At 44.9% G+C, this 276,985-nt stretch overlaps 3 protein-coding genes and 3 long non-coding RNA genes across 11 annotated transcripts; 4 read left to right on the plus strand and 2 right to left on the minus strand.

Moving 5' to 3' along the window:
* The first annotated feature begins 31,468 nt into the window (after positions 1 to 31,468).
* Positions 31,469 to 39,395, plus strand: SERTM2 (serine rich and transmembrane domain containing 2). The gene is made up of 2 exons (XM_056359225.1): positions 31,469 to 31,895; positions 35,213 to 39,395. The coding sequence occupies exon 2, from the start codon at positions 35,792 to 35,794 to the stop codon at positions 36,068 to 36,070; it is 279 nt and encodes a 92-aa protein (XP_056215200.1). The 5' UTR covers positions 31,469 to 31,895; positions 35,213 to 35,791; the 3' UTR covers positions 36,071 to 39,395.
* Positions 39,396 to 45,328: 5,933 nt separating this feature from the next.
* Positions 45,329 to 54,410, minus strand: LOC130158804 (uncharacterized). The gene is made up of 2 exons (XR_008825495.1): positions 54,042 to 54,410; positions 45,329 to 53,460 (listed from the first exon to the last, which is right to left on the minus strand). It is a non-coding gene; the product is annotated as an uncharacterized LOC130158804 (long non-coding RNA).
* Positions 54,411 to 55,428: 1,018 nt separating this feature from the next.
* Positions 55,429 to 86,187, plus strand: ALG13 (ALG13 UDP-N-acetylglucosaminyltransferase subunit). The gene is made up of 28 exons (XM_056359993.1): positions 55,429 to 55,697; positions 56,056 to 56,215; positions 56,450 to 56,588; positions 58,370 to 58,478; positions 59,830 to 60,246; positions 60,601 to 60,684; positions 61,561 to 61,611; positions 62,371 to 62,417; positions 63,352 to 63,424; positions 65,212 to 65,293; positions 65,647 to 65,827; positions 66,741 to 66,816; positions 67,528 to 67,636; positions 68,852 to 68,916; positions 69,820 to 69,920; positions 70,674 to 70,801; positions 71,509 to 71,746; positions 71,911 to 72,015; positions 72,228 to 72,384; positions 74,397 to 74,529; positions 75,003 to 75,038; positions 75,181 to 75,236; positions 75,862 to 75,924; positions 76,274 to 76,445; positions 77,692 to 77,814; positions 83,012 to 83,052; positions 83,907 to 84,090; positions 85,237 to 86,187. Exons 1-28 carry the CDS (start codon positions 55,617 to 55,619, stop codon positions 85,500 to 85,502), a joined length of 3,477 nt encoding a protein of 1,158 aa, XP_056215968.1. The 5' UTR covers positions 55,429 to 55,616; the 3' UTR covers positions 85,503 to 86,187.
* Positions 86,188 to 94,719: 8,532 nt separating this feature from the next.
* Positions 94,720 to 100,614, plus strand: LOC130158911 (uncharacterized). Of its 5 annotated transcripts, none has more exons than XR_008825541.1 (4): positions 94,720 to 95,996; positions 96,145 to 98,295; positions 99,221 to 99,414; positions 99,747 to 100,614. It is a non-coding gene; the product is annotated as an uncharacterized LOC130158911 (long non-coding RNA). The 5 variants fall into 5 exon arrangements; XR_008825539.1 differs by having other exon boundaries at positions 100,319 to 100,614; XR_008825540.1 differs by having other exon boundaries at positions 96,145 to 96,255; positions 96,714 to 98,295; positions 99,221 to 100,614.
* Positions 99,886 to 166,646, minus strand: TRPC5 (transient receptor potential cation channel subfamily C member 5). The gene is made up of 10 exons (XM_056360019.1): positions 166,258 to 166,646; positions 149,209 to 149,730; positions 132,763 to 133,099; positions 129,381 to 129,520; positions 125,042 to 125,364; positions 120,386 to 120,581; positions 104,153 to 104,359; positions 103,931 to 103,972; positions 102,144 to 102,233; positions 99,886 to 101,482 (listed from the first exon to the last, which is right to left on the minus strand). The coding sequence occupies exons 1-10, from the start codon at positions 166,633 to 166,635 to the stop codon at positions 100,748 to 100,750; spliced, it is 2,970 nt and encodes a 989-aa protein (XP_056215994.1). The 5' UTR covers positions 166,636 to 166,646; the 3' UTR covers positions 99,886 to 100,747.
* Positions 166,647 to 243,677: 77,031 nt separating this feature from the next.
* On the plus strand, positions 243,678 to 248,086 carry LOC130158848 (uncharacterized). 2 transcript variants are annotated; one of them, XR_008825506.1, is made up of 4 exons: positions 243,678 to 244,147; positions 245,985 to 246,054; positions 246,578 to 247,513; positions 247,770 to 248,086. It is a non-coding gene; the product is annotated as an uncharacterized LOC130158848 (long non-coding RNA). The 2 variants fall into 2 exon arrangements; XR_008825505.1 differs by having other exon boundaries at positions 243,678 to 246,054.
* Positions 248,087 to 276,985: the final 28,899 nt, after the last annotated feature.

Below are 276,985 nucleotides of genomic sequence, written 5' to 3' on the forward strand. Positions count from 1 at the left end.
GCTGGTCAGAGACAAGACCCTTCAAGAGTTTTTCACTGGCCTTAAGGAGTTAATGCTAGTCAAAACCCATTTACATCAGAACAGACTCACTCTCTAAGACACCATAATCTAAACCATTTTAGGCAGCAGGAGTGACTGAGAATTGGAAAGAAAATTCTTCCCATCAATAATTTAATCTAGCCAAAAAGGAAAGATAAATTTAGCTCTTCAGATTAAATTATCTGCTTTAAATCAGATGAATGATCTTTCCCTCAGGAAGCTAACATTCAGACTTTTGCCTGTGTAATTAAACCTGTATAAAGACACGTTTGCTGACATGGCTGAGCAACCGTAATACTTTGGAAAGGGACAGGCTGCAGGTAAAAAGGATTTTGTGACTACATTGTGCTAACTTCTTCACATACCTAGAAAATCTAGTTTCTAGCATCGTTAGGAGTTGCAGTCTTAAGCACTCCCTATGTCAATGCCCAGTTACTTTACTATACATCAACCTGACTTCTATCAAAAATTGCATCTGACAGCACAGCATGTTCTCTGATCAGCATGTAAGTTAAGGTGGTAAGTAGCCAAGGTCTGGCTGCACCACAGATGGTAATTCTGGAAAAATTTAAAACAAGTGATCACTGCTTTTGAAGGAAGTCTTGGATCACCATTTTCAAGTCATCTTGATGCACAAGACGCATTTAAATACATTTCTTATTTTAACCTCTGCTCTTCTGGACTGCCTTGAAAATGTCATCCATGATTGCTACTTTCAAAGCTTTGCTCAATGTGAACTTACACGCCAAAACCCTGTGAAATGACAAATTACTATTTCAGGGCTCTGCCAATTATGTCAAGGTGCTCAAAACCAAACACCCATAAAGCCAATGGCTCAGGCTTGACCCTATAGAGCAACAGGCTTTAAATCTGAATCTTCGAAAGAGCTGACAGTTCATCGAAGAATTATCCTATATCAGACTATAGAGTTAAGTCTCTCCTATATAATACTATGAGCTAATAAGCAACAGGGACTTGGCAGACTTTCACCATATAACATTTGTTTCCTTTGGAGATTTATTTTTACAGGGACCACACACATCTGAAAGTCTTTTAAATACCAATGCTAGTGAGCCAAAGTCAGCTCAGCCGCTGGGGAGAGAAGGGTGGAGGAACACCTCCATAGCACAGTTTCAACACTCCAAGCCTCGTAACCATCTGGCAGAGGCTGTTCAGACCTTGGAGTCAGAGGGACGGGCCCTTCTACAGCCCGACTCACTGGAAAACCCAAGGAAGCAGCAGGCACAAAGTTTTCAGAGAGAGTGGAAACAGAACCTGGGCTCCAAGGCCAACTCCAGCAGCTGGCCAACATAGGGCTCCCCACCTGTGCTCTGCAGCATGAATATCTCTTGGGTGAGACCTATCACTCCTCCCAACCCCAGACGCTGTGCTGCATCAGTGCATTAGTGCTGCAGCCCCACACTTTTGGCAGATGCCCTCAATCTCAGCAGATTACTTTGACTTGATAAATCCTGCTGAAGTTTGGGAGAAAGAGGCCTTTACATCCTCCAAGGGATTGACAGGAAGCAAGTGAAAAGGCCTTCTCCTGGTCTAAGCAGCCCTTTGTAAGAATCTGGAAACAATGCAGCTCATGAGTTGCTCAGTGAACTCACTTAAGACATTCCCAACACATCTAGATACAAGAAAGCACTAAAAAATACAGCGGATATCTAAAAGAAAAATAACTTTTGCACTAGGTTTCTTATGGCTCCATCCCCTCCCTACTACAAGCAAATCACTACAATCAGTAAGTATTTCCCAGCTGAAAACAAATTCCCTGACAGCAGAAAATGAAGCACTCCCACCCCAGTACACACCCCATGATATCTTAGGTAAATTCTGCCAGACACAGCGAGTTCCACAAGTCACATTCCGGTGGCAATTCAGTGGCAGTGTTTTCCCTTAACAGCAATTTGCAAAGCTTGCAGAAAGCCATGAAAACGTCTGCCACATGCATTGCCTGTATCCTGGGGGACATGCAGAACCTCACAGAGGTTGTCAGTACATTTTTGCTGACCAAATTATGCATGATAAATGGCCTGCAAGTCCCAGCCAAGGTCATGACAAATGGAACCACAAGAAATCCAGATGTCTCCTTTCTCTGATGTTGTCCATGAGCTGCATCACAGTAGTTAGGAGACTCATGACCAAGAATTTAATAACTTCTTGATAATTTCATTTTATACAGTAATTCTAACTGAATACATGATTGCCAGCTTCTCTCAAAATGCCTGCCAAATATAACATCAGTTTGAAGGACTTTCCTGTTGGAATATTAAGTGATGGGAAGGAAAATCCCATCAAAGCAGTCATAGGGGATCATGTCACATTCAAGTTGAAAATGCAAGATGTTTCCTTTCAAGTGTAGATCCTCTCTGTCACTCTGAAGGCAGTGACAGTGAAGTCAGATGACACTGGGGGAACATTTGTATGAGATACCCAAACAGCCCATCTTATAAACTTAGAAATCACAACAGTAGACCATTTCAGAAGTTGCTTTCCAGCAGAGACTTCCACTCAGTACACTCAGCTAATGTCAACACAGGCTGCAGGATTAGCCATGTGAGTGTCCTAGCCAAACCCTTTCATTATCAAATAGTGAACGCATGTGCACTACAAACCTAGCATTTTAAATAGAAAACAAAAAGATGCCTTCAGTGGTCTTAGGAGACATTAAGAGCTTTTGAGCTCTGATATTCAGCATGACATAGGACAAAGACTAGAGGTCACAAGAGTGACAAGAAGTCACAGCAATCTGGAGTTCACATAGCCTATCTTAGTCTCATTTTAATATTATAATCATTTGTCCGGTCCATGCACCCCAATACATTGTCCATAGGTAGTCTTGATTCAGGCCCACATCATCTTTGGAGCACACACCCCTTACTGATAGAAGACTCACACTCTGTCACAGTGTGCTTAAGCCAACACATCTGGCCACTGCAGCAGAGCACGGGTGCTGGAGAACTCCCAGGGTAGCTATAAAGCTCTGAGAAACCTATCTCTTGGCAGGAGATGAGTAATCAGTATTTAGAGTGTGGATTCTGTCTGAGCCCAGCTGTTGTATAGAAGCTTTGAGCTGTCATCTACATTGTAGGAATAATTGTCATTCAGCTTGCTCACCTCCTTCTACCAGCAGTAACAGCTGAGAGCTAGAGGCAGCTCAAAGGTTTTTACGCTCTCCGGGAAAGCAGAGAGAAGAGTGGCAAAACAGTGCTTTTGTGCTGGTGTTTTATTGTTTTCAGGGGATGGTTTCAACCTGGTTTACCCTAAAATTTTTTTTAAAAAAAACAACAGTAATAAAGCGTGATTTTTCATGGCTGCAGATACTGCTTAGCTATCTTGCTACTATTCTTCAGGCACACATATCATTTACCTATAATAAACTATCAATAATCATTGCTTTGCACCTATATTGAGATTTAATGGTAGATACAGCAAAGAAAAAAAACTCGTTTAGCTACATTAAAAGAAAAACTTCTGTCCAAAGTCTCATGCAAATTAGAATACACAAGCATACTGAAAGACCATTGTTTAAACATCAATGAACTGAGGTTTCTTGTTTGCATAGCTGCAGTCTCTCACTCTAGAAAGATGCAGGCTCATTGCAGTCGGGCAGAACAAAAAACCCCAATAAAACACACTGTAATGTTCAAGGTCAGTACTGACATCTTCAGTTCCCTTTCTCCAGCAACCAGAGCCCACACTGCAAACTATATCCTAAACAAAACCAAATCTGATTATTCTTCTCCCAGAATTACTACCAGGCTTTGAGAAGCTGGGTCTTGCATGCAGCAGCCAGCAATACCCTTTTTGTTTCTAGTACAAGGCAGCCTTGAGCACTGGGAGCATGGGAAGAAAGCAAGTTCTAAACACAAGGTGACATGCAAAGCCCTGTCCCCAGAAGCTATTGATGTACACAGGGATTTTAGATACCTCCTAAGAACCTTCATAGAGCTACGTGTATGTTTTATCTTTAAAGCAAAGGTTATGGTATGGAAACACTGTAAGACACTCTGCCTTCTAAATAGCTCTATTTCAAGTACTGAAACTCTGATCTGAACTTCTGCAACTCTTCACCTGTTCCCTCCATGCATACCAGAGTTATGCTGACAAGTGAGGCAGAAGTTCTCCTCCTTGTCTACAGTATGATCATCAAGAGACAGGCATGGGGCATCCTCCTCCTCCATTAGTGCCCCTGAACAGGCTCACTGGACAGAAGCACCTCATCCAGCAGGGAAACATGACCATCAGTGCTTTGGTACTGAGCTTTTCAGGGGGAAAAAAAAGTAGCCCTTTTTCTGTTGAACATCTGTAGCTTGCTGAAAACTAGATCATTTTTAAATACTGTAGGGGAGTACGAGATGATGATTTGGGAGCTACTGGGCTAAAAGCTGACACCAGAACCACCTCCACAACGTTGTTTCTGATGCTCTTTTATCTTCAGATTATGAAGGTTCTGTTCATTAGGAAACCATTCTAAGATAAAAAGTTATTACATACTGCTCACAGATTATTTGTTCTTCCTCATTAGATGAAATTCCCAGCCTGGAAAACTGTGAGGCACGGTATAGTTGCACGGGAGAATAAGAACCACACCAGAACATCAGGGCCAGTATCACAAAGTATGGATCAAGAATGAGACCAGAAGAAACGCCTGGTCTTGTCTGAAGGTGCTGTCCACTACACTTCTGATTCAATGAGCTCTCATAAGAGCTAAGCAATAGCAGTCATGTAACCACTCAAGGACAGTAGGAGCTCAGGCATCAGAACAAGGAGGTTTCCATTTTAGACTGAATTCTAAGCAGTTATTGGTCACCACAGGGCTAGAGCCAAAAGGAAGCTACTGGCAAGCCACAAGGAAATATGGATGTTTCCTGCAACCTGAAACTCCGGAGTAACAAGCCCTACATTTACTGTTGAGTGCGTAAATGAGACCTGCTCTCCCTTCACTGTGAATTTGAGGATGGTCTTTACATGGGATGCATAGGGGCAAGTAGCTCAAGTCAGGAAATCAACTGATGAAATGCTTTGGTAGTGCAAAAAAAATCAGGTTCAACCCTGACTAGCTGCAAGAAAAGGACATCAGTAGCAGAGTGGCTTTACAAAGGGCCCTCCAGTAGGATCAGCTAAATCACAAAGGCAAGGGCACTCCTACAGCAATAGGTTTCAGCCCCCAGCACTGCATGTACACCCTCAGCATGCTTGCAGGTAACACCAGGTTGGGCAGGAGCGTTGATCTGCTGGGGGGAGTAGGAAGGCTCTGCAGAGGGAGCTGGACAGGCTGCATAGATGGGCCAAGGCCAATTGCATGAGGTTTAACAAGGCTCAGTGCCAGGTCCTGCCCTTGGGGCACAAGAGCCCCACACAACACTACAGCCTTGGGAAAGAGTGGCTGGAAAACTGCCCAGAGGAAAAGGACCCGGGGGGAAGGGGGGCGGGGGGGCCGCTCATTGGTGGCCACCTGAACATGAGCCAGCAACATGCCCAGGTGGCCAAGGCCAACAGCATCCTGGCTTGTATCTGAAAGCTTGTGGCCATCAGGACAAGGGAAGTGATTGCCCCCCCTATACTCAGCACTAGTGAGGCCACACCTCAAATACTGTTTCAGTTTTGGGCTTCTCACTTAAAGAGGGATGTTGAGGTGCTGGAGTGTGTCCAGAGATGGGAAAAGCTGATGAAGGGTCTAGAGAACAAGTCTTACTCAGGAGCAGCTGAGAGAACTGAGGTTGTTTAGTCTGCAGAGGAAGAGACATGGGGGGGGGGGGGGGGGGGGGGGGGCGAGGGAGGAATCTTATTGCTCTCTACAACTACCTGAACAGAGGTTGTAGGCAGCTGGGGGTCAATCTCTTCTCCCCAGTAACTAGCAACAGGACAAGAAGAAATGGCCTCAGGTGACACCAGGGGAGGTTTAGATTGGATATTAGGAAAAATTTCTTCACTGACAGGGTGGCCAAGCACTGGATCAGGCTGCTCAGTGATGTGGTGGAATCACCATCCCTGGAGGTGTTTAAAAAAAATATGCAGTGGTGGTTTAGTGGTGGACTTGGCAGTCCTGGGTTAACGGTCAGACTTGATGATCTCAAAAGTCTTTTCCAACATAAATGATTCTAAGATTCTACTTTGTTATGTCCCAACAGAACATCACCAACCATTATACCATGGGATAATGGTATATTATTGTGTAATTGCTACAACCACTACTTTTGTCCATCTCCTGATTTATTCTAACCACCATAGAAAGGCAGATCAGCTGACTGCAGCCCCTCTACAGAAACAGGGTACAACCATAAATATTAATAGGCAATTGTTTTGTTCTTCGCACCCATGAAGTGCTTTGCTGCTCTACATTAAAGTTTTATTCTGTTTCCAATTAGATATCAAAACTGCTGGATTAGGTGACTTCCACTCACTAGGCAACCCAAGAAGTATTTTCAGTTTGATCCTTAGTTATTAACCCTGAAAGCACAAGGAGCACTCTGCTCAAATACCTCTTACTCAAGGTGAATTCAAGGCCCCCACCACAACACGCATAGCCTTTGCATGGCCCCTGGACATAGTCATGACTTGTTTCATTGTAGTCACCCCTGAGCTCTCAGCACTGCTGACTGGCCCAAACCTCCAGTTTGTGGGCTAAGTCTGTAGACACAGCCCCGAAGGAGAATTGTGAAAGGCAGTGCTTGTCTCACTTTTAGCCCACACAAGCCCAGTCATCTCCAGGCTGGCCACGCCAGAGGTGCTCTCACACTCTTCTTCTTTATGGCACTCTTCCCTCACTTCACTTTGGGATATTCATTTTAATATCTTCCATAGGTGTGTGAAAGGGTGATCTGAAAGGGTCAGCAGCAGCGAGCAGTCTAGCACACACCCTGCAGCACCACTCACACTCCATCACACACACCACGCACACAGCAGCGGTAACACCAGCGCACGCTGCCTCACTGAGCTCAGCAGCTGTGCCAGGGTTGTGAAGCACAGATGATGCTTAAGTTCAGCGCACAAAAAGTACCTCCACTGTGCCTCGCAGAGCAGCACGGACCTGCAGCGTGCCCCTGCCAGCTCCCACAGGCTGGCCAGCAGCCACACCGCCAGGACCTCCTGCAGCCCTCAGCCCTGCCGCTTCTGCTGCCACCGGTGCCTGTAGGACAGCAACGATGCCACCCTGCGGTAAAACTGAGCGTCGGGACTGGAAACGGGGATCCCTCTTCAGGTGCTGATCGGCTCGGAGTGACTGCTGCTCGCCACCGTGCTGTTGGGTCCCTAGAAAGGAGAGGAAGGACACATGGGGACGACAAGCTGCCACCATGCTCTAGCAGCAGCCCTGCTGTACCTATGGGCCATGAAATCCCAAAGAGGGACTTGTAGGAACAAAGGCTAGTCCATCTCTCATATGAACTTCTGTGGCAAGAAAGAAATGAGCCACCTCTCCTTCCTCCTCCTTGGCGTGGCAGCCCAAATCTAGGAAAGATTCCAGCTTTCTGGCTTGGTGATATGCAAGTACATTGCAAACTCTGAAGCATGCCCAGTGTCCCCCAACCCAGCAAGCAGTAGCAGAGGCCTCACCCTTACACAGCTACAGAACTGACAGCTGTGTGATGGCTATTCAGTATCATAATATGCAGTTGTCTGCTCAGCATCACATCACATCCTGCTACAAGTGCTCACTTGCCATCAGAAATTCAGGTAAAGCCAAACAAGACCTTTAGTATTTAATGATAACAGATTTAATTAAAAGGAACTGATAGTCTTGTGTTTCAACTTCCTCCTAGCAATCCAACTCCTATAACTCAGTTAGTCTTCCTACATGTTTCAGCATAGATGTATTGGATTTGTGTGGCAAGGTTTTAGTAGCGGGGAGCTACAGGGGTGGCTTCTGTGAGAAGCTGCCAGAAGCTTCCCCCACAGACTTCCAACAGAGCCAGTGCCAGCTGGCTCCGAGAGGGACTCCATGGAAAGGGCACGTGGAAAGGACCCACACTGGATCAGTTCATGAAGAACATGCAGCCCATGGAAAAGACCCACATTGGAGAAGTTTGTGGACCATTTCCCATGGGAGGGATGCCACACAGGAGCAGGGGAAGAGTGTGAGGAGGAAGGAGCAGCAGAGAACATGTGATGAGCTGACCACAGCCCCCATTCCCCGTCCCCCTGTGCTGCTTGTGGGGAGGAGGTAGAGAAATCAGGAGTGAAGTTGAACCCAGGAAGAGAGAAGGGGTGGCAGGAAGGCATTTTAAGATTCAGTTTTATTTCTCATTACCCTACTCTAATTTGATTGGGGATATCAATTTAATTTATTGCCAAGTTGTTTTGCCCATGACAGTAACAGGCAAGTGATCTCTCCCTGATCTTATCTGGATCCATGAGCCTTTCAACATATTTTTCTCCCCCTGTCCAGCTGAGGAGAGTGACAGCAGTTTGGCAGGCACCTGCCATCCAGCCAAGACCAACCCACCACAATACACCAAGCGTACACTTCCAAGAGCGTAACAAGGCAAATGCAATCTCAGCAAGCTCACCTGAGCCCGTGAGCTTTGAGATTCTCAAATAATTTTGAGTGGTTAGTCAAGCCTGGACCACTGCTTCTTAGCAATGACGGAGATTTATACACACCTTTCAGTTTGCACATTGGGATTTACCATCCCTAAAGTGGAAAAGGAACACAGACATACTCCGCTTTTTGCCTTACACAATCACCAAAAGCAGAATAGCCCTTGCTTAAACTATACTAGCTTGTCATTTGCACTATTTCCAGGGAAAACAAGCTCCAGAGATGGAATTTTAGCTTAGTCAATGTTGCATTGAAACATCAGCTGTATGTGACTTACTTGATTCAAGTCGGACCACATGAAGGCTTTGCAGAAGCTAATTATTGTTTTGTTTCATGTGGCCCATTGGGTGATGACAGTAAGAAGCCATTTCAAATTAGAATAGACACTAGGAACAGACTCCCTACACAACACCACAGCTTTCTTCCCTTTAATGTAAGATGTGCCAAGCCAGTGCACACAATTGGTTGAATGCTTACAAAACACTTGAAGAAAATAAGTTATGAGGCACTTTACCTTCAGACTTTCTTGACCTCCTTTTGTAGGCATCTCCTCTGTGCTATCCCCAGTAGGAAGCAGTTAAATGCAGTGCCAGCAGATGACAACCTGTGGTTCAACCCTGGCTGGCAGCTAAGTCCCACCCAGCCACTCACTCACTCTTCCCCCAGCAGGATGGATGAGAGAATCAGAAAGGTAAAAATGAGACAACTTGTGGGTTGAGATAAAAATATCTTAGTGGGACAGAAAAGGAAGAAAATAATAATAATGATAATAAAAGACAAGTGATGCACAATGCAGTTGCTCACCCCTCACTGAACAATGCCCAGCCAGTTCCGAGGCAGCAGCTCCCACAACCAGCTTTCCTTTCAGTTTATATACAGAGCATGACATCAGAGGGCATGGAATATCCCTTTGGCTAGATTGCATCAGCTGTCCTGGCTGTGTCCTCTCCCAAATTCTTGGGCCACTCCAGCCTTCTCACTGGCAGGGTGTGAGAAGCTGAAAAGTCCTTGACTTAGTATAAACATTACCTAGCAACAGCTAAAAACATCAGTGCGTTATCAACATTATTCTTACACTAAATCCAAAACAACACTATACCAGCTACTGGAAAGAAAATGAACTCTATCTCAGCTGAAACCAGGACGCAACCCAGTAAGAGCTTTGTTTATTACCGCTGTTTGAGCCACGCAGCCCAGCAGCATGGGCAGCCAAAAGCATTTGCTTTCCTGCCTCAAAGGAGCAAAAGGATCAGGGAAGTTCTGTGTCATTGCAATCAGATCTTTGAAGGAGCTCAGAGACTAAAAAGAATATCTGGGTGTTTTAGACTCTAGCCAACAACTCTGCAGTAGAGACACCTCCATGGTATTCACTGAACTACCCATTTCGCTAGCCTTTAACTCACTCCATAAAATCCTTACTGGTTTCTCAATAATAACACCACATGGGAAGTTCGCACCATGGTCACTGACTGCTGTGACTTAGCAGCATCCGTCTCGTTTTCTACTTCCACACATTTGCTGAAGGTTAGATGCAAGCAGTTTCCTTTGAGCCGCGCTGTCCAAAGCACAGCTTTGACTTCACATACATTGGCATTTCAGGCAGCATAAAACCACATGTACACAGCCCATTTTCTACAAGTCTCCATACTCAGAATTTCCTTTTGGCTAGCTCTGGAAGAACTCCTACTTTATGCTGTGAATTGCTATTCAGGCAGTTTCCTATTCCTTCAACAATTTGTGGTAATAGGTGGTTAGGGTTTACCTGCAGAAAACATTTTCAATATTGCTTTAAGCATTTGGCATCTTCCTAGATTTTCAAAGACTGTTAGGTAGCAGATCTGATGTTCCTTGCAGAGTTTACTTACTGCTGTTTTTGAAGGAGCAATGCTTGCCCCCAGCCATAGGACCAGGGTGCTCAGGGACACGTCAGAACCCCAAGGACTGAAGCTAGCGCACAAATTCAGACAAGCCACAACCCGCATGCTTTTCATCACTATTTCTGTCAATAGCTCAGCTCTGTACTGAGAAAGAGCCCATCTCAAGATGCCTGCTTGCTGACTACACCTTACCAGCCTGGCCTGCACAGAGCACACGAGGACTGTCTCTTCAAGAACAGATTTTAGTCTACTCTTGAGCCTGTGCTTCTGCATTTGCAAAGTGGAGAATTTAGATCTGGAACTGTGAAGACTACTCAGTCTTCCCAGCACCTGAACAAACCGTAAATGCAGGCACATGCTTCACCAACATGAGTTCTCTTGAGAAGGGATGAAAAAAATGAAAAATATTCCTACACAGGCTGTTAACCACCAGGATGACTTGAAGCGAAAGTGTTGGAATCATTGAAGGGGATACAAGTGAGCTGTCTACTGAGGGAGGAGATTACAGCAACATCTAGTTAATTAGTAGGGTGGGACATAGGAAGTCCCCTTCATTGAACTACTGATAGAGATGGTACTTTAAATTAGGATCAGAGTTGCTGTGTTGGAGGGCTGCTTTCCACCTCCCCATCGAGGACAGAGATTAGAAGTAGTTTTAGGTTGGCTGAAAAGCTAGCAATTTTAGGAGATACACTTAGATTTCAGAGAGGAACTGCTCGTTAATATTCATTTCTGCTCCACTGCAGGGTTTAGTAGGTTGTAGATGTCAGATATGTCACTGTGCACATTGGATTTGTTACAGAACAGGGGTTCTGTTAGGTCATGTGGGTCTCTCAAGCAGGAGCTAGTCCATGCTGTGACAGGAATGGATGCTAGCTGTGTGATGTGGAAGGTGGCTTATCTGTGGTTCTGCTACAGTGATAGAAGCTGGACAAGTCCCAGGACAAGCTCACATGATGTCTCCTAAGCAGCTGCCACAAGCAGCAGTCCTTTCCTCAGTCTCTTGGGCTCCCTTTACTAACTTCAGGTTACTGCTCCTTAGAGAAGTAGATTTCAGCTTTTTCTTATGCTTCTTCAGGGGCTCTCACAACAAAACTGCTTCCAAGTGTCTCATTTGCATAGTAACTCTTCTCTCAGTCTTGTGTTTTACAAACACCTTTGTATATTCCTTTGCCCCAAAGGGTTATAAATAGTTCTAACCTTGACTACACTTGTTAATATGAAGCAATTACCTATTACAGTTTCAGCTTTGCCACTCCCTACCAAAACTCTGCTCTCCAGTTCAGCCACAATCCAGCCAAACACAGACATCCTAGAAGCGGCAGTTTTCTAGACTCTCCCCAGGCACTGACCTTCCCACATGCTTCCACTCACTTTCCCATTGATAAGAACTGGTTCCAGGATAAGAAAGCTTTTTCCCTGTGACTGACCCAAACTTGTTTCAGCCACAGCAGAAGTATTCATTGATTTGGCTGCCCTATTGTAAAGTATTTGGTGTCCACAAAGTGTCCAGAGGGTGTATATAATGGGATCCATGAGCAAAATCATAACATACAAGACCTAAAGCCCTAGATCCAAGGAAATAAGAATTCTAGAGTGCTGAAACAAAGCATACAATATGAGTAAAGCAATACCATTCCAAACAACCACCAGTAAGTTACCTACAAGTTGGGAGAGGCTGCATTATGCAGGCTGACAAAAGAGCTTTTGGTTCCTTTATGCTCTTCACACCAGCTGGAAGAGACAGCCATGAGGTAGATAAAACTAAGGGTGGGCAGTCATCACCAGACTCCCCACACTGAGGACAAGAAGTGCTACTACACCTTTGTTAGAAAACAGTCTGCTCCATGCCTCAGTCAGCAAGTCCTGAAGTAGATTCAGAGTGACATTAAGAACGATGTCTTAACTATCAGGGAACACGTTCTTCAGAAATGAAGCAGGCAATAACTCAGTTCTAGTATAACTATTCCCTGAAGTAAATAGCATTGGATTTGTTTCTGGAATAACTAGCTCATTACCTCAGCCTGTAACAGAAGCAGCAAGTGCCAGCCATCTGGAGTGTTAGATGGCCTATTGCCAGCATAGCTCTCTGATGCTGGGGAAGAGGTTGAGAGCAGGGGGGAGTTAGAGCAATGAGCACATATACAGCTTAGACAGAACAGAGAGCAGGGGAAGGAACATGTGAAAAAAAAATTAGGAAGAGAGGACTACTCTTAAACAGCCTGTAATTGATGTCTAACTAAGAGCAAGCAGATGTTGGAAAAAAGATTACTTCCAGTCTGTTTGTTAGCATGAAGATAGGGGGAAAGGTGAGCTAATCAGAAAGCAAGACAGGAAAAAAAAAAATAGAGTGCCATTTAGGAAAGTGCCTAACTGACCCAGAAAATCTCCAAACAGCTAAAATACAATGACCTGAACACCAAAACAACAGCAGGGAAATCACAACACAGTTTTCTGCAATACTTGCAGACACAAAGCTTGTCTCCCTTGCTAATGGACCCCAGGGTCCATAATAGGTGACAGACAGGCTTCCTGTAGACTCTGCTTGGTATCTTTGGCACAAGCTACCACCCAGGACTTCTTTACCTTACCTTACCACTACAGTACAAAAAGCTGCCAGGTGAAACCAAGTCTTTTACACATCCCAAAGCATTTTTTCCTTTATCAGGTTAAAACTCAGTACTATGACCAGCTTATCAACACAAAAACAGCTGCTGTCCAACCACACACAAACAGTCTAAGGTATAAAATCAAACAGCACCCTCCCACCCTCTTAAAAAAAAAAACAAAACAACAAAAAACACAACAAAACACCATACTATTTCACAGATACAGAAAAATGCCTCAAAGCACCAAATCCTAGTGACTTCAACAGTAAGAAGGAAAGGATAAGGGAGGGGAGTGTGGAGAAAACAAACAAACAAACATCAGAACTTACTAAACAACCTACCCTCTAGTAAGGGTGTGTATACCTTAAATAGAGGCTTGAGGCTTGCTGACAAGGATTGGTTCAAAGCAAAGGCCAGGTGTGGGCTTTCAGAGTACTTGAAGGAAATGGGGTAGGATGACTTTCTTACTGTTTTCCTAGTACTTAATGCTATTAGTAAGTTAAAGCTGTGGCTGAGATGTTGTAACACTTTAACAGTGTATATATTTTGTTGCAGTCTGCTGTACAAGAAGTCTGTTTCCCTCTTCTGCCATTATGGGCTCTTAAAAGTCTGAGCTCTTTATACTGCAAGAGGTTACAGTCAAAATCTGAGTGTAGAAGTCGGGGCAGCTGTGTTTGCCTTCTGTTGATATGAAGGTATCAATCAGACTAGGGTACTCTCCTCTTAAAAAGCTAAGGTCTCTAGTGAGCACCTTCCCCCAATTTTCCTTCCTTGTTCCCTCAGGCTCCTTAAAGAAAACTGTTCCACTACTTAGGAAACTGCCTGTGAGAGTCATGCTTGCAGAGAGCTGATTTTTTATTATTTTTATATATACAAAAAACAAAAAGTTGCTGTGCTGTGAAGCTAGCATCTCTTTTCTGGAAACAGGGGAGAACAAAGATTGCCCTGTAAAGGATAGGAAAGCTGTTTTTTAGGTGTAACATAACAGTTTTGCCTTTTTCTGCCAAATTAAAATGTGATAGTTTGGGCTGATTCTAGGGAGGAAATGTTGTGTCACCAGATGAGCAGGAGGCCAGCAGCTAACACTGATTTAGCCAGCCACAAACTAGGAAACTAGATCAGATTAGAGTTTATCTGGTTTTGTTTGTCACAGACAAAGCAAGACAGCTGCTTCTGAAGCTGATGTAAAACCTGAGTAGTAACATTTGGGCAATAACCTACCCCCAAGCTGTTTGTCAGCCCCAGCTGGTTGGTGGTTGCTCCATGATGTAAAGTTCTGGTAGTTAGTGATGCTGCAGCAGGACCCATTTATGTCAGCTAGCAGCTTTCAGGGTCTTAGGTTTTAGTTGCAATTTCTGCTGAGTATTCTCAGTGAATCTGTAGTCAGCTCCAAAAAAAAATTTTTTTTTTACTCTTTCAAAAATTTCTAAATACTTTTTGTGTAGTATTTATTGTCTTAATAACTTGCTAAATGTTCTGGAGACCTGAGATCCTTGAACAGTATCTAGAAAGAATGACTTGTAGACATTATTTAGAAACCTCCAACTAGCATCCACTGTACAAAGAGGTTGTCACTGGATGCTCCTGTTTATTACTGGCTATTGATGCCTATTGCTCTTCACAAACTAATATTGACACCAAATAAAACAGCATAATGGGATATGCAGTGAAGATGTGGTTGATATTTTGGACTTCTAGCATGCCAATCCAATCTTTTTCAGTGACAGGAATCTGAAAGTTAATGAAATTACCATTGCTGTGACTTGAATATCAGCCAGATTGTGTACTTGGTGAGAGCTGCACAAACCTTTTATCACTGCAGGGATTTCACAGATGTAAATGAAAACAGAATGTTGTTCTATGCTCTGCACCCCAGAAACTTCCCTGAACAAAAAGATGGGTGGCAAGGAAAAAAGAGCTGATCACGTGGTTGAGGAAGCTGGGGAGCTTCTGGGTGCAGCAAAGGGAAACCTCAGTGAAAACTCACAGCTGCTCCTATTATGGATCCAAATGTACCGAGTTCAGAGGCAAGTAAAACCGAGGATTAGGAGTGTTTCAAAGGAACAAGGCCAGGCTGATAACTTTACTTTGTACTTATTATCCCACTGTTGCACTTCCTACTTACTTTAGCTCTTCATGCCCTGGGCAAAGCATGACTATAGGAGGTAAATTTGAGGATTGGTCCCATCTCAAAGGTAAAAAAGTAGCAAAGCCCTCAGGGGAACAATCATCCCAAAAGGAGATAGAATTTCAGGACTGCTCAAGACAAAACACATTTCTAGTTATTTCTCTCCTCCTGCTGACCTAGTAACTTCTTGGTAGTTGCTGATACTGTATCAGTCCCTTTTATGACAGCTACCAGCTTTTGGGGCCTTGCTTTTTAGTTGCAATTTCTGCTGAAGGGTCTCAGTGAATTCACACAGTCAGCTACAAGCAGTTGCTCTCCCAGCCTGGTTCCCAGCTTGGTTTTTGTTCTCCACCATTCTCACTGCCATCCTCAGCTAGTTCTGCTGTTACTTAGTTCTCATGGGGTTTAACTTGCTATCCATTGCTCATCAAACATTAATTACAGAGATGATTGCTTTTACCTGCCCCAGTCCCAGAGAGATTTGGAATTCATGGTTGGGTAATGCAGTTTGGTACCACCTGCTTCTGAGGAAGGGAGAGTGATGGCTGAGAGCTAGCTGGTTTGCAGGTAATCTTACTGAAGGACATCAGTATGATCTCCAGCCCTTACAGATGGGAAAGGAAAATCTCCTGAAAGTTGTTTCAGTCCATTTTACAGGTCATTAAGGCAACTCAGCAGATATTTCTCCAGTTGTCCCCAGGAGGGGCCTGGCAAATAAACGTCTGTGTAAGCAAAGGGTATAACAGCTTTTCTCTTTGAGCCTTTTCTATATGATCTCCTTCCTTTGCTGCTCCTGCTTTCAACTTTCCAACTGGCACAGTTTTCATGGCAGTGCTGAGCACTGGGCACTGTTGCAGTGGTTGCAGGTGATCTGCAGCTGCACCATGCCCCTACTAGGCAGCACAAAGCCTAGCCCAAGCCAAATCGCCTAGTAACACAGACCTGATACTCTGGGTACGGAGAATTTATCTTCAAATACATCAGTAGTTTGTGAAAGCCAAAAGGAACTGTGAGATCAATTCCTTAATTGGATCCTTAGTGTAACATTTCAATAAGGATGTAGGGCCAATAGCCATTACACCACTATGATTTCTAATGGAGAAGCATTCACCCTTAATCTGAAGACACCAACAACAGAAAACATCTTGTCCATGGGGTTTGTTTCAAGTGGCACCTTGCCTGCAGTTGCTGCATCCCTCTGGAGTAGTTGGACTATGCAATGGGAAAAGCAACTCTTCCAGCTACCAAGGAAAAGACTGCACTTTCCAAGCCAAACCTGGGTGCTTTTCTTGTTCAAGAAGGCATCTATTAAAACTTCATCCAGTTCTTTAGGCAAAACCCACTAAAGGAAGAGGAAGCATAACTGAGTGATGGAAAAAAAGAAACCAGGATAAGGGGTTCCCAGTATAACAGCTGAGCCCCTTTCCTTTCTCCCTGCTGCCCCTGCCTGAACAGGAGATGCTGCCTACAATAAGTGACCGGTAAGTTCTTGCACCTTTCTGTCTTCTAGAAATTAATCTATTTCTCTTCTTCGTGGCAGGGTCTCCACAACCTCTCTAATGAAAAGCACCTTCTTTGTTTCCCTAACGTTATCTGTGCTGGGAAGAAGTTCATGCTTTGCTGGTTTCAGCCATCTAATTAGGAAAGGGGTTGTGTGAGCAAGCAGGTAGCTTGGGAGCCAATCTTCTGTGAACAGAGCAAATTTCATTTGTGCAAAGAGAAATGAGGGGCTTAGGCTGAATTATCAAATGAATTGTAACAACAGATCACTTGCCTTTGCAGAGATTTAATTATCAAAGATTTTCCAAATGAAGGAAGGGGGGGAACCAGAAGAGGGACAGAGCATTTCCTGAGGGAAATGTCAGCTTGCCAGCTGCATCCCTTACCTGGATATGTCAGGCCAAGGTCATTAAGGGAAGGTGACATGGTGCAATCATTTGTAATGGTTTGTGTTGCCAAGAACCAGCTTTTCTATGACATGGCGTTTATATTGCCATGTAGAAATAAATGTGTAAATCAAAGTATTCAAGTGAATACTTCGAGCAATGAAGGCTACTTTTGTCCCCAGAACAAAGACAGTCAGCCACTGTCATGCATATTAAAGCCACATCAGACAGAAAGATGGGACAGCTAGTTTCACAAGTGGGTAACTGAGTCACAGAAAACTAAGTGCTAGGAGAGAAATCTAGGACAATGCTCAGAGCTACATCCAGAAATGGGCCTGATCCTCACCATACCACCAAGTATAGGAACCATTTCTAGAAAAAAATATTATTAGTGGCTATTTGCAAGATTAGCTAGAAGGCATCCAAACTTCCAATTTAAAGCATCATGGGAAGATGAAGGATGCTGAACATTATTGTAGGCAAGCTGGTCTGCACCAGCCCAGTAGCAATACAAAATCCCAAAACAGTGGGATCAGAAAATATATTTAAACCTTTTAACCATAGAGTGCAAACTGGCAGCGTCCCATGGATTTCTGGGAGAAACAGCAGTGTTAAGCAGATAAAAGATTAGAACGATGGATACCTCAACATAACCTATTCTATCTTTGCATGTCAGACTTATGGCCCAGCCCCCTTCACCCCATTGTAGAGAAACGGATCGTGAACGACCAACCATACCTTTGATATCCAATGACCAGCTCTGTGGTGCTTTTTGGGACAGTCACATGCTCTTTCACCCGTGCCCAGAGATTTTTCAGCCTTGTATTTTTCATGGTGCATAGAAATCTAGTAACACACATTCATAATTCCCAGGCATCAGCAGCTCAGCTCTTACTGTCTTGTTACCATTCCCAACACTTGCTCGTGGAACTAGCTCCAGGCCTGGCATCCATACCTTAAATCAGGAACTGAGCTCAGCTCAGATTTACATACCAGTAAAATAAGGCAGCACCCTTCTTCCCCATTATTAGCTTTAGGGGGCAATAATCAGCATACCACTTAAATTTAGTCCCAGTTTATCTCCAGTTTACCCCAATGAGTTGAGGGTTGTTGCATCATTCTAAACAACCCCTTCTTCTGAAAAGGCTTTGGCTTGGCCTTGCACCTCTTTGTGCTGCAAAAGCATTGTGGATGCAAGTCAGGAGCAGGGTAAACCATATCACCACTAAGTTAAACCCCGTGACTTTGGACACAAACAGAAAGTCATTTAAAAGGGCTTCTATTCTTACTGCCAAGCATTGTCAGTAGGGATACTATTTTAACTGCCTTATCCTCTCTGGCACACTGCTTCACTTCAGGGTTGCAGCAGAAGGCAAGGAAGATTCAACAGTACATCAGGAGATTAAAATGGTGCCCATCATTAGGAACGCTGGGAGGTATTTCAATGTCTTGAGACCTGAGCAAGATCAGGATGGGGCAACTGCAATGCTCTTTTGCTGCTTCAATGAGTGGCACTGGAATTCTGTACATGTGCGCTCTCTTCAGTTGTTTCTCTGTAGTTCTTTCTGGCAGGCTAGCATGTTTTCTGTGCAAGGAACTTACCCTCCTTCTCAGATGAATTCTCTGAAGTACCTCAGACACTTTGTCAAACTCCTAAAACAAGTCTTAACCTCAGCTGCCAATTAATCTGATGTGCTGTGACAGTCACAAGCAGGGCAACAAAGAGAATCATTAAATGTCAGTAGATCTCAGAAAGACCTCTATGTCCCACTACCAGAAAGAACGGTATGTGTCTCCAAAAGTGACAGGCCTGATGGCCACACACAGGAATGTGTGAATGTAGAGACTGATGTGCTAAGTTTTATTAACACAGGTTTCCTTTGAAAAGAGTTACTTATTTGTGGACCATGTCTTACCATTAGGTCTGAGAATGTGTTTTTTGTGACAAAGAGCAGGAAAGAAGTCTCTATTGTCTTTATTTCTTTTTAAAAATGTTTTCCTGCCTACATGAAATATTTCATGGGAGAAGACAGCTCTTATATCGCAGGTCATGCATTGCAGACTGTATGTGCATTTTACAAAACATGAAGGTAGCTTGTGGAATTACAGCCACTGAAAGTGAATTATCTCAAAATATGAAAGGGCAAGAGAAATTTTATGGATAGAAAAAGTAGTGGTACAAATCTTCCTGCTACTTTAAAGGAGATCAGGAGGTTCAGGAAGATTTAGAGATTCAAATTCCCTTCTTATATTTAAATTAGCAGAGTTGATTATACTGCATGGTGTTCAAATTTTCTTCTTCACTGGCTGGACTTTACTCACCCCCAGCAGAGCTGAAGCTATGTCACTGAAATGGACAGAAAGACTGACCAGAGGAACCTTAGAAGGCAAAATCACTGCCAGCATAGAATTCACCTTTGCTATTTTCTCTTAACTGGTGGCAAGTGTGTTATTTAAAAGCAGACTGGGTAAAGTACTTGTAAATGTACTGCAGGAAAGAGCCTTCACTGTGACAGGGAGAAGAGACATTTCCTTTCCTAACAACTCTGCTTTTGGTGGAAAGGGAATGTGTTCACCCAATTCACTACTGGGTGGAAACACAACTGGGTGCAGAGAGAAGGTGACAGTTTAACTGTGGGACTTGTAAGACAGCATCTTTTCCTTCTGGTTTTTTCCACCTGCTTTTCCTTACTGCTAGCTGATCTCTTGGAACAGCCTCTGCTCACCAGAACACACAGACGGTGAGAGAGCTGAGAATGAAGATTGGCATGAGGAAGCTTCAGGGAGCTGCAGCCCACCACAAATGGTGACTTCTTGGGATCTCCTTGGAATTTTGCCTGGAATACAAACATGAATGCCTGCTTGTCACCCTGGGCCAGCAAGAGTGACAAGTGTATTGCCCTCAATTCTGTACTGTGATTTAAAACCTAGCAGAAGCAAGCTAAATTTTTTCTTTTTCTTTTTTTCCTTTTTTTTTTTTCCCCACCAGAGAATAGGCACATTCATCTTCCTAAGAGTGACCAGCTCTTTTCAGTCTAGTACAGCCTGGAGCTTTCCTGCAGTCCCTATGAAACAGTGGAGAGACCATGCTGTGCCTTGGCAATAGAAGTCACCAGAATCAAACACTTGCAGACAACAATTATGTTCTGCAAAGGAGCTAAGAGCTGCTGAGGTTTTGCTGTGGCAGTGAGTGATAAAGATTAGCTAACCCTGCTAATGAGATATGCAGACACTTAGTCAATCTCAGAATTCAGGAGCAGTTGGCTGATACCCAACCAACCAAAAAAGCAGATGCTAAAACCTTGTTTAATATTCTGCTGACAGCGCTGTGGAGGTTACATGTGAATAAATGGGAAACAGCTGTCCACTGCTGCTTTTCTGCTGCAGCCCTGTCCAATATGACCCCCTCACTGAAATATGAACGTTACAATAAATTGGCTTTGCTCCTGCAAGCTTTGTGTCAGCCTGAGGTGAGCTGGGGGAAGGGGAGGATGGCTTGGGAAGGAGAAGGGTGGCCACTGTATAGAAAGAGTTCTAAGGAATAGGAAAAGAATTGAAGTGGGTGGGCAGGAGACTGTATTTGCAGAAATGAATACTGCTAAAGCAGTGAGGGGTAGCTCAGACTTGAGGAACTAACCGAATTCTAGACCTTGTAAAAGGTCCCTCCATTCTTGCAAGAGCATTTATCTTGACTATCAGCATCACAAGCATGAGTTGCTGTATTTTAAGCTATAAAGCCAGGTCCTGTGAAACATAACAGGCCAATGTCTGCTCTGTTCTGAGCCACAAGAACTTGTCAGCTTGTTACACCAGTCCACTGCTTGCTGCAGGCTCAGGGGTTTGGCACTAGTAGCATCCAACACTGATACAAAGAATTCCAGAGGGTCTGCCACCTATATGACATTAGGTAGGCTAATTCAGCCCTCAAGGGAAGATAGCACCTTTAGGTGCTGCAAACCATCTGTTAGCCTCCAGCTAAAAACTGAGCAATTCAGCTTTTGCAAACAGCCAAGGGACCAGGAGTACATCAAATCCCACCCTACTGAGCGCTTGTCAGGCCACACCTGGAACTCGGTGTTCAGTGTTGGTCCCTGCTATATAAAAAAGATGTGGATGGGCTGAGAGGGTCCACAGAAGGGCCACAAAGACGATCAGAGGACTGGGAAGCGTGCCATAGAGGAAAGGCTGACAGAACTGGGTTTGTTCAGCCTTGAGGAGAGAAGGCTTAGGGGACACCTTATCACCATGTTCCAGTACTTAAAGAGTGAGTACAAAGAAGACAGAAAGTCCTTTTTTACAAGGAGTCACATGGAAAAGACAGGGGTAAGGGGTACAAGTTACTCCTGGGGAGATTCTGACTGGACACAAGAAGACAATTCTTCACAATGACAACAATCAGCCATTGGAATAATGTCCCCAGGGAAGTGGTAGATGCCCCAACATCAGACACTTTCAAAATTTAGCTGGACAGGGTGCTGGGCTGTCTTGTCTAGACCATGGTTTTACCAAGAAAGGTTGGACCAGATGGTCCAATGAGATCTCTTCCAACCTGCTATTCTATGATTCTATGAATCATTGGTGGCTAGGTTAGCACTCAAAGAACAAGTCCCTACACTAACATCAGCCCAAATGTGCAGGGGGTGCTAAAGAAGGGTAGCTATAGCCCCTATTGGTGATGTTATTGTGCAGCAAAGTTTGCTTCAGGACTCACGGAGGACTGTACTCTCAGTATGGAGATTGGGTATGGAGCCAGCTGCAATGGCAGTGATGAAGTCGTCAACATCACACTCACAAACAGCTTCCCCCAAGGAGCCCAGCTCTGGGAAGTGAGCACAGAAATGGTGGAAAACTGCCTGGGGAAAGCGCGGCTCCGCCAGGGAGTGACTGTAGCACAACCTGGCAGAACATTGCCACCACAAGCTTTGATCATCAATAGAGGCTTTGCATCTGGGAAATATGTGAATGATCTCTTCAGTTATCTGTATGATTAACTCCAACTGTCTGCATTAAACTAGACAGAGCACTCACTGCCTTCTGGTGGGGTCCACATACAAAAATTTCTACAGAGTGGTGTAAAAATCTTATAGCTGCTGATTTTGGGTCTGCTCCAAGCTCATGGAAATTGAGAGTTCCTCATTTTAAAGCAGTGGACCTTAGAGGTCTAACTGTTATAGTCATCCCATTTAAATGCATGCATTTATTCTCAGGATAACCTTTGCAGGACTGACCCCTGCTGAGAGTCCCAGAACATCACACACACACACTGAACATGCTCCTTCGACAGCTTAAGAAAGAGACCGGCAGCTCATTGCATTATTTCTACATTTGCTATTCTTTTTCTTGAGTATTTGAGCCTGTCATCAGAAGCAGAGCAGAAGCAGGAAGAAATGTTAATAAATTGTATGCAGAAGCAGATAAAGTGCCTTCTCCTCCTTGCTGCACAGCACTAAAATCCTAGGAGATGGCAACAGGGATTTTGTTGGCATTAGCGAGTAAAATAGCAAATTACTATCTCTTCCAGAAGTGGAAATAGAGCATCTGAAAGCTTTACAGAGAGCAGCACTAGCACTGAACAGACACAGAGACAGACTTAACATTTCCTAAAGCCATTGCCAGGGAAGGGTTGAATGCCTTTGCATCTCCAGTGGGAGTCACACGGGTCTATGGAGAGTAAACCTGGCCCAAAATATTTAAATGTCCTTTAATCTGGGTACATGGAACTGCTGTTTGAATAACAACAGGGACCTGCCAGAGAAAAGGTTAGTCTTCAGCAATAGCACTGCATCTCTAAGGTGTCTCTTTTCAGTACCGTCCCCTGCAGCAGTGCACATCTCATTTGGCCGCTGCTGCCCAGCAAGGAGGGCTCCTATTGCTTCCCAGAACAAGAAGCCACTCTCTCTTCAAAAAAGTATCACCTGATTTCAGTACAAGATCTATGTGGCAAAACAGTCTGTGTTTGGAACTCATGCCTAGGTGCTAGAGAAGTCTGGGGTTTAAGAAGCTGGGAGAAGCTGGCTAAGTCGATCTTGGGCATGGATAAAATGTCCTGCTTTCAGTGAGAACTAAGTGAGGTTGTGTAGAGCAAGGCAGGGTGTGGTGTGCGTTTGAGACCTGAGAAAAAGGACCAGGTGACCAAGCAGTGGACTTCATGTGTGTCATGCAGGAGAACCATGTGGTGATTTTTTCTGGGTAGAGCCCTTTGTCCGTATTGAAAACATGTCTTCATCTATGAAAAGCGAAGCAATAAAGCAACTTCTGTTGATATCATCCTAAAAATAACAAGAGAGATCAGTCTCTGGATAAAAAGGAAGGGATCTTCAATAAGCTTTTTGTCCAGTCTCTTCACAGAACAGTGGCATCCCAGACAACTTGATCCTGGAGACAGAAGGGAAATGTATTTTGTGGCGCACAGGCTGGGAGGGGGACCAAAACTGGCTATTAATAATCAGACACATTAGTTAAGGAGAATCAAACAGTGACATTTATTCTTTGCTTCACCAAAAATGAACAATAATTAAGTGGAACTGGCCAGTAAGCTTGTTCTGTTATTAACCCAGAGGCTGAGGAAGAGGGAACTTGTGACTGCTATTAGACAAACAAAGGCATCAAATGGAAACAACCCTGGCTTCACCATAAATGTATAGGAACTGCTGTCACAGCTCAGACTGAGAGTCTGTCTAGGCTGACATCCTGTCTCCACTGTTGGTGGAAAGCAGCAGATCTTAAAAGGTGCTGTATAAAGAAGCCTCCAGTGAAACAAAGTGGGAACTCAAACACAGACACTACACAGTTGTTCTTCATCTGTCTTCATACTGTCTGCTCTCCTCCTCTTCAGTACTCTAAAAGCATCAACTGGGGATTAAAGTTTGGCACTAAGGCTCAAGACCTATGTACTTGGAATTCACTGGTAATATTGATTCCTATTATTGTTCCTGAGATGAGTGAAAATAGTGTAGCATTTTTTCATCTAATGAATCACAAAGGATTTCAGAATGGTATGTGACAGAACTCTTTTCCTGCTCCCTTGCTGCAGCAGGATAACACGGGATACCATTGCACAGGGTCAGGGCAATGCACGGGGTCTATGTCACAGCACAGAACTACAGGGCTCTTTGGCAGTAACTGGCAGATGTTAGGGCATGAATGCTTTGGGGCAGAAGCAAGAGCAGTGCTTAGGAGTCATAGCAAGAGAGGGATCCCTGCTATTGGGAAGGGTCACTCCTGGGAAGTGGATTAAAGACAAATACCCGAATAACTGTTTCATGATGCAGAGGAAGAAAGTGCAGTTATTTTTCCCACTCTGATGTCCCTGACTATTTCAGTGATAAGCTCCAATGGGTTCTTAGGCCCACTCACAGGTTAAATACAAATGAAGGCTTATTCCCAGACACATCTGCGATGTTGCTATTTGTCCTGGGAGGCATTACGTCCCTCTGCACCAGAATCCCCATGCCAGAGGCCATCAGGAACATCTTAGCCATAAGATGAATCTTCCTGTGTTGTACAGGTAAACACTGACAGCCACCCAGAGAAAATGGGGCTGAGCAGCACTGATTCAACATGCTCTTTCAGAGCTATCAAGTACCTTGCTTGAGCAAGGCCGTATTGAGGAAGGTGTCAGTAGCTTTGAAGCAGAAGGATGCAGGATGATTTGAACCCTTGGGAAATTTAGTTCAATGTCATGCTAGTCAGATAATGGCAATATGGGCTTTTGTATCACTTGAAGAATTTTTTTAACTTCAACTATGAGAAGTCTATTAGTACCATTGGCAGCAGCTCAGGATTCCTGGGTTGTGCTCTCCTGTATAGAACAGCTACATCCAAACAGAGGGTTTCTTCAAAACCGCAGTGAAAACTGGTGGCAGAGCAGAGATGGCAGTGTTTGCATCTATGACTGTTTTTCACTCTCCTCCTGTAAAGATTTCAACCATGTTTCCTCCAAATTGGTTTAGAAAGAGTTCATCCAACCCTGGATGGAAATGCTGATATCTGAAATGTCAAAGTGTGTGGGTGTGCAGAGTTCTCTCAGCTGCATATTTTGTAAATGAGAACTGAGAAAAGAGATTTTCTTCTTTAAGTCTGGAATTAAAACAAACAAACCAAAGAAACAAAAAATGATGTAATGGGGTCACCACAAAATTGTTTTCCTTTATGACAGTATAAACTGTCATAATTATTATTTAATGATAGCAATTGAAGAACTGGTCCCCCCTGAATACAGGCATGAGCCCATCTGTTAACTGTGAATCATGCAAATAACATGGCATCAGAGACTTCAGAGAAGGGTTTAACTGTTTTGCAGCTAGCATTCCCCATACTCTATCCACTGTGCATTCAGCTTTATGGTCTGGCTGGGAGGATTTGGTTAGAATTGAGGGACTATCTGTTAAAATTTTAAAGAATCTGCAAGTTATGCCAGTAGTGAGTGAATACTTGAGTCTATGAACACTGGGTTGAGACCAAAATACCATCCTGGATAACAGTGAACTCCAGCTTTAGGACAGTTTTCTGCTCAGAATTTGAACTCTGAAGAAAACTTTTACTGATCAGCCCTGTAGTTACAGTGCTGCCTGGCAAGTTCAGGTGGTACCTTTGACTGCAACAGGAGGAGAAGCACATGTTTTAACATGGGTGACTGTATCTGAGACCTTCCTCACATCATCTGTGCTGTGAAAAGCACCTTTCAGGGAATTGCATCTAAACCTTAACCCTGCAAGCTGTTCCTGCAGGCAGAAATCTGTGTGAAGCCCGCAGGAATCAAAGGGCTCTTTGCATACAGACAGGCTCAGCTCTGGGTGGGCCAAGATGGGCTTTGTGGTGACAGCGTGTCCCATGGCTCAAGAGCGGTTCATTCACTTGCCCATGGGTCAATATTAAGTAACACTAAAGGCAGTGCTGTCCACAGCTAGAGGACGGAGCCAGGCAGTGGAAAAATGAGGCGGGAATAAAAACCAAACAAGTAGATTTTCAGGCTCCATCAACAACGTCCAAAGTTTCAGAATCAAACAGATAGAGCACCAAAGCATGAAACATGCATTTTTCACGCATATACATACTCCAGGTGTTGTTTCTGATACTGAGGTCCATACCAAGTCTCCCCTGGGGCACTAGCCCTGCCATGCAGACAGGAAGAAAAAAATTCCATGAGTGACCCAATTCCCAACAAATGCTGCACTGTCTACATGGATTAGTTGTCCATGATGCAGAGAAACAACTTAGTGTCCTGAAAGCCAGTCTGCTATTTTGTTGCTAAAAAAAGGCCCAGTTGTTAGTATTTATTGGGCATTGTTATCAGTTATATTAAGATCATCTGGTAAGCAGTGCAGATGGGCTGTAAGACAAGCCTGATTTGAGAGATAAAAACAAGCACCCAATTTAAATGACTAAAACTGAGTGGCTCACTGGCATGCAAGCACCTCTCAGGTTGTATCTTAGCAACTGGCCAGCCAAAAACAGACGATCAGCACATCTGAGAGCTTCTCCAGACTTACCTGAAGCTCTTGGGTCTAGGAATTGTGCTGAACTCCCTAAAGATAGGCACTGCTGCAGGAACTGCCCTACTTCAGAAGAAAAAATAATATTCCAGACCATGGGCTGCAGAACCCAGGGTATGTTTTAAGTTCTATCCCTGATGTGGTGTTCAACTAATTTTTGCCAAGGCCCACAAGGACCTGCGTGGGACCTTGATGAAGGGTTGCTCTCATGTACTTGTAGTTTGGATCCAAATGGAAGCTGCTTTTTAGGTAACACCTTGCTCCAAGAGGTTGTCCATACGACCCTGCTCACTGCCAGCTGGCCCTACCTGAGCTAGCTCTTATCGACTTACCTAGAGCCCTGGAAGTCTCTTCTGTGAGTGGTGTTAACACCATTTTGGGGACCTGCAATGCCTTCTTCAGAAGCTTGCTCATGAAATTGAAGCTTAGGATGGTTTCAGACAGGCTTCTGTGCAGGACAATGTAGCCCTTCACTGACAACAGTAAATCAAATTAGAAATGTTCCTAAAAATTAGCAGTAACATCAGACTAGGCTAAATGTCTTCAGTTATCTGTGGGAGAGTAAGTTTCTATAAATAAACTGAAGCATTGCAATATTTTTGAAGGAAGTTCAAAACAAAGCTAAATTGTCAAAACAGCCCAAAGCCTTTTGAAGCAACAAAACTCCTTAAACTCTTTTAGTCCAAATACATGAGCATTTTCAGACACTGAACAAAACAAGACTGTGTGGGAATGCACAGAGGGAAAGGCACTTGGCTTTGCTGGAGCAGTGGGCACATGACCACATGCATTTGCGTAGCACTTAGTATTGATATTGTTGTTGTTGGGGGGGGCAGGGAGTACTAATACTTTTTCATGAAAAAGAAATGAGACAGAGAGAAGACAGTATATTTTATTGGGGCCCTTAGAGGTCTAAGCAAGAAACAAACTCCAGGCAACTTTCTTTGCTTTCAAGGATTCCATCCCACGGGCTGTGGTATTTCTCCCTTAAAGCTGGTGGCAGCTAGACCTATTTCACACAAATCTGAATGAGCAATGAATAGTTGAAAGTCCAAACATTCATTAGAGGCTCCTGACTCACAACCTACTGAAACATGATTTTTCATGTGTTCCACAAGCCCGTTTGTGGTATAGATCATCTGCTACTCAGTGCCATGGCCATAAAGAAAAAACATACTAAAACAAATTAAAACAAGAACATATGTACAACGGATTCCACTCTGCCAAAACAGGCAGTGCTAAGTTTTGTCACTTGCTTCAGCATCTCCCCACAGTACCTTACCCTCTTGTTCATAGCACTTGTACAGTTCTAGGTGGAGACTAGGAACCATCCTGATCTTTGGAAAAACAACAACTCAAGCAAACACCTCAGGCAGTTCCAGTTACCTAACTCTCCTCATGGCAGCAAGGGGCCTCCTAGCACCTCTGGTGGTGGCCAAGGCAGGGGTGAGGAAGGCAGGAAAAGCAAAGGACAGGTCTTTTGCCACGTGATGTGATATATCTAATAACATCTGAGCACCCTGGGAGTTGGACCTTGTGGCCTCTAAAGCTAGAGAGGGGCTGGGCACCTCTTCAAGGAGGTGTCCAATGGGTCACTACATTGCACAGCTACAAAGCCTGTTACAGCCACAAAAGCTGTTTAAAATTGAACACTTGGCAGTCCAACGCTGTCTGACTGTACCTCACTGAAGGACTGTGTGTGAAGTGTCTTGAAAATACAGAAGTGCTGAGTATGATTATTACCATAAGTAATGAATACAACTAGAAATTCACAATGCTGAGCCGATTTCTAAGCCATCTGGTGCAGGTTTCTAGCAGTGCTCTCAGGGGAGAAGTGGGTGAACTCCACCTAAGCTCTTTGAAAGCCAGTGAAACTCCAGGCAAGCTGAGCTGCCTCAGCTCAGTACAACAGCTCAGTCAGCCAAACTCTTATCCAGGCAGGGATTAACCATGTAAGTGAAGGAAATTGTTTTAAGAGGAGGAAAGAGAAGGACAGAAATGGAGAAACAGTGAGCTGGTATTAAGTGTAACCTCTAAACAACAGGTGGAAAATATATCCAAACACCAAATATGCTTCAGACATAATAAATCTGAGTTAAAAGTCTGCCTTTCTGCCCTTAATACTGAAAACTCAGCCCCTGCTTCTGTTTTCTCTGTCATCTTTGACATGTGCACAGACACCTACCAAGTTGTGGCTCTTTCCCGAGTTCAATATACAGCATCTACATTAGCAAAAGAGACCTCTCGCTTGGCCCTGGCCCTCCCAAACACAAACAGCCCCAAATGATGGAAGGTCTTTACTGCTAAGGATTTGAATAAACCATTCTGGGATGTGTCTGCTAGGAAAGGGACATGGGGAGAGAACTGCACAGCTCTTTCTCCACTCACTGCAGCTGCACTGAAAATATTTTTTAAAGACCTGAAGTATGCATTTACTATGTTCACAGGACTCATGAATTTGGATAACAGAAGCAGCCCTATAGGAACATACAGATTACACACGCTAGCAATCATTCAAAGATCTTATTTATGCATTGTTAAATCCAAATTTCACTCTAAGACTGGTATGGGCCCATTATGAGAAAGATATATAAAATGACCTGATACAAAGTTTGAGACACAGGTCAAATAACGCAAAGAACCTAACAAGCTCCCTGGTGTTTTGCTCCCAAATTCTCAATGGCTGCTTAAAAATTTACCTTCACTGGGCTCATATCTCTGTGTATTTCCAAGGCAATTTGTACACCTTCAATTTATGTAGCACAAATTTGTCATTGATTGGCCCAAAAATTTACATAAAGAGAAAGCCTTACATACTTCTCAACAATTCAGGAACTCAGCAATCACTCAGTCAGGCATTTATCAGACTCAGCTGTTATAAATTGTGGCATTATCTAAAATTCATCTGTCTTCATTATACCCCGCTACAAAGGAAACAAGAAATCTAAGTGTACCCATCCAGCAAACAGCAGCTTGGTCCCACAAAAGGGAGAGATAATTTACTGCAAAATCAACAAAGGGGAAAAAAGCTGAGCAGAGAAGCTGGATTGCACGGATGGGGAGAGAGAGCCTTTCATTTCAAGACTGCTCATTAACATTATATAGAAAGCAGGGTCGCAGGATTTCAACACGTCTGTCTCTTCTGGGTCTCATAACTCAACAAGCAACACAGTTCCTAGTTAAATAGAGCTCTCATTTGTTTCTTTTTTAAATAAGAGGGCATGTACCCAGGGTTTGGAGGTGCTGTCAGGTAGTTAGTTGGTAAAGTAGCAGTTGTATAGATTCCAGGGAAAAATACACATAATCTTCCTTCTGGTTTATCACTGCATTCTCATTCCTATGCGCCTAGCAGGGAATCATGGCATAGACTGCAACACTGGGCACTGCACATGATATTACAGCAAAGGAAATGTGAAATAAAATCAGCAATCAAAGCTGTCTTATAAGTCTTGGTTTTCAGAGAGTTCATCCCACTACAGAAGCATGGAAAAATTGTGTTTTTTCCAGGGACTATGTTTTATTTATCTAAATAGTGCTGCATTGCAATAATACACTGTGGTGGTGAGCCCCAGAGATTGAAGAGCCCTTAGAGAGATGGATTTATAATACAGCCCTCTGCCCCCGGAGGATGAAAGAGTTGTGCAGCTCTGGGTTTCATCACTCTTTGTCCCCTCTGCTCAGGCTGTGGCCATGGGGGACCAGAGAGGAAGAGCTATTCTGAGGAGACAGTTTTGAGATTAAACGTCTCTATTTTGTCACACAGAAAGCTGTAGAGAGCGAATGAACTTGTCTTTCCCAAATCCCTGTGTGGGACCCACTTTTCAGAGGGGAACCTTGCTCTCAGCGCCCCAAACACAGGCTACAAAAGACAACCTGTAGGCACTGGGAACTACCACAAGCCAAGTGGCCAGTGTGGGCCTGTGCATCAGGTTCACCCCATGAGGTGCCTCCAGCCAACCCACCTCCTGGGGCACAAGGGACATGGACGTGTAAAATACAGCTGCATGCTGCTGTACACAGCTCAGTGCTTAGAGCTGCAAACTGCAGCTACTCCATCTATGTACTGGTCACATCCAGCTGTGGTCCTCTGCTGGTGAAACCCTGGGGGTCGCTGCAATGCATCAAACTGAGCCACCTTACATAAAGCAAAGGAAACCTTGTTCCCCATCATCCCTCTGAAACATGCACACAACTAAAATTATAGAGATTCATTGATATGTTTTACCCTAATTTGTGTCATAAGTGGAACAGGATCACAAAACATCTTTGCTTTGTCAGCCAGAGGGGAGCTAAGAAATGCAGGTCAAAAGGTGTGGTAATCAGAGGGATCAGGATGGTTTGAATTCTCACCCTAATCTTGGCTCCTTCTATCTCATTTCTGCAGATAGATCTGTGCTTCACACATTCATAAATTGGTGAAAATAATTTTTCCCCACAACACTGCAAAGTTGGGGTTATGCTTGTTCATGCACAATTTCAAACTACTCAGGGGACAGAGGACCCGTAAACTAAACCAGCCTCACAGCCCATCCCAAACCACTAAACTGTAAGCACAGGGACAAAAACACATCAAAAGCTGCAATGCCACAGAGCAATGCCTGGGGACTATCCTGAGGGTCTCAGCTGAAAAGTGACACTTGTTCATGGCTCCAGACGGGAAGCCAGCTGGGAGCCCTCACCAGGGAACCCTGCCCAAAAATCACAAAACAAAAAACCTTTGCACCTTCCAGAAAATTAGAGATAACCTGTCCTCCTGGCACATGTCTTATTCCACAATTAGCAGGCAGCAAGCACGAAAGGGTTAAGACGAACCTTGCACAAACTTTGCTGTGAGCTGAGCTCACAGCCTCCCTCCCTTCCCTCCTTGCCTGCTGCCAAGACGCAGCAGCACCCAAGCGCTACCCATCCTCTCCGCTCTGCTGCCTGCCGCTGCTGAGGGAGGGGACTCGCTGTTTCCATCCATGCAGTGAAGCTCATGAAGAGAAGGTTCCTTTGTCCCCTTCTCCAGCTGCCTGCGAAGGAAGGGCATCAGCAGTGATGTCCAGTTAGACTGTCAGTTGACATCTCAAGACCGGGAGTAAGAGCCATTCCTGCCAGCAAACCATGTGAATTCAGGAGCAGACGAGAAGAAAGTGCACTTGGCATGTCTGTTGCTGAAAAGACAATATCCTGACTCCAGCAATAAGACAGCAAATCTTTTCGGCTCAAATCCCACTACCTGGGAGGAGATGTTCCTAGATAAATCACCAGCAAGCTCATGGTCTGAACCAGCTGCTCTAGTGCCTAGTCCCAACACCCCTGCCTGCTCTGAAAGGTAACTATGCTTTATTCTGTTCTCTTCCTATGCACTGCCACAGCTGAGACACTGACATGCTATCTTGCACTTCAGCATGAGAACAAAAAATAGCGTCCACCACTGAAAGAAGACACACACACACACACACACTCACCCCGCTTCCTCTTCCTCAGATCCTCCCTGGAGAAAATGCAAGCCATGGACAGAATTGATACTTTGATGCTTTGTTTACGTTTCTACAATAATGATTTTTTTTCTCTAAAGGTCACCTAGACAGAATACACCTGGTACTGTATGTGTTCAAAACCAAACCTTTCTGTGCTTGCCAGCCAGTTCAGTGCAGTTTAACAGCCCTGGAGAAGCTACACAAGTAATTGTGTGACTATTTTGTCCCACTTACCTCTTTGTAGTAGCTGGAGTATTGAGTGGAAAAGCAAAATAGAACTCAGAGAATTTACTTGCACTTTCAGAGATGCCTTGCTGGCAAGTGCAAGCAAGCACTTACACCAAATACGGGAGTAAAGTATGGGAAGCAAGTAGGCAAGACGAGACATTCACTGCAGCTGCAAGATCAATTTGTACTGTCTGTCTGCACTGTTTTGGGGAAAATCTTTCTCTCCGCTACTGTGTGACCTACAAAAGTGCAGAGTAGGGCCACGCAGTCTTCATAAAAACTCCCCAAACCTGAAGGTCCCCAAACCCTGATAGCTGCAGTGGGAGGATGGTAATTTTGGATCATGAATTTCCTGTCTCAGTGACACACTCTGAGAAAAAACCTTTCTGTTGTTTCGTATGAGCCTTCTATTTTCATTACTGATTTTTATTAAATGAAATATATTGGGTTTGGGTCTTTTTAATCTTTGGTTAAAAACAACCACTAACTGATGAAAAAAGAAGTGTCTGCTTGGAATCAATCTGTACCCACTGAGCATCAGCGAACACTAATGGTGCTTGGCACCTTTCAGAAACAGGAGCATGGCCCAGCCAGAAGAGAATAACTAAACCTTGATCAACAACTTAGATCACAGGAATGTGGGCTCCAGTTATGCTGCTCTGCTCTGTAACAAACTTTTACTTACTATCTCTATCCATGGACTTGAGGGCTTCTCACGGTAACCAGTGAGGTTTTGCCTTTTGTAATCTGAGTCATACAAAGTTACAGTGCTGATCTGTTCTATACACAGTTTATTCAGAATCTTTGTGTACCACTTATTTTCACATGACCTCAGTCTCTACAGTCTTCAAGCCTCTGTTCCTTAACAGGGAGTATGCAAAGCTAAATCTACAAATACCCAAAAAGCTGTGCCCAATGAGGTAATTGGTAGATTGAAAAGCAAAAATCTTCGGGATTGCCTGGAGCTACTGAATTATTTCTGGCTCATTTCTGGAAAAGATGTAGTTAATTTCACAGCTTTCTGAGTAGTAAATTGCTCCAACAATTCTATAGTTGAGGGGAAAAAAAAAAAAAAAAGGCAAGCTGTGCCAACTCCCCAGTGCTAATACTTTTTCACTATTAATCTGCTCCTTTTATCAATAAATGCCCAGCTGAGCTTTGTTAATTCAATGTCTTGGTTTGTAGTTAATTATTGAACTTCAGGCTAATGTCCTTAGCATTCTGCAGTCTAATTTTATGAAGTATGTAAAACCATTAGGCTCTCTGCTTAAGGAGAGCAGCTCTGGCTTTTGCTCTCAGTAAGACAGCAGATGAGATGGGCAAAGTTATTGCTCTGTACTTCAACTCAAACAAGTGTCAGATTCCAGACTGATTACATTTCATTGTCAACTGAGAAATCACGTTGTTAAAACAGAGGTTTAATATGGCCAGTAACCTTCACACCCTCTATTTCCCACCTGCTGTGTAACATAAGAATATTCTTCATGGGGGGAGAATGTCCATTTATATGTTTGAAGTGTGAAAATCACAGTTATTGCCCTATAATTGAGAGCAAAAGTGCCTGGCTGTAACACAACCTTCACTTTCATGTCCTATGTTTTTGCATCAGCACCAAACCTGCTGCCAGAATAACTGGCTCCAAAGGGATTGTGTCAGCCCCTGGAAAAATACTGAGCAGGCCTTTTCTACCATGCTTGCCCATACCCTCCTGCACAAAGCAGAGTACAGAATCCACTACCCGCACAGGGACTGCAGAAGTCAAATTCCCCAGGCAATTTTTTCAATCAGCAATTTGGCCCAGCTTAGCCAGACTATTACTAAGCAGGACTCGGCCCAATAATCCCTAAACTGGATCACTGTTATCTCAAATGCTTTGATACTGAAGAAGGTATTGTAGGAGCTGGGAGGTAAAGTGTAGACAGTCCCCAGCGTCTCTCCTCCAAAATCTCAGCACATCAGATGTTTCTCCATCACGCGAGCCAAAGTAGGTCTGTCTTGTCTGTAAAGCAAGCCTGAGTATCAGTGCTTTGATGACTCAGGCCTCCAGATTTCAACCACCCCTATCTGAAAAACAGCAAGGTGTTGTTCCTATTGGTACGTGGCTGAGAACATAACCAAATGCTGCCAATAAACAAGCTAGATTTTACAATCTGAAGGCACATGAAAGTAAAAAATTTTTGCAGCAGTGCCTTTTAGGTGAAATCTTATCTAAAAGCATCAGAGCTGTTACAATTTTTACTTAACATTTCATTTTACTCTGACTACCATAGTATATTACCATATTAATATTACTCTATTTACATCTTATGTAGGTGTATTTGTAATGAACATCATCACTTTGTATCAGTGCTATCATTTTTGCTTCAGCTAAACCCAAAATTTTGGTCTTATCACAGCAGAACATGATGCTTTTGGGCGTACCATTTACAGTGAAATTTCAGCATTTATGTTTTCTGTTTCCAGCTGGAAGAATTGACAATGCTAAAACATTAAGGTGCCCCCCTTTTCTAGTAAGTTCTGCTCCCAGGAGGTGGTGAAGTGCCATATCCTGCGGCAGAGTTGCCCCAGTGGGACTGGCAGGGCTCTGGATGCCTGTCAGGCACACCCTACCTCAGAAACAGAGGGTCCTGATAAACAATCGATGAGACACATGGTGGAAGACAGTGCCTGGATTCATATCTTCCCTTCCTCCATGGCATCTAATTCCATAGACCGTGGGGCTTTCTCTTACCCATAAGTAAGCAGTGAGTGTTACCAGAGGAGGTCCTAACAATTAGATTTGCATGGGCTTTCTCTAAATACTCAGTGCTTCTAATCTCAAGGTGTCTCACAGGAGCATGACAAGTGTTTTCTTCTCTGTTCTAAAGATAGCACATATAGACTAGGCTATTTTGGTACCTGATTTCATTTTTTTATCCCTCTCTCCTTTTTTTCCTTTTAGAAAGCTGACTTTTTGGCTGTTCCTAATGAGAAACTCAAAACTCCATACTCTTTAAGCAAATATCAATAGCCCTGGATTAGGAGTGAAGAGATCCCCCAGCAGCCTGGCAAAGCAGAAAAAACCCATCCCCAGCTCATACAAGGATAAACCACCTGCTGTGGGAAAAGCTGGCAGAAAGCTCTGTTTGGAAAACAACACTTGCAAAGACCAAAGCAGTGCAAACCTTTGCAGCTCAATTTGAGAGAAAGACCAAAGCTTTCCACCTGCCAAAGGAGGCGATCTACCAAAAGAAGGACCAAAGCATTTTCAGTACAAAATAAAAGGCAGTGTAAAACACAAGTTCAATGCTTGTCATTGTAATAGCAACTTGCAAAATGATTTGCAAAGGCCTGTCTCATGCAGTGTGCTTAACTGTGTGAACCAGGAGCCCTGAGACCAAGAGGATGGAGCATATTTATTGCTGAAGCCATCACGCCATCTGTCCTAAGTTTCCTCTCTTGACCTCCTTTGTGAGTCTGGTGAGGAAGACAGGAAATCTGAAGGTAAATAGGGAAAATGGACGAAAGCTGACAGAGAGCAATGACTGAGATTTATTTCAAATTCCGTGGAAACCTGACTGGCCGAGTCCACTTTCCAACCCTGGCTACAGAAGTAGACACAACAGCAGATAAATATTCCAGCCTCTATGTGTATGTGGGATTGTTCCTAACACTTCTGGCTATGCTCCTCATATTGCTTTTTTCCATGCTCTTGCGCCTCAAGCATGTTATTTCCCCAATCACCACATCTCCAGAGGGCACTGAGAACACCCAGCAGTTCACTGATGTAGAAATGCACAGTAGGATTCCTACTACCTAGAGATGCCAAAGCAAAGAGGGCTCTGTGCTTGTGAAACACGTTTTGCTCAGCAAAATGGTGGTGGAAAGAATCTCTGCCTGCCTATTGAGCCCTACAACTTACCGCATAACCATCAACAGCAGCACTGAGTATCTGGAGAGTGTTGGGCAACTTTGACAGGCTGGCTGGGACCCACTGGCTGTTGACACTACAGGCAACGTGTACAACACTCTCAATAAAATTTATATTACAGAAACTTTCTGCTGTCAGGAAAGACTCATATCCCTCTAAAAGCCCTTGCAGAAAATGGTAAAAGCCACAATAATGACAGCCAAAAACGCAAAACAGACACATACCAGAATGTGTCCTGGAGCCTGTATTTACTGACCTATCTCTCTGCCCTTAAATTCCTTGCTTGTAAAAAGAGTTGAATCAACAAAGTTAAGTGGCATAAGCGGGAAGAGCCCACAGGGCACATACAGAAATTATCAGTGGTTTGGAAATTCTCAGGCATTTCTCCCATTCAAGAGGGAAAACCTTAAACTGCCTTTTTTCCACTTGAGTGACAGATTTACACAATAGAGTTTCAGAAGTATATAAATGTTTCATCACCTGCTGGAACTATTGGTTTCTGACATTAAAAACCGTACAGTGAATAGTTGCATTCCAGACATCAGAAAGAGACAGAACTTTCAAAATAGGAAAGCAAATAAAGATAAAATTTAACAAAGGTTTTAAATAAAAGAAACCATCAGCAGGAAATGAGCAGCAGGGGAGAAAAAATGTTAAAAGACACTATAACTCTCTTCCTTTGTCCTCCATTCCATTAACTAAGCTGAATGAAAACATGTTCGTGCCTTTCAGCCTTCCCAGTATCACTCAGTCATTAAAATGCAGTGTGAAGTTTGGGAGTCAAATGGACATTGTTCTCCTAACAGACTCAGATTCATAATAACATTTCCTTTCATACCCATGTTGGGTTTTCTTTCTCAAAACACAGACTAGTTCTTCCAAAGCTTTTTCATTTGTTTTCCTCCAAAGAAAGTTGAAGAAATGCCAGGGCCTGGCACTGCAATAATGAATCGCGTGAACAGCTTTGTATACAGACCAGTAGGGAACATGTGGATGGAAAGTAAACTCAGTGAGCACTAAAGGAAAGCCTGGGTTCAAATATCCTGGTGATCATTTGGAACAGTGAGGAAAAAATTTTTACTTAAATTTATGAAACAACAATCTGACCCAATCCTTTTACCTATGAGTGATGTACAGAGATAGACTTTGCTTCTGTGGATGGGAAAGATGGAATCAAATGTGGCCTATCACTTCTGGGAGAGCCACTGCCTCTTACAGAAAAACCTTGAGTGAGACTGTTTCAGCCTACATCTCTAATCGGCATGAATTTTACCCAGCGTATCTTCTTTATTACAGTCTAATTCTAGCTTAGCGATAAACACTCCAGGTGTTTTCCACATTTGTATACACTTTGCCAATTCTCTTCTCTCCAACAACTTGGAAAGTGTAAACTCCCCACACAAAACCAGCGTGAAAGTTAGAGAAGACACTGACTCCAAGAACTTGTGATAGTAACACGAAATTGTTTCTCCAATGCTTTCTGTACAGCAGGTTGTATATTTACCCTTAAAGGCCTGCATATGGGTGAGCTGTTTGGAATAGGAATATGGCTTTTACAGCTGATTGTTGTGAGGGGGAGCAAAATGATAAGTAATGTTCCATACTGGATGCAGTTGGTCCATGGACAGGACTAGTGTTTTTCTCACCAATGTATTTAGTACGAAACTACTTTAAAATCACTTCCTTATATTGAATAGCACCTTTCATACTCCATTAACCCCCACATAAGCAGGTTTAATTTGTGAAATAGCATGGTGACTGTGTAAGGGAATACAGCAAACCATACACTCTCAGCAGTATCTTCCCATGCCACACTTGGCTGTGTTTACCTGGAAAAGAAGGCAGCAGGAGGGTTACCCTCAAGCTTTCTGCCATGGGGACAACACACAGATACCACCAGGCAGGATGGTGGCTTCGCAGCCCATCTAAAGATTGGCCTCTCAAGGAGTGCTACTCCCAGTACTGCACAAGAGCCCAAATTCTGTGTGATGATTTGGATATTAATCCAGCTAAGACAGACAGCTACTGAGTTAGTCAATGACATTTAGATTTAACAAAAATCTATGCAGATCAAGGTGGCTTGGTATGTGTCTTTCATTCAGCCTCATTCATTCATGAGGCAGACTAGCCCAGTCTCGACATCTGGCTTACCCTGTACAACCTCTCAATTTTCCTGATGTGCCATTTGAAAGCTACAACTTACTTAGACTGTAAATGTTCTAACATACTAAATCAGCAACTAACCACACTAGCCTTCCAGCACAACTATCTGTGAAAAAGCCTTATTTCCAAGATGCTGCAGGACAGATTCAAATGTTGACATAAAATACCAGACCTACTAACAGAAAATGACAGCATCAGAATCTGAGTTGAGACCCAAATTCTGATTCCTCTGATCTCAGCTGACAAGCCTCCCAGAGGTAGGTGTCAAAACTGTGCTTCTTTCTTTTGCACTAAAGATTGTTAATTCAGAAGAGTCTCACAACCCTTTAGAACTTATTCAGTAAATACTGTAAATAAGAGAGTAACCACTTTATATATTCTCACATTATATCTTTGGGAAGACTGCGTATTCTATATAATACTGCTAAGGAGGGCAGCCCCATCTTCTAACATAAAAATGCCAAGTTTTCCTTTCTAAAGCTTCATTTCACACAAAGGATCTGTCCCACTTGATACATCTACAGTCCCAGAGCACTTACAGTACCTCATTTATCTGTACAATGCCAGCAAATTTTAAAGTCTTTCCTGTTGAGAAATATAAAAATGCCTTTTCCTCCTTGTCATTCTCATTTCTGATGTCCAAGACCTGATGTCTCTGAGAAAAGAGACTGCTGGGATGCATTGACCTGTGCTTGTTGAGTGGGCTTTAGTGGACTTGGGCATTCTTTGGTTATAAGGAGAGTTATTGGAAATTTTGCATGGATTTGCTGGATCTTGGAGAACTGCAGGTGTCACATCCACACCCTTCCCCATCCAGCAGTCTGTTTCCCTCCCACTTGTCCATCTGTTATGAAAACTGGTTTTTTTTACAAAAATAAAGAAACATTCTACTATCAATGGTGAGTCAGTGACTGCTCTGTACTATTCCCATGGTGGATCTAAGATACTGGCTTATATGCAGAAACAGGCTCAAGTGCTGCCACTCATTTCAAATTAATTGCTGGCCTCAGGGGACATCTGTGTAAGAAGACCCCCTACCAGTCTGTGTAAGTATCACTTGAACCAGGACAGTTTGCCCCCATCTTTGACATTGGAAAAAAATATGACTATTTAGTAAATTCATCACCTCCTCCGCTCCCTGCCTGCAGAGGAAGACAGCCACCTGTTTGTCGTTCTGAAGGAGCAGCAAAATAACTATGCATTGCTGTTGTTCCCTGTAGGTGGGACTGTGAGGTCAGAGTAAGCCTACAGTTATCAGAACACCACCATCGCTCCCAAATCTCCCAGGGTATTTAGTCTAGGAGATGCCAGGACCTGAGTATAGTGTAACTCCCCAAACCATATATATATTCTACAGGATTTCGGCTTGAGTAATCTCATCCACGATTTCCAGCCACATCCATGAATTTTCTGCATTAACAAACCCTTAAGCATTGAGCAGAAAAGGTTGGTATGTAGAATATATTCCCTCTCTGTGTCAGAATATATAAAAATAAACTTTTATTTTCATATCCTCACAGGGCTGCAGAGGAGAACATACTTTTGCAAACAGCATAATAACTCAGCAGAGGATCAACCTTGAGCTCCCCAAAGGACCTTTTTCAATTTTACTTGGAAAAGAAACAAAAAACGTTTGAAACCCAAAATTTATGTGAAGTCACGCATCCCGTTAACTGTCAGCATTAATGAAACCTTATTTGTATGCCTTGCCTTCACTAGGAAAAGAAGTATGTCCTTACCCTGCAGTCACTAATGTGGTAACTACTTATGAGGTAACATCCTAGTGCAGATAGAGAGCTATAGCTTCAAAGCAGGTAAGCGTAACAGGAAAGATGCAGACAACTCCTCCTGCTACTTACCCTCTGCTGACAGTAAATGCTACAAGTCAATTTACTTGCTACAGATCAGGTAGCAAGTTAGGCGGGATTGTGGAATGATTGTGGGTTTTTTTTTTCAAAGAAGATATGTTTTTGTGCTGTGTCTATACTTCAGCTTAATTCTGGTATGGGCAGAAGGTTTGTTCACAGTCCTGTTTATTCATGTGCCCTGCAAAAAAAATATGCAGTCTTACAACAACATGCATAACTAAAAATTCAGATGCAGATATATCTGAAAAGGGGGGAAATCCCAAATGATATTTTCTTGGTACATGAGCTGTCAACTCAGTGGTTGCAATATTGATAGAAAAATAAACCTAGCGATGGCAAAGTCTGCCTGATATATGCAGTAGGTTTAAAAAAAGACTGCAGGAAATGTTAAGTAAAAAGCATCCAAATACGTAATTCTCTAAAGAAATGCTAAAGCTACAAGATTTAAGACTACATCCTTGCTAACTGGGAAAACCATTATTTTCAGTTACCGTTCCTGACACAGATTTCACATTTGTTCACAAAAACGAACTGCATGTTATGCATTCCATCTACCAGAAGCCTAAACCTATGAAGCCCCTCTGACATCTTCACCATCCTCAGACTTTTACAGAAGGTTGTGAAGTTCCAGCACACTTAAGAGCAGTCTTCAATTCCTGATGTTCATTCTGTGGGCACAGATATCAAAACAAAGCCTAAAATATCACAATGATAAGTCGGTTCCTTGCACACTTGCTTTCTAGAACGCGGTGTATGAAAATTTCTTCCTCAGTCCTTTTGTAAGAGTTGAAGTATCATCTAGGACAGTTGATGTTATGTGTGAAAAATAATCCTAAACTGAATTTTAATTTTGATGGATTGGATTTTTCAGAGGTGCTCTACAATTTCTTCATCTGAATGCAAAAAGAAGTTGTCCAGCTGTAAGCAATGCTAAATTGTGAAAGTCAATCTGGATACAAGGGGGAAAGGCCTGTCCAATTCATATGTAATTAATAAATAACCCACTCCCTGTACTCCCACCTGAATTTCATGTCTATGTAAACTTGTCAACTGGGAAACAAATGATGAATAATTCAGAAGAGCTTCCCCTCCCTTCCTCCTCCTCTAGATTTATTAACCCATTTTCAAAGTATAATTTGATCAAGCTAATCAAGCCACAGACTTCCTAAACCGACTCTCTCTGCATTAATTCTGTCTTCATGGTCATAGCCCTGCTCTTACAGTCCCATTTAATAGCAGTCGATTAAGATACAACAACAGGCACCTGCAAGTCAAATGAGAGCTCAGCAACATTCTTTGATACTTGAAATCTGTCCTCTGCAAGCAAGAAATTGATCTATTTGATCTGGGCTGCTGTGCTAAAACCAGTTCCTCTTTAAGTCCTGAAACACTTGCACAATAGCTACTGGCTGACGTTTAGTCATGTAAGTTTATGAAAAAATACATACCTACCAGCAATACTGAAGGATCAAGTAGCACTTACCTGGGATACTTCTGTGTATCCCACACATGCCAGCAAGCATTAGGCAGACAAGCTCTTCCTCAAAATGCGGGGGAGATTCAGAAGCAAACTGGGCTTGAGCTACCCTTTGCACTGTGTGGGCAAGCTTGTGCTGAATTGGGGCACTCTTCACAGGACAACACAGACCCATGAACTGGATCTGAGTGTATCACAGGCTTTGGCATCCTCCAGCACCTTTCCACTATTTTTCCAACATCCCTTAAACATCTTCCCACATCAGAATCCTGTCTTTGGCCCAGAACTCACAAGCGGGTGTTTCCAGTGCTGTGGTGCACAGAGCAGCTGAGGGTGGATTTTTTTAAGGCTCTGTAAGCCTGTATTATCACCTGGAAAGACACAAACCTGGATGCCATCTGATGAAGCAAAATTTGCAAGGAAGATCTCTCCTTCACTCCCTATGCCTTAGCAATCCTAACTTAAACTAATCCATGTTTATAGTAGTTAATGTGCAGCAAATGTGTAACAATGTTATAATGTTACCCCATAATCTTTAGCTTACTAGGAACCTGTCCAAATAGCTGTGGCATGACTAGCCCGTAACACCCCAGGAAGTTTACATATGGGCCAGTGTGAGGTTGTTGCAATAGACTCACTGGTAAATCTTACAGCTTGTCACAGCAGAATGAAACTGATGTGAATTTGCTGTTGTTCACAACTTTTTTATGCTTCCACAGCTTCGAAAAGCTCTGAACAGCTCTTTCAGCACTGACTCTCAGGATGTGGAGTCAGGTGATAACACCACAGCAGTTTGCATTTACTTCATGGTGGCATCTAGTGGGGAAGAAATGTGATGTGTTGACTGCATCTAACAAAACAGAGTGAGGAAAGAGCAAAGCATTCTGAATGCACCTGGTTTTGGCTAATGTGCTGAATTTGAAAGCTGTTGATTGTTATAGAGCATAACCAACACTGAAAGGGACAGTTAACCAACGAACTACAGCACAGCCACATTCTCCATATGCACATCGGCAGACCACTTGGGAAGAAAGAAAACACTGGCATCAGGATTCTGAGGCTGCTTTTCCTTTGTTTGACTTTCACTTGTAACCATCCAACAATTCACTGCCAGACACATTGCTCTGCTGTCCTTACCTCCACACTCAGACTGGTTGGCACCAGCTTAGCTGGCATGAGGCTGAGTAATAATTTGCTGCACAGCAATTTGGGAAAAATATGCTGACAGACTGAATATACAGTTAGCCCAGGTGAGATTTTGCTCTATTTTCTACTTTTCCAGTGAATTTTGTCTAGCTTAGAATTCTTAAAACACCTCCAAATGGATACTGCTTTAGTGGAAATTCTGTGTCTTCAGTGCTCATGCTGTACAACAGCAATAACAAAGAGATTAGGAAGAGTTTATTATGCTTTGAGGTAGTGGGATGGACCAGATGACATCTTGAAGGCCCTTCTCTGAAAAGCTGCCTTCCACATCCATGACCAAGTCACAATTCAGACATAATACCTGTAGTCAACACTACAGAATTTGGTATCACTCCTGCCACTTAAAGGCTCAAATAAGTCTTTACATTTTACGAATACTGATTAGTTCAGCATCATTGCCTCTTTTTTTCTTCTGCTGAGGAAACTGGAGATTATGGGAATTATACCTCAAGAGCAGTGGAGAGAGTATGACTGTCCAGTTTATGCAGGCACACAAGTATCCATGACATGGAGAATAATAATCTGTACAATAGGCATGCAAGGCAAGGGAAGGTCTGTTATGGGTAGATGTGTGACTGTAGCTGTCTCCTGCTGTTTCGTCTGTTTTCTGGAGATATTATTTTTGTGGGTGTATAAATTATTTCAATTGTTTCTTTCAGGGGAAGACAAACACGGCAAACAAACATCTCCATGGCCAGGAAGCAGTAAGGGCTGTTGTCTGTCTCTCAGGTGATTAGATCCAGCTATACCAGATTTTCACTTCCCAAACTATCATCTTCCAGCAGTAATCATCATTTGCTTTTGGGTTTTTTAGTAGACCAATCTGTAAATAAATGTAATATGCAGCCTTCCTCTTGGGAAGGCTGTTTATTCTTTCTGGTGAGTGAGCCTGAAAGATCTTTCATTCAGTGTTATAAAGTATGCCAGATCATTCCATTGAATGAAAATAAGAGTTTGGACTCAAGTTTTACTAGACAGCTGGGGAAGACGTGCTTTAGGCAATTTCAGTGTTAAACACTGCCTCGTTATTAAACACTGCAGGTTTAAAACTCGTAACAGAACATCAGGCACAACAAACTAATGCCTAGTGGTATGTGTACATGTGGTAACCTCATCTTTGAGTGACTGTAGCCTATTCTTTGTCATCCTCTTCCACAACCACCCTCTGTTGTGCTGAAGAAGCCTTGCAGCTCTTCTCTGCTGACCTTTTTGCCATTCAGCATTCCTTTGAGCAACCCTCAGTAGAGCTTTGCAGCTTAATGAACTAACTCAGGTTTGCAGAAATCTAATCAAATCTGTTGTTGGAACTTGGTCTGAAAAATAGAACTGGGAGTGAGGAAATCACAGGTTTTCCCCTTTTCAATCACAGGCAACCCATTTAATGATATAACAAGCCTGGTAACAGAAACTACAATACACAAAGCTAACTGCATGCCTGAGTAGTCTGGGTACCCACACTAGTTTGGAGTGTCTCAAAACTTAGGAGTATAGTAGAACTTCTTTTCAGACATTTTCTTCCCAAGTCTCTCTGGTCCAACATTACTCCTTCAGTACATGTCAATAAATCTATCAACTCTCAACTGACAGTAATGCTTTTAAGCATACATGAGTCATTATATTTGGTTTGAGCCTAGATGAAGGATGAGAGGAGTTTATACAAACTACTTCACATTCCCTCTTTGTCTGCCAGGATAGTCCTTCATCTTTTTCTGTCGTTTGTTGTGGTTTGTTTTTTTTTCCTGTGGTAAGTGGCTGGCACAGTCTTTCTCTGGCTCTCTTTATCTATTGCAAAATGTATTATAATTAGAGTTCTTTAAGATTTTTAGCATTTCTAGAGGGAATTAGTTCTTTACAGAAGAAGGGTTTTCGCCATTGTGGGATTTGTACCATAATTAGACAAAATGATGGGGTAACTCCCAGTGGAAAAAAGGCACTGTAATTGGTGTTCATTTTTGTAACATAAACCCATGGAGATCATGCTGATTCCTCCTATTGCAGCCACTTCTGAAGCACAGGGTTCAGTTTCAAACTGATGTATCATTATTATGTAGTACCCACAAGTATCCTCAAGACTTCATCCATCTAAGAAGTCTGATGTGAACCTTCTTCCTCTAAGAAAAATAAAATGCCCCAAAGAACATTGAAGATCAGCGACATTTGCATTGCCTAGCCTCAGAAGCAACAGATTACAGCCAGCCGTGCTTTGCTTCATGTTCCTTGTTCAGGCATCCTTGAACTCAAGTCAGAAAAGAAACACTTGGCACGGCACAAATCATACCTGTATGTCAAAGTAAGAGATATAATTTCTTCCAGCCTTCACAGTACATAGGCCAAGAATATAGCTGATTACAATCATAGAACAGAGGTACCAACCACCAAAGACAGATCTTATTCAGTACAAGCAATACATCGCCAGACTTTGTGGAAAATGAATAAAAATATTTAAATGGGTTTATTGCATGTAACATATCATTAATGAGGGTAGGTGTTATTAAGAATTAACCAAATATTTGTAATTAGTTTTTAGATGAAAAATACCAGTCTCACAAATTTTTGCTATTACCTTGCTGATTTCAGAAATGCAGGATGCTCACAGTTAAGCCAAGCAGTTAAATTTGCCTCAGCCACAAATGTATTTTTATGGACGAACAAAACAGTACTCTGTGTATATGCAGTTCTCCTAGCTAATTAGCACCTTGGGGTAGGTTGTTCATAAACAGAAAACAGTAAGGGACCTGCAATATATCCCAGCAGCACCTTCTGTAATACCAGTCTCAGAATCAATGAAGATTTCACTTGAATCCTCACCAAGTCATTGCCTCACAAAATAAAAACCAAAGGGAATGATATTGCCTACTGTAACAGAAAGTTAAGGCGCTGGAGGGAAATAGGACCGCGTCTGCTTCAGAAGATGCTTCCTTTTGATCTTAGACATGAATCACTTCAATATCAAAGCTCATTACATCCAGAAAAATTAACTTATTTTACTACTTATGCCAGAAGTGTCATTGTATCAACTGTGGGTGCTGCCAGCCAATTATATCCCTTTGATAAGAGACAGAAAAGGAACATTATTTGCTTCATGGCAAAGACATTAGGTCAAGTTCAACACTGCCTGATAGCAACCTGGTAGCTGTTCTATACAATGGCTGCCAAGCAGCCTGCAAGTGTCCTCAGCCCAATTTCTGATGGCCAGCTGCCCCTATCACCACTGAAAGCTCAGAGCTATTACACCAAGAGGATTAGAAATGGACCATGCTGTGAAGCATGAAGAATCTTCTTAGCCTTCACGGTTCCATCTCCTAAGGAAGGCAAAGGAAAGCTGACCTGTCTGTACATCTGCCAAGTACGTTTCACCTCACTTTTGGATTGATTAAAGATCTCGGTCTACCCTCAGCTGTCAGCCTAATCTGTGATACACTTAAAAATCAGACAAACCAAAACGAGACCCTTCATTTGGACTGACTTAACCATGAATCACCATTTTAGTATGGCACCGTGACAAGAACAGTGCTTTGTAGTGTGCCACTAACAGGAAACACTGGAACACAAAACCTTATTTAAATGAACAGTCACATCACAGTTAGTATCTGCACATCTCTTGGTTTCATCAGGGAAAGGGAAAGGCAGTGTTACTGTACATGGAAGTACAGGTGGCCATGCACAAGTATGCTACAGGGTGAAGCAAACAGGACAATCGTGAGTTCAGCAAAGTTTTCTCTAGGGACAAGATAATGTAAAACAGTCTTGTTTTGACATTAGTGCATGCAGCAGTAATGACTCTCCCAAATGTAACACTGAGTTCTGTTTTAGACCTAAGTTAGTTAAATTACACCTGGGATGAATCTGGTCTAGTCTTTCTGAGTGAGTTCTAGCAAGATTATTTATTTTAAACAGCTGAATGTTGTCCTGGAATTATGATGCAAGAAATCTTAAAAGAAGATTCACTATTTTATGTTGATAACCTAAATAAGAGCATGTATTTGTAAAGTGCATAGGAACACACTCTCAAAACAGTTTTCCAGTTGTAAATATGACTATATACCTCTCTTAAATGTCTCTGCATATATCATTAGGACATGAAAAAATAAAAGCCACAATTTTTTATCTTCTATCTTTGTGAAAATCACTGCATAATATTAAATTTCTGGTCTGCCTCTGCATAAAATATTTCTAGCATTTTTGGCAGTAAAAAGGCGGCCATAAACAGGAAATGCATGCAAACAAAGATATTTCTGGTATTGATCTTCACAGTATGATTCATTGCTATATAAACATGCAAACAAAAAAAAATGGTGGCCCAGACAGAGCTGTTAAAGAATCTCCAATTTGAGCTCAGTGGTTTTGGCAAGTATCTAGTGGCTACTTTGATCCCTAATGTCTAATGGAAATTAGACTGGTTATAAATAATAAGCTGACTATCCTCTTATTAGTATAAACAAAAAGGAAAGACAAATGAATCATGACTATCACTGCTATTAGCACCCCTCCTGCTGTTGCAAAGGCTTGGGAACGATGCAGAGGGTACAGTTCCTCTGAAAACCTGCTGGAAACAGGCAAGCTCAGTGTGTGAAACATTCGATCTTTCAGGTATCGTGCAGATCTGTGTTGGCTGTCTCCGCTGATCAGCTGGGAAGTTAAACTCTTATGCTTTCACTATTTCACTTTGGGTTTGAGAGCCAGCTTGGGAAGAAAAAAAGAGGCATTGCAACTGTAGAGATGCTAATACTATGCTGAAAAGACTGATCTAAAAGGAGCCTGCACGCTCGATGCCTTTTGATCTCCTCAATGCAGTGTATTTGGGCAGTCCTCTGCTGCTATGAACACCACTTATTGTGTTTGCCCAACACCCATGCTCTTCTGTTTTCTTTTCAGGTAGAATTAGAGTAGCTTTTCATTAATTGCAGGTCTACATACTTCTAAAATCCATTTACTTAATCAGTGGACTGATTTAGGTGTCCCCGAAGACTTCTGAAGAGCAATTCAAAATGCCTACCAAAAATACTGCTGCCAAGAGCCAGCTATTGGAAAATAATAGGCAAATGGACAGAGGTGAAATTTAGACTGAGTTCATAGGTCAACTCCTTACCTATTTTTATGCTGCATGGCAAAGAGAGATATTTGTGTGTACTTGCATAGTCAGTACTGGCTGAGAAAAGGCAGGAACTCTGCTTGCTCACTTGGAACTTCTTTTGAAAGATCTAAACCAGTTGGTTTTCTTGAGCATAATATTCTAATTTCCTTCAAAAATGCACATCAAAAAGAATAATTGAAACATGAAGTCTATCTCAGTGCTCGTAAAAATGCATGCAAGGTACCTCAGGATTTGATTACATGTGCACCAGCACAAGCTGCCTTCAGAGAACAAAGCTCAATTGATTTCAGGGAGTCTGATTTGCCTGGATGGAAATGAATTTTTAATAGGGTTGGCTGTCAGAGGGATTACGCAGGAATATGAAATCACAGGCCATTCACACAGTGGATTGCTGTGGAGGTGTTTGCTGGTGGCTAGTAGGCAGGAGTAGTGGCGTAGGCTTTCTACAGACAGCAAGTAGTGCCAGGCTGTCACAGGCAGAGGTTCCCTGGGGAGCTGAAGGGACAAGTTGCCAGGAGACATCACCATATCGAGCCTTCACAGCCAGAATAATGTTCCTTGTGACAGACTTCAGACTCCATCCTATGTCTGCATACCGGTCTGTTTTGCAATCATTCTTCAGATTATTTCCTTTACAATCTCCCAAATATCCCCAACACCTAATGGAAATTACCAGCTTTGAGAAATTTTATTTGATACGAAGCCCATTTTCTGGTTCTTCAATGCAAGCATTTTACCCTTGATAGAAACCTAGCAGAGGCATCAAGCATCACTAAAGATCCAGTTCAACAGCTGGTACAAATCAGTTGAGCCACACTCCTTGTAACAAGGCTTGAAACACAGGATGTGCTATATCCCAGCGCAGAGGTGACTTGCTGCTTCATGGGCACGGCAAAGACCAGCAGCACGTTACTTTCATAAACCACTAAGCTCTGAGCTTCCAGAAGTCAGGTCTCAAAAAATCATGACATTGTGTAAATACAAAGCAAAACAGGAATAATAAAAAGATACATTGTTACAGATATGTAATACATATTATTTCTGTGTTAGTCTTTAGGGCCTTAAGGTTCAGTTGTTTCCTTGGTCTCCCCTTCAGAAGAATAAGGCCTTAACAATCACAATTGTGTAATTCCAGAACCTGGGGCTTCAAGCCATGCCATCAAATATTGCAAAATTCAGAAAAAACCGTAAGTTGTTAGGTCATGGACACTCATTCCAGCTAAGCCACTGCCTCTCCTCTGACTTCAAATGTGAAATATTTAGTCAGTGGACACAGTTCCTCCGTGCTGCTTCAGCGCCTGTCTTCTGCTAGCCAGCCCTGAGGAAGAAGTGATCCCCTTGACTGTCTCCAGGCAGTTTAATCCTTTGTGTATCTGTAAGATATCTGACAATATCCCCACTGCCAAATAACAAGCCAACAAAGAGACAATTCAAAGGATGTAGAAATGTTGTGATGGAATATTTCAAAGTATACTATTTAAATTTGGCTGACAAATGTTCCTCTGTTATTTTCCCAGATGAAGCATCTCTGAATCATACTAATAAGAAGGAATCATTCCCCAAAATATTCTCCATCTAATTTTCACAGTTCCCTACGGTAACAACAATATCATCCCTCACAGGTACAGCACTACGTCTAAATGAGAGGAAAAGGAAGCGAACATTTTTCAGTTCAAATTTATATAATGCCAACTAGAAATAGGAGTAAGACTATCTGTACTCATTTTGCACATTCATAACATGTAAAAAATAATGAAACATAATGTAAATTTAGTGTGGAGAAGTCTAATTGCTCTCTTGTGCCTCATGTCATCCACTGCACCATTATATCACAAGCCAAATGAAGAATCAATCTGTGCACAAAATACAAGGTAAAAGAAAGACAGGGTTGCATTTTTAACTAGCTAGTCATCAGCTTGTTTTGCCTTTCAAAGAAAATCTTGGAGGTTTATCTGCCTTTCTGTTGGTGTCTGTTTTTAAATGATTATTTGATACGTTGTCTGCAGCCCATGCATTTCAGGAGTGGTCGAGTTTTATCGCAACAGTTGTGAGTTAGTCTTTAGACTTCAAGAGCAAACTGAGGGCAGTATGTAATTTTCAGAAACCAAGATGTGAACCGACCAGTTTATTCACATGTATTTTCTTACTCCTGAAAAACATAATTATGGAGCTTTCAGGGCAAAGTGTGGGAAACTGAGCTGAATACAAAGCAACAGTGCTTTGAAGGCACATCGAGAAACATTTCAAATAAAGGCTAAGGAGAAAGGAGGAGGCATGCATCTTTTCTCACTTAACAAAAAAATAGCTTTCACTCATGCCATCTTCAGTTTCTTGCCCAGATGTTGTCATGGGAAGAAAATATCATAATATAAATTATGCCATAAAAAGCACAGATGGGAGCAAGCTCTCACAGGAACGTATCTTCCATTTTAGCCCTTTCCTAGCCTCTCCCTGGGGTCTTGGACTACATTATGTCAGATTGAGCCCATATTTCTTGAATATCTCTATCAATATCCCACACATATCACTTGGACAGAAACATTTGGCACTGAAAAGAGAGACTCTCCAGCCCAAGCAGGTACAGGTTCACACAAGGTTTGCCCCAAAGGCAATGGGCACTCAACACCCTGAGCCACCGGGCTCAGAGCATGTGACTGCAGCTACTAATGGCAGTGAAGGGGTAGATGTAGGTGCCATTCTCCAGCATTGAAATCAATCTCAGTCCAAGATGCCACACTTAAGCATCCTTCCTTGTGCTACTAGTGCTGCTTGTGCAACTCAGGAAACTGATCTAACTGCAAACAGATCACTTTCCTGTCAGATCAGTTCTCTGAGTTGGATCACTGTGACGTTGTATGAGTACCTGTAGAAATGCAGAGCACAGGAAGGAACAAATGGCCAGAAACAAGACCTAGCACCAAGTCTGGATTACATGATCTTTAACTGCCTCAAAACTGCAAGGGATCAGCTCCAAGCATCTCATTCTGAAATGATCTGTAGTTCTCATGGACCACAGCATAAGCACTCGTGGACAAAATTCCACTTATGCTTTACACAACTTCTAATTAAAATAGCAGGTACAAATTCGAATGAGATTGAGTCCTAGAATGGATAGCTTTCCCTCTTTTTAGTTTAAAATCATCCTAACAAGCCTAATTCAATGTGCAAGTGGAATGTACCCTCCAGTGAAAACTCCAATACAAATTTAAGTCACTGCAATGTTACTGGTGAAGTACAAGCTGCAGAGGACACTGACTTTCAGTGCCACATGGAAAATAGCAAGCTGGAATCACACAGACCTGCTCCATACTCAGAAATCATTCCAGTGATTTCTGAATTCTCTTCATTCTAGAAAGCAAATGAGCAAAACAGGATCCTGTAGAAGTGAAATTCAGCACTCATAATAAAAAGCAAAAGAATAAAATGCAAAACCTGATGGGCCATGATCCTGAACATACTGTATTTTAAGAATAGCTGTTGTAACCCTTATTTCCAACAAAACTCTCTCTCCATAAACACCTTCCACAAGGACTATTAAAAGAGATTCAGTGTAAGAGCTCCCTGTTGACAGGTGCTCACTCACTCCTGGACATTTTTAATTAAGAAAACTGAAAGATTCCATTTGACACGCTAGTAAAATTAGGTCTGTTTTTGCAAACTGCTAAGTATGGTCAGCTGTCCCTGAAACTTGAAGTACCATGCTCTTGTTGCAATCAGGCCTCCTAAACTTTGGAAGAGCAGTATGCTTTTCTCCCTTTGAGCAGTCCTTTGATCACACAGAAATTAGTCCAAACCTCTTCTTAAGAGTAAGAAGGGGTCACCAAATCTTTTTTTTTTTTTCTTGAGCTGCATGGGTTTATTGTTACCTAACGTGTCATTCTCCTAAAATGCCCAATGTTTAATTTAACTTGTGAATACCCTAAAGCACTGACAAGAATCACTGAGCAGAGCTTAGAAAATACCACCAAATAGGCACCCATTGACTGGAAGAATAAGAAGTTTTACTGTACGCAAACATTAATCATAAGAGCAAACCTAGATATAGGAATTTATTTCACAATACTATGCAGACTGTACTTCAGTTTCTCTCTCACTTGAGGGTTATGAAGACTAATATTATTCAAACTCTATTCATTTTTCTAAATACACATTTTACTCTGCTGAAATTTGAGGCAGCAAGCAGTGAGATATGAACAAGTTGCTGCTCATGCATGGAATATTTTCTTGAGAGTGCCTTACATTATAGGAACTATAAGTTACAAGTGGATAGCTGAAAGCAAGGTCAAAGCTGAGGTACAACGGCAACCACTGTAAACCTTTTCTAACTGCAGAATGAATGTGTGGACTTAGTTTATTTTTCAGTTTTGGCAGAGTAAGAGCATGCATGCAGTGAGTTACACTGCTTTAGTACAAATGAACAGTAATTTCCTAAACTCCTGTAATTAACCTAATATAAAATAATGATATAAACAGGAAAACACTGCAATACATTTAAATTCTATCCTCCTCATTAGAAAAAAAATAAATCTACAATAATTTTATTATCCTGTCCTTACCTTTTCTCACAAAGATTTACACATGTGCTGACCCTCATCACTGACACCTGAATAATTTAGCATCCTTCCTTTAATCCCAAAGTCTCACTTCCTATCCATCAGTTGTCAGGGCCTTGACTGCAGGTCTTAATTGCCTGGACCAGCCTCAGCTGGGGCTTCCAACCACACTCTCTGATGAGGATTTAATTTTTAAACTTGGTCTTTAGAATCATAGTACAGAATCATAAAGTGGTTTGGGTTGGAAGGGACCTTAAAGATCATCTAATTCTATGGGTAGGAACACCTTCCACTAGACTGGGTTGTTCAAAGCCCCATCCAACCTGGCCTTGAATGCTTCCAGGGATGGGCCATGCACAAGTTCTCTGGGCAACCTGTTCCAGCATCTCACCACCCTCACAGTAAAGAGCTTCTTCCTCATATCTGATTTAAATCCACCCTCTTTCAGTTTAAAAGCATTACCCCTTGTCCTGTCACAATGCTCCCTGATAAAGAGTTCTTCCCTATCTTTTCTGTACACTCCCCCGGAAGACTGCTATGAGGTCTCCCTGAAGTCTTCTCTTCTCTAGCCTAAAAAACCCAAATTCTCTCAGTCTGTCCTTACAGCGGAGCTGCTCCAGCCCCAGATCATCTTTGTGGCCCCCGCTCTAGACCTGCTCAAGCAGGTCCATGTCCTTCTTACACTGGGAGAACAGAAGTGAGTTGTAGGTGTCCTTGCTGCTAGTTCTGCTCCTGAATTGCTGTTTGGGTTGCCTGGACTGACCTTGGAAACGGCTTGTTACCTTGCCTTTGCCTGATGAATTTGTTGCTGCCACTGTGCTGCTTGTTTTTCTCTAGTGTGGTCAGGTTGTGCCCGGTCAGTGAGGTCTTTGCCTGGCTTGCATTGTGTGTCACCCTCGGCTCCTGGCTTCTTTGTCCTGAGGGAGAGCGGTGAGAGTTGGGTGAAGGCTGGTCAGGGCCACTAAGGCCCTGTGCACCCAGGACTCTGATACTGCTTTGCTCTACAGCATGTTTCCCAAGTGCCACCCTCCCCCTTGCCATGTCTGCTGTCAGCACTACTTGCTTTAATCAAAAAATAAATACATTTCAATGTGGCTCATTATGCTAAATGAAAGCAACAGGGGGCTAATGAGCATTGTGAATGAGCCATTAACATGGCAATCAGACTTATCCTCAAGATAGCTACATCTTTTCTGCATCTTGCTTGGAACACCCAATAGCTTATACAGATATGACCTCATCTATTAAATTTAATTCAGGGAATAGATAGATTTAGGTGTCTAACTTGAATAGTTTCTTTTTGTAGAATTGTACATTGTGTTGCACTTGCAATTAAGAAAGCAAACAGTTCACTTTGTTCAACTGCTAAGGGGTTATTGTTAGCCTTCAGTGGAAAAGACTGTGTTAACAGATTTAATATTTGGATATTTTTGGAAATGGAAATGTTATCCCCACCTCTACCCCCCACCCCAGTTTTCACCACAAAGGGGAAATGTACCTGAAATAATAGATTTACTGGTGACTTCATCTTTGCAATTGATTTAACATGGCTTAGCACTGAACAGCATTTTTATTTTTCATCTCCAGCCTCAGCTCCTGCCCGATTTACTATCCCTTGGCTCTTCGGATCACATTCCACAGGGAGCTGACATGTCTTTGCTAAAGGGAGTACTTTTCCTCAGTCCCCGTAAGGAGATAGTAAGATCAGCCTGAAACAGCATCAGAAAGATGTATACTTAAGAGAAAGGGCAATAGGGAGGAAAGGAAACATAGCTGTATTCAATGATACTGAGAATGTATCTTTCAAAAGGCCCAGGGTAGACAAAAAAACCCTTTTCAATATCTTTAATATTTACTACAGTGAAGATTTTTACTCTGCACATTAATATAATCACCTCCACAGAAAGCTTTAGAGGAGCTAAAATGCTAAACACTGCCTTAGAGGTAGAGAAACTAAAAATAAACACCTCCCCAAGGTGCTAACACTGGTCAGTGGCAAAGTGACAAAAAGAAACCAGGAGGGTACAACTCCTAGCCTTGATTTCAGTCTCTTTCGGGGTTTTCCTGGAGTTGCAATCTCAGCTCCTGTGGCAGGTTCATCTATTTATGCCAAATAATTTTTATGTCTGACTTTCTGGGATCAACTAAGAGCCAACAGTTCCTGTTGTCAGATTGCAGCATTTCCAGGATTTTGGGGGGGAGTTGACAGAGCGCACATACATAGCCAGAATTAAAGTACCTAAACAAAGCACACAACAGCAGAGTTCAAACTGAATTTGCCTCTTTTCCTTCTGTCTCCGATATTCGCTAATCCCTGTGGTATCAGCGGAAGGATATCCACACGGCAAAGTGACCCAACCTCACCCACTGAGAGAAATGTATGCTTCTCCTCCTGCCTTCCTTCACCCAAAGGCTGGCAGCCCACCCATCTGCCCTGTCACCACAACCGTGCCCAGGTGACACTGCTCAGGCCCGCGGTGCGTCCTCTGGCCAGGCCCATGGCTGCCCTCACAGGACCCACCACAGCACTGCTTCAGGGAACAGTTGTCCCAGGCACCAGTCTCGCCTCCAAAGCATGCCTAACTGCTTTTCTACCATCCTTTTGTGATAGGTATTACCTACACAGTAAGTGCCATGAGAGGGCTGGGCCAGGCCGAGCAATCCCAACCCTAGCCCTAGTCAGTTACGAAGGCAGCTGTGGCAACGGCCGCCTGTGAACCCCCCCCACACCAGGCCCCACTTGGGCTGTCGGTTACAGTGATCTGTGCCCCAAGTGCTACAATAACGTGAAAGGAAAAGCTTTCTGAATAATTTGGGTTACTCCCCCCACACCCCACCCCCGAAAGTCTAAAAAAGTAAGACACCCGTGGCTACCAGTCAAAGGTCGCTGAACGCCGCTGGCGAGCACGCCCCGGGAGCCATGAGGTGAAGGGGGCGTGTCCCCCCCGCCACGCGCCGAACCGCCCCCTCAGGCCGGCAGCCATTTTGAGGAGCGCTGCAGCGCGCGGGCGGCGCGCGGCGCCCTCTGGCGGCTCCCCGCCCGCAGATCGGCCCGCGCGGGCGCCGGCCGGCCATGAAGTGCGTTTTCGTCACGGTGGGCACTACCAGCTTCGACGACCTGATCGTCACCATCTGCTCCCCGGCGGCCCTGCAGGTGAGGCGGCGGAGCGCCCGGCTGTCCCGGGCCTCCCCTTCACGGCCTGCCCGCAGCGCCTCAACCGGGCGCCTGCGCGGTGGGAGCTGCGCCGCCCTCCCGGATCCCGTTAGTGACTGCGGGGGTGCCGGGGCTGCCTGAGGCGGGGTACGGGGCTGCCTGAGGCGGGGTACGGGGCGGGGGCCGGGGCGGGGCTCGGGTGAGCGGCGCGAAGCGGCGGCGGAGCGGGAGGGACGGTCCGTGGCGCGAAGCGGCGGAGGGTGGCGGCGGCCGCCGGGCCGGGGTGCCCGGGAGCAGGGCCCGGCGCGCCGGTGCCCGGCCTGGGGACACGCCGACAGCCGCCCTCCCTCCGCCGCAGGTGCTGCAGAGCCGCGGCTACGAGAAGCTGGTGCTGCAGGTCGGGCGCGGCGCGCTGCCGCCGGCGCTGAGCGGCACGGCCCTGGCAGTGGAAGCCTTCCGCTACAAGGAGTCGCTGGCTGAGGACCTGGGGAGGGCCGACCTGGTCGTCAGCCACGCAGGTAGAGCCCGTCTGTCGGCCGAGCCCGTTCCCTGGGAGCAGGAGCGGCGGTCGGTTGCCTGAAGTCTGTTTCTCTCTAGCTCGGGGGTGGGCTGGCAGTGAATGTTCAGGTCCGCAGCTATAGGTGAGTGGTTAAGTGCTCACCTTCAGGAGCCTCCCGTGTTTCAAGAGCAAGCGCAATGATAACTTCCTCTTTCAGGACAAAAACTCAGGGTGTTTTCCGTTTTTCCTGTAGGTGCAGGTAGCTGTCTGGAGGCTCTAGGAAAAGAAAAACCACTCGTAGTAGTAATAAACGAAAAGCTGATGAACAACCATCAGCTTGAACTGGCAAAACAGCTCCACAGAGATGGGCATGTCTTCTGCTGTAATTGCAGGTATGCGGGTGCTGCGGCTGTCCTGACTGAACAAGCCGTGTTCAGGACCATCGTTCTGTTACTACAGTATTGAGACTGTAACAAGGAAATGTACATTTTTCTTTGTAACGACCATTTGTTTGCAAAGTAGATTTCCCACAGTGGCTAGATTAACATTAGGAGCTAATTTATGGATAGATAACATTAGGAGCTAATTTACCAAACTTATTAAGCCTTTTTACCATGACTCCTTTTAATGATTTTTTTTTTTATTTTTGTTTTTGAGGACACATGTATTCGGATTGAAAGAAGAGCAATTTAAACCAAATAGAAGTGGCTGAATTCTGAACAGTCAGGTGGCATCATAGAGGCACCTAACAGCTTCTCTCTTTCTCTGCTTTTCCTCACTAGTTGTTGGATTATTTTTTGAAGTCTAAAAATAATACAACCTGAACTATCAGTTTATAACCATGAGCCATAAGGAATAAATTGCTTCCTGTAGGCTTAGAGCTCTGTTTCATTATTTTGCTGTGTGAACTTTCCTTGTGGAAGGCACTGAAGCTGACTCTGTAGATGCGCTGACGTAATAAAAATTGAAAGTATCTGGAGTATTTAGAACAAAACATACAAATGGCCTTACTGATATGGATCAGGAGTCCACGTACCTCAGTATCCTATTTGCAGTGGCCATATGCAGATGCCCAGCTGAAACAGAAACAGGGGAAGAACACATGGTACTTCTCTGTATTACTTTCCCTCTGATGCTCATAAGTACTTTGATTCAGGGGGATTCCTAAATCAGATGCTGTCTGGTTCATAACTTTCAATACCTCTGTCTTATGTACTTATTTGGTACATTCATACATGAATATATAAGTGTTCAGAAATACTTATTCAGGCTGCCTTTTTAACCATACTTCTTGAATGCACCACATCCTCTGACAAGGAGTTTCACAAATCTACTGCCTGTCACTTCAGGGGGGAAAAAATGCCAAAAATGAAATCAACAAACCTGAAAAAATAACAACAAAAAAAACCCAGCTCCTTCTGTTTTTGTTCATCCTGGCTCCTGTTAGTTTCATTTGCTCTCATGTTTTGACTGTATCTTACTGTTTTTATGATTGATTGCACTCTGTAAGTAACAGATGACCTCTAAATTGAAGGCAGAGGAAATCCAACTCCCATTATTTAGTCTGCATCTTTTCCTTTGCCTTGCAAATAGGGTTTTGTATGTTTCAGAAGAGCCTTCTGAAAAGACTAGGCCTCTCATTCATTTATATTGGACAAGTTTCTCATTATCTCAGTACTTCTGACAGCTTCAGAGATGAAGGAATTTTTATTTCCTTTTGTTGAACAGTGCCTAGCATTTGAGCCTTATTTGCAGCCTGATAATAGCAAGCTAACAGATTGATTTAGCTGTTCTTTCTGGCAGAGTGTTAAGTGGAGAACTATGCCATGTGTTCAAATAGGATTAATTTCCTGATACAGTTTATGATGAAGATCCTCAGATCTTGTTCAGTCTCCCAACATGGCAACCACAGATTAAAAAGCTAAGAGCTGAGGTTGTCTGTGAAAGCTGCGGTATCGATCGAAGTGTGTTCTCAGCAATGCTGCCTGCCAGTGATGGTCTGGGCCCACTGGTTTGTGGGATCTCTTCTTCCTTTCAGTATGTGTCTTTTAATACTGTTTCTGTGCTAAAGGATTATTTATGTATGAATAGAAAGAAAACTGTGTGAAGAAAAGATTTCCCTTTGGGATGGATTTTTTTTTTTTTAATTATTGGTTTTGATCTGTTTTTACAGCACTCTTGTGGAGACACTACAGTCAATGGACTTGTCAACTTTGAAACCTTTTCCTCCTGGACAGCCAGAAAAGTTTGCTTTGTTCTTGGATAAAGTTGTTGGATTTCAATAAACAATACAGAGGAATAAAGATGTCAGAATAAAACCTTTCTCCTCTCCTAGAAAGGCCTTCCATACTTAAGAGTCCACCAACTGGGGCAAAAGAAAATGCCTGTTAATATTAACTGACATAAAATGGTTTCCTATTTAGTGCCGGTTTAAAGTCATCCAGCTTTATGCTTAAAAGAGCACGGTGCCCACAAGGCAGGGAGTATGAACTGTCTAGTTTCTGGGATAGAGAGATATTTACATCACAAAATCTGCACTGAGTTGGTAATTCCAGTGAGGAGGAGAAGCTAAATTACTTAATAAGCATGACATACATGTAGTGGTTTCTTGACCGTATTTGCCTAGTACTAGTGGAAATAAGTTGTCCTTGCTGATGTTCCTGTTATGTTCTGCAAATAAGCAAATGCCTTCAGCTCTCATTCCGTGTGCTTAACAGAAGCACCAAAAAGAGAATTTTAGAAGTGAGAGATTTAAGCCTCTTTAGAGGGAAAGGGGCACGTGGTGAATCTGGGTGGAAAAAGGCAAGAGCTGCAAACCTGCTGCCAGATGGTCCACCGACTCTCGTGGTTTTGGGTGATTTACTCCCAAAGTAAAACATGACCTATAGGAGAGGAATGGGGTTGACAATACAATCAAGCCACGTTACTTAGCTGGGACTTCTGTGAAGCACAGGGCTCCGATTTGATGCTGATTGGAGCTCCCTATTTAAAGTGTTGGAATTGTCAACTGTTGATGTCAAACAAACATCAATTTGTTTCAGTAAATATTTTTAAAAACAAAGGAAGTTTAGACTCAAAAACATTCATGCAGGCTATTTGTTCCGTTATACTTCGGACTATGTAGAGTCTGTATGTGTATAGTTGGTGCTCCTGCCCTTCCTGCAAGTACACCATTTGGGTTTTTTAATTGCTATTGCTTAAAACAATGAAAACTCCCAAATTGGTGCATCTGATGTCCACGTGCAGTTTTTACTAGCAGGTTATACGTACATGGGGACATTCTCCCCATCAAACCAGGCATAAGGGCTATACATGGAATAAGTCATGCTGCACAGTTGTGCAAAAGTGACTTTTGCTGATCCCTGAGATAGTGGATGAGTTAGGATCCACCGAGATTTTTCACTTCCGTAAGAAATGTTACAGAGCCGTTACTTCGGGAGTGCCGCTAGCAGCTCACCTCCAGTCCGAGGGCACGCAGGAACGCCACAGCCAATTCTGAGTAACCGTTGGGGTTTTCCGCAGCTACTGGCAGACACGGCACCTCCCGCAAGGGAGCTGGAAGGGGTTAATGAGCCACGGCTCCCCTGGCTGCCCGAGGCAGGCCCGGAGGGGGGCGACGCCTGCCGGGGCTGACGGCGCTCCGGCGCGGCGCGGGCAGCCCCCACAGCCGGGGCGCGGGGCGGTGCGGGGGCTCCCGGCGGGCACCCCGAGGTGGCTGCGGGCGGCCCCCCGAGCGGCGCGCACCGGCCGGCCGAGGGCAGCGGGGGCCCTGGCGCAGGTGAGCGCCCGGGGCGTGGCCCCTCATTAGCAGCCGCCGCGCGCCCAGCTGCCACGCGCCGCGCAGCCCCGCGCGGAGCCCCCGTCTCCCGCCTCCGCCGTCGCCGCTTCAGCCGCAGCCGCTCGGGGAAGATGCAGAAGGGCTGGAAGAAGTACTTCGGGCAGAAGTCCTTCAGCGAGGTGGCCATGGACGAGTACCTGGGCAGCCTGGGGCTGTACCGCAAGATGACGGCCAGGGACACCTCTTCACTTTTCCGAGCCGTTTCCGAGCAGGTTGGGCGGCGGGGCGGGCGCCGGTAGCGGTCCCGGGGGGAGCCGGGGCGCCTCAGGCCCCCGGCGGGGTTGGCGCGGCCCGAGGCGGGCAGTGGGTGCTGCGGGAGGCTCCTCCGGGTGCCCGAGGGGAGGTGTGGCGGGTGGGGAGGTGTGTGGGGCCGGCAGGCGCCCGGGCCGCCCGCGCTCCCCTCAGCCTCTTCCCCCGGGCGCCTGTGGGGCGGCGTCTCCTCTCCTGCTACTCTGAGGCGCTTTGTGGCGGGGGTACCCCTCGAGAGTAAAACAAGCGTCGTGTTAAGCATAAACTAAACTCTGCAGTTTTCTCCTTAATTGTTTCACAACCTTTTTTTTTTTCAGGTGTTTTCATCTCAAATTTACCACGTGGAAGTCAGGAAAGCTTGTGTTTTGTTTATGAGGCAACACCAGCACAAGTTTCAGTCTGTAAGTAGTGCGTGTGTTAGGCAGTTTTGCACGTGTAGTTAGGAAGTAATGTGGGAGGAGGCGAGTGGTTTAGCCGTAAACATACCCTCAAAAACATATGCACTGAAAACATGCCGTGCTTTGCTAGGCTTGATGCATGTAAGACCAGAGAAATGGCACGGTGATAGCTTGCTTACCTTATTTGAGTTGCAGTCGTGCAAGTTTTATTTGACTATGCATCTGAAGTTCCTGAAATTGGGTGAGTTACTAATGCTGGAGTAACCAGTAGGGTGACAATTATTTATGTAGTGTTTTCTCTGTGGAGCAACCATCACGGAATTTAGTAGGTAGGAAATATGTGGTATTTTGGAGTAAGAAATAAGCATCAAAAGATGATAGAAGACACTAGAGTGTTTTTAATTGTTGCATAGAGTTATGAGGGTTTGGGGTTTTTTTTGTTTGTTTGGTTTTGCATGAGACAGTTCGTGCAGGGGTGTGTGTGCAGTGTGGTTCTCTGTGCTGTTGGGGTGATTTTGAGTGTTTTTTGGTGTCTGTTTTGTTTTTCTCCCCCTGTAATTGCAGTTAAGTGCTTAATCTAATCTAGGTGGGAGATCAATTACTTGGAGTATTACTCAGACTCATGCTCTTAATTTTTTTAAGATACCTTGGTATGTCCACATTGGTACCCCAAATCATTCCCATGCTCTAAGGCAGACAACAGCTGAAGTCATACCCCTAATCAGACCATAGCCCTTCAGAACCCAAAAATGATAGGAATTGGCAGACTAGTCCCAAATCTGGTGTCTGTGCACCCTGTCATGCCTCACTCACCCCACCTCCCCAACATTTAACTTTGCTTTACAACTGGCTAAGTTTTTGTATTTGTTTTGTTGAAAGTATGTGGAAGGAGCATTTGAGAAATACCTTGAGCGACTGGGAGATCCAAAGGTAAGACTGATCTAATACTTGGCAAAGAGATTACAAGTTCAGGAGACTAGAACAGGAAAGTAATTAGGTGATGGTTTAAAATGTGGTGGTTTAGGTTTAGGGTTTGTTAGTGTGTGTTTTGTTTTTTTTCAGATAGACCTCAATCCTGGGGTCTTATTTGAATTGGTGATACTATGGGGGTTGTATTGAATATTCATATGTATAAACAATATCAGTTTTAGTGGGGAGTTTGTGCTGGTGCAAAGGAGCAATCTGTGTACACTGGACAGTAAAGCTGAGGCCTCTTGTGGGCCTTATTCATAATTGCAATTCTTAAGAAGGGAAAAGTGGTGTATGTGGAGTGTTGCTTACATCAAATGTTTACCAGGCTTTGCAATCCTTTGCTTCTTTACCCCCAGATTCAAATACTGGAGTTCAAACTCCCATTTCTTTAGACTTTAACCAATAAGTATGGTGAACGCAGCAGTCTCTGAAACACATTTAATGTTTTTAAATTTTAAAAAAAAGGGTATTTTGTAAGAGTCACTGCCAGAACTAGCTCCATCTTCTTTGGTAATCATGGCCATCCCATGTTGCAGATTCCGCCACCACCCACCCCAAAATCCTAGTATCTCAACTCTCAATGCATTGATCATTTGTTCTAACAAAGCTGAAGTACTAGAAAAGTATTGTACTAAAGTTACTGCTACAGACAGCTAGAACACAATTCTCTGTGTTGAAGACAGCTCTGCTATGTCATAATCTCATAATCTTGCATAGGAAACTGCTGGCCATCTGGAAATGAAGGCTTTATCAGTGATGTACAAGTAAGTGTTGTGTTGGTTTTAAGTTTCACAGTGTTTTGGACTTAATGGTATTTGGATTCTGGCCTCAAAACCTTTTATTTTTTGTTGAGATATTAATGCGCTAAACATGGTGACAAATGCTACCCTAACGAAGTTACTTGAGCTAATATGTAAATGGGTGCCATCGCAGCCCTTGTTCTTATAGTGTGAATGAAGAGAAGCGTCAGTTTCCAGTGATGTTTATTTGTTATCTTTTTGCTAATGTTAAACTGTGAAGTCAAACGTTTCCTTCTAGTGGCTGAAGGATGGAAAACAGGAAAAAACAAGGAACTGTGTGTAGTAGGAACACTGTGTGGTAGTTATAAGCCTGACTAAAACTCATGTAGGTGTTCCTGAGAACTCCAGTAGTTAGGGGTACTTACCCTACTTTGTGTGTAAACCCTGATATTTATTTCAAAGGTAACAAGTCTGCACAGGTGCTGCTGTCCTGTAACAAGTGGTCTGGCTTTCCAGTGGTAGAAGGAAGAACACTCCCTTTGCAGGCTCTTTCTGTTCAAGTACTGAAGGAACAAACTGAAGTTTTGCAAAAGTTACTAGTTTCCTGTCCGGAGGCTCTAATCCTTTTGCAGATGACTAAATCTCTGGGACTTAATTGCCACAGTGTCTGAGCACCCTGCCGTAAGCATAAGTACTTGACCTAATCTATGACTAAATATAATGGGTTTTCCCAGGTAATTTCCTGCCCCCGCCCCCCCCCCCCCCCCCCCCCCCCCCCAAGATGGGTGGTAGTAGCTCATCTAGCTATTGCTGTATGATAGCGTTAATTTATCAGGAAAAGTATTTTAGTTGATTTTTCAACAGCAGATTCTCTAAACAGCTCCCTACAAACTTCTTCGTAACCTGGTTCTACTAAAAGTATGCTCTTTTAAGTCATGTTTTGCTTCTGCTTACCTAGGCGAGACTTTATTCTGTACCGGTACCCTGCAAAGCCACCCACTTATGCTACAGACAATGGGTTTGAAGACAAGGTGAGAAGTAAGGCAATTTCCTACCCCTGAATACCTCCAGTCCCAATTAGTTGTAAACTGGAATTGAGATCTTGTAACTCCAGTGCTCTTGCATAGCTGAACAAAACCCCAAAACTGACTTCAGCTCATGGAAAAAACACCATGTTTGCACAATAGTTAACTCAGTTGTAGTAGCATTGCTTCCCATCTGAGGGATGGATTGTCTGCTGTTCTCCTGCTAATCTTTTCTGCACTTCAGCTCATTATTCGAAAGATACTTAATTTTGGCAGGAAGAGGTGACATCACAATTCCGGAATATTCTTTTATGTTTCTGAAACCTCTTTTGGGTAAAAAAAATAAATAAATATTTGGGTAAATTCCCAGTGGGCATTTGACTGATCTGACATGACAGGGTAGAATGAAGTATCTGGGTTGAGTTGAAGAGCAGAACAAGATAACATTTATCATACTAGAGAATATGTTCTCCCCCCACCCCCGCTGCCTCTCTTTCTGAAGTCAGATGAGGTGTGCAGCTTTTCTTCCTGAAAAGGGGAAGTTAATGGGAATGGATTAATCTAACAAACAGATTCATTTCTATGACATACAGATGGAGCCCAGTTAAGAATGGGAGTTAATGGTACAGCTTATCTACAAAAGAATTACTGCTGGGGGCAAAAAGAAGGAACATAAGAAGTACTCTGTATTACCTCCTCTCTGATCCCTCTTGGTTTTTTCTGCAGTCGTGTAGATGTGCCCACACAATTATGTGGCTGGCTCAGGCATGATGCCAGTGAAGTTGCTGCAGTGTGGATTTCAGTATGGGCTATTATATTTGCCATAATGGCTAGTCTGCTCTGAAATCTGTGCTACTGCAGCTTGCTTCTCTGTTGGTTGGTATTACTGTCTTTGTTTATATGTGCTTCTTTCTTTTTCCATGTAGTTTCCTGCATAGCTTAATCTAATTCCAAAATGAATTAACTTTAAAGATCAGGCAGTGGGCTCTAAATGTGTGCTTGTCCTCAAAGGCTTTACCACCAGAGGTCTCATTAACTGTTGGCAGCTGTCTGTTATTAGACTGCTGTACAGGCAGCAGCTCTTTCTGGTGTTGCTCATTCTCACCGTGAGATGAGAGCTTGTGTTGGCAGAAGGCATAGCACATGCTGAATTAAGAGCCCTGGCATCCCAGTTCCTTCTGCCTCACTGGAAGCATCTTTGCTGGCAGTGTGCTGACAGCTGCCTAAGGGCGTCAGCCAGTTACGGTTGGCTGTGGTCACATGCCAAGATGCGGTTCGATGGTAATATGTTTACTTGGTGTGTCAATGCATATGCTGCAAAAAGCATGCATCTTTTCAAAAGGCAGCATGATATTGCTTATTAAAAGCAAGGCTTTATTGAGGGTTAGAGAAGTAGATGCTCTTCTAGTCCCTCAGGTAGGGAAGGTGATGTGCCTTTGATACTCGGACAGTGTATCTCAGGAGTACTGCATTCGATGGCTTGTATTTATTTTAACTTGTGGTTTCAGAGGTAAGCTGGAAACAGACTATTATTTCATGTTTAATACAGCATGGTGTACGAATTGATAGTTTTTCTTTGTATAGCAGACAAACTTATTTAGAGACTTTACCTAAGATGCAGTTTAAAGGTGGTTCTACAGATTTTTCATATTTATGTTGAGAATATTTATTGTTTTCTTGATGATTTGGTGTCAACTCTAGAATGGAAGACTAATGTAGTCTTGAGCTAGGGTATCAAGTAGAAAGGTTTTACATCGTTACAGCCTTAAAGCCTTTTTTTATTATTTTCCCAGATTTTACTGTGTTGTTCCGGCAATGGCCATTATGACTCTGTGTACACAAAACAATTCCAGGAAAATGCTGCTATTTGCCAGGGTAAACTTGAAATCATTTTTCTATGGAAGAGAAATACGTATTTTCATATGTTTATAGGCAATGTTCGTTTTGGTTTTCAGGGGCGGGGAGGAGAGAAGGTAGCTCATTTATTGTATAATAATATACACACATAAATCTAGCTGTTAAGAGATGTACTGAACTAAATGACTTCCAGAAGTCTCTTCTTCCCACCTGAATCATTCTGTGATCCTCTCCTTAACTGAATTTAATACAGCTAGGGCCTTGTTAACAGTAGTTAATATCTGAAAAAATGCTTACCTTGAAAACTGCAGCAGTTCTTATGGATCTGGTATTATCTTAATTTGGTTTGAGCTTTGTGTTGATTTGTTTAGCTGTATTATATGAGATCCTATACAAAGATGTGTTTGGCATGGATGAGGAAGAATTGAGGTCTGCAGTGGAGGTGTTTCGAAGTGGATCCAAGAAGAACAGAAACAGTGGCTCTGTAGGAAATGAGGATTCAAACTTTGATTGTCTTCATGAAAAAGTATCCAGAAATCCATCAGAAAAGAGGTAGTATTTTGGGAAGGGCATGTGCTAAAAAGGGAAGCAAAAATAATTAAAAACCTTGCAAAGGGCAACTTTTCTAAGGTTCTTTGAATGTTTGTGCGATATTATCTCTTTTTTCCTATCTCATCATACAAACAAAGTTGAAGTATATTGCAGAAGAGTGTGCTTTCCCTTGAGCTGGGAAGTGTCATGTAATTGAACATTCTCTGCTGCTGGCTATGTTGTAGTTGCATGTTATTCTATAAAATGACAGCTTGCTTGTAAATAAAATTGTTACTTATATAATCAGAATATCTTTTTTAGTGAGAAACTGTTACTACTTTTCTAAGCCTTTATAGCTCTGCAGAGGCAAGTGCATTGAAAAAATGAGCTCTGCTTTATTTTCTTGTTTGTCCTTTTTAAAGGAATCTGACCTCAAGCAGACAATTAAATGGTGGCATTATTCAAGCCCGGATCACTGGGGATAAGAGGAACAGGCAGAACGTACCTCCAGAAACCCTCATATCCCATGTTGTCCCAGTTACTAGAAAGGCTGAAAGGCTTGAGGAATGCCTCTGACCATTACAAAATGCTTTTGCAGATGACATTGGTTTCACAGGACTTAGAACAGGGTGTCTTGTTGTACTTGACAGTGCAAGAGTTTAATCAGCCAGTGGGATCATCTTCATCCTTTCCTTAATGCAAGCAGTAGCCCTCATTAGGGGTGGGTGTTGGAACAGGTAAAGGTCATCATGTTCTTGAAACTAGGAAAAGGGTTGTCCTGTGCTGCATCGTGGCCACAGCCAGTGTTTAAGAAAAAAATTGCCACTTGATGGCACCATGGTGCCTTTTCAGATCTTACGAACAGTTGGTTGATTTTAATCCTAGCTAGAAATTATGCATTGTATCTTTTGTAACCTTATTTTCAATTACTTAGAGTGGACGACTGGGAAGGCAATGATACTGACAATCCACAGGAAGATAAGTTCAAACAAGGCATTGAAGAAGAAAAGGTTTGTCAGTTAGGGAAGAATTCCTTATGGTGGCTTTTTGTTGTTCTATGATGTTACCCTTGTTAGGGCTAAAACCCTCTTTTCCACTTCCTTTAAAAATCAGTTTCTGTAAAGTGGGTGTCTTATTTCTTCCATCTGCTTGCCTTTTGGTATTGCCCATGAGTTTCTATTAAATCGGATAAGGCTTTTTCCTTTCTGAGATCCTCTTGTTCTTCTCTAGCTAATTTTTTTTCCCACCTCCTCAAAGATGAAGCTTAGCAGATGTTTCCTGGTCCACTGTTTGTTTTTCCCAGAAATGGTTTGAATCAGTCAGTTTTGTTTTGAACACAGTATAAATCACTTTGAAATACTTTTAGAAACTTTAGAAACCTGATTTCAGATATAATGACTAAAATTCCCATCAACTTTTGAAGCTGGGGCTTCGTTGGTCTGGTTAGCTTCCTTTGATTCTTTTTGAGTAAAGAACATCCCAAATGTTACTCTGGAGCCAGTGTGTTTCTAACCTTTCCAAAGCCTGCTCAGCTTCTGAATGCCTAAACATGTTTTGATATTCTTGAGCTTTAGTTTTTAGGCAAATATAGCTGAAGTGAAAGTTTCTGGAAAATAGTGTGTGTACATCTTAAAATGGTCCACAGATGCTGGCAAGGATAGAGACTGTGCTGAACACGTTAAATGCACTTGTTAATGCTCGATTTTGACTTTTGTTTTTAGCCTCCAGAAAATCCATCAAAGATGCCTGTTCCTTATAAAGTGCTAAAGGCACTGGACCCTGAGATCTATCGAAATGTGGAGTTTGATGTTTGGCTGGACAGCAGAAAAGGTATCTTTAAAAAGGGGAAAACAAACCACTCTTCCTGTACAAGGCTCAATGTTCAATTTATGAATCTGAGGTCTATGTCACCTGTTCTGTCACAGCTGAAATGCGTGAAGGATAATGGATACCAGCAGATACTTGTAGCTCATACATCTTGCTAGTAGCTGGCTTCTTGGCTTTATTTCAGAGTACGAGATACACTGCTTCTGACACTGTATAATGGTGAGAAGTTTGCTAAAAAATTGACCTCTGCTACTTAATGACTATAGTATAGGTAATACGAACTCAAAGCAGAGTACAGAACTCTGTGTTACCATTCTGTTGTCTTGGACATCATTCAGATTTGAGAGTGTTTTGTTGCAGCATATGTGCAAGGACTAATGCTTTTTAAAGCACGATTTTGGCTTCAGATTTGTATAATAATTGAGATCTCAAATTTAGCATTGAGATCTGTCAAATGAGATGAGTTTTTTCTTGCTTCCCAGCTCTCCTGGGCTTGAACATTCTGGAGAGATTTCATGGTCTCTGTGGCTTGGGATAGGTTGCTGCTTCTTGGCATACACTATGGCTGATCTGTAAAGCAAGAAGTTACCAAGAAAGAAAAGTTCTAAAGTGGTGTTTGATATCTGACCCAAAGTGCTTTGCATACTAAAGAACACCAGCATTTTACAACTGCATAAGCAGTAATGAGGGTCATTAAAATTCTTGGAACAGTGTATAGTAACTAATTATCTATGTAGAGTACTGACATACAGAGAATCCAGGCAAGGAATGGAGAGAAAAGCCTACTGAAATCTAGCAGCCAGGAGACTTTAGGCAATGTTAGTTTTTCCTGGATAACATCTCGGTTTTGCCAAGTGCCACCAGTACTCTGGCAAGACAAGTCATGTCCAACATTCTTAATACCAGGATTGGTATTACATGCAGGATTAACTTGCTACTATCACAAAGGACATTGTAGTATTGAAGCAGTAGTGCTGTAACTGCATTATCTGGATGTTATTGATCTCCTGTGACTTAGCCTGGTTATGGTCTGTTACAGGAACATCTACAGTTACTTTGCCATTATTATGGGGAATGTTTGATGCATAGAAAATGCGTAACTCAGTTGGCCTATAATTTGTAGTTGGATGTTGTCATGAAGTACTTGTAGGATACTTGAAGAAAGAACAGTAGTTCAAAGGCTTTTTCCTTTTTATTTATTTATTCATTTATTTTTAGAGCTTCAAAAAGCTGACTACATGGTGTTTGCTGGGAGACAGTACTATTTAGGAGACAAGTGTCAGGTTAGTACTCAAAGGAGACTCAGTTGTGAAACTATTAAAACTGTTTCAAATGGAGTGTGGTAAGCCATAAAATCATCTGACTTCATAGATTTTTCCAAGGCTTTTCTCATTCTCTTGTAGCTATTAATCTGACTTTCTTTTTAATTTAATTTATTTCTAAAATCTACCTTTAAGCATTGGGTAGCATGAAGGAAAAGCTGCTTGGAAAGACATTGTGAACCAGTGACATATGTTCTGTGAGTGTGGAACTTCCAGACCAAGAGCTCAAAATGCAGAGGGTATGCATTTGAGGTAGTTTTCTATTAGATTTTCAGTGGGGGTCAGCAACAAGTCTGGACAGTCTTCTGCTTAACAGTAACGTAGCAAATATTTTTATAAAATAGAAAGGTAAGAGCTAAAAAGGGAGGAATAACATGATCTGGTCAGGATGCTGAAAGGAAGGGCAGCTTTGTTTGTATTCCAATGTTGTATGTAGTGAGGGCTTTTTTTTTTTTATTGCTGTTTGAGGTAGTGCTGATGATTCACTCTGACTTATTTCTGGCTGAGCAGAGCTTTACTTCCCAATTTCCTGTTTTATCTTCTGTTCTCCTCAAGTTCTTAAATAGCAGTCTTCCTTGGTACTTACCTGCTTGGCACAGTATATAAAAATAAGTTAGAAAGCAGGTATCTTCTTAGCTCTCAGTCACTCACAAGAGTGACTTCCCCCACCCCCCCGGGCCCTTCTTCCCTGAAGTTAGTACAGTGCTTTTTATTTTGCTTGTTATTTTGAAGTCTTATTTGAGATTCCGGGGCCAACTCGGTGCCATAGGAGCAGCCTTTGTTGTTAGTGGTTTGTAGACAGTATTTTGAATGCGCTGGTGATACACTTTGGCTTTTTTAGAGCTTCCCTTGCTCTCTCTCCAGGTACGTCTGGAGCCAGGAGGTAAGTACTACAATGCTCACATCCAGGAAGTTGGACAGGATGGCAACACATTGACTGTATTCGTTGAGGAGCTGGCAGAAAAGTAAGCAGTTTGGTGATGACTTCATGTTTGAACTTTCTGTTTGAGTTTGTATATTCACAGATGCTTAAAATAGGATTAAGATACTTCAGAAAGAAAAAAGAACCTAGGCTTTTAAAGTGAGGCTTTGCTTCCTACTTGGTTGTTGCTTTTCAAATAGAATGTTGCAGGAGATTTTTCCTCTTGGATTTCTAATGACCAAACCCATTACTGTAATGCTTTCTGTGAAATCTTGCTGCTCTTTCTTCTCTGGAATGTGAAAGTTATCTTTGCAGTTTGGGCTTAATTCATGGATAGCACATTACCCTCTGCTGTTGGTTTCTCTGTAGAGTTTTTATGTTGTACCCAAACAACTAAATAATTGGTAGTTCTGGTGAGTCTAATTACTTTCTCCACCTTGCTGTTCAAAGCATTTGCTCTCCTCCAAACCTAGAATTCAGCTTGATGACATACTGCAGAAATTCTATGTTGTTAAAATGCTTTCAGGTGTACTGCTGAAGGCATACAAATGCAGGGAAGAATGAACCAGGAAGTCAATAGTGTTGAGACTAAATCTAGCTTTATTAATAAACAACTAACAGTAATGTGTGCTTGGTGTCAGAGAAACAAATATTTTTTTTATTTCCACAAGCTCCCTACACTCTTAAGTTTGTGGGGTTTTCTATTTTCTTTTTAGTGTTGCTTTAGCTTATGTTGTTGTGCGGTTATGTTTAGTGTATCCTTGTGGCGCTGCTAACATCAGTGTTCTTCATGTAGGCATACAATCCCTTTCACAAACTTAAAACCAGTGACACAGGTGGCGCCCGTCTTTGCTTGGAATATGGTTCCCAGCCGAAAAGGAGGAACCTATCAGAAAATAACAGGTGGATACTTCTCAGGAATAGGTTTGTACAAGGTTTCCACAAACATTCCTTCCTTTGGAGCTGGGCGTAGTGGGGGGGACACTCACGACAGTTTTAACAGTAGCAGTCTGGATATTGGAAGTGACTTAATTCAGCCTGTGATATAAAACTTGGTCGCTGCAGGGATTTGATGTCAAGTGATTCTTCAGAGGGATGAATTTGCCCTTGCAAAAGAGCAAATCCATTGAAAATACATTGCAAATCTGGTATTGCTCAAAATTGTCAAAAAGAAAGTTGGCACCCAAGAACCATGCATAGAGACTGGGTCTGTGAACCAAAAACCTTGTATGATTTGGCCTTAGCAGAGATGCATGGACAGGTTAGGGCTTCCCCAGCCAATTAAATACGGATTGTATTTGTTTAATTTAGGGAATATTTTTAAAATAAATAAATGCAGCCTTCATAAATAGTTTTTAACACAGAGTACTGGTTTGATCAGCTGAAGTTGGGAAGGTGTTCCCATGTGAGATGCTTGTATTCTGCTTGTAATTTAGAATGCCCACTTGGGCCTTCAAAATAAGGGTCTGAAATTTACATACTTAAAATGTACTTGTCCTGGGATAGGTCATTGCCTCATTCTTTTCTGTGTGTCCAAATACTGACTCTTCTCAAATGGTAAGGAGAACGTAGCTCTGGAGTCAGCTTTTAAGGTGTAAATCTATCTTTTCTGTCCTCAACTGAAACTACAGAAATGGATATGAAAACACGGAAGAGAATGCTTAAGAAAGTTCGTGGAAAGGAAGTCTTTATGACTGTGACTTATAGTAGGGGTCAGCCAGTTCTTCCACCCCGGCTCCAGCACCATGTTTCTTCGGGGCGCTCTCCTCCAGTTCACTGCTCACAGGGTGGTGGAAACATGGTGCCTTACGAACCCTACCATCCTCAGAATCCTCCTCAAAGACATAACCGTGGATTTGGGATGCCAAGGTACGAAGCCTTGAAAACCTGTCTTGAGATCACTGCTTGTTTTCTGTTCATTCTTGCTGCAGACTAGTCAGGAGAGACTTTGTGCTATTGAATAGGTAAAACTACAGTGAGTTCCATCTGAGAGGCACTTCCTGGTAATTGCACCTTTTGCCCTTTAAACTTAGGGGATCTGCCCGATTTATAAACAGGCACAACATGGTTGGCCCTCAAATAGCATTCTACCCCAGTCCAGGAAAGAGATGCTATGAGAATTTCTCCTGCAGGTCCTGGTAAGTGACTACAAACCTCTTTACGAAACCTTGCTCTAAACGAGTTGGGGAGGATGGTGGTGTGCGGAGGGCTGAGTCGGCTGTCAGTGGCACAGCATGAAGCAGCAGATTTATTGGGCCTCTCCAAAAAGAGCTGAGTTCAAACTGAGCAATGAAAGCAAGGTGGGACTGCAGCTGGTGGTGATTCTTGACCTCCTCTCGTGTTTCTAAAGCTCCTACAGCCGTAGCCGCCGCCAGCTGCAGTGTGTGAATAAGGAGTGTCAGTATGGGTTTGTCCCAGGGAATGGAGAGGAGCCTCAGGGACCCGAAGAAACGATAACTTTCTATGAAATTGAACGAGAAGACAGCGCTGCTTTTCCTGCTTTACCAGTAAGTTATGAAAATGTGGTGTGTGAAAATCTCGGGGGGTGGGTGATGTGGGGGGAAAGCTGTACAAATGTGCAGCACTTCTTAACCTAAGTACACAGCAGCTTGTTGCTTTCTAGCAGTGAATGTGTTTTTGAGAAGGGAAGGCTCAAATGAGTCTAGGTCCAGTAAAACCTGCTTAAAACTTCAGTTTTTCTAAATGTTCCCCTTTTTTTGTCCCTCCTCTCACCACAGCACTTGCTTTTGCTTTAGTATATTTTCATGAAAGTAGGGTAACATTCCTTCTTTCTGTTGCAGTTTGAAAACAAAAAATATCCTTTCCTACTGTGGATGTTTGTCTAGCACTAAATACTGTGGGAGAAAGCTTTTCACTTGTTTGCCACACTGTAATTTATCATTTATTTAACTAGATTCAGAAACTATTGTATAGTGATAGCCTGGATTGTTGCTATGAATTTATACTTGTGACGTTTTGGGCTAGCATGTTGTTCCTGAAGCAGTTTCTTCTGCTACAGAAACAGGAGAAAATTCCAAATGTATACTTCTCTTAAAACAGTTTTTGTGTTGGGTTGTAGTTCGTGGCACAGTGTGTTCTTAATAAAATAAAAAAGTAATAAGTAATAAATATTTTCCTTTTATTTGTATTCTAAGCCTAGTACAAAGCTGGGAATACTACAAAAAAATCAATCGATACCTAGGTTTCTCAATGGGAAAGCAGATCTTTATTTTTTTTAAAGAAAACCCTCGTAGGTGTGAATTTCTTTTTACTGTGTTGAGGCAGTTAACTTTAACAAATGTTATATTTAAATGAGAGGGGGAACCTGCTCAGGGCTGTTTCAGCAGCAGCCATTTTTTAATTTGTCCTTTTGCTAGCTCTGTAATCTTTGCTCTGATTTTCCTCCCAAGAGTGTAAAGAAGTAAGGACAGATTGTCCTGCAATTTTTTTTCCTGACATGAAACCAATGTAGTTTACTAGCTTTTCCTCCTCCCCATTGCTAAACTATACACCTGCAGCTCCTAATGAGTATTTTTTCATTTTCATTCAGTGACTTTGTTATTGTCAATGCCAAAGCCTTTTCTCTGTCTGTTCCTTGTCTTGTTTAGTAAAGGAATATAACATTTCCTGGGGAAAGATGCATCTCGCAGAAAACTCTGCCATCCTACTAGAGGCCTGGTGGGAGAATCTTCTGACCACCTCTGCTTCAACCTTGGAAATCTTACAAGCCTCTCTGAGCACTTTATCGATCTCATACTCACCATGTCTTCTGAGGAGAATTTTGAGTCTCACCTTAGCCATCACTAAAGAGTGAATCAACTTCTTTTACTCAAGCATCTCAATCCTATAGTCCTGCTTCAGAGAACTCTATATTTTAAATTGTGGTGCAGCCAAGGACTGACTTCAGTGCAAAGACAAAGGGCATGTGAAGTGTTAAGAGTCCTATGGGAAACCTTGATGGGTGCTGCTTTCCAAAAGAGTCAGGCTTGCATGTGTGGGTGAAGTTAGTGCAGGCAGTGGTGTCTATGCCAGCAGCTGCCCATGGGTTTCACTAGTTGTGACTAAAGATAACAGGTTTTTTCATGATAATTAAAGTATTTGGGTGAACTGATTGGCTGGTGATGCAGTGGGAGTGCTCCAGGATGAGGAACACAGGAGCATTTTGGGGATAGCAGTCTTAGCTGTTGTCTGGGGTCTGCTCCTTCCTTTAAAGCTTTGTTTGAGCTTGAGATAAAGCTGGCTAAGTTTTGGGAGGGAGCAGCTTGACTGTATGGCATAGTACAGTAGCAGGTCTTCAAAAATTACTTTAAGCATACTAGGCAGAGCAAAAGGTGAAGTGTGTCCACAACTGTGTTGCCACAGTCGAGGCACATAGGAATGGACACACGTGGTAATTCTATTAAGTTTTGGTTGCAGCAAGATTGGTCTGCCAGCCTGTTTCTACTGTGCGTGTCTGTATGTAGAGTATGGAAAGAGTTTAAACTATTTCTAAATATACACTTTTGACTTTGCTTTTTAGAGCGAAGGTAGCCCTGCTCCTGTTGTTCATGGTCGACCAGGATTTTGGTTAGCAGGAAGAAGCCCAAGCTCTGCTCCACCTAACAAGCAGACCCTGAATTCCTCAGAGGAGGAAGAGGAAACAACCGAAAATGGTGAGTTCTTAAAGGATTAGTGGGTGAAAAGAAAAGACAAGTTTAGAAGATCCTCCATATGCTTTTGATTGTCAAAGTAGGTTCCTTACATCTCCTTAATACCTGTTTATTGCAAGTTTGAATATGTGTGTAAGCACGTTGTTTTTCTTTGTTGTCTGATAGAAATGTGTTACTTCTGTTTAACTTGCTACGTCATCACCCTTGTGATTGTGTAGATCTGTAAAAAACCAAGTTGCTCCTTAAAAAAATGCATGCTGTAAATTTGGAAATGGCAACATTGATACTTGGTGGAAAAACAAAATGAGAGAAACACTCAAGATACAGTACCTCTTCTGCACAAAACAAGATGATACTGAAAACAGCACATTAATGCATGCACTGAAATGTAGTGGTGGTAACTTCAGCTTTAGGCTTTTTTGTTTGTGGTTTGTTTGGTTTTTTTCTGAATCCGTTTCCTGGTCTCTCCCTTGTAGGGAAATTTCATGAGGAATATATCTATGCACCTCCAGGTAAGTAAAACTTTAGTCTTTACTGCGAGAACACTCAGTGAATGTAATGCACTCATTATGACCTTTTTATAAGTTTCTGAAGGATTAGAATTCTACTTGTTTGGTTGGGGTTTTTTTTATTAATTTTGCCTGTACTCTCCAGATCCTGACTGTGAAACTGCAGCAGTATTTAGTTCAGCAGAATCTACAGCAAACTTGGTAAGCTTTAGTTGCTGTCTGTTCAGATTAGGAACCCTTGAAGTGTGTGGCATTCTTCATAGAAACTGTCCTTGGATGCATGCTTAACATAGGAGGTCAGAGACTTCTTTTGGAAGAAAGGAATGATAGTTTCATTTATATATTCATCCCCCCTTTTCCTCCCTGAATGGTAAGGGTTTTATCTGAGTCTGCAAGTACAGTCTAAATTGTACTAGCTATATTAATGATTTTCCAGCTTCCTCCCTGCAAAGGGAAAGTGTGTATGAGTGCTGTTTACTACTCTTGCTGCTCCATAAAGCACTTGTTTTTACCCTTCAAGTCCTATTCCAGTTAGTCTTATTCTTCCTCCACTGTGGGATTAGAGAGGTCTCGCCTCTGATAGAACTGACTTTGGAGTATTGTCTTTTTGTAATCTGAAACTAAATCTTTAGTTACCTAGTGGTCTGCAGTGGGTATGAAAGCCAGTCCTGTGCATGTTGGAATAAAACTGCTTTTACTTGAGTTACAAACAATCCTCTGTGTGTGTGTTTAGTTCATAAATAAAAAAAATTAGGGGTGTGGCATGTGTGCCTTGTGACTACTTTGCCTTTTAAATGGTTCATGTTTTGCTTTGGAATCCCTTCAGGATGAAGGGACTGTTTCTGCGTCGCCTCAGAATGGAGTGGCTTCCTACAGCTATCACCAGAAGGTAGTATCTAGTACTTTGTGGTAAACCCACGGGGGGATGGCCGCTCGGCCTGCTTAGTGTCAGTTTGTGGGGTCTCTCTACCTGCCCCTTACAGCATCTTGTAGCAAAGAATACGATTCCCTATAAATCTAAGCAAAGCAGAAGGGTGAGAAGATGTCTTGCAGATGTCCACAACTCTAAACTGGTATTTTCCAGCCAATTTTTAGAGAATGTGGCTAGTTAGCTGCTGTTACAGCTAGGACTTCCAAAATGCATTTGTGACATGAGATTTGTTGAACTATGTGGTATTTCCGTAGGTGTTGTCAAAACCAATTTTGGAGGCAGTCTGACTACTGTGACTCTCTTCCAGGTGATGGTGAACTCTGCAGCAATCTCAACCTCCACAGGTGTTTATACTGCTCCAGCTACAGGCTTCTCCTCCAGTTCTGCTGCCTCCACTCCAGCCAGTGCCACAACAGCAATTCCCCCACAAACAGCAGTTCAGCCAGTCACAGTATCTCCCCTTTCTGCAGGGAGGCCAGGTAGAGTGCGCACACTGCAGCTGTGGACTTGGGTGTCTTCTGGTTTTGGTTACATCTTCACTCCCCATTTTTTTCCTACGTCTCAAAGAGAAATATTAAAAGTCTTTTTTAAAAAAAAAAAAACCACGTCACTTGCTTTGGCTTAAAATGACTTAGTTGTAACTTCAGTGCTGACTTCTTGCCTTCATGTTTTGAAGGGGACAGCTGCCCCTGAATTTGCATGGGAATCAGAGTTCTGTGCTTTGTGTTCTCTCCTTGTCGTCTTTAGCCATCAACGCCAAGTATTCTGCTAAAAAGTTCTTTTCAGAAGGCAGAAGCTCCCTTCACCCTCTACTTCCTACAGTTAAAAATTTCCTCTTGAGTTGAGATACTGGTCCTGAGACTTTACTGTCCCCTCCAAAAGACTAACTGGCTGCAATGGTTCAGGATCCACACAAATGTCTGATGCATTTTTGTGGCCCTTAGGTTCTGCGCTTAGTTATTTCTGTGCAAGGAGATCAAAATTGTGATTTGTCAAGTGGTGCACTTACCTGTATCTACTTTGTTCTTGTGAAATGTTAAGAAAATTTTTTTCCCTTATTATAGAGAGGACTTTTCATGTTTTCTTTAATACTTCATTTAGCATCCAAAAAACTATCGCCCGTCAATTCTGATCAATTCAGTCTCCCTTTGCGTTATTTTTTTCCTTGTTTTGTTTCTTCCCATTCTGCATGAGAGTTTAGTCAGCAGAGTTCTCTAGCTGTCTACTCGCTGATGCCATTACAAATAACCTGCTGGTGTGTTAGAGTTGTGGGCCACCTAATGAATATTTAACAGTAGTCTGTCCAAATTATTTTTATCCTTGAATATCTTGAACCTTCCCCTATATTTGTGGGTTTTTTGTCACACTTGTGGTTACCTGAAGTGATTAGTCTGTTCCCTGTTGTTCTAGGACAGACAGTTATGTAAGGAAAGTCTGGCCTGCCTTCTAGTATGAAGAAGCGATTGAAAAAGACATCTATCTGAACTGCGTTATGAAGCTTGCAGATAGACATATGGTTAAGGCTTGTGCAATTAGAACCTTCCCATCTGGTTTTAAGGTTTCTTCTGGACATCTTCTAAAGTGATTACTAAAGAGAACTTTGTTAAAGCTTGAATTTAGGGGCAGTAAGATAATAAGTGCGTGCTTAATTGTGTAATTCAGCATCTTGCTCATTTGACATGCCATTGCAAATTTGACTTGACTTTAGTTTCCTTCTGATTGTAGCAGTTTCTTCGGTGCCGTTCCCAGTTTATTCAGCTCCTCTTCCTCCAGTTAGTGAGGTGGGAGAAGCTGGTGCCATTCTTCCACCTTATTCTTGTGATCCCAGTGGCAGTGATCTGCCTCGAGGTAATGATGGTATTTTGTGCTTTTACCACTGCTGTTGCTCTTCGGCACACTTCTGATTTGTGTTCTCCATGGAAACTTAACAGAATACCTATAGTGAGAAAAAAGGGCTCTTTGCAGCTTGCAGGGAGTGAGAAATAATATGGATGCTTACACTAAAAATGTTTTTAATTCCCAGTTCTGAATAGCAAGTTCGTATCTGACTCAAAAATGGGATTACTGCAGCTTTAGACAGTGTCCCAAAGAAATGAATACCAAGGCAGAGGGTGCTTGGTCTATGTCATGCTTGTTCTTGGTGGAGCATTTTTCCGGTAGCTGATTGAAATACACGCAAATCTTTGTATTCATAAAATGGTGCTGTTGCACAGTTCAGCGGTACATTGTGTGGCTTTCCTGTATGGCTCCAAGATGTTGTTCTGTGGTATCACAAACCGGGGATAAAGTGTAGGGCCATCTGCAGGGGCATAGCATTTTCATATACTGTCATTAATTTTAACAGTGTTTAAGGTATATTTCAGCTATTAAGCGACAAACATAGAACCCACTAGCAAAGAGCTCAGAAATGGCTTTCAGTTTTATCAGTTTAACATGGACTTCATTTTGAAAGTGGTAGTCTTCAGTCACCTTGCTCTTAGAATTTAAAAGTATGGGCATACCATGCAAGGTTGCATCAGACAGCCAAGCTTGCTAAGCAGTACAACAGGCATATTCATATTTGATTTTTTTTTTTTGTTATTAATTTATCCCCTCATTCTGTCATGTTTATGGTTCACAAAGCATAAACTGAGTTTGTAATTCAGAGATTTGTTTAATAACCCGAAGATCAAGCTGTCTGCTGTCCTTTTCATGAAGTGCCTCTTATCTACAGGAGTAACAGTACTGCTTGCTGTTACGCTACATAATTTGTTTTTCACTAGGTGGGGAATGCTGTGAGGCCCAAGCGTGCCACCATTGCATCACTGCACACATCCTAAGAGGCAGATAAAACTGTTCTGTGGTGCACTGTCTCGCCTTAGCTGATAAGGGTGGCTGGTTGTGCGTAGTTTTGGACAGTTGTAGAAAATGCTCCACTCTGCACATCCCCTTGCTCAGTCTTTTGGCAGCATATTGGTTCAAACTGCACTAAGGGTTAAGAACTTAGAAGGGCTGAAAAAGAAAACTTAGTTATTCAGCCTCCTTGTCCTCTTGATGGCAAGATGCAGCTTGTCCCTATGTGTAGCACTCAGACTGGAGCAGAAGTCCTCTGGGTAGGAGTGAGTTCATTTGTGGTTACCTGTGTTGCCACTGCATCATGTACAACAACTTCAGCTATTGCTGTGTTCTCTGGCAGGGAGCATGGGGGGAAGCTGTTTTTGGCAGTAGTGAGGCCAAGCTAGAGGTAAAGCTGTAGCCTACTTTGAAGAGCAGCAGTGCAAAACTGGCAGGCTGTTTACGTTTTTATTGTTCAAGTAGTGGGTCTATCTCTGCACACTGGTTTTAAGTACGCAGCCTTTTTAAATATACTCCCATACACTGGATATATTGCAAGTCTGTGCATCGTAGCTGGCTTACTGTAATAGCTGTGTGTAGACACAGCAAATGACATGATTTTGTCAGACTTACAGCCTTTAGTTCAAATTTCTGAATCTCCCATGTTCCCTGTTGGCGTAGAGTATAGCTTTTTATTTTGGGGTGAGCGAGGGGAAGATCCAACTGCATATATGTAGAGTCTGTGAAATCCCAGGTGTTCCCTTTTGTGCTATTTGAAAAGTGGTTTCACGATAACCGAGTTGATCTCCTCCCCGCCTTGCCCCCCCCAGAAAACCCCATCCTTGTATACTTTATTTCAGGTATATGGCAGTAGGAGCTTCTATTGCATCAGAATGTAAAGCTTTTGGCTTTTATTCTAATAAAATACTTAAAATATTTTAGTAGTGCAAGTTGTTTTCATGCTTGATTCAATCTATTGCCATCTAAAGTAGCTCTGTGGTCCCTGTGTGGGAGAGTCCTCAGTGTGCTAGTCCTGGAGGTCTAATTTTTGGTAAGATAAACAGCAACTTTTGGTATCTACAGTTCAGCTAGCTACATCTGGAGGTGCAGAACAGCTTTGGGCTGAAATGGTATGGATTCTTTCAGTTGAATTTACCATGTAACATGCTTGTCCTACCGGAAGTTGATCTGGAAAAAGGCAGTTTCCAAAACCCTATGGCATGGCTGCTCAAAGCTCTGCTGCTTTCACAGATGCTGCTAATGTGCTCTGCAGTAACTGTGCTCTCTTGCAAATGCTCTTGCTTCCTGGTTTTGTTTATCTTAAATATTCTGTTTTCCACTTTCCTGCTGCAGTATTATCACTTTAGATGATACTATGCACACATCAGAGTTAATGGTTTTCAGCTTTAGTTGAATGCCCTTAACTGAGGCTTTCAGCACTTGGGAGAATTGGGTGTTAAGTGTACTGACAAGAATCTGGAGTGGATATGGATTAATAACCTCTTCAGACCCTGCATGTAGCTCTTCAGCTGAGTCACTCCACATAATATTGGCCATGTCCTTCTTGGCATAGACTCCAGAAATTTTTTTTAAGGATTTAATGTTGGTAGCTAATAAGGAATTGCATGTACCGTTTGTATTGTCACACTGCTGTAGTATAATCTAAATGGCCTTTAAGTTAAGAAATCCAGAAGCTTTGGAGTAGTGCAGGGTAAAGTATGAGGTATACTTGACCTAGAGTTCTGTGCACTTGGCTCAAGATACTTGCCGGCCTGGTATAGATTGGGAGCGTGGCTTGTCAACAGCATGAAGGAGGAGAACCTGCTACGTGCCTTACTGTTACTTGGTACATTTGTATCTGTTGCAGTTTTCAGAGTCTCTTGGATCTTTCTTTGACGGAGCTTGGGACTTGTGAAGTGTTTATTCTACCCTTGCCTGCTCCCTTGCATTTGAAGGAGCTGTTGAAAAAAGGCCACTTGGTATTGCTGTGTTCCGGAGCCTGCAGTAGTGGTCAGGATTGACCAGAGCTTCCCATCAGCACAGTAAAAATTTTATCATTATTTTTGTTCTGATGCATTGTGAGATGAGATTTTTATCAGTAGTTCACGTGGTCTTTATGTTTTCACGTCAGGGTAGTTTACTATTTTTTGGCTTAGCTATTGCTTCATAAGGTAGTCATGTTTTACTGAAGATTGAGCTGACTTCTAGACATCTTAGAGGAATATAAACAAAAACTGTCTCCTACTGTACTGGCTTCTGTTCCAGCATTCCACAGATGTCAGTATTTCCAGTATCAGTTCGTCACTTCAGCCTCCCAGCTCTTCCTTTGTACTGTTATCGCTGCTATGAAGCAGCTGTTTCATTCAGCTCTTACACTTGTTTTGCATAGACTTGCATAAACAATTGAAGAACAAAATCTGATTTAAAAAAAAAAAAAGGTTCCAAATGTAGATGCGGTTTCAGCTAGATACTAAAAAGTTAGCATTTATGTGAGCCTTTGGGTTATTTTTAATATTTCTACTGACTGTGGTCAATGTCACAGCCAAATCACCCAGCACTTTGAGGAGCGAGCTTACAGCTGTTAGATGTAAGGAAAGATCTGTGTGCGCTTCCTAAAATAGCTGCGTGGATTTTTGCCCTGATCAAATATGCTGAACAGTGAGAGTGTTGAGAATTGGCAACAGCAGCAGAGGAACGAATCCTTGTGTATTTCAAGACTGGGGGCTGCACTTTTGATGCTGTGCCTGTCTGTAGCAAAATATGATACGAGACACTGAAAAAGAGCAGGGCTGGGAAAGTGTGTGTGTAGGGGGGTGGACAGGGAAGCAATGTGGAGCCAAGGCCCTGGTCTGTATGGTGTGTGTGGTAACTCTGGAGGCATTGCTAAGTTGAAGTCCTTAGTGGCTTGCTCCTTTTGTGTCATTTCCCAGCTTTCCCTGTCAGCTCCAGCAGCACTAAAGCAAAGCCTGTGTGCATGCACACACATGCAAACCCACTGCTGTTGTGGAACAGGTGACTTGCTCTTCCCAAGCCTTCAAAACAAATCTGTATTGGAATCTGAGCAGCAATCATCAATTTTTCTCATGCACAGTTCCAGAACTGCATTATAGCCTTAAAACATGCATTGTCTCTGTTTTTACCTTTCAACAATCAACTTTAAAGGTTTAAAACTGCTTTGCTGTTTTTGGACATTTGGAAACACATTTCTAAGTTCAAAACACTGTTGTTCTTGGAGAGAGCTTTTAAAGTTCTTCCACACATCTGGGATTGCTTCTCAGCCTATCATGTATTTGCCTGGGGGCAAATTATTTGGTACGTGGAAGACAGAAGTAAAAGACTACTTGCAAGAAAGCAAGGAACTGACTACCCTTGTGAGGAGGGAGAAGGAAGGAACATATTCCTTGTATACTTCCCCCTACCCCTGTTTTCTGACTCGATACAACGATTTGGGGGGACTCCCAAAACTAGGTCAGGAGGTCTTAGGATTGCCGTGTGTGTTCTCCCCATTGGCACGTCTCTGTGGTCATTGCTCAGCAAAGCTGTGAAGGTGGGGACAGTGGTGGAGTCAGACTTAACAACGGGCAGTGTGAAGCTGGAGTCTCTGTGGAGCTGGCCTCTTGTCCCTCATACCAGCCCAGAACGGTGGTTTGCAGTATGTATGCAGTGTGTGCATATGATGTGTGGGTGAATTGTCACTGGTGTATAAGAAGTCTGCCCCTCTGCCTGTCTGCGTGCTTCCAAACCCTTTCTCATTTCTGTAGTGAGGAAGGGAGGGAGTGCATGTAGAGGTCAACTTAATTTAGGGGCTCATAATCAAATTTTTATTTGAAAAAATCTTTTTCCTCTAAAACCCCAGCCTTAGTAGGAAGCCAGAATTGCTTACGTCCTAGTTGCTTAGAGAGTAGAGGCTTGTAACAACACTGACAATTATCACTTGAGTAATCAAGATGAATAAACCAAAATTAAAGCTAATGTAATTGTTGAAGTTTATTAAGTTGGTCAGACGAATGCTCTATTACACAAATATCTAACTGGATTAACTTAAAAAGATAAACTAGTTTTAACAACTATTTATGTTCAAGATATATTCTTTATCCTCGAAACTTTAAAGTAGTGCTAAAATACTGTTATTCATGGAGTAACTGAAAATAAAATGCTCTTAATGGGTGTAAATCTCTTTTGCTTCTCTGTTCATAGTCTTCTATTCTAATATCATGTCCTTTAATTTCAGATACAAAGGTCTTGCGGTATTATTTTAATCTGGGATTGCAAGTAAGTGCTTTTAAAATGAGTATAGTAAATTGCTTGTAGAAATTGCTGGTTTTCTTGCCAAATGTACTGATGTATTTAAGACTTCCAAGTGTGATAAATGTGCATCCTGTGCACTTGACTATTAATATGTATAGGCTTGCTTGGTGAAGATTAAAGTCAGCTCGGGAAGTAAAGTTCTAACTCAAAATGTGAAGCATGCTAGTATGATTTTTAGCTGTTTTACTTTGGGTTGTGGTGGTGGGTTTCTTGGTTTTGCTTTTGGTTTTGCACAGGATTGTGGATAAATATTGTTCTTTCCATGAAGATAAGGGGAAGAACCTGAGCCATTCTTAAGAAAATTTGTGTACTTACACACGACATCAAAGACCTTTTAGTGATGTGTGGTTTGAGTCTTCTAGGACTTGTACAGCTGTGTTCAGACTGGTTAGCACCATTTCTCTGTGTTCTGGGAGCTCTTGCTCTGCTGAAGAGTATTCTCTGCACAAGCAGTCATATGCAGTGTCAGTGCTGCTGCTCAGGGAAGTAAAAGAAGTAATGTCAGCTTCTTCAGCTGAAGAAATAGGAAAAATCTCTTTGAGTATGACAGTCAATAGTTGAGAATTTCTTTCTCTGTAAAGATTTCCGACATGACAGCAGTGTGGAACCAAGGTGGCTATTGCTGCAAGTGTTAAAGTATCTTTTCTGGTAGGCTGTACTGGTTTTTTTTGGTGTGTGCAGTATCTTAAGGGGCTAGGAATGGAAAAAAGCACTTCTTCCTTACTTTAGATCTGAAACTACTAGTCATTTGGAGGAGGGCTGGAGATTATGTGGTTGTATGTGTGACGTTGTATGTTTTTTTTTTCCTTTTCTTAAAGTATTACCATCAGAGCTGTTGGCCTTCCATGATGTACATACAGCCTGTGCTGCCACCATCACCTGTAGAAGTTTATCCAGCATATGCTGAGCCAGCTCCTGTCCTAGATCAGTCAGTCCCTCAGCTCTACACGGATGCTGGGCGACCTGAATTCCACCAGGTTCCCTTAGAAGCACCTGCAAATGGTTAGTATTTGGGTATAGGACCATGTACACAACTAATGAGAAGTGAGGGAGTAGGTTTTCAGGGTGTGACTGCTCCGTAGGAGCTACTTGCCTGCAGATTTGCTGTCCTGTAGGAAGTGTGAGGTTGGGAGGACAGAGAATAAACCTTGTAAGGGGTTATCACAAGCTCCTCTGCCATTTGTGGTACTACTTAAAGTATGTCAGAGTCACTGGTGTAGCCACCCATGTGTCAAGGGCTTTCTAAAGCCATACAAAGGAAGAAGTGAATCCTTCCTAGGCCTGTGCTAGGTACTCTAACTTGGGAGATTATTTTTTTTTTTAAAACCGTGAAGGAATATCTTTGCTCATAAGCAGATAGTCATGGTATCAAAACAGAATGCTTGTATTTGAAGTAAAGGAGACAGCTGAGTTTTGTCAAGCACTGAGCATCGGTACTTCAGCTCCATGGGAATTTTTAAAAGGAGTATGTTGCAAACCTCGGGTTTAGGCTCGGCATGCTGAGCTGTTACCTCCTGAGTAGCCGTCCCGTCCTGCTAGCCGCATCTCTTACTGTGTGTAAAGTTTACAGCAAAACTTAGTTTCACCTAACAGCTTTGTAACAAGCTTGTAGGCGTGCCTGGCAGTGAATAGGAGGATTGTATTAAATGAGGAAAAAGATGTCAAAAGTCAGATGCCTAGTTCATTAAAATCTATGGAACACAGCAAACAGTCAGTATTGGAGAGCATCATAACGTAACTATTGCTTGGAGGCATGGCAGCTTATAGCTCTGATGATGCTTCAGCCTGTTGAGCTGGGGCGGTTCTTTGGCATAGATCAGTGTCATATCGCCAGAGATCAAATGGAAGAATACACTAGCGCTCTACTTGAGTCCCGTTTGAAAAAGCTGCCACTTGAAAAAGCAGTATGTTGCTAAGTAATTCTTAAACATTTTAGTGAGAAGATGAGCAAGTTGTCTTCTAGTCTAACTTAAGACCCAAAATGATTTTGACCTCTCCATTAGGAGGGACAGATACGGGCATAAAACTGTCATCTAAATGAACTTTCCCTTTTGGCCACCAAAATAATGATGTGTTTATGGTAATGAAGGTCTGCATTGAAAGGCCATAGATATGGTAAAATTTGGTGTGTGTGTGTTTTTTTTTAAGGTAACTTTCAAAATGCAGAGCCTCCACCCCTCTCCTATGGGCCAGTATATTACCCCATCGTGTCGGACCCCTTCAGTCAGCAGTCTCCTCCTGGGTTTGATTCTTTAGTGCCTGCCTATCGCTATATTAGTACCTGGCATCCAGTAAATCCACCATATGGAAATGCTCCACAAATCGCTAATGTCGTAAATTCTGGACCGCTGCACCAAGTCAGCTATGTTGCCTCCCCTAACCCTTCACATCATGATGTGTCTCCAGGAATGTAAATATGGAAGCTATACGATCGCTTCTTGGCCTTGATTCCTCTTGTGTTTTGTTTGTCAACTATGTGTTAATACTGTTTCATAAAGGTTAACCTGTCTCAGTGAGCTGGGTCAGTTGATTAAACTGCATTCAAATGACATGTTTCTCTTTAAGATTATGCTAGCAATGATGTGGCAGGATGTTGTTCTAGTCAGTTATGTAGGAAAGCATAAGAAAAGAGTATACACAGACTATAGTGCAAGGAACACAGTTTGAATTTGACTACGTAAAGGGTGTAAAAATATATATGCTATAACTAAAGGAATGTGGCATCATGTACCTCTGAGGGGTTGCACTATAACACTTGGACGCATGGTTCTTGTTGAAGCACTGAAATAGGTTGTCATTACAACTATGGATAAAAATTGGGCACAGGGTCGTTAGAGGGTGAAAACTTTTGAAATGGGTTGGATTTTCGGATGTCACAAAACAAAACCTCTTTGCCACTAGTGGTCACGTATGTGTAATGGCTGTATTTCTTCTGTTCCTTTTCATTCTGTGTAGTTTCGTGACTCTTGAAAGTGTAAGAATACTGTTTTCATCTGTTGTACATTGCTGTATGTTTGTGAGACTTGTTTTTTGAAAGCTGTTGCACAAATGGTGGTAGTCTTGGTGTTTAATTTGCACTGATAGCACAAAATAAAAGCATTGAACACATGAAAAGGAGTGGTCATTTGTCACTGGCAGGTTACATTCCTGACAATTAGTCATCAGCGGGCTGGACTGAAGAAGGGTAGTTGTGCGGGATAAAGCTGCTCCAGCCTTCTGTGAGAAAGTAGCGAGAGCTTTCAGCATGAGAATGAAGTGCAGTGGAAAGCTCTGGCTGTGCTTTTGTTGATAAGGTTAGGAAGAAAACATTGAATAGTCTGCGTGCGAACTGCAATTATTTCAAATGCCTGTCTGCACAGGCTCTGTCCTTGATAGAAATGTGCACTGCACATGCAAAATCAACAAGAAGCAGGTGCAGGTTGGGCCCTGCCGTAGCCCGGGGGACATTGTGGTGGCACGGCCCTGTCCTGGGGTAACAAACAAGGGCACAAGTGTGGGTTATGCCGGCTCAGTGCCGGAGGCCCTGAAAACCATCAAAGACACTTAACACATTTACTACTTTGTAGAGGCAGTCTGACTACTGTGACTCTCTTCCAGGTGGTGGTGAACTCTGCAGCAATCTCAACCTCCACAGGTGTTTATACTGCTCCAGCTACAGGCTTCTCCTCCAGTTCTGCTGCCTCCACTCCAGCCAGTGCCACAACAGCAATTCCCCCACAAACAGCAGTTCAGCCAGTCACAGTATCTCCCCTTTCTGCAGGGAGGCCAGGTAGAGTGCGCACACTGCAGCTGTGGACTTGGGTGTCTTCTGGTTTTGGTTACATCTTCACTCCCCATTTTTTTCCTACGTCTCAAAGAGAAATATTAAAAGTCTTTTTTTAAAAAAAAAAACCACGTCACTTGCTTTGGCTTAAAATGACTTAGTTGTAACTTCAGTGCTGACTTCTTGCCTTCATGTTTTGAAGGGGACAGCTGTCCCTGAATTGGCATGGCAATTGCAATGGGAACTTGCATGGGAAAAAGTCTGTGCTTTGTGTTTTCTCCTTGTCATCTCTAGCCATCAAAGCCAAGTGTTTTGCTAGAAAGTTCTTTTCAGAAGACAGAAGCTCCTTTCTCCCCCTGTTTCCTACAGTTAATTTTTCTCCTGAGTTGAGTTATTGGTTAAGGCAGTAAAAGAAAACTTGGTTATTCAGCCTTGTCCCTACGTGTAGCACTCAGACTGGAGCAGAAGTCCTCTGGGTAGGAGTTGCCACTGCGTCATGTACAACAGCTTCAGCTATTTCTGCCTTCTTTGGTAGGGAGCATGGAGGGGAAGCAATTTTTGGCAGTAGTGAGAGGCAATCCCCTGTTCGCTGCGTGGCACCTCACAAACCCTACCGTCCTCAGAATCCTCCTCAAAGACGTAACCGTGGATTTGGGATGCCAAGGTACGAAGCCTTGAAAACCTGTCTTGAGATCACTGCTTGTTTTCTGTTCATTCTTGCTGCAGACTAGTCAGGAGAGACTTTGTGCTATTGAATAGGTAAAACTACAGTGAGTTCCATCTGAGAGGCACTTCCTGGTAATTGCACCTTTTGCCCTTTAAACTTAGGGGATCTGCCTGATTTATAAACAGGCACAACATGGTTGGCCCTCAAATAGCATTCTACCCCAGTCCAGGAAAGAGATGCTATGAGAATTTCTCCTGCAGGTCCTGGTAAGTGACTACAAACCTCTTTACGAAACCTTGCTCTAAACGAGTTGGGGAGGATGGTGGTGTGCGGAGGGCTGAGTCGGCTGTCAGTGGCACAGCATGAAGCAGCAGATTTATTGGGCCTCTCCAAAAAGAGCTGAGTTCAAACTGAGCAATGAAAGCAAGGTGGGACTGCAGCTGGTGGTGATTCTTGACCTCCTCTCGTGTTTCTAAAGCTCCTACAGCCGTAGCCGCCGCCAGCTGCAGTGTGTGAATAAGGAGTGTCAGTATGGGTTTGTCCCAGGGAATGGAGAGGAGCCTCAGGGACCCGAAGAAACGATAACTTTCTATGAAATTGAACGAGAAGACAGCGCTGCTTTTCCTGCTTTACCAGTAAGTTATGAAAATGTGGTGTGTGAAAATCTCGGGGGGTGGGTGATGTGGGGGGAAAGCTGTACAAATGCGCAGCACTTCTTAACCTAAATACACAGCAGCAGTGTTTTGTGTTATGGGGGCTCAGTGCTGGAGGTCCCAAGAACCAACAAGGACACTTATTTAACAAGTAATTTTGTCTTTCATGTGACTTCAGTGTTTCGGTCTCTGAGCTGGATTCTGAAAGCCATGGCTGCCAGATCTTGTAGGGACTTTGAGTCCTCGAAATGCCACCAGCCTGCTTTAGATAAGGAGGTGAAGTCAGTAGCTTCAGACAGTGCCATTTCCCAAAGCTGAGATCAAGTCTATGGGCCCATGCTACTGTTTAGTGATTTATTTTTTTTTACTTTTTTTCTTTGTTCATCACTTAAGTGCTGGTGAAAGTGGGATTGACTGCAGATTTGGGAGGGGAAAATGTGTGCTTCCTTTGGTATCCCTTTTAAGTAACCATGAAAGGAAAAACATAGTAGGAATACATGACTCCTTATAGGTTTATCTTAAATTGGCGCAGCACTTTTATTTCCTTAAAACTCTTGAGACTTTTTTTCCTTCCTTAAGAGAAGATGTTAATATAATCCTGTGTTGGGAGGGTTGCAAGCTTGGCTTTTGGTTTGTCTCCTTAAATCTTCTAATTGCTGTACATATAACTTGGCAATTTAATCACGGCTTTTCAAGATGGAAGAGCCAGGTGAAAAGTTAAAGCATGATGAGAATGACCCCTGACAAACTAATTTTATTATAAGCTGCTTTGCTGGTTTTAAAACAATAAAAAGACAGGCAAGCAAAATTATTTTACAATGTAATTGGTGGTGGGTAGGACCCTGGCCTTTGTATTTCTGCCTCTAGAGGAGCACTCAACTTGCACAGACCTTTGTCTAGAAAGGGAGAAGGTACCACAGGATTATTTGCATCCTTTCTCTGAAAAAGTATCCACTGGACTAATCTCTGAAGGAACTAGTAAAGCACGTGACTTCTTTTATGAACTTTAAAATGGAACAGACTCCCAAGTACGGTCTCCATGATGGAGTCATAAAGTGTTTCCGTCTCAGTCACGAGTGCCATCAGTCATATACTAAACGGTTGCTGTCAAGCACAGAAGTGAGTATCTTCCACTTTCAGCCTTTAGCTATGAATAATGCCTCTTTTCTTCTGCTGTCACTGAGACGGCCTTGCGCTTTTTTCTGCACAAATGGTTATCATAGCGAAGTGTTGGGGGTTTATCTTCTGGTATTAGTTTGACTCCTAAAGTAATTTTTTTTTTTTTTTTTAAATTAGAAACACTGACTGATAATTTGGGTACCGAGTGAAGTGTTTTGCATGGTTTTGCTTACCCTTCTAGTAGCTGGATCATTCAGTATTAGCCATGGCTATTGTGGCCACGTTGGCCACTTTGAGATACATGAAAATTACATTAATTGATATAATAAGATATGTAATATGTGGCCGGTTCACTTACGGTTTTGATGTCCTGAGGTACGTCTGTGACTTGATAGGTGTACTTTTGCCAGGACTGGTTAGGCATAGAGTGAACCTTTGGGACTGGCAGGCAGGGGCCGTGGGACGCGGTCGGAGCGTTCCTGCTGCTGCCTGGGAACGCTCTCCGCAGGCTGGGAAACGCAGCCGTTTCGTGGACAGCAATGCTGGAGTCTCTTACTTCCAATTCTGCTTTCCAGAGTTGAGTTGCACTATAGTAACTCTACGGGTGCTGCCACCCCCCCCAGCTCTGCCTACACCACGGCTGCCCTGCGCCATACCTCAGCCATTTCCTCATCCAGAGGTTACTAGCTCTGGCTGCAGGATCCCTCTACTAATGAATATTCCTAGTTTCGTGCTTAAGTGTTCTAGTGGCTAATTGCTACAGAACAGTTGCCTTCTCAGAAGCTATGAGATTATTCACATCAAAATTACTCAGAATTCCGGGGGTTTGTTTGAGAGGGGTTTTTTTGTTGGGGGGAGTGTGTGTATGTGTGGTCTGTGGGTGCCAAGGTGTGGGCTCAGGGTCTTTTATTTTTTTTATTATTTTTTTCGTGGGGAAGCCAGTGTCAGCCAGGTGATCATCCAGACTTGTTTACCTTTGCACAGCGTTGATGATTGCTCTGTTACAATTTGGTACCAGAGCAATGCTCTGGGTCTTTCCTGCCCGGCAGAATCGCAGATCTGCTGTGAACAGGGGTAGCAGGATATAGCTTGCAGCCATAAGCATATTTTATCTTTAAACAGAAGCGCAGAAAAATCCATGAGTATTGATTTCTATTGGGAACAATTATTTTTCTTCAGATTGATTTCCCTCCTCCCCCACCCCCACCCCCCCTTTCTTTAGGGTTTTTTGAAGTATGTTGCATAATAATGTATTTTTAAAGCAAGAATTTGATCCTGAAATATGGCTTTAATTTTTCTTCTTTTTTTATGGATGGCCATTCAGCCTTTAAAAGGGAAAACAGAAGAGTCATGCAGCCAAGTCTGCGCTAGCCATGCTTGCCACCTCCTTTTCCACACCGTGTTTTTTATATGTGAAAGGCAGGGGCTCAAATTAACACCTGAAGGCTGTGCGGGAAGAATGCACGAGCTGGCAGCACCACCGAGTGCTCCGTGAGATGGGAGCGCTTCGGAGCTCGGAGCCCTTCCGAACAGCCACAGAGTCAAACCTCTTCTCTTCTGAAACTGCAGGATGAAAGCAGCAGTGATCAGCCGTAGTTCTTGTGTGCTTGGGTGCGAGCTGCTGGTGTTTTAAAGTATGTCGGTCTTTTCTAAGCTGCTGCAAATCTTTCTGCCCTCAGAAGGAGCGGGTTTCGGTCTGCCTGCGTTTCCCTGCAGGCTGCCAGGCACCAGAGTGCACCTCTGTTCTCCAAACTCTGTGCCCAGCCTGTGCCCTGTTGCAGTCAGGTGGCGAGTGTCACCCTCCCGGCGTGTGCCCTGCGCCCCCTCCCCAGTCCCGCACCATGCAGCCCTCCTCCGTGGCCGGCATACTGCTAGTCCTGCTCTACTCTGCGTGCATTAACATCCACTGCGTTACTGCTGCTCGCCAGAGGCATGATTCTGAAGTCTTTTGAATTGTAAAATCCATCTGTTGTTGAAGATAATTATTATAAATACTGTAGAGAAAACGCGCGCCGATTCCGCCTGCCAGCAGCATTAGCCTGCTGGGCTATCGCTGGCTATCGCTCCTGTGCTCTGCTTGCCCCTTGGCCACATAAGAACACCGAACCCCTTCCTACGGCAAGTTGTTTTTCTAGCTCAGTTTTGCTCACTCAGCTTCCAGTTCTCTCTGCAGTGCTGCTGGATGCCTTTCTCTTTTATAAAATTACACTGTCAAAGACTGCATTATATGTGGAAGATATTCAACATATAAATCCAGACCCAGACTTCTAAGTAACTGCTTTTTTTATAAGAGAGGAAGATAAAACCTTTGGACCAGGACTTTATAGCTTTGAAATACGATCAGAGTTTAAATGTTGCAGGGCAGGCCTGTATCTAGAAGCTCCTACGTGTGATCAAGTCGTTGCTGCTTCCCAGATTTCCCAGTCAGCTGAGTTGTGGCAAGTGTGAGAGTTCAGCAGGTGCGAGCCACAGGCTAAGAGCATGTACGCAGGCAGCTACTGCTGTTCAGTCATCTCTGCAAGTGGGGCAGTCTGCAGTGACAGGAGCACGTGCCTGAGTCCTGGCAGGGTGTTCTTAGGCGTTAGGCTCAGTTTATGGCAATACTTTTATTCCAGATGCTGAGTCTTGCCTTCCCTGGAGCAGGTGACTGTTTTGCTGCCAGCTTCAGGGTGCTGGGGGCTACCCCAAGATAAAGCGTCATTCTGTCCTCATAGCTGTGACGACTGCTTGGTTTCGTCGTGTTAGAGAAAACTGGCTTTTAAGAGGAAGTGAAATATCCTCGAATGATGAAATTAGTGGCCCATCTAACTCCCTTTATCCTCTCCTTTATGTATTTTTCCTGTTCCCTACTCTGCCTGTTTGCATTTTCCAATCCAATCGAAAACTTTGGTTTCTGACTCTTTAAATCAGTACCTTTTTTAATACTTGTCATAGTTGAAAGCAAAAAACGTTTGTTTTAATGTTTGTGGTGATCAGGTGAATGCGTGATTTGTGTTACTTGTCAGGAAGCACAAGTAAGAGGAGATAAAATACACTGCAAAACTTCTTCCACTACCTGCCGCCTCCCTCCCTGGGCCAATCCGGTACTTTCTGCTGCAGCCCATCCGCCTCTGCAGGTGCCGCTGGGGGGATGGAAGCAATTTGGAGGTGCAGTTTGGTTCCTGTTTCTAGAATAAGAAGCAGAACTGGGGACTCGGAGTGCCTTGACTTTGAACTTCTGGGCTTTCTGACCTGCGTGGGAATGTGCACATCCAACTTTGAAACGTCCTTTTCTATTAAAACAAAACCAAAGGTCGCTGCCTCTCTGTATGTGGGTCTTTTACGATTCTGTAGCTGTGGATCACGGTGGCCCTGGGCTTTGCTACAGCTTTTGGCGTGGACTGTGTGTGTTTCTGTGGGTGTCTGTGTTGAACCCCTTGTGCTGCGAGGATCTCCTGCATTTCAAGGGAAGGGATATTGTTGTTTAACTTGAGGAAACTCTTGTTTTACTGGAGGCTTGACCAAGAGCCTCTGGTACTTAATGGAAACCTGTTGAAATGTATCTGCACGCCTGCAGTACTTTTAATGCGATTTGCTTGGAGGACAGCTTTACATGAGCAAATTATGTTAATACAGTTATATGTTGTTGCTTAATGACTCTTTTACACCATTAGCTATATTGCTATATTCCAGTGCGGCTGATGTAGCTCCGCTGGTCTAAGGATATCTTTGGGGAGCAAATTAAAATGGTATTACACTTACTTAGACTTCTTTGTAGAGGAGTAATTGCATTCATGCAGCGCATTTTATTTACCAACACTTCCAGTGGTTTGCTATTTTCTGTTGTAGACAGGCTATAATGAATGTTTTGGGGTGGGTTTTTTTTTGCAGCCGGGTGGTGTTCAGCCCTTGCTCATGAACCTCTGCTTAAATTTGGGCGGTCGGCGTCACTGTGGGTACGCAGGACCGGACCATGGCTTTTTTATGTAAAGACCAATGTAAGTCTCTGTAGAATCGGAGCCCTTAAGTGCTCCTCTGACCACTGACAGCCCTTGAGAAGTCTGTGCTGAACATGATTTTAAAAAACTATAAAACATCAGATTTGTTGCTGTTCATAAATATTTATTATCAATAGGCAGCTGGAAATGTTACATCTGAAAAGGTAGAAACACCTTGAATTTCAATAGGCTTACATTTTTGGGAAAAAAATTAAATGCTTTTTATTTTTTCAGTTTATAGTTAAGCTAAAAATACACATAAAATAAATAATTTTATTTATTATGTACATAATTTCATTTTTACATGTTATACGAGGGTATGACATGGAGTCTGCACTACGGACAGAGGAGATGCAAGTAGAAAAGTACATAAAACTAAGCGTTTGTTTTTGCTTTTTGCTCTTCCCCTTTTCTTTCCCCCCCTTTCTCTAGGGGTGGCTGTTACTACCCAACTGGCAAATGCTGAGGTCCCCACTCTGTCTTCACATATGCAAAATTCTTAAAACATCTAAAAGCTCTTTTGCCTGGAAAAGGCCATCAAGTTTTTGACCAAAACTGAAGTAGAGGAGGAGGAAAAAAAAGCCTCACCTTTTTTTATCCCATGAAGTAAAATGGCATTTGAAAATATGCTCAGGTGTGAAGCTGTTTCTGTGATAGCTTTTTTTAAATGAAGATTTAATTTGATATTAAAACTCGATCGCTTAAAAAAACTGCTTGCAGAGTGAGCCCGGGTCTCTGGGGCTTGCCATATAGAAAATAGAGTACTTAAGCATCTGCTACTATCCTTTGCTTCCCAAAGAACCCTAGCCCTCTAGTTCCCAGACCCGCCTTAAAAACACATTCAGTAGTTTTTTAAATAAGACTGTACAATACCCAAAAAATAGCTAGACCAAAAAGTGCCCCCTTGCTCAAAAACAACTATTTATAGTCAAAAGGCATTTCGCTCTGTTGGGTAAAGGTATCACAGTGTTCTGTTAGCTAATGTGCTAAAAGGCCAGCGCCTTGGTTGATCACGTTTTGTCCTAAGCGCATCGTTTCTTCTGGCTTAGGGGTTACTGCTGATATGGAAATGCTTTAAATGGGAGAGGAGGGGGGAAAAAATCCCCCAAATAAACAAAATAATCCGTGCTAAAGGAGGACGTGCTAGCCAGGAGGAATGGGCCACACTGTTTTCCGTAGCTGGTGAGCCACTGGTTGAGAAGGGTCGGGATGTAAAGAAAGAACCGCAAGATCCGTTTGGCTTTTAAAATTGTGGGTGGTTGGAGCTGGGCGAGGGGGTCTCTATTGCTGTTACGGTTGTTTTGTTTTGCACACCTTAAAAAACCAGCGCAGGTAAAAGTGTTTCCCTGAAGGATAAAATACTGTCAAACATTCGGAAGATAAGGATCAAACACTTCTGCCTTTTAAATATACTTTTTTAGATAAAGCATTGTTCTCTTTTTCAAACATGAATTTACTCCAGAGCAGTAGTTGTTCCGAGTGGAGGCAGTTAGGTGTATAGTATATAAATTATTTGTTTGTAAAAGTGTAATGGCCTGAAATGGGGAAAGAAGTAGTGTGGAAATGAAATAGAATCAAACTAGAAATGTTTAGAAAATATGGTAACATGGCTAGCACAGAGAGCTCCCCACCTCCTCCTCCAAAAAAATAAATAAACCAGCAAGAGACTGACTTTATAGTTGTTAGCTTTCACGTTGCACATTCGCTGAAATCTGTGGATTATTTTAGTAACAGTTTATTTTAGATGCTCCTCCAGTGAGCTGATTTATTATTCACTGTGGTCTCACTGATTCCATTTAATCTTACCATGATGTGAATGAGAGTCACCAGTGCTCCCAGCACACCTGGGCAGGCTGCAACCAGCTGTGCCGTCTGCCTGGCCGTGGCCACCGTGCCGATGGCCTGGCGAGTCCCTCGTGTGAGGCTGAGGTCCTTACAGCGCCGCCCCCCGCAAAAAACAGCTCCAGAGGGTTTTAAGTAACAACTTTCATTAATTCGAGGCAGCCCTAGCGGTTTGGATGGTTTTGGCTGTTTTTTGCCGTTTTGTTTGACTGTGGAATTGCAGCGGAGGTGGGAGGGTGATCCTGGTTTTTTGGAAATCCGCCTTTGAAGCTGCACGGATCTTTCTCATGGATGTGTCTGTGGGACAGTGTTAGCACACTGCAGGACAAGTTACCTGCTTAAAGGAGAACTTGCAGAAGTTAAACCAAAACTGAAACTTGTCCTGGTTGATTGGAAACTTGCTTGTCTTTGGGATATTGGCCTTTTGAAAAGGAAAGCAGAAATAGCAAAGCAAAGCTGAGAAGTCCCAAGGGAAGTGGGACATACACGTAATGGTGTGAGAGCAGCAGGTGCTCATGGAGTTTTCTAACCGCTACAAAACCCAGCAGTAAGTCAGATCCTTGCTTATGCTGTTAGTAACTGTCCAAATACCCAGTGCAAACACCCTGCAACTGCTCGTGTTCCTGGAAGGGAGCTCAGAGTGCTCATTGTGCCCTTCCTGGGCAAGTCAACTTACAGCTCCCGTCACTCAAACTAAAGACCTTTATCCTGAGTAAGCGCTAATGAAAAACAAATTCCACCTACAGAGAGGGCTGGGCAAGGAGCTCCCCGGCAGGGACACTCCGCTGCCCAGGAAAGGTTTCTCCAGGACCGTCACGCTGGGAACGCGCCGCTGCCCGAGGTGCGTGTCCGGGAGCTGCCTTACCCTGCTCCTCGGGGCAAAACAGGTAGCAGGGCAGTTTTGCTCCAGCCCCCTACCCAGCGTGCTGTGCACCCTCCTGTGACACTTTGTCACCTGTGTCACTTGCTGCCCTCGCCGGTGATGGGCGGGAAAGTGACAACGGAGGAGGTGATGACATGGGGAAATTTTCCTAGAGCCCTACTCCAGTATCCTGCTGTGTGCGTGTGCATCGGTGCTGGGCTGCCTGCGGAACCTCCCCGTACTTAGAAATCTGTTGCATCAACCAATTTTAACCTCTTTAAAAGGTAAGGTATTTATACATGAATATATTTATTTAAATACTCTTAATATTTACAGTGGCTGTTTCTGCTAAAAATTATGTTACATGTACCATCAGAAAAAAGGATGAAACACAAATACAGTAAAGGTGACATTAAGGGTGAAACATAAATCACGAAAGCAAGGGTGTTGAAGAGTTTAGGCTTCCAGGGTATGCTGCTCCTGCTCTCTGTCTACTGCAGAAGGCCCCTAAATTCCCGTCATGGGAAACCATGCTAGTTTTCTATGTGGAAAACTATCGTAACGGACATACAGTTAAATCCTAACCTGAATTAGTTGTAAGAAAATAAAAGTACATACTACTGCTACGAATATTAACTACTTATGTATATAGCGCCTTTAATTTGAAGATCTGAAAGTGCTTATAAATAATGAACTAACCCCCCCTGCGAGGTAGGTAAGTATTATTATCCCTATTTTACAGATGGGGAAACTGGGGCATTAGAGAGGCTGAGTGACTTGCCCAAGGTCACAGGTGAGGCAGGGGCAGAGCTGGGACTGGACCTCGGGAGTCCTGGCCTCTAACCCTGTGCTCTGCCCGCTGTGCATGCTTCCTCGGGAGGGACCACATGTACAAATACTTGAGTATTTACATATATACCAGCAAGTGAATAATGTACAGTTATCCAAATAATCTGCAGAGATATGTCAGTTAATTTCTTGTTTCTGAAACAATTGATTTAATCTCTGACCTGAGTACAAACACCTCCTAGCTCTACTTGAGATTCTTAGCCCTGGATGTTATTAACTTTTTAATTGGTGATCATTTGTAGGTGTGCTGCTTAAAAAAGCCAGGTGAAAATGACACCGGGGATGGGAGGTGGGAAATGAAGCAACTTCAAGAGCTACAAACCTAAAGAAAGGGCAAATGGTTGAGATCTCTGTTGTTCCTAATTCCAAATTCCTTGCATATGCATAAGGTTTATTATTGAAGTCCACAGGATAAAGGCCAGGCTATACCAGTTAGAGCACAGCTGTGCATCTTGAACTGAGGCCAAAGAAAAGTTTAACTCCTGACAGGAGAAGCTCCAAGTGCCCCACCAGCTCCGGCCCTGATCGCCTGCACAGACAGCACAGGGGTAGCGCACCGAGTCCTCTGAAGGAAAGAGTAACTTTCACTAAAACACATTTCCTTTTGAAGCAGTTGAAAATGGAAAAATGCTAGTGAAATCCCAAATACTGGGACTACAAGTGAATTAAAAAAACACCCCAGGGTTTGCTTAGCAAATGTGTTTTTCACAAGGTATTTTAATTTCCCTCCCCTGAAGCTTCTGTTTTAGAGTAATTATAATTCACCAGCTGCTGTAAAGTCTATTGCTACACCAAAGGGGATGCATAGATGCCACCAAACAGAACTTTGCCTTTTGGGGGACGAATTTGACAGTTTTGTAAACTCCTGGACACATGTATTAATCGCAGCCAAATCAAATATTTGTGTTAAATTCCAAAGTCAGCTCAGACTGGCTCCTAGCTGGGAGCTAGGAGGTATCTGAGTCATGAAACAAACCCCAGGGGAGCCCCAGCCAAGCAGCCCTGTGACGTACCTCTTGCCTTTAACATCACGTTAGTGAGAGATTTTTTTTGCAGGCTGCATTATCCCTCATGCCATTCAAGTGTGGCAGCTCCTACCCCTGCCCTTTCAGGACGCAGCAGGGGAACGTGACTCACGCCGTTTGCACAGAATAGATTTGCGCTGCCCGGTGTCACTTTTACATTTTTGGGAGGCACCACTGCAGAGTTAATTGCGTTCCTTTTTGTTATTTGTACCCGTTAATGCAGTGCTGCGTTTGGAGGACACGATATAATCATCACCAGCAGCAGTGTGCTTGCCTAAAAGCCTTTCTGCTGGCCAGGGATACAAACCCTGCTTCTGTCCCAGCCCCAGCTGCGGTTGATGTAATCTGCATAACCATACCGGCATTGTTTTAATTCTTGTTACGCAGGAAATACCATAAAGGTCTGCTGGCCCCATGTCAAGTAGAGTTTGTAAGCTGCGGTGTGGTTAGGTGAGGCAGAAAATTACTCAAACCCTTTCCTTCTCCCCTTTCCTTCTTCCCCCCTGTAGTAGCTCTTGCTAATGTTTCTTTTTCCAGAAATGTGCTCAGTTTAGTTTATTAAACTGTAGGGCTTTTATTGTTGAGCCGCTTTGAGAATTGCTTTCAGCTGGTTCTGACTGCAGCTCTCACGTACTGACGGATTTGCCTCCTAAAAGACCGGGGTGCTGGATTTCTTCATGAGTGACCGGCGCGCTGCTGCTGACCCTCGTGTTTTGCAAGTCTCCTTGTGTAACACCAATGTCAGTCAGCTCAGCCTTTTGTAAAGCAAGAGGAGATGCAGTTGTCAAAGACAACTCTAACCCTGCAATTAGCATGAAAGCCTAAAATCTGTTGATACAAAAATGCTTTTCACTCCGCCTTAACTAACACACCTCGACGCTTAAATCTTTGAGGCTTTATACTGCGTGCCGGTAACAAGACTGGTGGTGTTTGTAAGCAAGGAGCACAGAAACATTTTTGAGTCTCTGCTCCTGCTGCTGCTTTCTTTTGACACCAGAGCTGGTCTGGAGCCACAGTCTCCGCCTCGAGGTCGGTACTGAGCCCTCGCCGGGAGGCCGGGCTTGGTACCTGCAGCTCCGCTCCAGGAGCTGGGGGCATCCTTCACGTTCCTCTCCCTGCTGCAGACTTTCAGGTAATGCTGTGTAGGTGCCCAAGGGAGAACCTAACAAGGTTCTTAACCAAGAGGAGGGAGCCAGGTTTAAAACGCAGGCAGAGTATCCAGCGGCAGGCATCCCAGCATCTCTTCTGCGGGGGACTGCTGCAGGGAGAAATCCCTCTCCCGACCCTGCGCACCGCTCGCACCCCTGGCTGGTAACATCTGACCAGTGCCAACGGTAGGTGTAGGTTTTCCAGCATCATGCTTTTACAAATGCAGTTCACAGAAGAGGTGATTTTTGGCACCCACCCTTGGGATACGCGCTCACGTCACCTCCCCGGGGAGCAGGGCCGTGAGGGTGACCGCACAAGCAGTAACGAGGCTCTGTCGTACCGCAAGGCCGTTCCTGAGCTCCCGATCAGGACTTGCTTCTTCCAAGAAAGCGGCTGACTAATAACAGCTCTGAAGTGGTGGTAAGTACGTGCCAATCATCTGTGTTTCTTAGCAACACTGCAGAAGAAAGTTCAAGTATCACATTGTTTAAAAAAAAAAAACACAAAAAACCCCAACAAACCCCAAAAAATCACTATTAAAAAATTCAACCATTTTGCCCTTGATGGGGTTGTCTTCTCCGGACAAAAGCAGTGACAGTGCTAGGCCCTGTCCAGACACTACCACAGCCGGGGAAATCAAAGAGAATATTTACTGCCCCACTGCTTTTTGTTGCACCTTAGAAAAGGAACTGCAGAGACCTTCCAGGCTGCCAGGTGCAGCCCGAGCTGCTCTTGCTTCGGTTTCTTTTCAGAAATGCTGCTCACCGGCGCAGGGAAGATGCTGTCTCTTAGCACTTGCCATACACCAGGAGGATGGTTTGCTTCCGAAAGCCTGACAGCCATCAGAGAGGCAGCAAAAAGCAAATGCAGCAGTGGAATTAAGATCAGGAATTTTTACAAAAAATCCAGATACAGCTTGAGGGCCGGGGGTTGGTTCAGCTCATTAGAAATGTGAAAACCAGACTGAGGTTTGTGTTCGAAGCAGCCACAGCTTGTCTGGGGTCAATTCGTCTGTGCAGAAGTTGGGAGCAAGGCTGGGTGCTGGGTTCCACCGTCAGCCTAACTGGAAGGTCAAGCTGCTCACTACAGAGGGAATTTCTTATGGGAATTAGTTAAATAAGCAAATCTAACATGTTCTAGCTGGATGATCAAATGGGTCTCTTATTCAGTAACGATTTACAATATTCATATAATAAACCACCTGAAAAAACACACACAACTGAAAGAATCAGAGGTCATATTGCTTAAAGAAAACAAAAAGCCAGTTTTGTTTTGAAACCATTTCTAAAACCATTTTAAATATGATTCTCGGCCTTCTGCTAAGCCACTGCTCACCAGCTGGTTGTGTTGGCGAGGAAAATCGAGCAGGACGCGGAGCCGATCATGTTGGACAGCAGCAGCGATGACCCAGCAGTGGTGGGACGATGCTGACAGCGCTGGAGAAATCCTTTACTGGGCCACCAGTGCGTCTGAAGTCTGTGTGGGGCGAAGACTAAGACTGCATCTGAAGGGACTGCTGTGGGGTACAGTGACCTTATAAATGGTGAAACCTTTAGTATTTGTGAGTGTAAAAAAAAAAAAAAAAAAAGTAAATTAAAAAAGGTGTGGAAGGCTATAAAATAGGCTAACATGAGTAGTTTTACACTTTTTTTTCAGCTGTGGACAGAAAGGAAATAGTAATGCTGGATTGGATGACAGCAAACAATTACAAATAATTGGCTAAGTTTTCCAGCGAGTGTTAAGATAGCTTTACTTATAGCCGAGTTGTAACGTGATCATCCTGCCCGTCTTTCCACTGGTTTATAAACAAGTCACAGGCCTGTCCCCATGAATCAAACACATCCTCTGATGAGTCTATAAGTTTGGAATTAGAGGAACAAATACTGGAAGCACAGTGAAGGGAGCTGGTACAAACCACAGGGCACTCCTTGCTCTGTCCTGTAAGTCTTGTGTTCCCACTGTAGTCCACCTCACTGAGGTTAATTTCACTTTTGGAACAATTCTCTTCTTTCTCTTTATCAATCTGAGAATATTTAATGTCTTTCCACATGTAGTGTGGCTGAATAATTCCGTCTGAAATAGTGTACATGGGTTCTGAGTTTGGTTCTGGTACGTGTCCGTTCATCTTGGAGAAAAGCAGGCCCAGTCTCTTGAAGGACTCCTTCTTGGAGCTGGAAAGTCTCTGAACTCTGTTCCCGTTTCGGACAAAGGAGCGCTTACTGATCCCATTGCTTTTGGGCTTCTCTTCCACCATATCGATCCCAGACATAGTTTTAATTAGAGCAGATACGTTGAAGTCCTTTTTTTTGTTGGCTACACTGAAAGACACGCTCTTGGCTTTGGATTTTTCCCCAGCACCATCCTCATTTGTTTCATCCTTTTGGGACACCTCTGTGCTGCTGGTAGAGTAACTTCTCCTCTGGGGCTTCCTGTTTCCTAAGAGGTCAAGAACTTCATAGCGAAAACTTGAGATGTCCTGTTTTAATTCCTAAGGCAAGAGGAGAAACGAGTTATGCTCAGCGGCTTTACCTGTGACACGAAGTCGCACTTACAGGAATACCCCACCTTCATTATTCAGTGACACACACACACAACACATATTGGTAATCCTGGGAATGGGAGACCTCGCGAGATCTTTCTCTCCAAAGGCTTCACAACCAGCCCTTTTGGCCAACCCCCTCTGCCCACCCTCCCCCCCAAAAAAGTCAAATAAGGCAGTTAGAGAAGAGGGGCAACACTGCTGAAATGTAGAAATAGGGCAGGAACCCTGTTTAGCTGATAGCCCCAACTTTAACTTCATTGGCAAGTGTTCCCTGGGTGCACTAACCCAGACTCGTTCCTTGTCTCTCTCTGGGTTAGGAGTAGGAATGTGACGTTGACTCAAATCAGATACTTCATTCCTACCGTTTTCCAGTGCTTCTGTCTATGTAACATGTTGTATATTAAAAGCTGGGAGGCAATCATATGAGAAGACAATAATATTCTCTGCTCAACGCCCCCCCCACCCCGCGCACATCCTATATATTCTCAGCTCCAGTAATAGCCCGATTTCCACAGCAGGTTACAAATCATCTTCACAGTCAGTGTGAAGTCTGCAAATGACTTCTTGTATTAATATAATAAATTATTATTAAGGAATAATAAATTACCTTGAAATTTTCTTCTGTTAAACCTTCATTGGTTTTGGAAGTTCTTATCATTGCCGCGACATATCTTTTTACAAGATTTCTTATCACTTCCTGGAATAGGAAATAATACGAGTGACTCAGCTGCTGCCTCAGAGCAGACTCTGTTCTTAACGGCATTTCACCGAGTTCTGACCGACAGTGGCTGTCCCGACGCTGCTGTCTAAAAAGAAAATCACTTACCATTCAGACCAAAACACTTTCTTTTAAACAGAACAGACCTTTGGAAAGGGTAATACACCTTCCTTCTCGAATGCTCAGTTGTTAACTACAGTGAGCAGGTATTTTGTACTCGTTTTGTATATGTAAAAGTCGCTGAGAAAAATTTCTTGATGTTCTTAACTGTCCTCAAGCCATTTAACCTCAGCTGCTGAGAGTTTTTCAGGTTACCGTTCTCATGTGTATACGCTGTGTATCCTGACAGGCTAAACTCGCCATTTGAAAGTTGTTTATCAGGTATGTGAAAGCCAGGGAGGGTACGCTGACAACAAATAACCTGAAGAACAGCCAGGACCCCACAGGGCAACACACATTCATGTTAAACCACATCTGCCAGCTGCCTGGGTGTTCCCTAACGGCAGGTTAGAAACTCCTTCAAGGCTGCTGCCGTGTCTGTGGACAGCGCTGGAAGGACCAAGTCACACCCCCAGGGCCTCCTCCGAGGGCTCTCGTTCCTCTGCGGTACCTGGGCTGTTGTTACGGTACAGCTTTGGGGCAGGATGAGATCCGTCCTCTGTGTTCGTGCACCTCCGTGCTGGCTTTACAGATGCAAACTGGTACTTTGAGCTTGTCCGTTTATCTGTGCCAGCCAACATACACGGAGGTTGAGCTCCACATACAGAAAATACTCCAAACCTTCCCTTCATTCCCCCCCTTCTCATAAGAAGGGATAACGAGCCTGAGCATCACCAAGCATGAAGATGGGCTCCGCACCAAGGTTTTCCTGGGAGGTTTTTTAAGAGATCCCACTGTTGGTGCCCGTAAGCCGTGCTGTGAAGTCAGGTAGTACCGAATGTCTGTTGTCAAAGGCGATTAATTATGTTAAACATCAACTTCAGATAAAAATACTCTTCAAAAAGCAGGAGGTGTCTTAAGTAAGACAAATTACTAATGGCTTTTGACAGCATAGCCTGACGTACCACCTAACATTCTGGAAAGTTTTTTTTCCTTCCAGCACGCTGGCATAATACATCACACTGAATTCAAGTACTGAAGCTGCTGGTTTTAATACCGTTTCATCCTTTTGTAGGTTGGCTTTAATGAGCACTTGATGTCAGGCAGGCGGAGAACAAACAAAACCAGCGAGATTCACAAAGGGACCATTCCTCCTTCCTGAGCTGCCCAAAGGAAAATCCCAACCAGTCTGAGTTAGGGATGCCTTACAAAAAGAGCAGGAGAGGAACAACTCGGGAGCGCGTACAAATGCTGCAGGAACAGTTCTAATCGGGACGGTGTGTCAGCCTGGTCCCCCGATGGCACTGGGGATGTCACTTTGACTTCAGCAGCCAGACTGATACCTGGCAAGTTTTCCACTACTTCAGAGGGGGTGAAAGGCTAGGAGTGATTTACTGAGCCATTGGGAAACGGTTCAGTAATTATTTAGGAAATGTTTTAATTCACGATAAGCAAAATCTTCTTAGCGGACCTATACTTATCAAAATACATTCTAGAAGCAAGCAAGAATGGAAGTATTAGAAAATGAGCAGGAAGAAAAACCAGCAAGTAATAACTTTATGTGCTCAAAAGCGTACCTGGTAATGTTGATTCTGAATCAGGTTGTCAGCGTGCCGTTCCTGGAAAGAGAAAGGCACAGATATGTTACCTGTTCAGTCCTGTCTTTAGAGCTTCCGAAGGCTCTTAGCACATTACGATCCAGCAACCTTCCTCCACACCAGCAGCGTGGTGGCCCATGCAATCCTGAACATGCATGAGCACCCTCGAAAAATGAAGTATAAAATCACGCAGCTCCTTACTGTGAATGTTTTGAGGTTCTCATGCCTCTTCTGTTCATTGTCGGAGTCGTTGCCTGGGCACAGCTGATTGTGAATCCACTTGCAAAGGTACCAGACTGACTTGGGACTCGGGACGATGTTAAAAGGAGGGGGCAGGGTGGCGCCTTCATCAAAGTAACTCATCCAGAGCTTCGTCCGTGCAAACTTCCACTCAATATCCGCATGGTCCTGTGACAGAAGGAAAGAGACTATCAGTAGCTTCAGGCAAGCTTTCCTGGAGCAAATGTCCACAGCTGAGGAGGTGACACGTGAGCAATAAAGGATTTCTCCAGCTGCAGGCAAAGCAGTATCGCTTCTTCCATCTCCCTCGCTGGGGGTGTACTTAAAAAAATCAATGTGAAACGTGGCTAGAGTGCAAAAATACCAACCACTGAGAAATGAGATGACAGCAACATTCAGCAAAATGAATTTCACATGCTAAAGCCCAACTTTGTCCTTTAGAGGTTGTGCTTGTTAATTGCCAATACAATAAGCAAGAAAACACATTTCTTATTTTGCTTTTTCTAGCACTTTTATTATCACAAACTGTTGTTTCTCATGTCCAAATCCAACGAATTCTCACATTCCTCCCTGGAATAAGATCTTCTGTAATTTTTTTTGATTTGTTTGGTTTTTATAGCATCCATTAAGTCAGCTCTTGATGAAAGTGACACATTTTAAATCTTGCCTCTGCATTATCCTTACACAAAACAGAAGACATCTTACTGCACAGGTTTTGTGGTGGTTTTGGTTTTGTTTCATTTATATTATCACCATGCTAGCTTGCTGTGCTCTAGTGTTTTTCATCCCAACAACGTAAAGGTAGAAAATCAGTAGCATCATTTTACAGCTGCACAGATAAGCATACAGTCCCTCCAGTCATCAGGACATGAATACTGAGTCTATGCAAGACACTGATCTTACAGACTGCAAAACGGTGATCTCCAAATCAAGTTATTTGCAGTGTAATCTGTGGAGCCAACAGGCTGATCTGCCCAGTAACAGACTGCATATTCCCTTCAGCATCGGGGCAGAGAGATCTACCTACAGCCTCCGTTCAGCGACAGACTGCAGCTTTCAAAATGGATGTCATGCTGGTTTGCACTAGTTTTAAGTTAAAAGATGCCGCTGTTTTGCATGTTCTGCAGAAATTCTGACATTAGACAGAGAAGAAATAGTTTGAAGCCTTCAAGCCAAGCAGTGCTGAACACAGCTTACAACAGTACACTGAATTTAAGTGGTAAATCTGTGTATTGTTATCACTGCAGAGTATGGTGCATGACATTTTGGCTGTTCAGCATTTACGTTAACAGTATCTGACATGAGATTAAGCCAAAGCCGTGATGATCTAGGCTAAGTAACAGCACCAGACAGGAGAAAAGGACAACGCGGGCCTTTAAGTTTCTGAGGAGATCTCAGCCAGGTTGGAACTAGCAGCCCTCTTGAGTGAGGGATGCTGGGCTGCAGGGCAGCAGCTCTCAGAAACAAGCAGTAAAGTGTAGGACAGGGAATTTAATAAAATATGGCTGAACATCATGCCCAAAAAATTACTACACTGGCTTCTGGCTACGCTCCAGTACTCTGACATGGGTAAAATATGCTTGCATTTTGACCGTGAGGGGCAGCTGAACTCCATTTTAGTAGCGTATTCAAATTATGCACAGCTCTCAATTTAAAATGACTCCCTCAGCGGCCCAGGAGCACATTAGTCTCTGCAGATGGTCTGAATCAGCCCGGAATACTATTATCCCCTGCCATCTTACCGAAAGGGCTGGTTTCACGCCATGGGTAGACCAGAGAAGCAGCCTGCCATGCCTTCTTTTTGCCTCATACATTATCAGACCCTGTAAGCCGGAAAATTGCAGCACCACTGTGAAGTATTAGAATCCGATGCTGGTGGAAATGAAGTTCTAGGTAGTAAAAACGTAGTTTGCAGCAGTAGGAATAATTGCCACCAAAAAAAAAAAATAAAAAATAAAGAGGAAAAAAAAAGAGGGAAAAAAAAAAGTCCTGCTCAGTTTTTCTTCATTTGTCTACCTGCAGGCTGCAGCACGCTCAGCAGAGCTCGAGGGGAGCAGGGCAAGCTGTTCCTCCTTCCCAGACCCGGGGTTAGTGCTCCGAGCTCCACAACCAGCCCACAGGACGACTCCTGCCTAATGACTGCCCAGAGTTAAAGGCAGAGCTGTCCCAGCCTCTTCCAGAAGCAGGGCTGGCTGCTCCCTGCTCAGTCCCAATGGCTTGCTCATGCCCATCATTCTACCTGGAAGTTTCCTGGTCCGGGCAACTTCAGCTGGAACAGTCGTCAGCAGAAGGATGCCCAGCACCACACGCCAGGCGAGCCAAGGGGTTGAATTTTTAACAGCCACAGTGTCTCTGGGGAGGGCACCCTGCCTGCAGGGGAGGCAGGAGATCAAACCTGGCTTGCAGAGAAGGGGCCTGAGCGGCAGCTTTCTGCGCTCCACCTGGATGCACCCGCTACCAGGGAAAACCCAGCGGTGGCAGCATCTTGAAAGGCTGCGGACAGGAGGGGCAGCGCTGGTTCAAGCACCTAAAGCATTCTGCAGGGGAATAGCTGCCTGACACCAGCACCGAGCTACTCAGCCCTGCTGTGAGTAAGCCTTTCTCAGGGTGTGCAGGAACTACGGACACCTGGCAACACTGATAGCACTATCTGGGGCAGCTGGAGAGTTTAGGGCAAGTAGGTAGGTAGGTAGGTGAGTAGCTGAAGGAGAGTGCAAAGACTGTCCCTTTGGATAGACATAGACATATTTTATGTTCTTTGTTAACACAGAAGTAGGTGTAAATGTCCTATTGAGAAGTCAGAAAGGAGAAAGTTATAAATCCACCCTTCCCTTCTAGAAAGGTCCAGGGCTGGTGGCGGGGTGGGATCAGGTGCAGCGACTCGGCAGCCGTTCCCTTCAGCACGTTATAGAAAGGGCATGTCCTGGGCAGAGGCTGTTGAGCAGTGATGGTGGATGCTGTTTGTAGAGGATAAGGCAAAACTGTAGTTTGGGGATTGCAAATTAGTTTCTGGGAAAGGAAGAAGGAAGAAAAGGGCTAAAAGAGTTTTTCTTCACAGAGTGTTTTCTTTCTGTTCTTTCATTTAACGTAGCCTGAGGGGACCGCATGGGCTTGGCCAGGACTTGAATGCAGATGCTGGGCAGCGCTGTGAAACTTAGTGGGAGCTTCCCATTGGGAAGTGTTGTGGCTGGTCTGAACAAATCCCTGTTGATCTGAATGTGCCTGTGGCTGAGGCTGGTGGATGCTGGCCTCAGCCCCCACCTGTATTTCTTCCTGTGCAGTCTCAGTCAACAAGTGCAATATAACCTCTCTTAAAAGACAGACCCTCTGCACAAAGCTCAAAGTATCCCCTCTTGCTCCTTCTCCCCCTTTGCTGCTGCTGTGAATCCCCCAGGGTTTACAAACTCAGGCTGTCTCAGTTACTCACCTTGATGTTTTGAGAACCTGAGTAAATCAGATGAGAGCTCCTGGCAGCAGTTTTGTGTTGGAAATATATAGCAGAGAGACATTTCAATTTTACTGAGGATGTCTTTGCGTGCCAGGAAACCACCGTTTTCTTGGTTAGAGCTCTCTTTAGTGCTGTAAGCAGTGAAATCTCCACACAAAACAACAGCTTCCGTAGCTCTCCACCCTCTGTTGAGTACCAAGAGGACCATGCTTCGGCCATCGTTCGATACCCAATTCAAACCTGAGGCCCTCCGGAGCTACAGCCAGCGCATCAGTCAGTGCGTGGGCTGTGAGCGCAGCCCAGTGGACCACCAGACGTGCTCCAGGCTTTTTGTGCCTCTCCCCAGTAACTGCAGGCAACCGGGCAAGATCCACATTTTTGAGAACTGCCCGAGTCTGAGCCTGCTTTGCATCAAAGCTGTTGCAAAGACTGCACCTAGGTGAACCCTCAGAGCAAGCTCCTGAGCAGCAGTACAGCCAGAGTCCGCACGCAGACGGTGTGTGGGAGCCCGCTCCCAGGGACGGCCAGCAAGGACGTAACCCTGGCAGGCTTCAGGGGAGGTGGGTTTCGGAAGGGAGAGGCCAGAAGGAAGCGCAGGTGCTCTGCCCCTGCACGGGGAGCGCTGGCAGAGGGCACGCATGCACCAAGGGGAGCTCAGCGGTGCAAGATGTGCCGTGCGGCGCTCCGCCGTGGCGAGGGGCTTTGGGCAGACGCACTGCGCAGCGAGGACAGGATGCTCACAGACCCGTGCTGTCTCATGCAATGTTCTTAAATGACGTGTTTTTGGTAACATTTATAATAAGCTAAAGAAACATACCCACTAGCTTGGCAAGTGTGACATCGTTGTTTTAGGAATTTAAATCCAAGCTTGGATTTCACTGTCCTCTCTCTGAGCTTCTTTTGCTCTTGCCCTTGTTCCTGTCACCATTTTCTTTCAAGCGCTGCTCCTCATTTCAGCTATAAAACACTACTTCTTAAGAGGGCTGAGTCCTCAAGCTCAAAGAACACATGAACTCAAAGAAACAAGCGCTCGGCTTCTCTGTGAGAAAAAAAACCTGTATCACTATCACAATGCGAATGTGTCATACCGGCCACATAATCCTCTTGCAAATCTCTGCCATTTGAAGTGAGAATTAATCTCCCATAAAGATTTCCCCGTGGGATTGCTGAAGCCATCTTACTGTAGCAGTGTGAGGATTTTCTAATTCAGTCAAAGTGATGTATTCACAGATGTGCCAGATTTTAAATAATTACCTGCTACACTAATTATCCAGGATAATTCAAGCATTAATCTCCATCTTCATCTCTGTGTAGAAAATCTGTTGTTTATATTTTGTGAAATGTTTTCTATAAAGATTTCCATCACCATCTCCTTGCTGAGCCATATGGTTTCGATCCTACTTTGCCAAGTAACCGCCAGCTTCTCAGCTGGTGCTGACCCAGCCAGCACAGACCCAGCAAGGGAGGACTGTTCCAGTTCTCTGCGCGAGGTGGCCACCACTGCCGCAGCCACTGGATTCCTCAGCCTCTTCATGGGTTTAGTATTTCAGCTCCCTTGCGGCTGAAAAGCTGAGGGAGGAAAACACTGTTCCTTTTAACTTGGCACCCAGGAGGTGAAGTACAGGGCTGCCCTGTGGGAAGCCTGTGGCAAATTGGCCACCATCTCGTGGACTCTTGAATTAGCATCCCTGAAAGCACTGGGATAGTCCTGAGTTTCCTTTAGCTCAGCTGGAATGGAGCATGGCAGCTCCCCGCACTCTTCGGTTGGCTCTGGATTAGGCAGGTGTACAGCCGTGGCACTAACACGCAGCTGAAACCTAACGCTGAGATGACGTAACTGGGCAGCCAGGCACTCTGGCATCTCCACCTTTCCACTGGTAAACAATCACAAGATAATCAGTTACTTAAGCTCCTCTCCGCTACACAGAGGTAGGTGCACAAGGGCTTCTGCCCCTTCCCCTCAGTCCGTTCCTGGGATGCAAATCCTCCCCGCGCCCCCTTGGGAAGGATGGTGTGTCACGACACCTCGCATCTTTCCAGCCGGCACAGGAAGGGCTGCGTGTGCCTTTCTTGTGCTTTATTATACAACAGTCAGTGGGCTAAGCTGGAAATCAGGCTGCTGCCTGTCAGCCGCAGATACAGATGGCTGTGACAATGCCCTCAGGACCAGGCTGGCTGGCTGTGGCTGAGTGCCTCCGAAGGAGTCACGAGAAGCTTTCCAGTTGTGCCAAGAAGGCTGGCAGAAGCCAGCGTGATTTCTGCATCAGTAGTGGGACTGCTTTCTGCTGCTGTCCCAGGAGGTGCCAGCAGCAGCCCCCCAAGATTAGGAAGTGCCCAAGCTGTAGTACCTTCCTCTAGGACGGAAGCAGGAGATGCAGTATTCACCTTTAAAAGGTGCTTGCTGACATCCCTTGTTTGCAGCATATCGAGTAAGGGAGGCTCGTTGCCTTAGAGGCACAGGAACTTCAAAAGTGCTTTTTTGCTGTGTAATTAGCTGCGCTGCAAACTGTAGGAGAAATCATTAAACTCTATTTAGTATATTTCTCTCTCACGTGCCTCTTTCTTGCTCTTTGCTAAACCCAGAGCAGGAAACAGCACAGAAAATATATCGGTGATGGCTTTCAAGCAGGCTAGCATAACAAAATACATACCCTTGTGTGTCCTGAACAGAAAGCATTGTAGAAGGAGGGCTGGGAGAAAGTTAATCTTTACAGAACCTGACACAGACAACTCTTGCGCACTTCCAAAGCTGTTGATTTTGTAATAGGTGTTGGGCAAACTGGTAATAACATCAGCAGAGCTTGGGGGTTTAATGACAAGCTCAGAGAAGCAAGCAGCAAAAATCCAAGCAGGCTATTTGAGGTAAATGATGATTGATATTTTTCAAAGAAAAATATGTCATAGAAAGAAAAAAAAAAAAGTCTATGAGAAAAATCAGGGACCTACAAAGGCAATTAATGCATAGGTAATTCAGCTGCAGCTGACAACAAATGACTTTGCTTTCAAAGCTGGGGATGACATACTGAAGGATAAGAACTTAATAGGATCAATTTCAAAAATAATACAAGAAAAATTACTAAAGGAGGACAATCTAGCATTAGAAAAAGCAATTAGAACAGTTAGGGAATGAGACAGCCAGAGAAGAGATGAAAGTACTGGCTGGAGCAGAATCCCACGCTGCAGTGGGCAGAGCAGACCGAGTCCTGACCAGACGTTCACGCCAGGGAAGCTGGGGTGGCCCCACGGCAACACACAGCTTTGAAGAGGAGCATGTGGCAACGCTCTGGGGACACCAAGCCCACGGCAGATGCAAACCACCACATACGAAGTGCAGGAGCACCCAGAGTGAGGGAAAACATGCCTGGAGAGCCGCAAAGCAAACCCCGTGCACGAGCACGTTGCAGGAGAACGGGCAAGGGCAGGGCACGCGGCACGGGAAGGGAGCGCGGCTCCCCGGGCAGCAGCTCAGCCGGGGGCGCAGGGCGTTCTGGCTCTGGCACCCAAAAGGAGAAGGGCATTCGTGAAGCGTAGGCAGGTCCTGAAGAAATACCCATAAATTAATACCAGCACTGGGATACAAGAAAATTAAATTCTTGGGCCAGGATACAGGTAAAGACTTGATTTTGGAAAAGAGCTATCCTTATCTGGTAAAAGGCAGAAGGCAGCAAGGCCCTGAAGTGAGGAAATTGAACAGCACAAGGGAGAAAAAACTCAAAATCTGAATTTTTACATAGCAGACACTTCAGATAAGCCATCAATGGGATTGTGAGCCTTAAAAACTTGAAAGCTGGATGAAGATCCCAGTCATGGTAGAGCCCATAAAAGGACTCACTGTAACAGAGGAAGTCAGGAAAAGCTTCCTTAATTTTGCCGTGCCCGAGGTCCATCACTTTAAACACATCAAGGGAATGGCCAGTTCAGTGTCAACAACACACAGCACAGCAACTGCATTTATAAGATGAATAAAGGACTCCCTCCTGTAAGCATAGGCAAAGAGGCTTGGGAATTATGGAAATGGGGTAGGTCACTGGTTGTAATGGCAAAGAAAACCACTGGCTTGTGAATACAGAAGGTCAGGTGAAGAGCAGAGCTCTCCCGCCCGAGTGACACTGCAACAGGCCCATTGCATGAGCTGTTCCACTGGCCATTGCTTCCCCAGAGTGGACCTGCACACCGTGAGCTGGCTGATTTTCCCAGCTCTGGGGAATCAGTTTGTACTTGGAAAATGCATGCTTTAGCATCTCTGCCATCGCTGCTATTTATATCTCGCATGTGCAGAATATATTCATAATTAAAATTTTTATTACAGCTTGCAATGCACTACGTTCCACAACGTATTTAGGTTGTATGTATGTATCAATTACCTTCCATCTCCCACCAGCATACTGGATGGAAACAACGATAGCTAATGAGAAGGCCAGGGAATATTATATTTGAGAAAACACAGCAAACTGTGGATTGTGCTGGTTTTAGTGCAGTTAAATTATTTGAACTGACACCTTTTTTTTTCCTACAGTCATATTCCCAGCAAAGTTCAGTTTTTATTTTAATAGTCAAATAAATCAGAGCAGTAGGAAGGTCAGGCAGACAAATAGTTCTCTAAAAAAGTCTCAGCAGGAAGAAACAATAAGAAAGATATCACTAAGGCTTTGTTCTTCCTGCCATCCATTCTCTCCCCTTTATCACTGCCTGATAAGAGCCTCTTTTCATGCTGAAAGTCAGAGAGATAAGGTGCATCTATGCTGATAATGTTAACTACCTCCAGCCAGGTCAAAATCAAGTAATTCACACATGCCTGTAGCAGAATGGTGGGCTGAGAAGGTATGTCTAGCTCAAAGTGCTTGAATGTTGATGACTCTATTAGTACCGCGGCAAAAAAAAAAAAAAAGAACTTTGCCTCATTTCTGCTTGCACGATTTCCAGAATATTATCTCTGATCTTTTTCTGCATAGCCAGTCAGCCTGGGATTTGACTCTTCCAAGGAAGAAGAAATGTCTTGAAATTTATTGCTGGACTGGTGGGAATCAGACATGAGGGAGAATCCAGTACTTCTCTATACCCCTCTTTCTTTATTTCTTGGTTTTGTTTTGGTTCCCCCCCCGCCCCCCCCCCCCCCCCCCCCCCCGCCAAAAGAAATTAGCCCCAAGAAGAAAACAATCCCAGTTTGGATCCACATGTGAATTTCAGATCCCAGGGTCCAGTCTGTACATTATAAGGATGTGATTTCAGCTAGAAAATCTGATGTCAGCTGCAACAAAGGTATTTAAAGTTCTAACAGTTTAGTTAGCGTGTTATTTAGGGCCATTTGTAACTTTTAGATCTGAGCCCTGATTAGGAATGTCACAAGGCACATTTGACGGTCTTTGCCACTGACTCTTCTGCTACAAAAATGTTTACCAGAATATCTGCTCACATGGAGCTGACCAGAAAGATAGTAACACAGTGGATTCATGACTGGTCTGATGCTGGGAGCTGGCTTCATGTGTTGCTGGATTTTCCCTGAATCAGAGCTCTAAGCCTCACTGTACCTCCTTATGCTTTACAACCTTTTAATGCTCATATATACACAGCCTTTATATCCCTTCCTGAAGTAAACAAAAGAATAAAATTATTATTCCCAAACTTCCATAGTTAAGTAATGAAACCATGTATGTATATTCAGGTACCAAATGCTTTAGTATTTTGCTCTTTTATGACCAGTCATAAACTGCCTTTTCTCAGCAAAGGAGTGGAGATGGACTATGTCTTTTATTGAGCCTGTAAAGGTCACGGCACCAGTGGGAGAAGCAGGTGCCCGACACCCCTGGAAGTTGCGCAGTCACTTAAGTGCAGTGCATGAGCTTAGCTGCCAAAAATTGCTCAAAAATGAAAAATCCTAGCTAAACATCCCAATCATTTAAATATATCCTTGAGCCAAAAGAAAGGGAACCCTTATAAATGGATGAGATCACTCCAGCCTCTAAGTGAATCCCGAGCGTGCAGACAGCACTGGTTCAGGAGGTGAAGCCCCTCTTTCCTCCCCAGATTCTGAAAGCAGGGTCTGCAGCTGGGGAGCTGCGGGGGACTGGACCAGAGCACAGAAATGCAGACAAGGAGCCACAGCATCCAGCTTATTAGAGATCTTCCTGTTTAATTGGATGGAGATGTACGTATCCTATTTCACCTATATAATCAGCATCCACTTATTTGCTAGATTGCAGCGTGTTGAAAAGGAAGTCTGTGAAGAACTGGCATCTAAAAAGTCACATTTCAGAGGATGCTTAATATAGCTGTTTCCATTGCTCAGTACCAGGTGAAAGCTCTTCCCAGATACATCCCTTTCAGTTTTCCACTGCTTTTTCCCCAGTGACATTTTCCCTTTATCTTTCACTTTTCCTCTTCTGTCTTTTTAACAAAAGTCCCCTTGATCCAAAAGCACAAGATAATGCTGACTGAGTTTGTCAGGCCTAAATAAAAGATGGGATAATGCAGGGGGCTGCAACCTATGTGGTTCCATCTGGATACTTCAACTTCTATCATGTAGCAAGAGCAAAACTTGCTGTGCTGCTTCGCACGTAATGGGCAGAGAATTATTGACCTGTCATGCGGGGCACTGGTGTGTTAACTACACCAAAGAAAACACAACCCACCCGTATCAGTGCCAGCAAATTCCCTGTAACATCTCAAATCAGCCAGGGGTCATCTACAGATTGCAAGCTCATCTTCTTTTTTACTTAAATGTAATGTTTCTGCTCCTCTAAATAAGCCCCGGAGTGCTTTTGCCATGGTGGTACACAGGGTCAGATAAATATCTGGGTTTTCAAAGATCAAAAACAACAGAAGGGATTAACCTTCTGATCCTGCTGATAATGCTCATATGAAGGGGATTTGCAGGATTGGGCCCTAGGATGGAGAATTAGCTTTGTCTAACAACAGAAGAAAGATGCAGCATGTGAAGTCAGAGCACATCCAGTGCTTCCATTTAGAGGCTCTGCGAACACCAGATGAATATTAACAACTTGATTCAAGTCCATGGGTTATATGTAATTAGGCCAAAGCCAGCAAAAAGACAAACAGTTCTACACCTTCAAATGAATACTTCAGCTTGCTAACAAAAAGCAATTAAGCTGCCTGCCAGTCTAGAGTGAGGCTCCAGGGCTAATTTCGCAGGCCTCTCGCTGTATGCTAGCATCACAGCACGCAACTGCTGCAACGTATTTCCCTTCACTTTCAAATAAAAATCTGCTGGGAGGCCCCCACATCCAGCCACAAGCTCCAGGGAGAGCGCCCAGCCTTGGGAATCAATCCCACTCCTCCAGAGATGTGCTACACTACTCAGGAGGGAACTAGAGAGCAGGGGTCCAGCATTTCTTCACACGTATTGCACTCTGTGGGGAAATGGAACAGCAATCTGCCTGCCCAAATGTCACAAAAGGCACCAAGTAAGTTCAGGAGAATTTGCCATTTCAATTAAATGTTACTGATGACACAGATGAGTTTTGGGAGTGCAGTAATTGAAATCTGGGGAATTACAGTTGCACTGTAGAACAAAAAAAAAAAAGACTTGAGGGTATTACTTGCACCTAGAACACAGGGTCTGCACATGGACAGTGACCAGCAGGATGTGTGTGTTGGTCAGCTGGAGCCCCTGAGGGCCATAAAACCACGGGCCAAACAGCCAGCAAACAAAAAAAAAAGAGGCATTTAAGCCCCTTTCTAGAGCCTAGTTGTTTTGTTACACCATAAAAAGCTTCAAGAGACATTAATTCCAGCTCATATTGGCAACAAGAGTACAGCAAGAGCATAATTTCATTTCCTGCAGTATGACGGAGTTAAAAAACAAACATATCTTAATTACTCCTAAGAAATTCGAATTAATGGTTCTGAAATGGGGTTTGTGACATAAATGTTTCCTGATGCTTTACAACAGCTTCGATTTCAGTCCAGGCTTTGGAGCTGGCCTTAACTCTATCTGGGTTATATGGGGGACAATCTCCTACCCCAAAACCTGCCACAGGTGGGGACTGTCCAGCTCTGTATCTTGAACTAAGTTTATTGATTCATAAAATTCTTCCTTAGCAAAACCACCAAGAACTATGCAGGTCATGAAAGCAGAGGAGGCACATTTTTTTGACAGTCCTGAGGATCATAGATCAGAGTGGGGAAGAGAATTTCTACTGCTGTTGTGAATTAAACTGGGTAACAATTACTGTCACGGTGCTGCGGGAGTTCAATTGGCGCAGAAAACTAGAAGAATTCTTGTGTTTTGTAGACCAAGAAAATTTTGACATGACTTCCTGGGGAAATCCAAAGTTATCTTGGAAACAATGTAATAGGGAGCTGAAAAATCTTTACATTCCCCTGTGCTTTAATTTTTAAGCTCTTTACTCTGCAAAAATTGAGCAAGTTCCATGTACAACATCCCTACACTTCGAATCAAGATTTCCTGAAAGTGATCACTTCTTCTTAGCTGCACACACCGTTTCTATTTACTGTACAGCTTTTGTTTTGCTATGCAAAATATTTATCATTTTCACTCCTGTCCTCCAGAACACATGCTAATCCACGCTATTTCATTCCATCATTTCAAACTGCACCCCTAGTTTGGTGTCCAGTGCCCATATTTCCCAATCTGAACACTGACAACTACGTTTCGATTCGGTCATATGCTCTGCTCCAGACATAGGCTTAACAAAATTAAGCATGCAGCTGTCCTCTGCAGTAACAGCTGTCCAGATGAATCAGCTTGAAATAACAGACACACACAAACCAACAGCAGGATACAAAATACAATATACAAAACAACTTCATAACTTAATACATACCGCTAGGATGAAGTCATTATTCCAGCATCACACCTACACCACATATTACACACTTGAAGCTGTAACACCATCCCTTTCATGCACAGCAGTTAAGAGGTGATTTTTCTCAGACCTACTTTGGTGTGACGCTGTCCCTAAGGTATATTAAGCATCATTGTACTTTCCTAAAACATCTGAAAGCTCTCTCCTTAACCTGTCAGTGGGATGCCTAGTGCTGCAGTGCTGTTGTGCACCACTTATTGCTCTAACTCACCTGGAACTCCGATTACGAGTTCACAGCCCTATGGTTTTGCTCCTGAAGATGGGTCTTAGTTGCCGTTCTTCCATCGATCTTGATTCCCATTGTTCCTTCGGCTGCGGAGTCAGAACTGTTGGTACAGTTCCAGTGACTAATTCCTGCATGGCTTCCCAGAATATCATGGATGTGTCCATAAGGAACATGCTTTCAGAAAATATGCATAGATGGCTAATTCCCTGCAAAATAAACCTGCACCTAGGGCACCAGAAAGGCCAAAACGCACCTGCACCCCAGGACCCCCTGTAACATCCACTATTACATTGTTTTGAAAAAAATTACAAACTAGCAGAAGGATTGTGTAACTTCAGATGCAGCCAAGTGGCAATCCTATGAGAAATAGCCTATCACATAAAGTGTCCTCATTACCCACTCCGTTACTTTCTGTCATTTTACGAATGATGGAGCCACCTGGCTACTCTCAGATAAGTTGCATTGTCCTTCCTCTTGTCATCATGACGTATTCCTCTTCTATTCATCAGGTGATGGTATTTCTGTCACGTCTGGGAAGGTATTGAAATGAGAGACCTGGCAGCGCGTAACATCCAGTTGCATTCTGTGCTGCTTGTATAGAACATTCTGATCTTCACATATTGAAACAGCGCAAAGTGTATGGAAATTCTGGTGTGCATTTGGATTTTGTTTGCTTTGTCAGTGAAACCAACCAGCTCTTGACAATGGTTTGGCAAAAGAGAAAAATGGGCTGTATGAAAAAGCCCAATATTGAAACTGCTTCAGGGTACCCCTAGAAAAATATATTCATTCAAGTCTGAAATAGCTTAGTAAAAACCCCAACAACATTATGGCAGAAAAATTCTTCCTTCTGAATCAGAAATCACTCAAAGCCTTGTGGAGGTTTTACTCTTTGCTTGCCTTGCTCTGTCTTCCACAGACACCCTGCGGTTTCATGCTGTGTGCAGACAGCGCTTAATTAACTTTCCCAGCCCTAACCCCCATACTGGGGAGGCACAACGAAGAGCAACGAAGGAGCAGCTAAGATTCTCCTTTCTCTAACCTCTCAGCAGAAATTCATGTATGTATGAGACAACGGGGGAAAAGCTAACCTGAAGAGTAACTGCTACAAAAGTATTAACATATTTGTCCCTGGAAGAAAGTAGGGGAGAGAGATTGTTTACAATGCTGCAGTGCCACTGGCTCATTAACAAGTGGAATTAATTAAGATGTCCTAACCATTCTACTGCAGGGAAATCAACTAGCAGAGATGCACTCTCATCCCTGCTATCTAGCTCATTTTATTTCTCTGCAGAGTCCTGCACACGGCACAAGATTTTCTACTGATGTATTTAAGAAGGAAGACCTCCACCTAGCTCCAAGGGCTGCTTTCCCCTCCTCCCTCCCTGGAATGCTGTCATTCCATGGGTATTCGATGTGATATAAATACCAGGAGGAAGAAATGCCCAGTCTAGCAATCAGTCTACTGTGATTCAGAAAGGGGTAGACCTGATTACAGGAGGTTAACAAATGACCCACAAATGTAAAGCTCAACACTTATTAATTAATTGTTTTCTTCAGGGAAGAGATTAATTTATGTTTGCCCTTAGAAGACACATGAAGAAAACTTGTCCCCGGGAGAATGCTGTGAGCATGCAGAAATACTGGCTTCCAAAACCAAGCTGCATGCACTGCTCAAGAAGAGGCTGGAAGTGACTGCCTCTTGCCTTCCCAAGAAATGTCACTGCTCTCAGCAGCAATTGCAATATGACAGCTTAAGTGACAAAGAAGTGTCCTGTAGCATTTTCACTGTCATTCTGAGTAGGGGGCTCACGCTGAACTGCATGTTATGCCTCGGTTATCTGGTGAGTTCAGTCCTTCACCCTCGGGTCTCTCCCAAGCCCACTTCCTGATGGAGCAATTCACTGTTCCCAACGGCTCCATACACAAAAACATTGATGTAACAGTCCGCTCTGGACCATTCACTTCAGTTAATTGTTATGATGGGTCTCTCTAAGTCATGTGAGATTGTTTGTAATGTGTCATTGCATCACTCAAATTATTCAGGGAAAAGAATGATGAGTGGTTTGCATCCCAGTGAATAGCAAATACTGCTATTCTTACGCCAATCTTAGGTTTGGGCTTTGTGTCAGTGACAAGCCTGTGTGATGACAATAAAGGAAGGGGAATGGGAGAAAATGGCCAAGGAGAGTATCTTTGTTTTCTGTCCCTCATTCCAATCTCCCTGGAATGTGAGGAGTAGCACCGAACAAAGAGAAAGCACTTAAAGCATTGAAACAGACTGATAAAGCAGTGATGCCTTTGTGACAAGCTGCTTTTCAGCTCATTTGGAAGGTCAATGGTCCAGTTTTTCTCATACTTTTTAACATGATAAAGATCAGGTGTCCAAAAGCATCACCGATTTGACTGGGTCTGTGCTCAGTTTGACTAGATAACTAAATTCAGGAGCCACTTGAATCAGCAGATGATCAACAGCAGTTGTGGAACCTGTTCAAGCAGAAAACCCGATGCTATCCTCCTCTGTGTGCTTTAGCCAGGAAAGGATCTCATCCATGTACTTCCCCAGAGATTTGTCCAGGAAGTTGTGAATGGAAATAGTAGGAGAGCTGGTGCTCATTCTTCTTCTCCCTCTTGTTTTGTCTTCTGTCTTCTAAAGTAAATGCAAGAGTCACCCAAAGCAGAGATGTCTCTACTCTGCCTGTACTTCTGAGTGACCAGCTGAGGACACTAATGACTTTCCTAACTCCTGTAACTGTTCACGGATGAGGTAACACTCCATCACCTCACTATCTCTGAACCTATCATGTGTAGGTGTCAGGTGTGGAAAGTAAGTGCCCACTGGTTTACCTTAAGCACTGTGCACACACTATTTATCTTCCTTCCATACCGTTTCTGTGTAGCTTACCTGAAGAGCCTTAAAATGCTGCTTTAGTTTTCAATCTATTGACAAATTTAATCCTCAGTGTACACATTGGCTTTTAGGTACACAGAATGAGATTACAGCGGAGACACCAGTTCTGAACATTCAGAGGAAGATAAAGTTAAGCTTGAAACTGTCTCTAGAGCCAAGTGGCAGCCCTGCGCTGCCTCAGCTCAGATCCGTGCTGCACTCACTGAGGTTACCCAGGAATATGAGACTATGGGTCTACAGAGTCAGCTGCCATGGGACTGGCTGGTGCTATAGATGGAAATGATTAATTTTCAGTGGGAAGACTGGAATAAGAAATTACAGGACCGGGCTCCTGACACCAAGTTTTCAAACAACAACAGAAAAACAGTAACAGAAGAGAGAAAGAAAAAAAATACACCACCCACCACCCCAAGTTAAAACCAAACATCAGGAAGCAGTGGGAGGGTTTCCCTTTATATACCCTCTCTGCTACAAAGTGTATCAGCTGCTAAGGATAAGGTGATCAGTGAGGTTACTCTACAGGAGAAGACAAGGGCAGATCACAGCAGAGAAGCCTTTTCCAGCTAAGAAGCATTACAAACAGAGCAAAACCTCCTCCGCTAGCATGATTCAGGCTACCGAGCAGAAATCCCAACTATATGCTGTCAAAAACTGGGGGCAGCCGTCTCCAAGCATCCCAGAAGATACACACTTGCTAGAAGCCAAACAGATGAGGCACACGGAGAACAACAAAAGCAAAAAGAGAGAGAATGAGGTAACTTACAGCAATGAGCTGGTAGGAGTTGTTCATCATGGCTATGAGCATGTTCAGCAGCACAACAAGGGAGATGACATTGTAGGTCCCAAACATAGTGGCCCCAACAAATTCCGTGAATTCATGTCTGGCTTTCACGTTGGTGACGTAGAGATTCAGCAGACCGAACACAGACCAGAAGAGTGACTGGAGGGTCTCGAAAAGTCTGCAAATAAAACCAGATATTTACTTGGCTACTTGACTCTGGGGAATGGAAAACAATGCAGGTGGGGAACAGCTAGACACAAGGGAGCCTGGGACACCACAGAGCGGCTGCTCAGTGCAGCCATTTATCCTCCCTGGGAGGCAGTCTGCACTCCAACCACAGTGACCCATGGGCCAATGCATGTGACAGCTGTGTCACATCAACATTTGCTACCCACCTGAGAGCCCTGTCTACATCCTTGTGAGATGCAATGAGCCCAACTGCCCTGAAGGAACCCAAAGTTGGCTCTACACACATGCAAAGAACAGCCACAATATATCCTCTCTAATTAAATTGCCGTGCTGGGATATTGTTCTTACCTATAGATACAAACTCACCTGTCTAATCAGTGACTGCATCGTTAACATGTCTGCAGAGTAAATGTTGAGGGAACAAGTACAGCATGACCATGGCAGTTAACCAGCGCACAGTGCACAACAAGGCACCACAAGGTAGGAAATGTGAGTAAGCATGCCCACTTGCACCTTTTTGCTCTAAAGCAGGCTGAGAGCTTGCAATTACTTCAGCTGCAAGTGCACCAGGCCCTGCACGTGGCCCAAAATGCTGGTCGCTCCGGCTTGCTTGTGCAGCAGCTCCCACGCACCACAGCGCAGTGCCCTCGGTAGCATGCTGCAACAATTGATCAGTAATGACTCAGATGGAAGAGAGTCATCACATTAATCCAGCTCAAGAGGTTTTCTTCTTTTGAAATCTTCCTTCCATAGATGAACTAGACCTGACCTCACTGTGCTTTACAGCTGATGAGATCATCCCAGGTCTCTATTTGCTTCAGCCACAGACAACTGACCTTTCGCAATCACGTCAAATACATAATCAGCAATCTAAATAATTGCTCTATTTGGGCATCTTTAGTTTGGCTTTCCAAAATATGGCATTTATATCATCAAAAAATGACATTTATATGCCTGTTTAAGAGTTTCCATTTTGGCCTGAGGTTAGTAGGTATTTTCAAATACTACTACTAGAAAAATCAACACAAATAATTCAGATACTTTATTTGACATACCAGGAATCTGTTCTCCCAGCTTCTCTGGGCATGTGTTCCACTTGCACCCTCGTGCTTTATATGGGGATTTAGTTTCTTTATATTTTCTGGACATATCTTAAGTTTTTCATTGGCCAAAATTATAAAGACTTTTCAAAGCAAAAATCCTTTCTCTCAGAACTCAAGCTCTTTGTTAGATTTATTAAATAAGTGAGGTGGTAAAGTAGGGATTAACCAAAGAATGCTAAAAATTTATCTATCAAAAATGATGGGGTGCTAGCTATCTTTTAACTTACTTTAACTATTAGCAGCAGAAGTACTGATTAGGCTGTAGGCTCAGGGAGACAGAGGTTCCTGTCACAAAACTGAAATCAGTCTTAGCAGCAATCAGTGCATGCTCTGAATTCACAGTATTCACCAGGAATGTAATTTGGGCCCATACTAAGGCAAACATATCCACACATGGACACGTAGTTCCTCTTGAAAAAGACAGCAACTGGGTTCTGCAACTTTGCACAGACCTAAGGCTTGGTTACTCTTTTCTTGGTGTTTAATGACAGATCAGAACCACAGTCTCTTCTCAATGTGTTTCAGGTGAGTCTCACACTGCTTCAGAGAAGCAGCTTTAGAAAAAAAAAAATTTGGAAATTGTGAGTGAGAGACTATTGACTATCCCCTCCTGCCGAGTATATTTTGGATCTTAAGCAAATAGGAGAATCATCTCAAAGCTCCACCACTCTCCAGGGACTTAGAGACAGCAGGTGCTGCCTTCTGCCACAGGAACCCTCCCGACCTCCTGCAGTCCCTGGAGAAATGGCCCCAGCAACCAGCATGACCCTCCAGCGAGGATGACACAGCAGGCAGTCAGGTGTGACTTCCTCAACCCCTTCCTCCTCTTCCTCTCCCTCTTCTTCGGTTGTCAGAATCACAGCAATAAACATATTTCCAAATTGTCTGCCTGAGCAGTAGACACTTTGCTTTCTAAGGGATGGTGAGGCCAAAGCATAAAACCTTAAATTATTCATGACTTCACCTCCTTGCTGTCACAACAGAATATTACTTTTCCATGATCTGTGTTTGCGAAGCAGAAAATTTCCTCACCAAGAAAATATTAAACCCATCCTTTGGGAGTAATAGGAAACAATGCACCAGTAAATAGGTGTCACATTTTAAACAAGCTGTACAAACACAAGTGGCATCCTGCTTTTCCTTCCCTTATAAAATTAGATCCTATTGTGTGACTGCCTAGAAATGCTGGTAGAAATCAGAGGGTATTGACTGAAAGCTTTTTACATTTATTCTTTCATTAGGGATGAACTATGAGCAAACTTGGAGGTTACACCAGCTCTGACTTGAATTCACTCCAGCCATGTTTGCTCTCCTTAGCCCAACAACATAATTTTCTGTTTTGCAGGTTGCTCGCACTTAGCCAGTCACCCATGCTGTGCATCTGCTCGAGGGCCAAATGTCAGCTTGTACTGGGGGTGTTAATAACGACTATTTAAACTTTTAAGAACATGTTAAATAAATTTCTTAAGCAAGTCTCAAACAAAAAGTAACTGCAGAGCATTCCGTCCCCTGCCAGGAGACCTCAGTCCTAATGGATACCCTCCCACTGCGATTTTGTTTTAAACAAACCTCTGCCATAAAGGCTGAGCCCCCTCAATTTCCTTTCTGTGCTACATTCTCCTTGGCAGGGGGTTTAAACTGAATGTTAGGGTGGGAGAAATTGTGGTCTGTATTTAAGCGGTTCTGCACACTTTCTGTTAAGTGGCGTTTCTTAAGTGGTATCATTTCTAGTTCCCAAGATATTACATGTTCTTACAGACCTGAGGATCTTTTTTTTTCTTCCTCCTGACCCAACACTCTTTTTCTTTAGTCAAATCCTGCTGTTGTTTTTTCCACTAACCTGCCGACAGTGAAATCCATAAAACAACTGGTTTACAATGGAGACAGGTCCAAACCAGCATGCAGAACTGAACACATCTGTTCACCTAGCTCCAGGGAAAGGCAGGCTCTAGTCCCGAACTTCGTGGGTTTGGCCATTTTGTGAGCTAGAAGCTGCCACTTAAGAAACATTGTGCTTGCCAGACATTTCTCCCTCTGGCTGCTGCATCAATATGGACATAGATCAAGAAATAGTGTTTGTTATTTAATTCCTTTGCAAGGGCAGCACAACACGTTTCTGAGGCAGGCGAAACAATTAAAAATAGAAAAAAGACTGAAGTCTATAATTCTGTTTTTTATTAGCACAGTGCAGTTCCATTCACTTCCTCCAGATACAGACAGGTTTCATGAGAAAATTAATCAAGCCTATGGTGTTCCTGCCCCGTCCTGGAAAACAGCAGCTCGTCTGGTCTAACAGGTCATGCTGCTCTGCTAAGGCTGGCCACTTCTTTTAGGGAGGAAGCCCAAAGGACAATGCTAGAGACTCTTCCAACCCAGTCATGTGGCCTCAGCCATCATCTGCTTTTGATAACGCTGCAAATACGTCACAGATCCCTTCTTAACCTCAAGCCTTCAGCTGAGGAAGGGTGGGGAATTATTGGGCATTATGACAAGTTTTATTTAATTTAGCATAAAGTGGTGGACAACAGTTTTGTTTTGCTTGTTTGCAGGGCGTAGGCCTTTTTCTAGACCGTGCTTTATTTATTTCTCTTCCCATTGTGTTTTAAGTACTGTGCAAGCAGCAAGAACAATCGGGGGGGCCTGATTATTATAATTATTTCCACTATTAGTAATTAAAACAAATACATCAGAAAGACAATTCATGTTATTTTTCAGCATGTGCTATCTCTTTCAGCCCTGCCAGCTGTCATCACAGCAATTGCCATGCCAACATCTCAGTAAAGTAACAGCATTTCCACCAAAAAGTGTTTTGCTGGGATTTTAGCTTCACCCGGATGAAAAAAAATCAGAGAAGTCTGCAACATCATGTATGCATAAAAATGTCCTACATGAGATTGTTGTTGTTGCTGTATCACATTATTTATTAATACCTTTTTTTCATAGGTTTATCCAGGTTCCTACATTTTGTTTGGCTTCCCCTCCTCTCTCCAGAATCAGACAAAACAATTACGGCAAAAGGATATTTGCTTTCTCAAATATACTGTAATTGCATGTAGCCATAATAAAATTTAAGTTGCAGGATCATGTAGGGAGCCTCCTTGGTCCAGAACTAAAACAATTGTCTCCCGCTGCCAGACCTAACTAAAAGTCTTTCTGACAGCAAAGCTCAGCAGAATGTCTGCCCCAGTTAACTCACACATTTCCTGCATAGTCAACGAGCTCACCTGATATTTGCAAATGAATAAATAAAGGCGCTTTCAGTGCAGTGACAGAAAACTTGCAAAGGCAGGTAAGACAGGGGACAGTGGAAGTCAACCTTAAAAACAGAAAGGAAAGGATGTCTTACGTGGAGAAGGCATTGTTCTGTTTCTCACATCGGATCCCCTTGCAGTTGTTGGGTTCCTCCGAGGCACTGGTCTCATAATAAAAATAAAGCTGGTTCAGTCCATTGGCAAAAGCCAGAAGCACCAGACAGTAGATAAAAAGGAATTTAAGGATGTCTAGCAGCATGCGTCCCAGAGAAATCTGCAAGGGTCCCAGGTGTGAATTTGCTGTAAACAGGGATATGAGACGCAGGGAACTTAAAATGTTGGATATTGCAAAGAGGGCTTCTGCAATGAGAGTCGGGTGCCACATTTCCCATTCCTCCCTCGGACGAGAACCGTTGTACTGAAAGAAATGACAAGGGTATAAAAGTAAATTATGTTGTAATTACTCTGAGATTACTCAAAAAGTCACACCTACTAATACTAATGCTTCACATGTAAATACTAACCAGGTGCTGGCGACACAAGAAGTACTTCTAAATCTCAGCTACTGTCAGACTAACATTCGGGATTCAGGATTTAAGCTGACTTGATCAGGGTAGAGACTCAGGTTTAATAATGCCTTCTCATGAACTCTCCCTACTAAATCATGACCCCCGATATGGATAGCTGTGGGACTAGCTTTTCTTTAGAGGCTTCTGATATTTTGGCTCTTCTTAGCCTATATTTAGAAAACAGGCCTTTTGATTTTTGAGTTCACTGTCGGTGGGTTCTTCAGGTCCGTGGCTTCACAATCTCCTTCTCTTTCAATATTTAATGGGGCTCAGACTGCCTGAATGAACCCTTTTAAGCAGGTTCAGGTTGGAAATTTCCGATTACTTCTTTTTTTCTTATTCCTCCTAAATATCAACTGCGCATTCAAAACACTGCACATTCCAGGAAGAATGTGAGGGAGGGAAGAAGGAAAGCAATGAACTATTAAGGATAAGAAGTGGATGCTTTCTTTCCCTAGTAATCTCAAAGTGTCAACAGCCCAGAACCAAAATGCTTTCTTCATATTAATTTTCTTATTAGCTAATTTGTCACGGCAATTTTAGGAGAGTTGCTAAAGCAGAGGTCATAATCACAGCTGAAACACTGGATACATTTGAGTGCATCAATTATAACCTTAACTTGGTTCACAACGTAACTGTAAAAGCAGAAACATTTTCTGAGCAACATGCAGCCAGATGCAAATAGGTAGCACAAAAGAGCTGGTCGCATAAATGTAACTACTCTGGCTTAACTACACAGGCACAGTACAACGGAGCCAAAGACATTTTAACATCAAGGAATAATTGTCCTTTTAACATTTGTCTCTGCTCATTTAACGTGTATAAAAAGGCAAAAATGTACTTAGAATAATACAGCTAATAGCGTAGCCAGCGTGTTTAGAACTCCTAAAATAATTTTTATACCTTTTAAAAGGAAACAGTATCAGTATCATACTGACGGATGAGTTTGCAGGGACTTTCTATTTAAATCTGAAGGCCCAATACACGAGCTCACAATTTTTTCAAGGACACAGCTAAAAGCAAGTTGATATTTCAAACTGTTCCTCTGTATGAAGGAGTTGAGACATGATACAAAGGCATTTCAGCATGACCTCTGATTGCTTCTGACATTTCCAAACTGTTCTTTATTACATGAACATCATGGCCAGAGCCTGTTAACTTGATTTGAAGATAGGTCTTAAAATGTTTACAAACAAGCAGACGTTAACTTTTTGCCAGTATCCAGCAGTGGGGGCGGACGGTTGCGATCAGAAAGCCTCACGGTTGCTCGCAATTCACATCTGCACGCTGACTGGACACAGCAGCCCAGGGGTGTTCTGCTAGGGTTTAGCACAGACCGCATGTGAACGTACATGAAAAAGTCTTCATCTCACATCTACTTGTAAAACAACTTGTTAGGGGCATATTTTGGCCCTTTATAAATGGATGGTATGTCCTTGCTTGGAAAACTGTAGTGTCTGTGGAGCAGCCTAGCATCATAGGCGATAGAGAAACAGAAGAGTTCAGAGGTATCTGATGAAGCTGGGTATCGGGGAAGGTTGGAGTTGTTTGGGTTAGGCATCAGAAGATGAAACACAGCAGAGATGTATACAGAACAGTACAACTAAGTTATCGCAGGCAGTCACATTTAGCCTTCCTCATTATGTGGTAATTCAATGCAGCAAATTAAAACTGATTAAGAAAGTATTTTTACCCTACAATTACCCTGAAGATTTCACTGGTATTGGACAATATTAGGGCCAGGTCTTAGAACCAGTCAAATCAAGAAAAAAAAAAGCCTCCACGTAAAAACAAGGATGGAAAACATTAGTGTCAGTATGCAATTTATTTTTTTGATATTTGGCAGAAAGCTAAATGTCCATGTAATCCTTTGAAGTTCTAAGAAGTGTTAGAATATGGTATATTGGCATATATCCCAGCCTATTCCAGCTCGAGGCTGTTCTATAAATAAAAAAAAAACCTTTACAAGTCATGTTGCAAAAGGTTTTGAAGCCATTATCAACATTACAAATCCTCAAGTTTCAGAGCACACTGCAACCTCTGAGTGACACAGGTCAGAAGGGAACTTCTGTGAGCATGCTGATTCAGAACTACTCCTATATAAGATTTTATGCACCTTTCAGAATTGTCTGACATTGGTCCCCGTCAGGAGCAGACCTTAGATCAGCCACGTTTAATCCAAGTCTGTCTGATCTGTACTCAAAGAGACATATTCCTGTAAGCATTCTTTCGTGTGCTGGCATATAGGTCTTTGTAGTTAGCCTGTACATTTCTGTAGTTCTTACAGAGTATATAAACAAAGCTGTACTTCCTTCATATGCGTGGTTTGGCTGAGTTTAAAGCCCAGTATGTGACAGTAAATTTCTGTGGATGCACAGCTCTTCTAGTCATTTGTGTGTGAGAAAGAGAAAGAGCGAGATTGTTAACATTTTAAGAGTTGTTCATGAATCTTACAAGTTCCAGCCTTTTTCTGTATTGCTCTCATTTAAAGACCAACCTTTCAAGTCTGTAATGAATTGCTTCTGGTTTCTGAATTCACTGGTTCTAAATGCTGGGAGAAAAAAGATGTAATCTTTTCCTGCTTTGATGCTGTTACAGAGCTACCTCTTCAGGGAGCAGCAACTATCTCAAAGCTTTTCCGTTTGAAAAACTAAGTCACCACTATGCAGCCTTCTGGATTTTAAAAAGGCCCCATAGCAGGACTGCTTGCTAAGGAGTTATTTATAAAAGCCTTGCCATTTTGGAGTCAATGAGCTTTGTGAAATTTTCTCCTCTTTTCCTCTCTGCCTGCATACATGCTTGGGCAGGACAAAACCAGGTTGCTTTGGGGAAGCACTTGTCCTGGTTATTAGAGGCTGGGTTAAAAGAACTAGTACTCTTTTAGCAGGGCAAGACCAAGACAGTAGCACAGCAAAACTAGAAAGCGCGTAAGCGGCCGAGGAGCAGACTCCAGTTACTTGATTTACACTTGTGTAATTACACTAACTGCAGTGAAGCTACTGCTGATTCATACCAAGAAAAGAATCAGGCCAAGCACGCGGCTCCAAGTGAAGTCAGAGAGCCATTGCATAAGGAGGTTTGCAGGAGGCCACTTGTGTCTTGTCTGAGTCTTTGAAAAAGAGACAGAAGGAAAGTGCTTCAGGCTATCCTCTGGCTTCAAAACATATGCATAAGCTGACTTGGAGCATCGGAAGTCTATAAATGTGGAAGGTGCTTTTGAGGATGAGCTCTGATGTTCATTCTCGCCACAAATGGAACATGACAGTGAAGAACCTACACGGTGTTAAAGCTCCAGCATGCTCCTTTATACTCCTTTGTCATTTCCTTCCCTGTGGTTTAAAACTATGTATTAAAAAGAATACATTGACTCCTTTGTATCAGATGGAAGCCTCCTCCAGCAGGCTTGCTTTTCTTAGGTTTTTCACAAACTTCTGATTAGTAATCTGCATATCTGTAGGACTACAGACCATAGATCTTGGCTGTAGATGTTTTCAGATAACCTATTCTTGTTTTTTCTTTACAATTTCATTTTAAAATTGTGTTTTCACTATGTCTAGCATTGTTGAAAGAGGTCCAGTGTCAGTGTGGAAAACAAAATGTATCTTTAGCCACTGAGTAGCTACAAAATGGACAAGTGAGGAAACTTCTACCCAGTGCCCAAACAATCTACTTCATTAAAGAGTCAGGATGAGAAGGATGATCATCCTCCAAACAAATTAATAAGCTTTCCAGGTGATATTAAAACCTGGACTGCTTAAAAAGCAGCTACTCTTTTCCATCTGTTATTTTGATTTTGACAATTTCTACCCTGCGTACTACAGTTCTCACAAGCAAGTTACAAATTCTCACTCCCAAGTTACTGTACCTTGACGTAGGCAACAATTTTAAGGGAGATGGTTGCAAGATAGAGGGAGTTCATTGCAAAATCCATCAGATTCCACCAGTCATGTACATACTCATTGAATCCACCATCCCACATTTCCTTGATTTCTCCCCAGATAAAACCTGTGGAAAGAGAGTTTGTTGTCATGATGAAGTATAACTTGCCATTAAAGCACTGTGTATATCTGATGTAATAAAAGACATTTTTAAATTAACAGTTTAGAAAAAAGTCTCATCCCTCCTGTCTTCTACAAGTATAATACTGCTGATTATGAGAAATTTTACAATTCTGTGGGGAATATAGTCTAGAGAGAGATGAAAAAGACCTTGGTTTCCTATCCAGGGCTTCAGATACACACACAAGGAGACTGCTTGAAACATATGTTAATTATTACTAGTATGAGTGGACTGGCTCAGATGAAATTTGTTATACATGAATTAATTATTTAAGCAACTGTATTTGGTATAGTTTCGAATAGATTTTCTGCTCTCATAGAAACTAGAAGTAATTAATTGCTCAGTTGGAAAATACTGATTTTTCCTGACTTTCTCTGCAGAACATGCAACACCAGTACCAGCTTCTGCATGCCAGCACATTTCCTCCCTGACCTGGAAATATCACGCCAAAGAAGGAAGAAGTTAATTCATTCTCCATGCTCAGTCACTGTATTTATGCATCTTACTGCACAAAAAGCCCATAGGGACTATCTGTGAAAAAAAGGTAAGACTCAGCACGAAAAAGGGCACTGCGGCCTGGCATCGCATCTCTGCAATGACTCACCTACCATCAAATACGGCTATGGGTTTTGTGAGGTGAATATTTGTTCCTGAGGCTACGGCCAGAGCCCATCATCTCAACTCTGAAATGCCTTCTGGTAATAATTTTTGGCACTTGCTAAACTTCACTATACCTCCTTGCAGCCAGAGAGGTGAGGGGCAGCTTCTGAAGTTCATTACCAGACTGCAAAACTCACCTGGCATACAACTCTAATTTTAAGTAACTTATATGTCCTTTACTGTACAATTGCTGAAGCATTTTTGAGAGGCTAAGTCCCATTAAAAAGTGGCAGCTGGGCTCCTTCGTCACCTACATGCTTCTGAGCCCCCACATAGTTTGAATTACCCAGTTTACAACATTATCCTTTAATGAAGACCTGAAATGTGTGAAAAGAGAAAACCCCAACAAAATACCCCTCCAGGTGCACTACCAACACAGTTACCCAAATGGCTAGCCATCCCTAACCACAGGACACTGCAGTGGTCACTGAAATGCCACTTGCAACTCAAGTCGTAGGATGTGAAAGTTCAATCTGAAGAGCAGATAATGTTTGAAATGAACTGCTGCAAACATCCAAATATCAATCTTAGCCCTTCAGCTGCCAGCAGCAGGTCAATGGTCAGGCAAGCACTATGTCAAGGCCAAAAAGGTAATTTTATTACAGCTGTCTCCAAATCTTTGCATGCACACAAAAAAATAAAATAAAATAAATCAATGGAGAGGAGCCTGCTGAAGAACTCGTACGCTGTATTTATAGTGAGTTATCATTGCTGGTTACTATAGTTACAGCAATGCTGTGTGTGCCTGTTCTCTCTCTCCTTTTATAGTGGAAAATATTTCTTAAATAATAACCTTTAATCTCATGAAACTGTTCTAATTTCTCCATTTAATAAACAGTCCCACAATATTCCTATTTATCTGAAACAAAGGAACTCAAAAAGAAGAGCAGACAGCTGTAAGAGGTGATTTTGAAAGGGTTTTTTTAATGGATTATTCTTCTTTCATCTGCAAATCAATTTTGCTGATTTGCCTACCATTTCCCTCAATTTTAACCATGAAGTTAAGGATAAAGTGAAGAGATCACCTAAGCTCAGAAAAGACATTTAACCTTCTCAGCTTATTCTGAAGCTTCTACCAACATATGCAATTCAATGCCATAAATCAGTTCAATAAGAAAATGAGGGTTCAGTTACCATTTGTAAGTTGTGGTAGAGCTACACAAGGAGCAAAGTGCCCTGGGTCATGATCAAAAGTGGTTTGTGAACATGTATGCAACTCTTACTTTCTTTCCTTGTTTTCCATCAGCAGTTTTAGGTTTGGCACAGGGAACAGCTAGTTTTGCTTAGCACAGAACCAGCCTGATCCCAGAGCCACCACAGAAACGAGGAGCTGGCGCCCAGTGTTACGAGGAGAGAAGAGCCAGCAGACACAGGAAAGTGGAGGTGGACCCATGAGGAGGGTTGGGGAGCTGTATGGAGAGCTCCAGAGATGGAAGTTTGTGAGAGGTGTCCTCAGAAAGCATCAGCGTGGCTTTCCAGGCCACTGATGTGTACTGGACAGTCGCATTCACTGTTACCTGACCTCCTGGGTTTTGCACTGAACTGCCCTGGGCTGTGCGGAGAGAGGCTGGACAGGAGCTATAAAGGTGTGGAAACCACCGCTCACAGCAGTGCTACATGTTAATGGCACAGCAAGGGAGGTGGCAGCTTAATTAGAGGAGAGATCGTGTTTCTAATGGAGTCCCCACGTTTTCACTTGCTGTTGTGTTGGAGCCGTTTGAAAGGGTAAATACTCCTCTGCCAACAAAACTAAATCCAGCTATGCTTCTCTGCTCTTCTCCCTCAGCGGCTCTACCCGCTTTCTCCCATCCCATCTTACCAGCTCACCGATACACCCTGCCCTCAGGAACACGGACACCTCCTTTTCTTCACAGTTGTAGTTGCCCAAGCCAGACGGGAACAAGAGCCTCATGTTTAAGCTTCTGATGATAAATACTCTCTTCTCCTGCTGCTTATATAAGATTGCTCGATACTGGTTTGGTCAGTGTTTATCAGAACAGGGGCATATGGCAGGGTAAGACTTATCTTCTCTTTCTTGCCTTCCTGTAGGCTATTTGGGAGTCTGGGAGCCAGGAATATACAGGTTTGGTACCTGCCTGCTGGCTCTGGGAGCAGATCAGTGTGAAGGCAAAAGCAGAGACAGGCTCTCAGTGCTGCCTTCTGCCACGTACCAGCCAGCAGAACTAAGCCAGCAGGAGAAGTGACACTATTTGTTACTAGCGTGACCCAGAAGCTAATTCCTAACCCGTTCCTTGCATGGGGGAAGCAGGGAGAGAGCTGTGCCTGCTGCGGTTTACTCAGGGTCATGTCTAAAGGCATGTCAGATGGCAATGTGAACAGCAGAAGAACCCTAGGCCAACAGATCTGTTGTTCCAGAAGGAGCCCAGCTGTTTCGTGCAGTTACTGAAGCTGGCTGCCAAATCTCTTTACATGCTGCTGATGCTGAGATCAGGACTGAGTCTCCACACAGTTGCCATGGGTGCGAGTCAGGTGACTGTGGCTCAGGCATTTTTGTGTTTTCGATTTACCTAGAACCCAGGGCAGGATCATCCACTCCACGATGGTGGGAGGTGGTCCCTGCATGTGAAGGTCAGTCCTGACGATGTGCTGTGACGCCAGCAGGAGCATGAAGAGGAAGGTTAGGTAAGAGCCGGTGTGGCAGATAAACTTTATAAATGGCTTTTTAATGAACAGTCCCAGCCTGCTCTTCGGTGCAATCAGATATGCCACGGATAGCACAGGAAATAGCAGTCCGATGGTGACACAGGTCAAGAGTTTTACTGCCCAGTGTTTCCGCCTCCATCCTGGAAAACCGTCATACCAAAGTGTTGCTAGTAGCTGCTGGCAGTTTGGCTGAGCAACAAACTGAGGAGGAAAAAAAAAAAAGATTATTACTGACTGGTACTTCATGTGCACTCCCCCTCACATATGTGTTAAGAGTCCACATGGACCCTCACATTTTGAAGACGGAGGGAAGAAAGGAGGAATATTTCACTCTTATTTTTCTACATAGGATTTAAGATATCTTCAGTGAGGATTTATTTATCTGAAGCACCCTTATGTAGATCAGTCACTCACCACACACGAAGCCTTGTGCAAAAGTGATATAACGAAAATTACTACAAGCTTTTTCTCTTCCCATGTGTTTCTCTTTCGGCATGTTTCTTTTCAGAATGTTTCAGGTTTCAACCACCTCAAACAAATCACTGTCAGCATCTTTAAGAAGTGACTGGAAGATGAGACAGGAGGGAAAAGGTGTAAAGCTCTGAGAGAGAGTGTGTGAGAGAGAGGGAAAGGGAGAGAGAATGTCTCTAGAAGTGTGTGGGGTGCTGCACGTGGTTTTGTGCAAGGAGGCCAGCATATGTGCGTGTGGGCTGGGCTGGGCATGAGACAGCACGCAGTAATGTGAAGTTCAGCCAGGTGACATCTGTTGGGAAGCAGGACAGCACATTTGTAAACATGCCTCACTATTAAGGAAGAAAGCAGTTGGAAAATATAAGAGATTAAGCAGAGGCGAAATCTTTGATCATAGTACCAAAAGTGACACTTGAAAGTTTATTTACACTCTGTAAAAAAAAGCATTATGTTGGTGATCTATTGCACCTCAGTGACTCCACACCAGACATGCTCAGGTTGCAAATACTTCAGACTGTTCTAATACCTAACAGCCTTTGGAATTCCAAACTCAGGCCATGCTATTTCAGCCCCATGGTTTTCAAAACTTTTCAGACCCATAGCTAATTAGAGATATCTGCAAGACCAAGACAACTGTGTTTTTCTTTATGTATTTGATTTGTTATCCATCTTAATGAAGTTGTACTTCTACTAAATTCAGATTTCTCACTGGGCTCTGTAAGTTCAAAAGAAAATCTCAACCACTGTTCTGAGGATGCTTATTACACTTAGTTCTCTGTAATTAAACCAGAAAAACTGTCTTAGCATGGATACCGTTGCTGATAAACATACTCCCGTAGCAATATAACTAGGTCTATGATAGGACAGAGCATATCAGAAAGAATCACACTTCCAATGGACACAGTAGTACTAGCAGCATTTATCAAGAAGAGACCTCTTATAAAGGTGACTCAAAGTGGTGAGTAACTTGAAGATGACTACTGTTTATTACACCGGGCTCATCTATATTTAAAAGGGATCTCTGGGAGGGATGTAGTGCGACCACAGTCTTCCTCCCCCTTAGGGAAGATGTGATCAGGCAAAGCACTCTTTCACCACTGTAATTTAAACCAGCTCTTGGAAAGACTACACCATGATAGCAAAGGGACCAGCTTCTGTTTTGCCACCCCAAATTGGTATGATTTTTCAACCCTGGCAGAAGCCCCTATGCAGACAACTGCACTCAGTGTAGACGTGGCCTAAGCTAATACTAAATCAGCCCTCACATGTGCATTTATGAGACTGTTACAAGGCTCTCCTCATCACATCTAAAGATACCTAGGACTTCCTGCAGGTCTTAGTCACCAGGAGATCAGATTAGGTGTGAAAGAGACAATTTATTAATAACAGCTTTAGCACACCCCCATAACTTTAAATATTTGTTCCCTGCCAAAACTGCCCAGTATTGGGAGGACTTTTTATGTGCAGTTCTCAGAGCGCTCTATGCAAGCAGAGCTCTATCGCTGCCCTGTTCAAAATTACTAAATCAAGGTCAAGCAAAAAGAGAAATTAGTTGCTCAGACTGATGAAGCAATTTCTGTAGGTATTTTTAGATATTGTGATATTTTATATGCTATAACAAGCTGTTAATATCAGAATCAGACCATTTTTTGAATTGGGTAGTTCAAATATATGGACTGAACAAAACTGGTATAGAAAATAGGATGTCGAAGAGGAGATATCTGGCATTTACAAACCTGGATGTTTATGTGTTATTACTATAATAAAAACGACTACTGCATCTAGCATACAAGTGACGCTGTGCTCCAGAGGGCATCTGAAAAGAAGATCAGAAACACATGTGATTTGGAATCAACCTACACATGCATGCAGCAGAAACTGGACAGTAGTTGATACAGTGATTATCTCCAGAAAAAGGAAAGACCTGTTGCCTGTAATGATCAGAAAACGTTATTGTAAAATTATGTCTGGGGACAGTGATGAAAGAAAAAATTCTACAGAAACTGAAGAAACATCAAGCCTCGATTGTCCTTTGGTTGGTTGGGTTTTAATCTATGATTTCAGAAGGGTCAGCATGTTATGTCTGAAAGCTAGAAGAAACAGAAGGTTACCCTCTATATTTTCTCACTTAAGATCACAAACGGGAGCTGTGACTAGATGTGTTCTGTGGTAATTTACATGGTAATAGATGCTGCTTTTTCTCTGAGATGAGGTGCAACTTTTTTTTTTTTTAAGGGGGAAAATATATAAACACATTTTCTCTTTATCATACATGATAGAAACCTCTACGGGGAGAATAAAACCATTTTCCCCTTGAGTCAAAGTCAGAGTCATTTGAGAAATCAAATGACTGTATGTTCCGCTGGTTGCTGTGCAACTTGCAAGCATCTTAAAAGTGCCTCTTCTCTGCCTAATAGCTCATTTCTAAAATCTGCTTTCTGTGTTGTATCTGATGTTAGTTCTTCAAATGGAGAGAAATTCACACATCATGAAAGAGCAACTTTAAAGACAAGCTTGGCAAAAGGGAATGGAAATGGGAAAAAGCCATTAAATTTTCCAATCAAGCCCATCCCAACCTCACTGAAAATGGCCTAAGGGAAATTTAAGCATACCACAGAAAGAAACTCCCTAATGTCACAAACATCAAATGCTGTCTTTGTTAAAGGTAAGGCTAAGCGCTTTAGAATGTAGGCTTTTACTGACTTGTAGTAGTCCAACTTACTAATCACAGATTTAAAATCAGTAAATACTGCAGTTTAGATCTCAAGTAGTGCAAGGACTACAGCTGGCTGAAAAACAAGATTTCCAGTGTGCCGAAACACTGCAATTTTGAATTATACTGAAGAAGTCAACTAATAAGCCCTTGATGTGCTGCCTAAAGAACCAATTGCTTTTCAGTAACTTTGTGTTAACTTGAAAGAATCAGAAATCAGCTATTTCCCTAAGTAGTCCTGTGAATGCTGGCCTCAGCTTTGCTTCTAGGTGTTGTTACCTAAACTAAACCATCAAATTAATTGATGAGACTAAGCCATTGAATGCTCAACTCATTGAAGATTGTCTAGGATACATACTGCTAAATCAATGCACATAAAACACAAAAAACATGAAAAAGCTCAGCCCTTTTAGGTGCAAAGTAGCCTGAAACTGTAATAATACCGTGGCACTTTTGTTATCATCCATAATTTCAAATTTCTTCAGAAGGTTAAGGAAATGATCTTATTTCTACTTTGCAAATAGACAGAACTGAGATCTGGAAAAGCAAGTTGGCTTCTCCAACACTGCTTATGCCAAGGCCCTTCCTGAGCACAAGCTCAATTTCCACCCAGGTAGATGTTGCGATTTAACCCCACCTGGCAATCACGTACCAGGCAGCTGCACGCTCACTCCCCTTCCCCCCAGCGGGATGGGGAGGAGAACTGAGAAAAGGTAAAACTCGTGAGTTAAGAAGAACAATTTAATAATTGAAGTAAAATACGATAACAACTGTAATAAAAAGGAATGAGAGGGAGAGAGAGGAATAAAATCCAAAAGGAAAAAAACAAACAAGTGATGCACGATACAATTGCTCACCACCTGCTGACCGATGCCTAGCCAGTCCCCAAGCAGCGATCGCCCGGCCCTGGCCAGCTCCCCCAGTTTACACACTCAACATGACATCCCATAGTATGGAATATCCCTTTGGCTACGTCGGGCCAGCTGTCCCTGGCCGTGTCCCCTTCCCAATTTCTTGTGCCCCTCCAGCCTTCTGGCTGGCAGGGTCTGAGAAACTGAAAAGCCCTTGACTTGGTATAAAATTACCTAACAACAACTAAAAACATCCGTGTGCTATCGACATTATTCTCACACCGAATCCAAAACACAGCACGGCACCAACTACTGAGAAGAAAATTAACTCTATCCCAGCTGAAACCATGACAGTAGGGTCCCAAAGGACAGTAGAGTCTCAACTATGTTTTTTTCACCTTTTGCAAAGCCTTTCATTTGCCATGGACAGAAATAGCGCATGTATATATCATAATCTTTTACCATGTCATATGAACACACTGTATGTGACAGGATTTGGATCAGTTAAAAGTTTCTGCACAATAAAAAGGACAGATTGCGATAATTTAAAAAACTGCGTATTGTCCCACTTTTGTAGATGATCTAGAATCAGAGGCAGACATACGGTACCAGAAGCTCTCTATGTGGTTAAGATGAGCATATGACTTGCAAACAATGTATTTCTCCAATACATAACAAGCATAGTATTGAGCTTTTTTTTGAGGACTGCGACACTATAGGAGCCTCCAATCTCTATTACAATTGACAGCACAAGACATCATCCCACAGACATAATGGAGAATGTTCTGACAGCTGCATTAATGAGAAGAAATGCTTCCAAAAAGTGTCATTTATACTCAATTCAGCTAATGCTTGAACTAAACATTCAGTGCTATGAAGCCTGTGGTAGTGCTAGCATAACATTGTCCAGGATTGCCCCTTCCTGTATGCAAAGCTTGTAGATGCATTTCTGGGGGAGGTAATCCAAAGAGCAAGCTCCTTCTCCATCACCTGTTGAGCAGAACCTGTCCCTAGCTGAAGATACAGTTCACATAATGACTAGGAGATAAGATGCAACTCAGAGTACCTTCTGGTGAGGATAATGCCACTGTGTTACCTACCAGTAGACAAGATGCTCAGTCTCTTGGCTTCTGAAAATGGGGATAAGTATCTTTGCATCTTTGCCTTTCCAAGAAGTGAGATTAGCAACTTCAGTCATGGTTGGGAAGCACTCTGAGGGTAGAGACTACTGCAATACAAAGTCTTTTATGTTCTTTCTTTCTTCTTTCAGTCTTGCCAGGGTCTTTGTGTAACATTTGGCTTGCAGCTGGATTGTGCTATTAGAGAATTTCATTTTCAGTGTTCATCATACTCATTGTCACCTGCTCCTCTACCAAGGGGAAAATTTTTAAGGGAAAAAAGCAGCTGCTGGATGGAGTGTCTTTTTCTTAATATCTAATCTTTACTGATACTTTTATGTCACTTAAATTCTACTTCTCAGGAATTAAATGCTTTCTGCATGCTGTGCCATTAATATAAATATCAAACACAGAAATTATGTTCCACCCCACCTCCCCTTATCTATGGGGAAATCCCTTATCTCTCACAGTCATAAGTAATTTAGGATCAGACACAGATGGGCTGAGATGTGAATGCCTCAGGGAGCAACTGAAATAGCTCCCTGATAGACATCACAGGGGCTGAGCACAGTATCTCTCGGCATTTATTCTGATTATTGTGATGGCTGCCAACAGGCTCTTCTGTTTGGAGTTTGTTGGAGTTCTTTTCTGTACTCTTGCTGTGGATAGTGATAGTGAACGCTCTTCATAGATGAATAAACACTAATTTGTAACTGCAGAGCCCTGTGTTAATAAGCAGGACTGAGTTCTTCTATCAGTCAGCTACATCAGCTCCCAAGGAGGTTACCACTGAGAGCCAAACGTGGCACGGGAGCCATGAAATTAACTTTAGTTCCCCAGCCTGACACTCATTTCAATAGGTTAGATCTCACCAGCAGCACTGTACCCCACTGCATCTAAAACATCGCAGCTGAATACCTGCAAGGCTACTGTGTTTGGGGGTATTATTATATACTGCTGCCCTCTACAATTAAAGATATTTTGGCTTTGGGAAGGAAGATTTTCACGTGACCCGAGCTAGATTTTGCAGTCTGTGTGACAATCGGACAACTGCAGTGTCTGATATAGTAGCGTAAGTATATATTTCAGCTACATCTGTAAAGAATGTAGATTTCCCATGAATCCAATTCTATCACAAAAAGGATAAATGCCATTCTCCACTCAGAAGAAAGCCCGGTCCCATCCTGTGGAGGTACTGCTTTGCACCCTCTCTCTGGCAGGCTGAAGGGAGATATCTCTGAAGACACACGTCTCCCCCCAGTTCTGGCAAGTACAGTGTGGCCAGGCAGGACTGGGAGCAGCAGGTCTACTCCCCTCTTCATCCAGGAGCGATAGCAGGGGTGACCTACCCAGGCACAGAAGTACCCACCCCCCCACATCAACACAACTGCAGATGGACTGGGGAGAGCAGTCTCTCACACTTGAATTTTCAGAATGAATTGGCTAGAATTTCTTTCCTTCTATGAAGATGCAGGAAACTCCTACAGTGTCAGTCCTACCACAGGCTAGCGTTTATCAATCAATGCCAAATCTTAATGTCTTAACTCACAAAGCTTAATATACACCGTCCAATGGTCCAAACATACTTTAACACTTGGCACAACGTCAACAGGCACATGGGTCACACTCTGCAATGAAGTGATCCTCTTTTCTCTTAACTTTGGCTTCAGGAACATGAAATGGCACGCAAAGAAATGAACTTTTAAAATCCATTTTCTTCCTGCAGATGCTCCTGCTAAGAACCAAGTAGCCCAACACACTCCCAGTGACACAGACAAACCACTCTCCCTCCATTTGGTACCAAGGACAGGATCTTCTGAGGAGGAACGGAAATGCGGTTGTTGTATCGGTTTGATTGCTCTTAAAGGAAATTCCAGTGGGCAATACTCAAAGAGCTACATTTCTAAATGAGCCTATGACTGAAGAGAGAAACTATCTGTGGCCTAATTTGATGTCTGCTGCAGAGAGCCAGTAAGCCCTACGAGACCAGATATGCTACATAAGAATACCAGCCTCCTCAAGTTTGCAGTGTTGCAAACAGTGAGATGAATAAGAAAATCCTCTTTTGTAGCATACTTCTTTTTAAAGTTCAACCTTGTTAATGACTGCGAAGTTATTTACATTCTGCTGCTGAAGTGTGAGCTGCAGAGGGTAAACACCTAATGGTTGTTCATCCTGTTAATTAAGTACTTTCTGCAACAGGAAAAAAAGGAAGAAATAAGGCCTTCTGGAAGGCCGCATAACTCAGTGAGAAAGGACTTACAACTCAACATCCCTCATCAGGCACTCCCAAAAGATAATAGTTTTTTCTCAGGAAAATACAGGATGAATATCCTATCAAAACCACAGCTGCTACTCACGTGCCGATTACTACGAACAGCGAAGCACTGATGCAAAACCCAACTGCGGTCATTCCTGATTCAAAAAGATCACTAGCTGAGCTGGAAAAGTCCTTCGAGGAAACCAGGTGCTATCCAAATCGCTCAGTCCCTCTGCTGGTGAATAAAACAAACTCCTGATCCTCTACAGATGAATATATGGCTTCAAATCACACAGAATTTTGTCTTATCTGTTCTTAAAATATTTTAAGTGATGATGGCATATGAGTCTTAACTAAAGGTCTCCTATCCGTAAGACATCCCTTGATAGTAGCAGACATGAACTCAGCGTCAGCAGTAGCAATTGGAAATTCACCAGTGATATGAACGCTAGCAAAAGGAAAGCCTGAGTAATGCCTAAAAGCATGCTACAATTCCATCAAAATTCATAGTTTTCACAAATTCATGCTGGATTGGCTTAAATATTTAAATAAAAGAGGTCCCACATATTCTAGGGCAAAGGTAGAGGGCTTGCAAATCCTGGGTACCTACCCATGAAGGAAGCAATTAAGAAAGTATTTAAGCTTGAAATTAAATCCTACTCAGAGGGCTTAAACATGTGTTTGGCTATAGGTTTGTATTTATGGCCTGTGTCAGCAGGATTTAAGTGCTGGCATAAATTCTGCACTGAATAAAGGCAAGCTGCTGAACGGTGCTTCTGGAGGCCATCCTCTGCGAGCAAACACCCCACCAGAGCACAGTTTGCCTGGGTCAGGCCCTGAGCAAGAGTCCAGACATAAGCAAAACTTTTCAGCATTTATTTTAGCAGACAGCAGACTACAGTTGATACAAAAATTCCTGTGGGATGTATTTCAGCAGACACTCCAGGATACAGTTCAGTTACAAAGATTAAGTAGGTATAAGACTGGGTTTCCAAAGGCAGAGTGCTGCAGTACAAGCAAGTGCTGAGTATGACCAACATACCTGAGAAAGTCAGCTGATTAACAACACACTAACTGTTTCCAAGAGCTGACCAGGGGTTATTGGACACACCCTACAGAAGCACTGAAAAAACACTCAGGCTAAAAACTGTTTAGAGACAAATCTTGCAGAGTTTCCCAAGTCCTCTTGCAGGCAGCACTTCAAGAGTTACAGATCTTGCAAATGAATAAGAGGAGCTCTCACAGACTTTAGCTTAAGTGGAGAAGGTATTGACTTTTAAGTGAAAGGCTGGGTTTATTCTCCCTAGTGGATTTCTAACATTTACATTAAATAAGTGATAAGTAAAGCAAATATGAGCATTTTAAAAGTAATTCACAGATATTTTTGAATACATACCTACTTTACCCTGTTAGTGTTAATAAAAAGTTCTAAAAATATTTTTCATTTGCTTCCTTTCTGACCTGAGAAATATCTATGCTGAATCTATTTAATTTTGGTTTCTTTTTTCTTTCTACCTTACCTTTTCTTGAATGAGTAAATTTACTCCAATATCCAGGAAAGAACAGACACACATACTATAAACACTTCTCCCTAAAGGCTACCTCTGCTTCTGAGTAACATCACCTGTGTAGGGTGAGGAGGATATATGCTTTGCTGAAGGATGTTTACTCAGCCAGCTGGGGTTTGTAGAGAAAGAATAAGAACAGAAAAACTGCAGTCACAGCTTTTAAATGCCATTCTGCACAAGATCTCAGTATGGGGGTTATGATTAATCCATCCATCCACCTCACTTTTCTTGGAGTGGAAGAACTATGAGGTAACTGTGTTCTCAGTCATGAGACATCTAAATGGCTCATCTGGATGATGATGGATCTGATGTATACATGAGAGGTATAAGGGGAGTGCAGCCTCAGTTCTTTTCTCTGTAGAATATCCTAACACTTCACTAAGCCACAGAAGTAAAGCTGAAATTCACAGAAATCAGGTAAATAACAATGACCACTTCTGTATCCAAAAGGGAGAATCCATAGCAGTCACTGTTTGTTCCACAGAGTTTATTACTTTAGGGTATCATTCCAAGTGAAGTATGAAATAACATGATACACTCTTCACTATTGACGTAATGCTGACTCCGAAAGGCATTCAAGTCCTTCAGATGCGGTAAGACTGAACACTGGGCTTATACAATATAAAAGGTGTCACTTCACCTTTCCGGTTTCTGTTGTCTGTAGAAAGTCAATCAGTCATGTCCTGCACTTCAACTTTGGCTTCCCAAGCCTCTTTTCTTACTGGCAAGAAGACTGATGGGATACATAAAGTTAAGGGAACTGACAAACTCACTAAATCATTCTTGAATGTTCTTAAAACAGTGACAATCCCTTTAACTTTCAACATATTTCCAGTCTTTGTCCAAGAGATCATTCAAGTCAGAGGCATGAGGCACCAAAAATGACCTAACAAATGATCCAGGCATTTACTGCCTGCTATACATTACACTAACACAAACAGATTCCTTGTCCTTGACTGACATACCGATCTTATGTTGTTTCTTCAAATTTGTGCATGGCAAGATTAGTCAGAGATGATTTTGCTGTCAAAAGCTAGTCTTCTGCAGTTCTGTTCTGTGACAGCTGCAATATGTGGCTAACCTACATCAAGTTAGAACATTTTGGTGTTACGTGAATAACATGCCAAATAATACTGTCTCCTCAAATAAACATTCAAGTCCACTTTGTCAAGCCAATGAACCATCAGTTCTCTGAATATTTCTTCTTCTTCCAAGTTTGGAGAGGTTACACTTCAATGCTGCTTGTCCTAACTTTTGTAACACAATGCAGCTGTAGCGGTTAAATTTCCATGCTAATTTCCAGAACTGAACAACTAGATCTGGCAACTGCACAAAGTCATAAGAGTAGGGGCTCCAAGATACGCACCACTCACCCTGCTGCCCCACCAGTGATCAGCTGGAAAGACTGTTTTAAGGGTGCAAATGCAGATAAGTCTCCCCAGCTGCCACCCCAGAGTCCTGCTGCTGAGACTGTTGATAACAACTCAGTACTACATGCATGGACGATTTTGTAACATGGTCACCTGCCTGCTGGGATTGAGTCTGAGAAAAAAACAGCCTCATTTAGCATAGGTCACTGTTCAACACATCATATGGTAACTTTGCTGTATACAATGAATGAATGAATGCTGTTGGAAAATGAAAGATGGTATCTGGGCATTCAGCGCTTTTGAAATCCCTAAACTTACATTCATGTGTGTGGTGTAGAACAGATCTGGACATAGTGTAACCACACCATCCTCACCATCTAATATGGATGTTCCACATCACTAGAAAGGAAAAAAGCTTCTACAAAGAGCAGCTCTGCTTCCCCCATCTAGTCCTAACAAAGATCTTTTCATGACATGGTATGATTTCATTCTAGAAACCTGAAAGTAAAAGCCTGTTTATTAATCTTCTGAGGTGTGCAGGCTCACCCAGAAGCTAGCTTTTTATTGTGCCTTTAAAGAGCACAACACAAATATTCAGCCCTCTATCATTATACCTCCAGGCAGTATGGCAAGAAACCAGACAAAACCATGGGAGAATAACTGAGCACTGCCTGCAAGCAAAGAAAGCTCTGTGGCTATCCATCAAGATACCTGAATGGCTTTCAAAACAGGTAAACAAGGTTCAGTAGATGAGCTTTGATTTTTGAAGACCTTACACTTCATTTTTCATGCATCTCTGATATTTTTTAAAGCTCTTTTTATACACTTACTGAGGTGCCCTTAGAAATTTGCCAAGTTTATGCATACTCCCTGGAGAATGATGCTGTACTTCTAACTGCAGCCACACAGTTGACAAGAGTCAAGACACAGCTGAAAAATATGTGGCATGGCAGGAATGATTATTCATTCACTCCAGTACTGTACCTCAGGAGGTACTTGTCAATGTAAATGTCTTGGAAAAAAAGAACTAAAACTTTTGAAGCTTCGTCCTGAAGAGAAAACAGCATAGAGCACAGTTTTTAAATTAGAAAAGCAAGCAATTCTACTTCTCTCCTTTCCTGTCATTGATTATGAGTACAGTGAGTAAGAGAGTCAAAGGTTAAGGTTTCTGAGAGGCAATTTTATGCGCTCCTTTGATCTAATTCAGTGAAAGCGCTAAGCAATATGGTCAGAGGTAAAATACATTTTTTTCTGAGCGCCCTGCATTGTGTGTGTTTCTTACAGACATATAAACTAAACCTGCACAGCCATTTGCTACCAGTACCAGAAAAATGCAAAGCACTAAAAACCCACTACTGTGATGTTTCACTTCGTTTTGAAGTTGTGAATGACCTGTGATGGAGAGCAGGGAAGCAGTGACAGGCTGAATGTATACTGCTATTCTTGTGGCTTAGCAGAATGGTATATACAAGCAGAAATCTGCCCTTTTAGACCTGGCTCACTGCCACACGATGGTTGCTTTACATTATTTTGACAACGTAAAAAAAACTTAAAGGACATAAAGATTATATTTGCATTCTGCCTATGCTCTGATCCTCTAATACACCAATGGTACACTGTACATACAACTGTACTTTATGTGACTGGCAAGATCCTAAGAGATGACTTTTTCCCGTCTTTTCTTAGAAATGCAAACAAATTAACAAATGCAGAGCTAATTTGGTGCCAGAACAGCATAGTGAAGATTGATCTTCAACAGCTGAGCCGTGCCTGAAAAATTTTCATTAATATGAAAATATTAAGTCTTCAGCACCTTTCTCCTTCCAGAATTCATCATGAATAACATACTTTGAAAAGTAATAATACGAAGGCAAATGCCATATACTACAGAACATTTATGAAAAGGCTACTTGTCTCTTAGACCACCAATTGCTGTGATCCTACAAAAATAATTTCTTTCAAATGTGGACTGAGAAAACTGACGTGTCTGCTGGATCAAATTTGTCATGTTTCACAGTGCATTAGAGCTGTCCTCATTTTTTTCTAATATTTTGTGACTGCCATGCAAACAGCGATCACAACTATTAAGTCCTTCCTATCTTCTGAAGAAATGATCAGTGCCCTTCTGTAATTTGAAACTGAAGACACAACCATTCTAGACTTAAGATGAGATGGAGAGGGAGCTTGTCAATTTGTACAGCATGGTTTTAACATTTACTACCATAAAATACACTACTAAGCTACCTTAGAGCACATTTTCATCTTTCCTGTATAACTGATATTTTTTCTTCTGTGTAAACAGTAATTTACCTTCTAGGATATATGGGTTTATTAAAAACAAACACAAAAAGCATGACATTTCTTCTCCACTGTTTTGGCCCTACTCCAAAGGACAAAGGTCTTCTTCCTCATGAGCAATACATTTGTCAGTTTATAAAATACTTAACACATGTAATATTTGGAGTAATCAAAACTTGTACCTCCCAGGCTTTTTTGTTGGGGGAAAAAAAAAAAGATTGTGAGTTTTTTTCTACCATTGTAAAGACAAAACCCATACCTGCATCATGAGGCAGAAATGCACTGGCAGTGGGATTGACCTGGGGATAGAGACCGAGGTGGAGCTTGTGTGATGAGGCGGGTATTCCTATGGAGGTAGGACTGAACCGAAGTGGCTCCCCTTGCAAATCCAGCCCTCGTCCAAGTTACTCACTGTGAAGACTGAGGCACTCAGGCCAGATCAGAAGATGAAGTTGTGTATATCACGATTATGTTTACCGGATTCAGTGCAGAGGACAGGATTTGTGTCCGTGGCAGGGCTGATTGATAACTGTTTGTTAAAACTTAAAGTACAAGACCAGATTTTTCTCCAGTAGCTAAGTGCCAAAAGATGCTGCTAATTCAGCAGTGGAATTTCAAAATGCCTCAGGAAGATAAGTGTCTAATCTCCGACAGGATTTAGGCACTTAACCAGATTATACTCTGTTTAAAGACTTACTGCCTATTTACCTGCATATTTAGTAGCCTAACTAGCTTTAAAAAGCTTTCCTCCAAGGGCCCAGTTGGGAGTGAAAACTGCCCATAGATGTCTAGCTTTTACCATCAGGATTTTTTTCAGTCCTGTATGTTCACTGCCAGAGATCACCAACCCGCACTAAGAATTTGAATAATGCTGTTACTTTCTGTACCTGGAACAAACCAGCACCTACTCTTCAGTATAGGAGTGCAATGGGGGAAAGAAAAAAGGCACAGTGGGTTAATCTGAAATGCTTTCAAGAGAAGAACACTGAATAACGTGTCTGGTGAAGAGTATTCTTGGATTCCCAGATCACTTACACTGGTGCAAAGAAAAAGTAACTTTAAGATCTACTCCCTACGCAAAACACACAGTACTGCCCCTCCATCCAAAGGCAATGATCTCTACCAATTCCCTCTTCATAACTTTGCTGGAAAGAATCTTGAAGTTGAACCTATCTGCCAGATTAAGCTGAAATGGAATCACTTCATATTTGGGGGGAAATTCTGAGGTGTATTTCACTCAAAAAGAAAAAAGCTGCAAGCAATTTTTCTAGCAATTTGTCAAAAATCAATGTGAGACTATGCATTCTTTATGCTGAATATAAAAAACTAACAACTGTGGCAATAATTTACAGCCCCAGAAAATAACTGAGGTCCACTTTGCATTTTTGTCTTAGACTACCAGTGTTTTGACTTGTAACTTTGTCTAAGATTAAGATTAAAAAAAAGCTTCTCCATCCAATCCAATCCTATTTAATGTTAAGACATAAAAAGCTTCAGCAGAGTGAGATGATCTACTTTTAAGAAGTCTGCTGTTTCTCTCTGCAGAACTGTCTTTCATGAAATCAAACTTGTTCCTATTCCCTTCCTGTCCCCACAAAAATTCTCTCAGTCTGATACTCTTCAATCACGATTAAAAGGCATTTCTCTATGCTTCCCTGACAAATGTTCCTACTCGTTTTTTTCAGACGCCAGCAATGACATTTGTATCTTGCTTGGTGTTTTGTATTGGACTAATTATCATGGTAAGAAAACCCCTGCAATATTTGTGGCATACAAACACCATCCTGCAGGATGCATCAGGTATTTGTGAATAACCAGGTAGGATGAGCAGGTTCACTAGTGCGCGTTTCCCAAACTCATTCATTCTGTCCCTGCCCACCAGTATTCTACCTGGAAACAGCTCTGACTTCAGCTGGCAACACAGACCATATTTGCTATCACTTCTATGCTGGAACTGTCATGAGTATGTCACAAAACATGGAATTCATCCATATGCTTGGAATTAAGTCAAATATGCCTAAAAAAAAAAAAAAAAAAGAGATAAAAACTGCCAGGCAAGCAAGCGAAGATTAAAAATTTGTTACTTTAAAATAAAAACAGCTTCAGGACTGTTCAGCACTGCATTTCAACTATAGTGAACTCCTTCAGACTTGCAGTTTCTGAATGTGAACACAAGATAAGGGTAGCCACAGATTTATGCTTGGATGTGAAGAGTGAGCCTGAACTGTGACATCAAAGTCAGCAGTGACCTACACACAGCAGGGCCAGTGGTATCCTGGCTGCTGAAGGATGTATGTGGGTGCAGCATCTGTGGCTATCAGGCTAGCAATAGCAGTAAGTGACCACGTGCTAGAACCCAGAAAGCTTGAGGCTTCGGCTCCAGCTTGTTGCATCAATGGGCTGCTACTCAGGAGGTGTAACAGATCAACGGGAAGAAAGGAAAATCTGCCTCTTTCACTTCTTGACTATTGTACCTCGGATGACATGAGCAGCCACTAAGGGAGGCAGAATGTATCATATCAGGCTGTTCTCATCTGGGTCAATGCAAAAAACAAAGCATCAAATGTGGGGAAGACAGTGAAGAGTCATGTGGCAGGCTTTTCCACCACTCCTGTCCCCTCTGGACACAAAAGAATGTAATAGACATTACAATTCAGTTCCCCAACCACGCAAGCTAAATTCCTCCTTCAAATAACCTGGAACATCACTGGCTAACAGTAATGTATCATCTAATAAATTCTGTCCAGATTTGGAAAGAGAAAGAAAATCCAGAGCCAACTAATGAAACTGTTGTCAGCATTCTCTTTGGGTTCATGGCCTTTATTGAATCAACTTATAAATCTCTGGATTTGCAGGGCTTCTGAAAGGCTCTGTGCCCTTTAGCTGGAGTATGTCATTCCTTTCTGGTGCTGTGGGCAGGAGTCTGAACTTCTGGGAATTGCTGAGTTCCTAAAACATGGCTGAATCAAGGAACAAGAATCAATCTGAGGTGTCTCAGGTGTGAAGAAGTATTTGCATGACATGATCCACTTCCTTGCATCACAAGAGCATTTTCACCTAACAAAATTGCTGGTAACATGGAGGCCTGGGACAGTGAGAGTGCCCTTGATCTCTCCTGCTCTTTTTTGCTGCTGTCGTTTCTCTGGCCCTTATAAGCTAGTGTTGAATGGGTGCTAGGAAGTGTTTGGTGGCTGGAGGAAGTGAATTGTCTATATTATTTCCTGCAGTCAAGACCTTCATGAGCCAGGCAACCCCTTCTAGCTTTTCGTTGCTGTATAAAAGCAGCTACTGCCAAAAGCTTTTGGAGATAACAAACCTGGAAATCTCTGAAGGTTGTTCTTTGCAGGGGGATGGGTTACAATGAAATGGAATTTAAGTATCTTTGAAACAGGAAGTGTCAGTGCTGTAGAAGCCATAACCCACTGCTGCAAGTCCTGGCCCTGTTGCCCTCAATTGTCATCGGATTCACACTGTCACCAAGATGCACTGAATCTCCTGGTTTGTGACTAACATATTTGTACATGGTTCTTCACTCAACCCAAACTCACCCCTAATGGCTCTCAGCTTGCAACCCTGAATAAACACATGGAGACTAGAGAAATGAATCATTTTACCCAGTACATGAAGCCTTCACACACTTTCACATGTAGATAATTCTTACCTCTTTCTGGTGATACTTTATTGCTACCTTTAGCTTTGCCAGATCATGACATTTTTGGGGATCCAGCTCTTCACTTTGATCATCTCTGTGATTGAGAATGATCTCCAATTCTCGGGAACTCCGTGCTTGATCCAAAAGGTCCTTAGCAAAACGTTTGCACTGCTGTGAAAGCTCTTCATATTCAGCCTTGAACTCATTTTCCACTTTGCTGAGCTCCTTCAGCTCCCAGCCCAGTCGGAAGGCCGTCAAGATGGGGTCCTCACTTGATAAGGCAATCAATGAAGGGCTGGCTAAGGCTTTATAGATGTTCAGCCTTGACCTGGAATGCCTCAGGCTGTCCACCTCTGAACTGGAGACACATTCCACACAGTTGCATCTGATCTGGTGTGGGCGTGGAATTGTTACCCGTCTTTGGACAAGCAGTTTGATGATTTCATAGTTGTTGGTGTGAGCCGCCAGCATTATTGGGGTGATATCTGGAGTGAATTCTGAAAACTGAGTGTCCATCATCAAGGTTGGAACCTATATAAAAGGATAAACCACCGTCATATTTCATGTGGAACAGCAGAAATCGGATGTCCCTCCTCCATACTTTTGAAGTGATGTCATAACAAAACAGAAGTATTTTAACACCATCTGTTTTTTAAATTCTATTGCATACACGCACAGGCACACACACTGCTATTCTGGCAAAACCACCTTCCCCCAAATCATGCCTGTCTGCCTCCCAAGCAGGAACCTGTGACCATTCAGTTCCTGGTTTGGTGTAAAAGTCAGTCACATTCCCATCTGATTGCTTTATATGTGAACCTGTTCTGGAATGGGTATTGGTTCATATACCAAAATGTGGACTTTTGTAGGAAAAAAGGAAGACAAAAAGCCCAGGTAATTACACAAAAAAAAAGGAAAGTCTAGAAAAGAGTAAGCACTGAATAGATTTCCATAACTAGCATTATTTGTATTATATACGTGCATTAGCAGGCCAAGAACCTGCTTGTAGCAGGCCCTACACAAACCAAACCAAACACTGGTCTGCAGCTGAGCAAAGCTCTTCCTCACCTTTTCCCTACTGTTTTTATTTGAAAATACTTTTTTGTGGAAGGATACATTACATAACTGCCCTCAGAATAGATTTGTGGTGGCTTTTTTTCAAATGGATTTGAAAAAATTTAAATGTAAAATTAATGAGCCATAGTCCACTACAAATAAGACACTACGGGGTGTGCATTATTCAGCTACTGTTGCACTTCTCAAAAGATGAGCTTAATGCACACCCTGTTGTGTCTTATTACTATATGCAGAGTGCAAAATTAGACCAAAATGCTCTTACTTCCCAAGCACGCAGTGTGTTTCCATTTGCAGCACAGGCAGCTCTCTTTGTTGCGTGTTAATCATTACTCAAGCATACTGTACTTCATGTGCCCACCACTCTTGCCCTGGCAGTTGGCATCCTGCTGCTCAAGGGGTGATTGCTGGTTTTGGTGAACAGTAGGCCTGTTTCCCCTTGCAAATGTCAAAGGCGTTTCAGAGAAACCATTGTCAAAGAGTCTTAATGACAGGAAACATTACTCAGTCTGTAAAAATCCAAAAGTAAAGCAGCGATAAAGTAGCACTAAGTAACTGGTTAGAAATCCTTCTGCAGGATATACCTAAGGTTGGTTACAGGTGAACCTGTAACCACTGAATCTGAGTTCCCCGGGGAGTTAAATGCCTCTACAGCACTGAAGAGTTAAAGACTCCTGGGCTGTAGTTGATTGATGAACCTCTATACAACACAGCAGCAGGACAGAGCCTGCTCACAATGCACAACACTCCCCCAAAGGTCAGCACCTCACTGAGATGCAGGGTCACTCACTGGAGCTGAGCTCACTGAGTGGCTAGAGGTACTTTCAGGAATAATCCAAGTCTGTTACCCTGGATGCAGCACGTGAGGAATTAAATCTCTGGCAGCCTACAGACACACAGGTGCAAGGAGGCTTTGCTAACAAGGCTGGTCCCTACAGAGGCAGCCAGGAGGGAGCCTATAAATATGCTCATGGGGAAGAAGAGGGAATGGCCATGAGGATTCCTTGTGGGTTGTGGAGAGCTTGGTGTCTCTTAGTGAGGTTGGATAAATGTATTTTCAGACCTCTAGTAACAAACAGCTGAAAGCAGCTCCCTTTTTAAGGTCTTTGACTTTTTTCTTTTCCTTTGCTTAGCTTGTTCAAGTAGTTTGTTAAATGTCAAGAGAAAGGTGCGAGTTTTCCTTTTTTTTTTTTTCCCCTCTCTCAGAAACATTGTTTTTTAAGCCCTGATGCTTGAATAACTGCATTTATGTTTCTTCCCCTTCTTTTTCAGTCAGTAACTGGCTGCTGTATTCAAAGCCTCTGCCTCAAAGGAAGAACGCTTTCCTCCTCTATCACTCCTATTACTGTCAAGTTTAATCTTGTTGTTCTACATGGAAGTTACTGTACCCAGGGCTGTGAAAAGGATTTTCAGTTTTACACGGATGAGGTATTCATGTTGCTCAGAATATGAAATGGGCACTTGCCGAGAAGGTAGTTATGTTACAGGTGGGGATAGCGCTACTCATGTATGCTCCTCTCTGCTCCTGAGGCTTTCTAAATCTGGATCTAGGGCTCTTAAAACAGTTGTCCCAAGGTTTGGGATCAAATCAGGGGTTATCTGTCAAGTGATCTTTCAACCTTTTTTCCAGCTCATATCACAAGCCCTCACTCCAAAAATGGAGCACTACTTTGTTAGGACTCGAGCAGCTGCTGTGTGGAAGGCATGTTTTTCCTGGGCAGCTTGCAGCACTTCTAATTAAGGGATAAGAAGGGCAACGGTGATGCAGAGACAGAGAAGCTCCCTGGGGTCTGGGAGCAGATCACTGTAACGCCTCAAATCACAGGAGCTGAAGCTTATTTCTGATTATAGCTGAGCAGCAAACCAAACCACCAAAACACAGCGCAGGAATAGTGTGAATGATGGCTGATGCAGCCCCTCTGTTTTCTATGCCTGCTTGACCCAAAGACCGTGCACTGGCTAACAATTATGCCTTGTGGTAAATATTTTTGTCTTGCACAGTGTTTTGATAACCTGCATCTTAATAAACTGTCTTGTTTCAAAGATGGGGCTATGCAAAGCAAGCCTTTGCTCTGAAGGCTGTGTTCTACCTGTCATCACTAGAGGGGCAGCAGAGATTACACCAATGCATTGTAATTGCTGATGTTCCTCCTGCACTACTCTGACAGGTTGAGCTCATGTTTAGATCAGCTTCTTGTATGTCTTGGGTTAACTTACAGTGATGGAAGCAGAAGAGGAATAAATTATTCTACCCCAAGGGCTCTGCTAAGCTCTTCCAAGGTTATTTTCATTAAGTGACCTGAATAACAAATTCTTTTCCATTAACCTCATCACCTGACACAAACTGTTAAGCTGAGTCCTTCAGAACCTTATTGTCACTACTTGCACAGAAGCATGTGCCTTGTCTGTATTTCATCTTGGTAATGCTTGCTTAAGAAATTAACGTTACCATTAACAAAAGTGACTGAATGCTTATTACCATCTTTCTAGACTTAATCTTCATAAAGCTAGGCTGCTTACTGCTGTACCGCTGCTTCTCTGAACGATACTGCAGTGAGCGAAAAATCTCCTTTATTTAAAAAGGGGGGGGTCGAGGGAGAAACAAGCTTAATTCATTAGAGAAGAAAATGGAGGATTAGCTCACATAAAAGCACTGTTCAGTAAAGCTAAGCTCTCCTCTGAATGGAGAAACAAATTTTCCAGTAAATAGTGCACTGCTGGAAAGAAGCTCTGGATAGGAAGAGCAGTACAGTCTAAGAGGAGCAGAACAACAGAGCAAAAAAACCCCCAAAACTGGCACCAAAGACCGGATAGTCTTGTAGTTCTTTTAGGAGTTTTACATTTGCCTTAATCTAGTCTGGTACCCGAGTGCCCCTGGAGAACATCCTGTGGTTTAGTGTCAGGTGAAAGCCATCCAGCTCAAGCGCTCTGGGACTGCTCAGCAATGTGAATCAAAGTGCAGTAAAAATGGGAGATACAGCTCAAAAGAACATTCCTCAGCCAAACAAAAAGACCAATATGAATGCGTCTTTTGCCTTTTACAAACCATGTTAAAATAATATCCAGGTTGAAACACTGGAAGATTTCTAAGCAAGCTATAGTGTTTCCATAGCATCTGTCATCTATCTATGCATATAAAAAAAGGACAACTAGGTTGAAACAAAAAAAAAAAAGCTGTTTTGCAGCAAAGGAACTTGCCAATCAAGTGCAAAATCTTGAACTCTGAGGAAAAAGTCTGGCTCTGTTTGGGGGTGGTTTTCTGTTTCTGTGTCTTATGCTTTTCTGCCCCTCTATACTGAGAGTCCTCCTGATTATGGTCTGCCAACCCTACCAGACACTAGTCTGCCTTCATGTTCAGGTGTCTCCTTCTTCCTGGTGCTCAGAGCTGCAGTCTCCCCAGATAACCCTATAGTGCTTCAAACCTGAACTGAAAAGAGAATATCTAGAAAGTAAAGAAAAGCCTAACCACAAAATTCTTTACTTTCTTAGTTTTGTTAATCTCTTAACTGTAAGATGCTTGAGTCGGAGGCAGTCTAAATATACATCCTGTCTGGCATTGAGAATGCCACTCCTTTTGCTTGAAAATAACCAATAATACTTTCACCTGTTACAGCTGGAATTGCCCTATTTTCAAGGCATCTCCGTTCCATAAACTAGCATCTCACCTGTACTAGGGTAATAAACTGTAACTATAACCATGACAGGCATAAATATATTAATCTGCATTATTTTCAGCTTGCATAACTTTTTGATACAATTGTATGTTATAAATGATTTTCTGATTGCCAAAACAATGATTTACTAAACAAAACAACCTTGCGCAACCTCCCTGAAAAACTTAAAATCTAACACATAGAAATGGAAGCTTGGATAGCTTACTGAGCAAGTATTTCTTATTTCTAGTTTCTTTATATGCGCGCAGCTCTATGGGGGAAGTGCACATGCCATCCACAAGTGTGGTAACAGGCACAGCCAATTTCTATCATTCTAAAGAGAAGATTTTGTACTACATCAATTTAGCACAAGGCTCAGTGGTCAGAAGGAGCTTTAGCAGTGACTGTGATCTTGTTCAGAATCACAGTCCTGTGATACTTCTAGCTGCAGCTCTATAAATAGAGCGTGAGAGACGGAGTTAGTGTTGCTAAGACTGCAGGTCAGCCATGTTACCAGCAAAAGGGTCTTGAAAAAAGCCCACATATTGTGACTGGCATGACCAATTGAATCCCGCCCCTTGCCTAAACCCACAAACAAATTCCCTCACTGACAGAACCCCATAAGCATTTGTTTCCTTACGTTAAGACTCTGGAAAAACATTACGAGCTTCTATAAATTCAAGCATTCATTTTAGGTGATGCAGTGGTACAGGCTTCAATAACTGAATATCTTAATCAGAGATGCCTTAAGAGACATCTCGTATCAGTGTGATGACAGTATCTGTATTAATAGGGAGGAGGGTTCTTCTGTAAAGACCAATTCACTGGCTGAAATGATATAATTTGGTTAATGAAATATAATGAACAACACAAACTGGTAACAAAAAATAACGTACTTTAAGGGCTTCTGTACTGGTTAGGAACAAGTTCATAACTGGTATAAAGCACACGTGGCTGTAGATGTACTTTTGGGTAAGCTCTGCCAGTGATTTCAATCAATACAGCTGTCCCAGAATATCCAGAAGAAAAGGCTCCTTCTAGTCTAAAATCTGCTCTGTGTCCTACATGCCAGTAAAGCCAAATAAAATCTCTGCCCCTCAGACTGATACTGCAAAACAGAGAAAATTAGTATTTTTTAGTGCCTTGTAGCAAGCCAAATGCTGCTAGAATGCATTACTACTGAAATAATGTGTGTGTGGGGAAAATTTGTGATACCCGTATAACCAAACTTCTTTCTCTATAACCAATAAACAAAAGCAAAATACAGGTATCTGCTCAAGATTCTTCAAGTTTCAATTTGACTTTTTATCCACGTGTTTAAAAAATGAAGGTAGACACAAGGGATTAGTTTTCAGAGCTGAACTGAAACCCAGTGCATTTGACAGTGGCAGAACTGCATCAGAGCTTGTTCTGTTCAGCCATGTGTTTAGGAAATGCGGCACAGCCAGAAAGATTGTCAAAAGATGTCACCATTTGTGGTTGATACCACATAATAACTTCGCTTTTGTTGGGGATTAAAAAAGACGAATCCAGAGAGAAGCCTTCAGAAGGAAAGGATTTTGCAAATATGCATTTAAATGGCCTATGGCAACTTATTCCAGATACAGCACTCTCTCCTCTAAGCCACTCTCCCTTTCTGATGCGGGTGAAAGAAATAAGATGAGGCACTTGATGATGTGAGTGCAGTCAGTGTGGACTTCATTCTCCAAGTCACAGAGGAACGCTATTAAAGAGTTAGCTTGTGTTTGAACCTCTTGTATTTAAATGAAGTGCAGTCTTGAGGTCTGCTTTGTCCTGAATTCCTGTGTCTTGCTCGAGCTAAGAACTACTGAACGCAGCAGGAGGAGCAAGCGGCTAGCGAGTGCCTACCGTTGTGTAGAGCAGTAAGAGCAGTGTTGTGCCATAAGCAATTGCACCCTCTCCTGGTTATGACTTCTCGTCTGTGTAAGAATGGTTGAGAAGTTCATTGTACTCACAACTTACACGTTATGTCACGTTATCTCTATGATATGACCAATGATCAAATGAATCTTGGTTTTATCATACACTCAGGTTTGCCTGGGGCTAGCTGAATAATGACACCTGTCCAGTTAAAACAAACAAGGGACAAAAGTTTGGGACTTTCCAAAGCCAGACGTTAACGAAGCTGCTAGAGAAAAAAGTGGTATAAATAACATCCGAACCTGGCGCTTGGCATGTTATGGATCTCCCAAAGACTTGTTAAAATGCAGAGGTCCCCTGGCTGCTTGCTAGATCTGTTTCCTGAGATCATCTTATACCAACTCAGGTGTAAGCCTACTATTGCTGACATGAGAGTAAATTAAATTGTCTCCTAAAGTCTGGACAGGCAGACTAGACTAGTTCTGGTATGCCTGAACCTGGATTTTTCCCCCATTTGGAAACATAAAATGCTCTTTGTTCATTTTTTTCACCTTTCATTACTATTTTAAGAGTTACTCTGTGATACGAGCAGCTGTTTTGAATAAAGACTAAACCCTACCAATTTCTAATGTTGTTTTTAAGTTTCACAATGAATTTTGTTAAAAAGCTTACTTAATCCAGCCCTGTACATTTCTTAACTACAATAAAGGCATTGGAATGTTGCTGCACCTTAAATATTTTTTCATTTTATGGATAAGCTTTCCCCTGACCCCAAGTATACTGAAACAAAGACAGCCCATGGTTAGGTGGAAATTTACAAGCTCTGTCTTCAAGGTAATCTTCGTTTTATTATAGCTACTCTTTTTCTAATATTGTCCAGGATTTATTCAGGGAGGGAAGAGTTGGTCAGCTTTTTAATTCATTTTCTCTCAGCTCTGTATTTTCTGTTCTTAGTGGTAACAAGGACAAGATGTGCTAATATAGGCTAATAATCATGCTATCTATAGCCTTTTATGTCATCTTTGTACATAAAATGTCCCTATTTTCTTTTCTCTAATATATTGCTGTGCGTGGATGAGAGATGTTTCATTAAGTTTCGATGAGGTAATATGTTGCTAACAGTGCTTGAAAAGGGAGGGCTTTTTGCTTGAGAGAGGTGGGGTTGTGTTCCTATTCAATCACATTCCTTTTTTTTTTAAAAAAAATGAGATTAGGACATAAGACAACATCAAAGAGAGGAGTAAGTAACTGCATCTGGTGCTAGTTCAGCACTGTCTGATGTTGCACAAAACAAATCTTGAGGCTCACAAACCAGGAGGCTGCATTTTTTCCCCATTTTGACTGTTAAGCTGTGCTTTTCACATTGCTATTATACTAACCAAGAAGACACTGTGGCTTCCAAAAAGACCCCAGTTTGTGAAAGCAGAGAAATGACAATCTAGACAGGTGGCATGGTCTCACATCAGTGTAGAATCTGTGTGGTTGTTATTTTTATTACCACTTAGGCACTGACTTCCTTTGTTATTTCTAATGCTTGGTAGTTCAGAACATCTAGCTAATGATATGCCCCTCATGCTTCAGAGACCAGTTCTAACTCATCATCTGTCTGCCTGAAGAGTATTTAAGTGGAGCACACGAGCCCTCTCTCACTGTCATGAATTAAGTACCAATGCTGCATGTGACCCTGAGCTTCTTGCGGGCTTGAAGAGGTTTTCCAACCTGTTCTCCCAAGGCAATGATAGAGCACAGACCTTGGATTACAGTGTTCCCTTGCTGTAACAATGTGGAGACAGGTGGGGAGAATGTTGTTCTCAGTCAATGCCTTTTTGATCCACCCCCCTTGTCACCACAAGACTGCCCATCGCAGGGATAAACAAGGCATAAAGGTGCCATTCTACCTTGCAAACCCAAGCACAGCTCTCATTCAACAGTCAGAAAAGGACTAGGGGACTCCTGCTAAACCACCCTGCAGTTCTTTATAGATCCCAGAGCTTTGTTTCAGAGGAGCCTGTAATTTGTTGCATTTGGTATCACAGAATCATAAGACTGGTTTGGGTTTGAAGGAACCTTAAAGATCATCTAGTTCCATCCCCCCTGCCACGGGCCAGGACACCTTCCCCTGGACCAGGCTGCCCAAAGCCCCATCCAGCCTGGCCTTGAATGCTGCACGGATGGTGCATGTCCCCACACAAAGAAGCTTCCCTTGGAAAATAATGTTGCAACCGTTGCACTAGGCTGACTTTCCTGCATAATTGTATCAGTGCATCTCGACAGCTATGTCAAAAAGCCCCTTATGAGTTTCCGAGGTCATAGAGACCAGAGGCAAGAACATGTTGTGTGATGTCAGGGGGCTGATGTAAGGCAGCAGCTAGTGCTGTAATTGGGGCTTATGAGCAAAGGGTGGCGAGTAAACCAGGCATATGCATAGAAGCCAGGTAGGTAATGAAATACGGGGTTTTTGCAACTCTTAACACCTTAATCAACAGATCTACAAAGAGACCAAAATTTAATTGCATAGGAACACAAACAGGATTTTCTTCCCCTACAAATAGGTTTGTTACAGGCAGTCCACTCAGCTGAATCCCATGCACCCATCACTCCTGACTGAAAACAGACTGTACACTGTGCCAAACACAGGCAAGTGCTAAGATCACTCCTACAAATTAATAAAGATAATTCCCTGGGAAGCATTTCATATAACAGTGCATTGCCAACTTCTCCACCTGTCTATACGTTAAATTACAAGCACAATGTTTCTAAACGCTGTGATGCAGTGCTTGGCCTGACCCCACTAGCTCTGCTAGGCACTAGTAACAGATTTTACGTTGACCCAGGAGAAGGAGCCAGTGACTTATTTGCCACTGTCAGCTGTGGGGTAGCTGGCACCGCAGCCTGCAAGCCCCAGCCCCAGTGCTACTCAATAGGTCTACGCGATATCTCACCCAGGTTCTTTGTTTTGCCTCATACCTCCTTCTCATAGATATAAGATTATTTGGGGAGGAAGGCAGTGGGGAGGAAAGCAAGAAATTCTGAGTTAAATGTAATCATTAAGTGAAGTGGTCTTTGATTTCTCTGTTGTTTAGTTTAATTAGATAGAATTCATTTCGAAGGCAGCCGCCAATGTCAAAGGCATGTTAACTATAGCTGTGAATTATTACTGCATCAATAAAAATAATGAAAAGCTTGGATGCTAGCAGAGCCATTAGGCTTTGGAGCAGTAACAGCTAGTTTTCTGTTTTCAGACACAATCTTTCTTCCTTATTGTGCCTTTCAAATATTTTCATGCTGAGAACTTGTGGCCAGTTTTTCTCAACTGCTTCTATTCTTCAGAATCTGCTCTTGCTCACAGCGTATCTAACCAGGTTCAGCCTTCCCTTTTCACTGTGTACTTCTCATATTAACATGGAAATGGCTGGTTTGAGTCATACCAAAGGGCACAGTATCTGTACTGAATCATACCAATCAGCCTGCTACTCTCTCCATTACTGTGCTTAAAAGCACTGTAAGAACTCAGTGAGAACAGGCCATGCCTACAGACTTCCTTGATACAGATGCCCAGGTTTCAGCAACACCTTCCTGAATTAGCTGAACTTTGTAAACTGAAGGAAGAATGCAAATACTCCTGATATGCAATGGTTAACGCTGCTGAAGGGCTACACAAATCAGCTTGCACTTTGGGCTTTGATCACTTTGTTGTACTTCATACCTTTGTAATGCTTCATGCTTGCTGGTACTGGCCTTGTCTGTGATGCTCCCGAAAAAAACAATGTATGCACCCAAATTATCTATTACCATGACATAAGCAAGATTCCTTTGTTCAGCCTGTATGTAAGCAATCTCCCCACATCCATCCTCAGCTTATAGGTTAGGGGTTAGTGCTGCAACGCTTAGCAATTTTAGCCGGGAAGTTCACAAGTCTCTCCTTCGCCTCTGAAGGAAACATAAACCTTTTACTGAAGGAGATAGGATAACATTCCTCACAGCTACAAATGCCAGATCCTCTGGTCCTGCTGCAGGGTACCTCTGTGCACTTCGCCTGCAGGTGAGACAGATCCACAGTAACCACTTCAGCCAGGGTATGAGGAACATCAGCTGCTTCTAAAATTCTTCTCTAATTGCCTGAAGAATCTAGCTTTTATGTCATGGGATATCTGACAACTGATCTGCTTCATTTGACTTAAAAAGTCCTGTCAGTGATAGCACAGGGCTGACGATGCTAGCAGTGAGCTTGTACAGCAAGTATCAGCCTGTCTGCAGCAAGGAAGGGCTATTGGTGGGGAGAACTGAACTTTGCACTGGACTCTGCCAACAGGACAAAGAACCCTATGTGAGTAGAGAAGCTAAGCTAAACCACATTGTATCAAGAAAATTACTGGTTTGGGGCAAGGATAAAATGGTTTAATGCAACATAAAATTTCTGGTTCACAAAAGATTGTCTCTAGGTTGTTGACCTATGACACTTACACAAGTTAAGGCAGATTTTCACTCATCAGCTCACCTGAAAGAGGATTTTTTAGGTCAAATTTAAAGTTCACTAATACTATCAAGTACAGCAACTTTCCACCAGCAGGTATCTGAGAATTAGCAACTAAGACTGAAAACTTGCCTTTTATTCTCTATAGTTTCCTCTTCTACCATATTTTTCTAGAGTTTATTTCTGTAAAGTTCCTTCTTTTGGAAGGCATATGGATAGATATCTGTTGAGATCTCATTGATTCAGAAGGCCTCTGGACCATTGAAACAAACTGAACCACAGTCATAAATACTAAGATCCCTTTTCTTTATATTCTCATTATTGAAGAATTGCATTTGTAGTCCCATCTGTGAACCAGATTAATTTGGAGCCATCTGCCATGAGCAAATTGCTAATTTTGGCAGATACCAGAGACATGCTAGTATCATCCTTATGTAAACATTTGATGTCAGGTCTGATCGTTGTGAGGAGAACGGCTACCCGTAAAGGTGCTTATGGCCACACCACGAACGCGTGGTAATTCAGATGATTGATTATACCTTCTTCAAGAATGGAAGGAGGGCTCAGCAGTCAGCACAGGCCGTGTCTGGTGCACTGCGAACACATCCACTGCAGCAAGGCAAAAAAGGATGCAAGATCTGTGCAAACTGAGAGCACTACCCTGGGAGCTGTGATGCATGTTTAGTGGAGAACCGGGACCACTTCACGGAATTCATACAAGCGTCTATTAAGAAAATACCCCTGCAGACCTCATCTGGAGTCAAAGAGAAAATTAGTACTGATTTCAGTGGGCTTCAGAATGTCTGCAAATACAACTACTACTAATGATAAATTGAAAGCGAATCAAATATGTAGGAAAATGTGAACTTTCAGACATATGTTTCCTGCTCTTTGCTGATGCAGTTTAAGTGCAGACTCTAGTCTGGCTGAAAACATAACCCACTGTATTGATATTTGTGTAGTAAAAAAATTTCTGATACAACTTTCAGGAAAAAGGCACCAAAACTCAAAGTTCAAATAGGTTGGGAGACAGAAGATTTTCTGGAAAAGAGAATTTGTTTAACAGGCTTCATATATACATTCCCTTTCTCCTACATTAGTACTGAATCAAAAAAATCAAAGAAGTAACAAGTTCCCTGTTAATTCCAGCCCCACAGGACACCACCCAGATCTCTATTTTTGACATGTACCTATAGAATAGTACAAAAAGTCTTGTTGTCCCATTGTATGTATTGCATATGTCCTGTGCACAGACAACTTTGCAGTTTAACATTCCTACCCCAAAAAGAGCCACCCAATTCAATAAACCTGGGCCAAAGTCAACGCTGCATCTGTGTGTGCTGATTTTTACTATTTCTAACCTAGCTCCACCCTTTCTGAAGATTATTCAGTGGTTTGTCATCTTATTTAAAGAACATGACACTCATTTTGTGGAAGACCTGAGCATGGATTGCCAGGCCAAGCAGTCTGCAGTACACATACACTACTCTTCGGCCACTATGCAGTACAAGATCAGCCTCTCCACTGTCCTGAAAACCAAACAATAACTATCGAAGTACCAGATTAGGCTCCCTTTTATTTCCTGGAGAATACACAATCACTGACTACTTATGCAACCAACATTTCATAACCTCCAGGTTCCATAAATATTAGTTTCTTTTGTTGTTCCTCCCAATATTCATGAATAGACAGACTGCTTGCTTTCCAAGTATCTGTCATCTATTTGGGGAAACTATCCTACGATTTAAGTGACCAATCAGCAATAGAAAGTGACTGGCCAAAGCAAACTATGGTTTAAAAAAAAAAAAGCTCGTAGAATTAATTGATGTAATTTATGTAACATTTGGAAATAACAAGTGAACTTGTAAAAATCGAAGAACTAGAAAAGCTCTTTTGATACTTAATTGAATTTTCCTTTATTTCCCTGAGAATTCCGCTCTTAATGCTGTGCCAGGTCCAAACCATGTCCTGCTGAGATCAGCAAAGCCCCTAACTATGCTGCAGTGGGTAGGCAGGGCTGTCACCGCCTGCAGCACCACATGCTCTGCACACAGGCATCTTCCATTGCACTCTGGACCACCCTTGCACACTGACAGTAAAAAGAAACGTGAGAACATACCTCAGAGCACGGTGTGACATATTTGAGGAGAGGTTAACTCTGATCTGAAGAAGAGAATGGTTCCTTTAAAGCCTGGGCTTTACTCTTTGCTGGGAGTGAAGCACACCAGCACATCTCTATGGTCTTCCCATGGTGGAAAAGACAAGACACTCACATCATGACAACTCTCTCACTGAACCCAAAACCTCCCATAAGTGACAGCATCTTTCAAGTAAAGCTGTAACTTTACTAGCCACCGACTTTTTCTGGGTGTAACTGGTGAAGTCTTCTCCCCAGCTTTATCAAGAGGCTCACAGAGCAGTACACAAAACCGTGGCTGTAAGTTGTCAGGACCAGGCAGAACAGATTTCAGGAGAAATGTTAAGTTCTTAAAATAGCCTGTGAACCTCACTTGGAGGTAAACCTAAAAGGAAATACATCTACTCGAAGACATCACTGTTCAGCACACTCATCTATCACGTGCTTTGCAGCAGCCTTTAGAAAGAGGTGGTTCATACTCCTGGATCTCACACACTCCACACGTAAACAGAGTAATTTCTTTCTCTCCCGAGACACCCCTTACACGCATGGCTGCAGTGCAGGAGAAGCATGTTCTTAATAGTTACTGGCTACGACTTACCCCTGCCATTGCCATGGTATTTTCCATAAATGGCACTTAAACAGCAGTCTAGCAAAAGTTTTTAGAATAATGACTGCCGACGTTCACTTAATAACAGGACACAAGTGTCTCTGCTGCCCCATCTCTTCATCCATTTCTCTGAGTCTCTTACATCATGAATGAGACCTTGATTCTCTTACATGAGGAATACAACAAAGGTCACTTCCTATATTTGAAAGTTTTTTTTATTTCTATTCCCTGGAAAGGTCATCATACAGAGGAAAAGCAGAGCTCCCCCGCTTAGGCAGCTCTCCAGAGACAGGTAAGGAGGACCCAGGCCACATCACCTTTTAGAGACCCTGTGGGCTGGTGAGTGAAACTGCTTTGCAGGTCAAGTCTGTAAGGGGCCATTGGTTTCTACTTTATTTTGGCTGTATCTTTTGCTAACAGTAACCCCTAACTGTAATTTTTTTGGTCAGGATTGTAGTGTGATGATAAGGTTGTGGGAATGAGTGAAGATACATGCCCATAAAATGGATTATGCTGAATGATGCTACTCAGCTGCTTTTGAGATGCAAACACAACAATTAACTGAGCTGACGTGAACAGACGCAAATAGGAACAGCTCTTCATGCCTGGCAGTTAGAGAAACAAGACTTTGGTATAGACTCAAATAATAATCTCTCAGAGGCAGGCAGCAGGAAAACGGCAACCAACAGGTTTTCACAGACCCCAGACCCAGATGAAAGAAGGCAATGTACTGAACGTTTAAGAGAGCACAATCAGAAGATGATGCTTCTGCACCTTTGCAGCAAAGACAGACAGCCCCTCATTGGAAACAGGCTGCTACACAAGTCAAGGAGCTGCCTTCACACAGGTTTGTTCGGGCAAACTGAACCTTGTGTACATTTAATGAATAGATTATACTAAACCTTTTATATAAGATGTGCTGTGACACTATCTTACCAGCTTCTCAGCCAGACAGAAACTGTTCCATGAAGTCTGAATTTTTCTTACTACTCAACCAAAAAAGCAAGTTTTCTACATGTTTTAGAACACGTAAGTAGCTGATTAGGACAAAGCTATGCTAAACTGATTTATCAGTTGCTTTTGTGAAAGTAATTAGGCATGGGATTCCCAAAGGACTTTCTGAGCAAGGGTCCAGCAAAGATCATTACTGAATGTATAGTGATACTGCTGTGGAATTAGCATCAGGAACTTGTGTTCAGAAACCTTTCCTGTATTAGCTTTGTAATTTGACAAGCTAACCAACTTTGTCCCAGTTTTGCTTAACTGAGCACTTCTTTCCGTTTGTTATATCACGATACTATACATGAAATAAATGTTAATTACCATCACTGCACGAACAATCAGTGAAACTGCTGAAATGGAAGTCCAGTCCTGCAGTCCTGTACCGACTGCCCTTCCTGCAGTCTACAGAAGAGCCTGAACCACAGCCAGGGAAGTTAATCCTGATTTGTACAGTCTCTTGCATCAAGCCTGTACTAGTCTAAAACGTACTGATGAAATCTGGTCTTGTAACAAACCTTGTAAACAATGCTGAAACTGGCACTGCATGTCTTCTCCCATACACATGTTCTCCTTCAAGTTGTAAACCTTGCAGCAGATACAAACCCAGCTACAGAAGGATAGCTGCACACTGGCATAGAGTTAAAGAAAAATGAAACAGACCTACTATAAAATGTATCACTGAACTGGAGATGTTATAGCTGAATTTCAGCTGCAATAATCAACCTTATTTCATGGACCTCTCTCTCTGTCCAGTTAAGCCAGCTAGGCTGTGAATTTAAGTGGACAGAAGTCTTGGTATTCAAGAGATCTTAGAGAAATCCACATGAATCCATCTCTTGTTTTCCCTGACATTTAAGGAGAAACTTGTCATTAACCTGCAACAATTACTGGCAGTTCCCCATGCTACTGAAAATAACTTTTCTTCTATTCTACTTTCTGTCCTGTTGGTCTATAGGATGGTCAAATTTTCTAGAAGACCAAGAAAAAAATTACTCATTCTCCATGTACGGTATGTATTTGGCTACTTACATTTTGTCAGACTAAAACCTATATAATAAGAATTCAATGTTTAGGTCTGACAAAAGATTCTTCAGCTTTCTAATGCTTAAACCACACATTAGAATCACATTGCTACAGCATGCAGAATGCTGCCATTTCGAAGTATTAAACTGAGCACTCTCGAATGTTGTCAGAGTTGATCCTTATTGTTTACTCTGGCTACATACAATTACTATGGAAAAACTATGTACTAAGGAGCCTATCCATTGAAAACATTTTCTTCTATGATTGACTGGAATTAATAATTTTCTACTTTCACACACAGAAGGATGGGTTCAAATAGACTTCAAAACAAGGCTTGATATATAAGGGTTACCCAAGTCTTGAATGTTCCCCTCTAAGCAGTGAGCATGCAAAAATTGTCAGTGGTCAGTTATGTATATAAACTATTCTAGTTATTGGCAGTAGTACTTCCAGATGAAAAGAAGCAAAACCAAACAAACAAAAAACAAAAAAAGGAAAAATTAGAGGTGGTGTGATATCTGACACTTCCAAGTGACAGAATTCAGACTTCATGATTTTTCACAAAGATTCTTAATTTAACTTACTGATGGCTTTGTAGCTAAGGATCCTTCCTACAAGTCATAGTTCTTCTCTGCTCAGCTATATACCAGCTCAGCTCATGCTGTAACGTTATGTACTGTCTCAGCATTTCTGAACTAGAGCTCTCTAGAGATAGAGACCAAGGTGATATGTCTGTACTATGGCTAAGTACTGAAACCTAGCAAACTGTTTGCTTGCTTACAGTTATTTACAAGCTTGTGTGCTTTCAGGATTTACTTATGAAAAGCTATTCCACTTAATATCAGTACAACACCATAGCAATAGTTCATATTTACAGACTGTAGGATAATTTCAGACAGCCCCAAATTCCATTGCAAAGTGCGTGTCTATAAATCAACCTATAAATCACTATATTCACAAACACTGCAAGACTGAAAAGAACACAGAGTGAAATTGAAAATGCTGAGTATTTAAGTCAGGCAGAACAAGTTTGCTCAGACTGGAAAGTTATCATCCAAACAGAACTGCCCACACCTACTCTGGGCATTTATAGCAATGGACCTACATTAAGGACTTTATGACACCTGCACAGCACCTCTCTGTGCAGTACCACTTTCCTAATGCAATATAATAGCTTAAAATTGAACTGGAACACTCAACTAACCTGTTTTTCACCACTTGGCTTCCTGTAATTCAGCAGCAGCTCCACAGCTCCCACCACTTCTTTCCGTATTGCATACAGCAGAGCATCTCCCACATACACGCTGTGGTTCAAAAGCAACTCCATGATCTCCAGATTTTCATTCTCTATGGCTATTAAAAGGGCACTGCGACCAAGAGGATCCATACAGTTAATGTTGATGTTGTAGTAGATCTCTGCCTCTTGCAAGGCATGTTTCACACTGGCATAGTCCCCCTTCTCCACAGCGCTGAGGTAGGCCTTCTCCTCTGCCGAGAGCTCTGCCTCCGCTCGCACGATCTGTAATGGGATCCGATCTCTGTACGGTGAATAGTTTACCTTTTTGTAGTATAGCTGGGCCATTGTTCATAGTGACCGGGCAACCTACGGGGGAACAAGAAGCACGTGTAAGTGACAAAACAGATGAGCAACCCCTATCTGTTCCTCACAGGGGACAAATTTCCAAAGGTCCATCACGGTAAAAGCTTCTGATCCCTTTTTAAACTGTTTTGCTCTCAACACCGTGACTGTAACACATCCTGAGCAGCCCCAAATTAAAAGGCTACCTGAAAAAATAAAGGTTACACCACTGCTCAGAGAGGTATGCAGAAGGACATACACTCACTATATTTTAAAATCTGGTTTAAACACTATGCCGTTGATTTCTTTTATCTGGTCAGAAGCATGATTTTCTTGTTTATGGATAATCTATCATATGTGCAAATAGGCGGATTTATCATCTTTGCTTTATTTCCCGCACAATGTTTTTTTTTAACTTCCCTCCTTTTTCACTGCTGAGCCAGGTCCTCAGCATCTCTGAACTGTCAGCGATGTGAGCTGCTGATTTACACCCTCCTATTTACAATAATAAGATTTATTTTGATTGTTTTTGTTGCTTGTTCTCTGCTTCCATCTCTTAAAGCAGGTTTTTATTTTTCCCTGATGTTTACTCTTTGACTAAGTCACAATTTTATTTTTAAAGCTTGCGTGTTTTTAATCATATTTTCTCACTCACCTCATTTACAAATAGGACCTAAAGACCGGCTGATGTAGAAAGCCACCACCCTTGCTCTCCAGAGACAGTGATGTTGCTTATGGCCTAGAAAAATGCAAAGTAAATCCTGCCCTGGACCAAATGTAGAAAACTGAATGAATTACTGTTCCTTCCCACGGCTCAGAGGACCTAGCAGGTGACTGAAGTCGTAGGAAACATGGGCTGGACAGGTATTCACACGTAAGGAAAAAGGAGCTATGCTTATCTACCTCCGTTTAGCATCGCTAAACCACACCAAATCAGAACCAGGGGACACCAGCAGCTGTAACTAATTAGATGACATTTCATCTCCTTGCCTAAAGCTTAATGGTTTCCTGCAGCAAATTAGCCAGAGTTTTGTTCCCTTTTAGTGCCCTATCCAGGGGAAAGATGAGGTTTTGATGAAAGAGATAATGAGAAGGAGGATCTTATCGTTCAGGTGCCGAACCGGGAGACACCATGGGTTCTGTTCTTACCATCCCACTGCACGCCATAAGGCAACTGTGTTCAGCAGAGCCGATTTGCATTTTGCCTTCAGCTCCAGTGTAACGGGCCTGGTGCGGTAGGAGTGGGTGGATCTGAGCTCCAGCCCAGCTGACACTGCAAAACGGTGGGTGGTTGTAGCATATAGCAAAGTTACATCTGCGTGTTTCCTGGGGAGCCAGAGATCTGTAACGAGTTTGGCATCTCAAAAAATGTGCTCTCTTAGTATCCCGATTTCCTACAAGTACGAGAAGTTTTTGTTTGTTACATTCCCAGAGTTACAGCTCTCTGCACATATCCTTCAACCTGAAGACACACACAAAGGTGTTAAGAGGCAAAACGATCCAAAAAGAAGCCATTGTAAATACATTGGCTTATTTTCTACTGAAATGTTAGGACACTAAAGCTTTTAGAACTAGGGAACAATCTCTTAGGAGCTTGAAGTTTTAGTAGACTACACGTATAACCAACTACTAGGACTAAATATCACAGGTCATTTTTCGAATCTTGTTTTTGAAAATGTTATCCCTGCAGGGTCCAGCCAATTCCCACTGAAATACTGACAAGACAGAAAAGGATGCAGAACAGGTCTGACAGCAAGTAAGGACCAAAGAGATCTTTGGGGAAGTAAGGATAAGCCCAAATAGGAAGGGAAATTTTGTCATCATGTGACAGTCCAGCTCACAGGAGCAGGGAACACCAGTGGTGGGACTGGTGGCAGAGAACAGTAGCCACTGTGGGGAGGTCTCTGAGGGGGAATCTGTTGGCTCCAAAAAACCCAAGGGATTACGGTGACAAGGGCAGCTGCTGAAGTGGAACTGGATATTTTTCACTGCTCTTCAGTTTAATTGAATGTTTTGTAGATGGTGAGTAACATTTGCAATGAGTTATAACAAATGCCACGTTATGAAACATCATGCCAGAATTGGATCCCTTTCCAACAATTTTGTAGAAAGAAAAGAAAGCTTCAGCTATCTTAACTTCTTAGTGAGATCTCATCTCCCAGTACAAGCCCAGTCCAAGAAAGTATTTTGTTAATACTTCAGGAACATAAGAAGCTGTGATAAAACTAAACAGGAAAAACTCACAAAAAGAATAATTTGCCCTGAATTCTTCTCACACCATCATCTGCATAGCCTAACAAACGCACACTGCTAACTGGATTTGGAAATGATAGCCTGCATTATAAAAATAAAAAAAATATGTCTGCCCAGATTACACGGAGGATTTCAGCAAAACCTTTAGCTGTTGAGCCTCCCCTCAGCCAAAGATCCAGCACAATTACAGATGGACCTTCCAAACCTGATGTCCTACTCTTCCAAAACTGCCTAACAGAGCATCAGTCAAACGTGGATGGAACAAATGAGCCCAAGGATCACTGCTCTCTAGCTGTTGTCTCCCAATACCACCAGTCTCCTGGAGGCAGCACCTTTTGGTTAAAGAAACAATGTTGGTAGACCCTAGACCACGTGTTTGTCCCAGAGTAGTATGTCTCTTGCTTAACAGTTAAAAAATGACAAAAATATTCACGAAATCCAGGTAAGAAAAGGGGTAGGCAGTTCATAGGTGCCTAGAAACGATGACATACTTGAAAGTAGCGAAAATAGAAACACAGTCCCACTAAAATTTTGGAATCTTTGCAGAGCCTGAAAATGCGCATTTTCCATATGAATTCTTTTCAGAGAGAGGCATTTTTCTGCTACTTGAGTTAATATTTGGGGCAAGGAAATTTTTTTCCAGTCTATGCCTGGTTGCAGATGCTCCAGACAATATCCAATGAGTGATTAATGCCACGGTGATACCTCCAGCACAACCAGGTGTAGAAAAATTAAGAGAATCACATAAAAAACTACACAATATAAGGCAAAGAAACTTGCCACTCCACTTGGACTCTGTCACCTCTCTCCAGTGGTGCCAGTTTTCTCCCTGAACTATTAGTCCGAATCTTCAAGCCATTTCAGCCTGACACCACTTCTATGTTGCCTGGCACAGAAATGAGAGCTTTGGCCCCTGAAAAGCAGCCGTACCTGGCAGAAACAGCTTGTCTGGCTTGGGAAAGGAAGGTTTCCAGCCACATTACTTTGTCCAATAACACAAAATGGTTTTTCTATCCCTGCCAAAATTTCTCTGCATCTTCCAACACTCAGTTCAGATGTATCTATTTCCTACATCAACAAGGCTATTTTTTTCAATCTAAAGAGTGAAATGGCATCACAGCTGCCACAGGTGGGCTTGTGGGGATCTCCTGCTGCCTGCTTTTGGACTGGACTCTTGGGATGGACATGTCCAGTCACAATGGTACTACTTCAGTCAAGGGCTGAAAACAATGGCTTTTGCTGAAAACTAAGAAGTGGCTTTATACATGTCACCATCTGTATGAAATCTACAGTCGGCACTCTCTACAGACACTGTGCTGTCCACAATGCCCTTGTGTGTTCCCACCCTGGAATGATCAGTTCATCACTGATGCCCATGTGAACCAGAGATTGCTTCCGCACTAAGGGGGAAGAGACAACAGGAAGAATGAAAATCAGCTTTCCTTTCTAATGTTTCTTGTCAGAGAGAAAATGTAGAGAGAAAATGTCACGAAAATTGCACAAAGTTTAGAGCAATGTGTGGTAGTACGGGAAAAAGCAAGGGGTCAGCCCAAGGGATATGTAAGAAGCAGTGAGGAGAGAGCAAGGAGAAAAAATGGCAGGGGAGCAGCACTGATCTGTAGCTATTAGTTAGAGATGTGGTTAATTAAGACAGGCAGGCAAAGGTCACTCAGCAGCACAGCACTGCCTTTTACCACTAAAAATTTCATGAGTTTTCACTACAAATTTCTTTAGGATCTGTTAGCAGTTGAACAATCCCTCATTTCCCACTTCACACACACAACACACTCCCACATGCCACTGTCTCATGGGTATCAGAATAACCTGTATGATGAGTATAACTGAAAGAGTGGGAGCCAGTGCCAGTTTACATCCATGTAGTCACCAGGCCCATTATAAAATAGGACCTTCCTGGCTTTTATTTGCTTTTATCATCATTTGACTTTTCATGATGCTGATTAAGAGGTGGAAAGGCACCATTGCTCCTGATTGCTGAGTTCCCTGTTTAATGGAAGCAGTGGAGACTTGTAGGGGTACTGAATTTAGATACCAGAGCTCATCGCTCCCAGCTGATGACAGACAGCATCTGACTACCTGGGGAACAAATCAAATACTGGATCTTGAACACAAGATCAACAGACAAGAGCTACCTTTCCCACTTGATGGGACTCAGTACGAGCAGCCAACTCATATCACACATTAGAGCAGACAACAAAACACCCCATCTGCCAAGCTGCAAATAGAGTGGTTGGTTGTTCCCTCCTCCTGGAGATTCACTCTGACACATGTTGGCAAAACCGTGTGTGTGGCTTTAAATGTCACTACATCTTCTCTCTCAGATCTGCAGAAGGGTTTATGTACTGGAAAGCCTGCCTGTATTTTCTAGTTGTATCAGCCCAATAAAAGAACTGATATCTTGCAACACATCTTACTTCACTGCTTCCCTCCATCCTTCTCTCCAATGCTATTTTTTCTTTTTAGTATTTTAGGGAGAGTATTTTCCTCATTTTGCATTTCTAATCTGGACTTCAGGTCTGGCAATCATGGACCATACTACTAAAAGGGCCTGTCTCTTCCATCATGCTCAAAGGCTGTGTGCTCAGTTATATTGATCTTTTTTAAAAAGATTATAAACTTGAGTTACGAAATAGTCCAGAAGGGCCACTTAGGTAAATAATATTACATGTAGTTAATGGACCAATTGAATTTGTGATTGGATCCTTCTTCTAAGTGCTCTAGATCTTATTTACTAACAATGCCTGACTGAGCTTATACCTCCCATAGTTTGAGAAAATAAAACCGATTTTGTAACATCCTGCAAATCCTTTTCTTCTGCAAAGATACTCTCTTGTTCCAGAAAATTCCTCTTCCATGGAGTTCAGTGGGAACCAGATTGTAACCCTAAGTCTCACTGCTTCTCACGATGTCTCTGCATCACACTCACCACCTTTTTGGTTAAAAGGAGAAATTTTTCCTGATGCTTTTAAATGCAAAAAAAGCCACTACTGAATAAACATACCACCTCAGAAGTATTTTAAAAGTATAAAACTGTAATGACCTTCTGCTGTATATGGCTGCATAAATTCCCTTTAGCAACAGCCCCATGATCTCAGGAAGTTTATATTCAGCTCATAAGTTATATAAGATATATCACTCCCCTGGAATAAGTGCTTTCCAAAACTTGCAGAGTTGCAGCACAACACAAAAATGAGAAACTGACAGCTAATAAAATAGGAGATGAGTAATCTAGTTTCACTGCCCAAGATGAGTGAAAGGGAGAGCACTAATACAATATGCGATAAAAATGCAAGGCTGCAGTTGTTCATGATTCACACTGGAGAATATGTACTTAAAAGATGCAGAGAAAAATTCTTCTTAGAATGTTTTTCACTCGTCACTCCAGGCACAGTTAAGAATACATATAGTCACTGGGGTACTGCATGTAACCTTCTAATCTGAGAAGTGTTTGTAGAAGAACACAACCTCAAACTTCAGATTACAAAATTTACAGAAGCCAAAAGAAAATTCTTTGCCAGTAACTCAAAATGTCATAATTTGACTCAAGTCCCAGCTGCAATTCTTAACTTCCTGGAGAGGGTGACAATTATCAAAGATATATATGTTTGATTTCAAAAGGCCAACTCTTTGGTGTAATTCTCTTCCGCTGCATGTTCAATTGATGAGTCATGACCAACCCCATATGGGTGTATATATGTACGTATATATAAACATATATATACCATTACAAAAGATATCACATATGGAGTACACTTCGAGATTCTGTTGGGCTTAAGAAAGTACCTCTTCCTCTCTGAGCTATCAGTGGTCCTAACTAAAACCTAGGAATCAAACTCAGTTCGCAGTCTTCTGGCTTTAGGGTGCTCCATCATGTCCATCTAGGACATCTACAAGGCTGCCTAATGCTGGAAGATGGAAATCTTGGCACGACTGAACTCTCTGCTAGATGAATAAGCTCTCTCTGCTGGACAGAGCCTTACTGAGAGCCAGAATGACTCTGTAGAACAAACTTGCCCAGGAAGTAAGGAGCACTGCAAAATTTACTGCTTTTCATTAGACACGCAAAGCGCTTGGTTTGCCCTTGCCTTCTCAAGCAGAGGGGCACAGCTACATATGTATTTCAAAGGAAAACAAATCTTGACACTCCACCACATATGCTCAAAACCACGGGGAAGAGTCTAAAAGCCAGCATGTAACAGATGTGAATCGTGTTGTCTTGGGGAAGAGCTGAGGGGCTCTCCCATGCTCTAGTGATGACTGCAGCAGAAGAACCTACCTAGAGAGAACACCACATGAAACTGGCCTCAGTGTCAGACTGAGCTCTACAGGCCTGAAACATCCCATGGGTTTTGCATGGGGTTTTGTAGATGCAAGGCTTCACCTCGCTGTATCTCTGCAGAATCAAAAAGTCAGCTAGCGGGTAAGCAAGGCTGGTATTCAGGACAGAAAAGGAAGATTTAATTTTGGAGAGGTAGAAAGTTCTATTATACTCATCTGCAGATCTAATTAAGGAAAATCTGCAGGAAATTTTTTGCATTTGTCATACCTAACTGCTGTAGCGGGAAACAAAACTGAAGACTTTGCCAGCACACAAGCCCTTCTTCACATCTGGATTGACCTGACCATAGAGAAGAACTCACACCACAAGCCTAACCATTTAAAAAGATGAGGCATTTGATACTTCTTGCTTTTCTCCTCAAGCCAACTATGACTTTTGTTCTGTTCTTACTAGGTTTCTCTATTGAACTGACTGCTTCAGCATTTGAGTCCTTCATAACACTGGAGGACATGAGCAGACCTTCACATGACCAGGATGTTCTCAAAATGCTTTTTTCCATGGAGCTGCAGAGGTGGGCTACCACTGCTAACAATAATCAGCTGCAGCAACCCAGAAAAGTTCTTCTTCTATCCTTTGCCCCCAATAGTTCTCTGTCCTCCATCATCACCTGCTGAGCTTGATGTTCTCTTCAGCAGGGCTTTATTTCAAAAAGATGCTGTCCGGACATTTAAGTTTTGTACATCTGTGGCTTAAATAAGATAGTTTTTCCTCAATGTGAAACTTCTTAAATGTGTATTTTAGCTGTAATTTAGAAATACACAGTGTAACAACATTTCAAGAGATACACAGCCACTGCATTTTGTGGGCAGGCTGCTTAATTCATCCAAATGAGTGATGCCCTGAGTTTTAACAGTGTATGGAAAAACACTTCTCGGGGAGACTCTATTTGCTGTGGAGGAAAAAGATTTGTACTCACCTGGCTCAGCTCAGCATATTTGTGTGACCTACTCCTCCATCATACATGACTTTTAAGGCCTCTTGCCTGAACAGGTTGTACTGGCATTATTTAAGGGTGAAAGTCACCAAGAAAACAGCATTGGGAAACCCCTAGTTTATGTTATAACGTTCATTAGCTTCATTAGTTTCAGTTTAGTTGCACAGAAGTTGCAGCATTTCATATTAACCCGGACAAGCCCTAGATACACGGGCTTAAAGCAGAATCCATTTATTACAGCCTGTAAGCAAGCTGGTATGAGGCTGCTCAGCCTTGTACTGTGCAAGTGAACTCACACAACAAACAGTACCCTTTGTGGGGAAATGACAGCAAAAGCTAATACCAAGCTTGCCTAAATTTGTCAAACAGTAGATTCATTCTATGCACACATATAGAGTGTTTGCATTCCAGAAAAATTGCTAATATAGAATCATAGAGTTGTTTTGGTTGCAAAAGACCTTTAGGATCACTGAGTCCAACCCTTAACCCAGCACTGCCAAGTCCACTGCTAAACCACGTCCCTAAGAGCCATATCTACAGGTCTTTTAAAAACCTCCAGGGACAATGACTCCATCACTTCCCTGAGCAGCCTGTTCCCGTGCTTGACAAGCCTTTCAGTGAATATGTTTGATTTCAAAGTGCTTTCTCTGGTCTCTGGACAATAATAAACGGGACATCTACTCCTTGCCATTGTGATTCACACGCAGCCTAAGCAGCCAAGCAGAACATGGGCCAATACTCATCCCTGGGTTCAGGACAAGCAACAACCTTGTCTATCTCCAGCTCTGTCAGTGCGGTCTTTGCAGAGAGGGCAACTAGAGTTAGCCCAGATTTGGTTTCATCTGTCCTGAAAGCAACACACAGCCTCCAGCATGTCTTAATGGAAAACATGACAGAAAAAACCTCTGGTGTAGAGCCAATTGCAAAACTCTTTTTGCAAAATAATTTGGGAGGCAGAGGGAGAGGGGAGTACTGACCCATCCTGGAATATTTCAGTTTTGCCTCAACAAAAATCAGTCTGGGCTACTAAATTTACTTCCTGGTGATGGAATGGCGGCAGCACATGCTTTTAGCTACTATTACAATGAAGGATTTACAGTCTATAATTCTCCCACTTCTTTCCACACAGCTATCACACAGGTGTGAATAAATAAAAATGCACCACTGTGTGTAGCCTAAAAAAAAAAAAAAGTAAAAAAAAAAGTCCTGGAATATATTCATAGTATGTATCTTTGCAAATGCAGACAGAACAGAAAGCTTATTTTGGCTGCCTGATGTCACTGCTCTTGTCCCTATGTCTTTTGAGATAGGCTATCTATTCATTTTCCACCATCTAATAACAAAAAAGAGATGTCAAGTGAACTGAGAAATACCGTTAAGCAAGCTGCCCCATTGCCTTATCTGCTAATGCAGCACTAATGTGGCATGGCATCATTATCATCTCTGTGCTCTATGTCCACTGTTTCTGCGCCTGCTGCTTGTAGTCTCTTAGCTGCTGTAGCTATTGAAGAAGAGATTTTTTTTGCCTGTTCCCACTCTCGCTCAACGAGTGTTGTAATCATTTCTTCCACCAACAAGATAATCTGTGAACATCATCTGTAGGAAAGCTGACAGCAGTATGGGCTGTTAGACCTGCCTCAGCCTGGCTGAAAGTACAAGTAAACCACCTAGCTGGAAAAGGAAAATACAAGATTATGGCAGTTTCCAGGATGAGGAAAGGGCAGCTGCAGCAAGCTACAAACGAACAGTGACCATTGATTAGGCTCTGCTTCTTGTCTCAGTAATGGGTGGATTTATTAGTGGTGATCAGCTACCGTTTCTGAACGAGCTCTGCTGGAACTATTTTCATTGGCACCCATGTAAAAAAATAGTCAAGACCCAGTGTATGCAGCAGCCATCACCTGCAGCCCCCTGGACTGACAGTCTCCAGTGTTACTATGCCATAGTAACTCTAGCTCTTGGCTCCATTTTAGTTTTGTTCCTAATTTTGTCATTCAAACCAGACTAGAGGTTCTCAGAAGGAAAAGCAAAAACCATGTGCTCAATTCTCACCTAACTATTTCCCAGTTGCAAAGAAAGGCTGTTTTAGACAATACTATGTTCACCTGCAGCACCTTCTGGAGATGAAAAAGTGCAAGACCCACGAATACTGTTACCCTGAGTTAATTTCCAAACTATGTAAATATGGAGGGATTAAAAGCCAAATTCCTGCAGCTACAGAACACTGGGGACAGAAATACAAGGAATCTGTACCCCAAGGACAGCAAGCACGCCACTTGCATTTCTGTCATTTGCACAAATGGGACCAAAAAGAGAGTTCATGATGGGCAAGGAGCAGCTGCCCTGCCCCCATGAGGGTGCTAGTGCCTGGTAGTGATGCTTGTGTGCCTACACTCTGCAGAAAGGGAACAAGCTTTCCTACTTTTCTCCTTTCTAAAACCTTCAGAAAAGAAAGATTTCTTAAGGGCTTCGAGACAGAGGAATAAAATTCTGAAAAATCGAAGTATTTGAAGTACTTAGAGCAGGTGACTGATGTGAATGCAGCACAAGCTTGGCAGGGAGTGGGGCGGTGGGGGGATCTCTCCTTCACTAGCACCAGCCGATCCAGGGCACAGTGCTCTCTCCTCTGGCTGCAGCCAGTGGTGGCTGCCCAGCTTCCCTGCCACACTGGACCCTGGCTGGTTCGGGCACACCTCGCCAGCAAGTCCTGTAGCCTGAGCCACCTGAACAGTTGTAGAGCTGAGAACAAGAAAGATTTCTTGCTGAATGTACCATTTTAAAATGATGGAGACTAAGCATTACAGATCGCGATGGCAGTGCAATCAGTTGATCTCAGTCATGTTTTTGCACAAGTCAGGCCTGGTCCTAGCATCCCTCACTGCCACTTCTGTTGAGACAGTCCCTTGACAGAGCAACTGCCTCGGCTGTGCAGTAAAGCAGGGCATTTTATGGGGAGGTGGAAATGTCATACAGAAAAAAGAAAAGCAAAATTTTCATAGAGAGAAAGTGGGAGGGAGCTTCCCCTGACAATGATAATAAACAGAGCAGCCTGCAGATAAAATAAAGCACAAAGCCAAATCCTATTTCATTAAGATAGCTTAGAAAGAGCCTAGAACTGCAAACTGGACAGTTTTTCAAGACCCAGAGAAAGGCTGGAGGAGATAAAAACATTCATTTAAAATGGAAAAACACGGTTCTCTAGAGAATTAAGCATGTGAATCTAAAAGGCACTAAAAAATTCTGCACAGACATAAAGCAGCATGGAAGAGGAGTAACACTGTTAACACGGCTTTTAAGTAAAGAAACGCATAGGACACAGATCTTTGCTTCTGTTAATGCCCTAATAAGGTTCCTGAACAATATCTCCAATATAAAACTTGCCTATTCAACTACCAAATCATTCTTACAAAGTCAGAGATTTGGGTCAGAGATTTGTAGGAGTAACCGTGTTAGTTCTTAATCTTCATGCCCTTTGGCTAGCAACAATAGTAACACCCATCTCTGGCATGGCTTTTCAGCCATAGATCTAAAAGTACTTTTAAAAGACAGACAGCATTCATCCTCTCATTGCATGGACAGGGAATCCGCAGTAAAGAGAAGGGAAATGATTTGCTTCATCCTTTCGTGACCACAAGTGATAACTGTCCAGAAATGTCCCGACATATACATCTGTATGTATAGCTTAACATGTGTAACAGATCCTTTTTGTCTACTGAGACAATCACAATGCCAGAACAATTGGAGTCAGAATGCCTCCAGCAGAGCTGATCACTGAGCCCCTTTAGAGGGATATGAAATGCTCTTCCCTTGCCCTATTGTCACTTTCTGTATAGAGAGAACCACGCAGGAGCTTTGCTTCTGCCCACACCTGCTCCTCACCTTACCGGCAGCCACTGTGGTTAACAGGAACACTGCAGTCCCTCTTCCTTGGGCTCACATCTGAAGTTTGCAGACGTTCTGCCCTATGATGTTGCAGTGGAAGCCTTTTGGCAACCCTTTCCAATCTCACGGCAGTGACTACCCTCTCCTAGGCTCCATGCCCTGATGGGGAGCGGTGGTTCTGTCCCATGTAAGGCTGCACATGAAGTGATGATAAAAACCAGAAATGTTCCACCTCATTAGGGAAACTTATTTTAAATATTCCACAGGGCTACACTGTCACATGCTGAAAAATCCTGCAGGACATTATCTTCAAAATCAGTCCCTGGTCTTTCTAAGGGGAGCTTCTCACACAGGTACGGGATGTTTTTTTCTTCCTCCCCAAGTTTATGTCTTCAATATAACTTAACGTCGCTGCTTTTTTTTTTTAGTATTTTCCTTCTTCAAGATACTACTCTAAAATTTTCTCCCATTTTCTTTTGGATGTAATTTTGCAGTTCGTTTTGATGTTCAATTGTGTTCATTCAAGCAATCTTGGCTTTCAAGAGAAATCTGAGGTGAGGTTCATCAGTTTTTCTTCAGAAAATATTTATTTTGTATGCTCTTAGTTTTAGGCTCAGCTACATTATAACTGCAGGGGGTTCATGTTTAAATTGAGCTGTATTCGTCCAGTTGCAGCAGTGGGCCTATGCAAAGGAAATGCACAAAACCATAAATAAGGCTTGGCACAATTTCACTGCTCTACTTAATGCCGACATTTGCAAGCTCTGTTTTCGCAGACCTCTTGCTTCCAAATTCCTGCACCTGCTAATTTTTTTAATTCTGTTTTCAGTGAGTTCAGACTTGTGTATTCTTAATTATGCTAATGAAGAATAAACTATTTAAAATATTAATGTTTTGCAAACCTTAAAAAGAAAACAGTTAACAAATACCTTGCCCCAGGTCTGTCTTCACTGTTGGACTCACAGACTGGACCAGGACATTACTTTTTCTCTCCCAGGTTCTCCTGAGCGGATTGCCCTGTCCTCCCTTTCTCCCTCCTCCTCCCTCTCAGGTCTCTTCTGACACAGATTCACTTTGCCTTTTCTGTCTGATCTCTGCTGGGAGGAAGATCTTGCAGGTTAATGAAAATCACCCTTGAAGTGGTAATTACCACAGCTGTCTCTACTATTTTTCTTTTCCTCTCTTGATACTGATCTCCTCTCCCCTCCAAGACTCTTCAAAGACTCCGCTTCTGCTCCTTCCAGCTAGCCCTCATACCTGGTGTCTAGAACCTGCTGGGAGTTACTGGCATGCCACAGACCTCTGTCCCCCTCCCATCCTTTGGGCATCTCTCAGTTATCTGTGCCAGGCAGGAGAGTTATACTTCTGGCAAAGGAATGAGGCATGAGACAACGTATGGTCCCTGGAAGGCAGTAGCTGTGGCCCCTCCCTTCCCATGCACCTACAATTTTAACTCACTGCTCTTCTGCTTTACCTGAGCATTGCTTTGCAGAATTGCTTTAGGTTTTCCTGGCTTCTGCATAAAATGTAGGTCAGATCATGGTAGACATACATCAAAATTATGATTTACTGCATATGAAAGGAACAGCGGAGCAATGAACCTGCAAAGAAGAAAGGTGACTAATTGCTTAGTTTACCCAAGCAATATTTACCAGCAGAATGTCTTTGTTCTTGGCTTCTTGGGGTTTCTTCCTGTATATGCATTCCTGATGCACCTTTAACTGTGCTTTTTATGTATGTGCCTGTCTTTCCTGGATGTCTACACTGAGCTGCTAAATCACAGCTATACAACACTTAGGATATCGTTCTCACCATCTCCCTGACAAGACACCATTGTTTCTTACAGTACAGATGGCTCACAAGATACTGCTCTCTGCCAATGGAGCAGCAATGCACTATCTGTAAAGTGACTCTGAAAGGAACTGTTTTGGCATTAAGGTGGAGATTCAGGATAAACCACACCAAGCAGTCAGGGCTGAGCAGGCCTGGAGAAGGCCATGTAAGCAGTATCACTCTTAGCAGCCATCAAGGAGTCGTTTCACCCCAGGAGAGTTTTCCCCAGGGTTATGTGCTCTCCATAACTGTTCGCAGTCTGCACGACTAGACTAGATTACAGTCATGCCATGCTTGTCACTTCCTTGGGAGTCTAGCCACATTTGCTGGGGTTTATTTTCAGCCCCAAGTTTTGGGAGTTCAGTAATTACATGAGAATGTGTTCTTCTGGAAAAAAAAAAAAAGTTTCTAGCCTCTAGGGTGTGAAGTAAAGAGTGTGAGTCACTGAGTGAACTTCATTGATGCAGAAACCAGACAGAAAGTGTCCCAAATTCCCTAGATTTAAAAACCTCATTAACTTTAAGACAAAGTTTGCAGATCTGAGGTATGGGGCAGAGAGGGGAGAAATGGGGCTTTGGAGCCCATGGACTCGGCAATACTACAGCTGCTTGATTGGGGCATGCCAGACCTTCTTGGCAGGCCCCAGCACCACCTTCTCTGTAAGCCCTTTCCTGGCTGGAAAAAAAACCAGCGCGGCCCATGCAGCAAGGGATGTCTTTGTGCTCTGCTCTGGTACCAGGCAGGTCAGGGCAGTGGTGGCATTTTGTACAGTGACTCACACCGACACACTTCAAGGATTGCCTGCTCTGCTATTTATAAAACTAAAAGGGTGTTAGCAGGAACACAGTGCAGAAACATCACTGGGTAATTCTCCATGAGGACAGTTTTGCAAGTCCATTAAATCATGCCAGCGAGATATCATAAACCCTTGTTCACATGTAGCGTGAGAGGATCCCTTTGACTCGATCAGATAAAACAGCCACCAATTTAACACCACTCTTGGCAGGGAAGAAGCGCGTTTCTATACATGCCTACTTACAGCCAAGGCCTGCCGAAGCTTCTCCACTGCAAGACACCTCTATTACTGCCATGCAGTAATATCAGCTGAGAAAATATGTCACACAGTAGACAACTTTATGTAAGCACAGGCATAACTGTGGCTATAGACAGAAATGCAAACAGCGTGTATAATACCAGACAGGCACTATTTTCAAATTTCTTCCCTTTTTCTTTAAAGCTCTGTGCCTATGGGCTCTCCTTCCACAAATCCTTGCTTACAAGCACATCTGGTTAGGGCTCCCTGCACAATAAAAGTATCATCACCTCCATTTTCTAAGGAAAGAAAAGCAGGAGACACTACCAACTTTCGACAGGAAGTCTAGGGCCAGCAAAGAATCTTATTCCACTCCAGGCTCCCACCTTAACCACTGACTGACGGCAGAACTACATGTGGGAGACTGTAGAGGAGAGTAGGGCTTCAGGGTAGCACAGCTGTTTTCCCTGCTGACATTCTCACTACAAGGCACTGGAGCAGCAGATGATGATGCACTCCTAGTTTCTTCTGACAGGCACTGTTCTCTCAAATTCTTATTTTCATTTGACTTCCTCTTGCTTTTTTCCCCTCTTGCTTTCTTATCTGAAAGCTTCCATCTACGATGGCTGTGAGGAAACTCTGAAAATGTAGGTATCATGCTTAGACAGCTACAGCAGTTAGCAGAGAGCCTGGGAAAGGAACAAAAGGCTCAGAGAGGTTCGGACAGTCCCATCCGTCTCAGTGAGGGGTTAATTCTGGGGCTAGATCATCAAAGTATCAGTGCTGATTGTAATTCCAGTCCTTTCACAGGAGAGGAGATGGAAAGTTACTGGTTTGCATTACTTACCCTTCCTACTGCCTTGGGTGACGCTTGAAGACACACTCACCTATTTTGCCCCACCTAAAAGGGGCTGCATGAACAAAATTTGTACAAGAAGTGAACAGAACAGGAACTATGCTCAAAGTGTTCATTGAAACACAGGAAACACACAGAGAATTTAAATAACTATGCAAACTGCTGGAGGGACCACTGCAGATGTCAGATGTCATTCAGATGCCATTTCACCTAGAATATGTTACTTTAACAAGTAGAGACTGGAAAGGCACTTCCACCTCTTGCTTGCTCAGTCTGACCCCAGTCCTGGACTCTGAACTACCTCCTACTGTGAACACAGTGTTCAAAATGTAATCCTCCCTTCTGAAAGTTATTTCCAGTGGAGCAGGGCTTTTGACGTTAACTGGAGAAATAAGTATCAAGCTAAGATCCTCACAGTCTAGCTACCTGAGGAATAACTTTCCACAAACCTTCAAAGCTGTCAGGATGGCTAGGGACAGCCACTGGGATGACTGCAAAAACAGCATAACCACATCAGCCACACTTCTCACAGGTCATCAGGTCTACGGCAAAACAAGCAGAATGAATGTGTGGGAAATGAGATTAGTCCCCAGCTCTGCTCTGGCTTTGGCTTCTCATGTCAGTTGTGTGATGGGCCTGGTGGTTCCCACCAGAATCAGGTCTGTCTGTTACATACTCCATTATGTGTGGCAAAACCCCCAAGGTGCCTGAGAGCTTCTCTGGTGTTGAAAAGAAATCAGGATTCTAGCTATGGGTTTTAGCAGCAGTATTTGATCTACCTGACAGCCACATCCCAGCGACGCAGCAAACTGGGGATTTTTCCACTGCCTTTCTGGTGCACCTTTGGGCAAGTCATTTTTCAGATCTGCCCTTCTCTTTGCTTCTCTCATTTGGTTTTAGAGTATATGGCATCACCGGTGGCTACAAGTAAGGACACTAAGAAGCCCTGGTCTTGGCTGCTGTAACAGGAATGTATTCTGTTTCTAGAACACATTTTTTGCCTTCCTCCCAGCTTTTATAACTTTCTCTCACTGCACAGCTCTCATTTTCAAGATACTGTCAGCACTGTTCTTTCCAGACACATAAAGCAGATAAAGTGTCTGATTAAAAAACAGATCCAAAAGGCTGAATCCAGCTTTTACAACAAACAAATGGCAAAGATATTAAAAGACTTGGGGATTTTTTTCACTTGCACGTTCAATGCGTATGCGCATAATGACCATGTACAGTTCTACAATTTCAAGCTCTACAGTTAATTTATATATTTTTTGTTCATCTAATTAGCTGTTAGCATTCTTGAACACTGTCCATTAAATTTCATTACCCACAGTCAAGTTTTCATAACAGAATAGCAAAAATTACTTCAAAAAGAATATCCATGGAAGACATATGTTACATGCATCATTGCAAGGGAAAATTGGGACTTTCCTCAAATTCTGAGCTGTTCCTAGATGGACTGCATGATTGATTAGAATTCTGAGCCTCATTTTACTTGGGGGTACATTGTCACAAATCTAAAATTAATTCTTTGACTCTTTAGAATAACCCTGCATCCCTACTGGCTTAATTACATACAGGACTTAATTTGGTTTCACTGAAATTATTCAGGTCCACAATTTTCTGAAGACCTTCTGTCGTGGTTTAACCCCAGCTGACAACTACGTAACACGCAGCCAGTCACTTACTCCCCTACCCCAGGGTTGGGGAGCAGAATTGGGAAAACTCGAGGGCTGAGATAAGAACAATTTAATAACTGAAATAAAATAAAACCAATAATAATAATAAAAAATTATAATAATTGTAATGAAAAGGATGGAGAATGGGAGAGGAATAAAATCCAAAGGGAAGGAAGGAAAAAACCCAAGTGATACACAATACAATTGCTCACCACTCACTGACTGATGCCCAGCCAGTCCCTGAGCAGCGATCAGCCAGCCCCAGCCAACACCCACCCACCCACCCACCCCAGTTTACACACTCAACGTGACATCCCATGGTATGGAATATCCCTTTGGCTACGTCGGGCCAGCTGTCCCTGGCTGTGTCCCCTTCCCAATTTCTTGTGCCCCTCCAGCCTTCTGGCTGGCAGGGTCTGAGAAACTGAAAAGCCCTTGACTTGGTATAAAATTACCTAACAACAACTAAAAACATCCGTGTGCTATCGACATTATTCTCACACCGAATCCAAAACACAGCACGGCACCAACTACTAAGAAGAAAGTTAACTATCCCAGCTGAAACCAGGACAACTTCTCATTTTTCAGGTCCCTTTCTGTAACTATTAACAAAAGAATGGGTTTGTATTTATTAGCTAGTTTCAACTAACACATGCATGAAGAAATAAATAATAAATGTTTTACACTGGTAAACTAGGGTCAAATTCTTCTGAACATACTGAGGTTAGATTTCCTAGGCCTTGGGTTCTGAAGTGCCATGATGGACCAGAAGTATCTTTTTGTTTAATGTTACAGCACTTGCAGCCTAGCTACCATTTCTCAGCTTCCTCAGTTCCTGTTTTTCAGACATTTTCATCCCCTGCCCATCAAATTTACCTTTGCACAGCACAGCTCTCAAGTGGGAAGCTAGATTCAGCACCAACTTTCCTGTGCCCTCTGGCACTCTGAGGAGCCCTTGCATTCCCTTTTTTAGCTGGATTTTGCTGTCAGTGAAGACCTCTTTTCAATTTTGTCTAAAATGCATTAGGCCAGCTGCTCACTACTTGCTTTCTTGCTTGCGTACCTTTGGCCCAGCAGCTCTGGCTCCTTCCTTCCAGAGCTATCTTCAGAGCTGCAGTTTGGGTCCACCTTTATTGATTTCTGATCTAAACACAATAGCGTAGACTATACTACCAGCAAGCACCTCTGACAACCACAAACACTGTTCTCCTGTGCAGCACCTCCAGCCAGAACAGCAGCCTGCAGAAGCTGAGCCCAACGGCCACATACATACATATTCTCCAGTTTTCATACAGGCATATGCAAGCATGGAAAACTACAGGGCATCAGTCATACCCACGAAGGGTTCCCTGGTTTTAGGTAGCAGCAAAGTTAGCTGTTCACCTGTTTGGCTCTATCTATGTGAGCACAAGTACTACCTTTCTCCCCGCAATGAGCAAGGGATGCTGCTGTTCATCCTACAGCTCCCAGGGCAAGGAACTCAGCTGCTCCTTTGTTAGCCTTTCTCCTTGCAAGAGGGGTGTTTCAGCTGAATGAGAATTGCTGCATCTGTTAAATGTCTCAGTTCAATTCTATGGACCCAGGAATTTTTGCCATCTCCTAAAAGACACAAAATCTTCTGCAATTAATTCATTCTATGTCAGCTTAGTACGTGTCCCCTCTGGATGAATCCAAGCACATTTGTGTTTGTTAGAAATTAGTTACTTGACCACACAGATTAGTTTTTCCCCCACTGGTTGCCTCTATATTTCCATGGGGAGGATGAACGACAAAGTGGAAGAAGGCTGTAAGCCCTGGGCTCTACCCATATTATAATAGTGACTACAACTGCTTTTGCTTATTGCCCTGCTTTTGCTCCAAGCTCTACTTTAAAATAATTAAAGGTACTGCTTGCTGCTGACCTGACTGACCCTGGCACACCATTGTGCATCACACCCTGTGCTGGCCATGTCACCGTTGTTCTCTTTGACCCCAGGATGCCTGCTTGCCTCCTGCCCACATGCTCTTGCAATGCAAGGCACTACAGTCCTTGCACATTTTCCCAAGGCCAGGCATTGAGACTCCAAGTGGCATGTATTCAGAGTATGCAATTTGGAGGAATTCCAAGTTGCAGATGCTTTTCTACCTGAAGTCTTCCTTCTTCCTAGTACTCTGGATTTTCTTTCATCCCTGTGGTGTCACAGAACAGTCCACCCTAGCTCAGTCATGGATGACTTATTTTCCTTGGCAAAATCAAAATGTTTTGCTAAGCATATATTCTGAGCCTTGAAATAGGTTTTTTTCCTGTGAGGATTATTGCCCAGTTTCCCTTTACTTGTGCTTTGAGTTTTCTGTGGTGCTTTTAATGACAGCAGCACTGAAGCTCGCTCTGAATGTGCTAGGTCAGGTAAAGCAAACAGTGTCCTGCTCAGCTAGTGAGACGCCCTCTGAAGCCAACAAACCTGTTCAACGTATCATGCTAATACTAATACCACTCTCAAACCTCTGCTTAGCCAAATTATCATGCATCGCCTTCAAGGGGAGCTACAGGAATGAGGGGTCTGGGGAAATGAAGTTGGACTCTTCCCAGAATTCCCCTTATTTCAGGCAAGCTACTGACTTTCCTTGTAAATCCTCAGCAGGGTGGTCCAGGCTGTTACACAGTGACTGCCGCCTGGTGTCTGGCTATCCTGGTTCCACAAAAGTTATTTGGCTGACATTTCAGGTTGAAAAAGGCAAATGCTATCCATATGTTTCCCAAATTTCATTCTGGACTTCAACCTTCTATAAAAGAAAATGAGGGGCAGTGATAGCTCCAGGGATTCTGCATCCCTGCCAAGGATCCTACAGTTCAAGCTGCCCCCAAACAAGCGCAAACTCTGCATCAGATAATGCAACACATAATGAGTGGAAAGCTGGCATGAAATGTTCAGCACACCTCAAGTATGCCCTCCTTAAGGCCTGAAAAAGGTGAAACCACTCAAACAAACAAACAAACATACACCATCCCTCCCTGGGGAGAAAAACAAGATTGCCCACTCCAGTTTGTGCAGCATTTGACAAGAACAATGGTCCCAAAGCCATGACACCAGCCACTGAGCCAGCCAGCCTCCTAAATCTGTTATTGACAATGAAGCTGTTTGTTTGTCATCTCAAGGCTTGAACAGGAGTGACATTTCTGTTGCAGTGCAGTAAAAGGTTAGCACTTGCATAAGCTGATAAATGTGAAGTCAAGGTGACTCTACTTTATGTATTACATTAGCATAGGACTGAAATCCTTAGGGCACACAGGGAAGTCTAAGTAAGCAATATAAGCAACTACAGCACTGCAACTGAAAACGTCTCAGGGAAAATCCTCCCTTTATACACATAAAATGTGGGACAAAATCTCATAGTGTGTTTGCAGTCTGCTCGGCTCAGGACAAAGACACAGAACAAACCAGTGCTGAGGTATGAGGGATGAATATTGCCTATTAACATGGGACAGACCTTTTCCATGATATTATTACTTTCCATTAAGCTGAACAAAAAGACCCAAGTTCTGGAAACAACGTTTCATTGTAACGCCTGCATGATTGGATGAATAAATCTGTTTTAATTACATGGCTTTTTTATAGTAGGCTGTAACAAAATATTGTGAGAAAATGAGAAGCTGATAGCTGGTTTTGAGATTTCAAGTAACCTTCTCCTAATTGAGTCTATATATATTTATATGTCATCTTAACGTAAGAAAATACTTAGAGCTCTCCTTTCTTTTAACTTCCTTTTCTATTTTCCTTTCTAGTGATAGTTATGAATTTATTATGCTCTTCCTTCACATTACTTCAGCCAAAGCAGAGTCAAATCGTTTCAAATGCATCTTACGCACTCTGAATTTCATTCTGCTTACGCAGATTCACCTGTCTTGCTGACTTCAGTGACAAAATTCCTAATTGCATGGGTAAAACTGAAAAGAGAAGCCACTATTCTGGACTCCTTCCTGCTCCGTTACTGGGCTGCTGCCATTGACTAGACTCACCAAATTAAAACTCTCCTCTAACTCAGCAGGGCAAGTATTGCAAAGCTTTGGTAGCACATCAAAGTAGCTCCATGCTTTGCTTCTCGTTTCATGTACTGGTGTAGTCTATCACATGCTGTTATTGAACTTCTTCAGTTCTCAGCCCCAAAGCCTGCTACATTTTGAGTTAGTTTACTGTCACTCTCACTTTTCCGCTCCATCTTCCCTACTCAGCACCCCCAAAAAAGGCAAGAGGAAAGAACAAGTGCCAATTTAGGAGTATGGCTCTATCCACATGTCACCAGTGGATGTATGCTGAGGATATATGGGCTTGGACGTATGCAGCAGGGGAGATGTAGGGCCAAATAAAGCACAGATTTGCAGGATCATCTCCTGGCACCTTATATACCTGTATGCAGAAATAGGGTGTCTTGATAGCAGGAAACATTGGAAGGTGCTCTGCAAAGACTGTGTGATGTTACCCAGGAGGGTAAAGATGATGTTCAGGTCATGGTATGTTTCTGGACTGTAACAAATACAAATAGGATTCTTCACTGAAACAATCACATGCAGGTGGGTTCCAGTACTTTCTATGGGCTAAACCTATGTTCTGCTTCATAAGGTCTCCGCAGCTGCCCAAACTTGAAAGGCACCATCAGCAGTGCTACAAACACACACACTAGGCTGGTCTAACGCAAACAGATGAATGGGTTTCCACCAGGAACAGTCCATTACCTTGTAGTATTCACCAGCTCCCATGGACTCAGGCACCCGTACAAAGTGCAGTTATTCTCCAAACATCTATGAAAACAGAGATGGTTAAACTAAAAAACCTTTTGGTGTTCAAACACCCCTGCCTCCAGCATCTCTACTGCACAGAGGTGGCCCATCTAGGCTAGAAAAATTCTGCAGTCTGAGGAGGCTGTTTCCAGGGTTCATTTTTCAGGTGCAAGAGGTTCTCTTTAGGACCAGCCTGATGCTCTTGATAATGATAATTGATCCATATGGATTCAACAGGAGTGTTGGATAAAAAACAGTAGGTCAGGCTTCTGGATCCAAACCAAGATAAAAAAAAAATAATTTAAATGAGAAGAGAGTAGGTTAATTTGGAAACAAACCAGTACTTTTGAATAGCATGAGTTATCCATGATATTTATAAATGATCTTTCCTATAAAATACTTTACTTCCACTGAAGAGAGGACCTGCCCATATTCTTCACTTTTCATATTTGCAGATTAGAATTCAGTCATTTACCCCTGCTTTCAGCTGACCTTAGCAGCAGTAAGGTTGATACCTATGTAATGGAGAAAAAAAGACTGCCCCACAGCTCGATCCAATCCCCATCATCCAGCAAGACAGAGGCAAAGAATTAACCTGCATGCTTCTTCTACAAACTTCCACAGGAGCTTCTTCTACAAACTCTCTTGATTGGATCCTCCACCTAAGAGTGCTTCATAATTATTTCATAAATATCCTACTTTATGCTACTTTCTTCCCAACTGCTGGTTCCAGTTTAGCACTGGACATGTTCAATATTGAGTTTAAGCTGGTCATAACAACACAAGGTGTGCATGTGCAATTGCACCACTGCAAATGATCTCTTTGTGGACAGTGGGCTGGGCTTTGTGCCCCCCTGTCTGAAGTCTCAGTTCTTTATCATCTGATTCCCCATTTAGTACTCACAGAAGTGTATTGTATATGTTAGGGCGATAAAAGATGATTAAAACAGGAATCCATCCATCACAACATCTACACAGCATGTTGGCATCCCTTGCGTAACCACGTTTTCAGTAGCACACTGTTCCTTTGCTTCTGAATTAATAAACTAAACTCAGTGACAGTTTTGTGTGGCATGGCATCAAGGAAGCAAAAGACCTGGCTCTGACTTCTCAGTCTTGCATAATCATAGGTATGCTGCTGCGTTTCTCTTTCCTTGTCTGTAAAATGGGTGACAATGCTGCTAATCTATCCTAACTCCACGTTAAGAGGCTCAATCCATAAAGCCGAATTAAACAGCAACTGCAATATGGGCACAGTATTAATACCATTTAACATGTTTCAGATTTTCCAGAAATGAACAAGAGCTAAAAGCCTAATTCGATTTCTTTTGAACTCTGCATCCTCTTCATAATGCTTTGACATTTAAGCACAGGAACACGCTGCAGACCAGGCCTCACTGCTCTGAGACTGCACGCTGCTGTATGCCCCAGCATGTACCCACTCATGCATGGTTATCATTTGAAAAGGAAAGAAACCCCATGCTGTCATGTGTGCAACAGCCCTCAGATTGCCAGTACTACCAGAAGCCATCTGAACAGAGCAGGCTCTCAGGCGCAGGCATCAGTGTCTGGATCAGGCAGAGCCACAACCTGTGGCTGCCCCAATTTTCCTACAGGCATCACAAAAAGTGAGAGACCAGTCTACAAGCCATTGCCGGTGAAAACATGTTTGGCCAAACATCCAGGAATACCAAAACCATTGGTAGAACCTGGATCAGGTTCTGAAATATCCATAACCAACAACAAAATCAATCTAACAATGTAGTTGCTGTGAATAATCCGACAGTAGTGGAGATTTGACAGATGTTTGTGGTCTTACCCCAGTTCAAATGTAGGAACAATCAGGCACAGGATCCACTCGCAGCACCACAGCTTCAGCGCTGTAAGTTTGGCTGCTAAAGGACTTCAGCCAAGCAGAATAACCAGACCAAAGGACTCTAAACTAGCACTGCCATGAAAGGGGCTATGTAGCAGGACTGCAGGAATCACACCTCTGCGACTCTGTCTGGAGCAGCTCCTCAGATCCCTTCACCTCAGCCTGTCACAGTCCACAACAGCACGCTCTGCTTTTACCCAGCCATTTTTAACTCCATGACCACTGAGGGCTGAGCCTGAACACAAGTCCAAACTCCTGGGCTGAGTCAGCCTCTATTCTGGGAAGGACAGAAAGATGCTTCTGAAGAGGTCACCTTCACAGGTCTCCTGCCATGTCGGTGAAGGCAGGCGCCCCTGCTCCACATACGCTCCTCCAGTCACTGAGGGGAAGCTCTGCATGCAGAAGCAGGAAAAAAAAGAAAGGCTCTGATCCTAAAAAAAGTGAACACAAAAACCAGCCTCAAACTGGCCTGCTCTGCACAGGTCTGTGCCACAGAGGAGGGAGCTTTGTTTCCAACTGATTTTTGTAAGACAGATAAATTCAAACGTATATGGGAAGGTCACGGCAGCAACCCTGCTCCTTCATTACACTCTGAATACTTCACCCTGAATTTTGGTGCCATCAGCTACTGGGCCTTAAAAAAGAATGAAAACAAGCCATTCAGAGGACAGTGAGAGCACCTGAAATACAGCATTGTTCTTCAAGCCCAGATCCAAAGCTCAGCAAAGCTGATGGGCATTTTTCCACTTCCCACTGTTGTTCCTGTGCTCACCTCATAGGTCCAGAGGGATCCTTCAGATTTCACCAGCAATTCAACCTGTGGCCAGTCCACAGACTGGTGAAAGACAACATGATGATTAAAGCCACATTCCCCTTCAGCCAGGCAAGAACAAGGAATTCTGAGAATTGAGCTTAGCCTTGGACTGGAAACGTATCTGAACAGGGACCAAACAGAGCTAATAGCTCTGACAAATCTGATCTTTCTTCCGTACAAGAAAGACCAGACTTTGGGCCAGGCCCACCCTTGTGTTGATGGCCTGAATCCCAGCCTTTCCTTTTCTTTCCCCAGACATCTGCTGAGTAATTAAGTACCAGGCTCTTGGCTTCTCTAGATACGTCATTTTGCATAAATAATTACAAACTTTCAGGGTTTGGTAACTGTTGTCTTTGTAGGCAGGAGAGACATTTTGGGAATCTCTAAGATTTTTTGTAGGAAGAAACCCCTGTTTTCTGCCTTCTTCCATTCATGAGTACCTTCAAATCTTTGGGAAAATCAGAAGATAACCCAGAAAGATCTGCTACTATTCATGCTACCTGATCCACTCAATAGCTGTATGGCCAGTGCAGATGAACTATTTTTGACTGGAGATTGCTTGGAAACCCTTGCATGAAGAGCTAGAATACTTCTAAAACACTCCTTCCTTTCATCGATTGCAGCATCCTGCATATATCACTTTTAGTCAAGGCACTCTTCAACTTCTTTCTTTTCCCAAATATTTCAGTCAACCAGGGGTTCATGTGGCTTCTGTGGACAGCAATGAGTTTATTTTTGGGAGGGGTGTCTACCCTCACCAATTACATTTTGTGCCAATAGCTAATGTGATGGCTTGTTGACTGCTGATACTCATTCACATGTCTTTGACAGGCAAGGCGCCCACTCACCAGCTGCTCAGCCTGTTTGATTAGGTTACAGACAGGGTGCAGGGAAAACTGCAGATAATGTGGAAGTGAAGCCATTTTGCGTGTGTGTGCGCAGGCGCGTGTGTTTGCAGGACCATAACGTATCACTCCTCGGCACCAACTCTTCATATAACCTTTGTAGTGTACATGTGTGCACACCAGCATCAATCCCTGCATATGGTGAAGGAGTGAGGAAAGCTGGAAAGGTATCATTTAAAATTTGGCATGATTTCAAGATCAATAGAAACCCACAGATGAATGTCAGAACATTTGCCCTAGCACTCCATAAACACAGAGCTTCAGGCTTAAACAAAGATGTGCATTTTAAGGCATACACTTGTTTCAGACCTTGAGTCTGAGAAGCCTGAAGCCCTTTTCCCAGCTATACAGCAATCCAACCCCTGGTCTGGGTTCAGCTTTTGCCCGTTGTATCTATGACACAGAGAAGGGACTCATTGTCTGCCAGGAACAGTGATGTGGCCATGTTGTACCCATCTCTTGTTGTGCACCCCCCCTGACAGCGGGAGCTGGCAACAGGGTGTCAGCCAGGACCTCCTGGGAGCTGCTTTCCCTGCCAAGGAACCAGGAGGCTGGTGGAGAACACGGCTACTGCCTGGGCAGCCCTGTTCTCTCCAGCAGCCCCTGTGGAGCCACTGGGCACAGTCAGCGCCAGACAGGGCCCTCAGGGACTTTCCCAAGAGGGTTAGTCTTTGTTTTCTTGCTGAAGATATTACAGGAGAAGCAAATTTAGGAAAACTTCTAGTATTCTTCAAAGACTCAGTCTGCTCTTCCCAAACAAGGATCCCCTGATGGTGGGAAAGAAAGATCTGGGTAAAGGATTTTCACTATAGCCTTAAATACACTGCAGGGACTTCACATCTTTTGTTCAAACGTTTTCTGTACTCTCCTGCCCGCTTCGTCTTCCCTAGATCAGTCTTTACTTCCTTCGCCAGTGTAACCTCTCCTCTACTGTTAAAAAAATCCCTCTCTTGCAGCAGACGCTTCTCTTTGAAACAGCCTTTCTAGCTGTACCTTGGGGACCCACCTCACAGCCCCCTGTCCATTCAGTGACAGTGGCCCTCCATCTAACTTGACATCCCAAGAGAAATGGGTGAAGAGACAGTGACGAGGCACTGACATCCTAGGAATCTTTATTCCTCTTGTTCCCATTAGGAACAATTTTAGGGCATTAGGGCAATTTTATAAACCTGGAGGTCTTTCCACCTGGAAACTTTCAAATACCCCAATACACATAACACAGATATTTCCATTAACTGCAGCTCCGGGCTAAGTAAGAGATCAGCACCTCCATTTCATAAGGCAGCACAAACCAGAATGAACAGGACACAAAGACTGAATGAGAGAGTGGAATTACTTCATCTTCTTGTTCCAGTCAGAACCCTGAGCCCCAAATGGCTTCATCCTCTCACACTGCTTTGCCAGTAAGGCTTCACATAAGGGAATTCTTGCAGCTTCCTATGTTACCCTATTAATACCTGTGTAAGCAGGATGAAATCTCTACTTTGATTATTATGCTGGAACCACAATGCCCAATAAACACTATTCCATAAGCTCTGTTCTTTCTTCTTTATTTTACTGAGAAGAAAGTGAATTGCTGTCTTAGCAGCTATGTGTGTCAGTGCTGGAAGAACACAAGAATAGATTAGACCCATGGTCCTTCTACCCCAGGATGTTATCTCTGGTGATGGGCAGCAGTCTGTGTCCACTGCATTTGCAGTGACTGTTCTCTTCTGCACTCCCCCTGCATCTGGCAATTCATAGTGCCGAGAGCCAGAGGTTACATCCAGACCATCGTGTTTCTTACCCGCTCTCTGTTGATTGTGAACTCCTCTCATCTTTTTCAACCTGTTATGCTTTTGCCCTCCACAGCATCCTGTGGTAATGAACATTACAATTTAATTAGTAGACATGATAGGAAACATATCTGACTCTATTCAGGTGCTTAAGTCAGTCTTTCCCAAACAGTGAATCAGATTCCTCTCTAAGGATGCAAAAGGAATGCAGGATATGGGAGAAAGGCCAGGAAATCGCTTCATCTCTCACTGGAACATGTTCATGAAGAGGGAAAGAGACAGAGAGAAGGGAGAAGGGAATAAGGACAAAGTAGCTTCCTGGCTTGAATTCAGAGATTGAACTAAGAATAAACATACATGTCTAACAATCTAACAGAAACACACATAATTCCTATTAGCAAAAATTATCCTGCTGCCTAAATTAAGTCTCCTATCCCAGCCAGCAACTAGTGACCATGGCATATGCCCAGTGCAACCAACACTACATAAAACCTGATGTACTCTAAAGAAAATAAGAAATGGAGAAATGAGGTCTACCTGCTACTCATATACACAGAGAAATATACCTTATCTCGCCAGTTTCTCCTCTTCACAGCCATCATGTCATAGAAAACACCACAGGGATGCCATACCTACAGCCACACTTCACTCTTAAGTACTCCTCATTGCTTTCCAAGACAGGAAATCTCAAGAAGAGATTTTACATTGAACTACTCTCTACACCACAACGCAGCATCCTCTTTTTACCATGATGGTAGAAGTGGCCAAAACAGGAGGCAGGTTAGCCAGCAGTGAGGCAGAGCTCTGAGGAACTGATCCATGTGCAGCAGAAGGGGACCAGCCACAGCTCTCCTCATTTCAACTCTGGATGCCAGCACATTTCTTGCTTCCCCAAGAGGGAACTTAATCTAACTTACCCTGAAAACACAGTGAAGCGTAATAGCTCAGACAGCTGAAGGGGATAAAAATCCTGCCCCAGCTTTCCAGCGACTGCAGTCTCCCACACACAGAGACAGCTCCATCTTCCCATGCCTTTTAACTGCACTGGGCCTGGGCATTCAAAACAAGACCTGACTGGCAAGGTGCTCTGTTGCAGTGATTTGTGCTTACTGGTCATCTCCCTTGGCAGGAAAAACAAATCAGAATAGCCTTTGCCTTGCTCTGATTTTGTGCTACAGACCTAGCTAACAAGAAACCTACAGTTGTTTCAAAGCCACTGACTTGCTCTGGTACTTCTTAATCCGAACCACGAGCCGGGTCTGGATCCTTCTGCAGTTACTCATACCAACAGCTATCCAGGATTTGGGGTTCAGAAACTTCCAGGAATCACTTACTAGTTTGTATTTTTCCCCAAACTGGACATCGTAGAGACTACCCATCAGTCACTGGCAGCATCCTGCCTCTCTGAGACAGGCAGCACACCTGGGTCCCAGCTCTCACAGTGGGCCATTTAAATGTGCCCAAATGCAGCTTCTGACATAAGCAGGCTATCAGCCCAAGCAACTAGAAAACTGCTTGCTTGTCATACTTGCACTTAGGCACTCATTTCATACAGGTTCCTCTCATTAACAAAGGTAAAAGACTGTGGCAAATCCAGCCCTGAGTTTTTGATGGTTGAATCCTGCTGAACTCGGTGATCCTTGCTGATCATGTCATTATAAATGTCTCATCCTTGATAGGTTGCCTTTTCTCTGCTCTCTCATGTTTTCCTTTCTCTCTCTCTAGCCAGAAATGATTTACATGTTTGTTTACTCTGAGCTACATTCATCTGAGTCATTCAGCAACCCTCTACCCACAATCATATTACAGCAAATTTTGAATTGGAGTCTCAGTGAGCGACTATTATGCTGTTGTGAACATGTTAACAGCGGGCTAAATTCTGGGCCATATTCTGTCACTGGGTTGCAAGACAAGTTGACCTTTGCTACAAACGTGTCAAAATTCAACAGCATCACAATCCCCCGTGCTCTACATTACTTCATAGAGAAGGAGAAACTCTAGGCAAAGGAATTACTCTATATTTACACCAGTGTAACAATTAGTAGGATTTGGCTCATTTTGTATAGCTTATACTACTGTACTTGTAGAAATAATCTTTTCTGTTTCAAACTAATTTTAGCCACCCTTGAGTGGTGATTATCGAGCTCTTCCATCTGTTGAGGAAAAAAAATTATTCGCACACAGCTTTTGTGAATTTTCTCCTCTGAGGTATGTTTTCAAGAACTATAGCTCTCAAAAAACAACGTAATCATATTATTAGCAAGACTCACAACTCAGCTGACAGTACCTTGCCTGTTAAATCCACAACAAGAAAAGGCCTCAGAATTTACATTCTAAGAATTCTTTTTAGGTTGTCTGAAAAGAAATCTTTGAAAAAAAGCAGGCTAATCAAAGAATTTTGTTGTCTTGCATTACCTTAAATGCAATTCTGAGTAGAAGCTATTCAGAGTCTACCAAAGCAGGTGGTTAAGAAAAATAACAATGCCTTTTAAAAAATATATTACAAAACATTGAGATTTCAATATACTAGAATGAAAGCAATGTACATCAAAATAAAAGGAATTTTCACAGAATCCCACTAATAAAAATAAAGAATTCTGTTAATGTTCTCTGTACTTGCAAGATAAATTAAAGCTGATCAGAGGTTACGATTAGTCTCAAACTCAAGTACTTTTCCATCTAGTTTTTTTTTCTTTTCAACGGTGTGGCGGGGGGAAGCAAGCCAGCACTTGGACCTTTTTCTTTGCTTTTATTGCTAGAAATGGGCCCTGTAGCACTATCTCAGACATAGCTCTTGCCTAGGAAGACTTGCTCCTGGCTGATAACATATTGATCATTGATTTATCTCAGCATAAAAGTACAACCAGATGGAACAGCAAAGCCACGCCACAGAGAGCAGCAGACTCACAGTAGGCCGGTTTGATGTCTAGGTCAGGCTAAGCTCTTTCATGTCTTCATCTACCGCTTACAGCTTAAACGGTCTAGGACTGAAGTGTTTCTTCAGCTGATAATTACTGCCAAGTTACATGCAGAGAAACTGGGGGTAAATACGGGTAAATATTCACGCACAGAACAGAGTAACGCATCTGGTAACACCCAAATGTGATTTTTGTTTTTCTTTTCTTGAGAAATGACAATAGATTTCTTTACAGGGGAGAATTACTCAAGAAAAATTTCCTTTAGTCTCCCTTGGAGCTGTCCGAAAAGACATTTGTCTACAGTTTCAGTAAACTGCCTAAAGATACTGCTTTAACTTCTGAAGACCATTTTTAAAACAGCAATATAGTAATTTGCATTTACACAGTACCTCCCTGGCTGAAAAGTATTTTCAAGGGCTTCTGAGTAGCTTCACAAAGCCCTGGGAAGCTGTAACACAGACTAAGCCATATTTTACAGAGGAGGCAAGCAGCACCGAAGAAGGCTGAGAGACTTGCCCAGAATCAGGCAGGATGTCCCCAATAAATAACCCTCCTCAGTTCTCCCACGAGGACATACACACACACACAGATGCACTGTAACCACATGACCACCCTCTTTCCAAAAATCTTTCCTTCCAGCTCCTCTGGCATTCCGCACAGGGTGCCGCATTACATAAGCTTGCTTGCAAGGAGGTGCACCTGACACAAAACTTTGGGTTTGCATTTGACCAGCAGGAAGATGAAATATTTTTTATAATATAGAGGAAAAGTTAAGAGGAAGTGACCAAACCCACTGGAAGTTCAAAGCGATGTTGCTGCCTTGCAGGAGCAGCGAGAATGCAAGACTTCATACATGACCATTCAACCATGTTACCTAGAGCATGTAGGATTTAATGGAAGACTTGCACATTACCATATTCATAACCATGACTAACAAATCTGTTGTCAATGCCACCAAAAATATCACACAAGCAGAATGTTTTTATGCCAAAGAGACCACTGAAGTCACGGCTCCATAGTAAACAAATGAACTTATCAAGAGTCTTGAAAATAAGCCCTGATTTTTTTTTTTTTTCGGGCTGCGGAATTGATAAACTATAAACTGCAAGATGCCCGGTAGCCTGTGGACCGAGGGGACCATAAATGAGGGATTTCTTCTGCGAGCATCACAGCAGAGAACACCCCCACCCGTACCACTGTTACCTTTTCCATTCTGAGGGCTCGCGGGTCAGCCAGACGACTGACAACCAGGTCCAAAGGTACCCTAATTAATGCCAATTTACCCCGGTATTTATTCCGTACGTGGGAGGATGCGGGTGGCTGACAGGCTACGCGCCGTGCGCGCTGTCATTTAGCGCAAGGGCAGCCAAAATCCAGCGCCGTCCCCTCGGCTGCGCGTCCCGGCAACTTCGGCGGGAGAAACCCCCCGACCCGGGGCAAGCGGCCGCCGGTGCCGGCGGGGGGGGGCCGGACGGCGGGTGCCCGAGCACACGGGGCGAGGGGAGCGCCGAGCCGCGGCGCCTCCAAGTTCGGGCAGCGCCAAGGGGGGAGCGAGGGGGCTCCCAGCCCCGACCCCCGCCTGGCCCCGCCGCCCAGGGGCCGCGCCCCGCGCCAGGTGCGCGCCTGCCCGCCGCCCCGTCCCCGCTCCCGCCCGCCCCGTCCCCGCTCACCTCCGCGCCGCTCCGTCAGGCTCTACATGCCGGGGTGCCCGCGGGCCCGGGCCGCCGGGCCGCGCCGCTCATTTGTAATCCGCTGCGCGCCCAGCGCCGCGGGGGCGGGAGCCCCCATGCCGCCCCGCCCGCGCTGCCCAGCCGGTGCGCCCGAGGCGGGCGCGCTACGCCGCTGCCGGCGGCCCCGCGGCTCCGCGCCGCCGGCGGACAGGGCAGGGCGGGCGCGGCATCGCGCTCCTCGCCCCGGCAGCGGGCAGGCGCCGGGCAGGGCTGCGACCCGCGTCCGAGCGAGCCGGGTGGCCGCGCTGCTTCCCCCGCCGCCTCCGACCGCCCCGCGGCGGCAGCCGGGCCCGAGCCGAAGCGGAGCGTCGCGCCCAGGCACGCGCAGCGCCCCTCGCACTCCCTGACAGGCACACGCCGCCCCTCACACGCACAGATACACCCTCCCCTCACACACGGATACAGCCGCCCCTCACACACACACCCGCACGGATACAGCCGCCCCTCTCCCTCCCTCCTTCCCTTCCTCTCTCCCTCCCTCCCTCCCTCTCTCATACAGATACAGCCTCCCCTCACACACATGCACCCTCCCCTCACACACACTCACACACACAACCTCCCCTCACACAGAGCCTCCCCTCACACACACACACTCACAGTCACAGAGCCTCCCCTCACACTCACACACACAGCCTCCCTTCACACACTCACACTCACAGCGTCCCCTGACACACAGAGCCTCCCCTCACACATGCAGCCTCCCCTCACACACATGCTTTATACACACAGCCTCCCCTCACACACACATGCATAGCTGCCCCGCACATAGAGCCTGTCCTCGCACACACGGATTCACACACACTCACTCACACTCACACTCACAGCCTCCCCTCACACACGCACTCACACACACAACCTCCCCTCACACTCACACAGGTACAGCACACACACACACACAGAGCTTCCCCTCACACACAGGCACAGCACACACACCCCCCACACACACTCCCTCACACCCGCAGGGCCTGGCCTGGGCTGGGCCCGTAGCGGGGAGGCTGAGGGGCGCCGGCCTTCCATCCCAACTGCTCCTGGGCTGGGGGCAGCTGCCAGAGGGGCAGGCAGGCATGACCCGCGCTCCACCTGCCGGGACAGCCCTGAGGGCCTGCCTCCACGGCACCCAGCCTGTCGGTGCCCACCAGCACGCCATCGAGCGGCACCCAGCCCAGTGGCCTGCACTCCACATTCCAGCCATTTTGGGCCTCTGAGTTCAAATCTCTTCATTTCCCAGACACTTTGGCACACGAGTGTCTAAATCTATCAGATAACCAAGAAAACCTCATAACTCGCTTACTGACAGACTGAATTCAGTGAAAGCCCGTTTTTACCTTTTCCCTGGGCAGGAAAGCTTCCCTCTGGTCATCCAGGAGGGCCTTTTTCTGTGTTTCCCTCCTTCGCTTTCCCACCAACCACCCCCAGGCATCACAGATTATACTGGGGTTCACTCCACGCTCTTTTTGCACTTTTAAGCTGAGTGTAGCTCCGAGAGAGGCATCTGCACCGACCCTGCCTTCACCGTCACACTGGGATGCTGCCCACGCCAGGCGTTACGGGGAGGGTCACAGCACCCTGGCAGTTCCCGAGCGGGAGCACCTGGGTTCCTCACTCTGCTCCCCCATGCTGATCCCCTGTGGTTCTGCACTGGGCACAAAATCTTGGCATGACATTGTTTTTCCTCTGTAAGCACCGAAATTGCTACAATGAGCTTTTCTCACCGCTTTATGCTTGAAACAGAGGCTTGACACTCAAGAGGAGTTTGTTATTGGCCTTATAAACGTCAAACCTGTGTCCTGCCCTCTTTGACGATCAAAATTTTTGCCGTACTCCCCTAAATTCTGCTGTGATATTACTAAAAGATGAATAATACATAACATAGTCTGAACTTGCTTCACTTCGCTAGAACTTTCATAAGAAAACACTTTACTAGCTACAGTCTGTGCACAGGAACCACTTTATCTGTCACAGAGATGCACCCACCTATAAGGTAAAATGCAACAACAGCTTTAACGGGGCACAAAACCATTATGCAGACAACAACAGGCTCCACAGCTCAAAGTGCCGGCGCCTGCCGGCAGCCAGGACACACTTCTTCCCCTGCAAAGCAGTACTAGAGTTGACTCAATATTTTATTACTGCAAATGTTTAGGAGCCCTCCTTGTCCTCCGAGGTACTGAGTAGCGCTGAGTAAATGATTCAGAGCAAATCATTTATTCAAAACTTCTGCCTGCATTTTGTGTCAGTCCAAGAACACAAAATGATTTTCTTCCTGCTCAGATTCAGTCAACCCATGCTTTAGAGTTTGTCTGGGTTTTAAATCCAAGTACTGGGACACGTGACACTTTGCTGCAGGGTTTTTGCTGTACCGTATATAAGTTTATGTGCTGAGTGGGTGCAGTTGGCTTTGTAAATGACATCCTTTTGTCCCTGTTCCAGTGGGATGATCTGAATTTACTGCCAAAGAATGGCCCTGAGTCCAAGGAGAGAGTCCCTTTAGCAGCCAAGATTAGGTTCAGATTACGGACAGAAAATAGTTTCAGTGAGAAAGAAAAAAAATAATTTTTGCAACCATGAAGCAAAAGCCTGTAGTGACAACAGAGGTCAGGGCTTCTGTAGCAATTCCTTCTAACTGGTTTAATTAATTTGTTTCTGTATGTTCTCTATAGGAATTTTATTGTCCAGCATTTTACTGCAGATCCTGGCCCTGAGTTCCTCTCAGCCAGGGCCTCTTACAAGGTGGCTACAGTCTGGAGGAGCAAAGGGTTAATTTTTGCACCTATAAAAAAGGTTCAATATTGTCCCAGGGGATGACAGGAAAAGCTGTTGAAGCTCTGCACGTTGGAGATGTGGGCAGCCGATGTCAGTGGCATGGCTGCCCTGCAAGCAGGGAAACAGGGCAAGCTGGCAGTTGGCTCTGCCTCTGGCCCCCAGCTGTCAGGGTGCTGGGCAGAGGGGAGCCTTGCTCAAAAAGCAATGCAAAATGCCCCCCCAAAATCCCATAAATGTAGGTGATTAAAAAGCAGTGTCATTTCAGAAAAGTGATACTAACCCAAACTCCATTAAAAAAGTATATATATATATATATATCTCCCATTTGGGAAGTCATTCTTCTTGAGCCATCTGAACTAAATTAAAGCATAAAGGAGCAGATTTCCAGCTGGCAGTGTGCAGTGGTACCAGTGTCAATCAGAATCAGGACCAATGACGCATTGACAACCAATTTTGTCTCACAAAAGCTGTCTGGTGTCAGTAATCTTGAGAACAAAACCCAGTAGAATGGGCAAGATTGTTTATTTCCCACCTCTCCACCATAAAGTGAAGTAGGAAGGTAGCTGAGCCCTAAAAACAGAAAGGGGAGCAATTATTCTTAAAAATAAAGCCGCTAGAAAATGCCTTTTATCTCACTGGAAAAATGTATATTCCTTCACCATGCAGAAAGGGAGATTTTTCATAATTTAATTAGATCAGTTGAAAAGTTGGGAAAAAGAGAACCTGCTTTGCTGTCAAGCTCTTTAGTGAAGAAATGTTCTGAAAGTTCAGGAACTTGGAGAGAGCTTTAAACCTCCACAGCTAAAAATAATTCATCCCTTAAGAAAATGCCGGGGGGGGGGGGTGTTTTGGGGTTTTGGTTTTCTTTTTTATTGCTGCCTTAGATGACTTCAGGTCATCAGAACATGGAAATTAAACTTCCTGCACTTCAAAATCTTTTCACTGTTAACTGGGCAGCAGGTAATCCCCGTGAGGCTGCCATTTGACTTGGATTTGCAAGAATTGGTGCAGCTTGATGAAATATAGCTTGACAAGATGTACGGGGCTACAGCTGGTGATGCAGCCACGAGCAGAGATTTCTATGCCTCCTCTTCAGCAGTTTTAATTTTTCTCTGGTTTACCTTTATTATCATTATTTTGGATTCCATCTTTTTTGCTCCAGTGAGCACATACTGAGCAAACACTCCAGGCCAGCTGCTTTGCTGCTGCGCAGTCAGGACAGCTTGGTTCATGTTAGTGGCAAAGCACCGGGTTCACGGCATGGGAAGATCAGGCCCCAGGACTTATACCTGCTGCTCCCACTAAACTGTACAGAAAAATGAGTTTAATTCCTGTTGTCACAATATCCCTTCCATCCTACAATGGATGTGTTAGCCCAAGGGCAGTTTGTCTCAGTTTTGTTGTGAAGCTCACGGTCCTTTTTCCCTTTTGCTATGCAGAATTTACATTTTTGTTTCCTGCTTGCAGACAGACACACGACCAGTCTGTTTGGCTGCTCACATCAGGATGGATATTTTCTGGCGAGGCTGACACTGAGCTGCATGGCAGACAAAGTCACCAAAATTATGCCTTACAAAGACAGCCTTAAAACAAGTTATTCCCTTCTTCAACTTTACTCCAGCATGAGGCAAGTCAGCTTTTAGTCTTGTTACATGAGCACATCATTTCATGAGTGCTGCTACCTGCAGGAGCTGGGAGGAGATAGATGACCACGAGCAGCAGTCACACCGCTGTTTAATATATCGCTGCTCATTAATGTAATGCTGTTTGATCCTTCTGTGCATGTGCCTCTTGCTCCCTGCAAACACAGGTTGTAATGTATTTGCTGAGCCCTCCTTGCACTCCCCGTGCACGTGGCTTGTGCGTGCAGTTCTGCAGGGCATGCTGGCCCCAGCACTGCTTCCCTGCACCCACTGGCAGAGCTCACGCACCTGGTAGTCTGCTCTCAGAAATGCCCTGGCAATTCCCCCTGAAGACACAGATGTGGGTTTTAGTACATACTTGAATTGTCAGAATGGAAGCAAAAGCCTTGACTTGGCAATAAATATCATGGGAAGAGTGTGGTGTAACCGCACACAGCCCTGGGGAACAGCAGAGGGCTCGGCAGCCAGGAGCACTCGAGCGTGTACTACTATTTGCAGGCACTTGTACGAGACCAAAGGAGTTTTATTTCCATCTTCCTGCAATTCACCTCTAATTATAGCTCCTGGGATGAACACCTTTGAAACTTTGCCTTTATGCTCTCCTGCTCTGATTTGGATATCTGACTTCAAACATGGTCTTTTCCTTAATATTGTTTAATTCTTTAAAAAAGGGAGTTTCAGAAATAAATAATTATTCCTGAGCTAGTCATGGCTTACTTTGTATTAAGTGACTGAACTATTTTACATTCCATCACTGCCTCACATTATTGTTACATTTTGCCCTTGGTCCACAAGTGTCCTTTCCCCACAGACCCCGAGCCACCCTGCATTTCAAGAAAGCCACTGAATCTCTAGCTAGAACTGGAAACTTACTGGCAAAGTAATTTCTTGCATCCCACGCCAGCTGTGCAAAAGCAAGCATTGTCAAATTCTTGCTTGAGGGGGCAGTGGGAAGGGCTTACTGTCAGCCCTACCTGTGGCAGATGCAGCGGTTTCGCCAGCATCATATTCCCACCCGCAGCCTCAGGGTGAGCCCCAGGAGAGACCTCAGAGGCACAAAAGGAGAGAAGGTGTGGGGGGCAGACTGCTTGAGATGCCAGGTTGAAAGGTGATCACTTCTGAGCGGGATGGTTTGTGCCCTGAGCTTTAGAAATGGAGGGGCCCTTTGCAAAATCCACAGCTGGCTCTAGTTGAGACCCTCAGCCCTGTCAAAGCAAAGATGTTTTGAAGGGGGTTGACTACAGGTGGTGGCTGCCAGCTCACCCAGATTTGAGAGTTCAGCCAGCTTCCTTCTTCCCAGACAATATCTCAACATGCTGTTGAACCACTGAGCTATATACTTTGCCTATCCCTATATAAATCAGTCTCTAGGGAGCTTATCAGCAAACCGATGCAGCATATCCTTGTCTGTGTTTAATTAGGATTTACATATTGGGGACATCAAATCCAATGCCCTGTCCTCATCAGGGCTCTGTTCTAGCTGAGTTAGAAGGAAAAGGCAGGAAACCACATTGTGAACGCAAGTGGAATAAGCGGTTTGGAGAAAAGGCATCTTCCAATCTCTGATGGCAATCGGCTTCTGTGCTGAAGCGGGAGGGATTATGTGCCTTCGAAAAAGACAAACCTCCTCTATCTGATACAGTGGAGAAAACTCTCACTTTACAGATAAATCTCACCATGTGCCATCTTCAGTGCTATTTATCCACTACACATCTCAGACTAATTGCAGACAGTGGCTTTCTTTGTGTGCAGTGTCTTACAGTTTTGACCACTATGCTCCTCAGTTTTACCTTCCATGAAAATAGTGAGCTCAGGAAAATCTGCAAATGCAGAATATGGAATATATGGCTCATGATTCTTTCTGTGCATCTGTGTATCACCTCCTCAAACTGAATTTTTCCCATCTTTTCTCTCTCTCCTTCAGCAAGGACATGTATTTTAATTCAGGACTTTTTCTTTCCACCTTTTCAAACCTCAAGTCTTTCAAACTGGAACAGGATGGTAGTTGTGCAGATCTCACCAGCAAGATTGGTCACCTACAGCCAGGCTCTGATTTCATTTATATGTAGGTTGAGGCTAAGGAAAATATTGATCTCAGTGATGTTTCTCAAAATTTACATTTGTGCAACAGAATTATTTCTGCTGCAAATATCCAACTGCTGTTTAATGGGAATAGGATTCTTCATGTGGGAATAATTTTGTTTTACATTTTTAAAACTGGCTGCACTGGGGACAACGCAAGAGAGCTAGAAGTGTATAGTGCCATTGAGTTTACCAAATAAGAAAAACCTTGACTTTGCATAGTTCAGACTACAAATTATTCTTTGGGAATAGGAACCTCTGACTTTTCTGTTGCAAACTTTTACAGAAGGGGTCTGTTAAGCCATATTTCTATACCTTGCAGTTATTAATAAGCTCAGAGATGGAGCCACAGTGGAGGGCTAATATGTTGATGGTCACTTATCATTTTTATTGCAAACCTGCCAGTGTCATGGGATTTTGTATTGCATTTGAGGACAAAAAGAACTATTTTTTTATGTATCGGCATCTATCTGCTATTTCAAACCATGGCATCAAAATAGATCCTTTAGTAGGAGCTTTTAAAATAAATTCATTTGCTTGTGCAAAGCCTTTTCTACCTCACCCTTATTATTTCTATCCATTATCTTTTACTGCCTTCTTTCCTTTTTATGACCCCATTTTTATTTACAGTACAGCTCTTAATTTAGTAGTGCTGACACAGTTACATTTGCAGTAATAGCTTAATTACCATATATTCATGAATAGGGTGGTTAGGGATAGTAGGTATGAACATGACAGATTCATTTGCATTATTGTCATTAGCATACTGCACAAATGAGTTTATGTTTGTGAAGTAACTCTTTAATGGAGCTATATTGCTTCTAAAAGAACCCAAGTCTGGAGGAGAACAGTGAGCTGCTACTAACACTGTACCGGTCTGAAACTTCTGCAAATTGCACTATGATCACGCTGACAGATGGTATGCAATGCCTTTTTCCAACTCAGCAGAAAATGGAAAAATATAATAAAGAGACTACGGAGATTAGAGTCTTTATCAATGGGACTTGAAATCTAGTGCACCATATGCTTGGTATAAAAAGAAACATTCATCTGAAAAAATTAAAGCAGAGCATAGACTGAATTTATCTGTTATTCTTTGTAGACCTCGTGGGTAGGTTTTAATCCATAATTTTATGCATAAATGTAATTGCAATGAGTAATAACTTGATGCTCTGTCATCTTCCTTGCTCCCTAGTAGCAAGGCCTTCCTCCCTGCTCTCAAAATGAAACTTTCTCCATGCTAAGGTGATTTTGCACCAGCTGGCGCTCCCAGTCCTTCTCCCCATACCATTTGTTGATGGCAGACCTGATCCGATGCCTATGGGGCAGAGGGATCTCAGCCAGCAGCCATCTGACCTTGCAGGTGCCTGGTTGAGAGGCCTTTGGCAAAGGTCTAGAGGTGTGTCTTCAAACATTCGCAATCAATGCCGGTGTTTCTGCAAGGATTATTACAGCTGCTTTTTATTAAGTGCTCCTTGGTGACAAACAGATGAGGTGTTCAACAGCCCTGAAGTACCTTGCATATTCACACAGTGCTTGAAATCTAGGCTTATGAATTCTGCTGCTAAATGTATTCCTTTCAGGTCATATGCAGAGATAGCTGTCATTCCTGATAAAATGCTGATCACCGATTCTGTTGTATGTGTAATGCCGTACCGCTGTTAACTGAACGTGTTTCATCTCTGTGTGCATGTTCACTTCACAAAGAGAAGACTGCAGATCTTGAATCACTGGCTTAGGTGCGTGCCTGATTCTCAGCACATGAAAAGTCCCACTGTAACTATTGTGCTTGCTGAAGATCAGATATTTACTGAAGTGCATCCCCTAATTTGGATCAGAATTAAGGTCTGAGGGAAAAGGGAAGCCAAAATGTTGCTGTGATTCTCCCTTGAAGACATGAAGTCTATTTGTTTAGCCATGAGATAAGAGTGCTTGGGAAGACCAATGACACAGAATGCAATGTAACCCAGCAGTGAGTCTGCTTCCGCTGGGGTAATAGGGAGATTTCCCAGCCTTTTATATGAATTTGTGATTCACAAAACTAATAATCTGAAAATGATAGCTTGTAACCATTTTGGCTCCTCTTGTCCCACCTGTCAGCTAGTTCTTTGGGGTAGACACTAGCCTGAACAAGATATTCCTTTCAACCACACTCACATGAGAAAACAGAAATCTCTTTGGTACAGGTAGAGAGGCAATTCAACCCATTTTCATTCTCTTCTGACACTCCAGGATAAGCTAAAAGGAGAGATGTGTTTGGTTTTCTTAGTCATCCAGATGAGATTTCTGAGAGAGCAAGGCTATTGAGTACAGAAATTGTACCTGGCTGAGCCCTAGGAAAGCTTCATCACAGAGAATAAATACAAAAACACTTACAGTATGGTTTGTGTGAAAAACTGTTCTGAGGGAAGATGAGCTTGTTAAAAATTGGGCTCATCCTGTGTTAAGAAACACTGAAATACTGGGTCCATGCTTTCTCTAAGGTCACTTTTTAAGTCATTACTTAAGAGAGGGCACCTCCAAGACGTCAGTGCTTTAGACACCATGTAGTCTAATCCTGCTCACATCTGATGCCCATGGCATGATGCTAAAGATATTAGTGCCTTGTCTACATTAGGGCTCTTAACAATTTAACCCAAACTCCTCCTTTTTCTCTTTGCCCCTGAATCAGAAGGGCCTAAACACTTAGGGTCTGGAAATCCCATAATTTCATGCCATTTTAGGTACATATCAGCTACGTGCAGCACAAGTGACAGCCTGTTGATACACCCTTCAGTCAGAGGATAGCAATGGCCATGCTGGATCATGCTGGAGACCTGACTAGCAGACAGGAGAGATTACAAAAGGGGCAAGCAAGTAGCAGCATTTTCCTAGCAAATGCTCCCAAACTCCCACAGCTTGCAGCCCTGGGGCTTCCCAGTCCAGAGGTGTTGTCTTTGTATTGAAAAACCACAATGATGTATTTCTTTCTTTAATTTTTCCTGCTTACTTTGTAATCTTATAGTACCCACAGCATCATGTGGCACAGAGTTCCACTGCTAATTCACATGTTCTCTTTAAAAAAAAAGATTTTTTTAGCAGATTATCTACTTGCTATGTTCCGTTCGTGGACTCCTGGTTGAGTCCTGCGCAGGCAATCCTATAGCCCTGGTTGTTCATGGATTCAGGTGGACGCACTTGGCCAGGTTACAAAAGTGCTTCACTGGAATAAGACTTGGTCTCTGTGTTCCTAAGCAGCAAACAGCACTATATTACTCAGCAGTATACTCATGCTATAAATACACTTTTTTTCCACATTAATTCATCCTTATTTACCACGGCAGATAACAGAACTCCAGGCTCAGATTCATGCAGCAATAAAAAAAGAAAGAATTTTCTCCCAGATTATAAAGATTTGTCATGTTGTCACTATGTTTATTTTCTCCATCTATTTCTCTCCTTTCTGTGCATTGCTTTATGCTCTGCAGGGCCCTCAGGGAAGGAAAAGAGGGTATTGTTTTGAAAAATATAAGGGTTTTTTGATTAAAGGATACAAAATTAATTTGCTTCACTGAGCCTGGAAGCATATTATTTGACAACTGTACTCCACTGAACAAACAGCACACATAGCCAAATTTATCATGTTGATCACCAGACCCTGGTCTTTTGTTCTTTGGACTGTGGAGTCTTTTGCAATTAGACAACGTGAGTTTGGTACAACACATGTAGCCACAAGTTGCTGTTTTTTTCACTAACTTGCACAAGGTTAGAGTAATGATGTAGCTACAGCTGTCATTGAACTGGGGAGAGCAGAGGAGCACAGCATTGACCACACTGTAGATACAAGACACCACGCACACTAGTGCTGGAGACCAAACCACCTCTCCTGGTAAACCCAAACTTGAGCTAAGTAGCAAAGACCGGACTCTAAGAGCAGAGAGATTAGAGGTCAGAAGAGTCACAGTGTTTTTCTTTGAAAAGATTTTTCCCATTTGAAGCGTTGGGAATCACCAGGGTTCAGAGTCACATCTGGATGGGCTCCACAGCACCACCACTGCTGTCATGCTGGTCCACATCCAAGCTGTCAGGCACTGTCCTCTGAGGTTATTCTGAATATTCGATGCTTTCAAAATAGGACACTGCCTGTCCTTTGGGCAGATACCATTAGCAAGCTGGGAAACAAAGCTGAAGGCAGTTTGCTCCCTGGGGTATTTGTACACCAGCAAACAGGGACAGAAATCTGTGCAGTCGCACTGCCCTGGGAAGGAATGTCTGTATGGTGCTGTCCCCTATGGATGTGGCTCCGTTGGTCCCAGCTGGGACACCCGCTTGATGCATAGTAGTTACATTGCGGGTTATACCTCCTTATTGCTTCATGGTTTTGAGTGCGACAACAAAAAGCCCAAAATTTCTCATATGGGCAGAAATGTCACTATGGAAACAAGGATACACTTTAGTATAGTTTGGCCAGTATTGACACAGCCACTCTAATAACCCAGAAGATGGTGTGACCCTGCATGTCTGCAGGAGAGCTCCCCAAGGAGCAAACCCAGCAAGGCAGACCATGCAGCAGTGAGGCTGACAAGAGCAAACAACACAGTGCCTCTTTCAAATGCCTTGGGTATCTGTGCTCTGAAATCTAAATCCTTAAAGCCTCTAAAAAAAATAAAATAATAAATAAATTATATATATCTAGATAGATTGGGCCTAACAGACATTATCAGCTTTTCCCTATTCTCACAGTGCCTTCTGATATCTAAAGGACTTTGGGATAGCAGAGACAGGATGAGACTGAGTAAGCCAGACCTTTGCAGGGTGAAGGCACAACATTTCGCTTGTCCCCCTGCCCATTTCTAGGGGATCAGATGTATGTTTCTCCAGTGGTGTGTATTTAGAAATTATATTATGTTTATATGCACGTAGTAGCTAAGGTCTGTTTTCTGCAGCCCCAGGCAGGCTGTGGTCCTGAGCTCAGGATGGAGAGTGTCCCGCAGTACTGGTAAGCACAGAACACACTCTGCTGTAGGACCAGCAGAGACACTCACCACAGCAAATACAACTCATGTGCAGCACAACCAGTTCCATCCACCCAACTGAAAATAGTGTTATAAAAATGGGTTGTGCAGGGAGGGGTCAGAATTCTGCTGCTCATGAGCCCTGGGGAGACCGCACCTCCCCATCTCCCTTCTCCCTGTGACTTATTTCTCTCCATTTGCCTCAATCCACGCAGGCAGCTTTCATAAAGATGCTGCTGTAACCATTTTCTCTGCAGATGTATTCTCCGTGGGGTCTTACTCTGTAGTCACTTGACTGAAAGATGAGCATGAGGAATATATAGAGATGAGAGTCTTCCTGCAGATTAGCAGGAAGCTTTCCCTGCCAGCACAGACTCTCATACCTCATGTGGTATAAAGCCAATTTAAGTTGAAAATACAATGATAAGCAGCAAGTGCGCAATGCCAGTGCTTTAAATACCTTCCAGACACCTCTGTAACCAGGGAGATACTCAATGTAGCATCCAAGTGGATGGTTCCCAAAGGTTAAGTGGGAATAGGCTCCCCAGATCCCCCTTTGGGAAATTCTGGGTAGTTATTCCTGCCCAAGGTGGGGATTGTGCATGGGGCTCCCACCACATCCCAGACACCTGCAGCTTCAGCCAGTTTGCCTGCAGCAAACAAAGTAATTAGTCTGACTGGGATGTTTTTGCTATTTTTGTTGTTTTCTGGAGCCAATTACTGGTGAAGAAGGAAAAGACAAATTTTAACCATCTGTACCTGGGGCAGATCAAACCTTCTCTCTCCCAGAATACCAAAAGGGCTTGATGACCTTTAGACCTCCCACAGCTAACCTGGACTATAACTGCTTCTTGAGAAGCATTTTCAGTAATGGTGTGAGATGTAGGGGAGAGCTTTAAGGGAGGTGCTCTTGCCTTAATCCTCGAGCAACACTGAACTTGTAGCTCAGACTTTTAACACAAAGCTCCAGTGCTGTCAATCTGCTGTGCCTGGAACAGCAAGCGAAAGCAAAAACCTTCTATCTTTTCAAGACTTCCGTCAGCTCAAATCAAGGTTAACATCCAGGGACAATTTCTCTCACTCATCCTCTCTACACAAAAGCAGCTAAGCTGGTGCATTGATGGGAGCAGAATTTGGGGAGGGGAGCAGAGACATACACACACACACACATACCCCTACGCTACTTTTTTTTTTTTTTTTTCCCCCCACTTCTACACAGCCTGATTTCCTTAGCATGCATTAGATGGTACTTTCCAGTACAAGCAGGGAGCTGTGACCAAAGGTTAGCATCATTTTGGAAAGACACGATGTGCTCCAGAAAAGTGGTTTTCAAAGATAATTAACAATCTGTTTGAGCTATCAGCTTTGCTTTTTCATCAGCCCATCATTCCTTATATGTAACTATGTTGTCCTTTACACAACCACATTTCTTACAATAGGCAGCTTAAAATAAAATTAATCCTAAAAAAAGCAAATGCATCTTGATCCTTTCTGGGCTAGTGTCTCTGATCTGATCTGTGTCTTCCATGCTTATGCTGCTCAAAAGCAGTGGAATCAAATCTTTCTGCAAATCATTGCCTTCTTCAGCCTGTAATTTCTATTATCTGATTCATTTAGTTCTGTACATGAAACAAAAAAAAAGAGATATAATAATTTTCTTCCCACTAAGGCAAGTTTATATTGGGTCATCTTAAAGTCCAGCACATTTTAGTCCTTTGAAGGCACTGCTGTCACTGTGGTACTACTAGAAACACATAGGAAAGGAGAAAGGTGAGTTGGTACAACCAAGAGCTGTGAACAATGCGAAGGAATCTGCCAGGCTCCTCCATGTTAGGAAATACAAGCATTTTGTCTCAGGCTGCTCTAGTAAACAGAATTTATAATATGTTCCCCCAGAGGGAAAGATGAAATAAGCTCCCGCATATAATATAATTTCTGTGGGAGGAAGTTGTCTGCATCGTTAGTTATATTGAACATGTTCTCGTTTTCTTGCATTGTGCTCTGCTTTTAAGTCCTAAGTCTCAGAAAGATTCCCTTTGGAGAACATTGAAATTAAAGACCGAATCAAGAATGAATTAATTCTGTTCACTAATTGTAATGCTCATGTTACCTGGTCCTTGGGAACAGTGTGAGGAGCAGCTGCTGCTCTGCCACAGCAAGGTTCTGCTCCCTGCAGCCAGGGACGAGTTGAATGTTTGTTTTTAATGCTTCTTTTGGACCCTGGCATCTCAGTGAAATATTTGCTGATGCCAAAGTGGTCTCTGTCCTGGGATAATCCTGGGCAAACTGCAGGGTCCTGCCGAGCTTTGCCAGGAGCATTTACTCTCCTGATGTCTCTCTCCCCTGCTGCAGAGCCACTTCGAACGTAGCTAGGAATGCACTGGTGAAGGAGAACCACATAAAATCTAGTTTTTCAGCATTTTTTATGTCTGCTTTCATTCCTGTAAGTCATACTGATCTGGAAGCTCTCCAAGTCCCTTTCCAGGCTGGTGGTAACCCTGGTAGGATGCTGGGGAAGAAGGGGAGCTTCAGCGTCCAGTGTGACCCCCTCCCACCCTGGCATACCATGGCAGTGAAAGTTTGTGGCCTTAATTTAAGACTCAAATAGTGCTTATGACATCTCCACTCCCCCCATAAATATTATCCTTCACAAGTGTAAGTTTTGCCACCTAACCGGGGAAATTACCCTGAATAACTGATAAAAATCGCTATGCTGTTCAGTCACCTCTTTGCTTCTGAGCTATGCAAATGATGAACTTATTTGCCTTGTCAGCTCCTCGCTGGTCAAAAGTCCTTGTTAGACACCTTAATTTGAAGCATTGAGCTGATGCACTGGGCAGCTGTGGCAGACTGCTTCTCCTCTTGGAGTATCATTTGGCTTCTACGCGCAGTATTCTCTGGACCTGGTTCGTAGCCAAGAAGCCAGTGGGAAAGTGTCTGGTGCACAGTGAGCCTGCAGTGTCCCTTGTCATCAAATATGCTGAGGAGCACTTTGTAAAATTGGATATGAAAATAAGAGTAGTCCCAAAATGCACGTGTCGGTATTATTCCTTTCTAAACCTGCCTACTCTTAATTTTGGAAATGTTTCTGATGTGCGTGTTCTCAGCTTATCAACTCCTTCATTCAGCATAGGCTGTCTCGGACCGGTCCAGAGGTTTCTGCGCTGCTTGGGAGGTATGGTGCAGCAGCAGACGAGACATCCGTAACCTGAATGATCCCTGCAAAGAAGTGTTGTCTCTTACCCACAAATCAAGTTCTATTTGAATTTCTGAGGTGTACCCCTTCTTCCAAAGTGGCACATAAAAGTCCCCAAACCCTCAAAAGAGTATGCCCATTGACTTTACAACACACTGGAAAATCATCCGTAATGAGCATACATTATTTAAAAAAGTCTCAGAGATCAGTCTGAGCAAATATTTCAGCTTGGGATGTGGTGGTGTCAAGTCAGAAGACAAGCAGATACATAGACCTCAATTTTTTTCATGAGTGCACTTTAAATGAATGCCATCTGTATATTTTTTTAGCTTTTAATGAGGAGTTTCATCCCTTTGAAATTAACTTCACTTTTGACATATAATGATGTGATTGTTCATCACATCTTTGATTCTGCCTTAGCTGTTGGAATTCAAGACGTTCCCAGCTTCTCTCTTTTGAGTGTCTCTTCATAACAAAGTTCAGTTAAAAAAAATAAAGCGGGTTGTCTTCATATGCATTTCCCATGCATGTGTAAAACCCACAGCCAGCTTTAAAGCTGCCTCCTGGTATGAGAGCCCTCAATAATTTTTTATAAACTCTACAATATATTGCTGTCATTTTGTATTTAACAGCAGGTGCTATTAAAGGACATAAAATATGTCAATGTAACCCCCGGCGGTAATGGGAGAGAAGCGCCTTGGTTGCAGAGCTTTGTGTGCAGCAGGAGAGTGACAAGTGGTGGGTGTTCGGCACTGGCACGTTCCCCACTGGCAAGCTCCTTGTGTTGTGGGGTGGAGAGTTATGGTACGACTCATGTGGCACCAGCTCTTTATATATCAATTCCAAATTTAGATCCTCTTTGTTTTGGGGGGGGGGGGGAATTTTTATCAAGGAAAAGGCAGGGTGCTACTTTTTGTTTAGCAAACATTTCTTCTGATGTTCCCAAATGGGGAGAAGAGAGGGGAGGGAAAGGAAATCCCTAATGATACAGGAGTCATCAGTCATTGTTCACTCCTAATCAGCCGGGGAGGTAAAGGAATCATTATCATATTAGTGCCGTTCCTAGGCTCCAGCGATAAGATGGTGATAGACATTTTGACAAAGTCAAACTGGTGATTTTTGCTGAGATCTGGAAAACTTTCTCCTTTGTAGTAAACTCATAACAGAAAGAAGCAGGAAAAAATCCAAATTTAGATCCCATCTCTGAATGTCACCAGATCTGATATACCTCCAAGGCTTAGGGCTTGGCAGAGCAGAGGGTGTTGATGTTACATGCATCTCCAAAGTATAGGATCTCTTATCTGCAATTGCTTTTCAGACATACTGCATGATAAAAAAATTCTCAGTGGTTCTGTACACATGTATGTGTATATATACATATATATATATATGTATATTCATTCATTTGGTAATTGTCGCTCACCCCTACTATGAGATGAGAGCACAATGTGCCTCTAGTCCAGATTTATAGAGCAAAACACCCTGGTTTTTATCCTGGCAGTCGTTGTCATCCCTGGCATAGTCACCGAAGCAGAGTTTGTGCCTTTAGAAATCTTCTACTACAGCTGGGCCCTCGTTTGCACAGCACATGTAATGCAAACTACAAGTGAGAGTACTCGATGGAATGACAAGCATCAAGGCTGTAGAGGTGTAAAGTGAAGGAAGGAAAAAGTTGATTTACTGGTAAAAAGAAAGGAGGATTTATTTCCAATTTCATTTGTATTACATTGTGGGCAATGTCAATGAAGGCAAAATGTAAAAGGTACCAGGAAGACCAGCAAAGTTCCCCCAGATCAGACTTTCTCACCCTTCCAGGTGAGAGCAGCTCCCTAACTGCAGCAAGAAATCACCATGATCTTGTTACAAGAATGAGAAGGCACAGACGGCAGCCAGGGCTCTCAGTGTAACCGAGGCGCGCGGTATTGTGAGAGATCAGGAGAGGACGTGCGCTCCTGAGCCCAGAGGTTCTTAGCAGAAGGGGAGTGAGGCTTATAACAGCTAGAACCCGGCCCAGGACTGGTAGTTGTACACTTTTCTGCCTAGTGTGAATCCTATCCCCTGCACACAGTTTGAAAAAGTAGGTTCTAGAGGAGGTAAATGGTATTATTAGTTCTTCCTGGCTTATTACCTCCCTCTGCCTGGAGACCACTATTTTCCATGGACAGGAATTGGGAAGCATCCCTCTAAAGAGCCTGGGACCCCAGAGGGTCTCCGGGGTGTCTGTGGCAAAACCCACCCAATTCTAATGTCATAGCGGTATAAGTGTGTGTGTGTACATATATATATACACACGTATGTATATATTTACACACATATGTATGTGTATACACACATTTATATTTACTTGGGCCTATTACTATGTAGAGAGTAAATGCTGTTACAGAACCGTACCTTTGTGCTGTCTTATGTTCTCAGTATTATATAAAGAACAACAACAGAAATGGGGAAAGAAAGAGAGTTTTTTGCCCCAAGCAAAATAGCTGCAGCTCTTGACATATATTTAACAGTGAAAAGGCAGAATGGTATTAAAAGTATAATAACACAGAAAAGCAAAAGCCCACTTTTCAGTTAATTAAACACATACCACAGCCCCACTTCTTGGTACACATCCTTTGAAATGCATAGAGTTATCGCTCTCACTTAAAAGCTGAGTAAAAAGCACATTCTTTTATCTTTACTCTCCCAGCCCACCTGCTCTCCGTAGATGATTCCAGCTGCAGTCCAAGGAATTGCAATAAAGCATTGCAAGTGGAATAAGGGGGAGAAAAGAGGATGACTCCACTGTCCTACGTCCAAGGATCTCCCAGCACAATATAAGGAATCAGTCATGGGATACCCCGGCTGTTGGGTGCAGCTGTGTCCTCTGAAAGCCCCGAATATCTCTAGCAAAAGTGGTCCTCAGACAAAAGCAGCCCCACTTCTGCCCATGCCAGGGTGGGTTCAGAGCCAGCTGGGGTGTGCATGATGGACAAAACAGCATTTTCATTATCACTTACAAAAGCGATCCATTTACCACAGTTTGTTTCATGTGAGGCTTTCCAGATACTCCTGCTGTGCATTAATCATCAGCAGAAATCCTGCGGGTGACTGGAAGATTTGCCTGCTTTTGAGGCAGACGAAGGCAAAGAGCTGGTGCAGACAACTGGAAGATGTTTGCAAATGGCTTGCTGCAGCCATGCTGCAATTTTTAATTTGCTTGTGGTTTAATAGGCACCAGTTTGCCTCAGGGAGCAGTGGGCGGTGCTGGGATGAGGGTGTTAGTAGGTGCCCAGGGCTTCTGGGTGCTGCAGACCAGCATTTGAAGCAGCATATGACGTCTTGGGTATTACTACAACTTTGCACATAGGTCATGTGTTAAAAGAGGCAAGGTCGCATCTAATCACCATGCCTGGCATCACGGGAAGGATTTAGTTGGAGGCCAACTGCACCCAAAGCAGGTGATGCTCTGGTAATGGTCCCTTGGGTTTGTCCATCCCTTCCAAGCTGCTGGTGGGTGCCGTGAGTGGGTGTCTGGGTGAAGCAGGGGTGACGGGGAGCAAACTCCCCATGGGAAACCTCCCCCAGGCCCGCCCGTCCTGCCATCCCTGCCCTCCTCCCTTCATCTAGTGCAGCCACTTTATCTTCGGCTTTGTATTTCAGAGCCCATTTTCGGAGCAGCAGACAACGGGCTCCAGAAGAGACTGGGGTCCCGCGGGTCAGGAGCACACCTCCTCGCTAAAAAGCTGAGAGATCTTGCTAAATACAGAGATTCCTTTCTCTCACTCAAGATAGTCAAACTTGCCTCCTCTTTGCCCTCAATCCTGATATTTTTGGAAATTTGCAGAACACCCCGTGAGCCCTCGTAGACCCTGCGGGTAAGCTCGGAGAGAAAGAAGCCGGTTCTGCACACACAGCAGCCAGGGATGCAGGGATGGCTCCCTGTGCATGGGCACAGCCCCCTGCGATGCTACTGACAGCCAGGGACAGGGGACTGGAAACAGAGAAATGATTTGGGATGTGGAGGAGGGACAGGGAAAGCCTGGCAAGGTCAGGGCATGGATGCTTTGGCAGGGATGGAGCTGTGGGCAGTGCCCAGGCCACCGCTCTGCGCCTGCAAAACATGCTGTTTATCCAGGTGGCTGATACTGCAGTTTGTCGAGCCAAAATCGTCATCATCCAGCTCCGCTGAGTTCAGTGGAAGAAGGCCAGAGGCTTTCTGGCTCAGCGAATGCATATCACTGGCCCATAAAATGGTGGGGGGAATATGGGCTGGATAATGCTTTCTATGCATGCTGACAGCAGATATTTTTAACAGGGTCACTACCTGGAACGCCTGTAATGATACATCATATATTCTGAAGGTATCATTTGTTGGAATTGTCACCTTTATGGGAAAATCAATAACATTTTCAAAATGCTTTTAATGTTTTACGCCACATGTACAGCTAAAGGAAAATAATGAACTTTATCCTCATTTGCCAAGAATGACATCTTATTGAAAAACAAAGTTTTAGAAAAATAATTTCTACATCAGATGTGGAACTGGGTATTTGATATATAGATACTAAGGTATTTGATTAATATCTTAATTCCACTGTTCATAGAGCAGTGTTATTAATAATGACATAAAAGATAGAGACATTCTTTCATGCAGCTTTTCTAATGAATAATTTTCTTTGAAAGTCTATCTTCAAAACACTCTTTTAATAATAATAATAATAAAAAATTAGTTAATTTGCAGCCAGTTATCCTATCAAAAACCTCTTACCTAGAAATGTTTTGCTGAGTTAAGGGCTATTTCTTTCATCACTTCTAGAAGGCAAGGGCATCGCAGCAAATTCTGCTGAATAAAGCTTTGACAAGAGACGCAGATTAACATGAAAAACCAGAAAACTTCTACAAGCAGCTGTCATGGAATGTCATTACTATCAAATCTCATATTTCATTGTCATCCAAAACTAGAAGAAATCTTTATAGGCTTCAATGACAATATTTCTGTATCAAGTGGTGGAGGTTCCTACTCCCAAATCCAGTGAGCTACAAAATGAGACCTGAAACCTGCCAATGGCTATGGGCAGAGTATTGCCCAAGCTGGATATGAACATGTAATTTTGATACAAAATTTTACTTCTAAGTGGGCAGAAAGGCATGTTTCTGTGAAAAGTGTCTTCCAAAATTGCCAGAGGTGAGGAAGCTGGAGAAGATGCTGGGAGCGTTGGGCTCCTGAGCTATGTGCTGGCCTGGTTGTCGGAGGAGCATTAGATGTACAATTTAGCACATGGCTCTATAATTGACTACATAAATAACAATATAGGATCTGAGAATACAAGTAGCTTAGCTGTGATTTATCTCTCCCACAGAGCCCATCACTGGCGGCTCACTGTTCCCCGAGATGCCTGTTTTATAGGTGGCAGAGCACAAAACCCTCGCTTGCCAAGAAAGTTTGTAAACTGGCACAAACATTTCTCAGATCTTTTCTCCGCAACAGATTTCCCGTATCCTCCCGGCAAGCGCCTCATGTGCTGCGAACATTTTATTGGCACACACTGGAGCAACCTACATGCGACTCCCGCACGTCCCCGCTGGCTTCTGTGCCCTGCAGAAGTGCGCCTGGAAACCAAGGCAAGAAAAACCGTCTGAGCTCTCAATCCAACCACAACAGCTTGTGTTCCTTTCGGTGAAAGCAGACACAGGTGAACTGCCATGTGAGCAAAATGGGAAAGTAGTAGAAAATTGCAAAGACGTTCTATTTCTTTGCTAAAAATACATTCCCAGGCCAAACCCCACCAGGAAATACTGCTCTGTTAAAGTGTCTCTCTCAGATTTTCTCTTGCTTGACTGTCCTGGCTTGCTGGGTGCTGGGACCACTGCTCAAGTGGCTGCTTCACAGGGCTGATGTGGGTCCAGGCAAGCCCCAGCACCCAATGCCCATCCTTTCCTTCCCACCTGAGGCAGGTGTTAGTGGCTCAGCAGCAGAATTCGGTAAAATGGGGGGGTTGCAGCCACAGGGAGGTGATTGCAGCCAGAAGGACCAGAGAGGGGATTTAATCAGGGGAATGTGCTTTTAATATTCCCTTTTTTCTTTTTGTAACAAGCCCGCTGAAGAGCCTGGAAAGAGGAATCATTAATACATGAGGCCTGAGAGCAATATGGGTAGAAACTGCAAAAATTTCATTGAAAGGTAGGTTTAATTGTGCCTGCTAGCTGTCTTCCAGGAAATTGCTGCCGCACCGAGCACTTTGGAGGAAAAAGGGGACAGCTTCCTGAACCGCTTTGATGTTCTGGGCTTTTTCAGGCTGCCCTGAAGACCATTCGGTGGATTTCTCTCTTCTGGGGAGCCCCAGAGGGCTGAGCTGAGAACTGGGGTGAGGCAGAGGCATCTATGTGGCATGAACCCAGAAGGGCACAAAGCTTTAAAGCATGAAGAAAATAATGACCCAAAGTATTTCCACAGGCTGAAAGAAAAAACTGATGTTGCTTTCTTTGGTCTCTTTTGAAAACTAAACAGGGTTGTTTTTCTGTAGAACAATGTGATTTTGTTAATAAAAATCTTGAAGGTTTTGAACTCCTTCAAAAAAATAGAATTCCCCATCTCCCTTCCTCCAAGCCAAAGTTATTAGACGTGCTCAAATGAGATTCACCAACATCAGTCCTCTGGTCCGTGTTTTTTGATGAATAAATGCACCTTCAAAACTCTCCTGGCTCTAGGTGAGGCCACAGGAAGAAACCAAAGGGGCAGAAATCAATGTCTTCTGATAGTTCCACCATCACTGACACGACATATTAAAATAACTACTTTATTGAAACTACTTTAGTGAAAACTAAAGACTGCCCTTCACCTGACACAGCAGTCCCCCCAGCCACATTGTTGGAGCCGCTGGGAAGGGATGTCCCGCTGCCCTGCCCATGCTGTGTTTGCCCTGCAAATGCCCTAAGTCTCTGGAGCACTTAAATCCTGAAAGGGGAGAAGGAGGCTGGGAGCGTGTTGTGCTGTACAGAGAATATTGTGTTTCTTTGCATGTGTTTCTTTGGATGCAGCAGAAGGCTCTTTGCTCAGCCTTCAATCCTTGTGTTTCATAAACTCTCTGCAGCCACACCGGAACAGAAATCACCTCCCAAAAGATATTTTAAGAGTAAATGGTCCCAAACATGTTTCTGGCAGGCAGCAAAATTTACCGATAACAAAACAGCTTTTAAGTGCATAGTGCTGGGTTTTAGCTTTTGCTGGGGGCTGGAGCAGCGGCTGGGCACGAGCAGAGTGTGTGAAGTACAGCCGCGGCTCTGCGGCTGTGTGAGCTGCTGGCGGCACGCACTGCGGGAGCGGTCTGTCCCTCTGCTCCCTTGGGCTTCTTGGTCGGTGCAATGCCATAGCATTGCTGGCATCAGCAGGGAGCTCCCCCCAGGTCTTTAATTAATGCCTGGGTAATGAGTAGTTTCATTGTGGAAACCCTCCAGCAGCACAGGGCAGTGTTAACATTCGGCTTCCAGTGTTGGGTCCTCCCAGCTGCATGAGTCCCACCACCGCTTGCTGCCTCTTTTGGAAACGTTAGAAGAATTGGCACGGTGGACGTGCCAGTCAAGGCATTCCCATCGGCCAGGTTGGCATGGTGCTGACACTTGGCTGCAGGCTCCAAGCCGAGCAGGGCCAGAGAAAAACTCAACCTGGGGGGGGAAGACCAAGGCATGGGGGCACCAGCTGTGGTGGCAACCTGAAGGCAGATCATCCAGAGAGGAAAGACTATTCAATGGTGGAGTGGTTAGTCTGGGGACACCACTGCAAGTCCCTTGGGAGCATCTGTGCTGCCTGAAGCCAATAAATGACCGGTACAAAAATTCCTTGATGGCACCAATTTTTCCCAACAGACGGCACCAGTTTTTCCCAACATCCTCTAGCCATTTGGTGGGTGTCCTGCTTCAGAGAGTCATCAAAACCCAGAGAAAGGCTGAATAATTGAGGCTCCGTTTCTGAAGAACTGGGCAATTATGATAGTGAGGGAAATGACAGGAGAGAGGAAAAAAACGTGTTCTTTGAGCGAGACATCGTTACCTGCAAGACCAGGTGGGACCTTCACTCCCCCACCGCCCCTGCAACGTACAGTCTCCTGCTGTAACAACAATATGATTCAGTGTTCAGACAGAGCTTTTTAAAGGAGGAAATAGTCACTATCCACCTCCAGGAGAAAATGGAGGTCGGTGTCCAGGGCTGCACGGTGAGACTTGGCAGAGACGGCAAAGGATGAGGGACCTGGGCTGCCAGGTCCCCAGCCTGACTCCCCCTGTCCCAGCCAAATTGTGGGTGATTCAGTCATTTTTTTTTCATTTTCTTCTGAATCTTCAGCGATTGCGAGCTGCAAGACTAAGGGCAGTGTGACCCCCAGACCAAGAGTCTAATCGGTTTTTTTCAGTTTCTAAATTCTCTTTTAGATTAGGAAGTCATTTTTGTTGTCATATTTAGGTTCATTAGTACCCTGTCAAATAAATTATCTCCAATCCCGCTGATGACATTTGGTTGGGCTCCAGCTTCAAGGACACCGCGATGCTGCTGACAGCCGTCTGTGTTATTCCTAGCCAGTTGTCAGCAGGAGAAACAAAATCACTACAAATTTTGTCACAGTCATTTGGTCCAGATTGGACAAATTATGATGGAAACTTTAATGTTTCATGAAAACAGAACCTTTGACTACAAGTGGCCTTTGCTGGCACTTGCTCTGTGTGCTCTTTAGAGCTGTCGCTGACGTTTTCCGAGCAGCAAGGACTGGAGGTAAAAGGGCTGTCTGATGGCAGATATGATCACAAGAGCTTTACCTCTGTGTTTAAGCCATCGGCGTGTGGTTGCTCTCCACAGCCACGGCCTTGGGAGGGGGGAGACAAAATGGAAACCAGAAATGATGAACAGGAAAGGCTCCTGCCTTTTAATTTTAATTTATTTGTGACCAATGACTGACTTGTCATTATAACCCACTCACATTTTAAATAGCATTTTGGCGTGTTTCCACCACCTAATACAATACAGATAATTCTCTCACAATGTACCAAAGATAATGCAATTAGCATGGAGTTTCCATAGACATGTTTTATATTATCTACTTAAAATAATCCTATTTCTTTGCTGTAATCTAATCTAGCTGTGACTTGGTTTGCCCTAAATGAGATATATGGTTGAAGACAACTCAGAAACAATGAGTAAGGAGGGGGTAAATGCTGTATCATTGCCTTTCGATTGAGACACTATGGATTCGAAGTAGACTTAGCGCTATGTCTGGCTTGGGGTAGTACATTTGTTAATGGACTGACAGTGAGTTATTTAATGGTGTCACTGGTGCCCGAATGCAGGAAGATCAAGGTGTGCTGCTGGAAGAACGTGGCTGAGCTCTTTGGTCAGTGCACCGGGGCGCAGCGACGGCCCCCGGCTAGGGGAAGAGGGCAATGGGATCTGTGGATCTGAACGGTTATTCCTGCTTCAGAGGGGTGTGTGACCTGCCAATGGCCACAAAGTCTGTGAGAGAATAAGGAGCTGAACCAAAGTTCATGGCCTTGACTATCACCTCTGCCTTCCTCTGGCATCCAGCCCGTGTTCAGAACGTGTGAAGTGGTGAACCCCCAAACATAGAGCATCCTTCAGCAGCTCCTTGGCACTGCCAGAACACAGCTTTCCCCTCAGCTGAGCAGGTACAGTGAGAAATGTGGCCCCACCAACCCCAACGTGCAGGAAGGGCTCAATGTAACGCAGAGCATTAACAGTTATTAGTATTGGAGTAAGATCTGACAATGTGGTTAGCAGGTTAAATAATAATTAACAGGGCTTAGCTGCCATGCTGTATGTGTTTGCTATGGGAAACCCATACTCCCCACAGCACATACGTTGGAAATCTCAGTCACCATGTGAAACATCCTGTACCATACCCAGGAGTTTCCAAGTGATGTGAAAAATGTCCCCATCCGTGCCAGAAAAGAGGTTTGGGCTTTTTTATTCTTTTCTCATCCTCTAATGATCTGTCTGCCACAAAATGAATTTATAGTTGGCTGAAAACCTCAGTGGGCTTTCAGTATCTATCAAAACTTCCAGTCCAACATCTGTCCTCTGCAGCCACCTGCATCCATCACTTTTTCTTCTCCTGTCTTCAAAGCGTTGTATCGTGGATGGGGAGAAACCATGGAAATTCAAATGATTTATATGGAAAGAAAGAAAATCCCCTGTTTACATAGCAGACCAGATTCTGCCTTGCATTTTCATGTACCCTGTGTAGCACCCATTGAGGTATATCTCCGGTGGGGTCTGAGCTCAAGTCCCCTCGGCTGTGTCCCCAAGGCAGGGGCTCCCGGCCGTGCCCGGGGCAGAGGGCTGGGCTCCATCACTCAAAATCCTGGGAACGGGTGCTCGTTCCTCCTGCCTTGAGCCACAAAACTCACAAATGTGCTTTTCTTGTACACATGTATTTTTAATAGGCAAACATTCAGTCTACAAATTCCAGTTATCCCTTTGGATTTGTTGTCACAGCTGAAAAATCTGATGGAAGTAGGAGGGCTTCTAGGTATAATACAAGCAGTAGTTTTACCACGATTTAAAGTTAGATTAATCAATACAAACGGAGGGCCTGATCCTGCTCTCAGCATCAGAGACACACAATCTAGTCAAGCTTCTGAGTACCTCCTCCAGCACAGCACCCAAACATGTGCTTAGCTGTGTGAGCAGGAATCCCATCTCCTACACTCTGCAGGATTTGCAACTGTGCTTATAGATAAATACATCTCCAAAGTGGCTTAAGTACTCAAAGAAGCATCTCATAAGCTTCCAGTCTTTGCCAAAGTGGGTCTTTAAACAGATTTTGTAGCTTTCAAGACATTTGTGTTTGTGTTCCCCCCAGGAGAGGCAAAGCCCCCACCCTGCAAGGTGTAGGGGAGGCTGAATACCCAACCCCACTGTCACCTCACTGTTTCCAAAAGTCACATTTATCCCCATCTGACTGAACCGGCTGATACCTGCCTCATACCATGATTGCCACCCAAATCCCACCCCTGTGATCATTAGGCAGACGCCTAAAACACAGCCACCTTTCCCAGGCTCTGGCTGTGTCTCTGTCCAAGCACACAATCTGTTTGACTACTCCCATTAGAAAGTGTGGTTTTCTGTGTTTATCTATCTCATGGAAATAAAATAATACACACCATAAAAAAATATCTGAGTTTTAAGCTTATGCATTTGTAATATTTCCCATATCGGTTTTTGTGTGTGTGTGTGTGTGTCTTTAAAATTACTCTGTCACCACTGAACAGCAGCATCTCTAATTCATACAGATGAAGATGCAGGGAATCCAGAACATATTATTAATACACAGTAATTTCCAAAGCATTAAGAGCGGACACATGCTATGGCAGAAACTGGGGATGGGGGCTCTGGGGAGGTTTGCTCTGCATGTCCCTCTCTCTGGCAATGGGGCTGTGAGGGGGTCCCAGCCCTTCTCTACGGTCCAGCCAACGCTCATGTCCCAAAGGCAGGAGCTAACAGTGGGATTTATCCTGCCATCACACTTCATTACGGCAGTTTAGTGTTTAATGGAGCGAGCAGGGCTCTTCGGTCGCGCTTGTCCCCCAGCTGTGGCTGGCTGGCTGGGAGAAGGGAGAGGCTGTCCGCGCCCTACTGATCGATAGGGGCTGAAGTGGTTTTAAGGGTTATTGTAATAACCCCATCACCATCAGACCACCATTTACCTTCATTCATCAGGAGGGTGTTTTGCTCTGGGTCGCACAGAGCCCTAGCCATGGCAGCCCCAGGTGGAATGCGCAGAGGCAGCCTGCTACGAGGCCCTGCAGCACAGAGGAAGCAAAATATGGCAAAAAAATAGAAAAAGGAACAGGAGCCAGACATTGCATCCACGAGTGATGGGAACAAACCTTTCTCCCCCAGCACTGCTGTGAATTGTGCCGGTGCCGGTTTTGCTGCAGTGTGTGTTGCAGCGAGCTCTCTGCAGAGAAGCTACTTGCTTTGGACGTGCAAAACCGAAGGCAAGCGTGCAAGGAGGCTCTGTGCTCGCTGCTGCGGGCCAGGCGGGCAGGTCACAGCAGGGAAAGCCGACGTGCATGTTGGACTGCATGTGTGCATGCCTGTGTTGGGGTCAGTCTTAGTGCTCGGTGCATCCCAGAGATCTGGGGTTGCGCCCAGTTCCTCAGTCAGGCGAGGGGAGCAGGGACAAGCACTGGATAGCAAAAAGGGGTTGGAATGGTACCGAGGGTTAGGCTGGTGAGTCAATGCCCAAACCAGGCTCCTAAAACCTAAAACCTAAACCCATCCTTCCCCCCTCACTGCTCTCTTTCGCCCATCTTCGGCCCCTTTTTGCTCCCCAAAGGCACCAACGAGCACAGAGCTTACGCATGTGGGTCTCCATCTCTGCCTGCACAGGAGGGGTTAGCGGGTTTATGGCTTTTGCAGGTCCCACCTCTGCTCTGACCAGGGCAGGTTTATAAGTGTCTGTGTAAACACGAATACTCAGTGATGACCACACCAGGAAAAAAATCTTAAAAAAGAAGAATGTACAATTGGCTGAATTATATATATATAATATATATACAAATAACAAGTGATATATATATACACATATATATAATATATATACAAAGAACAAGTGACATGGAAAAAGAGGCAGTAGCCACAAATCCCACTGTGTGATAGTGTTACAGGTGCTGACTCTCACATGCAGCAACCTAGACAGGTAATTTGCTGCCTTTAGAACCACAGCAACTTAATTTCCATTGCTTGAAATATTAGCTTGGCGCCAATTGCTTTTGTACTGTCTCTGTTGCACTGTCTCCCCTCAGCCGCACAGCTCTGCCATGGGGCGATGCTGGCCTTAGCCAGTTTGAGAGATCCCAGGATCTCTGATCTATAGCTCCTACAATTCATCCAAATTCTTCTGGCCACTTTGGTCGTAGGACCGAAGAGGACATAGAGAGCCCCAAACTTGGCACCCGAGTCACGTAACACACACTAAAGAGCTCAGAGAGTGAAGCCAGCCTCAGCTATACCGCTTTAATTTTTTAAATGCCAGAGATCCCCAGAAAGCATAATTCAGGCAAGTTTACCTACTTAAACCCTAAACGCTCTAATAAAAATTCTATTTAAAACATTTGGTTATATGAAAAAGAGACACTTGAAAGCGAATAAAACAGATCGTAATTGTGCGCACACATAAACCACTCGTCCAGTACACACTTCACTGGTTTTACATTATAAGCTTCAAATAATGTCCCATGAATTAATGCTGAATATAGTATGAGAGGTTACATAATGAAATAAAGTGCAGTAGCAAAAAAACCCCAAGCCCAATAAATAAAACCTGCCTTCTCTCCTGAGCTGTCCCCCAAACACATATTCTTGTTTCACCCATGAATTATAGTGCCTGGTACATCGGACGTCGGGGATTTAATTTCATTATTTCACTGAAGGAAGATCATAAAACCTGATTTTACAGCTACAGTACATAGTCTGAAAAATGCCCAGAGAGGAGATGGAGTATATTGTTACTCCTATCCAAGTCAAGCCAATTAGGTTGTTTTCATCAGGAGGAGAATATTTTTAATGTCTTCTCAGCCTCTAAATAACCAGTTATTTAGGGTCCGTGTCTGTGATACAGGGGTCCAGCAGTGAGGCATCCTGCCATCCCTGGTGATGCTGAGTAGTTGCTGTATTCCCCTGCAAGAGTGAGATTTTAATTTGTAGCACTTTTTGCATAAAATGTCAAAATATTCCCTGCCCCATCTTTACACTCAACCTCTTTTTTAGAGACCACCTTCTTTATAAAATGAACTTTTGTTGCATCTGCATCTTCAAACTTAGTGGAAAAGGCTGGGTCACTAGTGCAGACGGCCCCAGCTCTCATCTCAGAGGCATCTTCATAAAGTAAAAATGGGAAAAATAAATACTGAAAGCCAGCCCAAACCCAGCTGCTATTAAGCTACCTGGAAAATATCAAAGAACTTCAACCTTTTTAAAATAAAATCAGACATATGGTTATTTTTTTTTTAATTTAAATCATTTTTTCTGGATGTTTTTGGTCATTTCTACAACTAAAAGGCACATACTAATCATCAGCTTTAGGCAACCACTTTGCTTGGGATGCCACACACGTGCCCTCCTTCTAGGACAGCGTGGCCTGTGTCCCTGCATGGGGACAGCCTCAGGGGCTGCCGGAGGCTGCGTCCTTGAAAAGCCATGATGGGATGCTGCTTGCGGCCATCACTTATGCCTTCATCCAGGCATCCAGCTCGGATCCGAGAGGTGATGGATAGTTTGTCCCCGCTGTGAAGGGCAGCTCTGCTGCTCCCATGAGCTCTGCTTGGGCGAAACAATGCACTGAATGAGAACTGACGCCCCCGCTCCCCCCAGGTTTAAGCTGAACCATTTTCCTTTCACCTTTGAAAATATTACGCCTAATATTAATAATAGGTCCAATTTTTAGACTTCTTGTTCCCTTCCTCCCAGATGCAAGCAGGGCTGAACACAGCAGCAGGACAGCAGAGCTCAGCTCTTGTGCTTTGTTCAGTCTTCATAGCCCCTACTTTTCTTTTTGCTGGGTTTTATTTCATGCCAATTGGTGTACGATAAACTGGCTCCTGGAGGGAATTAGTGAGGGTCTATCTTCCTCAGCCACATGAGAGATTTTGCCCTGTCCGTAAGCCGTCGCAGGCTGCAACGTTATCCTCTGCCCTGTGGAAAAGGCAGGTTTACCTGCCTGTATGTACTAGGTTATGTCAAGCTCCTACTGCCCGCCTGAAAGATGAGTTTTTTTGCTCAGGTGGGACAGGAGAGAAGCAGAAGGGCACTGGAATGCTTCCATTCCTCAAAGACCTCTTTAGGGTCACAATGAGGAGGAGGCCAGGGCCACACTGGAGTCCTTTGGCCAAGCCCTGGTCCTGATGTCACGCTGCGGCAGGAGCCCAGGCACTGCCAGCCCCAGAGAGACCTCTGCAAGGCTTTGCCTGACTCACAGAACAGACACTCTGCCAGAAATCCTAGTGAAAAACCTTATTCTTATGCTGAAAAGTGGAGGCTCAGGGCAGTGTTACCAACCCAGCTCTATTTTAGGACCTCCTGATAAGCTGGTTCCCCTGAAATTACCGAGCTAGACCTCCGCTCTGCTGAGTTTCCATTCTGGTCTGCCACTGCTCTTAATGTTTCCAAATATTTCTGTATTTCCATCAATCGTTGTGATTGTTTCTTCTTGTTGTTTCTTTTAGCATGCCATGGGCTGGAAGCATCCTGTTAAAGAGCTGCCAGGGCAAATTCGGAACCAAACCTTGTAATGAAAACGCTTCGTAATGGGCCTGGGCTTGAACATATTAAAAATAAAGGTAAAAGCCTTGTTGGCATTTGTAGGTGCTGAGCGCTGTGCTGAGCCACGCTGTGCCCACAGCTTGCTCTGGAGCTGCATTTTTTTCCTCCTTTGCTTGCACTCCTCCATCGAAGCTCCCAGGCTTCATACCCCAGGGCCTTTTGCCAACACTTCCAGAACTTTCTCTGTGGCCAGCACTATCTGTGGAGCAAATGCTTCCTCATCAGGAAAGGAAAGTAAACACAGCTCCAGCTGGGACATGCTGGTGAGGAGGATGATGGTCTCACGTCAGACCCCCACAGGCTGGCGTGCAGTATTGCCCTCCAGGCTACAGGCTGCAATTTTCCAGGAAAAAAAGGAAAAAGAGAAGGATTTTAACCACTACATATGCTCTAAGCTCTAAGCTACTCACGCTTGGCTGTTACCAAAGGAGCTGCTCTTCCAAAAGCAGGCTCCAGGAGACGGAATTCCATTCCAGGGGGAATCCCAGTGCAGCATCCCTGGGAGGGCAGGGGAGTTTGCCCCATGCCATGACAAGGCAGAGCCAAAGCACCCTGCCAGCAGTGGCCAAGGGACGCTCACAGCTCTCCTCCTCCTGCAGCTGCCCTCCTCCACCTGAGAGCTGGGGAGAAATGCAGGGGCTTGGTGCGAGCTGCCTGTGAGACCAGCTGCCTCTGAATAATTGAAAATACATCTTCAAGGCATTAGGCAGACTTCAGCATGTCTTATTTTTCATTGCTTTGTGTTAGGCATGTAAGAGACTCCAAATTACAACTACTGGTACCCTAAATTCTTTAAAAGTGAGTGCCTGAGGGGCACAGTGAATAGAATTTAATTTTTCTCTGGCGTTAAATATTCTTTATTTCTTCAGCAGAGAATGTGACACCCATAAACCAGAAGATGTTTTTCACTCTTCTACAAGTGTGACTCAAATATATATTGATGGCAGAAATTATTATCAACCTGCAAATAAAGAGTTGGAAAGAGACAGCATTTACACAGACAGATGTCCCAGAGTTCAGTATTAATGGCATTCCCAAGTTTGCTCCCAGGAGGCAGCACTAACTGTTGTTGACTTAATGATTTTTTAAAGAACAATAAGTCATGAAGTGTTATATCAATTATTTTGAGGTATCGTTTATTGTGGGTTAAGAGGAAGAAACCCAGCTCTTTATTACATTTGGGTTTCTTTCTTTTGTTTTAATGGTTCAGTCCTGAAATGAAATTTAGTCTGAAAATGCTGGTCAAATGACTTAGTCTCTCACTATGAGACTGCCATAATTAAAAGTTTTTTTTTCTTAGTGAATTATCTGTTTCCTTATATACAATTATATTCTCTGAAGCATAAGATCTGGCCATGTTGGAGACCAAAGCTGCCGGCTGAGGAATCGGGTCTGTGCTGGGGCCAGGCGAGGCAGGAGCTATGCTGCCAGGAAACCTCACCGGGAAGGAAATTTCTCCCCATGGCTTTTCATTTGGTTTTGTATCTACAAAACCAGCAGGAAGGTACCCCTTGCTGATCAGTGGAGATCTGGAGATGCTGGTCAGGAGAGAGGTAGGAGCAGACAGGCTGCCCCAAGGCACCGTCCCTCTGGCTCAGCAGAGGCGGAAAGGAGAGCCATGCTCTCCCAAGGCCAGGGCTCTGTGCCTAGTTAATGATGGGAATTTCTTGGGAGACAGAAGACGACGGGATAAAATGCAAATATCACTGAATTAAAATAGTTTATGAGGCATAACACTGAAATGAACCCTGAGCTCTAAGCACGGACCGGGATCCCTGTAGCCTTTGATGGCATTACTGCCTTCCACGGCAAAGTTGCTTAGCTGGCTTTGGTGTCCAGCCACCCAGCTGCCCTCTGCTTTGAAGGGATCAAAGCTAAAACTAAGCTGTCAGCACACTCAACCAGATCAGGCTCCAGTTCAGGCTTCTAGTTCCTCAATAGCCCATGGATCTGTTGTCTTGATGGAGGAGATGTATTTTTTCTGGAATGAACAGTGATTTGGTATGAATAGCTGGCACATCACTTCCCTCTAAAGCAGCACTACCCAAGCAAGAGGGATCTCTAAGGAGATGCTATCAAAAAGAAGAGGTCAGAAGGGAAGCAGAAGAACTCGGGTAGCCAAAAGCAGCCTGGGGCATGGTTCTCACTGTGTGACAGCTGGTAAGATTAAATTGTTCGGAGAAGAACAACAAAAGCTTTTCCTTGTCTTTTTTTCTCCCCCCAGTACTGTTCTAATCAGTTTGGCAGGAGAAATGAGGACCACAAGGCATCTATCATCAATTTATTTTTTTATGGGTAAACATTTATCAAACGACAGATGTTTCTATGGAGACTTGAATCCCACAGTTACTTGACAAGTCATAGAAAATTCGACCAGGGGCTTGTATAAGGTAATGCCTCCCCTGCCCATGGTGTGGCAACAGAAAATACCCACCTTGCCCCATGAGCTGTTCCTAGGGCCAGCTGTGCTGGTGTTCACAGAGCACTTGGACGTCTCGCTGCGTTCTTTAGAGCTGTTCCTGGTGAGGGCAGCAGGAAAGCTGCAGCCTGCAGATAGCTTTCAAGATTTCTAGGTGCTTCACCTTCCTCCTTTAACTATGTTTAACATTACACACACATCCACGCACAGATATATGAAAGCCAATAAATAAGATTTAATTATTACTTTCCCTGTAATCATACAGCTGCACTATTCTGGGAATCCTTTTATCGCAACATTTAGGAACAAATTAGTCTTGTCAATAACTGCTGAGTGACAAGTGTGTTAAGTGTCATCTCCTCCTGGCTGTCTCCTTCTCCCCCTCCCCTGTACTTAAGTATAAGACTAGCACTTTTCACTCTCCGTTTCTCTGCACTGAGGAGCAGAGCTGTGACTCTTGTCTAGTCCTGTCAAAGGAAGTGGACACCCGACCCTCTCTTCCCAGCCAGGTTTCTACCAGGTTAAAGGATGCTGTGGCTTAGCACTGGGATTTGGTTGCTCTGAGATGAGCCCCAGTGCCACCCCACCAGCCCAGCATCCCCTTTGACGAGAGTGTGCACTAAAGTGCACACAAAAACATGCACAGAAGTGTGAACAAAAACACGCACTGAAGCATGCACAGAAGTGTGCACAAAAATATGCACTAAAGCATGCCAAAAAATGTACATTAAAGCATGCATTAAAGGTTGCACAAAGGCAAGCACAGCATTTTCTGCTCAGATTTCAAGGCAGTTCAAAACCATATCAGGAACAGGGATATGTTCACAATTTGAGATGGTGGCCAGAAAGGAAATATATATGCCCTTGCCAACCTAATCGTTTAACTGTTTTCTCAACCGAAAGAGGAATTATCGTTAGCAGTACATAAAATTCTAGTTCTACCAAGATGTATTACTTAAGTTGCAGATAAACCTTGGAAGCGAGCACATTTTAAATCTTTTTTCACATATGAATGGCTCTGGATAGTGCCAATATGTCTTCAGGATGAGTTAGTTCCACACTGAAAATAAGGTTTAATCAATGGTACATGTTTCAGCATCGCTCTGCAAATGTTTGATTCATGTGACAAACTAAAGAAATAAGGAATCTCCTCTAAAACAAAGAAAGGTTGGTCAACTTCCCCCGAAAGGGAACTATTTTAGTGGCTCTGCTCCCCTGGCATGATGGGGCATCCCCTCTCCAAGGCAAATGAGCTGAGTGAGGACAGAGGACTGCTGTTCTGCTGCCCTCAGCCCTTGCATATAGACACCTGCAAGGCCTTTATATATAGAAGATAGATATAGATAGGTAGATAGATAGATATAGACAGAGAGAGAGAGAGAGAGAGAGAGAGAGAGATGGTGTAGATAGGTAGGCAGGTAGGTAGACAGATAGATAGATGCAGTGTCTCTAAGAAGACCTGAGCATGGGCTCGGGTCCCAGCTGGACTCAAGAGGTACAAACACGGGGCTGGAGAAAACCTGGCCAAGGGGAGAGAGCAGCAATGTGGGATACCGAGACAAGGCTCTAATAGGGGGAAAACGCAGAAACCCAGGTGAGGCATTTGGATGGGCTCAGTGCAACATCGCAGGGGCTGCAAAGAGTGCTCTGGCAAACTGGTAACTGCGCTGAAGCTGACTGCTTTAGATGCTGAACTGATTGAAGCAGCTTGCCAAGAACAAATATCTGTTCTTCTCACACGCTGCTTATCAAATTAAAGATCCAGCGCTGTTCACCGACTGCTTCAAGCTCATTAGGGAGGAGAGGGGGGAGGTGCCTGAAAGAAATCCATCATTTGCTGCCGAGTGCCAAAATGCCATGTGGTACATGGAATTCAACTTGTTTCTGCTCACAGGAATGGAAAAAAATCATCCCAGCTGGGGCAGAATTCATTAGCACAACTCCACTATCCCTGCGGCGGTCAGGGTAGCCTTTTGCTTTGCACACTGCTGCGGTTTGCCAGCCCGGGAGGTTCCTTTTCCACCGCGAGGCAGCTGATCCCCCGTGATCCTGGCTCAGCAGTGGCGGGCTGGTCCCTGGTGGCCCTTGGAGCGGGTGGGCTGTGGCATGGTGCCCACCTTCCCGGGCACCCCGCTCCTCCCACACCGCACAGCACCAGCATCGGACTGTAGGGTTTGTGTCCGCCAGTGCCTCCAACGCGCTCGGCGCGGTGTGATGCTGCCAGTCGGGGACTGTTGCAGTCCCTAGGGTGACGTATATCAAGTTCAGTGCTTCTACCAAAATTCAAACCATGAAAATGAGGTCTTCAGGGAAAAAACCTGTCAACAGTCTCGCCTGCACCCTAGGAGTGGGTTGGATACCTGTGGGTATCAGCAAAATGTGTCTTTGCTGGTTCTTGGGCTGAACGCCCAGCGCCTCTGCCCAGCGCTCCCTGCCTAGGGTGGGGGGGCGGCGTGCGGAGCCGTGCTCCCCTCTCCTTTCCCCCCTAATGAAATCAGAGGAAGTTTTTGCCTCCATTTCCTCCTCTCTTCCCCAGCAGGCTGGGCTGTGTAGATTCAGGCTTTACTTCCAGGCATAGGCGAGTGTTTTATATCAGAAAACCCAGCCTACCCTGGAGCCTCATCCTTCAAAATCAAATTTTGTTCCTCGCCCAAGGTCTCATGACGCTCACTGCATCTTCCTTCTCTGGTGTCCTGCCTTGCGGGCAATCACATCAATGCTCTTACTCATACCTGCAGCTAAAATATGATGCTCCTTTGTAAAGAAAACGCTTTGTATAGAGCTGGCAATTGCACCTACGATAGAAACCGTCGATAGGGACGTACTCCCTGGCAGCGCTGCGGGTAGCAGCAGCTCCCCGATGCTCTCAGCCCTTGCTGGGCGCTTTGGCTTTGGCTGGGGAGCGTGCCCTCAGCTAGCACGACTGGCAAACGCCTTTCTTGGTCTCAGGGCTCGATCTACGGGGGAGAAAAGCTCTTTGACTGGTTTTTCTGGCAGTTGCAAGAGAAATGCAGCACAAACACTTATTCCAGCGGGAATTTTCTAGCTGAGATATCAGGCTGTTAAATATGAGCTGGGGCTAAGCTGCCTGGAAATCAACATGACAGAGGAGGCTCAACTGTCCTTCAGGTTGTGAAAATATTCCTAGGCATGATTTTGGGTCAGGAAAAGGTGTGATGGAGCACACAAGCACCGCAGCCAAAGCCTCCAGCCTCTCCCTCCCACCAGGTGGGCTGCGGGGTGCACTGCGACAGAGATATTACAAACCACCCCATAGCAAACAGTTGCAATTTGCAATATTTCAGTTTTAGCTGTCACAGGAGCGGCTGGCATGTCTCACCCCTCATCCAGCCTTTCAAGCAGCCCCCGCCGACTGCCACTCTCTGCTCTCTCGCAGCCTGTTGGGAGAACGGAACCAATTTGATCCCGCTGTTCTTTAGTCTCTTGAGAAACATTATTTCCAAATTATAGCCCTGGAAAAGATTTTGCCATCCCCAGCAGGCGCGGGGGAAAATGAGGAGGAGATTGTAAGCCCAGCCTCATGCAGCTGTAAATATGCAATGGGGAAAGTGCTAACGATGAGGCTAAACTTGCTGCTTGCGTCGGGGTCGGGCGAGTTACTGTGCCCATTGAATTTGGAGGATGGGAAAGCTCTCAGGGAAGAAGCACATTTTTGGGCTTCATGGACTCTTTTCTCTGAAAACAAGTTTTATGGTGTTTAAAAGCTTAAATATTCTCCACAGATGTGTGAAATGACCATGTCTGCTTGTTGAGCAGAGGAAGCCACCATCCCTTAGGAGAAAGCATCCCCCCCCGCAGTGCAAACCTCACTGCCAAGTCAGCAGCCCCATGGCCCGTGGGTTTATTTAGGTGAATGGTTCTTTGCAGCCCTCTCTCAAAAGAAAAACCAATGACAGCCCCAAGCACTGACCAGCAGGGACAGATCCAGCCCAGGTAAGGCACTGGGGGTAGCGTGGGGTCTCCCCCCAGGGATCCACCCTACAGGGGAAGGTGATGCCAAGTGATTGATGTGGCAAAACAAAATCCATCCCCCATCATTTGTTTTAAAGATGGATTTCATCTCCCCTAAGAGGTGGGAGATGCTGACTTTGCTGCGCTCGCCGCTGGCTCAGCCTGCTCCCGTCCCAGGAATGCAGCTCAGGGAGTCCAGGGTACGATGCAGCCCTTTGCCACCTTCCTCTTAAACCATCAATCTTTCCTCTTGCCGACCAGGTTTATATATTCCCAGATTCTCTCTTCATTCTTGAATCATTAATACAGCCAGAAAAAGTTGTAGGGGTTTGTTTTCCTTCCCAGAAGACCGCTGTTCTTTGGTGTCACAGTTTCCACCCCACCCACCCCCCGCCCAAGCTCTGCCTGCTGCACGCATGGGCTTTGCAACCAGCCCCTCTGCACATCCTGGGATGGACTGCAGAGGTGCACAGGTGCTAATTAAGGGGCTTAATTACCTCAAAATCTGACTCACTTCTATTGATTAACAGTAGCCCAAAATTAAAGTATTACTTAAGGAAAACTCAAAGCAAAACCATTTTGGTTGCCTGCTAGAAACTCGAGGGGAATTGACTGAAATCATCTGCTGAACCAGACTCAAAATTAGGGATAATCCATCTCTGTTGTCCCTTCCTGACACGGGAAGCACAGCAGGCACACGTCAGCCCTGCTCCGGCTTTAACAGCGCATCACGGCAAGGCAGGCTCGGAGGACCAGCAGCACTGTTCCGTCGGGAGCAGAACCCTTCCCCATCGCCCCAAATGGCTGAAGAACTCCTAAAAAGACGTTAGCGCTTCCTGGAGCAATGCTAGAGCCATATTTCTGTGTCATTTTCTCTGGTAATTGTCATTTATTTGGACCTGTTGCGGGCTGGCTGGAAGGATGGGTAGGCAGTAATGTAGTGGGTTATTAATTATGCTGCTTTATAAACTCTCCATCTTATCTGCAAGCAGATCTTTTACTCTGTCAAGAAGCCTATGCATGTAGGCACAGCAAGTTACAAGCTATTATTAATTGTACCACATCGCCGTTTACAAAGATCCAACCCCATTTCCATCTAGAAATGGATTAAACAAGACCTTTTCCATAAGTTTTGTGAAAAATGGACCTAAAATGAAGGCTTCCAAGGGGATGTTATTTTTAGGCCAGAATCGCATTTTCACTGCTACAGCCATGTCAGCCCTGCAGCAGGGGTGTTAGATCAAAGAGCAAAATTTAAACAAATGACACTTTAAAAATGCCCTGCAGTCAGCCACCTCCCAAAGATGGGATGCCTGCAGGGAGAGATCACCGGCTTGGCCACAGCGTGAGCATCTCTCCCCCATGGGGAAGCTCCTCTGCTCCAGCCAGCCAGCCCATGACAGGGGGGCTCCATCCAACCCCGGCTGGCTTTATCCCCAGGGGCAGGGCAAAGGCTGACCTTCCCCTGCAGGCCCTTCAGACAGCCTTTCAACATCGCTCGGTGATTAGACAAGCCAGAAATTTGCTTTTCAGATATCCATGGCTCATGTTTCTCAGGTCAGAAATTACCCAGCGCAAAAGCCGGCAAAGCTTCCTCCAGCCCGTGCCACCTGGCCTGGAGCCCACTCCCACCATCTTCCCAGCTTGACAACGTCAACCCACGGAGCCCTTACTTTTGCTCTCCTCCTCGGGTGGGTTCTGCACAGGCTCAGAAATTTGGGCTGAAAAATGGGAAGGTCCTCAAGACACAGAGAACGTAACATTGATAAACCTCTTTGCTCTTATTAGCGTTTCACCAAGAAATGTATCTATCACCTTTCATCCCCGCTGTCTGAGTGATGCGAAGTTTTCCTGTTTCTCAAAATTCCCAAGCCAGGCTCCCCTCTGTCCCATCCCCTCATCCTCATGCTGCTGCAAGAACGCACACGTGCTTTTTCAGAATAACTCACCGTTACTGTTGTCAAATATTGTTAAAATAATCTTTTTAGAAAGTTGCTTGCTTTACAGCAATTTTTTTATTGCCAGGCATCTTTTTTTTTTTTCAAAGAAAAGCAATCCTTTTGTATTTTCGTCTTTGAAAAATTCCTTCAACAAATTTCCTCCTCTGAACTGCTGTGACAGAAATCACTTCTCTGACCTTTCTGCTTTTTAAGAAACAGGAAAATCGGAGACAATGAATAACATGTGAGTCACATTGATGGAAATATGATGGTTCAGGAAAAGAATATTTATAGTTATCATTATTTTCCTGATTTGTTTCCATTTTTCAGCCATGTCTCCTGAGCTGGTGATGAATCTCTGGGATGGAGTTTATGGCTTCTACTCATATAGGCACTGCCATACCTGGGAACGACATCGGTACTTCCCAACCCTATATCCAGGGGGGAAGATGGGGGATGGATTTAGAGCTTGGAGCTGTTGGAGTAGCTATGTGAAGGGCGGTTTCTGACTGTGGTGGTGCTGGGGGGCTGGATGCTCATGAGCTCCCTTGCCGGTGCTTTTGTATTTGAAGTTGCCTCTAATTTCAGCAGAACAAACACGATGGACCGGGCAGTCCCCTGGCCGAGTGTCCCCACCTTGACAGAGTCCAGCTCCCTCCCCCAGCTCATGTACAGGCTGAGCCCCGAGGGTGTTATCCGTGATGATACCTGCATGACCGCAGCACTGGAAAACATGCCAAAAGGAAAATCTAGGAGTATGTAAGGGGGAAAAAAGCTAAAATGGGCAAAAGTGTAACCAGATGTGTTATCACATGGCAACCGTTTTCCAGACCAAGCCAAGGAGACCATCTAAAGTTTGTTCCAGGAAAAACAAAGGGAGAAATAGGAGTCGAAGCCAATGGGGTTCAAGAGTGAAGGGCAGCGCAATGGCCCAGAGAGGAGGCGGCAGGAGCCGTGCTGCTGCGGGCACAGGCAGGGCTCCACCAAGGGGAGGGGACCACAGCTCGGGCAGGGACCCGAGAGCACCTCGGCAAGTGGCAACCAAGCATCAAAGGAGTCGTTCTGAGCAAACGTTGCACAATTAAGGATTCTGGGGGTTTTTTTCTCAGAATTGCTGATGGTCATCTAATATTAGAGCAGCTGCCTTTTCTCATGCAACAGTCATGAACCAGCTCTGCCAGCCGCCCCCGAAGGACACAGTGGGAGCCCACGGGGTAGGAGGTGCAAGAGCCAGTGCGGGTTATTTTTCTTTTCTATCTATTTTTATCATGAGGGAGCTTTAAAGATCAGTCTTGGGCAGAAATCCGGCCTTTTCAGGGAGTGCGGAATGGAAAGTGTCTCTGGCATTTCAGAAGCTATGTCAAAAAGCAAGCCTGCAGGCGAAACACTGGGTATTCAGCCACGACTCAAGCAAAGTGAAGTAATAAACTAAGTGATAACCTGAGCACGCTCAGCAGGTACAGACCCGATGCATCCTTATCTTCTATACACTCCCCAAACGTGACATGGTGGGCCGTTTTCATACAAGGAAGATGTCAGCGAGATGCTGGGCACTGCAGTTGGGACCATGACGCAGGGGGTCAGCCCTGGTGCTGGGGCGAACCCAGCACCCCCCAGCTGCACCGACACGATCAGCCCAAGAGCAAGTGGGAGGCTTGCTCTCGCATTCAGAGACCAGATAGGCACTGTACGATCACTTCTCAATTTTAAACCTTTTCTTTTTACCATGTTCTCTTGCAGAGAGCATCTGCCCGGCTGTCTCCGCAGCTGCAGAACAATCTTTGCAGCCCTGGTACCCGCGCACAGCTGGTGTGTAGCTGAGCCAAGGCAGCAGTTGCTGCTTTCCCCCTCATGCTTCAGCGTCGCAGGCACAGAATAAACTCCCTTCACACTGGCATCCATCCCCAAGCTCATGATGGCTCTTCTTTCCTTTTTTTTTCTTTTTTTTTTTTCTTTTTTTTGGTATCAGTCCTTAAAAATGGTGTCTCTGTCAAGATAAAAGACTGCAGTTAACCCACACATCAGCCAGAGCCCCAAAGGCAGCACCCCACAATGCCACAATGAAGATGCAGCAAATCCAACTTTTGCTCCATACAGGAGGGTTGAGGATGAGCTCTTCAGGCCAGCAGAGGCAACTAGTCCTTGCAAACCAAAACTGGATTTCTCCAGGGAAGGACAAGCAGCATGGAGAGCTGGGCAGAGGCAGGCTGGAGGGAGATCAGTTTGTGACAACAGGACGGTTTGAGTGTTGCAGTGCAAGATGAGGCTGTTGTTTAACATGAGGAGGGTTCCCACCTGCTCAGCACAGACCTTTCTCATGCTCCATCTGCCCAGAAAGCCACCCAAACCCTGGGCTGCATCACAAGCAGTGTGACCAGCAGGGCAAGGCAGGCGATTCTCCCCCTTTGCTCTGCTCTGCCAAGACCCCCCTGCAGTGCTGCGTGCAGCTCTGGGGCCCCAGCACAGGAAGGACACCGAGGGAGGTCAGAGGAGGAGCACAAAGATGCTCAGAGGCTGGAGCAGCTCTGCTGTGAAGACAGGCTGGGAGAGTTGGGGTGGTTCAGCCTGGAGAGGAGAAGGCTCCAGGGAGACCCTGCACAGCCTGCCAGTGCCTGACGGGGGCTGCAGGAAAGCTGGAGGGAGCTTTCACAAGGGCATGTAGTGATAGGACAAGGGGCAACGGCTTTAAACTGAAAGAGGGGAGATTTAGATGAGATAGAAGGAAGAAATTCCTCACCGTGAGGGTGGTGAGACACCGGCCCAGGCTGCCCAGAGCAGCTGTGGGTGCCCCATCCCTGGCAGTGCCCAAGGCCAGGCTGGACGGGGCTCTGAGTGACCTGGTCCAGGGGAAGGTGTCCCTGACCGTGGCAGGGGGGTTAGATCTAGATGGGTTTAAGGTCCCTTCCAACCCAAACCGGTCTGTGATTCTGTGATCCCATGATCTCCTGCTCCCACATTGGTTATTGGCAAAGACACAAGAGGACATCCCACGTCACTGAGATGGTGTCACTGAGATGGTGTCACTGAGATGGTGTCACTGAGATGGTGTGGCATCTCAGATCCCTGTTTACATGAGTGCCGGAGGTGCTACTCAGGAATTTCTCCCCTTGCTGCTGCTGTGGGAACAAGCAAGTGGTTAACTGGAATCCCGAGCAGCTCCAGAGGCTGGAGGGTGACTCAGTGTTTGCACCGGGCTGTGAGAACCCAATTGATTTTGTCCTTGTAGGGAATAGGAGTTATCAGCCTGGCTTTTGCACATGACAAGCAGTTTTTCAAACATTTCATGCAAAAGTTCACAGTAGGACAGTTATATTTTTGGATCTCACAATCAGTGAAGATTTGGTAGGGGGAGGCAGAATTTGGATGGAGGAAATCAGGCGGGGCTGCACCCCATGTCTCCCTATTTATGGGACTTTGGGATTTGAGCATTGATACCTTTTTCCTCTGCACAGAGTGGAGGTCGGTGACTGATGTCCCATGGATGGCACTGATAAAAAAAAACACTTAGGAAGCCTTTGGGAGAGCCATGTTTCTTCCTGAAATCCCCTTAACACCCCTCTGGGTGTCACTGGGGAGGGAGAATCCCTACCCTGTCCCTCCCCCATCCCACCAAAAAAATACCTCTGTGGGGAGATGACTGCAAAACCTGGGTCCAACAGGAGCTCTGCTGCCACGTCCGTAGCCATCACATGTACCTGGTTGGAGGGGAAAAGGCCTGTGATTAGATTGCACTGTAACCTTCACGAAAAACTGTTTTTCGATGACAAAAATGATTAATTGCCATCCCTTCTAGGCAGATCATATCCATCCATGGCAGGGCCGGCAGTCAGAGCCATTCGGTATTCTGCGGCTGAGGGGGATGAATCAGTAGAGTGGAGCCTGCTAGTCATCTGAGGGAGGAAAAACCTCTTTTATATATATATATATGTATGTACACACTTACATATATAGAGAGATACATAGGTATCTCAAGCCTGAAACCTGTTCTCTGCTGCCCCAAGATCACCAGTTTGCCATGCGATGAGGCTCTGCAGAATACCCTGGGATGTCACACACCCCTGCTCGTGCCTTCGTTTGCATTTGGTGCGTGCAGGACCGGACACTGTGTGGATGATGTGGGAAGCTAATGATGCCCCAGATAATGAGGTTTCATTAACAAACTGTCTGTGGCAGTTCAGTGACAGATTTTCTCCCATCTGCGGCCGGGTGAAAGCAGGTTTCAAACATGCAGCCCTTTCCCTGGCCAGCGCTGTGGTCAAAGGCTTCACAGAGCAGCAAGTGCCAACCCGTTAGCAGCCGCGTGTTCCACTGCAGTTCCCAAGGTGACCCTTTTTCTCGAGCCACGAGCTGAAAACTCTTTTGAAGGCATGTTGGGTGGGCTGCAGGAGAGTTCGCTCCTCCTCTGCCTCGGCAACATGTAGCTGCTCCCCTGCGGAGTGGTTTGGCCTGGGAACAGAAGGTGCTGCACTAACAGCTGCTGAAGCCTCAGCAGGTTTTAGTGCTGCTCCTCGTTTATGGTGGCATTTGGCTGGTTGCTACAGGAGATGCTCTGGCCACTTAGTCTATATGCTGCCCAGGCAGGTTGCCGTGTGGGAAGGGGTCGGGATATGCAAAAATCTCCTCCCGCAGCACTATAAGAGGTTGTAAAATACTTCTAGCACCAGCAAGCCATGCAAGACTGGGATCTGTCATGACACGGACATTTCTTTTTCCCAAATTGAGGAAGAAATCAGCGTTTAAAAACTTCAGAGCCTGCTGAGGTCTGCTGTCGGGGCGAGGTGCTTTCAGGCAAGCGTTGCTGAGCCTCAGGTTTCTCCGTATCTTTATAAGAGCCTTAAATATTGTCTGGAGGTGGTGGTTTGTTTCTAAGCCGTGACATTGATCCCTCTGACAGAAGTGGCCAGGAGCATCTCCCGGCGGCACCGCAGCCCGAGCAGTGGGCTAAGGGCACGCTGCAGCCCGCACTCAGCAAGGTGCATCCTTCACTGAATAATCCCTTTGAAACGTTTAGAAAGAGCCCCCCGGGAAGCTGCAGGGCCCACCTGGATGGGTGAAGGTGGTGCACGGTGATGGGGAGCAGCAGGGCTGAGCCCCACAAAGTGAAGCTGCCACTTCCAGCATCAACACAGACTCTGGTTTTCCACGATACATCAATCCCTCTCGCACACAATATGCAAATGTTGGCCACAGCCACGAAACCATTAATATTAATCATTTTCTCCTAGCTAATGCAATTATTATTTATATATGACTAATAAACACTAGTTCTCACGCTGATGATTTAGCTGTGAATAATTCATTCGCCAACGTATTCAGAAACGCACTGTGCAACAGTTTTCAAGTGTGAGATATTCCCGGTGATTTCTTTAGCGCTTGCGAGGATGGCTCAGCCCCGCATCCCGCGCTGGCCCTGTGTTGTACAGGGAGCTGCCTGGGGCCCACCGTGCCTGGCACCACGGGGCAGGAGGCAGCTTGCATGGCCTTTGCTTTCATACCCGAAAGCATCTCTCACCCTGCAAAGGGTTTTCTGTTCTCTCTCATCATGCCCGGGTTTGCTTTCATAGGGGTGCTCACGGTAGCCTTGCGCTCACCCAGGACCTACAGACATCTATGCATGTATATAGGGCAGGTGGGTGTACGTGCATAGAGAATATACTAGAAATTGCCACTCTTCTGATGGTATTTCAAAAGCACCCTTGCTGGCTTTGACCGCCTCTGGCCCATCAGGAGGCAGTCCTACCGTCATAGGACGTGCCCCACAGCCAGCACAAGGGTGGGTGCTGGCCTGAACCACCAGCCCCTGCCCCATTTCCACCAGCCTTTCTCCCAGACGTGGCCAAGGGCTCGTTTCCCTCACTAGAACCCACTGGCACTGTAGTAAGGGAATCCTACGTATTCAGTCTATACTGAGTGTCTGGAACTCCAAGTGACTGGGGCGGTTGGCCCAGCTTCGCTGTGGGTGACACTGACACCAGGGCCACCCTGGCGGGGGGATTTGCCTGCACTGCACCCCCATCACAGGTACACCGGCAGCTCCATCGCCCCCGTGTCACCATCATGGTGGTGGCCTTGAGCATCTCTTGCAGTCCACCTGGTATGACCCCAAGAGCACTGTCCCCATGCTCCTCTCTGTAAGCCGACACATTTTTCTTCCTGCAAAATAAGCAGCATTTGGAGATGTGCAGGTGCCAGACACCCCCTGACTCTATTTTGCCCCATGTCCGGGGCAGCTGCTGGGCAAAATTTTGCAGCTGCTGGGCAATGTCGCTGCTCCCCTGGGAGGTGCTCGGCTTGATCGAGGTTTTAACTTTGAGCCATTCCCTTCAGCAGATCAGGTAATTCGCTGCCTTTGAAATGCAATAAATTTGGTTGCAGGCTGTCCTTAGTTGTAGACCTAACCAAGAGGTTTGGGTGGATAATTTATAAAGGGCAGTAATAAAACAGCCTGCGCAGTTTAGATCTCAGTCAAACTGCAGTGCCTTGCATCTGATTTTACAGATAATTTTTATTAACTTAGTACCTTTGTACCAGAAAGGTCTGACAGGTTTCTTATGGCTGAGGGCTCTCCTGAGCAAGCGTGTGTGTTCCGAAGAGGATCAGAACCACATAGTGCCCGGCCGTGGAGATCACAAACCCTTGGCAAACCCACCTTTTCCCGGAGGCTGGGGCTGCAGGGAGAGGGGCCGTGGCAGGGCAGCGCTGCTCGCCATCCCTGGCCGCCAGCCGGCTGCCGGCGCAGCCTGGCACCGTGCGTGGGGACAGCTGGCGCCTGAGAGTGCCGGTAATTAGAAATGGTTTGCTAACAAATTTCATTCCAAGCCATAATCAGCAGTAGGCGAGTATCCATCCCAAGCATCCCTCTGCCTGGGGCTGAGCACCTCACGTCAAAGAATATGATTGAAAAAGAAGGAAATACATCCTGGGCTGTGCATTGTAGCTGTGGCAGAGAGGGATTTCCTCGCTGGAGAATGCGTGGGGGTGCGTGGCTGTGGGCTGAGACCATGGCAGCCCCCCGGCCATGCTGTGGGTGCGAACCCCTCGGGGACACCCCTGGCAGCGGCTGTGCCTGCGCTGCCATCCCAGTTCCTCCTACCAAGGAACAAAGTCCAGGGGAGAGCGAGAGATGGCAACGTGGTGGCCATCCTAGTCACACTTTGTGCGCAGATGTGTTTATCTGCTACTAATTATTATCCAAATGATTTGCATCTTCTCTCGGACTCGGCCCAACTCCCCTTTGTGAGCGAACCGCTGCCTATTTTTGCCTCGCTCGTTAAATGAGTTGCTTTAGCGGGTGAATTTTGCGGTGCTGATTCAGAAGCTGCAGGACAATCTCCTCTAAGACCCTGCACCCTCTGCTGTGGCTGTGGCCATGGGATGGGGGGAGATGGCCTCGGGGACCTCCCACAAGCAATGGCCACGGGGTTTGCGTTGTTTTACTCAGAGAGCCTTCATCCCGATGCTGGGGAGGATGGGGCACAGGGTCAGTATGAGGTCCACCGGGTTTAACCGAGGGATTGTAGCATCTTCTGGAGCTTCTTTAACAAAACAGTAAGGCTGCTTCAGGTGTGTAGTGCCACCGCTACAAACAGCTCCCAGCAAAGGTGAGTCTTATTCCTAACTCATTCTCCCAGGCTCATTTTTCTGTCTTCACGAGAAATGTAAATATGGATTTTAAAATAGTCATTAACAGCTTCAGTGGTAAATATTTAACCCAGAAACCTTGTACTTTCTCCTCCCTCTGTCTCCCGGGGGACGTGCACAGTGGAGGTGAGCTGGCAGGAGAAAGTGCAGATTATGCAGGTCTTGATAGATCACTTTGGTCATTTTATCAAAGCATCTTCCTACCCGAGTTATTTCCCCCCTGCTTCAGCTGTTCACTGCCTGAGCTGGCCCTGGCCCACTGGTGGGCACTGTGTGTGTGGGGGTTACGGCGGGGTTTTCTGGCGAAGGTTCAGCCCCCTGCAGGGGAGGGCTGTGTTGGGGACACAGCGTTAGGAGTCACCAAACCCAGGGCTGGCTAACGGGGCACCGCAGCTCTGGCTGCCTGTCCTAGCAGAATTTAAAGAGAATTTGTGTCTCTGAGATCTTAGGAGGCCATGACCTGGAAGTAGCTTTTAACGAATGGAGACAGTCTTGAAAAGTCCCTTGCAGACCTTAGCTGCAAGGTCAGACCTTACCTGCTCTGCACCTCACTGATTTTAATTTCCCACACGAGCTGCTGGCTAATTCAAGCCAGAATTGTGGCTTTATTTTGTTTTCCAGTTCTTATCTCCAGGTGACATGGAACTGCTCCCCATTCAAACTGCCAGAACAATTTTCACCCGACATCCACACCTTTGGTCCTGGAGTGTTCGAGGAGGGACCACGCTCCCATTACTGTTGATAGAAAAAGGCACCCAGTTGGCTTCCTATGGAAGCAGCATGGAAACAGGGATAAAAGCGATTGAAACAGATAGCAGGGCTGCGAGGGGATGCTGTGAACAGAGCATGCTTTGATTAACACAGCAATTAGAGCATCTAGGGGAGCAGGAGAGAGAAAGCTGTCCAAAGGGGTTTCAGTCTCAGAGATTCCTGGTGGACTCTTTCAGAGAAGTTGTTATATCCGAAGAAATTTGAATTTTTCCCAAAGAGGTGGAAGCTGCTCCTCTGCTGGCACAGGTGCTCCCTGCCCCCCCCTGCAGTGGGACAGGGTGGGGTGCTCGGGTGGGATGAAGGGGTTTTCCTGCAGCCAGCGACGAGCAGCTTTTCATTTACTCACTCGGGCATGTTCAGTACTAAAAATGTTGCACCCGGCTCCAAAACCTGAGTGACACAGCCCGCATAAAGAGATGATCTGAGTGCTTTCCTCTGCTGTTTCCCACATGCAGGACAATGCTGACAGATGTGGGAGGGCGGTGGGGGTTGATCAGGCCCCAAACCCCATCCCAAGGCATCAACATCATCACTGCCAGCTGCTGGAAGGCACAGCCAGCGTCCTTCTTCCTTGTACTCCAGGGTTAAAAGAAGAAAAAAAAAAAAAGGGAAGGGAGAGAAACTGAGTTCTCGTTTTGTTGCCATAGCAGCCTTCTGGATTATTTAGACTGATAGCATTTGTAAAAATTCAACAAAGGGTAGAGGATCTCTTGGAAATGGGAGCAGATGTAACATTGCGTGCCATATGCCACTGGGAGAAAATCTATTGGCAAAGGCAACATCATCAGAGTGAAAGCCTAACCCATATTGTGCAGTGGAAAATGTCACTTTCCCTAGATTACAGGGTAGAGCTATAAAGCAGAGAAAATTATGTTCACATATATAATTGCTGAAAGACGTTCAGCAAAGAGCTGAGCCGCTGCTGTGGGAAGGTGGGCTTTTTCTCCCATCCAGAACTTGATGAACCGCCATGTGATACAAAGAAAAGGTTGTTAACATTAAAAATTAATTAACCCTCACACGCAGCTTAATGGAACTCACTCCTGAGAAATCCTGCCCGCACAATAGATGAATTATAAGGGTCTCTGCGAGAGCGGTGAGTAATAGCGCCCTTGGAAAGCCTCTGGCTTTATACCCTGAGCTGCTGCTGCAGCAACCGCTGGAATAATGACCGTGCCTCTCAGTGCCCCGGTCTAACCAGAGAGCTGCTAAAGGCACTGGAAAGGGACCGGCATCCTGATGGTGCTGTGGGGAGTTATCCTGGGCAGGGGGAGTTAACCTGGGCAGGGGGAGTTAACCTGGGCAGGGGTCGGGGCGAGAGCCTGCCGGCGCCAGGAGGCAGGGGGCACGGGGGCTGGGGGCTGGTGAGGAGGCTGTGGGCAGGGGGCTTCTCCCCGGCTGCACCCTCGCCCCATCGCTGCTGAAGCACACTGCACGATGCTGCCCGCACCTGCAGCTAGCGCACGGGTCGTGCCAGAAAGTCACAGGAAAGCTGAGCAGGCTGCGAAGGTGCTGAGGGGATGGGGCACCTCCCAGGTGGGGAAGGGCTGAGCGCGTGGGGCTCGTGTAGCCTGGAGAAGACTGAGAGGGGTCTTACCAAGGCCTACAAATATCTTCAGGGTGAGTGTCAGAAGGACAGGGCCAGGCTCTTTTCAGTGGTGCCCAGCGACACGACAAGGAACAACGGGCACAAACTGCAGCACGGGAACTTCCGTCTGAATAGGAGGAAAAGCTTCTTCACGTTGATGGTGCTGGAGCCCTGGGACAGGCTGCCCAGACAGGCTGTGGGGTCTCCTTCTCCAGAGATGTGACCCTGTGCGACCTGCTCTAGGTGACCCTTTACTGGTCTGGGTGGTCTCCAGGGGCCCCTTCCCACCCCAACTGTTCTGTGATTCTATGATCTGAGGCCAGCCCATCCAACACTTGGGGGGTGGAAGCCTGGTGGGGGGAAGCTGTGGTTCTCAGGGGTCTCCTATTGCTTGGTTGTGATGTTGATGAAGAAAGCCCTGGCAGCTGCCTGCCCCTGGCATTCCCCACCAGCAGCTTCACAGGGCAAAAGTTCCTATTTTCCGTAAAACTCACTGCTGGTGTTTGCAGGAAGCTGAACTCCCCACTTCGGCACATTCTCCCCAGCTCTTCATTGCTCAGAAAAAAGGAGAAATTAATAATGATTTTTAAAAAAAGGATAGAAACTTGTTAACCCACAGATTTTTTTGATCAAGAGCAATTCCCTGGGGTAAATAAGAAGCAGCAGTGGGGGGATGGTGGAGCTGGTTTCCCCCCGCAGCTGCCGGGGAGCGCGGGGACCTGTCCCAGTGCCAGTGGTGGCCGGGCTTGTCCTCCCCACGCCTCTCCCCATGCCTCCAGCAAGCCCAGCCATCACCCTGGGCACCACTGCCTGTGGGCGGCTGGGCTTTTTTTTCCTGTCTGCTTTCAAGGGAGATGTTTCTACCCGCTGGAAGTCTTCACGGCAGTTTGTAATTTGGAGCACAGCTGCGAGGACCACCTCGCATCACCAGGACCGTTCGCTGAAGCTCCCTTCGATGGAGAGGCAGGTCAGCAAGATTTCCCATCACATCTCACCCAAGGAAGTGATGATCAGCCCTTCAGTCATTAAACCCCAATGTGAATATTTTACGTCTCACCAGCAAAATAAACAAATGGGGGAGGCGGCAGAGCCCTACCAGCCGGTGCTGCCGAGCCTCACCGGGCGCCCGCTCCCCCCCCATTGGCACACCACACCCGGGGTCATCTGCTCCTAAACCGAGTCCTCTGATCTCCCACTAACACAGCAAATCTGCCCGCTTCCAGGCATGCCCGGGTACCTCCGGGAACGTGAGCCGATCAGGGCTTTCGGAAGGCAGGTGGAGTGATGGAAAACCCCAGGCGAAGGCTGCTGCCAGCTCCGTGCCACCTTGCGGTGCCGGCACCCGGCGCGCAGTGCCGGGGATGAGCTGACTCTGGCCGAGACATCAGCAGCGCTGCTGAAACCACTGGTGTCCGCACCAACACAGCCCCGCATCGGCTGAGCGCGGATGTGATTACTTGCTTTGTCCTACATGTATATTTCTAGGAATCAATAGCTATAATCTCACCAGAGCACACCTTAGCATAGCCTAATAAATCATTTTTTCCTCGGAAGAGACAAAGAACAGAAGTTTTCTTGATGCAAGGACCATCCCGAGCACCCCAAGCAAGGAAAGCTCCAGTTCCAGCCAGGGCCACCAGCACCCCATGGGTCCCCTCCTGGCCCTGCACTCTGGGAGCAGGCTGGGACCTGCTGGGGCAGCACCCGGGGCTGGGGGGCAACTGGGAGAGGAGGTGACTGGGACCTCTCGCCCCATGCTGGTGTGTCCATGGGCAACAGCGAGAGGGACAGACCCCGCTCAGCTTTACCAGGGGCTCCCTGCATGCCCGGGGCTTTGCAGGAGCTTCTGCTTTGCTGCAAGCCACCAAAGCCCTGGTGTCACTTCCCTGCTTCCACAACTCCAAAGAATTCTTAAAAAAAAAAGTGATTTGGAATGAAGAAACCACGATAAAAAAAATGTTGTAGTTTGCAGAGCCACCGAATCAAATGCTATGGCACGGGGCTCACACCAGTCTACTCTCCAGCCATTTCTTTCATAGCAATGATTTTTGGAGCCTGGATTTCTCCTGGACAATGTCCCCAAAGGCAGTGTCAGCTCAGGCGACGCTCCTGCTGTATCCTTCAAACAGCCAGACACTGAACAAAGCCAAGGCTGTGCAGAAACCAGTGACAGCCTTGGCAGCCTGGCAGGCACTTCATGTGCGGGAAAGAATAAAAGATAAATAAATACCTGCTTGGGTGGGTGAAGGGATGGAGCTGCCGGTCAGCATGAGCCGGATGGGTGGGAGGTGGAAAATTTGGGGATGAGCAGTGAGACAGGCCTGGGGAAATGGTCATGGTCACTAAAAAGAAGCCTTTTTCCCTGCAGCAAAATGTGCCTTTTTTCCCGCCTGGGCTGCTCGGCTGCATGGTTTCATATGTCTGTTCCCAGGGATGCAGGGCGATGGCAGCATTGCCGAGGCTGATAAGTCCTGGCGGAGCGGATCCCATGGCCTGGGACCTAAAAGTGCCACCATCACCATCTGGCTGTGGGACTTTGCTTCCCAGGGGATGGCCGCAGACATGTGAGAGGGCTGTGGTGGAGCCCCCGCCAGCACTGCATCCAGCAGGGATGCTGGGCAGGGGGGAGGTGGGCTGCCTCGAATCCTGCTGGGCGCTAGAAAAATATTGAACTTAATCAAATCAACTCAGTGGAGCAATTCTGGGAACTGAAGTCGAATAAAATTATGAAAGTGTTTGCTGGAAACAGGGGCATTGGAAGGGCAGGGGCTTAAGTTGAGGCTAATTGTGCAGCTTGCCCCAAGTAAATGTATGAAATAGGAGACATGGATCTTCTGCTGCAGAGGAGCTGGGGGAGGGATTTGCAAAGCCCCTGCAAAGCTTTAAACAATGAAAGATCCCCAGGGAATGTTTTCTTTGGTGGCTTTGACCACCTTTTTCCCTGCTTGGGAGCCAACCATGCACACACGGCTTCCTCAAATGTTTTCCGAGCTATTCCCGTGTGCTTGTGCATAAACAGTGATTTTTAAATACTCACCTTTAGCAAGCGACCTGCCTGACGGCGCTCTGCAGTGCTCTTCGCTGCTTCCCAGGTCTATGAAAAGTGATCAAGGAAAATCAGTCACATCTCAGGCCAGGAAGCCCCTGGGGATGTGTGGAGCTGGGCACCCCCAAGCCAAGAGTGCTCGTAGCCCAGCGCTGGGGTGCGGGGACACCTGCTGCTCTCAGGTGCTTTCCTGGTGTCAAAGTGACGCTGCAAGATGGGAAGCGTCTTTTCATTTCAATAATGAGTTCACTCCAAATCACCATCCCTAACGTGGAGGGGCTGCCTGTTCAGTGGCATTTCCATGGGCAGGGCAGGCCCGGGGCTGGCCCGGTACAGTGGCAGGCTGCACCAGCAGAAGAAGGGCTCGCACCCAGAGGAGTGGCTGGTGCATCCCTGGGGCACAGTGGGTGCTGGGCATCGAGCCCCCCCAGGCACGGCACCCCATCGAGTGATGCTCAGGGTACCCTGCCACAGCAGCTACATGCCTTGGGGCTTAAAAAGGCATTTATTTATCTGATCTTTATTACTGAAGGGACTACCAAATGCCCAGACCTCCCTGCTGATGCTCACCCCGGCACCCAGATGGGATGTCCATGCTGACAGCATCCAACCTTGCCAGTGGCGATAATTGCCATGAGGGGCCGGGGGAGAAGCTGTTGGAGGAGCCACCTGGCACCCAGCCCTTGTAGTTGTAGCAAAGCATCTCAGTCACGTGGCGTGATGAGGAAAATGATGTGGAACACCACCTCGCGTGCCTAGGGCTCCAATGGGAGCAGGGGGGACCAACGAGGAGCCTGTCGCTCCTTGCTTGCTGCTGTTGCAGTTAAAAAAAAATAAAAAATAAATCAGAATGGTCATGCAAGTAGAGCAAATGAAGATATGTGTTAAGCTGGAGTAATGGGGAATAATTACTTGGTATCCTCAAAGCCCCAAAGCAAACAGAGGTGGCAGGGAAGCTTGCTGCAGGTAGGAGCAGGGATGCCAGCCCAGCTCCCTGCCGGCCCCCGTGGGGGTCAGTCCCCCCAGGCACAGGACGTGCCCCCACCCACGGCACTGGTGCAGGACCCCATACTGGCAGCCTCCAAGGGCAAGCAGCCACCGGAGCTGGGCAAGCATGAGAGCCGGTGCCACGTGCAGAAGGGAGGGAAGGACGGGGCCGGAGGCACGGGGCTGGCAGAGGTGAAATATTCCGCACCGGTGCATATGGAGCCCTGAGCTGTCCCGGGCAAGGACACCAGTGTCCCTCCCGGTGCCAGTTTCCAGCACGGACAGCCCAAGGCCAGCTGAGGGACATTTAACAGGCCTGGGTTGTGCGGTGCAGCAGGAGATCACAGCCTCGAGCCACGGCTGGTGGCGGCGGCAATTCTGCCAGCCTGGAGGCCAGCAAAAATCACCGTGTCTGCGCTTTCCGGAAGAAAAAGTTGCTTTATTAAATCACCAGTCTGTGAAAAATGTGTATCATATTCCTCTTGAGAGGAGACAATCACATAAAATTTGGGCTCATTTTGAGAAGACACCTTCGGCGAGTGTAAATGACTCGTAGGTTGGTTAGTTAAGCTCTCTTCCCAGGCAATTCTGCAAGTTAGATGACAAAGCTTCCCCTCATCCTGAAGGTTTTTACTGAGGTTGTAATGAACCCAGGTATGCTAATGTCTTTTTTTTTTTTTTTTTTTTAAGGGACCAAAGCAGCACAGTGGCTTTACTGCCTGGAAGCTGTTTGCCATCGGTACAGGACATCACTCACCATTTACCCTTTTTTTCTCCTCAAATATCAGTAAACCAATAAAAAAGTAAAACCACAGAATGGAAAAAAATGTTATCAGCCATGGCAAACGATGCCATTTTTTGATGCACATTCAAAGCAGCAAATCACGCATGGGGTGATGCTCTTCCAAGTACCATGCAAAGGGGACAGGATGCTGGATACGGCCCCCCGCAGCGCGCAGGGACTGAGCAGCAGCGTGGTGGGGAGGGAGGGTCGTGGCTGCCACAGCGGGCGCTCGCTGGGCGTGAACGGGCTCACAGAACCAAACTGTGTTGGGGAACTCAGAAACCCCCAGAAAACTCAGAAGTTCCCCAAGCTGGCAACAACCCCCCATTTATATCCGCGATAGCACCGGCCCCAGCAGCGGGCGGGCGGGTGGGGAGGCGCGCAGCCCACCCCCACCAGCTCTGAGGGGACATTCGCCTCCCGGCCCCATGTCAGCTCCCACCGGCGCGGCTCATCCCTGCTGCGGCATTGAAGCACTGGAGGGGAAATGCTTCGCAGGCTGCTCAGGAGCTATTTTAATTCAAGGTGTAATTATTTGAAACGGCAGTGATGTGCTGTGCGAGGCTCAGCCAGAGATGTCTCCAAAGTCCCGTTGGAAGGGGGAGGCTGCTGAGCTCGGGGGGGTCATAGGCCCGGGCATCCCACGGCCACCCCAACGGCCACGGGGGGTTAGTCCCTTTGCAGCTGGAGGAGGACAAACACCCCTGTTGGGTTTGAGCTTGGCCTTGCTTACCTTTGTCCCAAGGGATGCAGCCACTTCTGGGAAGCTGCACCAGGGATGGAGGAACGCCCCATCTGCTCCCCAGCTCCATCTGCAACATTTTGCCTGTGAAATCACTGTGGTACCATAAAAAAATCCTTATGAACTTGGGCATGTTTTACTCACGTCTTAAAACCTGCAACATAAAATATCATCCTTTTTAAGGTCGCTTGGAACAACATTGCTGCACACGTAGGGCAGAGCGCTGGGGCTGGGGCAGCTCACCCTGCTCCTCGTCCCTGCAGAAATTCATATAAAAGGGGGAAAAAAGAAATCCCCAGCTTCCTATAACCAGGCTCAGCAAAAGCGGGGATGCGCCATTAACACAGGGAGGTGTCTTCTGATTTCTTCCGAGGTTTTCTCCGATCGCCTAACAACAAAAGCTAATTCCTGCAGGCTCGTTAGAGCTGTGCTGCTAACGAGCAGGGACTGTAGCGAGGAGGGATACGCACCCACCCTGGGCAGCAGCAGTTTCTTGGCGAGGCTGGTGAGGCTCCTCGCACCGCATAGGGGAAGTTGAAATATCTCTGTGATGCGTTGGGTAACTGATGAAATACGTACTTAAAAATAAACACTGTAAAGGAGAGCTGTACAACGAAGCTGTTAGTAATAAAGAAGCTGTGAGGGGAGGGGATATCTGCCATTCAGAGAGAGGTAACCTGGCAGATATGCTGTATTCCTGCTGCCAGGAACAACGCACTCCCTGCTCCCTCGCCTATCCGTCCCCTTCCAACAAATCCACGGTTTCCCACAAGCTGTGCAAGGATCGTGTTTTATCTGCTCATTCCCAGGTTCAGCTGAGGTTTTGTTAGGAGCTTGCTGAACTGTTGCTGCCTACAATTAACACTTGCAACTATTTTTATAGTGGGATCTGGGCTGGGTGTTTGGAAGCCCGCGGATAGAGGCTCAGACGTTACTGCGGCGTCAGATGCCCATCGCCCTGACCCCGCAGGTTTCTCCCACTTTTCGTCCCCCTGATCCACCCGGAGCCCTGGAGAGCTGCAGAGCAACGTGGATGGGTACATGGGTGACAGGGAGTCTGGGCTCTGCTACTCCCCTTCTCTGCAAACCTTTGGTCACAGCCTAACCCTTAGGCACTGCCTTACTCGGCGTTGTAAATCCAGGGCTCGACATGGTCCTCGCACCCAGCTGCGCCCTCACAATGGCATCACTAGAATAGAGCCATCTGTGACTTCCAGTGTCCTGAGGTTGGAAATACAGCCAAAAAGTCCTTCTAGATGTTATTTGTCCTGCAAGAGAGCCAGCTTCAAAACAGGGGGCTGGAGCCATGGGGCTCTGCAGCAAGCTGGGGGGCTGGGGTGGGGGGGTTTGGTGTGCTGGCTACGGGCTTTCCTGGTAGAGAATAAATGCTTTCAGGAGCAGGAGGAGCCTGTGTGGAAGATAGCTGAGGAAGGCTAGGAGAAGCTGTCCTAAGGACAAGATCCTGATTTATTTTGCAGCTGAGTAAACGCAACGTGGCTTCCCCAAGCTCTACAGCAGCACCCTGGGTCCCAGTAGCCCAGGACATGCTGCTCACAGCAGGTACGAACTGGTCCTCTTGTGACATGCCCACCTCTGCGTAGTCTGAGAGAGAAGACACTTTCTATAAGCAGAAACAACAGTCTGGACTTGAAAGCTCTTCAGCTTTGACGTCTGGAGTTGACTTTACCTTTGGAATCCCGGGGCCATCCCTGCTGGTACCCGGCCTGCCGGTGCTACCTGGGCTACGGCGAGCACGAAGCCTGCGGCGATGCCCGGTGCTATTGCCCAGCCTGTGGAGGGGAAGCACAGTATTTTATTAGCTAATTCCCGGCATCAACCAAGTGTAGGTGGCAGGTGGTCTCATGGGTCACTTCATAACCACGACAAGGACGGGTTTTGCCTCTTCCTTCACTGCAGGCTCTGCAGAACCAGAGATCACCCACCCCATCCCAAAGGGTACTTGCTGGAAAGCCACAGTCCTAGAAGATGTAAGTCCAAAAGCTTTCAGTATAAAAAAAATAATAATAATATATGTTTTTTTGTGGTATAAATCCAAAAGCGGCTGCTTTGCCAGTGGAAAGAGGAAGGAGCAAAGCCCCAGGGGGTGGGAGGAAGGTCTCGGGGCTGCTGTGGGCATCACTATACCACAGGAGAGCTACGGGCACCAACCTCCAACAAATTTAATTTGGGAGGAGGCGGCTATTTTTGCAGTAGTATCGCACCCCCTCTTTGGTGGCAAGAAGGGGCTTGCTCTCCTGCCTCAGCAGCTTTATTCCCTGGAAGCCACCACTCAATGCTTCTGCTTGTTAAGCTGTTTGGGAGAATGGGGATAATTAGTAAGGAGGCACACATGTTAAGAACATGCAATTATAACCCATTGGGTTAGAAATTATGTCTTATCCTTCTGTGCAAAGTAATTAATATAGTAAAAGATTATTTATACCTAAGTGCCTAGAAGGCAAAGTTAACTCCACAGTGGCGATGAGGGGGGAGGTGGATTTCAGAGGAAATTCCTGGTTGAACAGACTGATGTTTTGGGAAGTCTCCTCTTCTGGGCATCTCAAAGTGGAGGGAAAGTGTTGCTGGAGAGAACTGGGGAGGCGCCTGGCTGGTCCCCACTCGGCCCCTGCAGAGCTTTGCTCTGCTCCCACCCCATCACCCCTGCGGGGCAGGGGCTGCCTATGCCCTGCGGGTGGGTCCCTTGACCCTGCTGAGGTTTTGGGCAATAGGACACTGAGATTTTATAAAGAACAATTTAGGGACCTTGCTTCCCATCCGGTAGCCACTTTTCCTGACAGGTAGCCCAGTCGCCAGGCGGCAAGTCTGGAGCAAGCGAGGCAAAGGCTGGTCCATCCACCGGCTTCCAGCAGCCCCCAGCAAGGTGGGGTAGAGCAGCACGTGGGGCAGGGGGCTTCAGCAGCCCCCTGTGCCACTTGGAAAGGAAAATGATACCAGATCTCAGCTCTAAATACAGTCACGCCTATGCCTGTGCAACAGTTTGAGCAAATTAGCAGGGACTGATTTTTTTTTTGGAGGATGCACAAGCAGTGAAGACCCCACGGTTCAATGAGCTTTCACCACCCAGCTCCATCCCGCAGCTGGCCCCAGCAGCACAGCAGCGAGGCACAGCATCAGTCTGACCTGCATGCCCAAATCCCTGGTGCACTCCAAAATCCCTGCAAACTCCTACCGTGTCACAGAAATAGGGAATTATTAACCCTCCATGTCCCGGGGAAGGTTACAATATGTCCAGGGAGCTCTGGGACAGGGTTTCCTTGCCCTGTCCCTCCTGTTGCTGGAGCTGTAAGCCCCTGGGCCTGAGGCTGAAGGCAGCAGGGATGAACACAGCCAGTCCCCTGCCGAGATGCACTCAGTGGCTGCTCAAAGGCAGATTTTGTTTGCCTTGGCTCTCTGTTTCCATGGCAATTCGCTTGGGAGCAACACTGCAGAGGGAGCATCCACAAGGGATGCACCTGGGAACAGTATGGACTGCAGAGATGGATGTGGGGTGAGATGATGATGCTGCATCCCACCAAGCCTGCCCGCACGGGCTGGCACTCTGGTGGGCTGCTGGTGTGTTTGCCCATGTACTTTATGGGGAAATAGCAAGGATTTTAGAATTCAACTTCCAAACCACTGCTTTTCTCTCATGTTGGTGGGATTTACAGCTCCATGTTCACCCCCAGCTCCTGCCAGGCCATTTCTCCTCTCTACATCTCGCCTGGGCATTGCGGAGCTGTTGGAACCAGCAGGTCCCAAGCAAAAGGACCAAACGCTGCTGCCAGCCTCTGGCATGGACGGACCAGCTGGGCAGGAGCATGAAGATGGTGGCTCAGGCATCAAAACAGCTGAGGGGGTTCACCACCATCACTACCCACGTCTGTCCAAGGTGAAATCAGGATGCGGAGAGCCAGGTCTGTCTGGAACTGCCATAAGGTGGCTGAGGATGAGCACCAGGTCTCCCTGGGGCTGTAGCCTCATGCAGAACCCCTCAGAGCAGCTCAGCCAGGAGACCTGTGAGCAGGATGACTGGAGGTCCTGCAAACAGCTTTGAGACTACATGAGCTAAGAAAAAAGCCTCTGCAGGCAGTTTGGTGGCCAGAGCTGGCACAAGAGACCTTCACCTGAGCTGTGCTGGGGCAAGTGTAAAAGGGCAAGGTGTTCGCAACACCCTCCCAGAAAATGGGAAGCCAGGGAGATACTCCAGGGTTTTCCATGCAAAATAAAGTTGTACTAGGAAACAAACAAAAAAAAAACCCAAACAAAAAAAAAACCAAAAAATTTGCTTAATAGCAAAAGCCACATCTTACACCACTGTACCCAGCAGCACTGCTGCCGTGAGGAGAACAGAGCTGAAGCCTCCACCCAAAATGCATTTACACAAATAGCTGTTCCGAGAGGTGGTGGGATCTGGCCCAGTTTGGGAAAGAGTAGGGGTCTGTGAGTGGCTCAGTGTGTGCCCATCCCTGCCCTCCAGCAGCACCAGCTGCTTACAACCATCCTGAGCCTCTCTGGCACGGGGGCTTTGCCAGCCTTGGCAGCAGGATCCTGCAGGGGAGAGAAAAAAAGGACAAAAAAGGTGTCTGTGCTGAGACAGCTGGCACTGTGCGGGCTGGCAGGGTGACCAGGGGAGGGCATGGCCCCTGTGATGGTGGTAGGTCCCCCTGTGCCCCGACTGTGCAGGAGCCTCCCCTGCCGCCCCAGCCGTGGGCTGCTGCTGCCAGTTACCCTGGGACAGGATGGATGCGGTCGGGTGCACTGGGAGCCTGAGCCCTGGTTCCTGCTGCTGGACCAGAGCTGAGCATTTCAGCCCTGGGGCAAAAGCACATATGAGAAAGCAAAAAATTAGTCATGTGCTGGAGGTACCCTGGTGCCAGGTCCCTTTGATAAATCTTCCCGTACTTACACTCTCCACTATAGTACAGGAGCTGCTCGGGATCCTGCTAGAGGTCTGCACGGGGCACTAAGGTGGCCAGCAGCCATACGGTAGGACATGGGCGTGGAAGGAGCCCATGGGACAACCTTCTGCAGAGGGAGCTCGGGCGACACGGACAGTCTCCATTGCTCAGGGCAGACGGCTGGGGAATAGCCAGGGTTTGCTTTTTTTTTTTCCCCTTCTGGCACCACCTGTATCCAGAGCAATTGCCAAGAACCCTTTGACAGTCATTCACCCTCCAAGAAAAATTGGATTTTTTATGCATGTAAAGGATTATTACCCTTTGGCAGTGCTGTAAACACTCAGGTGTCGCTGCTGATATCAGTGCAGATCAGTCGAGTCCATCTGGCTGGGAGTCTGCCTTGGCGTAACAGGCCCTGGGATGCGGCGTTGGACTGAGGAGCAGAAGCGTGAGCATCTTCACCTGCCTGAACAGCGCTCGCTCCTCAGCCTGGTCCATCATGGCTCTCGTGGTCCATCGTGGCTCCTGGAGCTCATCAGTACCATGCTGGCACCCAGTTTCTGCTGTACCCGGTGGCTGCATGGACTCTGTGTCCTTGACATCTCATCTGGGGTACTTGTGCTCCTCCTAAAGGTCACTGTAACGAATTAGGGGGTTTACTACTCCCTTCGGGCAACGTGACAGCTTGGGGAGGCCTCCTGAAATGCTTAACGCTCATTCTGCGGTGAGAGATGAGCATTAAGCAGCACTAGAAGGCTGTGCCAAACACCAGCAGCGAAATTCATATTTTAAATTCTTTCTGGCACTGCAAAGACAGGGAATTCAGCGGCAGGCTCTCGGGGACCCTGGCTGGTGGTGATTTATGTCACTCTGTGATGGAGCAGGATTTGCAGACACAGCCGCCCCCTCTCCCCCTGCCCTTCCCCTGCTCAGCGAGGGCTGAGTCAGGAAGGATGAGGCACCCAAAGGTGCCCGGCCCCATGGAGCGTCTCTGCTCAGCTGCTGCCCTGGGCTCACGCAGCTCAACAGTGCTGGTGGCCGTGCGAGGTGTTTGTTGGCAGATGCTCTTCATTACTGCTTCCAGAAATCACATTATAAAATGGAGTGCAAAGCTCTGTAATGAAAAAAGGGCAGAGAGCCCTCCAGACACTGCCTGCCAGCAGACGCCGTCCCTGGAGCCCACCTAGGCCACCTCCCTGGGACACGGGGGTGACTGGGTGACTCGTGCTGCTGGACCCAGTGCTGGTGTCTGTGCTGGAGACTGGGGACCCCTGAGGAGCCATTGCTGTGTGATGCCCAACCCTGTGATGGGCAGAAGCCAGCCCAGAAACACCCGGTGTGTTTCACCATCGCTGGAGCTGGGTGGAGATGGGGGCTTTGACGTGCTGATCCGGCCGGTGGAGCATCCCTGGTGCCCAGCGCTGGGCGCCCTGCCCTGACTGAGCACCTGAGGGGAGGACCCAGGCACCAAGGGCACCCAAGTCCCCTGCGCAAACCGGGGTGTCCCTCGCTCCTCTGCCCGCTGGGGTGAGCAGCCCCAGTGCCACCCTCCCCGCTGGTGACAAAGCCCCTCTCCCCATGCTGGGAGGTGGATCTGCTCCCCCGGCATCCTCACTTCCCACGAGCAGTTCTGTGAGCGTTTTGGCAGGGCTGTACGCAGAGATGGCAACTTTTCAGAAAATACTGCGGAGTATTCACATTTTTCACTCCATAATCACAAATATCCCCCCTGTAAACCATCGGGAAAGGGTTGTGTGGAGCTGACTATGGATGGAAAGCAAGAAGGCCTCATCGTGGCCGTTTAGGTGCATCCTCCAACCATGGGGGGAAAAAAAGGAAAAGCATCTCTTCCCCCCCTGCCCTGAGAATCAGCCCTTTGGAAGTGGGATTTCCCTTTCTGCCCCAAAATGCTGGCCACTTGCCCAGGGAGCCTTGCTGCCGTGCTTGGGTCTTGTGTCCCTGGCAGGGGGGAAAAAGAGAATTTCCCCCAGGAGCTGCCTTTCCCGAGCCGTTGGGAAGGGGTGAAATACGCTCCTGTCTCGGTGGCGGATCAGAGCTGGCAGGCTCTTGGTGAGTCACTGCTGGTGCGGCGAGACTGGCTGCGATGGGTTTGCCCATAAAAGTTATTAAATCATCGCTCAGCACCGGGTCTGACATTTCAGTCGATGGTTTTTATACCAGCTTGCACCGGGGAAGCTGTGCTGCTGCCCCCCCTTTTCCTCTGCCTTCACCTATTTACTCACCATCGCTATTTTTTCCCCAAGCCCCCAGTTCCTGCACTCAGCCAGGCTCCAGCAGTGAGAGCTCACATCCCAGAAGGGGTTTCTTCCCCGGTGCTGGAGTGTTCCACAGGTCTCCTCTCGGGATGCGCCCCAGCATCCAGCCGGCCCCAGGGATGCCTCCCAGCCATGCCAAGGTTCGATGGGTCCCACCCAGACACCCCGCGGGGTCTCCCCTCCTCTCCTCCAGCCAGCCCTGCTGAGGAACAGCCACGTTTTCCTTTTTTGTCTTGGAAAAGACCAAACCAAAAACTTGATGGCTTTGTCGAAGGCTGTGTGTTTCGGGAGCAGGTCTTGCAGTACATGGAAGAGCCCCAGGCGCCCAGAGGCTGATGCCCTGCAGTGCCCCATGCTTGCCCTTGCCACGTGAGACTGTGGCTTTTTTCCCCCAAAAAAATGTTTTTTCTCCAGAAAAGAACTGAAACAAAAAAATTCTGTTAAAACAGCCAAAAAGGTCAGCTGAGAGCTCTTTCTGTAGCATCCTTGGGCTGAGCATCAGCCAGCATAAGCCTCCCCCAAAGGACTGGGGACATCCCACTAGCAAGTCCCCAGTCCTGCACCGGGGTGCATCCGCCCCATCTCCATCCACCCCACCCTGCAAGGGCTGAAATGTTTAGTTTTGGGGAGGTCATTTTCACTGGGTGGGGTTTTTTTTCCACCAAAAACTAAAGCTCACCAGTGACCGGGGCCAAGGGGGTTTTGCAGCAGGTGTGTTCGCTGGTGGTGGGCTGGTGGGATAATGGGATGCAGGCAGCGCTCCCTCCTGCCAGCCCACCATGTCACTGCTGATCAGACCATTGCTCGCTGTGTAATTAACCTCATGCTAATGAAGCAGGGCCAGGGCTCCCACTGGGCTGCAGTGGTGACGGCAGCGGGTATCCCTTGCTCTGCCCCTGTTTTCATCCTACCGAGACAGGTTTTCTTTCCTCAGCTTTTTTGTCAGAGGAGGCATCGAGCCAGCGGCGGTGGCGTGGGCTCCGCACGGACCCGGCTGCCTGCCCCAAGCCCATGGTACCACTGCTAGTCCTTGCACCCAAAGCCGGGTGTGACGGCATCAGGGGGCTCCCAGGGCTGAGCTGCGGCACTGAAGGCAGAGATGCTTAATTGCAGGGAGTTTGTGCAAACTCATAAACCTCCCAGCAAGCACCCAGCTTTCTCCTTTCCCCGAGGAAATTATTGACAAGAGGCCCATGGCAGGAAGAAGTAAAGCTCAGAAGAAAAGTTGATGTTTTAAAGGAAGATCTCTGACTTAAGGCATGTTCAGTGTCCAAGAGAATCACGGTGGGCATCAAGACCTCAGAGGAGGTTCAGCTGAATGTTCAAAAGCCCCCATATCCCCAGACACCAGCAGAAGGTGGCAGGCTCTGGGCAGGTCCTGCCTGGGATAGCCACCGCGGCAGCGAAGCTGGCACTCATCAGCTCCCCATGGCAAGGTGTCAGCCAGGAAGAAAAAAAATCACCTCTGGTTCAGGTTCCCAGACCCTGCCCTGCTGTTCTGTTTGCGGTTCAGGTTGGGGTGTTCACACCGTCGCAGCGCAGGGAGTCATGCGGTGGGGCTTTGGGCAAGCCCTGCCATCTCCTTCTCCTTCCACCTCGGCTGCCGAGGTACCATGCTTTGGGCAGAACATCAACACAGCCAGCTGGGGACAAGGACAAGCCCATGATTTTCCAGCCCATCCAAGACGTTGAGTGGGTGGCAGCCCTCCCACTGGCTCTGACGCAAAGCTGCTCTAAACACCTCCTGCCCTCTGAGACAAGCGATGCCTCCTGTCCACCGGCCACGGAGGTGGGGAATGGCAGGCAGGTGACAGAGCTGTCCCACCACCTGGCAGGGCTCCTCGGCTCACAGAGGACTGCAAATTTCCCCAAATCGTTGCTCAAAAGCGCCTGCGAATAACCCACGCTCCTTCAGGGCCAGCTCACACGAGCTCTTTGCACGCACGGGCTGGCACATGCGCTGTCCCCTGTGGGGCACCGAGGGCACCGCTGCCTTCGGCCCCTCTAAGGACCATCCTGCCTCTTGAGAGCAAATCCCTGGTGGGTTCTGCTGCTTTACAGCGGGAGCTCAGCGCAGGGCAAGCTGCAGCCTGTGGCGTAAAATCCTCTTTCAATTCACAGCCCTGCCAGGAAGCTGATTACTCTGCTTTCTCCTGGAATAGATCTGTGGTACAGCCTGTGGGCCGCGGCACACGTGCTCCTATGGGCGAGGAGGGAGTAAATGACTTGGTGATGCTCCTGCTGAGCATTCTTTTCCCTGTCCATCATCATGAGATGGGTGTTTCCTATGTGGAAACTGGGGCAAAACAATCAGCATGAGCCCAGTGAGCCTGGGATGAAGGAAGGAGAAGCAGAAACAGCCAATGCGCCCGGGACAGCCTGTCACACCTGCTGGTCGATAAACACTCGGTGAATCGGTCCAGAGGGAGAGGAAACTTGTAAAGTTTGGGCTTTCATGGCCCTATTTTCTCAGCCACACGGAGACTGCTCTGACCCCGGAGTGATTGCTCCCCCCGCAGCCCCTCCGCCTCAACCACGTACCTGCTGCACACCCCCCCTCCCGCTGCAAACCCCCTCCTCACCCAGGTGTGTGCAGCGCGTGCAATGAGTGGCCAGGAACCGCAGGCATTGGGCATGTGTCCCAGGGCACCCTGGGGACAGAGCACCCCACCTTGGGCAGATCCTTGGGGCAGATGCAATGGAGTTTGGTACCCAGCCATGGCCTCCACTCCTGCATCCTCTGCTCTGACCAACACATCCCCACGCATCCAAATATCCAGAAAATCACTGGGAAGGGAAATATATCGGAACAACGTTTTGGAAGCGGCTGTGTGAGAGGCTTCAGGGCATCGGTGGGTGAGGGCAGTGGGAATGTGGCCATGGCTCAGAGCACCGGCGGCAAAGTGCCTTGCAGTGCTGCTGTTCATCCTGCCTACCAACGGCACCGAGCTGCTGCTCCAAGAGGAGTCTCAAATGCCAGCGGCTGCAGATGCAAGGGCAAAAGCCAAGCAGCACTCAGAGCTGGTGGATTTGCATCTGGTTTCTGCTACAAAGGAAGTAATTAACAGGAATAATCACAGAAGAGCAGCAGGCACTTGGGAGTCGAGCAAGCTTTACCAACCCCAGTGTGCTGGACAGGCACACCTGCCCTCGTCAGGAGCAAAAATAGCAAAAAGCACATGAATGCAAAAAATCTCTGTAAAAGGAGAGACCGAGGCTCCAGGCAGAGCCTGGGTAGTTTCCCTCCACAACAGACACCAGGATGATTTTTCAGAAGAGATGAAATAATTTAGTGGTGGCCTGGCAGGGAAGCAGCACTATAATTTCCTAAATCCTCCCCCTTGCAGAGCAGTGATAAACTGCCCCAGTGACTCACGTGGGGAAAGGATTAAAGCACTAAGAGCAAGATAAGGTAGATGAGAAGTTCCCCTGTGGGATCACTGGCTGTGCCCATCACTGTGACCCCCAAAACAGAAGAGGGCCAGTCCTGGCACCCTTTACCTGTTGTCCCATTTGCTCGCCAGCATGGTGGCAGCTCCCCTTGCACTGGCTTTTCTGCATTGTCACCTGGGTGACATCTGCCTCGTCCACAGGGGAGTGGAAAAATCCTTGTAAAATGAAATGAAAGCACTTAAAGCACCGCTGGGAGCTTGCAGGAGGGGCTCAGGCTCCCTTGCTTCTTGCTGCCAGCAGCATCAGGAGGTGGGCATGCTCCCTGCACTGCACCCCGCAGGGAGACAGCATGGGTGCCAGCAGTGGGACCCAGGCTCCCGCGTGGGGACATGGAGCCTTTCGAGGACAGGCGGGGAGCGGCAGCCACTCTGACTCATCAGGCTTGCACACAAGACTTGCAGATGGATGTTAAAGGCATTTAAGTTTTAATTTTTTGTGGTGTCTGACAGTTTATTTTTTAATTAAAGCTGTGCTCGAGCAGGAATGGCTGGAGCTGTTGTTTCGATGGCTGGTCTGCCCTGGCAGATGCTCGTGGTTGTGTTTCACCCGTCGGGTTTGGGCAAAGGAGCAGGACAGCCTCCAGGGGCACAGCCCTTTCCTATTCATTTTAGTAAAAATGCTCAGAGTGCCATCTGTACTAAGCTGATTTTCTAAGAAAAAAGAAGTGAAGAAACTCCTCCAGGCTCCATTGCCTCCAAGATACGAGATACAAGTCATTAAAACCCATCTTTTACACTTACAAATGACATTGCACATGGTGTGTCCCTGGAACGGCCTTTCTATCACTTCTGTGGGGAAGTAGGATGAAAAACCTGCCCAGGACACAGCAGCAGCTGCAGTCGGAGATGAACATGTGTTAGCACATCTGAGTGGTGAATCGTTTGGCTGCCCTAAGTCCTGCCCCTGGCAGTGCAGCGGCGGCCGAGCTGCGTGGGTACTGCAGGTGAGGATGCTCCGCATCCCTGCATCCCATGCACCTGGGGACAGCTGAGCCCGTCCCTGGCGGGGACCCCCACCCCCACCACCCCAGCCCAAACCAGCAGCTGCTGGGGAAACTCAGCTCTTGGTGCAGAGGCTGCCGGTCGGAACAGCCGGAGTTGAGCTGACCCATTTCTGGGAAGGAGAAACCGAAAAGCTTCCGGATGGACTGAGGCACTGCAGTGTGAGTGCTGGAACGGGCCTTCCTTGCTCTGCTTTCCACACAAGCCTTGCTCTCAGCCAGTCCCTAAAATCAGGCAGAAGAGCAGAGTAATTACGTTAGCAAATGGCTCCCAGGACATAATTGCCTCTTTTATGGAAGTGACCTCATTAGGCGCCGTTCAATCAGGCAGCAACAGAGGCATCTGGCGTCTCTGACATCACTGCACCGGCAAGGGGGTATCGACCACGTCCGTGCTGCTACCCTCCGGGATCGGGATCAGCCGTGGGTTATCTTCCTGTCCCTGCAAGCTGACCTGAACACATGTGGCCACATCTGTGCTGAAAGACAGAGAAGTGCCCGGCACTGGTGCAGGATGGTCTGTGCTGGCGAAATGCAGGACTAGTCCCCAGCCCAGGAGGCTGCGAGTCCTGCACAGACCTGCAGCGCAGTGGGATTTAACAGCGGGAGGGTGGAAAACCACAGATGAGGAGTCAGGGCTGCCTAGGCTGAAAACACATCTAAATCAATAACCAGGCAGCACAGCATAAATAGAGATAATTAATTACCTCTTACTGCATTATTTATTATTAGTGATTTGTCATTTTCTGTAACAGTTCCTAATTTTCTACTTGCTCCCTTCTGCAGCTCTTTGTCCTTGATGCCATGTGAACTTCGAGCCCTGGCAAACATCTCACCAGGGAAAACCAGTCCTCCCAAGATGCTGGGAAAGCTCTTTGGTGCCCAGCATGCCAGCAGGTCACCCTGCTTCTGACCTGGGGCGAAGAAGCAGCCCCATTTATGGGGGGAACTGGTGACTGCCCCAGCCGGGCTGGGTGACGGGCACGGGGCTGCTCTGTGGGGCTCCCCTGCTTCCCACCCTGACTCACGGGCTGCGCCTTCACCCGCCAGCTTCTCATGGGGGTGAAAAGAGTGGGTGTACCTGGGGGCAGAGAGAGCCCAGGCACCCTCCTGGAAAAATCTGAACCCATATTTGCAGAAAAGTCATTACCTGGGAAACTGAAGGCAGAGGGTGGGCAGTGGGACGAGCCAGGGCAGTGGGACAAGCAGGGTCTGCGGGATGAGCCAGGGCAGCAGGACAAGCCAGGGCAGAGGAACAAGTGGGGACAGTGAGATGAGCCAGGGCAGCGGGACAAGGCAGCGTAGCGGGACAAACGGGGGCTGCGGGATGAGCCGGGGCTGCGGGATGAGCCGGGGCTGCGGGATGAGCTGGGGCTGCGGGATGAGCCGGGGCTGTGGGATGAGCCAAACCTTGTCCTTAGCTGGAGGTAGGATGCAGTAGTTACAGCAAATCGAGGGTCCTCATGTGAAAACCCACTATATTGCTGCCAGCTCCTGCAGCAGCTCAGTGACCTGCAGAAAGTAGAGATGGAAATTAGAGAGTAAAAAGAGTGCCTGTGTACAGGTGTGAGCATGTGGAAACAAAGCTGGAAGGTGACTCTTGCTTTGCTCTATCTCCCATCACTGAGGCTGAAATAAGCTGTGATTATTATATTTTATCAGAGAAAACTGGCAATATTTGCCATATTATCTGCATGGCAGCTGCTGTGAGCAGTCCCCTGGGCTGGAAGCACTCTCCTTTCTTAACACAACAAATACAATTTACTGCGCCCATCGCCGGGCACTGCCAGGGGTGCTGCGGTGCCGTGCGTGCGTGGAAGCACTCTGGTTGTGTCGCTGCTCTGACAAAGCTGTGCCGTGATAAATGCTCTGCCCAGCCCCGAGGGAGGCCGGTATTTGCTGTTTGCTGGCTTGGAGCTGCTCTGGTCTCACTCATTGCACAGGACCCAGCTGGCCCCTGCCCAGCACCGAGCGCCCGGTGAGCGGCTCCTGGCCAGGGTGGCCAAACTGGGAGTTCCCCAAACAGCCCACCTCAGCACCCACCTGTGAGACCTTCCTTATGTGGCCGCTTTCTGCACTTAAACAGGCTTTTAAATTCAGATGCAAAGGGAAAAGGCTTTTTTAGCCAGCTAGGAATAAATTAGGTGATTTAAATATTTTTTTCTCTAGGTACGCTGGGCCCCTGCTGGTTCCGGGGCTGCTGGCAGGCCTGGGACGTGCTCTCCTGCCCCTTGCTCCCAAAGCAGCACGCCGGGAGCCAGGTCCCTCCTGCATAGCGAACTGGCAGGCAGCAACACTAAAAGGATGCTGAAAAATAACATCAGGCTCAAAGCATCATTTCTTCCCAGGCAGGATGCAAAAGCAAGTGATGCTGGTAATAAAGCCGGTGGCTCTACAAACCACGGTTTTCCCAGTGAGCTGCGTTGCTGGCAGCTGGGGAAAAGATGCCTCAGCAGTGCTGGAAGCCATTGCCATCTAGAGGCTTCTGAGAAACCAGTGGCCTCAGCCCCGCAAGCACAGCCCGAGCTGGCAGCACCCGGGCAGGGTGACAGGGAACGGCTCCCACCAGGGCTGGGGTGGCCATGGTGCCCCACGACGCCCACCCCAGCTGTGTGCTCCAGCCCAGCACCACACCAGCTGCACCAGGGCGAGGGGGCTGCGCTGGCAGCCGGGGAAAGGGAAGACAGATCAGGGCTGGATTTGGCCCGAGAGGCTGCAGAGAGACGGGACAAACCAGTCTCAGCCCTGGGTGCCATGGCCACAGCCTGTGTCCCTGTAGCAGGGATGCTTTGGGGCTTGTTCCCAAGCCGCGCACAGCCGGTGTAGCTTAACGTCTCTGCCCGGGGATGGTTTGTGGGCTCCACTTCCTGAGATGGCCAAGCGCAAAGATGTTCCAAATAAGATCAGGCTGCAAAGACGCCAGCCCCAAACACGCACCGTTTCAGTATCACATCGCTTGGAAAGTTACTTTTGTGATACTGGGACAAACCCACGCCTGCCCTCCTGGAGCCTGGCTTGCCTCCCGGCCTCAGGTTTTGATGTGCTCGGTGGCAGAAGGGTGTGGGTTGCTTTGATTATTATTTTTTAAAAGCTAATTACATTTTATATTTCCCTGCTTCTTGGTTTTCCAACAGAGCCACAGGCTGTTCTCCTGGGGCAGCGCTGCGTTTCGTGCCCTCTTCAGACCATATTTCGCAGCTATGTGTAAGCCAACAAGGCATCAATTGTTTTCAGAAGCACAAATGAATTTAATAAGGGTCTCAGCAAATTTCAGAAACCACAGTTGCTTTGTCGCACCTCCAGCCCCCCAGGCTGCATTTTCTTATTGATCTGTTTATCAGAGCACCATCCATCACTGGTGCCAGAATCCAGCCCAGCGCGGAGCGGACACTCACAGCACTATTTAGGTGATACATGAGACACGCCTCTCACTCAGCATGTTTATGAGGGATGAAATACTCATTTTTTACAGCACTAGTGTCTAGGAAAGCCAGCAGTCGGTCCTTTATGTTTCTTGCGGTAGGTCATTAGCAGGTGTGCTGAGCTGCAGGTGGAAATGCCCTTGCAAGGCCAAATGCTGCTGCTAAACTTTGGTTTGCCCGAACCTCTTTGGAATAAATGCTGCTTTCCTAAATCCCGAATGCCAGCTCCAGCAGATGCTCCGCATCAGAGCAGCGAAGCACTCGCTTTGGAGGTGCTCACCCAGCCAAGCAGGAATGCTTACAAGTTGAGATAAGGTTCATGTCGCTGCCGCCTCTGTCCGGAGGGATGTGGGGGCCCATCACTGGGTGGGAGAAGCAGAGGTGCCGGGAGAAAGCAGGGGCAGGAGAGGAGCCCATGGCTTGCAGAGGAAACCCAAAACAGAAACCTGAAAAATTGGAAACTTTGGCATTTTTAAGAAGTGAGCAAGGCTGGAGGAAAGGGTAGGTAGAGGTTCAGAGGAGGAGCAGAAATGGTGTGAAGCCAGAGAATACCCAAGTAGGAGATAAATAGTAACGGGTCAGATGGCCCCTGGTGACGATGCTCAGAATTAGCCAGAAGCCCCGTGCTTGGGAAGCGTGGCCACTTGTTATGTCATCTCTCACCAGGCTGGAGACTTCCTTCTAAACGACGTTTTTCTATGAAAATGAGGAGGGGAACCAAGGAGGGAATTTTCCCTGCAAAAGGCGCTGGGCAGGTGCCCCCCGGCTGCGCCGCCCTCCCCTCCCCCCCGGACGGTTCAAACACACCAACCGGGGCTGCAGCCCGGCCGACACACAACGTGTCCTTCCAGGGACATCGCTCCTGGACGGGCCCTACCTTAGAGGCCTCAGGGAATTTTACAAGAGGAACTTCAGCTCTCCAGGAAAGTCTGGGATTCGGCTTAAAACCCACCGTAATTAAAACAATACAGAGAATTTCAGCACAGCTCTGCACTTCAAAGATAAACATTGCTTTCTTTCCCCAATGGCCCTTATGCAAAGGGGGGGGGGGGGGGGAGGAAGAGATGGGAGGGTGAATTTAGCCATGAAAGCTGCTCAAATGCTTTGTTGGAGGTTTATTTACTTTCAGCGTTGTGAGGTAACTATAGCGGCCCACTTGAAACAAAGACCCACAATGCGCGCACAACATACACACACATGGAGACAAAGTGCCAGTGAAATGTTTAACATTAACCCGGAACAAAACTTTCCTGGAATCCATCCCCAACCTCCCCAAACATATGGCTTCATTCCTCCCTTCCTTCACATCAAAAAAAAAAAAAAAAAAAAAAGAGAAAAGGGCACCGCAGGCACAGCTGGGCATCTCCACCGATGCCTCCAGCACAGCTGCCACAGCACTGTGGCCGGGGGGCTTCAGGGTGATCTGTCCCAGCTCAGGCTGGTCTCCCCGACAGGCTGCACACTGGGAAACGTGCCTTTTGACTGGTGTGATGCCTGAAAGCTGGCTAATGCCCGTGGCACCCCTGTCCCGCGAAGGAGGGCGGGGGGTGAGCAGCACTGGGTGCCGGTGCCGCGAGGAGCACGGCAGCACCTTGCTCAGGCAGCAGCGGAACCCTGGGTTATAATCATAAAGAATACATATGTCAGCGTCGAAGCCTTCCCCTACACGTGAAGCGCAGCCGGTTCAAGCCCAATTTGCTCGGCCCCTCCGTGAAGTGCCGCCCTCCCCCAGCCCTGCGGTGCCTTCCCTGCAGGCGCGGCAGCAGCAGCAGCCGCAGCAGAGGGTTAAATGACCCAAGGGCGCGCAGGAGCAGAGGTGGCATGGCACAGCTGCTCATCCTCACCACACAGGGCATTTCCAATAAACCAGAAATTTGGGGTTTGTGATCTTGGTAGGCTGTGGGGTGGGCTAAATTTGGATTTCAGGTTTGCAACCGCAGGGTGTCACCCAGCAGCGGTCGTTAGGGGCTGTACGTGGGGGAGAGCCGACGCCACCCACAGCATCCACAAGTGACCTAAAACTGTTTTCCCTCTCCAGGTTAAACCTGAGTTTTGTTTGTAAGGCACAGCTCTGCCGGCTGTTGTGTCTTTAATTTGCATTGTTTACTTAGTCAGCTTTTAACCTCCTCATTTTCCACTCGCGGGTAATTTGCAGTTGGCACTAACACAATTATGTTGCAATTATTATTTCCTTCTAGAGTTAGAATGCAAAGATTTTCCTGTGTTCTCAAATTTCTGGAAACACTTTGGCATCAACGTGTGGAAGTTTCTACCACGGAGCGAAGGCAGATGCTGTTTGCGTCGGCCAGCGAGAGCCCGCGGGGTCTGGGGAGAGCCCAGGGCTGGGCGATGCTGCTGGAGCAGGGCTGCAGGGTCAGCGGCGACAGGATCCCTCCTCCAAGGGCAGCAAGGGCTGGACCTGCCGGGAAGGGCTGATTCCCTGCCGCTGGTGAGAGGGTGGCACCGTGGGTTTATAAACTGGCCCCGGAGCCGGGGGTTTGGGCATGCGGCAGGAGGGGTGGGTGCTTGGGGGCAGGCACGGTGCGAGGGGGCGGTGTTTGGGGGTCTGTGAAGCAGGCTATAGGAGAAGGGGGTGTCTCAGGTGTGATTGAGTAGATTAGAATCAGACAAGCTACCCTGGAGGGTCTTGAAATGGTGGTGTGCCTTCCTGAGCTCCTGCTGCTGCCAGCCTTTCACCTGTCCTGCACACCCTTCGCCCTTACCTTGAGCCCACCGCGTCACCGGCGTCAGAGTGGGACTAGCAAATACACCTGTTTGCTTCTGTTCTCCTTTGTCTTTTCTTCTGGTTCTTGGCTCTGAAGCCCCTCAAGAGATCTCCAATCCCAGTGCCATGGCAGGCAGGGCTGCAGCATCTGGGGGGGTGACGATACGGGGCTGCAGCTAAAGCTCCCCTCCACCGCTAAGAGACTTGCTGAGGGTTATCAGATCCCCAAGGAACTCCTCCTTCAAACGAAGGACTAGGAGATCTCTCACTCAGCTCCCTGCACCCCCCCACGCTTCACTCCTTATCACTGAAAGGTGCCTTTTACCCTCCTCGCTAGAGCACGGCAATCCTGCATTGTCTCAATCCCTTTTCACTCACTGCAGGTAGAGCAATAACATCATTAAGCAACAAACCTGGACGGGAAGGCTTTCTCCCAGCCTGTTCGGGAGCAAAACATCGTCACCTTGGCCGGGCTCCAGCTGGAGGACCTCCTGCAGAAAGTGCCTTTCCTTGCCCACCTTGGGATGCCCACCCAAGGGCTGCGATGCCAGCGGCAGGGCTGGCAAGGTGGGCAGAGCCCCTGCAAGTGGCTGCCCGTGCACTCACCCCAACTTTTAACCCTCTGCAGCCGAGTTATCCATGATGCAGACTTAGAAGAAACAAGATCTGCCTAAAGAGCAAGGCTGGAAGACTTAATTAGTTGCCTGCTGGCACTTAGCAATTACTGCTGCAGGGTATGCCCCAATTATGGTACTATTCACTTTAGTTCTCTGGAAATTCAGTGATTAATACTACTAATAATTCCACTGACCTCAAAGTAATTGCAGAACGTTAAAGGAGAAAACTGTTTCTAATTAGGCAATTCCCAATCCTTCTGGTTTCCCTTTTCCCAAGCCTCTGGTGCCCTCTGGGCTGTCCCGGCGTGGGACTTGCCTGGCTGGGGAGGCGGGATGGGCAGCGGGGCAGAAACTTCTTCCCCCCAGCCCCTGCTCCAGAAATGACATTCAGCTTTTAAAAAACACCAAAGCCCGTGCGAACCCTAACGCTGCGCTACAGGGGACTGCTGGTGGAAGCCTGTTTCACTGCTTGGTGAAACCCCCCAGAGCCCCAGCAGCTGCCCCGGGATGCGTGGCTGCAGGTGGGAAAGCAGCAGCTCCCTCGCGCTTGCTCGGCACTGGGGTCTTTCCACCAACTCAGGATTTAATCACGGAGCTGAATCAAAAGGGTATTTCCCTCTAGGAGAGCTCTCAAGGATTGTAAAAGGGTCTGGACCGCTCTCAGCTTTGTGTGGGGAAGGCAAAGGATGGGAATGAGTTGAATGAAGATGAAAGTTTATCTGGAAAAAAAACAGTTGATTGACCTACCACATTTCCACGGGCTTTCCCAGAGCAGGAGGGGCTGGAGGGATGCATTCCCCGAGCACGCAGGGTGCCAGCCGCAGTGCTGGTGCAGCTCTCGCCAGAGGTTGCCCCTTTGATGCTGGCTGGCTCCAGGAAGAAAACACTTGTGGTTTCTTCTTGCTTCTGCTGCAGACAGCGGCAGGGCTGGGACGGCTGGACAGGCAGCGAGCAGAAACGCAGCTCAGGAGCTGCCGGGACTCATGCTGGGAGCTTGTGCAAGCAGGGAAACAGGCAAAGATGTTCCTCTTCCCAAAGAGGGAACAGCCTCTCCCTGAGGGATGCTCACAGAAAACCCAAACCCTTCCAAGCAAAGGGAACAGAAGAGCCCAGGGTGTTTGGAGGTGAGGCAAGGGCCGGGTGCCTTTGGGGTGGCTGCTGTGCAGCATCACTGCCGGCTGGCAGGGCTCTGGCTCGGCCCCGGGCAGCCCCAGCATGTGGCATCTTCCTGCCAACCTCCGAAAACGGGAATTTAATAAAAATTGATGCTAGCTCTCGTGATCTGAATGCTATATGCCTTTCAAAACGAGAACCAAATGGAAGGAGGCCAGGCCCAGTCTGCGCTGGGCGCTTGCAAGGATGCTGCGGGAGGCCTGAAGCAGAGCAAAAAAGCAGCCTAGGTGAGCGCTGTTAACACCGAAACCTACCGAGGAGAAAGGCTGCGCGTGCTAAGCGCCCTGCTCCGCGCACCGCAGCCCAGCGAGGATGAAGCTCAGCGGGTGAAGAGCCACAACAGCCCGGTCTCCGCGTGCCCCTTCAGCAGGAGGCAAACCCCCGTCCCGTCCCCCTGTGCTTCGGCCCATCAGCGAGGGAGAAGCAGCCAGGACCCCCCCAGAACGCTGAGACAAAGCACAGAAATGCTGCAGGCAGGAGGGTTTCTGCCTTACATATATATATTTTTTTTTTAATTATTTTTTTTTAGTTCTCAAACGCAGCAACGGAAACCAGAAGGCAGAGAAATACTGACATTCCCAAACCGATCATTTAAAAAAGGACTAGGGATGAAAAGTAAATTTCCTCTTGTGCAATGAGGTTCTCAAAATTACCAGCTTTCATATATTATATCGATTTGTGTGTGTGTATATATACATAAGGTCTTATATTTAAAAGGTTAGTACCCCTCTTGGCAAGGGATCAACGTCATTTTTCTCTGAAGTTTACCTCCAAAACACAAAGTGAAGATTATCTCATTCAAACGTGTCGCTATATGTAAATATCATTTTAAAGGCACCTTTACGAGGCCAGTCTTTTGCTGCCATTTTGTATTACGCTTTCTTCGAAAATTCAAAGAAATGTTCCAGAATATAGAAAATGCTCAACTTTTGTTGGTCTGGGGAAGCAGGAAGGGGAAGCAGAGAACCATCTCTGGAAAGGTCCCGTGTTGTTACGGAATTTTGCTTTTCATAGCTATTTAAAAGCAATGTTAGGTAATGCTTTATAATAAATAAAATAATGCAACTGGTGGTGCAATGCTTGGGACTGTGCTGCATTCCCAGCGCACCCTGTTACCTTCCAGTTCCCTTCCAGCACCTCCGGGAGCAACGGGACTGGTGGGGGAACAACCCACCGCTACCTAACTTGCACTTGGGAAGGATTTGGCACAAAGGGGCTTTTTCATTTAAAAGCTGAGCCAGTTGAGAGGAGGGAAAAAAGAAAAACCCAACCAACCAACCAAGCCACCCACCCCAAAAAACCTTTTCATTTTTTTTCTCCCGTTTTAAGCCCCAAACCTTGCCACGCTGAGCAGCAGAAGATGGGACTGAAGGCGTCTTTACCGTGCAGGCATCCAACAGATGCATCCAACACAGCAGGGCTGGGTCCAGCCCCCCGGGAGAGCCTCGGCCAGGGGGTTACATCCACCGGGGCTGCTCAACGTGCTTCCAGGAAAGGGAAGGGGCCATGAAAACCCAAGGCATTGCTGCACCGCTCCTATTAGCAACCTTCTGGGGTTTTTTTGGTTTTTGGGGTTTTTTTTGGTTTTGTTTTGTTTTGTTGTTGTTGTCTGGCTGGGCGTTTTGTTTTGTTTGGTTTTTTTCCTTGTTTCTACTCTGGCATGCCAGAGAGATTTACAGAAACAACATCAGAAGGCCCAAAAGCACAGGGGATGTAGGTGCTCAACTGCCCACTGGCCCTTGGGTTTGTCAAACTGGTATTTATTACAGCGTTGGCGATCAGGGGAGGCGACAACTACGTTAAGGTCAAATTCAAAAGCCAACAGTGGGAACGCATTAAGGCTGACCACTTTCCACCAGCTTCCAAATAATCCCTGCTCCTTCCCTCCAGCAGCACGACGAGGGAGGAAAGATAAACCGGAGGCAACAAACCGCTCCAAAAATACATGAACAAAAAGCACGTTGGTCTGTTGAAGACTGTGCTGTAGAAAACACTCCCGTGACTGCAGGTTACCCAGGTGCCGGCACCCTTAGACATCTGAAAAACGGTGCAGGCATCACAGGCGAGACGATGGGCACCGTCACTGCAGCTCAGTCACGGTAAGCGAGTGTTGTTCGTCTGATTATTCCCAAGGTTGAAAGCGTGCAGCGCTCGGTGCAGCTGCCAGACTCAGCAGAGGGGAAAATAAAAAGTGAAGCTGAAAGGAAAAGACTGAATGACAATTGTTTTATCCTGCAAAATCTCCGCTTCAGGGTTGAAATCTTAAAAGACGAAGGTCAAGCAGCAGCAAGGACTAGATAAGGTAAAGATTCGTTTCGCTTCGTAATTAATAAGGCTTTCATACTAAGAAAATTTACTGCAAAACAAGCAAATTGGTGGAAAAAACCTGAAAACACAGGATCTGTTCTTTAAAAACACACAAAATATTTTTATAGCTAACTACAAACATAACCATAGAACATTTACAAGATCTTGGTGCATATTTACACTTACTTTTTTGTTTTCTTTCCTAGAATTAAAGCTGCCAGAATCTTCAAAGACTTTAGGGCTGTTTCAACAGCTGAATTACAAAACAGCTCAGTCACAAATTACAAAATAAACTTGATGGTTTAAATAAGGAGGGAAAAAATAACCCACAATTGACTTCAATATAGATTTATATAGGAAAGATCATTCTCTTGACACATTTTCTAAGGTTGTGAAACGGCAAACTTTCAGTATTTTAATTTCTGCTTTGATATTTTGGATCCTAAAGAGAAGCAGCTAACCAGTCACTCACTTCTCGCCTTCTAGACCACAAACCCGCTGGAAGAGAAACTGGCTTGAAGCCATTTGCCCCGCCAAGCTCCTCCTGGAAGGGACCTAAATGGCAGGAGACCTGAGTGACACCTCTCTCGGGGATGAAACCCTGCTCCACAGTTGTAGCAAAAGGGCAGCTACTTCCCGGCTCTCCCTGGAGGCCAGGTTTGGGACTTTGCTCCAGGGACTTGGGACGTTGCTCCAGACTGCTCCCAGGTTATTTCAGCGTCTCCATTGCTGATCCCGAGCAGAGCCCACACCGCTGAACAAAAGCAAGTGTTCAAATACTTCAGAACTTGGAGCAACACAGGTTCTGCTCGAGTTAGGAGGGCAGGTGGCCACTTTTTTCTTAAAACTGAATAGTTTGGCACAGCCCTAACGCTGCAGTTGGGACGGCACGATGCAAACCAGATGGGTTTCAATGCTTCTGGAAGCCTAAGAGATGATGTTGAAAGTCAGACTCTAAAACCAACTTAGAATAAGATCTTTTTGAAAAGAAATGTATTTTCTTCATAAATACAGTACAATAACATTTTACAATGTCTTTTTACTTTCTAGACATAAAACCGCTAGCTTTTAAAAAAAGAGTTCCTATACAAATACATGAAAAGAGACATCCCCCCCTCCCCATAGCCCCCCACCCCGGCATGGAGCAAAACCATCAGCCGTGGCGTGAAGCACAGTGACTCCTGGGCTAACCTGTGCCATTCCTCGGAGGGAGGGAAAGTCAAATCACCCCCCGGGTTTTGCTTGCCCTGACTGCACCCAGTTCTGTCGCCAATGGAAAAAGCCCTTCGTCCCGCCACGGCTGTCAGGATTCACTGTACGGGCGTCACGGCCCACGGGACACGGCTGTTACATGGCTCACGTGCTGGGCATCGCTGTGGGCTCCTGGAGCAGGAGGGGTCGTTGGAAATGGTTCTGGCCTAATGCTCTGCGAGTCCCCTCGCTCGGGCAGCCTCAAAACCAAAGTCGCCCGCCGAGGCCCAGACCACACAGCAAGGATTCCAGCCTGCTGATGGTACTGCTGCCCTCAGCCACCCTTCGCGGACTCCCGAGGAGCGACCGACAGAGCCCCACGAGTCCTCAGACCACAGACAGGAGAAAATTGCTGCTCTAGACCCCACAAGAGTGGCCAGGTAGGAGCTGTTTGAAGTTAATAATGACACCGGGCCAGGTGGGAACAAAAGCCTCTTAGATCTCAGGCAGTTCCCTGAGCCATCAAATCCCAACAGAACCACCCAAGGGAAGGACTCGGGAGTTTGGCCATTCTGTAAGCAGTGAAAGGAAAGAGGAAAAATAACTAAACTTGATTTTCTTGTTTTGCTCTACAAAGGAGAATATGTGGCTTTCTTTATAAAAGCTACAATTCTGCTTCTAATACCCGAGTTTAAGAAAAACTCTTAGTCTAAAATTTTGGTTTGCAAAGAAGGTCATTGCAATCATTGTGTTAAAAGTCACTTTCTACTAGAAATAAGCTCTACAGAAGGAAAAGGAACTAGGTGTGCAGTTTGTCTCTTTAAAGCAGTTCCTGTTTTAAAAACAAAATAAAAATCTGTACAGAGAGACTGAAGACTATAGTACACATCTTCCTCAAAGCAAGCAGCTCTTTCACATTCACATCAGGGTGGCTCTGAGGAAGCTTGAGGGAAAGAATACATTCCTGATGGCTCCTAGTTTGTCAGCGCAGGAAAAGGACCTCAAACTTCCATGTCAAAAGTTTTGGGGGTTTTGCTTTAGGAAGAAATCAAAACTACAAAAGAGGGCAAAGAACCTGACCTAAGCAATGCAGAACTGCACCGTCATCTTCCACATTTACTTCCACAAGCACAGAACTGCTAAGGCTCCTGCAGTCCTCATGGTTTGGACCGTCAGAGACCACCCGGCTTCCATTTTCGGAGGAGACAGTTGCCATCCATAATCTGTGTTTTACTCACAGAAAGCTATTATGACCTTTTTTTCTTGGTAAAAATAGATTACAGTGGCATTTAATTTGAAAACAACGAGCTGCAAGGAGGATAAACAAATTATTTTTACCTAGTCCAGCTGAACAGCCAATATCGACTGGGGAAAATCAGTTTTCTACAACAGATGTTATCTGTAAAGGATCCAAATTTTCCTAGACATTTTAGAATTAATGTGAATCAAGTGAGTTGGAACTGTTTATCTAGAGCCCTACAGTTGCAAAACTTCTTTCTTACTGCTGTGAAGTACTTATAAAGATGGAGCATAATTTTTTCCTGACTTTAAAAGAACATAAAAGCACTCATGTGTCTCTCCCCCTCTCTCACACAGCCACTCAACAGCATTTGATCTCCCTTATTGTTCACTCTAAGCCCAAACCACAAAATACAATATAGAAAATTATGCTGAAACGGCAGAAAGATGGGACACCTTGAACTAATGAGAAAAGCTTCTCCTGCATTTACAGCAACCGGGGAGGAGGAAGAGAAATCACTTCAATCATCCAGAGTGGGCATTACTTCATATAATGGGATGGAATTAAGCCAAGAGAAA

The sequence above is a fragment of the Falco biarmicus genome, chromosome 14 (genome assembly GCF_023638135.1).
Source record: "Falco biarmicus isolate bFalBia1 chromosome 14, bFalBia1.pri, whole genome shotgun sequence".
NCBI lineage: Eukaryota > Metazoa > Chordata > Aves > Falconiformes > Falconidae > Falco > Falco biarmicus.

Coding starts and splice junctions, on each gene's coding strand:
- SERTM2 (XM_056359225.1), top strand. CDS start 35,792: ATGACTGAGATTTATTTCAAATTCCGTGGAAACCTGACTGGCCGAGTC.
- ALG13 (XM_056359993.1), top strand. CDS start 55,617: ATGAAGTGCGTTTTCGTCACGGTGGGCACTACCAGCTTCGACGACCTG. Junction 56,216..56,449: donor CCTGGTCGTCAGCCACGCAG/GTAGAGCCCGTC, acceptor TTTTTCCTGTAG/GTGCAGGTAGCTGTCTGGAG. Junction 70,802..71,508: donor TGGATACTTCTCAGGAATAG/GTTTGTACAAGG, acceptor CTGAAACTACAG/AAATGGATATGAAAACACGG.
- TRPC5 (XM_056360019.1), bottom strand. CDS start 166,635: ATGGCCCAGCTATACTACAAAAAGGTAAACTATTCACCGTACAGAGAT. Junction 102,234..103,930: donor TTCAGAATCAACATTACCAG/GTACGCTTTTGA, acceptor TTCCTATTCCAG/GAAGTGATAAGAAATCTTGT. Junction 101,483..102,143: donor TAACAGAAGAAAATTTCAAG/GTAATTTATTAT, acceptor CTCTTGCCTTAG/GAATTAAAACAGGACATCTC.